This window comes from Trachypithecus francoisi, unplaced genomic scaffold (assembly GCF_009764315.1).
Source record: "Trachypithecus francoisi isolate TF-2019V2 unplaced genomic scaffold, Tfra_2.0 Lachesis_group11, whole genome shotgun sequence".
In the NCBI taxonomy this organism is placed as follows: Eukaryota; Metazoa; Chordata; class Mammalia; order Primates; family Cercopithecidae; genus Trachypithecus; species Trachypithecus francoisi.
This window is the reverse complement of record NW_022681456.1, coordinates 27,952,398-28,185,824: the sequence shown is the minus strand read 5'-3', so window position 1 is coordinate 28,185,824 and position 233,427 is coordinate 27,952,398. Positions and strand designations below refer to the sequence as shown.

The 233,427-nt window shown below is 40.5% G+C and overlaps 3 protein-coding genes, 1 long non-coding RNA gene and 1 pseudogene across 11 annotated transcripts; 3 read left to right on the top strand and 2 right to left on the bottom strand.

Moving 5' to 3' along the window:
- Positions 1-31,929: 31,929 nt before the first annotated feature.
- Positions 31,930-97,290, top strand: WASHC4 (WASH complex subunit 4). 2 transcript variants are annotated; one of them, XM_033220805.1, is made up of 33 exons: positions 31,930-32,071; positions 35,321-35,460; positions 38,674-38,727; positions 38,820-38,885; positions 39,888-39,933; positions 40,585-40,652; positions 43,359-43,441; positions 45,309-45,351; positions 45,849-45,952; positions 46,854-46,974; positions 51,283-51,406; positions 51,514-51,641; positions 52,406-52,566; positions 58,685-58,811; positions 64,231-64,356; positions 66,964-67,071; positions 67,579-67,725; positions 67,846-67,925; positions 69,428-69,533; positions 70,102-70,218; positions 71,263-71,431; positions 71,687-71,841; positions 73,383-73,457; positions 73,985-74,089; positions 76,559-76,693; positions 79,240-79,348; positions 84,340-84,406; positions 84,843-84,929; positions 87,592-87,739; positions 90,299-90,395; positions 91,669-91,865; positions 92,191-92,290; positions 95,024-97,290. In XM_033220805.1, the coding sequence occupies exons 1-33, from the start codon at positions 32,011-32,013 to the stop codon at positions 95,089-95,091; spliced, it is 3,522 nt and encodes a 1,173-aa protein (XP_033076696.1). In that variant the 5' UTR covers positions 31,930-32,010; the 3' UTR covers positions 95,092-97,290. The 2 variants fall into 2 exon arrangements, with proteins under 2 accessions (XP_033076696.1, XP_033076697.1); XM_033220806.1 differs by lacking the exons at positions 31,930-32,071; positions 35,321-35,460 and having other exon boundaries at positions 45,837-45,952; positions 95,024-97,286.
- On the bottom strand, positions 60,805-61,950 carry LOC117089493 (annotated as a pseudogene). The gene has a single exon (XR_004439635.1). The product of XR_004439635.1 is annotated as a calmodulin-1-like (transcript).
- Positions 97,291-101,420: 4,130 nt separating the features above from the next.
- APPL2 (adaptor protein, phosphotyrosine interacting with PH domain and leucine zipper 2) lies at positions 101,421-163,214 on the bottom strand. 5 transcript variants are annotated; one of them, XM_033220810.1, is made up of 22 exons: positions 162,915-163,188; positions 157,700-157,963; positions 155,376-155,474; positions 143,596-143,655; positions 143,005-143,076; positions 137,488-137,575; positions 134,435-134,476; positions 134,248-134,306; positions 133,328-133,474; positions 129,998-130,080; positions 126,131-126,289; positions 124,519-124,707; positions 122,388-122,430; positions 122,248-122,304; positions 122,064-122,152; positions 116,823-116,987; positions 116,604-116,656; positions 115,119-115,293; positions 105,331-105,367; positions 105,000-105,140; positions 104,156-104,203; positions 101,422-102,572 (listed from the first exon to the last, which is right to left on the bottom strand). In XM_033220810.1, the coding sequence occupies exons 3-22, from the start codon at positions 155,397-155,399 to the stop codon at positions 102,438-102,440; spliced, it is 1,866 nt and encodes a 621-aa protein (XP_033076701.1). In that variant the 5' UTR covers positions 155,400-155,474; positions 157,700-157,963; positions 162,915-163,188; the 3' UTR covers positions 101,422-102,437. The 5 variants fall into 5 exon arrangements, with proteins under 5 accessions (XP_033076698.1, XP_033076700.1, XP_033076699.1 ...); XM_033220807.1 differs by lacking the exon at positions 157,700-157,963 and having other exon boundaries at positions 101,421-102,572; positions 162,915-163,214; XM_033220809.1 differs by lacking the exon at positions 157,700-157,963 and having other exon boundaries at positions 101,421-102,359; positions 162,915-163,214.
- On the top strand, positions 122,768-124,517 carry LOC117089495. Of its 2 annotated transcripts, none has more exons than XR_004439636.1 (2): positions 122,768-123,175; positions 123,635-124,517. It is a non-coding gene; the product is annotated as an uncharacterized LOC117089495 (long non-coding RNA). The 2 variants fall into 2 exon arrangements; XR_004439637.1 differs by having other exon boundaries at positions 123,630-124,517.
- On the top strand, positions 159,149-159,766 carry LOC117089494 (interferon-induced transmembrane protein 3-like). The gene has a single exon (XM_033220812.1). The coding sequence runs from the start codon at positions 159,198-159,200 to the stop codon at positions 159,597-159,599; it is 402 nt and encodes a 133-aa protein (XP_033076703.1). The 5' UTR covers positions 159,149-159,197; the 3' UTR covers positions 159,600-159,766.
- Positions 163,215-233,427: the final 70,213 nt, after the last annotated feature.

Below are 233,427 nucleotides of genomic sequence, written 5' to 3'. Positions count from 1 at the left end.
TGTGCAACGTAAGGAGACGCCCTTGCTAAAACAACAACAACAACAGTTAGCCAGGCATGGTGGCATGCACCTGTAGTCCAAACTACTTGGGAGGTTGAAGTAGGAAGATCACTTGGGCCCAAGAGTTTGAGGACACAGTGAGTTATGATTGTACCACTGTACTCCAGACGAGTGACAGAGCAGAGACTCTCACTCTTTAAAAAAAAAAAAAAGATGTTTTATTTATAAATTTCTCTCTCTCTCTCTCTCTGTCTCTCTGTCTCTCTCTCTATTCTTTGAGACAGGGTCTTGCTTTGTCATCCAGACTGGCGTACAGTGGCACAAACAAAGCTCACTGTGGCCTCAATCTCATGGGCTCAAGTGATCCTTCTGCCTCAGCCTCCTGAGTAGCTGGGACTACAGGTATGCACCATCATACCTAATTTTTAAAAAAATTTTTGAGGCTGGGCGCGGTGGCTCACACCTGTAATCCCAGCACTTTGGAAGGCCGAGGTGGGAGGAACACCTGAGGTCAGGAGTTTAAGACCAGCCTAACCAACATGGAGAAATCCTGTCTCTAATAAAAATACAAAATTAGCCAGGAGTGGTGGCGCATGCCTGTAATCCCAGCTACTCAGGAGGCTGAGGCAGGAGAATTGCTTGAACCCAGGAGACGGAGGTTGTGGTGAACCGAGATCATGTGACTGCACTCCAGCAACAAGGTCTCACTATGTTGCCCAGGCTGGTCTTGAACTCCTGAGCTCAAGCCATCCTCCTGCCTCAGCCTCTCAAAGTGTTGGGATTACAGGTGTGAGCCACTGTGTCTGGCCTAAATCTCACTTTTTTAAAGCACTCTTGACCTTGTATTAAACAATTGTTAATTAAAACAATTATTAATGCTTAATTATTGTTTAAGCAAAAATAATTTTATGATAAAAACAAACACTTGAGAGCACCAGCCCAGCAGTGTGTAACAGGAAGAACTGAATTCTGGTAAATAATTTTAATGATGAATTAAGTGAAGTAAGCTTGATACAAATATATTATGTAATATAAATACTGTATGGAATTTGCCCCTGGTAAATAATTAGGTCTTTTACTTCTGTAAATGTCACTTTAATATTCATTTCCTTTTTTTCCTGTGGTTAATCTCATTAAGTATATGAATTTTAATAAAGTTTATTTGGGACAATTTACAAGAATGCATCATAATAATGAGGATCAAGAGTCTAAAACAAACTTTTTAAAGTTTTTCCTCTTCGTCTTTCACTTGCAGAAAGCCTCCCACCTTCTGAACCAGGCATCCCTTTTGGATCTTGTGTGCATTAGTATAAGCACTATCCTGTGACCCAAAATTATAGTGGCAACCTTGAGCATATCCACAGACAGATCTTCAGCTGTGGGATGAAAACTGATGGCTTCAGCTGCTGTGTTCCTTGCATTCATCTCTGCATACACACTGACTCTATGCTTCTCGTGAGTGCTGGCAGCCAATGACTGGGAGTGGAAGAAATGCTATGGTAGGTCATTTCGGGGGAGATGCATATCACTTCTGACAGGGTGACTCCTCATTGGCCTGTTGAACTTTCTTTGACTTTCATAGCAGCCTAAACCTCTTCTTTAGCCTGCTTTCCTTCACACAAGGTCAGACCTGCATTGTGGCCTGATAGCTCTCCCAACCTCCCCTCCCAGCCTCCTCACTTTCCCTCACAGCTATTTTCCACTAATAAATCTCTTGCATGTCTAATTTCATCTTGGCATTTTAGGAAACCTGTAACAATGTTATAGGAGTTATTAAGAAATTATTTTAGGCAGATAGAGAGGAAAAGGGGTCCTTGGAAAGTTTTTGTCTCTTTTAAAGCAGCTCCAGAACTGGAAAGCCCCAGCTCTCAGAGCCAGGCCGGCTAACTTTGATATGCAAATGCCAGCCATTAGAAACTGGGTCCATCCAAACTGGCAATTCCCACCTTTGCCCTCTTGCCCTTACCCCAACATGTGCCTGGCAATATGGCCGCCCCCACATATGCCCACGTGTGCAGAACATCAAGGTGCCCTGTATTTGCATATTAAAAGGCTAGGGTTGGAGGACAAGTTTTTTTCACAGGCTATGTGAGTGACATGCCCGGTCAAACCAATTCCCTGAGCCCTATGCAAATCAGGTACCACCTCCTCCAGCCTCCTCACATAAGCAGTTACCTTTCCACGGCACTCAGGTTTTCCTCTCACGGCTTTGGAGTCCCCCTCCCTCTATCTCTGTTCAGGGGAGCTTCTTTGTTTTCCCTTCTTTCTTGCCTATTAAACTCCCGCTCCTTAAAACTACTCCACATGTGTCCGTGGCGTTTTATCCAATTCAGCGCAAGACAAGAGCCCTGGTGTTCTTCACTCATCGGAGCTGCATCAATAATATATGTCATGAAAAACATCCACAAAACCAAAAGCTGGTTCTTTGAAAAGGCTTATAAAATTGGTATGCATTTGGTGAGATTAATAAAGAAAAAATAAAGAGAAATAACAAATATCAACAACTGAGAATTGGACAGTAGTACAGATCACACAGACATTAAAAACATAAAAAAAGGCTAGGTGCAGTGGCTCACACCTGTAATCTCAGCACTTTGGGATGCTGAGGTGGGAGGCTTTCCTGAAGCTAGGAGTTTGACACCAGCCTGGGCAACATAGACCTGGTATCTATTAATTTTTTTGTTTTTTAATTAGCCAAGTGTCATGGCACATACCTGCAGTCATACCTACTTGGGAGGCTGAAGTGGGAAGATTGCTTGAGCCCAGGAGTTTGAAGTTACAGTGAGCCATGATCATGCTACTGCACTCTAGCCTGGGCAGCAAAGGGAGGGCCTGTCTTTAAAAAAAAAAAAAAAAGCATAAGAAGAGACTTCCTTTTCAGCTATGATAAAGTCCTTTGCAGCAGATTAATACTCATATGAAGAACAGCTAGTACATCTAGCTAAAATTTTTTGGCATATCTATTTGAAGGCATCAGAAAGCTGAAATGGCAGTCAAGACTTTATGTATCGATGTCCTGGAGGAAAAAGCAGCTCACTGAGTTGAATCCCATATTTTGCGTTCTGCTTTCCTCTTCAGCATTTACAAATGCTTGGTTTGGGGTGAGAAGCCAGGCATAAAGAAGATGCTAGAGACACCAGCAGTTTTCAGCAATCTAATGGGATGGAGAAGATAAAAACTGGAGTTTGAGTTGCCAGGAATTGAGGAGCCAAGATCTTGGAGATAAGAGATATAGAAGTGTACTCAGTTCATGATACCTGTTTTCAGCTGGAAGTACTTGCTGATTCTAGAGGTGCATGGGATTAGATTAGAGGCTATAAAACCAAGCAGAAATGACCGAAAAGCACAGCAGAGTTTTCTGTATGAAATTGGAGTTCAGCATCTGCCAAGAAGGAAGAAGTCCAGTAAACACTACAAGCTCTCGGCTGATACTCTTCAATGACATTACCCTAGGAAAGGGTGCAAACTAGAGATAGTACAGCTAGTGTAAGACTACAGCCTAGCCTCACATGAGCTCAGCCCTGGTTGGAATGAGCTGATCTGCCTGACTTCAGTTGCCTGCCAAAGAATAGGATCAATCCTCTCTGGAGAAAAATAACATCATCCAGAAACCCTGCAATTGTTCATTCACTCTCTGGCAATCAATTATAACTGACCAGGTTATACAGGAGTTATTAAGAAATAATTCTTAGGCAGCTGGAAAGAGTGAAAGTTCTCAGTGGAATTTTCCTTTAATAAAAAGCAGCCCCAAACCATTTCTTCCCTAACAGAAAGCAACCTGATAAGCTTTTATATGTAAATGTCGGCAGCTGTACCTGAAAACCAGGTACATTCAATATGGCGTCTCCCACTCTCTTTTCCTTGTGACCACGTTTGCTGGCATTATAGCAGCCTTCAGGTAAAACCACCTGTACAGGTAACACGGCTGCCGCCAGGAGGAGGCTATATTTGCATAATAAAAGACTAGGATGGGAGGGCCAGTCATTTTGCTGGTTATGTAAATGACGCACCTGGTCAAACCAATCCCCTAGGCCCTATGTAAATGAATCACCTCGTCCTCAAGCCTCTGTACAAAGCAGATTGCGTTCTGCCCCAAACTGGAGAACCTTTGGGGCAACTCGCTTTCTCACCATGAGGAAGCCTTTTTTCTCTCTCTTCTTGTCTATTCAACTGTCCCCTCCTAAACCCACTCCTTGTGTGTGTCCATGTTTTGAATTCTTTCTCAGCCGTGACAAAGAATCAGGGGATATACCCCAGACAAGGGAGCCATTTCACAGGGACATCAAGAAAAATGAGCAAAAGAAATACAGTGCCACATGAGAAGTGCTAAACTGGGTAGAAATAACCACTCTCACTTTCATATTATCACCAGTAATCTGTGCAATAATGCAATAATACGTTGCTCCATGCCTGACCCCACCAAGCTGTGTGTCACATTTAAGGACAATTGTTCACTAAGTAATGTTTGAGCATTTGTCATGTGCTGGGCATTGTAGTAGATGCTGGATGAACAGAGATGAACAAGGCAGATGCTTCGTGATAATGTGAGCCTGAAGCTGCCAAGGAATACCATAGGAACCTAAAGAATGTAGCCCAAACTGTAGAAGACACAGAAAAGAAACAGTAAAAATCCAAACAGTGGGCATCATTTGAATCCTGAAGCCAAATGCACATAAAGGCCAACCCCACACTAGATATTTTAAAGTTGACATACAGTAAAAATGACTTTATTGTTGGTATACAATTCTGTGAGTATTAACACATGTCTATATTTGTGTAGGGAATACCTCAGTCAAAATATCAATAGTTGCATTACTCATCCTCTGAAAAAAATTCCTTGCCCTATCCCTTGGTTGTGGTATCTATTAACCACCTCTTTGCCCTGATAAACACTGATATGTTCTCTATGACTGTACTTTGAATGTAGTTGACAAATCAATGGAAACACAATAGTATGTAACTTTTAGAGCCTGGTTTCTTTCACTCAGCATGATGTCCTTGAGATTTGTGCAAACATTTAGTGTTTTCCATGGAGTTTATGATGCTTCTATTATTGATTTCTAATATAATTTCATGGTAGTGAGGGAATATAACTATAGTTCAATCCATTTAATCCATTTAACTTTATTGGGATTTATTTTATGGCCTACCATATGACCTGTCTTACTGAATAGTCCCTGTACTCTTGAAAAAAATGTATATTTTGCTGTTGTTGGATAGAGTGTTTTGTAAACATCAATTAAGACGTGTTGGTGAAAATTTTTTTTTATTATTATACTTTAAGTTCTAGGGTACGTGTGCACAAGGTGCAGGTTTGTTACCTATGTATACATGTGCCATGCTGATGTGCTGCACCCATTAACTCGTCATTTACATCAGGTATTTCTCCTAATGCTATCCCTGACCCGTCCCCCTGCCCCATGACAGGCCCCGGTGTGTGATGTTCCCTACCCTATGTTCAAGTGTTTTCATTGTTCAGTTCCCACCTATGAGTGAGAACATGCGATGTTTGGTTTTCTGTCCTTGTGATAGTTTGCCCAGAATGATGGTTTCCAGCTTTATCCATGTCCCTACAAAGGACATGAGTTCATCATTTTTTTATGGCTACATAGTATTCCATGGTGTATATGTGCCACATTTTCTTAATCCAGTCTATCATTCATGGATATTTGGGTTGGTTCCAAGTCTTTGCTATTGTGAATAGTGCCACAATAAACATACATGTGCATGTGTCTTTATAGCAGCATGATTTATAATCCTTTGGGTATATACCCAGTAATGGGATGGCTGGGTCAAATGGTATTTCTAGTTCTAGATCTTTGAGGAATTGCCACACTGTCTTACACAATGGTTGAACTAGTTTACAGTCCCACCAACAGTGTAAAAGCATTCCTATTTCTCCACATCCTCTCCAGCACCTGTTGTTTCCTGACTTTTTAATGATTGCCATTCTAACTGGTGTGAGATGGTGTCTCATTGTGGTTTTGATTTGCATTTCTCTGATGGCCAGTGATGATGAGCATTTTTTCATGTGTCTGTTGGCTGCATAAATGTCTTCTTTTGAGAAGTGTCTGTTCATATCCTTCGCCCACTTTTTGATGGGGTTGTTTGATTTTTTCTTGTAAATGTGTTTAAGTTCTTTGTAGATTCTGGATATTAGCCCTTTGTCAGATGGGTAGATTGCAAAAATTTTCTCCCATTCTGTAGGTTGCCTGTTCACTCTGATGGTAGTTTCTTTTGCTGTGCAGAAGCTCTTTAGTTTAATTAGATCCCATTTGTCTATTTTGGCTTTTGTTACCATTGCTTTTGGTATTTTAGGCATGAAGTCTTGCCCATGCCTATGTCCTGAATGGTATTTTGCTTAGGCTTTCTTCTAGGGTTTTTATGATTTTTGGTCTAACATTTAAGTCTTTAATCTCCCTTGAGCTAATTTTTGTATAAGGTATAAGGAAGGGATCCAGTTTCAGCTTTCTACATATGGCAAGCCAGTTTTCCCAGCACCATTTATTAAATAGAGAATCCTTTCCCCATTTATTGTTTTTGTCAGGTTTGTCAAAGATCAGATGGTTGTAGATGTGTGGTATTATTTCTTTTTTTTTTTTGAGATGGAGTCTCGCTCTGTCGCCCAGGCTGGAGTGCAGTGGCCAGGTCTCAGCTCACTGCAAGCTCCGCTTCCCGGGTTTACGCCATTCTCCTGCCTCAGCCTCTCGAGTAGCTGGGACTACAGGCACCCGCCACCTCGCCCGGCTGGTTTTTTGTATTTTTTAGTAGAGACGGGGTTTCACCGTATTAGCCAGGATGGTCTCGATCTCCTGACCTCGTGATCCGCCCGTCTCAGCCTCCCAAAGTGCTGGGATTACAGGCTTGAGCCACCGTGCCTGGCATGTGGTATTATTTCTGAGGGCTCTGTTCTGTTTCATTGGTCTATATCTCTGTTTGGGTACCAGTACCATGCTGTTTTGGTTACTGTAGACTTGTAGTATAGTTAGAAGTCAGGTAGCCTGATGCCTCCAATTTTATTCTTTTGGCTTATGATTGTCTTGACAATGCGGGCTCTTTTTTGGTTCCATATGAACTTTAAAGTAGTTTTTTCCAATTCTGTGAAGAAACTCATTGGTAGCTTGATGGGGATGGCATTGAATCTATAAATTACCTTGGGCAGTATGGCAATTTTCACAATATTGATTTTTCCTATCCATGATCACGGAATGTTCTTCCATTTGTTTGTGTCCTCTTTTATTTCATTGAGCAGTGGTTTGTAGTTCTCCTTGAAGAGGTCCTTCACATCCCTTGTAAGATGGATTCCTAGGTATTTTATTCTCTTTGAAGCAATTGTGAATGGGAATTCACTCATGATTTGGCTGTTTGCCTATTATTGTTGTATAGGAATGCTTGTGATTTTTGCACATTAATTTTGTATCCTGAGACTTTGCTGAAGTTGCTTATCAGCTTAAGGAGATTTTGGGATGAGACAATGGGGTTTTCTAAATATACAATCATGTCATCTGCAAACAGGGACAATTTGACTTCCTCTTTTCGTAATTGAATACCATTTATTTCTTTCTCCTACCTGATTGCCCTGGCCAGAACTTCCAACACTATGTTGAATAGGAGTGGAGAGAGAGGGCATCCCTGTCTTGTGCCAGTTTTCAAAGGGAATGCTTCCAGTTTTTGCCCATTCAGTATGATATTGGCTGTGGTTTTGTCATAAGTAGTTCTTATTATTTTGAGATACGTCCCATCAATACCTAGTTTATTGAGAGTTTTTAGCATGAAAGGCTGTTGAAATTTGTCCAAGTCCTTTTCTGTGTCTATTATAATCATGTGGTTTTTGTCTTTGGTTCTGTTTATATGATGGATTACTTTTATTGATTTGCGTATGTTGAACCAGCCTTGCATCCCAGGGATGAAGCCAACTTGATCGTGGTAGATAAGTTTTTTGACGTGCTGCTGGATTCTGTTTGCCAGTATTTTATTGAGGATTTTTGCATCGATGTTTATCAGGGATATTGGTCTAAAATTCTCTTTTTTTGTTGTGTCTCTGCCAGGTTTTGGTATCAGGATGATGCTGGTGTCATAAAATGAATTACGGAGGAGTCCCTCTTTTCCTGTTGTTTGGAATAGTTTCAGAAGGAATGATACCAGCTCCTCTTTGTACCTCTGATAGAATTCGGCTGTGAATTCTTCTGGTCCTGGGCTTTTTTTGGTTAGTAGGCTATTAATTATTTCCTCAATTTCAGGGTCTGTTATTGGTCTATTCAGGGATTCAACTTCTTCCTGGTTTAGTCTTGGGAGGGTGTATGTGTCCAGGAATTTATCCATTTCTTCCAGATTTTCTAGAGGTGTTTATAGATTTGTATAGAGGTGTTTATCATATTCTCTGATGGTGGTTTGTATTTCTTTGGGATCAGTGGTGATATCCCCTTTATCATTTTTTATTGTGTCTGTTTGATTCTTCTCTCTTTTCTTCTTTATTAATTGGGCTACTGGTCTATCTATTTTGTTAATCTTCTCAAAAAACCAGCTCCTGGATCCATTGATTATTTTGAAGGGTTTTTCATGTCTCTATCTCCTTCAGTTCTGTTCTGATCTTAGTTATTTCTTGTCTTCTGCTAGCTTTTGAATTTGCTTGCTCTTGGTTCTCTGGTTCTTTTAATTGTGATGTTAGGGTGTTGATTTTAGATCTTTCCCACTTTCTCCTGTGGGCATTTAGTGCTATAAATTTCCCTCTAAACACTGCTTTAGCTGTGTCCCAGAGATTCTGGTACGTTGTGTCTTTATTCTCATTGGTTTCAAATAACTTACTTATTTCTGCCTAAACTTCGTTATTTACCCAGTGGTCATTCAGGAGCAGGTTGTTCAGTTTCCATGTAGTTGAGCGGTTTTGAGTGAGTTTCTTAATCCTAAGTTCTAATTTGATTGTCCCGTGGTCTGAGAGACAGTTTATTATAATTTCTGTTCTTTTACATTTGCTGAGGAGTGCTTTACTTCCAACTATGTGGTCAATTTTAGAATAAGTGTGATGTGGTGCTGAGAAGAATGTATATTTTGTTGATTTGGGGTAGAGAGTTGTGTATAAGTCCATTAGGTCTGCTTGGTGCAGAGCTGAGTTCAAGTCCAGGATATCTTTGTTAACATTCTGTCTCATTGATCTGTCTAATATTGACAGTGGGGTGTTATCATTTTTATTGTGTGGGAGTCTAAGTCTCTTTGTAGGTCTCTCAGGACTTGCTTTATGAATCTGGTGCGCCTGTATTGGGTGCATATATATTTAGGATAGTTAGCTCTTCTTGTTGAATTGATCCCTTTACCATTATGTAATGGCCTTCTTTGTCTCTTTTGATCTTTGTTGGTTTAAAGTCTGTTTTATCAGTGACTAGGATTGCAACCCCTGCTTTTTTTTTTGTTTTCCATTTGTTTGGTAGATCTTCCTCCATCCCTTTATTTTGAGCCTATGTGTGTCTCTGCACGTGAGATGGGTCTCCTGAATACAGCACACTGATGGGTCTTGACTCTTTATCCAATTTGCCAGTCTGTGTCTTTTAATTGGGGCATTTAGCCCATTTACATTTAAAGTTAATATTGTTATGTGTGAATTTGATCCTGTCATTATGATGTTAGCTGGTTATTTTGCTCATTAGTTGATGCAGTTTCTTCCTAGCATCAATGGTCTTTACAATTTGGCATGTTTTTGCAGTGGCTGGTACCAGTTGTTCCTTTCCATGTTTAGTGCTTCCTTCCGGAGCTCTTGTAAGGCAGGTGTGGTGGTGACAAAATCTCTCAGCATTTGCTTGTCTATAAAGGATTTCATTTCTCCTTCACTTATGAAGCTTAGTTTGGCTGGATATGAAATTCTGGGTTGAAAATTCTTTTCTTTAAGAATGTTGAATATTGGCCCCCACTCTCTTCCGGCTTGTAGAGTTTCTGCTGAGAGGTCCGCTGTTAGTGTGATGGGCTGCCCTTTGTGTGTAACCTGACCTTTCTCTCTGGCTGCCCTTAACATTTTTTCCTTCATTTCAACCTTAGTGAATCTGACAATTATGTGTCTTGGAGTTGCTCTTCTCGAGGAGTATCTTTGTGTCATTCTCTGTATTTCGTGAATTTGAATGTTGGCCTGCCTTGCTAGCTTGGGAAGTTCTCCTGGATAATATCCTGAAGATTGTTTTCCAACTTGGTTCCATTCTCCCTGTCACTTTCAGATACACGAATCAGACACAGATTTGGTCTTTTCACATAGTCCCATATTTCTTGGAGGCTTTGTTCATTTCTTTTTACTCATTTTTCTCTAAACTTCTCTTCTCACTTCATTTCATTCATTTGGTCTTCAATCACTGATACCCTTTCTTCCACTTGATTGAATTGGCTACTGAAGCTTGTGCATGAGTCACGTAGTTCTTGTGCCATGGTTTTAGCTCCGTCAGGTCATTTAAGGTCTTCTCTATGCTGTTTATTCTAGTTAGCCATTTGTCTAATCTTTTTTCAAGATTTTTAGCTTCTTTGCAATGGGTTTGAACATCCTCCTTTAGCTCAGAGAAGTTTGTTATTACTGATCTTCTGAAGCCTATTTCTGTCAACTCTTCAAAGTCATTGTCTGTCCAGCTTTGTTCCATTGCTGGCAAGGAGCTGCGTTCCTTCAGAGGAGAAGAGGCACTCTGATTTTCATAATTTTCAGCTTTTCTGCTCTGGTTTCTCCCCATCTTTGTGGTTTTATCCACCTTTGGTTTTTGATGATGGTGACCTACAGATGGGGTTTTGGTGTGGATATCCTTTTTGTTGATGTTGATGCTATTCCTTTCTATTTGTTAGTTTTCCTTCTAACAGTCAGGACCCTTAGCTGCAGGTCTGTTGGAATTTGCTGGAGGTCCACTCCAGACCCTGTTTGCCTGGGTATCACCAGTGGAGGCTGCAGAACAGCAAATACTACAGAACAGCAAATGTTGCTGCCTGATTCTTCCTCTAGAAGCTTTGTCTCAGAGGGGTACCTGGCTGTATGAGGTGTAAGTCGGCCCCTACTGGCAGATGTCTCCCAGTTAGGTTACTTGGGGGTCAGGGACCCACTTGAGGAGTCAGTCTGTCTGTTCTCAGATCTCAAACCCTGTGCAGGGTGAACCACTACTCTCTTCAAAGCTGTCAGACGGGGACGTTTAAGTCTGCAGAAGTTTCTGCTGCCTTTTGTTCAGCTATGCCTTGCCTCCGGAGGTAGAGTCTACAAAGGCAGGCAGGCCTACTTGAACTGCAGTGGGCTCCACCCAGCTTGAGCTTCCTGGCTGCTTTGTTTACCTAGTCAAGCCTCAGCAATGGCAGATGCCCCTCCCCCAGCCTCACTGCAACCTTGCAGTTCAAACTTGGACCACTGTGCTAGCAGTGAGCAAGGCTCTGTGGGCCTGGGACCCTCTGAGCCAGGTGTGGGATATAATCTCCTGGTGTGCCATTTGCTAAGACCATTGGAAAAGCGCAGTATTAGGGTGGGAGTGTCCTGACTTTCCGGGTACTGTCTGTCATGGCTTCCTTTGGCTAGGAAAAGGAATTCCCTGATCACTTGTGCTTCCCGGGTGAGGCTATGCCCCGCCCTGCTTCGGCTCACCCTCTGTGGGCTGCACCCACTGTCCAACAGGTCCCAGCGAGATGAACCCGTTACCTCAGCTGGAAATGCAGAAATCACCCATGTTCTGCGTCGCTCATGCTGGGAGCTGCAGACTGGAGCTGTTCCTATTTGGCCATCTTGGAGGGCACTCTGAAAATATTGTTTAATTCTTCTATATACATCTACATTGTGTCTACTTTTTATATCAAATACTGAAGGAAGAATGTTGAAGTCTCAAACTATAATTGTAAATTCATCTATTTTTTCTTCTTTCTATTCTGTCAGAATTTGTTTCATATATTTTATTTTTTTTATTTTTTTTATTTTTTTTTGAGACGGAGTCTCACTCTGTCGCCCAGGCTGGAGTGCAGTGGCCGGATCTCAGCTCACTGCAAGCTCCGCCTCCCGGGTTCCCGGCATTCTCCTGCCTCAGACTCCCGAGTAGCTGGGACTACAGGCGCCCGCCACCTCGCCCGGCTAGTTTTTTGTACTTTTTAGTAGAGACGGGGTTTCACCGTGTTAGCCAGGATGGTCTCGATCTCCTGACCTCGTGATCCGCCCGTCTCGGCCTCCCAAAGTGCTGGGATTACAGGCTTGAGCCACCGCGCCCGGCCTGTTTCATATATTTTAAAGTTCTGTTATTGAGAGCATATATATTTAGAATTGTAATGTCTTCTTGATGAATTAGTCTCTTTGTCATTGTGAAATGTCTCTATTTATTTGCGATAATATTCTTTGTTCCAAACTCTAATTTGCATGATATTAATACAGCCACCAGCCACTTCAGCTTTTTTTTTTTTTTTAGACAGAGTGCAATGGCAAGATCTCGGCCCACCACAACCTCCGATTCCTAGGTTCAAGCGATTCTCCTGCCTCAGCCTCCCGAGTAGCTGGGATTACAGGCATGCACCCCCACACCCGGCTAATTTTGTAGTTTTAGTAGAGATGGGGTTTCTCCATGTTGGTTAGGCTGGTCTCGAACTCCCGACCTCAGGTGATCCACCCACCTCTGCCTCCCAAAGTGCTGCAATTACACATGTGACCCACTATGCCTGGCCCTCCAGCTTTCTTATTATTAGAGTTAGCATGGTATATCATTCCCTTTCCCTTTGTTGCATAAAATCTGTGTCTTCATATTTAATGCATATTGCTGGATTTTCTCTTTTCACCCAGTCTATCTCTGCATTCTTTTTTTATTTTGAATTTCTGTGGGTCCATACTAGGTGTATGTATTTATGGGGTACATAAGATATTCCGATACAGAGATACAATGCATAATAATCACATCAGATGGCTGGGCACTGTGGCGCATGCCTGTAATCCCAGCTACTCGGGAGGCTGAGGCAGGAGAATCACTTGAACCCGTGAGGTGGAGGTTGTGGTGAGCCGAGATTTTGCCATAGCACTGCAGCTGGGGCAACAAGAGTGAAACTCCATCTCAAAATAAATAAGTAAATAAATAAATAAATAAATAATCAAATCAGGCTAAATGGGGTATATATCACCTCAAGTATTTATTCTTTGTGATACAAACAATCCAACTATACTCTTTTAGTTATTTTTAAGTGTGCTTTTGTGCTATCAAAATACTAGATTTTATTCATTCTATCTAACTATATCAACTATATTTTTGTATCCATTAACCACACCCACTTGCCCCCTACCACCTGTGCCACCACCGCTACCCTTCCCAACTTCGGGGAACCATTATTCTACTCTCTATTCCCATGAGTTTAGTTGTTTTTCTTTTATAGCTCCCACAAATAAGTGAGAACTTGCAATATTTGTCTTTCTGTGCCTGGCTTATTTCACTCAACATAATGACCTCCAGTTCCATCCATGTTGTTGCAAATGACAAGGTTTCATTGTTTTTATGGCTGCATAGTACTCCATTGTGTATAAGTATCACATTTTCTTTATCCATTTATCTGTTGATGGACACTTAGGTTGCTTCTAAAACTTGGCTGTTGTGAATAGTGCTGCAATAAATATGGGAGTGAGTGCAATATGTCTCTTCAATATACTGGCTTTATTTTCTTTGGGTATACACCTAGCAGTGTGACTCTTTGGGTATATATGTAGCAGTTTTGTTCTTTTTGCACAGGATAGCTTTGGGTATTCTGGGTCTTTTGTGGTTCTATATAAATTTTAGGACTATTTTTTCTATTTCTGTCAAGAATGTCATAGGTATATTGATTGTAGATTACCTTGAGTAATATGGACATTTTAACAATATTGTTTCTTCAAATTCATGATCATGGAAATACTTTTCCATTTTTTGCATGTCCTCTTCAATTTCCTGCATCAAGATTTTATACTTTTTATTGCAGAGATCTTCAATTATTTAGTTAAATTTATTCCTAGGTATCTTATTTTACCTGTAGCTATTGTAAATGGGATTACTTTCTTGATTTCTTTTTCAAATTGTTCACTATTGGCATATAGAAATACTACTGATTTTTGTATGTTGATTTTGTATCCAACAACTTTACCGAATTTGCTGATCAACTCTAATAGTTTCTTGGTAGAGTCTTTAGATTTTTTGAAATGTAAGATTATATCATCTGAAAACAAGGATAATTTGACTTCTTACTTCCAGTTTGGATGCCCTTTCTTTCGCTTGTCTAATTGCTCTAGCTAGGACTTCCAGTACTATGTTGAATGACAGTGGTAAAAGTGGGCATCCTTGTCACTGTTTCAGATCTTAGAGGAAAGGTTTTCCATTTTTCCCCATTCAGTATAATACTAGTTGTGGGTCTGTTTACTGTGTTGAGGTATGTTACTTTTATACGCAGTTTTTTCAGGATTTATCGTGGAGGGATGTTGAATTTTATCAAATGATTTTTCAGCATCAAGTGAAATGATCATTGGTTTTTGTCCTTCATTCTGTTGATATGCTGTATCACATTGATTAATTTGCATATGTTGAGCCATCCTTGCATCCCTGGGATAAACCACTCGGTCACGATAAATGCTCTTTTTAACATCTTGTTGAATTTGGATTGCTAGTATTTTTTTTTTTTTGAGGATTTTTGCATTAATGTTCATTGGGGATATTGGCCTGGGGTTTGCTTTTTTTTTTGATGTGCCTTTGGTTTTGGTATCAGGGCAATACTGACCTCACAGAATAAGTTTGAAAGTATTCCATCATCCTCTATTTTTCTGAATAGTTTGAGTGGGGTTGGCATTCATTTTTCTTTAAATGTTTGGTAAAATTCAGCAGTGAAGCCATCAGGTCTCTGGCTTTCTTTGACTTTATATTAAAACTTTGATCTCATTACTTCTTATTGGTTGGTTCAGGTTTTGGATTTCTTTATGGTCCAATCTTGGTAGGTTGTAGCTTTCTAGGAATGTATCTGTTTCTTCTAGATTTTCCAATTTATTGACGTTCAGTTGCTGATAGTAGCCACAAATGATCCTTTGAATTACTGTGGTATCAGCTGTAAAGTCTTCTTTTGCATCTCAATTTTATCTATTTGGCTCTTCTCTCTTTTTTTCTTAATTAGTTAGGCTAAAGGTTTGTCAATTTTGTTTATCTTTTTTAAAAAACCATCATTTCCTTTCATTGATCTTTTGTATTTTTTTTTCATTTTAATGTCATTAAGTTCTGCCCTGACCTTTATTATTTCTTTCCTTCTATTAGTTTTGGGTTTGATTTGCTTGTGCTTTTCTAGTTCTTTAAGATGCATCATTAGTTTATCTATTTGAAGTTTTTCTTCTTTTTCGATGTAGGTGCTTATAGCTATAAACTTTCTTCTTAGGACTTCTGTCACTATATCCAGTGTCTGTAGGTTTTGGTAGGTTGTGTTTCCATTATCATTTGCTTCAATAAATTTTTCAATTTTCTTTTTAATTTCTTCATTGACCCACTGGTTATTCAGGAGCAACTTGTTTAATTTTCATGTGTTTGTATAGTTTCCAAAACTGCTCTTGTGATTTCTAGTTTCATTCCATTGAAGATGTTTTACATTATTTCAATTTTTTGAATGTTTTAAGACTTGTTTGTGACTTAACATATAGTTCATCCTTGAGAATGAGCCATGTGCTGAGAACGTGTATTCTGCAGCCGTTGGATAAAATGTTCTGTAAATATCTATTAGGTCCATTTGGTCTATAATGTAGATCAAGCCTGATGTTTCTTTGTTGATGTTCTGTCTGGATGATCTGTCCAATGTTAAAAGTGGGGTGTTGAAGTCTCCACCTATTATGGTATTGAGGTCTCTCTCTGTAGTGGTAATAACATGTACTTTACATACGTGGGTGCTCCAGTGTTGGGTGCATATATATTTACAAGTGCTATATCCTCTTACCGAATTGACCCTTTTATCATTATATAATGATCTTCTTTGTTCCACAGTTTTTGTTTTGAAATAATCTATTTTGTCTGATGTAAGTATAGCTACTCCTGTTCTCTTTTGGTTTCCATTGGCATGGAATATCTTTTTCCATCCCTTTATTTTCAGTCTATGTGTGTCTTTATAGGTGAAATATGTTTCTTTTTTTTCTCTTTCTTTTTTTTTTTCAGACAGAGTCTCGCTCTGTCCCCCAGGCTGGAGTGCAGTGGCACAATCTGGGCTCACTGCAAGCTCCGCCTCCCGGGTTCACGCCATTCTCCTGCCTCAGCCTCTGGAGTAGCCGGGACTACAGGTGCCCGCCACCACGCCCAGCTAATTTTTTGTATTTTTGGTAGAGACAGGGTTTCACCATGTTAACTAGGATGGTCTCGATCTCCTGACCTCATGATCCACCTGCCTTGGCCTCCCAAAGTGTTGGGATTACAGGCATGAGCCACTGCATCTGGCCAGGTGAAATATGTTTCTTACAGGCAATAGATCATTGGATCTTGTCTTTTTATTTATTCAGCCACTTTATGTCTTTGGAGTGGAGAGTTTAGTCCATTTACCTTCAACGTTATTATTGATAAATAAGAACTTACTCCTGCCAATATGTTATTTATTTTCTGGTTGTTTTGTGCTCTCCTTTTCCTTCTTTCTTTCCTTCCTGTCTTCCTTTAAATACAGGTGATTTTCTCAGGTGGTGTTTTTAAATTTCTTGCTTTTTATTTTTTGTGTATCTGTTGTCTGTTTTTTTATTTGAGGTTACCATGAGGCTTGCAAATCATATCATATAATCTATTAATTTAAACTGATGATAACACTAATTGCATAAAGAAACAAGCAAAGGGAAAACTAATATAAACTCAAAATCTCTATACTTTAACTTCATCCTCCAGCTTTTTAACTTTTTGTTTCTATTTATATTTTATACTGTGTATGTCTTGACAAGTTGTTGTAGTTATTATTTTTGATAGGCTCTTTCATTCTTTCTACTTAAAAGTTGTGTACACACCAGTCACTGTTTATTTTTAATATTCTGTGTTTTTCTGTGTGCTTAGTACTATTAGCAAATTTTGTACCTTCCGGTGGTTTCTTTTTTTTTTTTCTTTTTTTTGTGTGTGAGACAGAATTTCACTCTTGTCACCCAGTCGGGAGTGCAGTGATGGGACCTCAGCTCACTGCAACCTTCACCTCCCAGGTTCAAGTGATTCTCCTTCCTCAGCCTCCCAAGTAGCTGGGATTACAGGCGCCCTCCACAACACCCAGGTAATTTTTTGTATTTTTAGTAGACACAGGGTTTCACTGTGTTGGCCAGGCTGGTCTTGAACTCCTGACCTCGTGATCCATCCGCCTTGGCCTCCCAAAGTGCTGGGATTACAGGCGTGAGCCATCGTGCCTGGCTCAGATGATTTCTTATTGCTCATGAATGTCCTTTTCTTTCAGATTGACAGCGATTGGCAAATCCTGCCAGGCTAGTGTCTTTCCCTTGAGGGTTGTGAGTTCCTGTAGTCCTGACAGGGTTCACAGATGCCATCTAGGAGCCAGGGCCTGGAGTTGGGAACTTTAGGAATCTACCTGGTGCTCTATTCTACTGCAGCTGAACCTGGCACCAAGGCTGGAAGATAAAGTCCTTCCCACTCTTCTCTCCCCTTTCTTCAAGCAGAGGAGTCTCTCCTAGTGGCACCCACTGCCCCAGGCCTTCAGTGCATACGACCTGGGTACCCCTGATATTCACTCAAGACCCAAGGGCTCTTTGGTCAGCTTGTGGTAAGTGCTGCCAGTTCTTAGTCTCACCCTTCAGGAGAGTAGGCTCCCCTCTCGCCAAGGGCAGGTCCAGAAATGCTGTTGGGAGCCAAGGTCTGGAACAGGAACCCCCAGGAGCCCACCTAATGCCATACCCCACTGTGACTGAGCTGGCACTCAAGCTGATTTTTGGTTCTTATGAAGGTGCTTTTCTGTGTGGAAATTCAATTTAGTATTCCTGCAGGGGGCATGATCACTACAGGCTTCTGTTCACCCATCTTGTTCTGCCTCTCCTATCTCCGCCTTCTATTGGAGTGTTTAGAATATGCTTCCTTCAATGTAATTATTAATGTGGTTTGGTTTTAAATCTATCATTTTGCTATTTATTTTCCATTTTCTTCATGTGTTCTTTTCTTTTTTTCCCTCTGTCCCTGCCTTCTTTTGAATTAATGGAATACTTTTCATTATTCCATTTTATCTCTACTACTGGCTTATTAGCTACACCTCTTTGTTTTTTGTTTTTGTTTTTTAGAGCTTACTCTAAGTTAAAAAAGTATCTTTAACTTATCACAGTCTACCTCCCAATAACGTACCATTTTATGTTTAGTATATCAATCCTACAACAGTATTTTTTCATTTACCCCTCTTGTCCCTTGTGCTATTTTATCATATATTTTACTTCTGCATATAATATAAACCAAACAAAACATGTTTTCAATTAGACTTTTAAGTATTAAGGTTATTTACTTTTTTGACTTTTTTGAGACAGGGTCTTCCTCTGTAGCCCACGCTGGAGTGCAGTGGTGCAAGCATGGGTCACTGCAGCCTTGATCCTGGGCTCAAGTGATCCCCCCACCTCACCCTCCCGAGTAGCTGGGACTATAGGTGCGTGCCACCATGACTAGCTAATTTTTCTTTTTTTGTAGAGGCAGGATTTTACCATGTTGCCCAGGCTAAGGTTAATTTTTTTTTTAAACGTTTTTATTTTGGAGTAATCTTAATCTCATAGAAAGGTATAGTGAAAATTTTTAAATAAGAAAAATAATCTCTTATTTACTCATGTATTTACTTATTCTGGTACTCTTTATTCCTTTGGATCAATCCAGGTTTTTATCTGGTATCATAGGCCTATTCTCATAGAAGTTTTAACATTTTTTGTAATACACATCCAATGCTGATGAATCCTTCCAGCCTTTTTTATTTGAAAAAATTTGCTATTTGGCCGGGCGTGGTGGCTCAAGCCTGTAATCCCAGCACTTTGGGAGGCCGAGACGGGTGGATCACGAGGTCAGGAGATCGAGACCATCCTGGCTAACACCGTCTCTACTAAAAAATACAAAAAACTAGCTGGGCAAGGTGGCGGGCACCTGTAGTCCCAGCTACTCGGGAGGCTGAGGCAGGAGAATGGCGTGAACCCGGGAGGCGGAGCTTGCAGTGAGCTGAGATCCCACCACTGCACTCCAGCCTGGGTGATAGAGCGAGACTCCGTCTCAAAAAAAAAAAAAAAAAAAAAAAGTGGGGAAAAGAGAGGTCAGCCTGTTACTGTGTTATTATAGAAAGAAGTAAGTTTAAGAGACTCCATTTGCCTCTGTATTTGAGATGCTGTTCATCTGTGACCCTACCCTCAATCTTGTCCTTACAAGAGACATCGCTGTGGTAATTAAGGTTTAAAGGATTTTGGGCTGTAAGGAATGTGCTTTGTTAAACAAATGCCTAAAGGCTGCTTGTGGTTAAAAGTCATCACCATTCTCTTAAATCTCAGTAAAAGAAAAACATCTGTCTCCTGCCCGTCCCTGGGAAATGGAACATCTCTGTGTATCTATATGTCTTACTGCTGATTTACTCCCCTATCTTTTGAGCAATAAATACTGAGGGAACTCAGAGACCGGTGCCAGTGTGGGTCCTCTGTAAGCACAGCACTGGTCCCCTGGGCCCCGCTTTTCTTTCTCTATACTTTGTCTCTGTGTATTATTTCTTTTCTCAAGTCTCTCGTTCCACCTAACGAGAAGCACTCACAGGTGTAGAGGGGCAGGCCACCCCTTCAAAAAAAAAAAAATTGCTATTTCATTTTCATAATTAAAGTATATTTTGGCTGGGTAGAGGCACTTTTGTTTGTTTTTGTGCCCTTTTGGCCCTTTATTGGCCCATTGTCACCTGACTTGCATAGTGTCTGGTGAGAAGTCTGTAATTCTCATCCCTCTTCTTGTGTGTAAGAAGACATATTGTATTTTTCTCTCTAGCTTCTTTTACGGTTTTCTCTTTATGATCAGTTTTTAGCCATCTTAACATGATGTGAGTGTGTGTGTGGTGTGTGTTTATGTCTTGCTTGGCGTTATCGAGAGTTTAAGATATACAAGTGCATTATTTGCTTCATATGAGCAAACATTTTGGTCATTGTTTCTTAAAATATTTTCCTGTCCTTCCTTTTCTGGGTCCTCAACTATAGGTACATTACAGCACTTGATACTGTCCCAAAGGTCTCTGAGATTTTCTTGATTTCTTTCATTTTTTTCCTCTCTCTCAAGTTTAGATTGTTTCTGTTGGTACTTCTTCACATTTATTGACAGTTTCTTCTTTGTGCCTACTCTGCTGTTAATCTCATTTCATAAATCTTTCATTATCATTTCTAAAAGTTTTGTTTGGCTCCTTCTTTTTTGCTCTTTTTTTATATCTTACATTTCTTTCCTCATTGTGTTCATGTTTACTTTTTTTTTTTTTTGAGACAGAGTCTTGCTGTCTTGCCCAGGCTGGAGTGCAATGGCACGATCTCAGCCTCCCAAAGTGTTGGGATTACAGGTGTGAGCCACCATACTCAGCCCATGTTTTCCTTTAAGAACTGAAACAGGCTGGGCACAATGGCTCACATCTAACATTCTAGCATTTTGGGAGGCAGAGGCAGGCAGATCACCTGAGGCCAGGGGTTCAAGACCAGCCTGGCCAACATAGTGAAACCCTGTCTCTACTAAAAGTACAAAAAAATAGCTGGGTATGGTGGCATGCACCTGTAATACCAACTACTCAGGAGGCTGAGGCTGGGGAATTGCTTGAACCTGGGAGGTGGAGGTTGAAGTGAGCTGAGATTGCACCTACTGTACTCCAGACTGGGCAACACAGTGAGACTCTGTCTCAAAAAAAGAAAAAAAAAATTAAAACATAAGTTTATCTTATTTTTTTTCAGTTAAATCTTTTTATATTTTAATAGCTTTGGGGGTACAAGTGGCTTTTGGTTACATGGGTGAGTTGTATGGTGGTGAAGTCTGAGATTTTACCACACCTATCTCCTTAGTAGTATATGTTGTACCCAATATACAGGTTTTGTATCTCCCTACTCTCCCACTTCTGAGTCTCCATAGTTCATTATATCACTTTGTATGCCTTTGCATATCCATAGCTTAGCTCTTGGTTGTAAGTGAGAACATAAGATATTGGGTTTTCCATTCCTGAGCTATTTCACTTAGAAAAATGGCCTCCAGCTCCATCCAAGTTGCTGCAAAACACATATTTAGTTCTTTTTTATGGCTGAGTCATATTCCATAGTGCATGTATATCACATTTTCTTTATCCACTCATTGGTTGATGGGCACTTAGGTTGGTTCCATGTCTTTGCAATTGTGAATTGTGCTGCAACAAACACATATGTGCAGATGACTTTTTGATACAACAACTTATTTTCCTTTGGGCAGATACCCAAGAGTGGGATTGCTGGATCGAATGGTAGATCTACTTCTAGTTCTTTAGGAAATCTCCATACTGTTTTCCACAGAGGTTGTACTAATTTACATTCCCACCAGCAGTGTATAAGCATTCCCTTTTCTCCACATCCACACCACCATCTGTTGTTTTTTGACTTTTTAACACTGGCCATTCTTGTAGGAGTAAGGTGGTATCTTGTTGTAGTTTTAATTTGCATTTCCCTGATAGGTGATGTTTCATATGTTTCTTGGCCATTCATGTATCTTCTTTTTTTTTTTTTTTTTTTTTGAGACAGAGTCTGGCTCTGTCGCCCGGGGCTGGAGTGCAGTGGCCGGATCTCAGCTCACTGCCATCTCTGCCTCCCAGGTTCACGCCATTCTCCTGCCTCAACCTCCCGAGTAGCTGGGACTATAGGCGCCCGCCACCTCGCCCAGCTAGTTTTTTGTATTTTTTAGTAGAGACGGGGTTTCACCGTATTAGCCAGGATGGTCTCGATCTCCTGACCTCGTGATCTGCCTGTCTCGGCCTCCCAAAGTGCTGGGATTACAGACTTGAGCCACTGCGCCCGGCCTTCATGTATCTTCTTTTGAGAAATGTCTGTTCATGTCACTTGCCCATTTTTTGACAGGATTATTTGCTTTTTCTTGCTGTTCTGTTTGAGTTCCTTGTAGATTCTGGATATTAGTCCTTTGTCAGATGCATAGTTTGCAAATATTTTTTCCCATTCGGTAGATTATCTGTAAAACATAATTTTAGGCCGGGCGCGGTGGCTCAAGCCTGTAATCCCAGTACTTTGGGAGGCTGAGATGGGCGGATCACGGGGTCAGGAGATCGAGACCATCCTGGCTAACACGGTGAAACCCCGTCTCTACTAAAAATACAAAAACTAGCCGGGCGAGGTGGCGGGTGCCTGTAGTCCCAGCTACTCGGGAGGCTGAGGCAGGAGAATGGCGTAAACCCGGGAGGCGGAGCTTGCAGTGAGCTGAGATCCGGCCACTGCACTCCAGTCCGGGCGACAGAGCGAGACTCCGCCTCAAAAAAAAACAAAAAAAACAAAAAAAAACATAATTTTAATGCTGTTTTCACATTCTCATCTACAAATTTCACCATCCCTATTATTTCTCCTCCTTTCCTCCCTCGCTCCCTCCCCACCTCCTTCCTTCCTTCCTTCCTTCCTTCCTTCCTTCCTTCCTTCCCTTCTCTGAGACAGGGTCTCACTCTGTCATCCAGGCTGGAGTGCAGTGGTGCCGTCTTGGCTCACTGGAGCCTCGACCTCCTGGGCTCAAGTTCCCATGTCTGTCTCCTGAATAACTGAGACTACAGGTACACGCCACCATGCCCAGCTAATTCTTGTATTTTTTGTAGGGACAGCATTTTGCCATGTTGCCCTGGCTGGTTTGAACACCTGAGCTCAAGCAATCTGCCCACCTTGGCCTCTCAAAGTGTTGGGATTACAGGAGTAAGCCACCATGCCTAAGCCATTTCTATCCTTTCTATGTCTATTACATGATTTTCCACTTGGTTATAGATCACATTTTCTTGCTTCTTAATATGTCTCATAATTTTTAATTGGATATTTGAGTCTTACACTGTTGAGTGCCTAGATTTTGTTATCTTCTTATAAAGCTTTTGGTTAAAACTGTACATTGTATATAATATATTGTGGCCACTCTGGATTCTATTTTGTTCTTCAGATAATTATTTGACTGGTATTTTTGTTTGTTTGTTTGTTTCTTTGAGACAAGTTGTTGCTCTGTCACCCAGGCTAGAGTACAGTTGCGGGAGCACGGCTCACTGGAGCTTTGACCTCCTGGATTGAAGCAATTCTTCTGCCTCAGTCTTCTATGTAGCTGGGACCACAGGTGTGTATCACCACACCTGGCTACCTGGCTAATTAAAAAAATTTTTTTTGTAGAGATGGGGTCTCACTTTGTTGCCCACTCTGGTCTTTAACTCCTGGGCTCAAGTGATCCTCCCACCTCTGCCTCCCACAGTGCTGAGATTACTGGTGTGAGCCACCTTGCCTGTTTATTTGTTTTTAAATCAAGTAAACTTGCCTAGACTCCCTGTCTCCTCAGTAGAGTGAAGCAGTTTATATTCTGCTTAGTTCTTAGTTTAGTGAAGGATTTGGCCAGTGTTTACACTTAGACTGCGGGCGTTACACCCATCTACAGTTGCCGTAATGATCAGTCTTTCCTACTAAATTCTAAACTGCTTTACCAGCTCTACTTCTATTCTCTGTTATCTCAAATAAGTCTTCAGCTTTCTGCTACCCAAGGTGTACCTCTGTTGGGAAATATATGCATTCAAAAGAGCAGCAAACTCACACACTTCACTGAGTGCAGTTCTGTTTTTCAGGGACTCCTGTTATTTCACCAGGCCGTCTGTAGTTTAGTGGTCAGCCAGGGATTTGGGCAGAGTTTACACCCAGATTTTGGATCTCACACATTTTGGAGGTCACTCCCCAAACTGATGACTTCTCTTCTAACAAACCCTGTACTCGGTTTACTGACAGTTCGAGCCAGTAAGCCTGCAGTGCTGAGCTTCAGTGGGTGAGGGACACCATCAGACAAAAAGCCACAAACTCATCATTCTTATCAGTTGCTGAACAAATTCTCCTGTGGTTTTTACCTGCTTCTATTGTTTTAGATCTTTAAAGAGTCACTTTTTGATATTCTGGCTACTTTTCTTAGTTATTAACTGTAGATGGGTTCACTTGACCACTTTATGCTGCCTCCGTTATCAGAAGTGCCCTATCAATTATTTTGATATGAGGATTTTCAAAAATGTCTATGCTTTTACAAGTAGATTATTTCAACCTACTTTACATAACTTATGTAGCAAAATTTTTTATTTTTTTTTTGAGACAGAGTCACGCTCTGTCCCCAGGCTGGAGTGTAATGGTGCAATCTCGGCTCACTGCAACCTCCGTCTCCCAGGTTCAAGTGATTCTCCTGCTTCATCTTCCTGAGTAGCTGTGACTACAGGCACACACCACCACGTCCAGCTAATTTTTGTATTTTTAGTAGAGACGGGGTTTCACCATGTTGGCCAGGATGGTCTCAAACTCTTGACCTCACGATCCACTGGCCTTGGCCTCCCAAAGTGCTGGGATTATAGGTGTGAGCCACCACGTTCAGCCAGCAAAACTTTTTTTAATATTATTTTGCTCTTTTAGAGTTCAGATAAGTCAGCAAACTAACTTCCTTCCCTTCCTTCCTTCCTATTTTCTTTTTTCTTTTCTTTTCCTTTTCTTTTTTCTTTCTCTTTCTCACCTTTCTTCCTTCCTTCCTTCCTTCCTTCCTTCCTTCCTTCCTTCCTTCCTTTCTTCTTTTCCTTCCTTCCTTCCTTCCTTCCTTCCTTTCTTTCTTTCTTTCTTTCTTTCTTTCTCTTTCTTTCTTTCTTTCTTTCTTTCTTTCTTTCTCTCTCTCTCTCTCTCTCTCTTCTCTTTTTTTTTTCTTGATAGGGTCTCATTCGGTTGCCCAGGGTAGAGTGCACTGGTGCAATCACAGCTCATTGCATCCTTGAACTCCTGAGCTCAAGTGATCCTCCCACCTCGGCCTCCTAAGTAGCAGGGACTATAGGTGCATGCCACCATACCCAGCTACTTAAAACAATTTTTTTTAGAGACGAAGTCTTGTTGTGTTGCCCAGACTGGTCTTGAACTTCTGGGCTCAAGCTACACTTTCACTTTAGCTTCCCAAACTGCTAGGATTACAGGAGTGAGTCACCATGCCCAGCTGACAAACTTTTTTTTTTTTTTTTTTTTTTTTTTTTGAGATGGAGTCTTGCTCTGTCGCCCGGGCTGGAGTGCAGTGGCCTGATCTCAGCTCACTGCAAGCTCCGCCTCCCGGGTTTTATGCCATTCTCCTGCCTCAGCCTCCAGAGTAGCTGGGACTACAGGCGCCCGCCACCTCGCCCTGCTAGTTTTTTTGTATTTTTTAGTAGAGACGGGGTTTCACCCTGTTAGCCAGGATGGTCTCGATCTCCTGACCTCGTGATCCGCCCGTCTCGGCCTCCCAAAGTGCTGGGATTACAGGCTTGAGCCACCGCGCCCGGCCGACAAACTTTTTCTTAAAGGGCCAAGTAATACATATTTTAGGCTTGTGGGCCATATAATTGCTGCTATAACTACCCAACTGCCATTTTAGTGTGAAGCAGCCATAGACGAAACACAAATGTAAATTATGTTTAATATAAAATATGTAAGTTAATGGGCATGGCTGTAGTCTGACATTTTATTTAGAAAAGTAAGTAAAGTTTTACTTTATTTACTGATCTGCTGTCTGTTCTTTGCTGACCCCTAAGTTAAAATATCTGAAAAATTTCACTTATCAGACAATTGGGCTTTTTGAAGAGTTTTGTCACTGTGGCATACCAGAGAAAGTCCTGATTAATAAATACTGGTTGAAGAAACGAATAACTAAAAAAGCCATATTATTTCATGATTTCTTTTATCCCTTACAGATTCTTTAACAAACAGTGCCATCTATTGAAGAACTAAGAGGAAATACTTTTCCTGTATACTGAGTATTTATTACAGAGCACTTGAAAAAAATGACAATTATTGGTTCACTCGTTCAACAAATACATATTTACCATCTATGTACCTAGCATTATACTTGGCACTGAACTGTATCAAAGAGATAAGGTTTAGATGCTTATAGAGCTTACAGACAAGTGGGAGACTATATTATTGTAAGCACAATTGGAAGCTGCTGGGGTAGTATTTCCTACACCCCATCATATAAATATATATTACATTTTAAAAAATCCATTCATTCCTCTATGGGCATTTGGACTGCTTCTGCCTCTTGGCTATTGTGATTAATGCTGCAGTGAATATGAGTGTGCAAATATCTTCTTGAGATCCTGCTGTCCATGTTTCTTGTCTGTTTTTTTTGAGAGAGTTTAGCTCTTGTTGCCCAGGCTGGAGTGCAATGGCGCAGTCTCTGCTCACTGCAACTTCTGCCTCCCAGGTGCAAGCAATTTTCCTGCCTCAGCCTCCTGAGCAGCTGGAATTACAGGTGCATACCACCATGTCCGGCTAATTTTTGTATTTTTAGTAAAGACGAGATTTCACCATGTTGGCCAAGCTGGTCTCAAACTCCTGACCTCAAGTGATCCACCCACCTTGGCCTCCTAAAGTGCTGGGATGACAGTCATGAGCCACCATGCCTGGCCTGTTTTTGGATATATACCCAGGAGAGGGATTGTTGGATAATACTGTAATTCTATTTTTGGTTTTTAAGGACCCTCCATACTGTTTTCCATACCAACTGCATCATCTCACAGCCCACCAGCAGTGCACAAGCATTCCAATTTCTCCACATCCTTGCCAATACTTGTTGTTGTTTGTTTATTGATAGTGGTCATCCTAATGGGTGTGAGGTAATATCTCATTGTGGTTTTGATTTGCACTTCTCTAATAGTGATGTTGAACATCTTTTCATATGCTTCTTGCCCATTTGTATATCTTCTGTGGAGAAATGTCTATTCAGATCCTTTGCCCAATTTTTAAATTGTTTTGTTGTTGTTGAGTTGTAAGAGTTCTCTTACATATTGTGGAAATCAATCCCTTATCAGACATATGATTGCAATTGTTTTCTCCCATTCCATAGGTTGCTTTTTCACTGTGTTGATTAATTCCTTTAACATGCAGAAGTTTTTAAGTTTGATGTTATCCAACTTTTCCATTTTTGCTTTTTTTGCTAAAATCCTTTTTGAGGACATTGGAAACCCAGGACAGTGAGGATTCAAGGAACTGAAATTCAGGAGAGATGATCCAAAAAGTTGAGCTTGACATTTGGTACCACATTTCACCTCAGGACATCTGCTGATTTGTAATGTGGAAGCTGAGAGTTGATGAGGCTGGGGAGCAGAAAGCAGTAGCTGAGAGGTGGAAAAACCCATCAGGTTTGGCAGGCCCTGCCAAGCACCCCTGCAAAGCTATACCCTAGGACTGAGGTGATAACAGAAATAGATGAGCTCTCACAAAGACAGAAACCCAGTTTCAAATCAGAACAGTCCTAGACTGGGTTAAAGTAATCTGCCCCTACACTAATGGCCTTCCAGAACAAATACTAATCCCCTCTGAAGACAGATGACATCATTCAGAGCCTTAACTTATCTTTACAATTTTTCGTACATAAAGGTCAGGATGCACTAAAAAAATTATCAGCTATACCAGGAAATAAGGCCAAATGACGGAAAACCAAGAGAAAAAGAAACAAAACATGACAAAACAAAACATCACCAGAAAACAGAAAAGAAACCCACAGGAAATCCAGATATTGGAGTTACCAGAAAGTACTTCAGGCTTCTTGACATCCTATATTTACTGTAATTATTTTGTCATGTTGGTCGGGCTGGTCTTGAACTCCTGACCTCAGGTGATCCGTCCATCTTGGCCACCCCAAATGCTGGGATTACAGGAGGCAGCCACTGTGCCCAGCCTAGATTACCGTTATATCTAATTCCCTGAATTCTGGTTGTACTGAGTGCTTAAGCCCTGTGCTTCCATGATGTTTACCAATTCGAAGTTATCTATTGACATAACTAAAATGTGTCAGGGACTGTGTATCAGGGACTGTGCAATGTGGGAACAAATCATGGTCCCTGATACCAAAGAGTGGATGGTCTGCATTAGGCTGAATAACAGGTGCCCAAAGATGTTCATGTCCTAATCCCTAGGCCCTGTGAATATGTTACCTTACATGTTTAAAATGACTTTGCAGATACGATTAAGGTAAGAATTTTGAGATAGGGAGATTATCCTGGATTATCTGTGTGAGCTTGATGTAATCACAAGGGTCATTATAAGAGGAAGGCAGGTGAATCAGTCAATAGTGGGAAGAAGTTCAAGTAATGCACAGAAGCTGAGAAAGGCAAAGAAACAGATTCTGAGTGTTCAAGAGGAACCAGCCCTACTAACACCCTTACTTTAGCCCAATGAGACTGATTTTGGCGTTCTGACCTCTAGAACTAGAAGATAATAAATTTGTACTCTTTTAACCACTAAGTTGGTGACAATTTGCTACAGCAGCAATAGGAAACTAATACATAACTTTTTTTTTTTTTTTTTGAGACGGAGTCTCGCTCTGTCACCCAGGCTGGAGTGCAGTGGCCAGATCTCAACTCACTGTAAGCTCCGCCTCCCGGGTTTATGCCATTCTCCTGCCTCAGCCTCCCGAGTAGCTGGGATTACAGGCGCCGCCACCTCGCCCGGCTGGTTTTTTGTATTTTTAGTAGAGACGGGGTTTCACAGTGTTAGCCAGGATGGTCTCGATCTCCTGACCTCGTGATCCGCCCGTCTCAGCCTCCCAAAGTGCTGGGATTACAGGCTTGAGCCACCGCGCCCGGCAAACTAATACATAACTTAATAGGGAAGATAACTATGTCAAATTATCTTCTGTGACAAATTACTAAGTGAAATATCTCTAGTGAGTTTCTGTTGCAGGAAGAAGATTTTATTTATTTTAGATTTTATTTATTTTAAACTTTTATTTTAGGTTCAGGGGTACACGTAAAGGTTTGTTACATAGGTAAACTCATGTCATGGGGGTTTGTGGTACAGATTATGTCATCACCCAGGTATTAAGCCCTGTACCCAATAGTTATCTTTTCTGCTCTTCTCTCCATTCCCACCCTCCACCCTCAGTTAACCTCCAGTGTCTGTTGTTTCCTTCTTTGTGTTAATGAGCTTTCATCATTTAGCTCCCACTTATAAATGAGAACATGTGGTATTTGGTTTACTGTTCCTGTGTTAAGTTTGCCAAGGATAACAGCCCCAGCTCCATCCATGTTCCTGCAAAAGATAGGATCTCATTCTTTTTTATGGCTGTATAGTATTTCCATGGTGTATGTGTACCACATTTTAAAAACCCAATCTGTCATTCATGGGCATTTAGGTTGACTCCATGTCTTTGCTATTGTGAATAGTGCTGCAATGTTGGAAGATACATTCCCATGCATGTATCTTCATGGTAGAATGATTTACATTCTTCGGGGTAAAAATGCAGTAATGGGATTGCTGGGGTGAATAGCAGTTGGAAGAAGACTTTAAATGTAAATTAAGAAACAAATTCATGAAGAACTTAGCTATATAAGATATATTTAAAATATTTTGGTATGGAATAAACTGGTATTTAAGGTGTGGGTATATGGGGCTATATGTTAAAGGCAGGAACTGGCAGGCAGACACCTTCTGTAGGCAGCTGTTCTAAAGTTCACAGAAGCTTTCAGAATAGCACAATATTGTCCATATGAAAAACTTCTCCTTCTATTTCCAAGCTTGCTTTTCAGAAAGTACTGTGTGAATGAAGAGTAGTAGAATGAAGAATATGTGACCACTTAAAATAACGATTTGCCTTCTGCAGACTAGGTCTAAGAAATACAGGATATTTATTTTTATAAATAATTTTCAGATAGCACTTTCTATTTAGTGAATGTGCTTTTCTATTTGGTATCTAATTTGTAATTCTCTAACAAAATTTGAAATTATAGGCTGTGGAAATTGATTTAAACATATTTAAGATCAAGGCAGACAATCCCTGAGTCTTTATTTATTTATTTATTTATTTTTGAGGGGGCAGTCTTGCTCTGTTGCCCAGGCTGGAGTGCAGTGGCTCAGATGATTCTACTGCCTCAGCCTCCAGAGTAGCTGGGACTACAGGCAGGCACCACCATGGCCAGCTAATTTTTGTATTTTTAGTAGGGACAGGGTTTCACCACGTTGCCAGGCTGGTCTTGAACTCCTGACCTCAAGTGATCCACCCACCTCGGCCTCCCAAAGTATTGGGATTACAGGTGTGAGCCACCACACGGGGCCTTCTGAGATCTTTTAAAGATAAATCTATATTGATTCATAATAGCAACCTGGTACAGTATGTGGTTGGTATTGTTCTATGTATCTTATATGTAATAACTAATTTGGTCCTCTTAAGAATCCCACAAGGTGTTTACTAGTTTTATTTTATTTTCATTTTATAGATGGGGAAATTGAGGCAGAGGTTAAATTACATGACCCCAGATCACATGGTTAGTAAGAGGCAGAGCCAGGATTTGGATCTTGGCAATTTGGCAGTCAAAACTGTGCTTTTAATGATTACATGACATTGCCTCTTGCTACTAATCTATTAACTTTAATAGATTAGTGTATTTATAGATTCAAATTATTCTGACTTGTAAGTTCAATTTATCACAATGAGCTGCTGGGAGATTAATTATAGTGATTTAATGCAAATGTTAAGAATCCAGGAAAGTCAAACTCACGGTCACACAGAAAGTACAGGGAAAAAGTTTGTCAGCCATTAGACCTTAAGGATGCTTGTCATTTTCAAGATTTTTTACTTTCTTTCTTTCTTTCTGAAATGCCCACTAAGTCTGCCATAGGGTTAGAAATCAATTTTCTTACCTGTTTTATAGTTTCTGCATCTAGCCTCGTGCCTGGTACCCAGTGGGCACTCAATAAACATTTAACCCAGGGCAGATCCAATGACCTCAGAAGAATGCTCTTCAATAGACCTTTTGCCTACACTGATTAGTTTTCGGTACTTTTTAAGATGACACGAGTAAAACCTTAATAAATTCTCATTGTTAAGGATTCAAAACATATACGTAGACATATCAAAACTTGAAAATCCTGTTACTCACCGACACATACTTTTCCCCAGGTAACCACCGTCTTGTGATTTGTCTTCCTATGAATTTGTATACATATATGCACATACGCGTTTGTATAACTTAAAAACATAAATGTAATCACAAATACACATTGCTCTGCAACTGTCTTGTCTTGTGTCGGTTTTTCATGCCATTATAAATATATTTCATCTATTTTAGCAGCTCTTCAGTGATTTGTAGTATGGTGTATTAAGCTTTATGTAATTCACTTGTAATGGACATTTAGATAGTTGCCTATTAAAAACCACGTTGCTATAAACATTCTTGTGCAAATACATATGTGCACGTAGAATTTTACACCGATCCCGATTCTCCAAAAATCCAAGTAGCGGGTGGGATCATTTTAGAATGCACTTCAATAGCGTTCTTCAACCCTCCTCGCATTTTTAAAAGGACTGAGTGGAGACCGGGGGAGAGGTCGTGTTCGTAAAGTAACTCCTCCTCTCGCACAGCGGTCTTAACTAAAAAACAATCCGCACAGAACGTGCGGGAGAGCTGTAGGAACTCCTACGGTGGCGACAGGGAGGGAAACAGGCTTGTTGGAAGAAGCGCCTGGTCAGCGTTGTCCTCGAGGATCATGCCTTCCTGTTAATTCCCCACCCCATCAATTCTACCCTTTTTAGGTTAGACTGAGGAGTAAGTTTCCCAGGTATTAAAAATCGTCTAGAGAGAGCAGGGCAAAATTAGAGCGCCGAAGTGGCTTGAGAAGCACAGCCAACGGTGGCGAAGCCCAAGCCGGGTCGTAGTACGACCGCGGGCACTGCCGGCACCATGGCTGCAGCCTTCGGCCACGGCGGAGGACTCGCTTTCCCAGCGGCCCCCGCGGTCGCAGGGGCAACGAGCCCGGCCGGCCCTCGTGAGCGGAGGCGGGGCCGGGGCCGGAAATTACGTGCTGTGACAGTAGCTGGGGTGAGGCCGTCGTCGCCGCACGGGCGTTTTGGGGCTGTGTCTGTGGGAGGCGCCGGGGTGATGGCGGTGGAGACTCTGTCCCCGGACTGGGAGTTTGACCGCGTTGACGACGGCTCGCAGAGTAAGGGAGCAGCAGGGCGAGGGCTGCGGGTGGACGCTCCTCCGGCCCGCCGCTGTCCTGGGCAGCGCTCTGCGAGAGACGGCTGCACAGCCGTCTAGTGCGGGACACTTCAGAGCCCTTGGGGTGTGCGAGGGACGCGCTCCAGCGTTACTTTCGGGGTTGGGGTCCCAACCACGGCGGGTCAGGCTACCCGCTTAGGGCTCGGCGTATGAGGCGGGGGCTCTTTTGGGGAGCCTGCAGTGCCCCGCGGGAAACGGCGTCCGCCTTCAGCTGCCCGGGGGCTTGGGCGGGGCGCGCCCGGGAGGCCCAGCGGCCTTGGGAGCCCAGGCTGCTTCTGTCTTTGGCCTCTTGGGGATTTCGCCAGACTCTCAGCGTTCAGCTCCGGAGGACGCTGATGTCTGGGTTCCTGTTTCGGTTTCCTGTTTTTCTTCTTTTCCTCCCAAATCAACTTTTGCAAGTTTGGGTGTCTTTCCCATTGCGTTGTTATAACTGTAGAAGGGAGCGATAAAAGAACTTTTCACCCCGCGAAAATAAACACGTGAATGTCATTTTAACCTTTTCCAGGTCTTTTATATTATGCTAAGTGGTATTTTGCAGTGATTTTCTGTAGTTTCCATCACAGCTATAAAGGCTTCAAAAATTACAGCAAATCTTCACATTTTGCTTCACAAGATCAAATTGTCTGATTTTAACTTAGAAGTCCGTCCCGAAATAAATTCTGTTTTCTTGCAGTAAAATATTGGGGCCACATTAATTGTAGTGAAACTCTGCTTGAAGTAAATACAGGTTGGCAATCTGCTTCTTGTCTTTGGTGATAGTAATCTGTGTGAGTGATCTAAGATATCAGAGCATGCTGTTTGTGATTTTTTTTTTCCTTATAGTTTTCCCAAAAGGTGGAACGTCGCTTTTAAAGATTACAGATGAATTTTGCTTAATTTTACAAAGAGAGACTAATGCCTGCAAAGTTAGATGAATTAGGTATTACAAGTCTCTCAGAGAAGAGTGAGCTACACCAGGATGGGTTGCAGCTTTTCACAAAACATTCTTGAGGTCAGGAGTTCAAGACGAGCCTGGCTAACGTGGTGAAACCCCGTCTCTACTAAAAATACAATAGCCTGGCGTGGTGGCGGTCGCCTGTAATTCCAGCTACTTGGGAGGCTGAGGCAGCGGAATCACTTGAACCCGGGAGGCGGAGGTTGCAGTGAGCCGAGATAGCGCCATTGCACTCCAGTCTGGGTGACAGTAAGATATTAGCTCCTATGCAGCATAAAAATTAATCTTGGAGGTAATGACAAAATCTTTAATTATTTTTTTTTTGTGTGGAGAGGATTCTGTATTTATTGTTATAAAGTGAACTGTACCTTGTCATATATGAAGTTTTATGGACAAAGGTGACGAACTGGGATCTTCAAAAAAAATTGGAATGGAGTTATGTTAATTGGGTTTAAATGGTTCAGCTTGGAGTAGAATGATCTGAATCACTCAACAGATACTTTCTACAACCAGTGACTATGCTAGATGTTAGGGATACAAAGATAAAACAAGGAATGCAGTCTATTGACAAAGATGAGCATGTTAAGTAGGTTTTTGGAACTTTTAAAAAATTACCAGGTAGTTACTAAGTTTTGTTACTTTAACTTTCACCAATTTTACAACCGTTTATTATCAGCAAGGAACTTTTAATGTTATTTTAGGTTTTCTGTTGCCTGTTTGTGAATCCCTAAACATGTTAAAGGAGTGATTTATTGGCGTGGTGTTTTTTTAGCATTGTCTTCTTTTTTTTTTTTTAAGAGAAGGTCTCACTCTGTCGCCCAGTGCAGTGGCATCGTCATGGCTCACTGCAGCCTCAACCTGCTGGGCTCTCGTGATCTTCCTACCTCAGCCTCCCTAGTAGGTGGCTGATTTTTTCTTTTTTAATTGGAATAGAGACAAGGTTTCGCCCTGTTGCCCAGGCTGTTCTTGAATTCCTGGGCTCAAGCGACCCACCCGCCTTGGCCTCCCAAAGTGTTAGGGTGAGCCACCATGCCCGGTCTAGCATTGTCTTTCAGAACTCATTTGCTGGTCCAATGCAGCTTTGGTCATTTCCCGTGTAGTTGAGAATAAGACAACTATTAGGGGTTCTGAAAATCTAGGCAGTTTTATGTGTAAGCTGTAGGGAAGAGAACACCTTGTGCTTGGCTTTCATTAATTTTTGTTCTGTGAATCATATCTAGACTAATTGTTTTGCAAAATTGCCTAGATTGATGCTATAATAAGACAGAAACCTTAATGAACTAAATGGATTCACCGGATTTAGAACTTTATGTAGTTGAAGAATAAGGGAGAATGGAGGCTAGGTCGTTAATACAGCGTGAGTCAGAACACACTTTATCTTACTTGCTTCACGTTGCTAATTTGAGGAGAGCAAATTTTTACCTTTTTTAGAAGACAAAGGTTGAATGAAGTTATATCCATAAAAGAAACTGAGTTGGAGTTGAATTTGTTACCTTTGGGAACAAGTAATGAATTTTTATGTGTAACGTGAAATACTTTCATGCATTTTGACGAATAGGCATCTTTTAAAATCCAGCTTGTTCCAGTGATTCCTTAAAGTTACCTATGAATGTGTTAATTCTGTGAAGAACAGCATAGTATTCTGTAGTTAAGCAGTGTTCTTTGCTGTTTTTTCCAACTTGATTATGACAGTTAAATAAGTTAACAGATATCTTGGTTAAATTTTAGACAGTATGGAAATAATATGCTCAATCAGATCTAAAACCTCCATTTAAAAATATTTAGGTGTATTATTAAACATTAGTGCATGTAGAATTAAAAACTACATTTTTAAATGTTACTTCTGTGTCAGAATTTTTTTTTCACCTGCTTCAGGTCATGAATATTTGTTTTTGCAGAAAGGTTTTTTGTGACTAAAAGATAGAATCAGGACATTGAGTTGTTTAAGGCACTTTTCAAATTGGTTCAAAGCCCTCTATTATGGGGTAGATGGGCTGGTGACTTTTTCATAATATGTTAGGGTTTTAAGGTAGTATCTTTATAATGGTAACATTTACTGCTTTTAAAGTTATTTCATGTATAGAGAAGATTGAAAGCTGAATTATTGTTTAACTTTGAAACTTTATTTTCAGGAAGTCCAGACATTCTGGAGTAATTATTAACAATGCTTTGCGTGACTTTTGAGGTTATTTGAAGTAAATGTCCTGTAATTCATTACTTGTACTTATCACATACTGTTTTAAAATTTAAACTTAGAAATTCATGCCGAAGTCCAACTTAAGAATTATGGGAAATTTCTTGAGGAGTATACATCTCAACTGAGAAGAATTGAGGACGCTCTGGATGACTCAATTGGAGATGTTTGGGATTTCAATCTTGATCCTATAGCATTAAAGGTTTGATTTTTAAAAATATATGTATGTATTTTCTGGACATGGTATATCCTGAAAACATAATTTTTTAAAATGGAAAAAGTATTTGAAATCGAAGAACAAAATGAAAGTTGGAGAAAATTGTTGATTTCCTTTTCTCTAAGCCATGCAGTTGGTTTTTAAATGTGTGTGTGTTTTTTTTAAGAATGACACAAACTCCAAGTCTTTTGAGCTTGCCTTTGATTTTCATTATTAAGAAAATGATGGGCTGGGCGCGGTGGCTCAAGCCTGTAATCCCAGCACTTTGGGAGGCCGAGACGGGCGGATCACGAGGTCAGGAGATCGAGACCATCCTGGCTAATAGGGTGAAACCCTGTCTCTACTAAAAAATACAAAAAACTAGCCGGGCGAGGTGGCGGGCGCCTGTAGTCCCGGCTACTCGGGAGGCTGAGGCAGGAGAATGGCGTAAACCCGGGAGGCGGGGCTTGCAGTGAGCCGACATCCGGTCACTGCACTCCAGCCCGGGCGACAGAGCGAGATTCCGCCTCAAAAAAAAAAAAAAAAAAAAAAAATGATGAGGGCTAGATAGAATATTCAGCCTTTGTTTTTTCTTAATTGAGGCTATTTTACATAGAGTGAAATGCACAGATACTCTTAATTTTGCCAAACACATGTAACTCATATCCCAATTAAGACAGAATATTTTCACCATTTCTGAAAAGTTCTCTCATGCTATATAGGAGATGTTAATATGTAATTTTTTAATGTATAAAATACGTCACTCTTTCCATTTTGACATACTTTTTATCTTGAAAATTAGTTTGTTACCACTTGAATAATAACGTACATTTTATTGAGCACTTATGTATTAGACACTGTCCTAAGTCACACACTGACTTTTTATAACAACTTTCTTGAGAGATAATTCATGTATTATACAATTCACTCATTTAAATTGTATAATTCCATTATTTTTAGTGCAACTGTCCCAACAGTCAATGTTAGAACATTCTCACGCCCCCGAAAAGAAATCATGTACTTTGGTAATCAACCCCCTAGTTCATGCCATGGCATACCTGCCCTAGGCAACCACCAATCTGCTTTTTATCTCTGTGTGTTTGTCTCCTCTGTATACTTCATATAAATGAAATCATACAATGTGTACTCCTTTGTTGCTGGCTTCTTTAACTTAATGTTTTCAAGGCTCATCTGTGTTGTCACATGTTTTTAGTACTTTCTCTTTTTGCTATTGCTGAATAATCCATTGTAAGGAATGGGTAACCACATTTTATTTATCCATTCATCAGTGATAGACGTTGGAATTTTTCTACTATTTGGCTATTATGAATAATGCTGCTATGAGCATTTGGGTACATGGTTTTATGTAGACATATATATGTATATTATATATAAAATGTATATATACATTATGTGTATATTTTATACATATGTATATATGGGAGTGGAAATCCTGGATTATGTGGTAACTATGTTTAACTTTTTGAGGAGCTGCCAGAATGTTTTCCAATATGGCTCTACCATTTTACATTACTACCAGCACTGCATGAGGGTTCCAGTTTTTCTATATCCTTGCCAGCTTTTATTGTCTTGATTATATTCTTCCTTGTGAATGTGATAGCTCATTGTGGTTTTGATTTGCATTTCTGATGGCTAATAATGTTGAGCATCTTTTCATGTGCTTATGGCCATGTGTCTGTTTTCTTTGGAGAAATGTGTGTTCACATCCTTTGCCCATTTTTAAATTGGGTTATCTTTTTAGTATTGCATTATAGGACAAGTATTGACTTTTAATTCCCACAACAATCCTATAAAGTAGATATAATGTCATCTGCATTTGTAAATGAGAAAACTCAGGCATAGAAAAGTTAAGTAACTTAGTCGAGTAAATGACACATTTAGTTAAATGATGAATATTAGGCAGCTTGGCTCCAGAGCCTGTGCCTTTATCCAGTACCCTAAACTGCCTCACAAATACTTCATATATTTGTAAACTGAAATTACTTTCCTTTGACTTCTTTCTTGCAGGCTGGATAGACCTAGTCTTACTTTAAAAATCTTTCCCCCAAATTTGTAATTGTCTCTTTTTGTTCTTCAACACTTCTATGAGAATCCTTGTATGTAAGTTATAGGAACTCTATGAGGAAACTGTCATTCTCAACCTGTACTATCTCTGAGGGTAGTAAGTTTCATACCTCTGTCACTTGCCATTCAGTAATACTTGCTGATTTTTTAAAGAGATGCTGTTTGGCTTTCTCGCCATTAAGTAATACTTGTTGATTTTTTAAAGGCTTGCTCTTGGGCTTTAAGGGCCTCTTCTAGATAGGATTATAAAATCTGTTTTTTGTCTCAATTCTCAGATTTTATAAAAGGGTGAAATCATCTCTTAGTTTTTATCTTTCTCCTACAGAAGCATTCTAATCTTTACAATTTTATTATGACAGACTCCGTCTCCCTAGTTGCTTTCTTTGAAACCTCTGTTTAAGTTCTATTATTGGGCAGTTGTTTAATTGTTTTTACTATACAAGGTTCTTAGTATTTTGGGAAAAACCACAAACTCTGATAAAATATCTGTAAACAAAAATTACAACCTAATGAGAAAGGGTATATAATAACTTACTTGCATAAATAGTTAATTGTTAGTATGTAACCAGAAGGGAGATCTAAGATTTCACTTAATAAAGAGATCACATATAGTCGATGATCAGGAAGAGGTGGAAATTGAATGGGCTTTAGGAGTGAACTCCACACAGTATTTTAAGTGTTTCTGAGCATGGATTTATACAAGAAAATACATTTTTTCTGTCTTGTTTCATTCTTAATTTATTTTGACGCTTTAGTTACAATATCTTATTAAATTTGTGGCTGCATAGGCAATTAAAAAATGATGAGAGGTTTTTCCCCATGATCATAACTAATGGAGTTTAATGATGTTACTGTTACCTTATTACCTTGCATTTTCTTGTACTGCACTCATAAGCAGCCACCTTATGCTCCATAGGACAACTAGAATTGTCGCAGCATGATTGGGTCATGGTGGGCCATTTCTTATGTGTTGTCTAATGAGATTGTTTTGGATGAAGTAGTTGATATGGTGCTAATGTTGAGTACAGGATCTAACACAATTTAAGTCGAATAAAGCTAGTCTGAATTTGTGTATTTAAAATTTCAGTTATTTTTCAAATTGAAAAGAAATGTTCTTTTCCTTTGTTTCTGTAGCTTTTGCCTTATGAACAGTCTTCTCTTTTGGAACTCATAAAGACTGAAAACAAGGTACAGCATCCTAAATCTAAAAAGTTATTTAAAAAATGTTTTAGTTATCTGTTACAGTTTACTTTTTATTTTGTTTTTACTCATGAAACTAGGTCTTAAACAAAGTCATCACTGTTTATGCTGCACTTTGTTGTGAAATCAAGAAATTAAAATATGAGGTAATTATTTGAATTCTTGTCTTAAAACTTTAAAAACAGATCATTTAGAAGTAAGTATGTGTTTATATATGTACAGTGTGCAATAAATATTGAATGTTGAATGAATTATTTATTTAACATAATACTAATACTACCATTCATTGAGTACTTAGTATGTACAAAACGCCAGGCTAACACTATAACCCTTATAGTAACCCCAGGAGGTAGGTGAGACATTGATGAGGAAACTGAGGCTTAAAGAGAGGGTTACTTGCATAACATCTTACTGGTAGTCAACAGTTTGAATCTAGGTTTACAAACCTCCAAAGTTTGTGTTACCTGCCATATATACTGGCTATCTAGAGAAAACGGATTTTTTTTTTCCTTAAAATGCATTTAGTTTTGTGTTTCCTTACCCAGGAACCGTTAAAAGCCTGGTAGAAGTTGTCAAACTTCATATTTTATTCTCTTGCTTTTTGATACCATGTGGTTGCTCTTTATTTCCCATGAACTAATGGGAGGATGTGGGACAGTGAGGGTGGTCAGGTAAGATGAAGTAAAGGCTAAAGGAATCAGGATATCACTTTGAGTATCAGTAATATTTTTGTTACTCTAAAGATAAATTGAATTGCTTTATAAGCAGGTTTTGAATTTAAATGAACTTGAATTTAAATGAATTTGAATTTAAATTGAATTTAAATGAATTTGAATTTAAATGATGTAGCCCTCTGTTTATGACTGAATATACAGATCTAAGAGAACATAGGATGGGGGAGGGGGGAGGGATTGCATTGGGAGTTATACCTGATATAAATGATGAATTGATGGGTGCTGACGAGTTGATGGGTGCAGCACACCAACATGGCACAAGTATACATATGTAACAAACCTGCACGTTGTGCACATGTACCCTAGAGCTTAAAGTATAATACAAAAAAATAAAAATAAAAATAAAAAGAGAGAACATAGGAATTTGGAAACAAAACAGTCTTTAAAATTATTTTAATTTTTTCTTAAAAACAGGCTGAAACTAAATTTTACAATGGTCTCTTGTTTTATGGAGAAGGAGGTAAGTTTAAAATTCAAAATTGTAATTTGATGCCTTTTTGATATCGAAATGAACACAAAGTTAACACACAATTTTAGGACTACTATGATTATATAATAATGTGAGAAAATAGTGTCTTTTTTTGTTGGTATGTTTGGTAAACAAGTAAAAAATCTGATGAAGCAGCATCAAATTTGTGGTATCTTTGTACTTTATGAAGTATTATAGCTATAGATGAGAATTTTCCTTGAATTCATTAAATAGTGAAGCAGATACTTCTAATTATTTGATTAATGATTGTCTCATTTTTCTGTTAGTAAAAGATGTTCTGATGAAAAAAAAAACGCTTTTCCCCCTTTTTTGGTATTGATTGAGTTTAAATTTAAAAAATGAAATATACAGGTCAGGAGATCGAGACCATCCTGGCTAACACGGTGAAACCCCGTCTCTACTAAAAATACAAAAAACTAGCTGGGCGAGGTGGCGGGCGCCTGTAGTCCCAGCTGCTCGGGAGGCTGAGGCAGGAGAATGGCGTGAACCTGGGAGGCGGAGCTTGCAGTGAGCTGAGATCCGGCCACTGCACTCCAGTCCGGGCGACAGAGCGAGACACCGCCTCAAAAAAAAAAAAAAAAAAAAAAAATGAAATATACTTAATCATGTTGCCTTTTACAGTGACAAATGCCAGCATGGTGGAAGGTGATTGCCAAATTCAAATGGGGAGATTTATTTCATTCTTACAGGTAACTGATTTTTACTTTCTACTGAGCTTTTACTTTGAAAAGTTTGAGTAAATTACACAACATGTAAAAAGTTCTGAAACCTTCAAATACTAAAGATGGGTACTCTGAGGATAAGACACTTAATTAGCATTGGATTATAGTTTAGGAGAGCATAACTCCTAAAAGATTTCCAAATATTTTTAGAGGAAAAAGCTATCAAAATAAGTTTCTTTGTATATATTCATTTATGGATGACTTGTCACCATGCCTTTTAAAATAATTTAAACTTTGTACCCACTGGAAAAGACAAATTGTGTCAGGAAAAGTTGTTAACGGAGAGGAGAGAATTAAGCTGTTACTATTACATGAGCAATGATGAAGTTGTTCAGAGCGGTAGCCCTGGGTGCTTCTCACAGCTTGTTTCAGTTTAGGTAGCTTTTCATCACTGCCAGCTTTTAATGATTGTAGGTCCTTTGGTTTACTCTTATCAAAATAATAAAATAGCTTCTATTTCCTCCTCTCTTTATGATAAAAATAATGCATGTACAATGTGAAAAAGCAAAAATTGAAGCTAAAGAAAAAATACTCATAGTCCCACCTCCGTTCTGGTTGTTGAGTACAAGATTTGATATATTTCATCAAATTAGGCATGCTAACATACTGTTCAAATCTTTTATATCTTTACTACTTTTTTTGATCTAATTGAGAGCATTTTGTTCATATTATGATACGTGTTATTCAGGGTCCTGTCTAGAAAACTTCATGCAAAGTATTTCAAAAGATATAGTTTGGAGGATACAAAGTAGCAGATATGTAAGATGAATAAGTCTAGAGATGTATTGTACAACATGAGGACTACAGGTAATAAAAGTACCATATATGGCATTCATGCTGAGTAGATTTTAGCTGCTTTTGCCACCAAAAAAATGGGTTAGCTATGTGAGATGATGGATTTGTTCATGCACTTTACTATAGTAACCTTTTTATTATCGGTATGCATCCCATAACATGTTGTATACCTTAAATATATACAATAAAATTTATTTAAATAAGAAAAGGGGATTCAGTATAGAGAATTGGTTACCCAGGAGCTGGAGGACAAAGAAAATAGTGAGGTAGTCCAAAGGAAATGGATACCTCCTTTACATCCAGGGAACAAAAAGGAAAAAGATTGGGATTGCCAGGATCTGGGAGCTTGGAGAAGAAGCCTCATAAAACTGATGCCCATGCCTCTGAGGAGGTGGCACTGCCTGGCTGCTGCTGGCTTCTTTTCCATAGTTGGTAAGGTCCCAGAAAATGTGGAAACTTTGCATTTTTCATTTTTAGGATATTTTATTCAGTGTGTACAAGTTTAGAATTGTTAATCATTCCTGGTAAATTGAATCTATTATCATCATTTGTGACCTTCCTTAGCTATGTTCATGATTACGTGTATATGATTATGTATATGTATTTTACATACATAGCAATTTACTATACTGATGCTAATCAAGTCTGTTTTGTCTGATAATAATGCTGCCCTGGCTCTGTTTTAGTTAACGTTTTCTTGATTTATCTTTTTCCATTCTGGCAGCCCTTCAGTGTCATGTTTTAGTTGGATTTATTTAAAACTACATATATCTGAATTTTGCTTTTTTAATGCAGTCTGACAATACCTGTTTTTTAATTGCTTAATTTATTCTATTTGTAGGTGTATCTTATATAGTCTGTATATATATCTGGGCTTGTTTCTGCCTTTTTACTTTATTCTTCCTATTTGTCCTGCATTTTCTGTTCTTTGCTTTTATTAAAGTTTTAGAAGTTTAATAGGACATGTAAAACTGTAGCTGTTTAAAAATAAAATGCATTATTTATTTGAATTTTTAAAAATGCTTTACATCATTTTTAGATCTCACAGCTGCATAAAAATTCCATTTTTAAATATTCAGCAAATATGTTTTGTGAGCCTAGTATATGCTAGAAACTGTTATTGGTGCGGGTGATATAGCAGTGCACAACACCAACAGAAATTCCTGTTCTCACAGAGCTTAAAATTTAGATCAGCATAGTTTTAATTAGGTTTTAAATACTTCAGATACACCCTATTTCTCTAGGTTTAAAAGTCGAGAGCTTCTGAAACGGATTTTCAGAAAGTCTAGGGTATGTTAGATATGCACTAATTATTTAATGACAAACGTATCCCTAGGATAAGTGATACGACATTTCACTTGCTGTGTGTCAAGCCTGCTTATACATACGATTACAGGTGATCAATGTTTGAAGTTATTTTACAGTGACTTCTGGAAACCCCTTCCTGCCATCGTTGTACTTTCTATACTGGTGGCTTTTGAGCTCCTTCATTCACTCAGGTGTTTATTCATGTAATTGGATAGAAATTTATTGAGAAGCAGGTGAGTGTTAGTCACTATGCTAGGCAGTGGATATCAAAGAAGGAATGAGACAGCACCTATCATTTAGGAGTTATATGAGTAACTACAGTATTAGACATGAGATAGCAGTATGAATGAAATGCAGTGGGAATAAAGAGATAGGAACGACCTTGGAATGCAGGAGGCGAGTTAAGTGTTGATTGCTTGAGGGATGCTTGAGCTTGTCTGGGTTTTGGTTAACTGGAGGCTTTATTGGAAAACTGTTTTGTTTTTATTAGAGTTGTTACTGTAAATTTCAGTAAAAAATGGTGAGATTTAAAAAACAACTTTGTAATATATACCCACCTTGTCATTTCAGGAACTGTCTTGTTTTGTTACGAGGTGCTATGAAGTGGTGATGAACGTAGTCCACCAGTTGGCTGCCCTCTATATCAGTAACAAGTAATGGATTTTAGAAATATTTTTGCTTTTATAATAGAGATGCAGAAAATGTTCTTTCTAAAATTAATGACTTGAAGTAGTTTTTCTTTCATTCAGCATTCTTTGAACACTTATATTTCAAACAGTACTTGATGTGTATAATGCATAGGTTAGTAAGACGCAATTTCCACCATGGTGAACGAACCCATTATCTGTCTGAATGAGAGTGTGTACAGAACAATCTTGAAGAAATTTGACCATATAGAGGAAGGCTAACATGGAATTAGTACATGTTCTGTGTTCTGTCTCTTTATTCCTTTCCTCTTTACACGAATGGTTGCCTGACTCTAATGGAGTCACTTGAGACTTTTCTTAGACTACAGAATCTTGAGGGTTGGAGCTAGGGAATCTACATTGAAGAAATTTTGTGAGTAGTTCTAATGATCTTAAATATACCCAGTAAAATATACCTTAAATATACACAGTAAAATTTATTTAAATTAAAAAAGAGGGGATTTAATATGGAGAATTGGTTACACGGGAGTTGGAGGGCTGAAAGGACAAAGAGAACAATGAGGTCATCCAGAGGAAATAGATGCCACCTCTCCATCCAGAAAACAGAAGGGAAAAGATTGAGGTTACCAGAATCTGGGAGCTTGGAGAAGAAGCCTCATGGAATTGGTGCTAATGCCTCTGAGGAGGTGGTACCGCCTGGCTGCTGCTGGACCGTTACCCTAAATCAAGAAAAATGATCACTTTTCATAGAGCCCTTGTAGTTTTACTGCAAAATAATGTCTCACATTTGATTGGTTCTTTATTCCTAAATTTTTTTTCCATACTTACAATTTAATTAATACAGTAACTTTGTTTAGCTCTATGTCTAGGGATTATTAATGATGAGAAGAGATAACTGAGACCTGGAAGAGACAGCAAGAGTCCCTAGCAATTTTGGCACTGTTCTTTTGGTCATCAGCACATTCATTTTTCTTACTATACCATGCTCCCTAGTAACTCTTTATACTGGAGTGTTAACTGTTTCTTATTCTCCCATTTTCCACCTCAGTTAGGTATTTATGTTCTGTCTTTTCACTGAAGCTCTCATGGCAGGAGAGAATGAGAGTATAGCTCCCCCACCCTCTGCAGTACCTGATGGCTAGTTCTAGGAAGACTCCCCCTCATCCAACCCCTGCCCTAGAAGGATGAAATTTATTTGAATTTTGTGTTTAAATTTAAAATATGCATTCTATCTTGTGGAATATCTGTATGTGCTTTAATATTATAAGTACTGTTTAAAACTTGTTGAGCAAAATGAGTAGGATGTAGAAGTGAATTTTTCTTTGATTTTTGACTTCGGTATAATTCTAGTAGTATACACTCTTTTTCAGTAGGGATGAGGACTCAAACAAACCCAACTGAAGAGAGGACTGATTCCTAAAGGCCAGTTTGGATAGAATAACAAAATTATAGTTGGTAATTGAGAAATTCTAATAGTTTAGAAAGATATGAATACCACTTTTAATATTTCTCTACCTCCATCCCAAGATACAACATTTGGGTTTAAATGGGTAAGGTTCTTCATAGGTCACCTATCATCATAGCCCTACCCATGAGTGGGATATAGGCAAGAATACTATTAGGGTGGTGCAAAAATTATTGCTGTTTTTTAATCACAGTTACTTTTGCACCACCCTAATAGTGTGCACAAGGTAGTTCTCTTCTTGGGAAAGTGGATTTGACGTTCTTAAATTTTAAATGACTAGAGCCTTAATAAAGATAAATATTAAAATTCTAAGATCATCTGCTCCTGTGAGTATTTGAAATAAGAATAAACTGACAAAAAGGAAAGTTTTTTTTTTTTTTTTTTAACTTGGTGGTTATTTTATTATAGGATTGCACCCAAAATTATAGAGACAACTGGAGTTCATTTTCAGGTAAAAGACATTTAACTTGACTTGTAAAACTGTAATTTTTACTATATTTTACTTTGGAGTTTGTATGGTTGGAGAGTATGACACTCATAACAACACTCTTAAAGGGGTGTACGTTTGTGTGTGTGTGTGTTTGCATTTGTTCTCTTTCATCTATGAAGTTGATGAGTCATTATTAACCATTATCAGTGTAACTTCGTTTTTCCCAGTAGTGCCTTAATGCAGATTCCCTAAATGATCTCTTTGGACAATGAAATGAATCTGCAGTATTGCAATTAAGGATGAAATTTTGTTCATCTTAAAAAGAGAAAAGTGTTCTCTGTTTAAGACTAAAAGACTAATAGTCCTTTCTGAGGATCCAACCTGTAGCTGAATAAACTGATTTACCCACTGCTTTTACTAATTCAGTAATTAGCCCAAATGATTTTACTTTAAACGTCTACATGAGGCTTAACTTCTAACTAGTGACTAAATGATAATCATTAAAGGTTTTTTGACAGACTATGTATGAGCACTTGGGAGAACTGCTAACAGTTTTGCTCACCCTGGATGAAATTATTGATAATCATATCACACTGAAAGACCACTGGACTATGTACAAAAGGTACACCAATTAAAATATTTTAAAATGGTCTCTTACTCTGGTTAATGTATTTGTGTTAGTAAAAAGGAAACAAATATAAATAATACAGATTTTCTAAAAGAGCTGGGGATTGATATTTAGAAGGAGCTCATATCAAATATTTTTATGAATACAGTAACCGTTCTTTAATTTCACATGAGTTTGTTGGGACAAGTATACATCTGTATAAAGCATCCTAATTCTTATAGTAGTAGAAAGTTAATTTGCCTAGCTTAGGACTCAGATTTATTTTTTTGCTTGGGTTCCATTCAGGTGACAGTTTTTCTTTCTTTTTTGAGACGGAGTCTCACTATGTCGCCAGGCTGGAGTGCAGTGGCGTGATACTGGCTCACTACAACCTTTGCTTCCCGGGTTCAAGTGATTCTCCTACCTCAGCCTCCCAAGTAGCTGGGACTACAGGCGTGCACCACCATGCCCAGCTAATTTTTGTATTTTTAGTAGAGACGGTGTTTCACCGTGTTGGCCAGGATGGTCTCCATCTCTTGATCTCGTGATCTGCCTGCCTTGGCCTCCCAAAGTGCTAGGATTACAGGCGTGAGCCACTGTGCCCAACCCGACAGTTTTTCTTTCCTGAGCTTGGTTTTATTTTATATACCCTGAATTTTTTTAGACCATGGTTTATTTTATTCATGTTATAAGTACTTATTAAATGTCTGGTATGTACAGAGTATGAGGCATTTTAATTTAAGATGATATTAAAAAGCGTAAGAAAATCTATTAGGATTATTGAAAAACAAATTTTCAAATATATAGAGCCAAACAAGAAATACAAAGATAAAATTTTGACTTCCAGGAACATTTTTAATTTTTAATTTAAGAATTTATTTGGTGAATTTAAGATGTTTCTCTTAATTTCCACAAGGTTACTGAAATCCGTCCATCACAATCCTTCAAAATTTGGAATTCAGGAAGAAAAACTAAAGCCATTTGAAAAGTTCTTGCTGAAGCTAGAAGGGCAATTACTGGATGGAATGATATTCCAGGTAAGTAGGTCTGTATCAGACTGTAACAATTGGGCTCATATTAGACGACAAAGCTCAGAATTACAGTAGGCCACTTTTTTTTTTTTTTTTTTTTTTTTTGAGACGGAGTCTCGCTCTGCCACCCAGGCTGGAGTGCAGTGGCCGGATCTCGGCTCACTGCAAGCTCCGCCTCCCGGGTTCACGCCATTCTCCTGCCTCAGCCTCCCGAGTAGCTGGGACTACAGGCGCCCGCCACGTCGCCCGGCTAGTTTTTTGTATTTTTAGTAGAGACGGGGTTTCACCATGTTAGCCAGGATGGTCTCGATCTCCTGACCTCGTGATCCGCCCGTCTCGGCCTCCCAAAGTGCTGGGATTACAGGCTTGAGCCACCGCGCCCGGCAGTAGGCCACTTTTATAATGCACTGTTAAATATATTTTTCTTTAAAAAGTGCTTTGGCTTAAAATTGTTAGAGTACTAAAATATTTCTGTATCTAGTAGCCAACAAAATTAATAGGGTATTAGTTGTATCTAGAGTAAGAGTTTTAGAAAAATTATGTAAATGGATACAAATATTTGAGGATTAACATCTAATCTGAGTAGTTAGGTATAGGCATATCTTGTTTTATTGCATTTCCCAGGTAATTGCATTTTCTACAAATTAAAGGTTTGTGGCAACCCTGCATCAAGCAAGTCTTTGATCGTCATTTTTCCAACAGCATTGTGTTCACTTTGTCTCTGTGTCACATTTTGGTAATTCTTGCAATATTTTAAAGTTTTTCATTATTATCATAGCTGTTATGGTGATCAGTGGTTTCTGATGTTACTATTGTAATGTTCTGGGGTGCTACAAATAGTGCCCTGTAAGATGATGAACTTAATCGATAAATATGTGTGTTCTGACTGCTTTATCAACTGGCTGGCTGTTGACCTGTCTTTCTCCCTCTCTTCAAGCCTTTTTATTCTCTGAGACACAACCATATTGAAATTAGGCCAATTAATAGCCCTACAGTGGCCTCTCAGTGTTCAAATGAAGAGTTTCATGTCTCTTAATCAAAAGCTAGACATGATTAAGCTTAGCAAGGAAATCCTATCAAAAGCAGAGATAGGGCCGGGCGCAGTGGTTCACGCCTGTAATCCCAACACTTTGGGAGGCTGAGCCGGCAGATCACGTGAGGTCAGGAGTTTGAGACCAGCCTGGCCAAGATGGTGAAACCCTCTCTCTACTAAAAATACAAAAATTAGTAAGGTGTGATGGCAGGCGCTTGTAATGCCAGCTACTCGGGAAGCTGAGGCAGGAGCATCACTTGAACCTGGGAGTCAGAGGTTGCAGTGAGCCAAGATCACGCCGTTGTACTCCAGCCTGGGCATCAAGAGGGAGACTCTGTCTTGCAGGCGGGGCGGGGACAAAAAAAGCAGAGATAGGCCGAAAGTTAGGCCTCTTGCTGAGAATAGTTAGCCAACGTGTGAATGCAAAGGAAAAGTTTTGAAGGAAATCAAAAGTGCTGTGAACACACAGATGATAAGAAAGCAAAACAGCATTACTGCTCACACGGAGAATGAGCAGTTTTGTTGGACTGAATTGAAAGTCAAGCCAACCACAACATTAGTTTAAGCCAAAGCCTAATCCAGAGCAAGGCCCTTACTCACTTTAATTCTCTGAAGGCTGAGAGAGGTGAGGAAGCTGCAGAAGAAAAATTTGAAGCCAGCACAGGTTGGTTTATGAGGTTTGAGGAAAGAAGATGTCTCCATAACATGAAAGTGCAGAAGCAGCAAGTGCTTATGTAGAAGCCAGTAAGTTATCCAGAAGGTCCAGGTAAAATCACTGATAGAGGTGGCCACACTCAGCAACAGATTTTTCAGTGTAGATGTAACAGCCTTCGATTGGAAGATGCCATCTACATCTTTCATAGAGGGAAAGCCAATGCCCATTTGCCATTCTGAAAATCTTAGGACCCTTAAAAACTATATTACTCTACTCGGCCTGTTCTCTGTAAATGAAACAACGAAGCCTGATGACAGCATATCAACATTGAGGCAAGACCCTCAGCCAGCAAAAAGATGATAGCTCACTGAAGGCTCAGATGTTAGCATTTTTAGCAATAAAGTATTTTTAAATTAATGTACTTAGACATAATGCTATTGCATACTTAATAGCCTATAGTATAGTGTAAATACAACTTTTTGTTTTGATACAGAGTGTCACTCTTGTTGCCCAGGCTGGAGTGCAGTAGTGCAATCTCAGCTCACCACAACCTCTGCCTCCCAGGTTCAAGCAATTCTCCTGTCTCAGCCCCCTGAGTAGCTGGGATTACAGGCATGTGCCACCATGCCCAGCTAATTTTGTAGTTTTAGTAGAGATGGGGTTTCTCCATGTTGGTCAGGCTGGTCTCAAACTCCCGACCTCAGGTGATCCACCCGCCTCAGAAATTTGTGTCACTCACGTTATTGTGCTGGTTGGGAACTGAGCCTATGGTTTCTGTGAGGTGTGCCTATATTGTGTTTGCTGTTAACCTCTAGGTTTAGGGGTTTGTTTTTGTTTTTGTTTTGGAATCTCGCCCTGTCACCCAAGCTAGAGTGCAGTGGTGTGATCTTTGCTCACTGCAACCTCCGCCTCCCGAGTTATAATGATTCTCCTGCTGCCTCAGTCTCCCAAGTAGCTGGGATTACAGGCGCCTGCCACTGCACCCAGCTAATTTTTGTAGTTTTAGTAGAGACGAGGTTTCACCACGTTGGCCAGGTTGGTCTCGAACTCCTGACCTTGTGATTCACCAATCTCAGCCTCCCAAAGTGCTGGGATTACAGGTGTGAGCCACCATGCCCCGTCAGGTTTAGGTTTTTAAGACAACCCTTAACAAGTCTGTTTAATTCTTCCTAGGCCCAGGGAATATAATTTGGGTTTGCACAGTCCAGTATGGTAGCTTCTAACTACATGTGGCTATTTAAATGTAAATAAATTAAAATGAAATACAAAATTCACTTTCTTGCTCACGCTAGCCACATATAGTTCATGGCTAGTTATCATATCAGACAACACAGATGTAGAATATTTCTGTCATCACAGAAAATTCTGTTGGACAGTGCTGCTTTGAGCAGGTTCCACCAGAAATTGCATTATATTCCATTTATAATATATTTCAAGGTTACCTTTAGTTTATGTTTTACGTGATCACAGTTTTTAACCGATTGATCTCAACTCTTGTTTACAGTTGACCTGACCCTTTGAACAACATGGGTTTGAAGTGCACACGGGTCATACAGATTGTTTTTCAAGAAATGTATTAGAAAATTTTTTGAACATTAGCAACATTTTGAAAAAAACTTGAAGACAAATGGCTTAGCCTAGAAATACTTTAAAAACCTGAGGAAAAGTTAGGTATGTCATGAATGCATAAAATATATGCAGATACTAATCTATCTATGTGTTAATTGACTTATCCATAAGATTTTTGGTCAACAGTATGCTATTACTAGTTAAGTTTTTGGGTAGGCAAAAGTTATATGAAGATTTTTTACTGCACGAGGGTCAGTGTCCCTAATTTTATGTTGTTTAAGAGTCAGCTGTATATCAATTTAATGTTATTTTTTAATTTTATTTAATTTTATTTTTTGAGACAGAGTCTTGCTCTGTCGCCCAGGCTGGAGTGCAGTGGCGCGATCTTGGCTCACTGCAAGCTCCGCCTCCTGGGTTTACGCCATTTTCCTGCCTCAGCTTCCCGAGTAGCTGGGACTACAGGCCCCTGCCACCTCGCCCGGCAAGGTTTTTTTTTTGTATTTTTTAGTAGAGACGGGGTTTCACCATGTCAGCCAGGATAGTGTCGATCTGCTGACCTCGTGATCTGCCCGTCTCGACCTCCCAAAGTGCTGGGATTACAGGCTTGAGCCACCGCGCCCGGCCTCAATTTAAATGTTAGTTCATTAGGTTAAGAAGATAATTTTTTTGTTACTGATTCTTTTTCCAGGAGACATTTCTATACATGCTATAATAAAGTTCTAGGAAAGTAATTGTAAACAGTAAACATAAATTCTACTCATGAAAGTGCAAAGTAAAATAAAAAATATGCTTTATCTTCTATACATCTCTGAACATTGTGTGTATTTCTTTATACAGGATTATAGATTTGGATTCAATTTTATTTCACATAACTAGTATCCAAAAATATAAATACATACATATTTTTCATTCACAAAGATCTAAACATTAGATTTCATTAAGAACCTGAGCTTTAGTTTTAGTAAAATTTAAATGATGAATATAGAAATTTATCATTTAAATGTTTAATCGTTAATTATTGAGAGTCTGAATTTCTCTTTAAATGTTTCCTATCTAGGCCTGTATAGAACAACAATTTGATTCTCTCAATGGAGGAGTATCTGTGTCAAAAAATAGCACTTTTGCTGAGGAATTTGCACATAGTATTCGGTCAATTTTTGCAAACGTAGAAGCCAAGCTTGGTAATGTAAATCTCATTTTTTGTTTTTTGTTTATAAAATTTGCATTTCCTTAAAAGCATAACTGAAGTGTAATTGTTCTGCTTTCTCTTATGTTATTGATTTGTAAGGAGAACCTTCTGAAATTGACCAGAGAGACAAATATGTTGGAATTTGTGGACTCTTTGTATTGCACTTTCAGATTTTTCGAACTATTGATAAAAAGTTTTATAAGTCTTTATTGGACATTTGTAAGAAGGTAAGAACTTGAAACTTATTTTTCAATTTGAGTAGATTAAAAAGATTGCAGATAAAACTAAGTATTTTAAAATGCATTTTATTCCTGTTTACAAAAATAATTTAAAAGTATTCTCTTGTAAAATTCAAGTATTCCAGAAATAAGTAACTTAGTGAATGAAAATACATCATATTTCTACATCATATTACTACATACTGGTAGATGGTGTTCAGGTATGTTCTGTACATTAACTTTCTTTTAGTGGTACTAGTACTACTTTTTTCTTTTCCTTTTTTTTGCCACTGATTTTCATTACTGAAGATGAAGAAATTTAAAATATATTTCTTTCTGTGTCTTTGTTATTTTCATAATGTGGCACCTGATTTCAAAACTGAAAGATTAGTTTATGTGTAACATCGAGTAATAGTGACTATGATAACCCAGCCAGTTTTTTAAAAACTTATATAAAAGGAAACTAAAGGACGTGAAGATTCAAGTTTCTATTTACTTGTTGCATTTTTTTATCTGACAATCCGTGAGAGGGTGTTTTGTGTGTGTGTTATTTAATACTTAGGGGAATAAAACTGTCATGCTCAACACCAGATGTAGAAATGCCTTAACTCTGCCCCAGTGAAAGATATTTGTCTCATAATATATTAATAAGTATTTTTGTGGTTATTTTTTCTTGAAATGAATTGTCTTCCATGTGTATTATAGAACTTTTACACAACTTATTGTTTAGCCTGCATTTAATGATTTTTCCCCTTTTCCCTTTTCTGTTTCAGGTACCAGCCATCACTCTAACTGCTAATATTATTTGGTTTCCTGATAGTTTTTTGATCCAGAAAATACCAGCAGCTGCCAAACTTCTAGACAGAAAAAGTCTTCAAGCCATTAAAATACACAGGGATACTTTTCTACAACAGAAAGCTCAATCACTTACCAAGTAGGTTTTATAAACAAGTATAATGAAAATATTTAGATATTCTTTATTTTCAAATATTATACTAACTCTAAATGTATAATACTATTTGAGTTATTAAATGTACTTGATAATTAAGGGTCAGGCAATCTCCAGGAGATTTGTTTTCTAGAGGTTTTTTGTAAAAAATATTTTACACTTAAGGTCAATTTAAGATGTGGACAGATTATACTTTATGGATACAAATGCGTACATACATAGTTTTTATCATCTGTGTTAAATATTTTTTGTCTAAATGAAGTGAAGTCTCAGATTTTGTTGCAGTGGATATCATTTGATGACATTAAAAACATTGTGTATCCATGGTGATTTTGGGAGAGGCTGAGTTTTTCTTGATGTGCTTCCTTTTTCCCCCTTTATTTTTATTTTTATGAAAATAATATATGCATATATATAAAACATCAAAAAGTGCTAACGCTTAAAGGGAAAGATAATTCTTCCCAGTTCCTTCCTGTATTTCAGTCTTGCTCTCCAAAGGAACACTTTTAACTCTTTGTTTCTTCTGATATTTACATCCTTATTTTTTGTTTATCTCTTATTGTGTAAATTTTCAAATATACACAAAGTAGAGAAAATAGTATAAAGAGCCCCTACATTCCCATCACCCAGCTTCAACAATTAATTTATTGCACATTCTTTCTTGAGTACAGGGCTAAAATCACATGTTAACTTGGATAAAGCTTTTGAGTGAAATGACACAGGACTCTGCTGCTGGCCCCATCCTGGTGACAGATTTTGTTTGTGATATGGCTGGATGTAATGGGGATACTTATCCACTTTCTGTTGATTTTGACTATCAAAGGGAAGATGGGTCACTACTATACATTGAGGGAAGGAAGAGCATGTCATTTTTAGTACTGCCATGTCCTCTGATTAAAGTGGAAAACTACCACCAATTTAGGCAGGTCTACTGATTTCAGAACTCTAGTAGATATCCTAAATCAGGTTTGAAGAGGGATAAAAACAGATGTTTAGATTTAGATTAGAGAGCTGAATTAAGTAATACAAGATTTAGAGACATTTATCTTTCCATTTGAGTAGCAGTAAGTAGGGAAAAATGTGTGTATTTTAGTTCTTGGAATGTTGATGTTTTGTAACAGTGTGATGCAGTTACTCAAAATGCCAATACATACTTAGCTTACATTAATAACTGTGATACCCAGGTTGTAGAAACTAGTTATAGTACAGGTTGAGTATCCCTAACTGAAATGATCCAATACTGGAAACTTTTTGAGTGCCATTGTAATGCCCAATGGAAACGCTCATTGGAGCATTTTGGATTTCAGATTAGGGATGCTGAACTGGTAAGTATATAATACAAATATTCCAAGATCTGAAACACTTCTGGTCCCAACCATTTTGGATGAGGGGTACTCATCATATATCTAGGTCATGGGAATTGATAGTTCCATTAAATTCTGTTTTTTCTTTTTCCTTTTTTTTTTGAGACCAAGTCTTGCTCTGTTGCCCAGGCTGGAGTGCAATGGCGTTATCTTGGCTCACTATAACCTCTGCCTCCCAGATTCAAGTGATTTTCCTGCCTCAGCCTCCCGAGTAGCTGGGACTATAGGTGCCTACCACCATGCCTGGCTAAATTTTTTTTTTTTTTAGATGGAGTCTTCCTCTGTCACCCAGGCTGGAGTGCAGTGGTGTGATCTCAGCTCACTGCAACCTCCGCCTCCTGGGTTCAAGTGATTCTCCTGCCTCAGCCTCCTGAGTAGCTGGGATTACAGGCACATGCCACCATACCCGGCTAATTTTTGTATTTTTAGTAGAGACGGGGTTTCACCATGTTGGTCAGGCTGGTTTTGAACTCCTGACCTTGTGATCCGCCTGCCTCAGCCTCCCAAACTACTGGGATTACAAGCATGAGCCACCACTCCCACACCCGGCTAATTTTTATATTTTTAGTAGAGATGGGATTTCACTATGTTGGCCAGGCTGGTCTTGAACTCCTGACTTCCAGTGATCCACCCACCTTGGCCTTCCAAAGTGCTGGGATTACAGACATGAGCCGCCACACCTGGCCTTTTTAAAATTGTTTGTTTGTTTGTTTTTAAACTTTTAAGTTCAGGGTACAAGTGCAGGTTTGTTACACAGGTAAACATGTCATGGGGGTTTGTTGTGCAGGTTACTTCATAACCCAGGTATATTCCATGGAATTTTTATTGGTCAGCTCATAGCTGGTGTTTGGTGGTGCCATGTTTTGAGAGGGTCACAAACTGCAGTATCCCTAGATAAAGCTGATCAGGATGTCAGAAGGTCTGAGAAGCATGCCTTCTTGTTTATCTTCTCTTTGTTAGTGTCTGTATAGTTTGGCTTTTAAAAGAGAAATCTGTGGAATGATGCGGTGGGTTTCTTTCAGTATTTTAGGGGCATTCAGAATGAAGAGGGAACAGATTTGATCTCTGTGGCTTCAGTAGGCTAAACTAAAACCAAAAGGTGAAGATGACAGATAGTAATGATAATAATTGCCAACATCATGAAGCTGTCAACACTGTGGCAGGCATTATGCTAATAGCTTTAAACATATCATGTTCCATAAAGCATGTAACAGTCTTCTGGCATAAAATAATAAATGTAACAACTAATATTTATGGAGTGCTTACTATATGCCAGTAGCTATTCCAGGAACTTCACACATCTCCTTTAATGATCAGAAAATTATATGAGGTAGATACTGTTGTTGTTGCCGTTTTATAGATGAGAAAACCCTACAGAGATTAAACTTGCCCAAGTTTAAACAACTAGTAGATGGCAGATACAGACAGTTCAACTCTACAGCCCAGGCTGTTAACTACTACCATAAACTATTTTTATCCCATTTTTAGATAAAGAAAATGAGGCTTAGAAAAATGAACTTTGCCAGGTCACACAGCTAAGTACATGTCAGAGAGGGCATTCAGACCAGTGCCAGTCCTATTCTAGTGCCTCTGCAGCAGGTAGCGTTGTGTAGGCTGCTCTGTATTCTCCTTCACTAAAGCTGTATAGGCAGAATATAGACGACTGTCAGTCCAAGATCTGTGGGAAGTGAGTCTTATTAAGTGGTCAGTTGAATAAGTTGACTTGAAAGACTTATCACATGATGAAATTTTGTTTCTAAATTATTTACTACAGAGCTCCATGAAGATGAAGAAAAAGGTAACTGAACAGTTACCTTTTTCAGTCTCTTTGCAGTTATGTCGAGGAAACCTAAAATTCACTAAAGTGAAACTCAGGAGAGAGATGATGTGATCAGCATGGGCTTTGTCCTGATATTTTAGAGAAAGTTGAGGGGGTGTCTAAGAGGTGTCCCGAGGTCTTGCTTCAGAGTTTACGTGAGTAGGGAGCAATGGAGAGCAATAAGCAACAGTTTTCCTGCCCCCACACTATACACCAGACCCCAAGTGGCCAGTGTCCCAGCTGCCTCCTTGACTGGAGTCCAAGGTTTGTGGATTTTTGCATTTTGCTTTTGATTCACAACCATTTTAACACTGGAAAATACTGCCTTTAGAGGACAGAGGTCTGAATCTTCGTTTCAACCCCCCATGTTGACATATAGGTGTTGACTCTGTTTAGTACTTTATGTTGGGGCAGGAGATTTCGTTTTTTTAACCTTGGTATTTTTCCTGTTTGTACTTTGAAATGCACCTGACAATCCAATAGGTCACTTGGTGATTTTTGTACTCTTTGTCAGTTAACTTGCTTTTTGAAACTTGAAGCAATTTCATTTTTATATATTTATAAGAGGTAAAGATCATCTGTCATCTGGATGTGATCACAGAGTGATGGGCAGCAGTGCCATATAAACCTCTGCATTATCCTATAATCTTACCTAAAACTGACTGAATGCCGTTCACTATGTATTATTGCCTTCTTCAGAGTGTTATTGGCGTAGTTGCTCATCAGGGAGAGTTCCATAGTCTTGCCTAGGTCTCTTTCTCTGGTCCTTGCTTATGATTTTTTTCTGTTCTCTCCTGTACACAGTATTCCTGCTGAGTCTTGATCACAGCCTCCTCCTCAAAAGTGAAGGTGTTGCTCTAGGACCATGCTCTCTGTTTTTAAAAAAGGACCAGGCTTTTAAAAAATGATTCCTTAAAAAAGGAGTCATTCATAAGTCAAACAACGTTTCAGCACCATTCTAAGCAAAGCCACAAAGTACGACTATTTGTGTTTTTCGTCTGATGGAATTATGGCTCTGTAAAAACCATTTTTCTCAGATTTTGTGCTAGGGTTTTACCTCCGTGAGTCACATTTATTAGAGACTTTGGCAGGATACCTCTTTAGATTGAACTCTTGAGATTGACAGATTGCCCGGCAATATGGCTAGCCACTGACCTCAGTGTGGGATTCTAAATGTAATTGAGTGTCTTTAGTTCCTTGCCCTGAAGAGCTGTCCTCTAGCTGATTCTGACCTGTAAGAATGGGACATTTCTTTACCCTGTGTAGCTAAGGAAGATTTGAGTTGGTAATGTCTGATTCCATAAAGGAGAATTGTCCATTTTGCATACTAAGTTTTTGTTTGTTTTTGAGAAGGAGTCTCACTCTGTCGCCCAGGCTGGAGTGCAGTGGCGCGATGTTGCCTCACTGCAACCTCTTCCGCCTCTCAGGTTTAAGCAATTCTCTTGCCTCAGCCTTCAGAGTAGCTGGGACTACAAATGTGCGCCACTATGCCTGGCTGATTTTTGTATTTTTAGTAGAGACGGGGTTTCTACTAAACCCGTCTGGTTTACTAAACCCGGCTGGTCACGAACGCCTGACCTCAGGCAATCTGCCTGCCTCGGCCTCCTGAAGTGCTGGGATTACGGGCGTGAACCACCGTGCCCGGCCACATACTAAGTTTTTTAAAGAAAAGTATAGCTTAAACAGCTCGTGAATACAAAGAGGTTCCCATCTTGAATGAGATTGAGTTGGGAAACATTGATGGAGTGATTTAGTATTTGTAATCATCCCAAATAGTAGAGAGAATTACATTTTTATTGCCCTAGTCTTTCTGGGATGGAAAAACTTCCTGGATGTGAGCTTGAATCTTGACTGAACTTACGATCTTGCTGCCTACTTAACTTCTCTGTGTAGCAGTTTCTTGTTCTGTGTGGAGGTTGTAGTACCTGCCTCATAAGGTTAATGTGAGGATTGAAAGAGGTGGGGTGTGTGTGTGTGTGTGTGTGTGTGTAAAGTTCTTGGAATAGTAGCTGTCATATAGTAAGCATTCAATAGCTATTAGCTTTTATATTCAGATTCTGACCACTTCCACTGTTACTATTCTGGTTCAAGTTGTCATCCTCTTTCTTCTGCATTATTACAGTAGCTTTCTAGGTGGTTTTCCTGCTTTTACCATTGCCCCCTCTGTAGTTTATTTTCAACTCATCAGATCCTCTTAAAACTAAAGTTAGATCAAGTTACTTTGCTTGGATCCTGTAGTGGCCTTCTGTCTCAGAGTCAAAATCCCTACTCCTTGCAAGTCCTTCCACAAATCCCTTCCCCATCTTACTTTTCCAGTCGCCCACTCCCTCCCTGTGTATCTCGCTGATCTAATCCCTGCTCACTGTGCTTCAGGTATACTGACTTTTTTGTTATTACCTGAACAAGCCAGACACATTTCCAGATGTCTTAGGATTTTGCATTTGTCGTTCACTGTTCTACACTTCTCGTATATTTGCATGAATTACTCATTCATCTACTTCAAACTTTGGCTCAAAATCACCTACTCAGTGAGCCTAGTTTGATCACCTCCACCCCAGTCCTTATCCTTTTTCCCCTGCTTATATTTCTTCTGTAGTATGTATGTTTTAATTAATTTAAAATTTTACTTATTGATTTCATTATTATACAACTCTCCTTTCTAGAATGTAATCATCATGGGAGCAGGGATTTGTATTCATTTTATTTACTGCTGATTTCACTGTTGTATTCTCAGTACCTGTACTAATAATGCCTGGCATGTTTGTTGAATGAGTAAATTATGTATGTCTATATGATATTTATCTTTTGAAAACCAGAAAGATGAAGTGACTGCTGCAGAGAAATAATGTACTCCAGTCAATATCAAGAAATGGAAGTAAATTTTCTTTGCCAAAGTAACCCCAGTATTTTCCTTTGTTAGAGATGTACAGTCTTACTACGTCTTTGTGAGCTCATGGATGATGAAAATGGAATCTATTTTATCTAAAGAGCAGAGAATGGATAAATTTGCCGAAGATCTCACCAACAGATGTAATGTTTTTATACAGGTAGTTGCATCTTACAATATTTCGGGGAATTTTTTTTGTTAATCTTACAGAAATTAAACTTGGAAAAAACTGAACAAAGAGTAGAGTCTGTTTTTGTTTATTGAAACAAATTGATTTGGTTATGTTGGGATCTGTGTGACTTACTAATTTAAATTTTCTAACAACCCATTCAAAGCTCTACATTCCTTCAAAACTTGACTATTTAACTGTACCCTAGAAGTTTTGATATGTTGTATTTTTATTATTTATTTCAAACTATTTTAAAATTATAATAAACTTTGTGGGCTTTTAGAAAGATTTCCTTATTTTGAACTATATGAGGATTTTCTAGTTATTTTATTATTGAGTTGTAGCAATAATTAAATAATTTTAGTATTTTGGAGTTTGCTTTATTATCTAGCTTACGGTCAACTTGGGTAAACATTTCACATCCACTTGAAAAGAATGTATAATTTGTATTTTTCAGTTGTAGCATTTTGTATATGACAAGAGGATCATATTTATTAATGATTTTTGTCTGTGTATTTCAGATACTGAGAGTTGTGTTAGAATTTCCCACTGTTGTGGATTTGTCTGTTTATCCTTGTTCTGTGGTTTTTATTTTGTGTATTTTGAAGCTAAGTATATAATGTTTAGAATTGTTCTGTCTTTCTAGTAAATTGGACCTTTTCTTGTTAAGAAATATTCCTTGTTATCTCTTGTAATGCTTTTTGTCATAGATCTCTTTTGTGTGATACTAACTATAACTGTTTTAATTAATGTCTGCATGGTATTTTCTTTTTTGATCCTTTCACTTGTGGCCTTTCTGGCTCCTTATATTTAATGTGTGTCTTCTGTAAGTAGCATAAATATTTTCTCCTATCTGATAATCTTTGTTTTTTTTTTTTTTCATAGTACTATTTTTTCTGTATGTCCTTGTTGATATATTTGGTTTTAAACTGCCACCTGACTAGTTGCTTTGTATTTGTCTTGCTTGTTCTGTGTCCCTTTTCTTTTCCTCTCTTGTTCTTTTTTGGAGTATTTTTAATTTTATTTCTCCTCCTATTAGTTTAATTCTATATTATTTTACTTTTAGTGGTTACTCTAGACATTTAAAATGTATCGTTTACTCATTTAGCTCTAATATAAATTAGTTTTACCACTTTCCTGACAGTGTAAGGTTCTTAAACAGCTTTAATTCTGTTTATCTGCCTCTCACCTTTTGTGCTGTTGTTGTGTACTTAAGTTCCTCTGTATTTTAAACCTCACAAGGCATTATTATTGCTATTGTTGTTTTTATAGTCAGTGTTTATTTAGATTTACTCATATTTACCTGTTCTGTCGCTTTTCATTCTTCCTACATCTCTTAATTTTCATCTTCCTACTTGGGGAATACTTGCTAGTATTTCATTAATACAAGTCTCTGTTGATGAATTGTAACAGTTTTTGGTCTGAATATGTCTTCATTTCAATCATATTGCTGTGTTAGAATTCTAGGTTGGTTGGGTTTTTTTTCTTCTAGCTTTTAAAGGTGCCATTTTATTGTCTTCTGGTTTCCTTTGTTTTTGTTAAGAAGTCAACTGTAGGTTTGTTGCTTTTACAATATGTATCTTTCTTTACTTTTTGGCTTTTAGTAGTTTTCCTACAGTGCCCCTAGGTGTGGTTTTCTTTGTGTGTTTGTGCTACTTTGAGGTCAGTAGAACTTCTTGAATTCATGGAATATTCTTTACGATTAACTGTTCAAGCATTACTTCTTTTCTATTTCCTCTGTTTTAATTCTTCATCTATCTCTAATCTGCTGTTAAATTCATCTACTGAGTTTTAAATTTTAATAATTTTACTTTTCAGTTGGCTTTTTTATAGTTTACAGTTCTCTTCTGAGATACTTGATTTTGTGTTTTATTTTCTTCAACACATTCAGCTTATTTTGAAGCACATGTCTAATTTCATTATTTGGCTATTTCTCTTATCTGTTGTTTCTTTTGTTTTTGTACATCTCTTACCTCTTTACCTATTTTTTTTTTTTTTGGGTAAATTGTAATTTTTTTATTGGAAAACAAATATACAACTTGGAATGGATTTTGAGGCAAATTGTGCCATAAGCAGATTTTAAGTGGCTAAACAAAGTTTAAAAAGCAAGTAACAATAAAAGAAAATGTTTCTGGTACAGGACCAGCAGTACAAAAAATAGTGTACGAGTACCTGGATAATACACCCGTTTTGCAATAGTGCAACTTTTAAGTACATATTGTTGACTGTCCATAGTCCACACAGAGTTACAACTCCACACTTCAACAACAACATGCTGACAGTTCCTAAAGAAAACTACTTTAAAAAAGGCATAACCCAGATGTTCCCTCATTTGACCAACTCCATCTAACTTTAGATGTGCAGAAGGGCTTAGATATATCCAGAGTAAGCCACATGCAACATGTTACTTGATCAATTTTCTAAAATAAGGTTTCAGGACAATGACAGTAAGATAAGGGAAGAAAACATGGAGGAATGAAGTCCTAATTACTATACATGCATATTTTTTTGACAGTAGGGAGAAATCTTTTACAGATAAGTTACAAACAAAGAAAAGGCAAATAAACAATTTTGTACAAGAAATTTAACACATTCTGTACAAGGTCTTCACTTTGCTGTCATCATTTGTACAAACTCTTCATAGTTTACTTGACCATCACCATCAATATCTGCTTCCCTGATCATTTCATCAACTTCTTCATCTGTTAACTTCTCTCCAAGGTTTGTCATCACATGGCGAAGTTCTGCAGCACTAATATAGCCATTGCCATCCTTATCAAACACACAGAATGCTTCTCTAATTTCTTCTTTACTCTGTGTCTTTCATTTTTCTTGCCATCATTGTCAGAAATTCAGGGAAGTCAATTGTGCCATTACCATCAGCATCTACTTCATTAATCATGTCCTGTAACTCTGCTTCTGTGGGATTCTGCCCAAGAGACCTCATTACAGTTCCCAATTCGTTGTTGTAGTTCCATCACCATCTTTGTCAAATAGTGAAAAAGCTTCTTTGAATTCTGCAATCTGCTCTTCGGTCAGTTGGTCAGCCATGCTGCAAGCGCTGCCGGTTTCCGAGACGCGACCATACAACCAGTCAGCTCACTCGCTCCACTCGGACTAATCTATATACCTATTTTTTATAGAGTGCCACACATTGTATATGAAAAGCTGTAGACGTAATTTGAGGATCTGGATCTTTTCTTCCTCCAGAAGGGATTTGTATTTGTATTTGCTTTTGTACACAGCTAGTCTAGGACAGTTAGCAACCCAGGTTATATCAATCTAGTAGGTTGATCGACATGATTTGAGGCAGGATTTTGATCCTGTGATGGTTAATTCACCCTTACTTTTTGGGGGCTTACCCTTCAGGACCCCAACTCAGAGCTTAGGTGGTTTACGAAAACCAGCTCTGATGAGCCCCAAGCTTCTATTTTTATCTCCCTTCCCTGTGAGATGTTGTTGAAAGATATGTTTGGCTTTTGTCTTTAGAGCAGATGCTTTAAGAGAAAGCAACCCTGAATGCCAGGCTCACTTCTCTGAGTTTCTGTCGTTCCAGATCTTGGCCTTATATTTCCTTGTTTTTTTGAATCCTCTGATGCCTTAGGAGGCATTTTTAAACCATTTTGCTCAGATTTTCTAGTTGTTCTCAGTGGGAAGGCTGGTCTAAATTGTTTATTCTATCATTAACTAGTACAGACTCCAGACTACCCTTTCCCTTACAATTTAGATTTCAAAATACATCCCTTCACAAATTAATGGTTATCTGGGAATGAGCTAATATGGGCCCTGGAGTTCTGTACTTCAAGTACCCCTAAAAAAGGGAATCCTTCTTTTTCTGCCTGACTTAGAGTTAGATTTTTGCTGTTCCTTGTTTGTGCTTTTTAATTTTTCCCAGGGCTGCACTAGGGTAGGGTCTGATGTAATAGTCCTGTAGCCGACAAGGTAAGATTTTGTGGCTCTTTCTGCATGTATGTGCCAAGCTTTGGTCTTACTGTCACCTTTCTTAGGATGCTATCCTCTCTTTGATTTTTTCATTTTGTTAATTTAGCACATGCCTCTTTGCCACAGAGAAACTTTGTGTGTGGTTCAGAGGAACTCCTATTTTGTGCTGAGTATCATTCCTTTAGTGAGCCGCTGTTTCTGATGGGAGAATACATTCTCTCACATGGGACAGGAGTAAAAGGTTGAGGAACACTGGCATATAGCTTCTGCCCCCACCTCCTTCATGTATCTACAGTAGCATAGTTAAGGTTCGTTGCTAAACTGTACATGTATCTCTTTTGGGAACTTTATAGACCCAAAGAATCTCTGTCATTATCTTTGTGTTTTTCTGTGTTTCCCTTTTGGGTTTAAATGAAAAACTATTTGAGAAATAATATCCCTTTTTTCCTATTTTCTTATTCCACCGTTTCACTGAGTTTAATACCATTAAAAGAATTTTAATACCTCACAAGACCTGGCTTCCTTCATGAATAGAAGGGGAGGGGAGAATCTGTTCTCATTGGCCTGGAAGGAGAGAAAGCCTAATTAGCACCAAACTAGGCAAGGAGGAGATAGCAGATGGATTGTGTTGATTGGTCTAGGTGAATAGGAAAGGGGGACTTGGCTTGGAACTCAGAAATTTCTGTGCCTATATGTATTGACTGAACAGCCCTCTTTCTCCTTATTTTTCCATTTTTAACTCCTTAGAGTCCTCAGCTCTTGCCTTAAGTGGCAACAGATAGGAGTCTTTATTCTCTTCCCTGGCAGGTAAGATAAGGATGAATAGATACCTTTCTAACATCCAAATTGTTTCACTCAAAGCTTTTCTAAGGGAAAGAGTCTTTTTTTTTTTTTTTTTTTCTAGACAGAGTCTTGCTCAGTCGCCCAGGCTGGAGTGCAGTGGCGCGATCTCGGCTCACTGCAATCTCTGCCTCCCGGTTTCACGCCATTCTCCTGCCTAAGTCTCCCAAGTAGCTGGGACTACAGGCGCCTGCCACCATGCCGGGCTAATCTTTTTTGTATTTTTAGTAGAGACGGGGTTTCACCATGTTAACCAGGATGGTCTCCATCTCCTGACCTCGTGATCCACCCACCTCGGCCTCCCAAAGTGCTGGGATTACAGGCGTGAGCCACCACGCCCGGCCAAGGGAAAGATTCTTAAGCTGTGATTACACACTATTATTTTGACAGTACTAAACTTATGGTATGTGACAGGATAAATAAACGGTTAGGGCTGTTTTGAAACTTAACCACCATGTATAACATTGTCACTGTGAGGAAGAGTATCTCCAAATCTTAAGAGCTGGCTTTAAAATGAACTTCAGAAGCATATAGTTATTGGTAAGTTGAGGAGTAACTGCTGTTACATAGATAATGAAATCTTGAAGAAGTCTTTCCTTGTGATTATAATCAATGTTTTCCTTTACAGGGCTTCTTGTATGCATATAGTATTAGTACCATTATTAAAACCACAATGAATCTCTACATGTCCATGCAGAAGCCAATGACCAAAACCTCAGTTAAGGCGTTATGCAGGCTTGTTGAACTTCTCAAGGTAGGTTTTAGATTATTTTACTTTGCCATCATAATTGAGAAATGACCCAGGCTTAAGTTAGGTTAATCTTGTAAGATTTGACTACATGATTATATGAGAACAGAAAATTATGAGAAAGTACTTCTCTCTCAATTGAATAAAGGAACCAGCCATTTAAATAAATTTCTGAGTAACTACTTATGACTGGTCATTATATTTAAACTTTACTAAATAAAGTTAATATATCCAGTTCACACAGTAAAAAAAAAAGTTAAGGTAGTGAGAGAGTAAAGAAAGAAAATGGAAAAGTTAACTTTAATATTATTAGTAAAGTTTTACTCATGGAAGTTTTAAAAAGGTTGCATGAGTTAATAAAAAACTTGTCTACTATTATCCGTTATAGTGTTTACATGCGTATGAGGTTAGTTAACATAAGGCTATTTATTTTGTAATTTGGGTTAAGTGCTGTAATCTTGTGATTTGAACAATAGACTACTTATAGAGGTGGTCAAATGAATTAAGAATTAGTACACCTATGCAAGTATGGTAACGTGTTTCTTAGCTTACTTCTGTATTGAAGAAAAAAGCTGTAGGCAGGAAAGCCCAGTTAACCTTTTGTAAAAATTGAAATTACAATTTGCTGGTAAAGTTTCTCCTAAATAATTGACTAGATTTGTTCAGGAAATAAAGATTTTTCTTTTGGAGATTCTGCCTTTGGATTTCCAGCCTTTTTTTCTTTATACTATTTGTTTATAGATATTTTACGTTTTATTTTTTATGAACTATAAATACAGATGAGTATATGTGTATGTTAGAATATGTATAAATATGTAATACATAAGTATGGTTTTAAAATTAATAATAAACACCTAAATACCCACTGTCCCACTTAAGAAAAAGAATGTTACCAATATTTTCTTTTTTTTTTTTTTTTTTTGAGACGGAGTCTTGCTCTGTCGCCCAGGCTGGAGTGCAGTGGCCGGATCTCAGCTCACTGCAAGCTCCGCCTCCCGGGTTTACGCCATTCTCCTGCCTCAGCCTCCTGAGTAGCTGGGACTACAGATGCCTGCCACCACGCCCGGCTAGTTTTTTTGTATTTTTTAGTAGAGACGGGGTTTCACCGTGTTAGCCAGGATGGTCTCGATCTCCTGACCTCATGATCCGCCCGTCTCGGCCTCCCAAAGTGCTGGGATTACAGGCTTGAGCCACTGCGCCAGGCCCCAATATTTTCAAATACTGTGTTTCTTCCTAATTGTATCTCAACCTGTCCACCTCAGAGGAGACTACTGTCCTGAATTCTATGTTTATCATTCCCTTGTTTTTCTTTTTAGCTTACCAAATATGGATGAATCAATAAAACATGAATCGTTATATATGTTTTTGAAGTTTATATTAGTGGAGTAGTACTTTATGTATTTTTTGGTCTGCTTTTTTATTCAACATTTTGTGTTTTACTCAGCATTTTGTATTTGAATGTATCCATGTTGGGAGGAGTAGCCCATCTATTTTCATTGTTGTGTAGCTTCCTGTGGATAGACTTTGGGTTGTTTCCAGTTTTTGTATCATAAACAATGTTGCCATCCTTGTATGTGTTTCTTAGTGTACTTGTGCAGGAGTTTTTCTAAGGAATTGTATACCTAAAAGTTGGTTACTGGATTATATGTTACGTATATGTTCAACTTTTCGAGATGATGTCACATTGTCTCTATATACAGATTATATATATATATATATATACACACACACACACACACACACACATACACACATACACACACACACACCTCCCACAGTACATTAGAAAGTTACATTAGAAATAAAATTGTATTTCCAATTGGCCAACTCTGGTATTATCGAGCTTCATTTTTTTTAATGTAAATTAGTGAGTATAATTGGTTTTGATTATGATTGTTAATAGTTAACCCCTGATTGTTAGTGATGGTAAATATCCTTTCAATTACTTATTAACTGTGTTTCTTTTTTTTGTGAAAAATCTGTTTATGTCTTTTCATTTTTTTAAATTTGATTGTGTGCCTTTAAAAAACAAAATCTTTCATTTTGGGTCTTATATCCTGAACATTAATCACTTGTACCTGGTAGATATTTTGTGATACATCGGCTTGCCTTTTTATTGTCTTTATAGAGACTTTTGATAAACGGAAGTGCTTAATTTTAGTATAATTGAATTTATCAGTTCTATAGTTTGTAAAGTTTTTGTTTTGTTTTTGAGACAGAGTCTCGCTCTGTTGCTCAGACTGGAGTGCAGTGGCACGATATCGGCTCACCTCAGCCTCTGCCTCCCAGATTCAAGCGATTCTGCCTCAGCTTCCTGAGTAGCTGGAACTACAGGCATGTGCCACCATGCCTGGCTAATTTTTGTATTTTTTAGTAGAGACAGGGTTTCACTATGTTGGCCAGGCTGGTCTTGAACACCTGACCTCATGATCCACCTGCCTCGACCTCCCAAAGTGCTGGGATTACAGGCATGAGCCACCGCGCCAGGCCTGTAAGGTTTTTTTGTATTTCATTTACAGATCACTTCCCTAGCCTAAGGTCATAAAGATCTTCTATAATTTTGCCTAAAGTTTTTAAGTTGATTGTCACAAAATTATTTCTGATTCTTTTTAGGCAATAGAGCATATGTTCTACAGGAGAAGCATGGTTGTGGCTGATTCAGTTTCACATATAACACAGCACCTTCAACATCAGGCTCTTCATTCTATTTCTGTGGCCAAGGTATGCAAATTAATATGTATTTAGCATAAGTATGTTATCTTTTTTGTTCTTCCATTGTTTTATATGTGTTTTCTGGTTTACCCTGTTTATTCCATTCCTTCAAACATAATATGCTTGGTTATTTATCTCCATAGTATTTTACAATTTTTACTTCAAGTTATTGGCATTATCTTTACTGTGAAATTGCAGCACGTAATACTTTAATACACTTCTGGAAAAGGATGTTGTTTGCACTTTTGAAATTGATGCATCATTTAAAAAATGATTTCTTATTAAATTAATATGGAAATTTTAAAGTATGCCTAATGTGTTGTTTCAGGTAGTACTAAGAGATAATGTTACAGAAGTAAAGTATAAATAAAATATTATCAGAAGCTTAATGGGGAAAGTATTTGTGTATGTTCTCTTAAATTAAATCATGGAAAAGATAATCAAGAAGTTTTTCTTCTGAGTCTTTTGTTATTGCCTCAGAAACGAAACAAATCGTTTTCTTGTTTTATTTTTAAGAAAAGAGTGATTTCTGACAAAAAATATAGCGAACAGCGTCTTGATGTGCTCTCTGCTCTAGTTTTGGCTGAAAACACTCTAAATGGACCAAGCACAAAGCAACGGCGACTTATTGTTTCTTTGGCACTAAGTGTTGGCACACAAATGGTAAGCGTACTGCTATTACTTATGGAACAGAAATGAGATCTGAGATTTCACAGTTCCCTTGTTACTGACCCTAGAAACCTTTGACTGCAACTTCTCTGCCTTTTTTCCTGTCCCTGATAGAAAACGTTTAAAGACGAAGAACTCTTTCCACTTCAAGTAGTCATGAAAAAACTGGATCTTATTAGTGAACTTAGAGAACGGTAAGTAGGACTGGGATATGCTGTGGTACTCTAAAGACAGGGTTAATAGAAACATTGATTTTCTTTTTAGCACAGCAAGAGAATAAATAAAATTCAGATAGAACATTAGTTTCTTTCTGTAACTTCTCTTTTTTTTTTTGAGACAGATTCTCGCTCTGTCGCCTGGGCTGGAGTGCAGTGGTGGGATCTCAGCTCACTGCAAGCTCCACCTCCTGGGTTTACGCCATTCTCCTGCCTCAGCCTCCCGAGTAGGTGGGACTACAGGCGCCCACCACCTCACCCGGCTAGTTTTTTGTATTTTTTAGTACAGACGGGGTTTCACCATGTTAGCCAGGATGGTCTCGAACTTCTGACCTCGTGATCCGCCCGTCTCAGCCTCCCAAAGTGCTGGGATTACAGGCTTGAGCCACCGCGCCCGGCCTCTGTAACTTCTTTAGCATGACCAAAATGAGATTGTGACTAGGGATCATATTTATTTAGCTTTGCTTCTACAGGAAGCATGTAGCCTCTAGAAAAACTCACACGAGAAAAAGCAGTGCAACCTCAGAGCATCTGGCAGACTCTGATGCATATCGTGATTATTATGTTGGGTATCTCTATTGGACCTAGACTGCTGCGTTACATAACAGGGCTTCCTCTGTGTGGGACTTAGCGATCCATGATATATAGTGTTCTATAATTTTAAGACACGAATTTGAATTAACATTGTTGAATTAGTTTTTGGAAAGCTTATTTTTGTAGCTACTTCTGGCTTTCTTGTTTTCTTTTTGTTGAGTAAGCAGTAAGTTTCTTGAAGGGAAATTTGAATATTTTGATTTCCAGCTGAATTAAGGTTACAGCACAATTTCCATTTAGTATTCATACTTATAACTTATTTTGTTGTTGTTGTTCTGGAGAAACTGACATTTCTCTTGTTATTGGCATTTAATTTTCCACTCTTGGGAAGAAATATTGAACCTTTTTCATTATAAGATAGTTAACGATCATTCTGTTGCCCTTTAAGGTGTGAAATAGTCACTTGGCAAAGATTGTAGACATGTTAAGTGTGGGGTTTTTTTTTTGGTCGCAATTTTTTTTTAAAGATTTTTCTTTCCAACTTAGAATCAGGGAAAATGGAGCATGTGATGCAAGTATTTAAGTCTAGTCATAGCAAATAATATTGAAAATGAGTTTATTTTTATTTACCAAAACCAAAAATGGTCAATAAATGTTTATTTTAAACTCTGACATTTGAATATTATGCATATCATTTTTCAAGTATGGTTTACAACTAAAGCGTATGTGCAGAATTCTGACAATGTCAGGCATTGGAGTGTTTGTTACCTTTGTTTCATTTTGATAGTATTTCTTTTGTGACTTTTCTATGCTACGTTGGGTTAAGTGATGTAGGGAATGCAAACTGTGTAAGATGGAACTCTTCCCTCTGTAGTAGATGTTGTTCCTTTCATATTGTTTTGGGATTCTTCAGTTTTGGTGTGACTGATTACTACTTTACATTGTAGAGTCCAAACACAGTGTGACTGTTGTTTTTTATACTGGCATCGAGCTGTCTTCCCAATTTATTTAGATGATGTATATGAAAATGCTGTTGATGCAGCCAGATTACATGTAAGTAAAGAACAATATAAAGAATAATTCCATCATTTAAAAAGGCACTGTATAAACCGTTTTAGTTTAAAATAGATCTTTTGACTTAGTAAACTATTTTAAAATTGACTGTTTTGTAAACTGCATATTCATTAAGTGTTTATAGTCTGTAAATTTTATGTTACTGTTGATGAAGTTAATTTATTTAATTTCTTCCTTCATGTTCCTAATCATTTTCATTTCACTTAATTTTAGTTTATGTCATAGTAGTCTGACATTTACTCATCAGCAAATTATAATGAAAAAGAAAAAATATTTAAAAAAATATTCAAATTTTTCTTTTTCTTTATGGAAATAAGTGTTTGAATGCACAAGATAGGAAAAGAATAGTGAATGTGATTTTTTGGGGTATATTTAGTTAAAGTATATACTTTAGGTTCTTTTTCTTTAGGAAAGTTAAGACAGTTGTGGAAAATCAGTTTTCCTTCAGATTGAGGTTTTGTCTTTTAAGATAAATAACTTTTGCAGTATTGTTTAGATTAGAGACCTGGTTTTTCTAAATTCATGTACATTTTAATTTTCTTCTTAGTACATGTTCAGTGCTTTGCGCGACTGTGTACCTGCTATGATGCATGCAAGGCATTTAGAGTCCTATGAGATACTTCTGGATTGCTATGACAAGGAAATTATGGAAATTTTAAATGAGGTAACATCATATTTGAGATTGAAAAGCTTAAAACATGTTCGGAATGTAGTGTTTGGAAAGAAATGTTCGATTGAAGCAGACTATCACTAAGTTAAATTTTTTATAAATTGCTGGGTAGAACAAAGAACTATTTTTAGTTACAATATCATTGTTATGCTAATTGGTCTGTAATTCATTTATTTAGAAATCAGACTAGGAATTAGGAAATTTTAAATTTACTTTTGTAAATAGATATTTTAATTTAAAGTTGTTTATTAGAAGAATGCAAATGTGAAATGGGTTTGAATGTTGAAAGCTGCTAATGGTCCAGTTAAAGCAACTTAACTATTAATATTTTACTGAATTTTATTTGAAGAGCTCCTAAGAGAAGGAAATTGTATATTTAAGAGATTTAGTGTGTAACAAAAGTAATTTGAATCCAATATGTGTGCCCCTCCTTGTTTTAAGGAAATATATATTATAAACATTGATATCTTTAAAATTAAATTTCCATCTAGCGATATTTTTATTTGGACGGAGGAATTAAAAATGAGGAAATTTCACAATATAATCCTACCTGGGTTTGGTGAAATTGTGAAAAACTTTTTATAATTTCTTGTATTAAATATTCTTATTTAGGAAATAAAATACATGCCTGGATAGTAATTTAGAACTCCTTGGTAGACCAGAAAAGATGATTAATTTTATTACCTTTAGCACAATGAATTTTGTGATTTTTTTTTTAATGGTTATTATAAGAAAGCTTTTTTTATTTTCTCTCTTGCATGTTCTCATGACCTTTCCTCCTTTGTTGCTGGTTTCCATAAATTTTATGCTTTAAGTTGCATATTCATGTTCCTTATAATGATACCATTAATCATTAGTTTTATATTTTCTTTTCAAGAGTATTAACCTTAAGGTATTAGTGAAAATAAAGACTTAGAATTTATGTAACTGCTTCTGACCAAAAAACTGTTGGTTTAAAAAGGAGCATAGACATGTAGGGAAACAATACAATTGCAATATCATTTTGAAAAATTAAAGTATCAAATCTTTTGTGAATAGCATTTGCTGGACAAATTATGCAAAGAAATAGAGAAAGATCTGCGACTTTCTGTGCATACTCATTTAAAGCTGGATGACCGAAACCCTTTCAAAGTTGGCATGAAAGACCTGGCTCTTTTTTTCTCTCTGAATCCAATTCGGTTTTTCAATCGTTTCATTGACATTCGGGGTGAGTGTTTTGCTTTCCTTCTTAGAGTCATATTTTCTATTTTTTTTACCCTACCGTTAAATAACAAAACTTTGAGGGTATATTTAAATTTTGTGTTGTTATTCTTTATTTACATTTTGTTTCTTTTCTCATTTTTATTAATATCATATTTTAAAGGAACAAATCTGATGTTCAAGGACAAGTTGTTTTTTCCTTTTTAGTTTCATTTCCTTTTCTACTGTTTCATAAGTTGAAATTTTTATTTTTTTTTTGTAGCTTATGTAACTCACTACCTAGACAAGACTTTCTACAATCTAACAACAGTAGCCCTTCATGACTGGGCCACTTATAGTGAGATGAGAAACTTAGCTACCCAGCGTTATGGACTGGTTATGACAGAGGCACATCTTCCCAGTCAGACTTTGGAACAGGTATAGTATAAAATTTTTTTTTTTTTTTTAAGCATACTCTGACTGTTGGCCATAACGGTCCTTTTTAAGGAAGTCTATTTTCTTTTTGCTTTAGTTAGTATGTGTTTATTTTTTAAGAAATTATCTGCTGTATAAAATCTTATACATGACAACGGTAAAAAATTAGGTGCTGCTAGATTGCTTTATAAAGGAATTTACCACAGGCATCCTACTTATATTCAGCCTTCTGAGCATTTGAAATATACATATATATAGATTTATATACAGCTTTTCAGAAACCATTAGGATAGTGAGGTGACTTCTGTAGAATTTTAAGAAGTTCAAAGTCACAGTTAAGGATTTTAAGCCTGGTTATAGTATATAAAATTTAATGTCTTAGGAAAAATGGTTATTTACATGATTATAAATGTGTTTGTTCTTAAAATGAGGAGTATAGGAAAACATTTAGCTTTGCTAATTCAATTAGTTAATGTACAGTATGGCATCATCTCATGAATATAATAATTTATGTTATCAGATAATTTGCATGGAGTTCTTTCTAAGATGATCCAGATAATATTTACCAAAAAACATTTGTTCAGTTCTAAAATTTGAGAATTCTAGTTTTCCCTTTATCTTGCTGCATGTAGGGATTATTTCTAGGATCAGTTTGTATATCCTTTTATTCATTCATGTATATATCTAATATTTATTGAGAACATGCTAGGCACTGAACTACGTTTAGGAATACAAAGATAAATAGAAATAGTCCCAGCTCATGTAATAGCTTCTGGGAGAAAAAATGTGTAAACAAATTAAATATGATAAAAGTTATAATGAAAACTTAAAAAGGCATTGTGATGCTCCTTTGAGCCCTAATTAGAAAAAACTATGGAACAGTTTATGTGATACCACTGGGTGTTAGAGTAATATCTAAAGAATGACGGATTCTTAATAGATAACTTGTACTATTTGAAAATTGTCTGGTGTGATCAAAAGAAGCATAACAGTTTGGAATTAGACTTTCTAAACTCCCAAGGTCCTGCTGCTTCCTAGCTATTTTGCCTCAGAGAACAACTTCCTTAGCTTCCTTTTTATCACCTATGGAATTTAGAAGAATGATACCTCATATTTTAGAATTACATATAAGGAACCTTGCAAAGTACCTGAAAAGTAGTATATATTTTATAAATGTCACAGCATATTCTGACTACCTTTTAGAATCTGGCCATTAGTTTACTTTGTAGAAAAAATGTAGAGAAGATTGTTGAAGAGACAGACATTCTTAAGGCTGGTGAGGAGATGACTGTGGGTCATGGATCTTTGAATATTTAAACTTAACTGTTTCTGTCTCCACAAAAGATAAAGTAATAAGCAGCCAGGTTTCCCTAAGGAGATAGTCTTGTTTGTCTTTTAACCTTTGGTCATACCTTTTATATAGTTCTTTAAAATAACTTAAAAATATTAGGAAACAATATAATCAATAAGTCACTATGTTGATACAAGTTTAACTGATTATTTTAATGAATTATAATAAATCTTTCGTGTCTATTATGTTGTAGGGCCTTGATGTTTTAGAAATTATGAGAAACATTCATATATTTGTGTCCCGATACCTCTATAATCTCAACAATCAGGTGAGTAGGGTTTATAAATTTTTTTTTTTTTTTAATGTGGGTGGAGATATAGTGGGAAGGCTGAGGGGGCAAGGAATTGATTCTTATGGGTGGAAATTAAATGAAACAAAAAATAATTGTTTTTGAGGGCTTATTTATTTTTTTGCTTTGATTGTACAAGTTGAGTATCCTTTATTCTAAATGTTTAGGACAAGAAGTGTTTTGGATTTCAGATTTTTTTTTTTTGGATTTTGGAATATTTGTATCATACACCAGTTCAGCATCCCTAATCTGAAAATCTATAATCTGAAATCCTCCAGAATTGTAAACTTCTGACCACCAACATGACGCTCAAAGGAAACGCTCATTGGAACATTTTGGATTTCAGATTTTTGGATTAAGGATACTCACCTGTACTATCTTCTTGAATGCATTTTCAATGAAATTGTCTTTAATGAAATAGATTCTAAAATTTTCTTTGGATAACTGTCTGACCAGTGTTTGCTATGGGTTGTGTTGTTACTGAGCATAAATTTGTTTCATTGCAGATTTTTATTGAACGAACAAGCAATAACAAGCATTTGAATACTATTAATATTCGGCATATTGCTAATTCAATTCGAACACATGGCACTGGAATTATGAATACAACTGTAAGAACTTTTCTTTGGGGGTTGGGTGGGTAATAGACCCCTGTTTAATAGCTTGGAACGTGGTTTTCTCATAGAATATTCTGGCAAACATACACTACGAATTTATGTTTTACATGAATTTCCATGTTTTTTCTGGTTAGTAATTAAAATGTCTGGTCCTAAAATTGTGTTGGATGTGATGGGAGCTGTGATACAAAAGACACTTTAGGGTAGATTACCATCTCAGAGCCATCATTATAAATAGCACTAGATATTTGAGGACATCAGCACATTAATATATATGTGTGCACACATATATATATATGTTTATCTGTGTTGATTCTGTGATCTCTGAAAGTTTACTTTTGAAAGTGAGCAACTGATAGTAATTTATTTAATGTTACTTATGCCCTTTTTGGGGCAGGGGTTACTAATTATTTGATGTCCATATAAATAGGAACTTACTAAAAATACATTGAATCTTCTTAGAAATGGGCATTCATGGTCTGGTGTGGTGACTCACGCCTGTAATCCCAACACTTTGGGAGGCTGAGGCAGGAGGATCACCTGAGGTCAGGAGTTCGAGACGAGCCTGACCAACATGGAGAAACCCCGTCTCTACTAAAAATACAAAATCAGCCAGGCATGGTGGTGGGCACCTGTAATCCCAGCTACTCGGGAGGCTGAGGCAGGAGAATTGCTTGAACCTGGGAGGTGGAGGTTGTAGTGAGCCGAGATAAGGCCATTGCATTCCAGCCTGGGCAGCAAGAGCGAAACTCCATCTCAGAAAAAAAAAAAAAAAAAAACCACGAAAAGGGCATTCACTTGAAGGAATCATTTGAACTCGTATGCTGTTTTTCTGTCTGTGGAAAAACAAGTCTTTCAATTTACCAGGTTTTCAGAGCACAATTAATTTCTCCTTTAGGGCAGAAGACTGTGAATGCTTAAGTAGTACAGTATTATTAAACACATTTGGAGTAGGGAATTGGGAGAAAAAAAGTTGGGATCATTTTAGTATATGGTGGGAAGGCATTGAAGATTTTGAGCCAGTGAGTGATATGATTGGACCTCCATTATAGTGGTTATCAATATAGAAGTGAAACATACAATTTTAAATTCCACATAAGGAGTCATCCATGTAATGATCATGTTTGTACCTTTGAGGATAAATAAAACTGAACTTTTGAGAGTAAGCTCTTCCTTGAGTTTTGTCATCTATCAAATATTCATGTAACAGATAAGAATGTATTTTATGTGTCAAGGGTTGTGCTGGGCACTAGTGTGAGAAAAAGACATTTTCTGCTTTCACAGTAATCACGGGGATATAGATGTTCATCAGTTAATTACACTAATGAATGTAGATTACTGATGTCTGTTGATGAAATGAGCATAGAAGGATAGAAATCAGAGGATGGCAGAATAGTTACCCACTATTAAGAGTGGAAAGGATTAGAAAAAAAAGACTGTTGAAGAGATTTTTTTAAAAAATGCAAAGGAACAGAAAAAACAAGGAGAATAGAACATTTAAGCTGCAAGATAAGTTCTTGAAAATCATTCGTTTCCATAATTGAGTAAATGACTACTGAGTAAAAAGGGCACAAATTTGTCAAAATCATTAGTAATACTTGAGAGTTGGTGGGGGTTGGAAATGAATTTAGGGTTTTCATTTGTAGGTTGGAATTAATCTTATGCTATTTCTGCCTGTAGGTTGGAATTAATCTTATACTATTTCCATTTGTAGATTAGAATTAATTTTATTGTGCTATTTTGACTTTAATCTCAGCTCATACCTCACTTTCTTAGGATTTTCTGAGTCAAGGTCAGGGCTTTTTGTTATTTATTGTCAAAGCACACACATACTTAACATTTTGAGAAATAATTGCAGTAGAGATTTAATCATTTATGTAACAATACTTGTTTAAAATGTTTGTCACCTGTTCTACAATATAAACTTTGTGAAGACAAGGACCATGTCTAGCATGGGAGAAGGCACGTTGCCTTGTGTGTAAGAGGTGATCAGAAATATTTATGGATAGATAATTGAATGTGTGGTATCTTCAGGAAGGTTCAGAGAACACCATGTTTCTTACTTTAGTGTCATTCTAGACCTGTAGATTAGCAATAAGTAATCTTATTGATGGAGGAACATAGAAACTTCTCACTGGACCATGGCTGAAAAACTAGGGTCTTGAGTCTGGTTTGTGATTCTCACTACAGCCTTTAGTCCTATCATGAGAATATTTTCCACTTTTTTCTTTTTGGTTTTCTTTTATAGTAAAAATCTGTAAGAGGAACTTACAGAAATTTTTGTGACCTTGAGCAATAAAAAACATTATTGAAATATTTTCAGGTCCTATATGAAATAGACTTATAAATAGTACTTTATAGGTAGTACAAATAGATAATTGTTATATAGTAAAATTGATTTAAATTGATTTGTATTAATTTTTATATTAACTTTTTTCAACTTTTTGAATTTTAATTTCATAGGTTAATTTCACCTACCAGTTTTTGAAAAAGAAGTTCTATATATTTAGCCAATTTATGTATGATGAACACATCAAATCCAGATTGATTAAAGATATTCGATTTTTCAGGGAAATTAAGGACCAAAATGATCATAAGGTAGGCTACCTGTTCTTTTTAAGGTGTTTGATTCAGCTGTTGAGTATATGGCAAATGTGTATGCTAAAATTCATTACTTAGATCTCTGTTGGGGTTTTAGTTTTATTTTCCCTATAATTTCTTACTCTGCATTATCTGTAGGCTTAAGGTAAGGAAAAAATTAAATCATAAATGTAGCCAGGTGATACTTTATTTTAAAATAATATAAAAGCAGGACATGCTTATTTTGAAACATTTAAGCAATATAGAGTGAATAAACTGAATATCCACCTTCATTTTTCTTTCCATCCCATTTTCTGGAGGCAGTCGCTAACAATGTAGTGTGAAGGCTTTCAGATATCTTTGTATATAAACATGTATATTTACACACATATATTGCTTTTTGGTAGTAAAAATGGAATAATAGTATACATAGCATTTTGCACTGTGCTCATCACATGTCAATACATACAGATCTGCTTCATCCCAAGAGTTGATAGGGATACATCCATGTATATCATAACTTATTTAACCCTCTTCTGTTGACCAATATTTAGATTTTTCTAATTTTTCATTCTTACAAACAGTGTTACAGTGACATCTTTACACATCTATCTCTGTAAATATAGACTTTCTGAAAACTTCCTTAAGGAGAAATTTCTAGGACAAAGAATATGAACATTTAAAATTCTGGTACATATTGCCTAGCACTCCAAAAACAATTCACTATTGATATTCCCGCTGATAGTTTATACAAATGCTGCTGTTAGCCGGGTGCAGTGGCTCATGCCTGTAATCCAGCACTTTGAGAGGCCAAGGTAGGTGGATCACTTGAGCAAGGCATTTGAGACCAGCCTGGGCAACATGGCGAAACCTCATCTCTACTAATAATACCAAAATTAGCTGGGCATGGTGGCGCATGCCTGAAGTCCCAGATGCTTAGGAGGCTGAGTGTATTAATCTGTTCTCATGCTGCTATGAAGAAATACCTGTGACTGGGTAATTTATAAAGGAAAGAGGTTTAATTGACTCAGTTCTGCATGGCTGGGGAGACCTCAGGAAACTTACAATCATGGCGGAAGGCACCTCTTCACAGGGTGACGGGAGAGAATGAGTGTCCAGTGAAGCAGGAAGCCCCTTATGACAACCATCAGATCTTGTGAGAACTCACTCACTATCATGAGAACAGGGTAGGGGAAACTGCCCCCATAATTCAGTTATCTCCACCTCATCCCTCTTAGGACATGTGGGGATTATGGGAACTACAATTCAAGATGAGATTTGGGTGGGGACAAAGGCAAGCCATATCAGTGAGGCACAAGAATCACTTGAACCTAGGAGGTGGAAGTTGCAGTGAGTTGAGATCATGCCACTGTTCTCCAGCCTGGGTGACAGAGCAAGACTCTGTCTCAAAAAAAAAAAAAAAGAATGCTATTGTCCTTTCACCTTCCAGGCTGAGTTTTCCCATAGTGAAGTGAAGAGTCTGTTGGATTAAGTGGCAGCAGGCTCATGTAGCCATGTGGATGGAGAACCAATAGGCTTAGATGGGTCCTATATTTGATTTGGCATATACGGAACTATTTTAATTACTTTTCTTAAGATTCACCTAGTAGTTCCAGCTCTCTTGTATAATGGCAGTTCTCTTTAGTGCCAGAGTAGCAAAATATTACTTTCTCATAGGATAATCTGATAAAATTACAGATTATCAGTAGAGGATTGTATTAACTCATTTTTTTGAGACTGTGTCTTGCTCTGTCACCGAGGCTGGAGTGCAGTGACACAATATCGTCTCACTGCAGCCTCCACCTCCTGTGTTCAAGCGATTCTCCTGCCTCAGCCCCCCGAGTAGCTGGGATTAAAGGTGCATGCCACCACATCCAGCTAAGTTTTGTATTTTTAGTAGAAACAGGGTTTCACCATGTTGGCCAGGCTGGTCTTGAACTCCTGACCTAGTGATCTGCCCGCCTCTGCCTCCCAAAGTGCTGGGATTACAGGCGTGAGCCACTGCGCCCAGCCTATTTTTATTAGAGCGGAAATTCGTAGTATTTAGAGATAAATATTCATGCTATTATGTAGGAATTGCTTTATTGTTACAAAATGAATAATTTCCTAAATCTCCTAATCAACCAAGACCAAAAAGTAGTTTTTTATTGGTGATGGTTACTAGAAATTTTAACCCAGCTGACGTGTGTTTATTGGGAAAGAGTATGTTTTTAAGTCCCTCGTACCTATTCAGTCCACAGAAACTTGGTCACACATCTGTGAACAAGTGTTTCTGGGAGGAATTGGTTTCTTTTTTTCTGTTAGAGTTGTTGGGGGTTAGGAGACTAGTAATTATGGTAGGGAAATTAGGTTAGTGGCATTGATTATTAGTCGCTTTAGCTAATGTCAGAAAGAAAAAAAATTATTTTTGAACATTGGTAGTCTGTGAATTTTTTATTAATGTTAATTTTTAAGCACATTGAAATACAAAATTAAAAGGAGAGTGGTATTGGCATGGTGTATTTGGGAAGCATTTTGTGCTTTAGAAATCGTTATTAAAAGTAGCCTTAAAATTTTCTGTATAGTATCCTTTTGATAGAGCAGAAAAATTCAATCGAGGCATCAGAAAACTTGGAATAACACCTGAGGGACAGAGCTACCTTGATCAATTCAGACAACTCATCAGCCAAATTGGTAAGTTATGATAAAAGTGTTAGGAAATCAAGTATCGATCCCTACAGTCTGTCGCATATATTAACTATTTCACACTAATAAGCAGCTCATGTGAAAGCCGAGCTCAACTTTACCCCACTCATCTAATTTTTTTGCCCCCAAAATTTGTAAGTATGATTAGACTATTGCTGCAGAAATAATTGACAGACTATAGACTGATTATTTAAATAAAACCTTCAATTATAATAAAAGTTATTTAATAACAAAATCTCAAAGGTCATATTAATAATTGTAAACTGGTAAGTACTTGTCGAATACCTGCTCTGTTCAAGGCACTATTTTGGGCTTCTAAAAGGTTCACACAAGTTCCAGTCTAAATGTGAAGGTATAAAGTATTTACATGAAGAGTTACTAAGTTCTATGTCACACCATTTTACTTGTGCACATAATGTATTGTCCTTCTGCCCTTACAAGTGGAACTTGTCTTCTGATATATAGTACTTTATATTTAAAAGTAAGAACTACATTTCATAATAATCATAGCTTAACAAAACTTTATACTTATTTGAGCTTTTCACATACATTATCTTTATATGTTCACAATAACCCTGTGAGATAGGCATGTAATTGTTTGAAAGATGAAAAAAGAGAAACTTAGAGAAAGAAGTAAGTCATGTTTCTGGGACTTAAACCGGGGTTATTTAGCTATAAGTCCAAATGGATTTTATATTCTTGACAGTTTATATTAACACTAAACAGTAGAATCTTACTGACTATATTTTGGGAAAATTATGCCTTGTGAGATTGATTTATTCATTTATCAAGCATTTACTAAGCATCTGTTTTGCCACTTTTTCTGTTAGGTGCTGGGAATACCAACCCCTTTGCTTTCAGGAGACTTTAGGTTTACCAGTGGGTAATATGTTATAAGCATCTCATTGTGGAGTAAAGTTTTATCAGTTAATTGATTTGCATATTAGACATTTCTATTATGTTTTAGTGCAAGAACTTGGAGAATTTTACCTTTGGAAATGTTTTATTATAAACCATTCAAGATGAAGTATTGTCAAATAAGTACTGTTTTCTTCAAGAGGACATTTAATATTAGGCGGCAAACTTACGGAGCAATAGTTCTTAACCTTTTTTGAGAATCTGAGGAAAACTCCAGGATGATTCTTCCAGAACTAATGTCTATATGACATATGGGCAAAATTTTGTATATAATATGCTAGAGTCCATGTGCTTAAAGCTTGGGTCTGTAGACCTCAGATTAAGAGCTGTCCTTCTAGAGCAGTGCTTAAGTTTTATTTATTCACATAAGCAGAATTTTTGCATCGTGTTAATACTGTCTTCACTATTATTTGTTTCATGTTTTTATTTTTTTGAAGGTGTAATTTTTCCTTAGAAATAATAGTTGTTAAATCATAGTCCTTAAAATGCTAGTCATTTTTGCCCTAAATACATAATCACTAAGTGTTCTTTGGTGTGCCATCTAATGTCACCTTGATTGCCACCAAGTTGCAGTCCACAGTTGGGGAATATTATCCTTTTCATTTTAACCCATCATCCCATCATTTTACTCTTTATTCTCTTCTTAGAAAATATAAATTCTTTTTTTTTTTTTTTTTTTTTTTTTTGTGAGACAGAGTCTTGCTCTGTCACCCGGGCTGGAGTGCAGTGGCATGATCTCAGCTCACTGCAACCTCTGCCTCCTGGGTTCAAGCAATTCTCCTGCCTCAGCCTCCTTAGGATCTGGGACTTCAGGCGCCCGCCACCACACCCTGCCAAGTTTTGTATTTTTAGTAGAGACAGGGTTTTACCATGTTGGCCAGGATGGTCTTGATCTCCTGACCTCGTGATCCATCTGCCTCGGCCTCCCAAAGTGCTGGGATTACAGGTGTGAGCCACTGCTCCTGGCCAATACAAATACTTTACCTCTGCTTATAAAACACTGTAATGGGCCGGGTGCGGTGGCTCACACCTGTAACCACAGCACTTTGGGATGCCGAGGCAGGTGGATCACAAGGTCAGGAGATCGAGACCATCCTGGCTAACACGGTGAAACCCTGTCTCTACTAAGAATACAAAAATTAGCTGGATGTGGCAGCATGCGCCTATAGTCCCAGCTGCTGGGGAGGCTGAGGCAGGAGAATGGCGTGAACCCGGGAGGCGGAGCTTGCGGTGAGCTGAGATCGCACCACTGCACTCCAGCCTGGGCGACAGAGCGAAACTCTATCTCAAAAAAAAAAAAAAAAACACACTGTGTAATGTGCTTTTGAGTCTGATAAATACCTTGAGAAAAGGTGTAAAGAATCTGGGAGCAAAATGGAAAGCCTTTTTGACTAATAACTTGCCTGCTGAAATAATAATTAACATTTATTGAGCATTTACTGTGTGCCATGGCTATTCTTAGTGCTTTATATGTTTTAACTCATGTGAATCTTACCACAACATTTATGAAATATTACTTCCCTTCATTCACTGCACGGGTATTCATTCAGTACAACAAATGTTTCTAGGTGCTGATGATATTTATGACAGTAAACAAAGTCTCTGTCCTTATTGAGCATAATTTACCAGATGAGAAGACTGAGATACAGAGAGGTAACATAACATAATTTGTAGGTCTCTTAGCTAACATGTGGGAGACCATATTTGAACCCAGGTGGCCTGGCTTCAGAGCGTTTACTCTTAATTGCCGCTCTATACTAGGCATTCTTATTTTGCTTCATCAGACTTTGGTCTGATGGTTTGGAGGAAAACGATGAAACTAGACATTTGACTTTTTAAAGATGGACATAAAAAAATTTTTAATGTCATCTCTCATATTGGGATAGGCCTTAAAATAGATTCAATGTTAACTGCTGTGTAGGGTTGTTAAAAACATCAGATAAGATAATGTTTGTAAAATGTATATTACTCATGATTATGAAATGTTAACTCCTTTTTACATTTTCGTCTGTTCTTTCTTTCAAGTCATTTCAATAAAGTTTAATTATAAATTGAATTCCTGCTATTTGCCAGGACATGTTGGCTCTAGGGATGGAGCAGTGAAGAAGACAAAGGCTGTACTCATGGATCTTGCACTCTAGGTGGGGGAAGATGCACTCTAGGTGGGGAAAAATACATAGTATGTCAGTGATAAGTGCTGGGTAAGGAGATACAAGGGGGCCGGGCAGTGCTAGTCAGTGATGTTCAGGGAAAGCAAGAGGTGACTTTTGAGCAGGGACCTAAATAAGGTCGGGGAGTAAGCCACGTGCATCTGGGGAAAGAGTCTACCAGACAGAGGCAGCAGTAAGTGCAAAAGCCCTGATTCGTTTCACATTTTTGAAATATTCGTTTCACAATATTAAAATAGTCAGGGGCTGGAATGAAGTAAGCAGAGATCTAAGTGGCAGGGCATGCTATCTGAACAGTAGCAAAGGGCAAGGTCATGCAGGGCTGTTTTGACCACATAAAGAAATTGGGTTTTGGTCGGGCGTGGTGGCTCAAGCCTGTAATCCCAGCACTTTGGGAGGCCGAGACGGGCGGATCACGAGGTCAGGAGATCGAGACCATCCTGGCTAACACTGTGAAACCCCGTCTCTACTAAAAAATACAAAAAACTAGCTGGGCGTGGTGGCGGGCGCCTGTAGTCCCAGCTACTCGGGAGGCTGAGGCAGGAGAATGGCGTGAACCCGGGAGGCGGAGCTTGCAGTGAGCTGAGATCTGGCCACTGCACTCCAGCCCCGGCGACAGAGCAAGACTCCGTCTCAAAAAAAAAAAAAAAAAAGAAATTGGGTTTTATTCTGAGGTGGAAAGCCATTACAGCATTTTCAGAAAATGCATGATAAGGGGCCGGGCATGGTGGCTCACACCTGTAATCCCAGCACTTTGGGAGGCTGAGGTGGGTGGATCACCTCAGGTCAGGAGTTCGAGACCAGCCTGGCCAACATGGTGAAACCCTATATCTACTAAAAAAAACAAAAATTAGCCAGGCATGGGGGTGGATGCCTGTGATCCCAGCTACTTGGGAGGCTGAGGCAGGAGAATTGCTTGAACCCTGGAGGCAGAGGTTGCAGTGAGCTGAGATCACACCACTGTACTCCATCCTGGGTAACAGAGGGAGACTCTGTCTCCAAAAAAAAAAAAAAGAGAAGAAAAAGCACTATACGTTCCAACTTAGTTTTTAAAAATTCACTAGTGGCTCTATAGATATTATACAACACGGGGGAATGTGGCAGGATGCTAAAGGTGAAAGTAGGGAAATCAGGAGGCCAGTACATATTGCAGTGCTCCAGCCAAGAGATCGTGATGGATTGATTGGATAGGAGGATATCTGTGGAGGGGGTGAATGAAAAGTGGGTGGATTCTGGCTACATTCTCAGGCAAAGTCAACATAATTTGCCCGGTAACTGGATTATAAAGTATGAGAGAAAGGAGCCAGGGATGACTTCAAGACATTGGCTTGAGCAACTGAAAGGATAGAATTGCCAGTTTCTGAGACAGGCAGAATTGGGGATAAAGATCCTGAGCTTGCATTGGACATATTAAATATAAAATTCTATTAGACATAAAGGTGTAGGCATTGGATGAAAAAACCTAGAGTTCAGAGGAGTCCAGGCCAGACATATAAATTTGGGAGTCATCAAATAAAGATTTCTTGATATCACTTCCAATTGTGTGTGTGGGGGAGATTGAATCTCATTGTAAGAGTGGAGAAATTATTGATATTATAATTTTAAGTTTGACCATTTTAATGTAGTCAGCATTTAATGATTTTAGTTTAGCAAATGAAAGTAATGTTTATTTTTAAATATTTAATATAGTTGTATATAAGTATGTATATATTTTGAGTGTAGGAATATGTGACAGTTTTACTTTTTATGGAACAAGAACTGAAGAAAAATATAGCAAAATATTTTGGTACTTAGGAGTAGAAACCTTGTAATTTACTACTGTATATAACTATATTCCTATTAGAATTTAGAGTTATTTATATAAATATCTGATTTTTTTGTGTGGTTTTTAAGGTAATGCTATGGGCTATGTACGAATGATAAGATCTGGTGGTCTTCATTGTAGCAGCAATGCCATTAGGTATGGATGCAAACATCATTTTTGCCTTGTTTATGCCATTTTAAAAATTATGTCCATTAAATAGTTGTTACAAATGATATTGTAGATAAGGTGTTTGTTCTTGATATATTTTGAGATAAAATATGGAAGAAAACTATTCTAGATTTTTCTCAAATTTTAAGACTGCAGCAGACTTCAGAAAATATTTCTCTTAAGGTTATAGTTAATTTATCAATATTTATGAATGCATGTAAAGATTACATGATTTTAAGGATTAAAATATTCATATCTAAAATTCAATTTGGACCTAAAGTGGTGATATGAATAATATTACTGAAATGCAGTTGTTTCTAAATACATAGTTGAAAATTTTAGTGTCCTGCAGTACCACTTTCATATCTGTCAATTGTACATATTTTACTTGACCTAATACATGCCTTCCCAAATTCTCATGTAGATTTGTTCCTGATCTTGAAGATATTGTAAATTTTGAAGAACTGGTAAAAGAAGAAGGTCTTGCAGAAGAAACGTTAAAAGCAGCAAGGTAATCTAAATTTGGAAATATAAAAAAGTGTGTTTATAAAAAACATTCTGAACAGAAGACTAGAGGATAATATGTAATTTATATGCCACTGTTTTTATTATACAAAATTATGGTCTCAGTTTATGAAGTATAATTTTTAAGACTTCAGTATTCTGAGACCTTTCCAGCTTCTAGAACATGCTGTCCAGTATTTCAGCCACTAGCCATACATGGCTCTTGAGCACCTAAAATTTGGCTGATCCAAATTGAGATGTGCTCAAGTATAAAGTACATAACTAATCTTGAAGATTTAATATAAAAGGAGGAATGCCAAATACCTCAATCATAAAATTCATTTCACCTGTTTTCTTTTTACTTTTTAAAATATTTCTCTTCACCAACAGTATTCTAGAATGCCGGTCCCTTCGTGTATGTAATCTGTAGCAGCACTGTAGCCACTACCATATATGGCTGGTAAACACTTAAAATATGGCAAATGTGACTGGGGAATTGAAGTATACATTTTATCTTAATTTAAATTTAAATAGCTAATGTCTATCTTACTGAACAGTGCAGGACTTGAGTCAGTTGTAATATTGTAACATAAAATGAGAGGCATGCAGAATTGCTAAGGATATGTTTAGAAAACTATGTTTTATTCATACTTATAGCAGGTTATTGAATCAGGCATGAAGGGGCACCCCTGGGCAAAGGGGAGACAATTTGATAAAAAAGAATAATGATAGATAAAAATCTGTTGAATAAAAAAGAATCAATGAGTCATAATGATAAGAAGGGTTATCAGAAGATCATAATGATAAGAGAATGAAAGTCATTTCTTTATGGAAGAATGCATGTTAAATTTAGGGGGGGAATTATAACCATCACTGTAATACTTGAAATCAAGCAAGAATCCCCAGTGGTTTCTAAAACATTAGGTGAAAAGTTTTTAGAGAACAGGATTCATTCAGTAATTCATCTCATAAAATTGCTTATTAATTACAAAGGAGAAAACTGTCTTTACAGTGGAGAAATATATTCCACCTTGGCCAAGTGATCAAACTTAGCATCACCAGTAATGGGGCAGACAGATGTTATGTGGCCTCTTGATGCAGTGTAATGACAAGTACCTAGTTTGTATTCTTGCCAGAAGTGTTTATCCTGAATTTATTAGGAGGAAATGCCCTGAAAAATTTAGAATGTGAGCATTTTATGAAACATTTGGCGTGGACAAAAAATATAAGGAAATTGTTCTGGATTAGGAGAATAAAGAGACCTGATAATCATATGTAATGGGTGATACTTAATCGTATCCTAGATAAGGACAGAAATAGCTGTAAAGGACATTTGAGGAATAACTGGGGGAGATTTGAACATGCATTGTATATTAGTTAATACTGTATTTTATTCTTGGGTATAACAGTGTTTTGTGGCTTTGTAGAAAAATGTTTTCATTCTTAATAGATTCATGCCAAAGCATTAATGGACTAAGTGATAAAAGGTCCACAACTTTCAAGTGTTTCAGAAAAATAGAGAAAACAGTTGTGTCAAAATGTTAACAAGTGGTGAATCTAGTTGAAGGGTTTACAGATGTTCATTATACTATATTTTAACTTTTTGATAGACTTGAAATTTTTTTAAAACAGGAAGTATATGGGAAAATGCATGCATTTCTATGAGAATAAGGCCCCAGCACAAAAGCTTTGTTCTAGAATAGTCTGTTAGATAGCTTAGCTCTTTGCCAAATTACATAAGCCATGTGCAAAGTTAAGCTGTTTGAAGTCATGTGCCTGAAAATTGTTTAGTTTGTGGTGTGTATCTCAAAGGAAAGGATCAGACCTTTACCTTATGTTAAATGATGCCATTCACTCCAAAACTGTTCACTATTTGAAAAATATTTTGAAGCAATGTGAGGAAATCAGAGAGTAGGATATTGTCTTATAAGATCTCTAGGGTAAAGCTGATTGCTAATTGCAAGATCCAGATTGGTGCAAGGGAGTGGTTGATTGAAGTCAAGGAAATGTAGGGTCACAATAATGAATAGATTATCTGCATAGACAGTAGAGACCTGGAGCAGGCATCCTAATCCTGCGTAATTGCAGGACAGTGGTTAAAAGGGTCTGCTGTTAGGAGGAAGTAGTTGAGTATTTGGGTAGTTAGATATAGCTGGATTATGTGCGTCATAAAGGAAGATTTCTTCCTTACAGTGGTGGAGGAATAATTGAAAGTGGTAGTAGCTGTACATGAGGGATGCAGGAGAAAAAGCAGCTGATGTTTTTGAAGATTGAGAGGGAAACTGAGTTCTTGAAAAGAGAGCCAGGTTTAAGTTGAGGTAAGGGAATGTAGGAGAAACGTTAGAGATTTAAGGGGAAGAGGAAATTATTTACAATGAAGAGGAGTTCTACAGGCCTTACTGTGGGAAGAAGAAATACGGAACTATTATTTTAAGTCCCAAGATGTTCTAATAGTCTATTTTTGGGACTAAATTTACTAATATTGATCAGTTTTCTGTCCGTAAGAAAATGAGTTTATTCTGAACTCCAAGAAAATTTTCTTAGAAGTGTCTTATAGTGTTTCCTGCTTTTTGAATGTTCTTTTGTAAATTAATGAGAGATGGATTTTTTTTTTTTTTCAAAGCCATACTTCTTTTGAGAAAGGAACCAAATAATTTTTTGCTTTTTAGGCATTTGGATTCAGTCCTCAGTGATCACACACGAAATTCTGCTGAAGGCACAGAATATTTCAAAATGCTTGTAGATGTTTTTGCTCCAGAATTTCGAAGGCCAAAGAATATACATCTCCGAAATTTCTATATAATTGTTCCCCCTCTGGTGAGTATTTCCAGAACCTAAAATGAATTTTTAAAAAGAAATATGAACGAATAGATCTGGTTTCTTTGTAACATGAAATGCATACAGACTACACTATTAATATCCTTGTTGTATATAAAACTAAATGTGATCTCAGTGAATGTGACATAGAATTTTTACTTGTTAGCTGTGCTGAAGGACACTGACTTATCGTTAGATTTTTTTTTTTCTTCTGAGATGGGGTCTTGCCCTGTCACCCAGGTTGGAGTACGGTGGTGTGATCATGGCTTACTCAGGCTTGACCTCCTGGGCTCAAGCCAGCCTCCTGCCTCAGCCTCCCTAGTAGCTGGGACTACAGGTGTGCACCACCATGCCTAATTTTTGTAATTTTTTTTTTCTTTTTAAGATACAGAGTCTCACTATGTTACCCAAGCTGGTCTTGAACTCCTGGACTCAAGCAGTCCTCTTGCCTCGGCCTCCCAAAGTGCTGAGATTACAGGCATGAGCCACCACGTGTGGCCTAAGATAGATTCTTATTTTTTAAAATAATTACTGGAGAAATTTGAGTGTTTTTTAAGTTACATGAGTATATGCCATAGAATCTTTGGGCAGAATTATTAATATATAATCATTTTAAGTGCTTAATGTAGACTAGTTGTTACTATAGTTTTTTCTAACACATTTCTTAAAGCATCTTGTTTCAAGATAACTTCTCTCTCTTCAGTAGTAAATACTAACATGTAGACTAAATTTTTAATGCTTCTTAATGTGTTCTTGCTCTAACTCTATAGTTGCTATCTAAAAGTAGTTCAAGTTATCAAAAATTGCATTATAAAAACAGCTGTTCCATTAGGGAAAATGGAGTTAAGAGTTTAAGAGGTATAAAATAGTAATAAAGAGTGGTTTTTGCTTAAAGGTTCCTATAAGGTTTAAAAAAAATTGTAAGTAGATAGCTTTAAAAATCTAAATATCACCCAGCAGTTGAAGCTCTTTATTAAATTTAATTTTGATCAAGAATAGTGACTTTTCATATTGCTGCCCAAGTTGTTAACACATCTCCTTACGTATTAAAACCATTATTACCTATTGAAAGTAACCAATAGCCTGTAAACAGCTTTTTTCCATGAATTTTGTTTCTTTTATACATTTGTTAATTTTCTATCATAATTGTATTTTAACTGTGATATAGCAAAAAATGTTCATATTCATCTGATAAGAATCTTTTCATCTTAAGATGGTGTCAAACTGGAGGGGAGAGTGTTTTATTTGGTAATACTATAGTTAACTTGGAGTGAGTTCTCACCATATTTTTTTAATTTGAAGGGCAATGTACTCAAACCATTGTAGACAGCAGTGAACCCATTGGTAAGCTTAGAGAAAAGTCTGGAGTTTTACAAGGCAGTTGTCAGAAGTCGCTTAGTGATGGAGAAAACAGTGGATTAAGAGCACTACAAAGAAGTACAGAATCCTGTTCTTGTACTTGAGTTTGTAGTGTAGTTCCAGAAAAAAGACAAGCATAAATGAGATTTCTAAAAAAGATTGAATTAATGATTGATGAAAAATTCACAAGTAGGTGATTAATTGCTGAATAAGTTCCACAGTCAAAAAAATGAAACTTGGTTTTGTTTCCAGTGTAGGCTTAGCACACTGTATATCATAATTAGTTTTTAAACACTTCTGCATTTACTCTTCTAGAGCTGTGCTATCCATGTGTAGTCACATGTGGCTACTTTGATTAAAATTTCATAAAATCATAAGGCAGGGCGAAAAAAATAAAAATACTTTTTTAAAAATTAAAAATTCAGCTTGTCAGTCACACTAGCCTCATTTCAAGTGTTCTGTGGCCGCTTGTGATTAGTGGCTTACTGTATGTACTGGATGGTGCAGATACACATTTCTGTCCCTGCCAACAGTGTTGCTCTAGACTGTGGACTCTAGATAGTAATCATTTGTTTAATCATAAGTACTTAATAATGCTGTTATATTGTAAGCTTCAGTAAATCTTTGTTGAATAAAAGATATGATTAGATAAGGCATTTTGGAAGAGCTGTATTTTCAAGAGACGTACTGTTTTGAGGACTTCACACTTAAGAACATGAAAAGAAATAGTATTTTCGAATGAATTAGGTAGGTGTGAGTAAGGACTGTCTTGCCTGTGTTTTTAAGAGTATTTGTGCTTTGAAGTAAAGCAGGCCTACTTTGCTAACTCCAGGTTCACTTAATATATGACTTTGGGTGAGATAATAAATCTCCCAAACCTCAGTGTCCTTCTCTGTAAAATGTGCATCATATTTTATAATGAGATATACAAGGCACTGTTCTTGGGTTAAGTAGTGATTGAGGGAGTGCCCATATTTAAAGGACTTGGAAAGGAGAGCAATGAAGATATAGTTGTATAGCTTGTATCTTCACCAAGAGGGCATCTAAGGCAAATGTTTCAGATGAAAAGGACTGGAACCTAGATTCTATTCTATTCTATTTATAGTGATTCTATTTATAATTTTTGAAATGTCTGTTTTAGGAATTCTGAAGATTTTCTTAGTAAAATTGTTTTTCTGACATCTTGTTACATCTTTTTAGACCCTGAACTTTGTAGAGCATTCCATTAGTTGCAAGGAAAAACTGAATAAAAAAAATAAAATTGGAGCTGCCTTTACTGATGATGGCTTTGCCATGGGTAAGTTTAATGGAATTGTTTTTCCATTAATTTTATGTTGACCTTGTAATGGATTCTTAGAAACATTTGCTTGAGAATAGGTCTATATATTCTTTATAGATTTATTTTTCATGAGCTTTTTTTTACTATGTTTTTAGCTGGAATATGTGATTGACAATACTTGTTTTCTCTAGTTTATAACTTACTTAATGCCTTCTTAGTATTGCTAATCACTTGTTTACTTTGGCTTAATATTTAGGCTTTGTTTTTGTTGGGGTTGTACAGTTTTGACATCTTATATTTAGTTTCTCTGGTTTCCTTGTAGCTTCCTCAGCTGCCAACTTTTTAGCAGTCGAATTGTTTTTGTTTTTTTCCTTTCTTTTTGAGGCAGGGTCTTGCTCTGTCAGCCAGACTGGAGTGCAATGGTGCAGTCATGGTTCACTGCAGGCTTGACCTCCTGGATGCAAGCGATCCTCCCACCTCAGCCTCCCAGGTATCTGGGACTACAGGCATGCATCGCCACATCTGGCTAATTAAAAAAAATTTTTTTTTTTTAGAGACAGGAGTCTCACTATGTTGCCGAGGTTGGTCTTGAACTCCTGGGCTAAAGAAGTCCTCTAGCCTTAGCCTCCCAAAGTATTGGGATTATAGGCACCAGTCATGGAAATTTTTATTCTTTACCCTTACAGCTATATCGTTTCTCCAGGTGATTTATATGGCCATGGTAGTTATTTGTTTTCTTCTTCTTCTTTTTTTTTTTTTTTTATTTGAGACGGAGTCTCGCTCTGTCGCCCAGGCTGGAGTGCAGTGGCCGGATCTCAGCTCACTGCAAGCTCCGCCTCCCGAGTTTATGCCATTCTCCTGCCTCAGCCTCCCGAGTAGCTGGGACTACAGGCGCCCGCCACGTCGCCTGGCTAGTTTTTTGTATTTTTTAGTAGAGACGGGGTTTCGCCGTGTTAGCCCGGATGGTCTCGATCTCCTGACCTCGCGATCCCGTCTCGGCCTCCCAAAGTGCTGGGATTACAGGCTTGAGCCACCGCGCCCGGCCTTTGTTTTCTTCTTAATTGACTTGTCTTTAGTTTGTTATACTTCTACATTGTTTTTAAAGCGGGATTAAGCCATTTTGTTAAACCTGTCATTCATTTATGCTGTAGAATGTAACTTGAAAGGGAACAAACTTAAAATGCTAGGAATTACTACTCAAAATGTTTAGTGTTAGGAATTACTGATGAAGGAGTAGAATATGACTTCTGTACTCACTATAATTTAACCTTAGTTTTGCTGATGCCTGCAGGTGTGGCTTACATTCTAAAGCTTTTGGATCAGTACCGGGAGTTTGACTCACTTCACTGGTTCCAGTCTGTTAGAGAGAAATACCTGAAGGAGATAAGAGCAGTTGCTAAGCAACAGAATGTGCAGTCGGCCAGTCAAGATGAAAAACTCTTACAAACCATGAATCTCACTCAAAAGCGACTGGATGTCTATCTACAGGTAGAGGAGCCTAAGAGTCACATCTGCTTTGACTTACTGTTTGCTATCATGACTTAATGTCTGAAAAGCAGAAGTCATATAGAAACCCCCATTTTCACAAGTGAAATGAATAGTGGCAAAAAGATTATATTTTAAAATGAATGCTATTTGGAAGCCATTTGACTCAGATCTTAAAAACAGGCGGGCTACTTATTTCAATTTCTGTATTTATGGTTTCCACTAGAGCTTTTAAAAATAATAAGAGGCATAAAAATGCATTATTTTTGGTATTTTTCCATAATAATTATTTTTGGTTTTTATTTCAAATTTTTAAAATTTACCTTAGGAATTTGAATTGCTGTATTTCTCACTGAGCAGTGCAAGAATTTTCTTCAGAGCAGACAAGACTGCGGCCGAAGAAAACCAAGAAAAGAAAGAGAAGGAAGGTCAGTGAGTGGTTTAAATTTGGAAAGACCAATAAATGTCTTGAGTAGTAGATAGTAATGTACCATTTTATTTGGTCAGACATCTAGCTCCTTTGTCCTTTTGGAAAATAACACAGACCTAGCAAGAAGTCTTTTAAAAAATGTAAAGCCTATATAGATCTTGTGTGAAATTGAAAAGGAATTTGTATAGTTTATGCATTTCACACTTGGTAACCCTTTAAGCCCTTGTTCAGGATCATCTGCTTTTAATTTAAATATACTTTTCACAAGTTTGGTTTTTCTTTCATGGCTCAAACTGTATTAGATTTGAAGGAACAAATTAGAGGAGGACAGCTAAATGTTGCTGCAGGCAGAGCTGCTGATGACTGATGTTGACTGAATGAGATGGGACAGATGATTAAAGAAGTGTAAAATCATAGGGGCTATTTAATCGTAGTAAATAGCATTCTGCTTCTTTCATAGTCAGGCCCTGGAGACTCAGGCAATATAGCCATAATAACTGATAGTGATTTCAGTGATCTTCAGTCATTAAGGAAAGGATTCTGTCCATTGTATTCTGTGTAGGATGGTGGAAAGGAATCTATACTTTTTAAGGCATAAGAGCATTGCTCAGTGTTTCATATATAACGTCCCCATGTTATATTTCTCTCAGATTTGAAATTTAGGAATAATCGTCTTCTCTGAGGAACAGATGTTTCCCTTTTTCTGTCATGGAAATCGTATAGTGTACATTTCTCTTTGCTTGGAAGATCAATAGTAGATACAGCAACTAATTGACCCTTATAATTTTCATGTTTACTAGTCTCCTTTTTGTCTTGTTTCATGACGTTTTCATAAATCAAGATAAAAAGCTCTTCATAAAACAAGATGTTTTTTGTTAATCTTACGTTAATTTTTTTTTTTTTTTTTTGAGGCGGAGTCTTGCTCTGTCGCCCAGGCTGGAGTGCGGTGGCCAGATCTCAGCTCACTGCAAGCTCCGCCTCCCGGGTTCCCGTCATTCTCCTGCCTCAGTCTCCCAAGTAGCTGGGACTACAGGCGCCGCCACCTCGCCCGGCTAGTTTTTTGTATTTTTAGTAGAGACGGGGTTTCACTGTGTTCGCCAGGATGGTCTCGATCTCCTGACCTTGTGATCCGCCCATCTCGGCCTCCCAAAGTGCTGGGATTACAGGCTTGAGCCACCACGCCCGGCCCACGTTAATTTTTTAAATATACCTTTTTTCTTTATATATATAGAGGTGACTCATTTGGATAGACCACTTAGATGAACTACCTTATTTCTTGACATTGTTGCATAAATTAAATATTACTTACTAATATTACTTACTAGGTGCATATCCAGGCATTTTTTGAATCTAGACTAAATATGCTTGAAAAATTTGTTTCAGCTTATTAATCCGGAAGATATTCAGTATTAAATGAAAATTTATACATACATTTGTGTTCATTGTCAAGGATAAATTAGCTAAGCCACTTGAAAGAATTTGAATCAATATAAATTATAAAGAGGCCGGGCGCGGTGGCTCAAGCCTGTAATCCCAGCACTTTGGGAGGCCGAGACGGGCGGATCACAAGGTCAGGAGATCGAGACCATCCTGGCTAACACGGTGAAACCCTGTCTCTACTAAAAAAAAAAAAAACACACACACACAAAAAACTAACGGGGCAATGTGGCGGGCGCCTGTAGTCCCAGCTACTCCGGAGGCTGAGGCAGGAGAATGGCGTGAACCCAGGGGGCGGAGCTTGCAGTGAGCTGCGATCCAGCCACTGCACTCCAGCGCCCGGGTGACAGAGTGAGACTCCGTCTCAAAAAAAAAAAAAAAATTATGAAGAAACTCAGTTATTGCCTCAGTTCTGCTCATGTGTTTCATGATGCCAGACCTTTCCCCCAGCCCATGTGACTGGGAAAACTGCAGGTCAATTGGACATTTGCTTTCAGGCTAAAGCATTAAAACAAAACAAACAGTCCTTCGGTCTCATGGCAGTGGGATTTCTTGCTTTGGCCTGTACCTCTTAAGGAACTCTCCTGGGTTGCAGTTGTTATATATCACTCACATCACTGTTCTAAGACTATTTCAGCTAAAGATTGCTCAGAGATATAGTCAGTTTCTGAATACATTAGTCAAACAGTCTTTGTCTGTTAATGAAATATGAACACACGACATTTTGCACAAAATGCCAGGAATTCATTCTGTCAAAAACAGTGAAAACCTGCTTCATTTAAAATTATTTTAAGAAATAATATAATATATATTACATATAATTTATTATAATAAGTTATAAATACAAATGGAAAGTTATTCATTCTGGATAGTTTTGATATGTGAGTTTGCAGCCATATTCTACCAGGAATGACAGCATACTATAATGGTCCTTTCTTGGTCCAGCTAGAGGAACTGGCGTTGAGGGCAGCAGGCCTTTCTTAGACCAGCAATGTCAAGATTCCTCAGGACGAAAGAGTCCATGTGGTTTGAAACCCCACCCCAATGCAGTTCTGAACTCCTTCAACTCCACCTTCATTAAAAACCAGTGGAAACAATTGCAGTGTTTAGCCTAGATTTAAAAAAATTTTAAAATATAAACAAGGTATAATTTGTGATGTTAGAGAAACATTTGATGGATGCAACTGTAATTTGAAGTTTGGCAATATAGCTCTTCCCAAATTTTTTTTACTTCTTAATTTATTGTTTAAAAATGAACATAAATATCCATTATTATCTTCACTCATGCTTTCAGAAGAAACTAAAACAAGCAACGGAGACCTGTCCGACAGCGCTGTGTCTGCTGATCCTGTTGTGAAATGATACCAATGGTATTCACTGCACATATGATGAAATCGTCAGAATTGTTAAAAACTTTTGCCAGTGGAATGGATAAACTATTGATGAATTGTTTCCTGGGTCACATCTCTGGAAAATAGATGTTACAGCTCTTAAAGGCAGTGCTTTAAAGTGAAGTCCTTTCCGTTTCCAAAGGCTCTACTTTCAAAGGTTGAGAATGAGATTTTAAAATTGGATTTTTGCCTGGACTTGAGGGTAGAAGATGTTTCTATTTGATGTGAAGTTATAAAAGGGCAAATCCAGATTCATAAACTGTCACCTCGGATTTCTTGTAATCTCCATGTTTGTAATTTGTATTTGCATAGATCTTTGATCTATAGTTATTTCAAGTCATGGGAAATTCAATGCATATACTATATACAGCCAGTAAATACATGCTTAACAAAAGGAATGAGCCTGAAATTCATGAAGAATACATATCAATATTCTCATAAAAGGAATATATGAAGATGGCTTTGATACTAGCGGTGAGGCACAAGTGTTTTATGTACTCTCAGTGTACAGTATAACTGATGATCATTCTTTCATTGTTAATTTCATGTGACTCACAAGAGCTGCTGATGTCTTTGATGAGACATTTTATAACTAGTTTACATTGCTTTGAGAACATTTAACCTCCAACAGCTGCTTTAAATTTAAGATTTACTTAGTACTCAGAAAATTCAGATAAAGCCATAGAGTCCTGTTTGAAGCTTCACTTCTATTTTGGTTGAAGGCATGATGTATGATGTCAGAAAAAAAATTGAATGAATTATTTCTACATCGAAACTCAGGTTTCTTCTACATTAGATTGAATTGAAATTTTGGTGATGGTTTGGGTAGACTTTTTTTTTTATATCAAGTATAATTTAAGACATCAGATTAATAATTACACTGTTCAGGCTTTTTAAAAAAATACCACTGTGAGAATAAACAGCTAGTAACATCACTTACTGATTTTGAAAGTACAGAAAGATTTGAGTAAATTTCGTACCCAGCAAGCTGTTAGTTTTATTTTTGTAAAGGTATGTAAGTTATTAGTTAAATGGTTAATCATGGCCTTTAAAAAATATAATAAAGTGATACCTTTACAATGAAGACAAAAGTTTAAAACTTTCTAATACAAACATCATTTGGGGAAATGCTTGATTTTTTTCTATTGCATTTGTCTGTGAAACATTTCTTTGGATAAATCCTGCAAATGCTTCTACCATTATTCTTTGATTCCAGCTTTTAGAATGGATGTACAATGCCCTGTTTGTACTTACTGGTTAGGGTCAGGGTAACTTGCCAGCCCAGGATAAATACTTTAATTGTTAAAAGTCAGAAGAGACAGAATATGTAGGAAATGTTTTTTGTTTATTATGTAAACATGGCTTACAGAATTATGAATAGTGGATAGATTAAAGGCATTTAATATTTGTAATCCATAATAACTGTAGAAATGGCCCTAAAGCATGCTGCATAATTAATAATTTATATTTTCATTATTATAAGTTTATATTAATGATCTTGCATTTGATTATATCAAATTCGTCATCATTTTATAGCAACAGTATTGTTTTCTCTGTTTTTCTTCTCTAACTTCTCTGAAATCATCTCCTATTAAGGGATAGAAATTGTTACTAGAAGAGAATCACATGTTCTCTGTTCATTATCCCTACACGTGTAAATTAATTATCAACACTAGATAGAGTTCACATGCTGACTCCCTGGATACCTACAATTGAGAAGAAAATGACAGACAACTATTTTTCCTTTAGGTTAAAATAATGTCACTGCAATCTGGATAAATTATAAGTTAATATATTTGAAATAAGATCTTGGAAACAGGAATTTAAATGGTGTCAAACTGCAGAGCAACAGGGCTTCAGGATATTCACACCTAATACGTTCATATGTACATTTCGATTTTCTTGATAACATATTAACATTGGTTTTATTTTTTCAGACATACTGTAATTTAAAAATAAATGTGAACGTTTGTTTTAAGTTCACAGAAAACTTAATGATAATTCAGGTTCTCAGGAATTAAGGACTAACCATAACATTGTCAGTTCTAATTACATTTTGTAAAAGATGGCAAGTTTGTTACCTCACTTGAGTGGGGTTTCCCTCTCCTCCAATTCTAAGAGAATATAATGTGTATACTAAAACATTAATAAACATAATTTTGAAAATTTCCTTCCCCTGGATGTTTATGTTCACAATTGAATGTCATAAACCAGTAGTTCTTAATATTAACCTTTTTGGGGTCCCCCTTAATTGAATGAAATGAAATTATGGAATCTTTTTTTAAAAATGCATGCACATAGGTAAAAAATTTGAAGTATAAAATTGGCTTCTGTCAGTGTATTCCAGGTGAAAGAAAGGTATTTTCCTTTCCTTTATGCATTTTTGATCTTTCCAGAGCTTTTTTCCAATAAAAAGAACCAATATGAAGTTACTTTAAATCCTAATCCTGGAAAGGGATTCTGTATGCAGTGTTTAATGTTAGTAATAACTATAGTGCTATTTGCAAACCCGAGTTGAACTAAAACAATACAGTAGTCTCCCCTTATCCGTGTTTTACTTTCCAGTTTCAGTTACCTGTGGTCAGCTGTGGTCTGAAAATATTAAATGGAAAATTCCAGAAACAGTAAGTTTCAACTTGTGTATTATTCTGGGTAGCATGATGAAATCTTGTGCTGTCCTACTCCATCCCACCTGGGACGTAAGTCACCCCTTTGCCCAGCATCTTCATGCTGTATGTGCTACCTGCCCATGAATCACTTGGTAGCTAGGTTGTCAAATCAATAGTGTTTGTCTTCCAGTAAGCCTTATTTTACTTCATAATGGCCCCAACGTGCAAGAGTAGTGATGCTGGCAATTCAGATATGCTATAAGGGAAGCCTGGAATTGCATACTTTAAGTGAAAACATGCAAGCTCTCGGGAAAGAAATTGTATGTGGGGTGGCTAAGATCTGTGGTAAGAATGAATCTTCTGTCAGTGGCATTGGTGACAGTATTTGTTACAGTTGTTCTGTTTCATTAGTTATTGTTAATCTCTTACTGTGCCTAACTTATAAATTAAACTTTATCATAGGTATGTGTGTATAGGAAAAAACACAGTATATATATGGTTAGATACTATCTGCAGTTTCAGGCATGCACTGGGGGTCTTGGCGTATCCCTCTCAGATAAGCACGGACTACAGTAATAACAACAGAGCCTTCAAAATACTACACTGGAGATGAGATACAATCCTGTTAAATACTACCCTGCAGAAATCATTAAGTCTGGTTGCTGTTCCTTTTTTCTTCTGAGGCAGTAAATTTGTAAGATTGTGGGAAAGATGAGAAAATATTGGATACTTCATGTTACTCTTTCATGCTGAGTCTGCTAAATGTAAAAGGTAGACTTTAATTGATTTTAATAATTGTAACAGGATTTTCTTTCCAGCTTCACATTGCAGACGTTTCAGAAGATGGCATTCCTTTTTTAAGGGAAGTTTTAATGCCACATTTTTTTTTTTTTAACAAAGGCTTTTAGATGTTCGGAATACTTTTAATAGGCTGTCAAAGATGTGAAGTTTAAAAAGGGAATCCAGAATAAGTGGAAATCTGTAGAGATTAAGCAAAGGCAGTGAACTCGAGATGGTGATGGCAAAGTTAGAGTTCAGCTTATAACACAGGTCAGCGTATATATAATGTATAAGAAAAGTTGGGCAAGTAAGTATTTTCTTTTCAGTAGTTTGGCTCCTCTTTACCATTCAGTTTACCTGATACCTCCATTTCCCATTAGTGGAGATATACTCAGGAATGTAGATGAAATTTATTCAGTCGATGCAGATCTGATACAATAATTCTTGGATCATCTCTACAGACTATAAATACATTCTGTAGGTAAGAGCTACATGTAGTCAAGCATTCTTTAATAATGCCCTCATTTAATGGGGAAAGGAGTTAATTTTTATACCTAGAAGCACTTGTCTTTATCAAATTGGTATTAAAGGATTTAATCTTTTCCGAATCTGCACAAAAGGTAGCAAAGTATTAAGGATATTACGCTTTAGGTTGATACTGCTACTGAATTGTCAGAGCTTAATGTATTGAGGAATATTTGGATTGCTTTGTATCTGGCTCTCTCTTGAGGTCATCTATATATAGCACAGTGTTTAGAAGCATCGACTGTGGAGCCAGAACAACTTGAATCCCGATTTCCTGCCTAAGCACAGATTCCTTAATATCTCTGTGCTTCATTTCCTTGTGCAAAAGATGGGATGATAACGACAGTATGTAACTTATAGGTTGAGGATTAAATTTGCATAAAGCACTTTATAAGGAAATAGTAAATATTAGCTACTATTGTATATACTATAAACATTAGCTCTTACTATATTACTTATTTGTACTCTCATAGGTAGAAATAAACTTGGCATATAAGCATTAGTTGTTACTACGCTTTTAGGTGGAACGATTGAAACTAAAGTCTGTATTTGACTTTAAGTGGGTATCTAAACTATTCCTTGTTAAGTGGCTTAGGTAGATGTAGACAAGGTAAGGAAGGCCCTGTTCTTCTGTAAAGAGGGTAGTCTGATGAGTATGTGAGGCTAAATCAGCCTGGGAAGTGGGAATTGGTAAGAATAGCTAGCTTCTAAAAAGGTCCCATTTCCTCTTTTCCCGCCTTTCATTTACCATGGCACTTGTTAATCTTTCAGAGCACTTTAATGTGTATTAATACACATTTCATAAGTGGAGAAAAGGGGCAAATCATCCACTAGTTCTAAGTTTTAAAATTATTTTAAAATACTCAATGCATACAAGGTATATAATATGTATTACACTATTTGAAGAATGAAAATAAAGCACTTGGAAAGAAGCTACCATATCAGTTAAGAACACCTTGCTCCTACAGTTTCTGCCCGAGGAAACCATGTGGGGGTTTGGTGTTAACCATTCTCTTGCTCTTCCCTTCTTTTACAACTGATTGTATATTCCTAACTATTGATAATATTGTTATGTTTGTCTTTAAACTAAATATAAATGGGGTATTTATGCTTTTGTAACTTTTTCAGTATTATTTTAAAAATTCATCCATGTTGATGCATATAGCTGTAGTTGAGCATTTCATTACGTGAATACAGCCATCTTCTGTCGATGACATCTGGGTGGTTTTCACTTTTGGGATATTGTAAACAACGATGCTGTAATCATTATTGAACGTGTCCCTGGGTCCAGGTGTTTATAGAGTTTCTCTGGGCTGTGTACCTGCAGGTAAAACTGCTTAGGTAGTAGGGCAGGTGCCCTTTCAGTGTACTGGACAGAATGCCATACTGTTGTTTCATCCCAGCAGCAGAGGAGATTCCCCTTGGCTCCATTTCTGCCAACAGCTGAATTTTTGCAGTCTGGTGAATATAAAATGTTTCTGTGGTTTTAATTTGCATTTTCCTGATTACTATAAGGAGTCTGTTTCTGTTTATGAGCACTTTGTCTTTTTTAATGTATGAAATGCCTTCATGACTTTTTTTCAATTTATCTTTCTACCTGTAGGAGTATTTTATATATTCTGGATGCTAAGTTTTTGTTGGTCTTGTGTGCTTGCTAGTAGCTTTGGTTTAGTTGTGTGTTTTCATTCTCTGTGGTGGTTTTTGATGAAGTTAGTTTTAGTGGACTGAATTTGTCTTTTTATTTTTCCCTAATGATGCGCATGCTTTGTGTCTTATTTAAGCCATGCAGTCTTTTTAAATGGTGGATTAATAAAACAACTTTTGTACTCCAAAATTAGGTTAACATCATAGGATCCATTTGAAATGTATACAGAAATGTATAGTGTTTCAGTTTTCAAACTAATAATTGTTTAGGACTTGAGTGAGATTATACCCCTCTCCCAAAAAAGTCTAAGCAAGAAAAAAAAAAAAAAACGTTCAGGGGACTGTGGCTCTTGCACTCTGTCAGAGAACCAATTGATCTAAAGCAGTTATGTCATACAAATTTGTAATGCATTAGTTAACAATGACTGATTTTATGGTGCATAATTTCACACTGGCTTAGACTGACTCACTGTGTCTTTTATGGTGTATACATTTCAAATGGATCCTATGATGTTAACCTAATTTTGGATTACTTATTAATCCACCATTTTAAAAGCAACACCTTTAAAAATTTTAGCAATGGGATCATATATTCTACTCATGTTGACTGGAAGTATTTTTTGATACTATATCCCCTCTGTGATTTCATTGTGCCCTAGTTTTTGGGAAATTAAATGTTAAAGCTATGGAGCTGACTTTAGTTTTCTTCCAAGGATGTTCCAGAAAATAACAACAAACAAAAGAAAGAAACAGAATAATTTTTATTGCTAGGTTAATTCATTACAAAGATAATAATAGTCTGTTGAACTTAGTTACAGTTAAACACACTGTACCGATTCAAAATCATTATACTAGTTTCGTAGAGAGGAGGGATGGGGGAGTGGGCTGGGGTTCCAGGAATTGGAAGTATCAGGGTGGAAATAGGAACTTTATACAAAGCCCCATGACCAGCTGTGCTTCAAGTGAGTTTTAAAATTAACTGGTCCCTTCCTTGAGGAGGGTCTGGCTCAGAAGAAACAGGAACTGGTAGAGCTGCACCCTGTCCACAGTGATCCACTACTAAAAGTACTCATACCTAGGAGGACCTCAAACTTCTGAATGCTGGTTCAGTAAGGCTCCACTGTAAAATCAAACATCTTTTGTGGTATTCATTTTTTTATTGCTTGATGTCTGGAACAGTTATTGCAACTAGACCTGCATCATGCATCTCTACTAGTGCTTGGGCCTCAAAGCAGTGCTCATCACCTAACTGCACAAAGAAATGCTATTAGGTCCAATTATGAGATAAGCTGAATTATAAATACACAATTTTCAGAACAACAGGCACTTAAAGCTCCTTAGGTAAAATACAAAAATAGATTATATTAATAGGAAATATTTAGTGTTCATCAAACTGTAAATCTAGGCTTTTGCCATTTTTTAAAAAGGATACTGGAAACTGAAAAGATGACATTCATATGAACAATGCATTTTTCAAACTTTTGTTCTGAGCGCTGAACAATCTAAGAAATCTTAGCGCAATCTAAGAAAAAGACTTACCACAAAGCACCTAAAAGAACATTTGTAGATGGGTGGGAACGCTGCCAACCATTTCTTAGTTTCCCTCCCAAGTCTCAGTATCAAGGCATCAAGATGACATTCCACAAGCGATTGTCAGCCTTCGGAAGTCAGGTCAGTGTGCCTGTATGTCAGAGAAGTTGAAAACCCTTAGGAGGTAGCTCTCCTTCCTGTTGGCTCTTTCCCTACAGGCGCAAGTGAGTTACGCTTCAGATTCTGCGCCTCTGTGTTCACTTGGATTTCCATCATTGTCATCTGGTTGATCGTTTAACAGTACATATTTTCCATCATTGGTTAGTGGTATGGACAGCATTAATTGAGCCAGTGCTTCTGGATCCTGAAGTTAGGAGAGTTTAAGAGGGAAAAAAGAAAAGGCTTAAGATGCATTTAAACCCCTTTGGCCTGGCTTTCAATATGTTGTGTAATCTAGTCTTATTTCTCCTGACTTTTTTATGTGTGCCTTCAGCTGAGTCTCCTTGCTTCTCAAACTCAGGCATGTCACTTCTAAAATCTAGACTGTTTTCCTCTGAGCCAAAATATTGTTTACGTAGTCAGTTCATATCATCTTTCCAAAGATTCCATAGAGGAACTTCCTTCACATAACTTTTGTCTTCTATATCTTTAAACTCCTTTCTTTTATCACGTTTAATCTATACCAGAAGTTGGCAAACAATGGTCATTTGGCTAACCACTTGATTTTTATTGGAAAACAGCTGTGCCATTTACATACTGTCCATGCTGCTGCTGCTTTTTAATGTTTTTTTTGGGGGGGAGGGGAGACAAGAGTCTCGCTCTGTCGCCCAGGCTGGAGTGCAGTGGTATGATCTCGGCTCACTGCAACCTTTGCCTCCCGGGTTCAAACGATTCTCGTGCCTCAGTCTCCCGAGTAGCTGGGACTACAGGTGTGCACCACCACACCCAGCTAATTTTTGTATTTTTAGTAGAGATGGGGTTTCACCATGTTGGCCAGGCTGGTCTTGAACTCCTGACCTCAGGTGATCCTCCTCCTTCTGCCTCCCAAACTGCTGGGATTACAGGCATGAGCCACCACGTCTGGCCTGCTTTTGTCTTATAATAGCAGAGTTGAATTTGTTGCAAGGGAGATAGCCAAAAACAAAGGCCCTTTATAGAAAAAGTCTGCCAACTTTTGACCAATGCCATTAAATACTAGTTTGCAGTGCTTGCCATTATTTCATGTATGTGGCCTTAGTCCTTGGTCTTCCTTACCTCTCCAACAGACTGAACTGCACTAATATGGTAGCCACTAGCTACATGTTACTATGTAAATTGGAGTTAAATTTAAAAATCCAGTTCCTCAGTTACACTAACCATATTCAATTGGCATATTAAATTATGCAGATATAAATCATTCCCATTATTGCAGAAAGTTCTGTACACTGCTGAACTAGAAGCCCCCTGGGGGCAGGGACTATATCTGTCTTGTTCACTACTATAATTCCAGGGCTTTTCTTATACAAACTAGGCTCTCAAAAATTTGCTGAATGAACAAAAGATTAGAAGCTGCTGAAAGACAGGGAGGTCTCAGAGTCCTCATTTCTTAAAAGCTCCCAGGTGATGTCTGTGGGGCATGTGATCATACTCTGAGAAGCAAGGCCTTAGAGCACATGGTGGGTCCTTATCTATCATCTTAATCTGAAAGAAAGGAGATCTAGCCAACTAGTATGCAAGCAAGAAAACAGAGAAGCAGGAGCTCCAGCAGTGATAAGAAGTCCTCATGTGTTAACAGTGAACATGGAACCAGCTGATCAAAAATGTCTGGTGGTTAGAATATTTAAAAGGAAATCCCAAACTTGGCCACACTTTCCAGTGAACATCACTTTTCTTTTTGAAAAGACTCTTAGTATGTGTACACAGATGTGTTTTGAGTAGCTACTAAACCAGCACTAGAATGTATCTTACCTTCTGAACCTCAATAATTTCTTTTCCCAAATTAATAGCATAACATATCTGCAAAAGACAAGAAAAGTAGTGATTGGCAAAGGTAGAGAAGGATAAAATTTTAGAACAAATGTGATTTTGAAGTACAGTGAGGTCACTGTGCTCACTGTTCCCACTTGGGAACACAAGACCTGGCTGCAGGAGACTCATCACATAGGGCTGGGGGCATTTGCATCCAACTGTCCTGACCTCTGTTGCCAATTTATGCCATACAAAAAATATTCCAGGTAAGTGAAACTCAGGTTAATTCCAGTGTTTAAAGTTTTTAATAGGAATTTTTTTCTCTCTTAAATGTATTTAGCCATGACATGTTCGTATACACAGTGGCAAACATAATTTACTGAAAGAAAAATTGGTTAATTGTGATAAATTCTAATTCGCAAATACAGTCAAAGTTTTTCATACTAAACCAACAGCTTGTGTGTACTTTTCTAATATCTTCCTTAGTTTGCTCTCTGAGACTAAATTATTCTCTATTGTAGCTTTTGCCTTAATTTTTTTTAAAGAACAAATTCGAGGGGAACTGCTTTCAACATTTCCTTATATCCTGACTAAATAATATGTCTTGCCATCAGAGCTCTTCCTCATTCACCCTATTCTGGTTGGTAGGTATTTTCCACAGAGAAATTTAAATCGAGTTTTCTTTCAGTGAGGTCTTCTTAGGAGGTATTATCTGAACTCCTGGATGGAGACATGCAGAATAATCAACTAAATATCCAAGGAGGTAATGCCAGAAAACCCTTTTAAAATGGACTTGTTTGGACTGAGATATTTATATTATGAGAGCTTCACATGAAAAAGAGACCTTTTCGCCTTCTGAGTTGCTTTCAAAAATGTATGTACTCAGAGATTCTTCTCCAGTGGATTCTGGAATGCGGATGACAAAACCAACCAGTCTCTTGTTTTCTTGATGAGCAGCAAATTGTGTGACACTGGTAAGCTCAAACTGGGGGGAAAAAAAGGAAACAGATCATACAATACTAGATTTAAAAACTGACAAGGTTACTCTCTGGAAAAGTCATGAGAAAAAGTGTCCTATTAGTGGCAGATCTTTATTAAGTGCCTAGGCTGTGTTTAAGGTAGATACAAAGGTGAATTCAGGAGTAATCACTAATGAACCTGTATGAGGTACTTACATTGGCCCTTGATACTTGAGTCTGTGGATCTATCAACCTGAAATTTTAAAAGATACATTGTATCACAAATGTTGGATAAACTGAATATTCCTAGAAGAGTTTGTAGAAGTCCAGAATAAAATAAATTCCCCCAAATAGAGAGAAAGCCTGTTTGAGGGTGAGGCAAGATAGCTCTGTGTGACCACGTGTCCTGCTTTCTGCCTTTACGGAACCTGTGTAGCTAAAGCTCAGGGTATCTATCATGGAAGATTATATAGCAAGTAGAACATTTACCTTCACAGGATTCTGCAACTTACCCAAAAAGACATTATAATTCTCAATAGATCTGCTATATAATATGGATGGATTATATTCTGTACAGCCTCCCTCTCAACAAACATCCGTTGGCAACTTTAATGTCCCTGAAGCACTAGATCAACTTAGTCTAAATTTAACATTCTTGAAAAAGATGGGGTGGGGTGAGAGAATAGTGAAGGGCTTTTGACTCTTCAGTTTGGGTAAAAGAGGAATAATGTTTAACAAGGTATTCCAGAATATATTTCCTTTTTTTTTTTTTTGTATTTACTATTTATTTATTCTGAGACAGAGTCTTGCTGTCACACAGGCTGGAGTGCAGCAGTGCAATCTTGGCTCACTGCAACCTCTGTCTCCCGGGTTCAAGCGATTCTCCTGCTTCAGCCTCCCGAGTAGCTGGGATTACAGGTGTCAGCCACCATGCCCGGCTAATTTTTGTATTTTTAGTAGAAATGGGGTTTCACCATGTTGGCCAGGCTGGTGAACTCCTGACCTCAGGGGATCTGCCTGCCTCAGTCTCCCAAAGTGCTGGGATTACAGGCATGAACCACTGCGCCGGGCCTTCAGAATATATTTCTTTAACAGTATTTTAAGCATCATCTAATAATCAGGTTGACATATCCTAGAAAATAAACTATATGAGAATTTATTCCTATCTTAGGTAAGTAGGTATAAATTTCTACTGTATTGTACTCGTGTTGGAATAATTAACATGGTATTATAAATTATTACTATACATTTTATAGGTCAAAGCAAAAATATAGTTTGTGGAAAAATGGTTATGATTCCATTCATCTGTTAAATGTTCAGATCTATAGAGATGGCAATTTTAGTGGTTAGTGGTTTCCTAGGGCTGGGTGGGTTGCCAGGGGATAATGGGTATTCTTTCTGAGGTGAAGAAAATGTTCTAAAATTGATTGTGGTGATGGTTGTACAACTCTGAATATACTAGAAACCATTGAATTGTGCATTTAAATTGTATGATATGTGAATTATATCTCAGGAAAACTGTTACCTCCCCCCGACCAAAAGGCTACAGTTTGAAATGCATGCAGTTATACTTATTAAACCGTAAGACTTATCAGAGAACTCGAGATTGAGTGTTCTACCCTGGCTCCTCACCTGATCTTATGCAAGTCACCGGGACTTCTTAAAACTGGTTCATCTGTAAAACTGTGGTAAGAACCCCCACTTCCAAGAGGTGGTTATACAGTTAATGAGAAATGTGTATGGGAATTTAAGTAGACAAAGCTTAAGAAATGGTACTTTTATGTCCCTATTAATGGGTATGAATTTAATTTTGTGAATATAGATCATAAAGTTTCCCTCAAGTTGGAATAACTTTCATAGGTATTTTGTAAAATTCCCTTGTAAGTGAAAACTTAACACATGCATATTTTGTGGGTCACTTTTAGAAGTTTGCTGTTTAAATCAGGTAACCTAGATTTCTCTTTATTATTATACTTTAAGTTCTGAGATACACGTGCAGAACGTGCAGGTTTGTTACATAGGTATATATGTGCCATGGTGGTTTGCTGCACCCATCAACCCATCATCTACATTAGGTATTTCTCCTAATGCTATCACTTCTCTTAACCCCACCCACCAACAGGCCCCAGTGTGTGATGTTCCCCTCCCTGTGCCTATATGTTCTCATTGTTCAGCTCCTACTTATGAGTGAGCACATGTGGTGGTTGATTTTCTGTTCCTGTGTTAATTTGCTGAGAATGATGGTTTCCAGCTTCATCCATGTCCCTGCAAAGGACATGAAGTCATTCTTGTTTATGGCTGCATAGTATTCCATGGTGTATATGTGCCACACTTTCTTTATCCAGTCTATCACTGATGGGCATTTGGGTTGGTTCCAAGTCTTAGCTAGTGTGAATAGTGGTGCAATAAACATAATGTGCATGTGTCTTTATAGAATGATTTATAGTCCTTCGGGTATATACCCAGTAATGGGATTGCTGGGTCAAATGGTATTTCTAGTTCTAGATCCTTGAGGAATCGCTGTCTTCAACAATGGTTGAACTAATTTACACGCTCACCAACAGTGTAAAAGCGTTCCTATTTCTCCACATCCTCTCCAGCATCTGTTGTTTCCTGACTTTTTAATGATTGCCATTCTAAGTGGTGTGAGACGGTATCTCATTGTGGTTTTGATTTGCATTTCCCTAATGACCAGTGATGATGAGCTTTTTTTCACGTTTGTTGTCCACATAAATGTATTCTTTGGAAAAGTGTTTGTTCATATCCTTCACCCACTTTTTGATGGGGTTTATTCTTGTAAATGTGTTTAAGTTCTTTGTAGATTATGGATATTAGCCCTCTGTCAGATGGATAGATTGCAAAAATTTTCTCCCATTCTGTAGGTTGCCTGTTCACTCTGATGATAGTTTCTTTTGCTGTGCAGAAGCTCTTTAGTTTAATTAGAACCCATTTATCAATTTTGGCTTTTGTTGCCATTGCTTTTGGTGTTTTAGTCATGAACTCTTTGCCCATGCCTATGTCCTGAATGGTATTGCCTAGGTTTTCTTCTAGGGTTTTTATAGTTTTAGGTCTTACATTTAAATCATTAATCCATCTTGACTTAATTTTTGTATAAGGTGTTAAAGAAGGGGTCCAGTTTCAGTTTTCTGCATATGGCTAGCCAATTTTCCCAACATCATTTATTAAATAGGGAGTCCTTTCCCCATTGCTTGTTTTTGTCAGGTTTTTCCAAGATCAGATGGTTGTAGATGTGTGTTGTTATCTCTGAGGGCTCTGTCCTGTTCCATTGGTCTATATCTCTCTTTTGTGGTACCAGTACCATGCTGTTTTGGTTACTGTAGATTTGTAGTATAGTTTGAAGTCAGGCGGCATGATGCCTCCAGCTTTGTTCTTTTTGCTTAGGATTGTCTTGGCTATGTGGGCTCTTTTTTGGTTCCATATGAAATTTAAAGTAGTTTTCTTCTAATTCTGTTAAGAAAGACAATGGTAGCTTGATGGGAATAGCACTGTTACTTTGGGCAGCATGGCCATTTTCACAATATTGATTCTTCCTATCCGTGAGCATGGCATGTTTTTCCATTTGTGTCCTCTCTTATTTCGTTGAGCAGTGGTTTGTAGTTCTCCTTGAAGAGGTCCTTCACTTCCGTTGTAAGTTGTATTCCTAGGTATTTTATACTCTTAGTTAACAATTGTGAATGGGAGTTCATTCATGATTTGGGCTGTTTGTGTATCATTGGTGTCTAGGAATGCGTGTGATTTTTGCACAGTGATTTTGTATCCTGAGACTGCTGAAGTTGCTTATCAGCTTAAGGAGTTTTGGGGCTGAGATGATGGGGTTTTCTAAATATACAATCATGTCATCTGTAAACAGAGATAATCTACTTATCTCTCTTCCTATTTGAATATCCTTTATTGTTTTCTCTTGCCTGACTGCCCTGGCCAGAACTTACAATATTATGTTGAATAGGAGTGCTGAGAGAGGGCATTCTTGTCTTATGCCAGTTTTCTTTTTTTTTTTTTTTTTTTTTGAGACGGAGTCTCGCTCTGTCCGCGGGCTGGAGTGCAGTGGCCAGATCTCAGCTTACTGCAAGCTCCGCCTCCCGGGTTCCCGCCATTCTCCTGCCTCAGCCTCCCGGGTAGCTGGGACTACAGGCGCCCGCCACCACGCCCGGCTAGTTTTTTTTTTGTATTTTTAGTAGAGACGGGGTTTCACCATGTTAGCCAGGATGGTCTTGATCTCCTGACCTCGTGATCCACCGTCTCGGCCTCCCAAAGTGCTGGGATTACAGGCTTGAGCCACCGCGCCCGGCCTTATGCCAGTTTTCAAAGGGAGTACTTCCAGTTTTTGCCCATTCAGCATGATACTGGCTGTGGGTATGTCATAAACAGCTCTTATTATTTTGAGATAAGTTCCCTCAATACCTAGTTTATTGAGTGTATTTAGCATGAAGGGGTGCTGAATTTTATCAAAGGCCTTTTCAGCATCTGTTGAGATAATCATGGTTTTTGTCATTGGTTCTATTTATGTGATGGATTACATTTATTGATTTGCGCATGTTGAACTAGCCTTGCATCCCAGGGATGAAGCCGACTTGATCATGGTGGATAAGCTTTTTAATGTGCTGCTGGATTCAGTTTGCTGGTATTTTATTGAGGATTTTTGCATTGATGTTCATCAGGGATATTGCCCTAAAATTTTCTTTTGTTGTTGTGTCCCTGCCAGGTTTTGGTATCAGGATGACGCTGGCTTCATAAAATGAGTTAGGGAGGAGTCCCTTTTTTTCTATGTTTGGACTACTTTTAGAAGGAATGGTACCAGCTCCTCTTTGTAACTGTGGTAGAATTTGGCTGTGAATCCGTCTCGCCCTGGGCTTTTTTTGGTTGGTAGGCTATTAATTACTGCCTCAATTTCAGAACTTGTTATCAGTCTATTCAGGGATTTGACTTCTTCCTGGTTTAATCTTGGGAGGGTGTTATGTGTCCAGGAATTTATCCATTTCTTCTAGATTTTCTAGTTTATTTGTGTAGAGGTGTTTATAGTATTCTCTGTTGGTAGTTTGATTTCTCTGGGATCAGTGGTGATATCCCCTTTAGCGTTTTTTTATTGTGTCTATTTGATTCTCTCTTTTCTTCTTTATTAGTCTGGTTAATGGTCTATCAATTTTGTTAATCTTTTAAAAAAAAACCAGCTCCTGGATTCATTGATTTTTGAAGAGCTTTTTGTGTCTCTTATCTCCTTCAGTTTCTGCTCTGATCTTAGTTATTTCTTGTCTTCGGCTAGCTTTTGAATTTGTTTGCTCTTGCTTCTCTAGTTTTTTTGAGGTGGAGTTTTGCTCTTGTTGCCCAGGCTGGAGTGCAATGGCATGATCTCAGCTTACTGCAACCGCCACCTCCCTGGGTTCAAGCGATTCTCCTGCTCCAGTCTCTCCAGTAGCTGGGATTACAGGCGCCTGTCACCACACCTAGCAATTCTATGTATTTTTAGTAGAGATGGGGTTTCATCATGTTGGCCAGGCTGGTCTCGAACTCCTGACTTCAGGTGATCCACCTGCCTCGGCCTCCCAAAGTGTTGGGATTACAGGCATGGGCCACCGTGCCCAACCTAGTTCTTTTAATTGTGATGTTAGGGTGTCGATTTTAGATCCTTCCCACTTTATCCTGTGGGCACTTAGTGCTATAAATTTCCCTCTAAACACTGCTTTAGCTGTGTCCCACAGATTCTGGTACGTTGTGTCCTTGTTCTCATTGGTTTCAAAGAATTTATTTATTTTTGCCTGAATTTCATTATTTATTTACCCAGTAATCATTCAGGAGCAGGTTGTTCAGTTTCCATGTAGTTGTGCAGTTTTGAATGACTTTCTTACTCTAGAGTTCTAATTTGATTGCACTGTGGTCTGAGAGAGAGTTTGTTGTGATTTCTGTTCTTTTGCATTTGCTGAGTAGTATTTTACTTCCAATTATGTGGTCAATTTTAGAATAAGTGCGATGTGGTGCTGAGAAGAATGTATATTCTGTTGATTTGGGATGGAGCATTCTGTAGATGTGTATTATGTCCATTTGGTCCAGAGCTGAGTTTCAGTCCTGAATATCCTTGTTAATTTTCTGTCTTACATCTAATATTGACAGTGGGATGTTAAAAGTCTCCCAATATTATTGTGTGGGAGTCTAAGTCTCTTTGTAGGTCTCTAAGAACTTGCTTTATGAATCTGGGTGCTCCTGTATTGGGTGTATATATATATATATTTAGTATAGTTAGCTCTTCTTGTTGCATTGATCCCCTTACTACATGTAATGCCCTTGTCTTTTTTGATCTTTGTTGGTTTCAAGTCTGTTTTATCAGAGACTAGGATTGCAACCCCTGCTTTTTTTTTCTTCTTTTTTTTTGCTTTCCATTTGCTTGGTAAATCTTCCTCCTTCCCTTTATTTTGAGCCTATGTGTGTCTTTGCACATGAGATGGGTCTCCTGAATACAGCATACTGATGGGTCTTGACTCTTTATCCAATGTGCCAGTCTGTGTCTTTTAATTGGGGCATTTAGCCTGTTTACATTTAAGGCTAATATTGTTATGTGTGAATGTGATCCTGTCATTATGATGGTAGCTGGTTATTTTGCCTATTAGTTGATGCAGTTTCTTCATAGTGCTCACGGTTTTTACATTTTGGTATGTTTTTGCAGTGGCTGGTACTGGCTTTTCCTTTCCATATTTAGTGCTTCCTTCAGGAGCTCTTGTAAGGCAGGTGTGGTGGTGACAACATCCTTCAGCATTTGCTTGTCTGTAAAGGATTTTATTTCTCCTTCGCTTATGAAGCTTAGTTTGGCTGGATATGAAATTCTGGGTTAAAAATTCTTTTCTTTAAGAATGTTAAATGTGTGCCCCCACTCTTTTCTGGGTTGTAGGGTTTCTGCAGAGAAATCTGCTGTTGGTCTGATGGGTTTCCCTTTGTGAGTAACCTGACCTTTCTCTCTGGCTGCCCTTAACATTTTTTTCTTCATTTCAACCTTGGTGAATCTGAAGATTATGTGTCTTGCAGATATTGCTCTTCTCGAGGAATATCTTTGTGGTGTCTTCTGTATTTCCTGAATTTGAATGTTGGCCTGTTTTGCTAGGTTGGGGAAGTTCTCCTGGATAATATGCTGAAGTGTTTTTTCTAACTTGGTTCCATTCTCCCTGTCACTTTCAAGTACACCAATCAAATGTAGGTTTGGTCTTTTCACATAGTCCCGTATTTCTCAGAGGCTTTGTTCATTCATTTTCATTATTTTTTCTTTAATGTTGTCTTCACACTTTATTTCATTAAGTTAATCTTCAATCTCTGGTATCCTTTCTTCCACCTGATCAGTTTGGCTACTGATACTTGTGTATGCTTCACACAGTTCTCATGCTGTGTTTTTAATCTCCATCCATAGGCTGTACCCACTGTCTAACCAGTCCCAATGAGATAAGCCGGGTACCTCAGTTGGAAATGCAGAAATCACCTGCCTTCTGCGTTGGTCTCGCTGGGAGCTGCAGACTGGAGCTGTTCCTATGCAGGCATCTTGTCTGGGAATTGATTTTTCTTTTTCAATCTTCTGATTTTCTGTGTGACCTCTAAATGGTCTCAGAACCTATTCCACTGCAGGGGTATGTTTACCGTGGTGACGTATGCATAGCGTCAGATTTATCATTAATGATGTTTAGTGTCTTCATAACTTTGTGCAGCCATTACCACTATCTAGTCCTAGGACATTTTTATCATCCCAGAGGAAACTTCATCTCCATTAAGAAGTTACTCATTCCTCCTCTCACCCTCTGGCAATCTCTAGTCTGTCTTCTGTCTCTATGGATTTGCCTATTCTGGATATTTCATATAAACAGAACCCTACAGTATGTTGCCTTTTGTATCTGGCTTCTTTCACTTAGCACAATGTTTTCATCATTCATCCATGTTGTAGCACATATCAGTCCTTTGTTCCTTTTTAAGGCCAAATAATATTCCATCATACGTATATACAGGTGGAGTATCCTGTATCTGAAATTGTTTTGGATTTCAGCTTTTTTTTTCAGATTTTAGAATACTTGCATTATATTTACCAGGATGAGCATCTCAAAATCCAAAATGCTCCAGTGAGCAGCTCCTTTGAGCATCAAGTTGGCACTCAAAAAGTTTCAGATTTTGGAACATTTGAGATTTCCAGATTTGGAATGCTCAACTCTACCACATTTTGTTGATCCATTCATTTGCTGTTGGGCATTTGTATTACTTCCACTATTTGGGTATCATGAAAAGGACTGCTATGAGCATTTGCGTGTAAGTTTTTGTTTGAACACCTGTATTTAATTCTTTTGGGTAACTACCCAGGAGCCCACCAAACTATTTTTTCACAGCAGCTGAACCATTTTATATTCCCACCAGCAATGGGTTCCGGTTTCTTCACATCCTTAGTTTCTTCACATCCTTGTAAACGCTTATTTTCCATTAAATATATATGAGATATATAAATATATATATACACATCTATGAGACAGAGTGCACACATGCCCTCTTGATATGGAGTGACATATCTCATTGTGGATTTGCTTTGCATTTCCTTAATAACACATAGCATCTTTTCATGTGCTCATTGGCCATTTGTATATGATCTTTGGAGAAATGTCTATTTCAAGTCCTTGGTCCATTTTTTAATTGGGTTGTCTTTCTGTTTTTATAAGAGTTCTTTGTACATTTTGTGTACTACATCCATATTAGATAGAATTTGTGAATACTTTTTTTCCCATTCTGTAGGTTGTCTTTTCATTTTGATGTGCTGTGGTTTTTCACAGTACTTTTACATATATTTTCCTTTGATCTTTTTGGTGGAAATTATTCCAGGACCATTAGGATTATTAACCACCATGAGCCCATTTCTGTAAAAGGTCCAGGACATACTGAAAGAAAAGCTTTAAATAAATATAAGGTTTTATTAATAAGAACTTAATTCTCAGATAAGGTTCATAATAAATGAAAAGAATGGGCTTAATGAATGGAAGAAGCTATATCCTGATTTTTGCTATAGTCCTAGTTACGTTTTTTGAAGCTAACGTTCATTGAGTACTTTTAATGGGCCACTGAGTTGTAAATGTTTTACATATATTAGCACATTTATTCCTCATGACATTTATTTCTCATGACAACAGTGGAGGGTGTGAATAGTTATTTTCATTTTACAGCTGAAAAAACTGAGGTACAGAGGCTCAAAAACTTGCTTAAGGTCACATAACTAAGAAATGCTGAAGCCAGGAATAAACTGAGACATTCTGGCTCTAAAGCAGTGCTGTCCCTTAGAAATGTAATGGAAGCCTTACACGTCATTGAAGTTTTCCCAGCAGCCACATTAAGTGAAAAGTAACACATGAAATTAATTTTACTTAATCGAGTATATCTAAAATATTACCAGACACGTGATTAACCTAAAAAATTAGTGAGATGTTTTACATTCTAAATCTTAGAAATTTGGTATGTATTTAACACTGAAAACACATCTCAGTTCAGGCTAGTTATGATGCAGATGCTACCTGTGGCTACCGTATCATACGCCCAGGTTCATAACCAGGACTTTGGTCATATCTGAAACCCAGATCATATTACCTGAAACCCTAAATCATGTAGTTAATATGGCCTGCTCTCTCTGTGATGGCCAAGTTATTTAGGCAGATTTGGCAGATTTTTTAGTTTTTTTCCCCATTATTTTTATAAATAGTACTCTCAGAAAAAAAAAACTTTCCATTTTCAAGCTCTGACATATAGAGAATAAGTCTAGTGTGATAGCATCTTGGTGAACAACAGTATTCACTCACCACTGAATTTTTAAAGATACCAGTTCTTGTCTCTAAGGGAGCACTTTCTAGGCTGTCTTATGTAAAAAATAGTGGGGGCAAAAGCAAGAGTAGTCTCTTCATTCCAACACTAACATTTCAGAGGGGTGAATTAGCCTTAAAAGGGTTAGCTGAAGCCATAAGAAAGTCTGAAAATAAAACTGAATGTACCTCAAAGATTGACTGGTGACCATCAGATGGGATTCTGTCATGCGGAAGATGTTGTGAATAGCCCGAGCAGCCAATACTTGTCTCATCGCTTCATAAATCACTTCAGTAGTGCTGTCTGTTTTAACTGCCATTGATCCCAAAAACCGAACTATAAACATCTGCTGCAAAAGAGAATCTGCAAGACAGCATTTTCCACTCAGGACCTCATTTACTTCCTGCTGCTGTGGATCTGCACACCAGTGTCAGATGTGCTGGTTTTGCCTGCTTTCTGTGGAGGAGCTTCTACCAAAATTTCTCAATATCGCTTTTATAAGCCCAGTATTGCCAAAGCTCTGCCTCTTCCATTGTCTACATTTTGTCAGTTTGTTTGGAACCACTTCATTAGATTAGAAAGGCTTCATCTATAAAATGAGATGATGATGGTACCAGATGAACATCCTTCTAATGCTGAAACTCTAGGTGACTACAGTGTACCTTTTCTCTGAAAAGAGTGCGTTGTCTAGACAATAGAAGATTAATTACTTTGGCCCACTGATAAAGTCCTCTTAGAAAGGAAAAGTCATTTGCAGGATATAAGATCTCATGTTGGGTCTCATGCAATTCATACTTCATGCCTATTACTGAAAGGCAGTGACAATGTTTCATAGCCTAATGGAAGCAGAACTGGCTGCTGAGAGTGGCGCATAACTTGACAAAACTGACTCTCAGCAACCATAACTAGAAGATCAAAGAAGGTTTTTCTTTTCTTTTTTGAGACGGTCTCACTCTGTAGCCCAGGCTGGAGTGCAATGGCGTGATTTCAGCTCACTGCAACCTCCGCCTCCCAGGTTCGAGTGATTCTGACATCTCAGCCTCCTGAGTAGATAGGATTACAGGCGCCCATCACCACACCTGGCTAATTTTTGTATTTTTTTTTTTTGTAGAGACGGGGTCTCACTGTGTTGCCTATGCTGGTCTTGAACTCCTAAGCTCAGGTGATCCACCCGCCTCGGCCTCCAAAAGTGCTGGGATTATAGGCGTGAGCCAGCGCGCCAGCCATCAAATATGTTCTTAAGTACATTATAAGAATGTAAAAAACCAAACATCTGAATTTGAAAGACCTAAATATCATTCATTTGTGTCATCTTCAAATTCAAGAACACGTTATTTGTGCTTTTGGTTTTCTAAAATGAAATAGCATATTTCCAATTCACCAAGCCTGCATTTGAATGTGATAACAGATTCAGATTCCACATTTCTATGCTATGCTACAAAAAGGCTATGGCTAACAGTGAAATAGCTGTAAATGGTCTTTCAGCTATCCTTCCGTTTTTATCGAAGACTTGCCTCCATTGCTGATAGCTTACTAAACTTTCAGAAAGAACAACAAATCTTCAATTCATATTCCTAATCGTAGCTCTCTAAAACATGATTTCACATCTTATTTCGATGGCCCTCGTCATTTTGTGCAGGGGAAAGAATAAGGACGCCAAACAAGTCACTTACCTTCTGCTTCTGGAAATGACTCATCCTCAGTTTCACCAAAAGGGTTGGTACGCCTAGGGGAATAGCCAGAGTTGAACAAACACGACAGCAGCAGCTAGAAGGGCACTTAGCACTTGAACTGGAAGTCAGAATGGCAACAGTCTTTGGTGGTGGAGGGGGACACAAGAGACCTCAAATTTACTTTCAGTTCTCCCAGAGATAAACTCTCTCAGTCCATACCTGCTCCCTCTGTTCTGATCAAGGAATTCTGTAGCAGGAAGCACAATATCGAATTGAATCGGCGTTCCAGGCGCTATCAGCTCCTCTGCCTCAGGTAGACTGGCTGTTGCTTTGGGAACAATCTTGTCATTTTCATTTTCCATCTCTGAATTTTTCAGGTTCTGGCTGAAGGGGACAAAATCAGTTCCCTTAACCTTACGCTTTTATAATCAGGTGAATACTTGTTGAAGGCTGAGGTAACTTTTATGAATGAAAATACAAGGGGAAAAGATTTAACTCAATCCCTTAATCCATTCTACAAATAAACCTTCTTCAAACTTCCTTCATATCATTGGCTAAAAACCCTCAGACTGCCCCATTTCCTGCAGTTCTCTCTGCTGCACAGCATCCTGCACTGTGCTACTAATTTTCTGTTTGTATCCTTCTCTGTGAGGCAGGTTTTGGAGGGCCTATGCTATAACTAAGTAATATGTATTCTTACCACATAGTAGGCACTCAAAAACGTTAGCTGAATGGACTAAAGGTCCTGGCTTGGCATTTCATCACAATCTGGCTCTAACTTCCCAAAAGCCTCCATTTCCACTCCTTTAATGCACCCTCTATGAGAGCTGTACCACACATACCATATGCTTTTCCTTATTTCCATCTTCATCCCAATTCTGCTGCTCACCCAACTCTCCCAACCCAGCTCAAATTCTTCCTCATCCACTAGGCCGGCCTGCACCCCGCCTCCTTCCTCTGATTCTTCTAAGTTACAGGCACAGTCTTGCAGCCCTGTGTGCCTCCTGAGCTTCACACTGTGCCCACACTCATTGCTGACATCGTGGCCCATCAAATACTGTGCTCTCTGCAGAGAGATTAATCAGGCACCAACATGTTCTCCTCCAGTCTCAGAATACTGTAATTTAACTTTTCAACGTTTAAAAAATCTTTTCTCCCCAGCCAGACTATAAACTCCTTTGAAGGGCAAAGAGTATCAATGTATTTTGATTTCTTTCATTGCCTGGACCATAAAAAGCTCTCAGTGATCTTTCTGTTCATTGGATATGTCAATATTTTCCTATTTCTCAAACATTTCAATAACTGAATGTAGTATATCAAACTACTTTACAACAGGTATTTGACAAATGATCATACTTACTGGAATGTGGATTGAAACACTGTACATAGACTTGTAGACGGTCACTGCAAGGCAAGCCCTTGGAGACCACTTGGTCTGACCTCCATTGTTCACAGAAAAGGAAACTGAGGCCTCTGGAGAAATTGAGCAGTTTTGAAGGCACTCAGTTACCTGGTGGGCAAGCCAGATTAAAAACGGTCTCCTTACTGCCAGGAGAGTGCATCCCCAGGATGTCATACTGCCTCAATAACCCTAAATGGGAGAGTCACATCTGCTATTTGATCCTGTCTTTAAGAGAGGGCTGTGATATAATAAGTAGTAAGCACTGGAGAAAGCTATGAGTAGAAGCTTCAAGGGGAGAAAGTGAGTCCAAGATTTTGGCTCCCCAGAGAGTCAAAGTGGGGCGATAACAATCCAGATAGGGTGGGGCCAGGTTGTAGAGGGCCCTTATACCATCAGGTGGGGTCTGAACTTGACACAACAGCATAGGGAGCCACCAAAGACTCTGAACATAGGAGTGACATGATGTTAACTTTCACCTGTGATCTCCATGTCACCAGCTCTAATGGACACTTTGCAGTCATCATAATTGACTTAAAGCATCTAACACAGCCGATCTCTCCTTGAACTCTTCTCTCTCGGTTTCTGCTGGTGCCACATTAATTTATAGAGTTTCCTCCTACCTTTCTTGATGTTCCTTCTCAATGTCTTTTGCAGGCTCCTTTTCTCCCATAACTGCTGGAGTTCTTTAGGATTCGGTTGCAGGCTCTGCTTTCCCCTCCCTCTCCTCTCTCCCATAGAGGACCTCATCCACTGCTGTTCAGTGCTGGGAGTCCCCGATTCCTACACCCAGCCCAGACGTTTTCTTTGCACTCCACACCTGTATCATCTGTTGACTGCTTGATAACTCATATGGGATGTTTCATAGGCCTCTCATGCTTAACATGTCCAAAACTGAACTCTTCGTCTCTTTAAGAAACACCATCTGCCCAGGTGTTCAGCTCCAACTGGAGTCATCCTTTGATCTGTCCTTTTCTGTTTACGCTTATCTATCAAGTCCCATAGGTTTTACCTCCAGAATAAGTCCACATCCATCTACTTTTCATCTCTGCCGTGATCCTGGTCTAAACCACCATCATCTAATCCTGGGCTGCTAGGATGCCTCCTCACTGGCTACTGACTTGCTCTGTTCTGTGTTCTCCAGAGCAGCCAGAGCTAACTTTGGAAAATGGAGAGTGGGTATCTCCATCTCCATCACAAACACACAGCTCTCAGAGCCCTTCCACAGCTCCCTGCATGCTTCCTTCATCATCAGTCTCTGCCACCCTCCCCACCCCCCCATCATGCCCCATGATCTCCCTCTGCCTGCACTGTCCCGTTACACTGCCTCCTTTCAGTTCCTCAGATATACTAAGCTCTTCTCTATCCTGTTACCTCCACAATTGCTACCAAGAATACACTACCTCTGGCTCTTTGCAAGAGTAGCCGCATCTTGTCTTTTACTTTGCAGCTTGAATATTATCTTCACAGCCAGGCCCTGCACAGGTCTCCTCTTCACCCTCCATGACAGCACCTCATCTCCTTAACGTCGCAGTGCTTCCCTCGTTTTAACTCAGTCTGTGCTTACCTTTTGCCTGTTCTCCCCAGTAATCTCTATGTTTCCTTACCTAGGCAAGACCTGGGCAAATAGTAGGTACTCAAATATTTGTTGAGTAGCTGGATAAATGAATGAACAGTAGATATATAGTAACTGCAGAATGAGGGAAGTCTACATATGATACTTGCTTAGAAGTAAATGGCAGTTTGTTCCCAAGAACACAATTTCTCTGCTTCTTTCCCCCCACTGTCATCAAAACATTGCTTTATTCTTAGTGGGATGACCCTAAGAGAGATAGCAGCCCTCTCCCCACAGCTCTGGGGCCATCTGGCAGCCACATCTGTCCCCCATCCAATCACTGGGCTAATTCAGCTGGCTGGCTAGAGTCATTTTTTTTTTCCCCAGGGAGTATTCTGTGTCCCTTCTGTGGGATCCTTTTGGTCTAAGAATATGATTTGCTTATTCTAGAATAGGGGAGAAAAAAATCAGTTACTGAGTAATTAAATATGGGCTGCAAATTGTCTTTTTAGGAAACCTATCACACCTTCTAATTGCAAACCCTCCTAAACTATCCATCAACACCCTTGAGAGATGGCATATCAGAGCTAGAAGGGTCCTAGGAGGCCAGCTAGTTGCTTGTATGTTACAAGGCTGAGAAGACAAAGGCCCAGAGCGTTTACTGACTTACTCAGGGACATCTAGCTGTGTATGACACAAGGCAGAGCTATCGTTAGAACCCATGTCTCTCAACTGCAGGTCTGGTATTCCCTCCACTGTGCATATCAAACATTTTTGTAACTTTACAAAGCGAAGACATACATTTACCCAGGAGAGGGCTACAGGATTAACCCTCACTGACTGGATGGATCTTTAGTTCCACTTCCTTTCATATAGTGTCTTCCTTAGAGTTCCATTTCATAAAGCATGCTACTTGTATAAACTGTTAAATCCTTAAGTTATGGTGCTGAAATATTTCTCAGACTTGTTGCCTCTTCCTCCTCTTTTTTTAAAACACTTGTTTAAGTTCTCATGTTCTGCTTCACAGCTACTACTACATCAACATCCTACTGGGTCTTGCACTCTCCCCTTCTGCCGACAACCTGTATCCAATTTATCCTACCCAGGTGCAGAACAGTCTTCCTAACTCTGGTTCTGACCATTGCCCATTTTCCCAAAACCTTCCGTTTTGTTCCACTGCCTGTAACTCCTAAGCAGGGCACCCAGGTCTTTCCAGTTAGACTCAAACCTATTTTCTGGCCTTACCTTCTCCCATTTCTTCTCAGGCACCCAGTCAGTGCCCAGCGTGTGAACACTGGCTCCACACTGCACAGATCCTGGGAAGTTACTTAACCCTGAGTTTTTAATGACTTCCTTCTGGGGTCATTAGATATTTGTAAAAAATGTAATGGGGTTCTTTCTACCATGCCACTAAAAGACGAACACTAAATATAGTCATAATTTTAATTTACCCTTTAATGCCAGGCTTTCATTAGTATGAAAATACAGCCCTCTACCATTTAACCAGATAGAAACTCCCATTAAGACAAAGGGTAGGATTCCTGGAATAAATTCTAAAGCAGAATTCAAAATGAGGAAAGCTGTATGCATGAAAATGTTTGCTCTAAATGATAACAGTAAACGCCGGGGAGATAACCTAAAGAATTAATGGTTAATAAATGGTGGAATAGGCCAGGCGCAGTGGCTCATGCCTATAATCCCAGCACTTTGGGAGGCCGAGGCGGGTGGATCACTTGAGGTCAGGAGTTCAAGACCAGCCTGGCTAACACAGTGAAACCTCATCTCTACTAAAAAGACAAAAATTAGCCAGGTGTGGTTGCGGGCACCTGTAATCCCAGCTACTCGGGAGGATGAGGCAGGAGAATCACCTGAACCCGGGAAGTGGTGGTTGCAGTGAGCCAGGATTACGCCACTGCACTCCAGCCTAGGTGACAGAGTGAGACTCCATCTCAAAAAAATTTAAAAATAAATAAATAAGTAAATAAATAAATGATGGAATAGGGTGTAGTTACTAAAAGGAACAATTCTGAAAAATGTAGAAATAGTTAAAGTATGTGCAAATACAAAATAAATGTATGTATAAAACTATCACCGTATGTGCAGACTTATGGGCATTAATATGGATATATAAAAGGTGATTTTTTTTCCTTTTTAAAAAAATTTTTGCTTTCGTTCAGTTACTTTGTTGACGCTGATAGAAAATGTGGGGAGAACTCCTGACTAGCAGGCCCCTCCGTGCATGTCCTGTTTGCTTGGACTGCAGCAGCACGGCCCAGTGGAAGGGACAGGGGCTGCTGACATCAGACAGGCTTGACTCCTAGCTCTACCACTCACACATGGTGTGAACATGGGCAGATGTTTAACCTTTCCCAGCCAGCGTTACTGCTTCTGTTAAACAGGCTGAAACACATGCCTTGGTTTGTGTGGATTAAGCAACAACTCATTTCATATTCCTAATCCATAATTTGGCTCCACAAAAGCAAGTTTTCCTTTGTCCTTTAGTTACCTGGGGCATGAGCTTTCTTGTTTTTTTCCAAAACTTGTAATGGGAGTCACTGCTTGCAGAGCGGTCTGATTCAACTTGATCGCGACTGCCTAAAAATCCACAGGAAGGCACGCTCAGTCCCAGGAGGTGGATGCTTACCTTCCAGGCTGAGAAAAGGGCTGAGATGCACGCGACTGTTAATTACCTCAGGGTTGTCGGTCAGGTAGATCTGTCTGGAGATGTTGTTTATTGCACATATCCACTGTAGAGGACATTAAAAAAGAATACTGAATCCCAAAGTCACCCACCACACTAGGAAAGAAGGATGACAAACAAAATCTTTACCTCTTCATTTTCCTTTCTGCTCTCAGCCTGGAGGATTATTCCTCTGAAACAAAAGCATCTAAGTAATTAAGTACTTCCCCGATCTCAGTGACTGGGGATTATTCTACATAAACTGAACTTAGCTGGGGTGTGGGAGGAAACGGGCCACAAAGGCAGCATGATGAGAGGGAAAGAAAATGGGGTTCCAGGGCCAGGTGTAGTGGCTCACGCCTGCAGTCCCAGCACTTTGGGAGGGCGATGCAGGAGGATGGCTTGAGCCAAGGAATTCGAGACCAGCCTGGGCAACATGGCGAAACCATTCTCTACAAAAAATACAAAAATTAGCTGGGCATGGTGGTGTGTGCCTATAGTCCTAGCTACTAGGGAGGCTGAAGTGGGAGGACTGATTGAGCCCGGGAGGTTGAGGCTGCAGTGAGTGGTGACTGTGCCACTGCACCCCAGCCTGGGTGACAGGGCAAGACCCTACCTCAAAAAAAAAAAAGAAAAAGAAAAAAGAAAACGGGCTTGCAGATCTGGCTCTCCCTGATTCACTATGTGATCTTGGACAAACATGGCCCTTTCCCTGGGCCTCAGCATGTTCTTCTATGAAATGAGAAGGTGGGACTCAGATCTTCTAGCCCAAGTCTTTGATTCTACAGTGAGATTCATCTGTCGACCTCCTCTAATGATCCAAGATGATCAGGACTCCAAGCCCAGCCACTCCTCCACCATGCCCAAAGAAGGACTTGGCAGCCCATTCACTCCTTTCCCAGAAGTGAAAAGTCTGTGTATGGAGGCCCGGAAATAAGGTAACAGTAATACTGCCCTACCTTTGTGGAGGCTTTAACTCTCTCTATATATATATTTTTTGAGACGGAGTTTCGCTCTCGTTGCCCAGGCTGGAGTGCAATGGTGTGATCTCGGCTCACCGCAACCTCCGCCTCCTGGGTTCAAGCCATTCTCCTGCCTCAGCCTCCCAAGTAGCTGAGATTACAGGCGCCCATCACCACTAACGCGCCCGGCCAATTTTCTATTTCCAGTAGAGACGGGGTTTCTCCACATCTGGTCATGCTGATCTCAAACTCCCGAGCTCAGGTGATCCCCCCGCCTCAGCCTCCCAAAGTGCTGGGATTCCAGGCGTGAGCCACCACGCCCGGCCGAGGCTTCACCTCTTTAAAGAGACTCCACATCTGCCGGTTCCCTTGTTCCTCTCATCTGTGGCAGATGGGGTAACATAGATCTTATCTCTATTTTCTATCTGAGGAAAGTGAGCCCCAGAGGAGGTAAGTGCAAAGGACCATGATGAGCATCCAGGAATCTCCATTCCCATCACCAAAGCAGAAAGGATGAAGTCTAAAGCTGCTCTGCCAAGCTGGAAGGAGAGACATCATCCCAACGCCGTCCCCACTGCGCCCCCCTGCGGTTCAGGTCAAATCTTAATAGAATGCAATGCAAGAAAAGCAGCTCTGATGACGGGCAGGGCCACTCCTCTCCCTAGGCAGGTGAACCCTGAAGCCCCTCCATGGGACTCCGAACTCCCTGGAGCAGTTTAAAAACCACCGCTCTGAGAGGGGATCCCACTGGGACGGGATCTACTGTGAATGACCACAGGCTGTGGATTGTTAAAGTACCACCTCTTTGGGGCCCCTCAGGTACACAGGGCATGTGGGAACAGCATGGCAGCCGCCGATACTGCTGCAGCGGAGTGCACTTCTCACAACTCCCGCTTCTGCTGGAAAAATGGCCTTCTCAGGAAGGTCATCCTTAACAAAATACAGTTACCCTCCCCTGCCACAATCCAAACACAAATGCTTCTTTACAACAGGCTAGGAGTCGCTATAGCCTTTTCTCTCTCTCTCAGAATCTGTGCTAACACGGACAACTTCTGTTGCTGTCTCACACATGTAGGTCATCTCCAAAGCTACAGACAAACCCTCACTTATCTCCATATGGGATAAGGCAGGCTGGATCCCTTATGGGTCACGTGGGCTTGTTTAAAGAGAGCAGAAAATCATCCTCCTGAAAGGTAAGTAATACCCAGATTGGGGCCTCTTCCACAGAGGGCTGGCACGTAGGAATGAATTAGGAGGCCCCTGGCACGGGTGAAACCACTATACTCGTTCTCCTCCCAAATAAAACGCGTGAGACATACGATTTTCCATTGGGTGTGGTGATCTGGAAGCAGTAGCGCCGGTCTTCGCAATCCACGGCCATTACTGAGCAGTTGTCCAGGTCCTGGATCAAACCTCCAGCCACGGCTCCCCTGGGCTGACACATCAGATTCCCGCCTTGGGTGAAGAAATAAAGCCTCTCCCAGGTGGTAGTGACCAGCCCTGTTTTGCTGTGAGTTGTGTTTTTAAAAGCCCATTAGTACCAGAAAGCACCAGCTGCACCTCTAAGTCTTGCTACCTCGCTATGGGTACTGGTGGCATTTTAGAAATAGTGTGTTTCTTTATATCGTTAAAGCAAAACTGCCCATTCAAGTGGAAAGAGCAGCAGAAGGGTACAATTTAGCTGGAATGATCTGGGAGATCATGGGCTCTGCTTCCAAGGGAGATACCAGTCCCAGGGCCGACTGCCCGCACTGCAGCCACACGCTGACTACTAAACCAGGAGATGGAACTAGAATGAGTCCGCCACCATTAAGAACTGAACACATGGAGAATCATTTCTCTGAGACCTGGAGCTGAGCTGCTCTGAATCTACTCAGGGTTGCCTTAGCCCACAGCACCCACCCGTCCTAGGAGGCTCTCAACAGATTTGCTTTAACTGAAGGTCATTCTTGTTTTGTGAGCTGCTTACAAAAGGAAAATCTAGTTCCCGGCAAATAACAACAGAACCCAGTGGGTTTTCTACACCTGCAGAACTACAGGGGACATTTAGCTTGTGATCGCTGCAAGTTCACAGACCTTAGAGGTGCTCCAGCCTGCTAACAGCTGGCAGTTCCTCTCCATGGACCCTCCACTGGGGGTTTTCAAATACATTTACTTGGCTCAGTATTTACGGAGTAGCAACTATGTCCACATTTTCCTGTCCCAGTAATTTCCCCAAATGGCAGTGGCTGACATCTGAGTGCTCACTGCCTGGGAGGGATGAACACATTCGATCTAACTTCATAAAGCAGGTGCGGTTATCAGCTGCATTTTACAGATGAAGAGATCAAGGCTCAGCCCAGCTGGGCTGTCTGATTCCAAAGTCAGTGCTTTTCACACCACACCATGACAATATCCTCTGTGCTCACAGAAGCACTTAAACCTGATCATCCCTTCCATTCAAAATGGACACTTAAAGACCTGAGTGGTAAATGTGTGACCCAATCAGTATGAATCAAACTGACTAAAAAAGCCTCCTGACCCTGCCTCTGGCTCGCGAGTATGTCTCCAGCACATGGCTCTCACCTGCCAGCTGGTGTGGGGGAAGTGGCATGACGGGATAAAAAATGTCAGTGGTCTAGGACGGCAACAGTTACGAGTGGCCTGTTTGCACATGGCCACAGTGACCACAGACAAGGGTGGGCCAGTGTCCTGCAGTCTGCAGCACCGGGCTCTTAGAGGACTCATTCCAGCCCCATCTGTTAGTGCAGTTTGGCGCCTGGGCCCCAGAGGTTTCCTGTGTTGCAAGTGGGAGGGCTGCTGTGATGGAAGTTCTTCCCAGTCTCACCCGCCCACCTCCCTCCTACTTTAATGGAGCATGTAAGATTGCTTTTCAGCCACTTCTTAGGGAAAACTGATTTCAGAAAAAGAGGCAGATGGTGGCATTCTCACTTTCTGAGATTAAGGTAACCAGCCTTCTGGATGAGGTTCCTGTTGATCTGTGGTGCGGCCACATCAGAGTCTGGAGTGTAAACAGATTCATCAACAGAAAGGAATTCTTGCTGGGACACCCGCATCTTTTCCGCCTCGGCTTCCAGTTCTACCTGAATGCTTAAGACAGAAGGTGTTGGGTCAGTTACTCACTGCTGGCCAACCCAGCAGTACTAAGAAGCCACTGGCAGCCATCACTCCACCCCTGCCAAGCTTTCGGCCTTACAGATGCAGCTGCCAGCCTCCTACAGGGCCACAACCTCTCCCCTTAGGCCCTGAAAACTATGAATCACAGGGACTCAGTTCTGCAGTAGTAAATGTGTTTCTATGACTGCTGTTTTAAAACAGCACCTAAGGAATGCCACTGACCTATGCTTGAACCCAGCTGAACAGTTTTGCTGCTGACAGAGGTAGCCATGCTCAGCAGCGATGATGCACATTTTTGGAGAAAAGCTGTGAGAAGCCCGTCCTGCAGGGCTGCTCACACAGACAGCCTAAGCAAGCTCCAGAAAGGAAGGAAGGAAATGGTAGTCAGGCCTCCCCTGCTCTTGGTTCAGGCAGGAGCAGTGCTGACAGGAAAATGACCAGGAAGTGGTACCAAGGTGCAACCACAAAGCCAAAGGCAATGCTTTTCGTTTTTTAACAGCCACAGATCTGCCCCGAGGCTGCATGGGCTAGCAGGCCGAGGGCTGCCCACACAGGGGTAAGTGGACAGATGGCCTGGCTCTGGGACATTAGCCCCTGGCTTTCATGGAGGTCTGTGCTGAGGTGTAGAAATGTGGCTGCCCTTTACCCCTACTAAGCTAGACCTTACCAGGCCACCCCACCCAGTTGTGACAGTCTGCCCAACAGGGCCCATCCGTCTGAGAAATCACACTTGAGAGGAGGTGTTCCTCTGCACTGTGTTACAGGAGACACGGCAACCACAGGGTGAAAATCAGAAGCAAACGGGGCCCGTGTTTCTCCACGTGAGCACCTCAGGTTCTCTCTCTTCTGTAATTAAGGAATGTTGGCTTGGACATTCCATATTTCCCCACTCCCTATCCATCTGTCTGTCTGTCTGTGTCTGTCTGTCTGTCTCTCTCTAGACTCTTGCTTTGGCTCGCTACAACCTCTGCCTCCTGGGTTCAAGTGATTCCTATGCCTCAGCCTCCCAAACAGCTGGGATTACAAGCATGCACCACCACACCCAGCTAATTTTTTATTTTTAGTAGAGAAGGGGTTTCACCATGTTGACCAGGCTGGTTTTGAACTCCTGGCTTCAAGTGACCCACCCACCTCAGCTTCCCAAAGTGTTAGGATTACAGCCGTGAGTCACCGCTCCTCGTCAGCTCCTCGTCTTTAATGCAGCTCAATTTTGGCTTTTTGACATTTGACTGGGATGATGGGGGACTCTACCATTGGTGGCCTTAGGACAGGTAAGCTGGAGGACAAACTTGATTAGCTTCGCCTGCTTGTCACTGCCCTGGCTGAGAGAATGGAACGTGGAAGGCCAAGCTCAGCACATAGGACAGGGGAGAAGAAAGGGGAAGGGGAGAAGGGGAAGGAGGGACCAAGAGCCTGTCAAGAGCTCAGGGTCAGCTTTTATGGGTGAGAAACCTCTTTGAAGATGTGATACAAGAGAAGGATCCTGTCCCCAGAAGGACGCGGGCACCAATGTGGCATCTTGGGTACAACTCCAAGAGATTTTTAGTAGCTGACCTGCCTTCCCCTTCTCCCCTGCCCCACACAGACTCAGGCTCAAACACTGGGAGCTCATCCAAGGTTCCCGAGAACCAAAGGAACAGGGTTAAACTTAATTGCTTTCAACTGGTTCTCTTCACAGATTAAAAAAAAAAAAGCATGTATACACACACACACACACACACACACACAATTATATATCTGTTCATCTATAGATATGAGCTGCAGAAAGGCAGAACTGTATCACTACAGGGTTAGGGGATAAAGAAAGCTCTGCGGGGTGGCTGGAAACCATGCCGTGCTATCTGGATTCCCACCACTTGGTTCTGAATCCACCCCCACCGCGAAAGCACAGAGCACCTGTGGCATCATCCCCCGGGGAAGGGCTGCACAGCTTCAAGGCCACCACCAGATCCTGCTCTGAGGCCTCCCTGGGTGGGCTGGCTGCTCATGCATGGCAATGCGACAGCAAAACCACCCCTTGGTTTGGAGAAGAGTGGTCTTCTTTACTCACCAACATGAAATGAAAAATTATAGGAGAAGTAGCACTCAAAACAGTACTTTAGTTATTTGAATCAAGTACTGCAAGGTTCAGTTTGGAAACCCCACCAGCTGCCTGTGCCCCCATAGCTAAATACTGCTTGTCAGACAGAGGGGGTGACTGGCAGAACCAGCCCCAGCCTGCACAGAGAAGGCCATGCAGCCCAGGAGCAGACTCGGACGTTCATGCCCGGGTTGTGGTTCTCTCAGGACGGCTGGTGCGATACTTGGGTTGGCCTAATAATGGTTCATGGAAATGCTGACAAGAAGGGAAGACACAGGCTCTAAGATCTGCAGAAAGAGGAAACCACGACATCTCACACGCAGGGGCACAGATGTCCTCCCACCCATTCAGAAAATAATCAGGTGTGTGAAAACAACTGAGGCATAGATGATGGTTCTTCCAGAAACATAGAAGGCCGAGGAATTCTGAGAGTTAAAGCAGGATGAGGAAGAGACAGTGAAAGATGAGGGAGAGACGATACTTTTACAAAGTGACCATTTAATAGCCTCTCAACTTCTACCTCCTCCTAACATTCCCAGGGGCTAAGAACCAAACAAATTAAAAGGCAAGAAACTGCAATCAGATTTCACAAGTTGGTTTCTAGCATAATTATAAATAAAAGCTACATCACTCACTGCTGCCAATTATTCAGAGCAAAACAGCTCAGTGACTCTCAGGAAGGGGTATATGCTCTCGACTCCCTTTGCGTCTGTCTCCATGCTCAGCACTGGTTTTTCTTGGGACTGATTATTTTTGGAGCATTTCAGATGGACTTCTACCTAGATCAGTTCCCTTGTTTAGCCTTCATGAGGTGTGTTGACATGCAACATCTTCAAGAAGATGAGCAACTTTCTCTTCATGTATCCACATGAAATAAAATTCCTGTTACTTCCATTTTGTCTATTTGTCAACTCCACACACACACACAACACACACACACACACACACACACACACACACACACGGACCTATCTCTACACTCCAGAACTCGTGGCAAGCACTTGGGAAGCCCACGCCGTGCTCCGGATGAACCAAGCCTGAGGCTGCAGGGGCCAGGCCCCCTCAGAGCTCCCCGTCACGGACGCTGGGGAGGGCGGGCGGCAGGGCGGCCACAGCCTCCGGTAAGTGTGGCAGTTACTCAACTACTGAAGAGAGTGATGTTGTATTTCTTAAAATAAGCACATGCAGTTTTAAAAATTAATTCCAAAAAGGCTCTATCCCTCCTTGGTCTATTATAAATTAATGCGCTGGTCAGAGTTTCCTGAAAAGTGACAGCATTTCCACCTGCTACTCCCATGTACTCTCGAAGAAAGCCAAGAGCTCTTCTAAAACCACAGCAAAGCTAAGCTGGACTCCCAGGCACGTAACATGTGAAACTCCAACATTCACAACAAGAGATCCAGAGAAAACTCCGCCAGGGTGCCCCAGATATTCATGAATATTGGCAGCTAAGGTGAGAGCGCTGTTACTGAGCATTTCTGGGGTGGACAGAGGCTCTGTGCGACCCTCCACAGTTAGAACCCTCCCCCCGACCTCCCAGAGATGTCAGATCAGCAGGCAAGGCAAGGGGCACACAAGAGCCGGCCGGAGTGCAGCATTACCTTTGAACCATGTCTGCAACGGAGGATAAAAAGCTGTCCATATGCTTGGAAAACATCTCTGCTCCTTTCTTAAAAAAGTTAATCTGAAAGATATAAAATATTCTGAAAATCATCCAGGGAAGTGATCACTGAACTCACTGAAGGTGAGACAGGCAGTGTGAGGGCAGCCATCACAGTCGGCTGGCCCGCCTCGCACGCGGCACTGGCAGCATCTCTACTGAGTCTACACCTGAACACTATGCACTTTGAAACTGAAACCACAGTTGCTGGCTTTGGGTGCCCATGGAAAGGATTCCTTACTTCCTGTGACTCCTGTCTAATATTCACTTCCCAGAAAGTCTGGGTCCCCTGACAAACCCTGGAGGGCAGGGGTACGGGAGAGGGGAAGAAGAACATTTCTGTGTATTAGTGGCATCTGCATCATCCCACCCTGAGCAGCTCCAGTTTCCATTCTTCTACAGCCATGACTTTTACAAATCTGCCCATTAGGTATGAACTGCTCCATTTTCTATGTCTGCTGGTTGAGAGGTAACAGTAACAGTTGCAAGCCTAGATGACAGAAAAGAGAGAGAACGTTCCGTGTGAGCAAGGGTATTCTTTCACACATTAACCCAGCTCATCTGTCTGACCAGGAAGCCTCTCTTTCCTGGCATGGCGGGCACCAAAATCGACCTCCGACCCTGAAGAGGCTAGCAGGTATTCTCAGCATAGTTCTGACGGCTTTGCATCGACTCCCCAGACACCCTGGGAAAGCACGTATTCTAATGTACTTAGTTATCACAGGTTAAAAACGGATGACTGTGGTCATCCTACCCCAGGTGATGCATGCACGGGGCTGTTCTGGCCCCATGATCTTTGAATCATACAGAGATCACCACTGGAAATGCCATTTGGAACCCCTGAAATGTTAAATATCAAAATGAATATTAATCATTTAATGTCATTCATCGGTTAAATCAGCACTCTGCATTTCCAATGGCACAATGTCATGGTGGCCTCTCTCTCCTTCACCTCCCTGAACTCCTTTGGAATTTAGACTCCTAGGCCATGTCTTAGCTCCTCTACTATTCTGCAAGCTCCTTAGGGCAGGGGCTCACATAATCCCTAAGGAAAGTGGGCGAATGGATGAACGGAAGGCCAGGTAAGACGCCGGCTCTACAGCCACATCACAGCCTGTCCTGTCAGTATGACACTGGAGGTCACTGTTCTGTTCTCAAAAACCTGCGCACCGATTACAGAGCCTGTTTGCAGGCATGAGGATCGAACATGACTTCAGGGGGCTGGAGAAGGCAGGAATGGAGTCCCCACACCTCCACAAAGGTGGGTGGTGCCGAGAAGCCTGGTGAGTCTCCACCACATTTGCCTTCGTGAACAGCAGGAAGTGCTATGTTCACAGAACCATCAGCTCACAGAGGCCGGGGCTCAATAAACCCTGATTGCCAAGGTCGGATGAGGCAGGAGGAGAGCTAATGCTTCTGAATCATCCAGAAGATGACACCACAGTGCCAGGTGACAAACTTGTCTAGGAGCAGGAGCTATTGCTTTCATATGCATTTTAAAATAATCCATAGGGAAAGGGCCTACTTGGTCTTGTGTCCTGATATCTGGATATGAAAAACAAAAGATGCCATTCTCAGCTCTCAACAATGATGCTCCTGCCACTCAATAATGGTGGTGTGCTCTGCTATTCCCCCAGGACTAGGGCTACCTGTGTGCTATGGTACCCACAGCTCCTCTTCTCCCTCTGTGGCCAGAGAACTCACTTAGAGAGTCCAGGCTGGGAGCAGTGAGGTAGTCCTTGGCCATGAACAAGAATGAAATCAGCTGGTGTCAAGCTTGTCCTGTAGACCTTGCAGGACACCCTCTTATCAAGCAAGTTCTACAGCACTGACCGCTCAGGACTGGAGCTGCTCATCCTTCTGAGATGCTAGATCTGAGACCCTTCCTGACCCTCGGGGTCTGACTGAGCAAGATTACGGTCCAGAGGGATGGCGTCAATCCAGGAGGGGTTAACTGAAGAGAACAAAGAGAGCCCTGGCATTCTCTAACACGGCGAGGCCATCCACCAGCTGCCATACTGCCTGCAGGAGAGAGGAGGGCAACAGTATGAGTTACTGCACACCTGTGTGCACACGTGCCCACCATAAGCACCTGGGCAGCTCCCAAGACCTGCTGAAGACTGACGCCCACAGCTGGGTGGTGCTACTTCACTCAGATGACACAGGAAGACCCCATCGCTCTGTTTAAATATCACTTCCAAACGCATAGGCTGACTCTAGCGAACTCACCATTCAACAACCTAACAACTAGACTAAAAAGGAAGACAACTGAGCTTGGGTATTTTCTGAACCCCTTTCCCATTTGCCCTGAGGGTACTGTGCTGGCAGTGAGCAGCACTTTTTTTCTCTGAACAGGAAATGGGTTAAAGCTCTTCTCTCATTCCCCTTTTTGTCGAATGACACTGACGTGAGGTTTTTGTTTTTTAATATATGTGCCTTAAAAATGTATTATAGAAGTATTAGATGTTCATATACCAGGTATTTTTAAGTTGGTGACTTTCTTAACAACATTTTGCTTCCTCACATCCCCTTCTGTTCCTAGATGGTCAACTGAGAGAAGATTCCTGGGTGCCTTTCTCACGGGCCAAAAGATGGCTCTGGAGACAACGCAAGTGAGGCAAATGCAGGATGGGGTGGAAAGTGAGGGGCTGGTGCCATCAGCCTCACACTCACGGTCACTCTTGTCCCCGCCGCACTGGTGCCACTGCAGTCAAGTCCCCATCCTTAGAATAGAGCCTCTCAAGATAAATATTCAGCCAGCCATTAAATAGGAGGATAGAAATCCAATAAATACAGAAGACCTCATAAAGCACTGGCAGCGTTTCCCCACGCCCAGATGTTTAGGTGCTGGGGATCACCTAGGAGAGGTGCCGCCTGAGAAGGCAGCAGAGGCGGGCCTTACTACAGAGCAGCAAGGAGTGCCGGGAGTCCTGGGTGACAGGCGAGCTATCCCAACCCCGGCGGGAGCTGCTTCTAGGATAGCTGCACCCAGCTGGCTTTCATTTGGATTAGAAAAAACGGCCACATAGGCTCCTCCCCAAGACAGGCCTGGGACCCAGGCCTCATTTCCCGAACATGTGGCCTAACTCGAGGCCAGTGCATCTCCAGTTGAAGATGACCCAGCTCAACTGCAAGCTGTCCCAGTGCTGAATCCTACAAAGTTGCCAGGGAGATTGTGCATCTATATTTCTTTCTATGATGGATGATGTGCTCTCTCAGCAGAACGCCACAGCTGGCTTAGGTTTCAGTCCTCAGGGAGGGACGCCCCTACCTGTCCGTGGGCAAAGCCTATCATGGGCTCCATCATGGCCATCCGCTTTCTGTACTGCAGCGCGTTGAGGGCACAGTAGTACTGAAGGGAGGAGAGGTGCTGCTTCCGCCGGGCTGCAGCCACCTCTTTTCCGACTTCAGTCTTCACCTGGTTAAAAGGTGAAAGGAAAACTTCAAGTTGTCTACTGTACCTGACGTTTCCGTAAAAGCGTACTCTTCAAAACATGTGCGTTTAGGCATTATAACCATTTTTGTGACAAATATAATAAAACACAGATAAGGCTGCACCTCAACTTTCTAAAAAATCCAAATTAAAAATATGCAAGAAACAGCATCTCAGTGCTCATGAGGCCGCAGTGAGGTGAAGCCAGTACTCTCCTGGGAACAGTGCAACATCAGTCCTACAGTCCTTCAGGATAACTATATGGCAGCACGCACTGAGGAAGGCCACAGACATTCTAGTTCACTCATGAGAATGTATGCCAAGGAAATAATTTAGCCCAAGGAAATCATGTAACAGAAGTAAAAAGTTATATGTGTGAAAATAGTCAGTATTATCGAGAGTAGAGAAGGTCCTGGAAAGCATGGGTTAAAGAATCAGAGTCAACACTTGGGGCAAGGAGTTCAAGTGACCTGGGTGATAAATGAGTCAGACGAGGCAGCAAGCTGAAGTTAAAACCCCTGTGTGATCATAATCTTACAATGGCTCTAAGCTGGTGTTTAATAAACCAGTTTGAGAAGACAGAATAGAGAAGTGGAGGTCTACTCATGAGATTAGGAATGAATAATTTTAAAAGTCCATGTATATTTAAAAAAAAAAAAAAAGACACTTGTGAATTTTCATGCCATAAATTCACAAGAGGAAGGCGCGAAAGGCCTTTATGTAAATAGAGTGAAAAACGACCTGTAAAGTGCTCTTACCTTCTCATTCTCCTTTTTCTTAGGCAGCCTGCTGTATTTGGCCATTGAGAGGTCATGCTCTAAAAATAAACAGACATCTGAGCATCTAGGAGGGTCAGGGTCGAAAGGGAAGAACATTCACTGGGGGTCTCCTCCCCGCCACAGGAAGCCCACACACCCACACACCAGGAATGGAGAAGGTGCCTACCATTGCTAGCGAGTCCAAATAGATCCTTTAAAGTGCTTACTTCTGAAAAGGAGAAAAGGGACCGTCTTAGAGCAATGAAAAATAAAACATGCCTACCCAGAGCTCTGCACTTTCCCCCAAAAATAAGAGAATATGCGTGCAAGAGAAGCCCCTGCACCCTCGGTCCCCAGCTCTCACGGGCCTGGCCCAGAGGCTGGGACCTGGGCTCCCTGGAACGTATGGGCTTCAACCATGCCCCACACCCAGTGACCCTCACGGCCCGAGCAGCCCTGAATCTCCACATAGTGCTCAGGGTCTGTGCGGGAGAGGGCACGCCGGGGAGGTGGGCTGGACAGTGGGTGGACAGGTACTTTTCATGGAGACCTGGAGTATAAACTTAAGTTCTGATGCCTCCGCCCCCAAACAGAGTGTCTTAATACATCTTTCTACAGCCAGAACCTAGAAGCTTCCTGTGTTGCCATTTTAATATCTGACTTACTGGAGTCACCACTGGCCAAAGGAATATGGGGTGCTTGTATTAATGAAAAATGTGACACGATCTAGCATACTGTACTTGCGACAAGCCAACACCAATAACTATTACTCCAAGTGAGTGCCACGCCCACCATGCACAGAGATGGCTGAATCAAGCCCAAGACCAAAAATCCAAAAAGATCATTGAGAGCAGTGACTGTCCGAGGTTAGAAACTTAAAAACACAACGATTGACACCTAAAAGAAAGTGATACTTTCTACAATTCTAAAACAATCCATTTTCATTTTGTCAAACAAAGCAAAGCCATTAACATCTATATTGGTTATACTGGTTTTCAATTTGCCTCCAAACTGCCTCCAGCTTTTCAATTCTCTTCGCGTCATTCATGCTCTGTTGGTATCAGGCTGCTTTCTGCCCTTTCCCGCTTGCATTTTTCTTTTTCTCTCTCCCATCTTTTACTTCTTGTTGGAGTCAAGTTGTAGGTTTCTTTACTTATCAATGTTATGTAGTTTCCTTAATATCTCTTGCATTCTCTTCATTCAGATTATGTACTTGTGTTGGTGAGTAAATAAAGACTGAGAAATGTAAGCTAAACCACCACTGTCTGGGCAGATGGCGGGAGCAGAGGGGAGGTCAGATTCTAATTTGGTCTGGTGTTGACTCAGGTATGACCTGGGGCCAAATACTTCAAAGGGATGTCCTGGTGGCATCAGAAAAGGATGTTTAACTTTTTTCCAGATACTAAGAAGACTCCTTCTTACTACTAATGAGCAGTTTATTCCATTTAAAAAAATCACCATCCTGGGCAAATACTACTCATCCACATTTGGGGTCACTCTGCATTAGCGGAGGCCACTGTCATGAATGCTGCTGGGCACTCTCAATTCTAGTTCTGCCTCCCACAAGCAAACCTGAAAGACATAAATCTGACAACACAGGTCTTAGGAGATGATTATCTTCTTTCAAACGGACTTGGAGTTTGTTTTTCAAATGACATCCCGCTCACTTCTAATGATTTTATTTAGAGAAAACTCTTCAAAAAAAATGCTAAGGCATTCAGTGAGGACTGAATAATCAGCAGATGTCTGCAGCAAGCATGTTTTAGCTTCCTATGCAATGATAGATGAGCAACACTAAAAAGCACTAAAATTCCTGCTTTGTTTAATCAAGGTTTCCCTTTATGCAAGCAAATGGATGTATTACTTGTTATTTTTTATTCATTAAGTTTTAGTGCTGCCAAACTGATCTTAAGTAGAGTTTATGCCAGTTCTATCATTGTTCCTTAGCCTCAAGTGACATGAACACAGGGGATCTCAAAGCAAGGGGGGAAAAGCTTCACCTTTTTTTTTTTTTTTTTGAGGTGGAGTCTCGCTCTGTCGCTCGGGCTGGAGTGCAGTGGCGCAATCTCGCCTCACTGCAACCTCTGCCTCCCGGGTTCAGGCCATTCTCCTGCCTCAGTCTCCCAAGTAGCTGGGACTATAGGCACGTGCTACCATGCCCAGCTAATTTTTTGTATTTTTAGTAGAGACGGGGTTTCACCGTGTTAGCCAGGATGGTCTTGATTTCCTGACCTCGTGATCCGCCCGCCTCGGCCTCCCAGAGTGCTGGGATAACAGGCGTGAGCCACCGCGCCTGGCCGATCTTCACCTTTAAGACTTGTCTTTAGATTTACTGCAACCTTTCTCCGCCTCCAACCCTGCCGCAAAAAAAGTTTAAGGTGATATATTTTTAAAGAGTAAGCACTATACTGACCAGACGTTTTAGCATTCTGGTTTAGGCTTTTTTGGGGCCAGCGACTTGTTTATATCAGTGCTCTAGAAAATGTAATTCTTAAACTCTAAGTCATAAATACTTTCATTGAAGAGAGAATAGGACCAGAAAATGTGGAGTCCCTTTTCTAACATCAGCTAAGTTTTTTCAAGATTATTCATTATTTTTTATGTGTATTTTGTGACTACCCTGATTTCTAAGAAATACAAAATTGTCCTAATGCTTTATTTTAATTGAAGAACCAAAATTAGTCCAAAAGGACAAGTAAGTTTTCTTACTCTCAGATTCCCTTACTCACTAACTGGGAGTTCCGTAAGCGCAGCCCCAGAGTCTAGCACAAGGAAAGCAAGGTTCCTATCCCGTCTTCCCCTCTCCAAGCCCCCACCTTCCATTCCAAAGCATTCACGGTTCCCCCAAGAACAGCATGACTTCACAAATGTCCCCTAACCTGGAACACGGCCTTAATGTCACTTTTCAAAACCCAGCTCAGAGATCACCTTCTCTAGGAGGCCTTCCCTAGCACGCCTTTCTGTGTGCTGTTTCTACTCCTGTGCATCTCTGTCCTGCTGCCCTCATCACATGACATCACAACGATCTGTTTCCACACCTGTCTTCTCATTGGCCTGTGACCTCCTTTAGGTGAGCTGGGAACATAGTGGGAAGTCAGTAAAAGTTCGCTAAATTGAACTGCTCAAAAAGAAAGGCATTTCTCAGCGATCCACACATTTAAAGAAAGTAATGCAGTAAGAATTATTAAGTGCATTACATAATATTTTGAAGGTAACTGGCATTGAACTCAGCTACTTTACCTGTGAGATCCTTTTCTCGGAATTGTATAATAGGTAGAACCATTGTGTCTGCCAACTGTTTAGCCAGCTCTGTATGGAGAACATTAAGCTGAAAGAAAGAGAACGGTATTCAAGTAAATTAAATACATTATTATTATTGACATAGTCTCGTTTCACCAAGGAATCACACTGAACACTCCTGTGTGGTCACACAGCTCAGACTTCCTTAGCAAACAAGTACCCTTCATAAAGCAGTAGATGATATTGGCCTAGAAGCATGAACAATGAAATGCAAGGTTCTGACTGACCAGGGCACCAACGAAGCTTGCTAACAGAGTGTGTGGGTCCGTCGTTACCCTGTTCACCAGGCGGACTCTGCTTCTTCTGTGTTCCCACTCTGGGCCCCACCCCACTGGAGAATCGGAATGCCTGGATGTGCCTGCAGAGAACACAGCCAGCTGTCAGTGCTGGTCATGGCTCAGGACCTCGCCAGGGTGCTCGGCTCTCTCACTCTCCAGGGAGGCTGAAGCCACACCTGAAAGACGGGCCTGCTTGAAACCTGCTCGCCTGAAAACCACAGCCAGCTATGGGCCTGGAAGAGACTTTGGAGAAAGAATATTCCCTACCGGCTGGGCACGGCAGCTCACGCCTGTAATCCCAGCACTTTGGGAGGCCGAGGCAGGCGGATCATGAGGTCAGGAGATCGAGACCATCCTGGCTAGCACAGTAAAACCCTGTCTCTACTAAAAATACAAAAAATTAGCTGGCGTGCTGGTGGGCACCTGTAGTCCAGCTATGTGGGAGGCTGAGGCAGGAGAATGGTGTGAACCCAGGAGGTCGAGCTTGCAGTGAGCCGAGATCGCACCACTGCACTCCAGCCCAGGTGACAGAGTGAGACTCCATCTTAAAAAAAAAAAAAATGCCAGATTTCAGACCTATAGTCTAGAAAAGGACCTTTCTGAGAATAAGATGATTGCATTAGGATGTGATGCTCCTCACCAGATGATTTTAACAGCTCTTGACTCTTTTTCCCCTTCTACCTCAAGAACTCAGTAAATTCTAACTTTGCAAATTATCTAGGAGAAATAAAAATCATCCCTGTCAGTGCATCTTTGAGTACTTTTTTGTATGCCAGCTATGCTTAATACTAAGGATTTCTCACCCCTTCTGTGAGTTAGGTATTATTTATCATCACCACTTTACAGACATGCAAATAGCTCTCCAAATCCAGAGGACAAATAAATAGCACAGGGGGCTTTTAATCTGGGGCTGCTAGGATCTAAGATTCGTTTACTTTCCACTACCTAGCCTGGGACATAGAATGTGTCCTTTATGCTCACATGTTTGGGAATCTGGACGTCGGCAATGAATACAGTGGAAGGGATTTTCCCACTAGACCACAGACTTCCAGATATTTTGGGATTCCTGCTGAGTGACTAAGGGGAAATCACCCAGCAATCATTTTTGGATTCAACATGTGGCAAAGTTTCCTTTACCAGTACTGGCAGGCACGCATACGCATCAACCTTCGGCACATGCATCTCCCAACAGATCTGGTCCTTCGAGGCTGTGGCTTCAGAGGCCACTCTTATAAGCTTAAAGACTTGCCTAAGGTCAACCATTTGCCAGGCCAGGTAGCACCGGGGCAAGCTGCTAACACTTTCCCTATCGCTCAACCAAGTCGAAGCATGACAGCTATATTTTGGGGGTAACACGGGAAGACAGCCATGCCAGTAATTGCCTTCAGAACAGAATGTGCTGACTACTTTTCCAGAATAACTTCTATAAGAAAGGTACTGTGTTTCATTAACAGTTAACAGGCTCTGTGCTGGATGCTTTGATAGACATTATTTAATTCAATCAATATAACAGCCCAATTAAATGGGCCTTTCTGATGCCATACAAGATGGAGAAACCAAAACTCAGAAAGATTAAGTGGCTTTCCAATGGTTATGCACTTCAGAAATGGTATATTTCCCAGCCACTCATTTCCTCCCCAAGAATGAAGGGCGTTATGTCATCAGCTTTTAACATCGGGCTTTTGAGCTGTGAGTTGTACAGGATAATCACTACTGACCAGAGCACCTTCACTGAGAACGGAGGGGGCACGCACCACCTCTCACCACTTTAGCATTGCCATACAGAAAACGGGGACAACAGCATCTCCCTTGCATGGCTAAGACATGTAAGGACAAGACAGTGACATGAATAGGACACACTCAGAGCAGTGTGCCTGGCATATGTGCTCTGTCTTCAATCAGTGGACTCTAATGACGATGACATCCTGTCTCAGGTGCACTCACAGGAAGTGGTCCAGAAACTCTGCTTTTAGGGAAATCACCATGCATGGAAATCTCTGTGTGACTTATAACATGGAAGATCTCATTCCAATGCATTCTATTAGATATAAGCCACATAAATCTCTACTTTCTGTTGAACTCTCCTTTAATTTCTGAGTCAAATAACTTGCCTTCAAATTTTTTCAACCTGGTTTAGGCCCAGGTAGAGAAAACAGCCCCAAAAGTTACTCTCCTCTTCCCAGATCTAGGCCCCACCTGGGCTAACTGCTTTCACTCTCTGGGTCTTTACATCAAAAGGTTTGTTTGGAAACTCCTTGCAGAGCTAACCTTCCAGGGCACCATGATACTACCTAGAGCAACCACACTTCCGGTCGGGCACGGTGGCTCACACCTGTAACCCCAGCACTTTGGGAGGCTGAGGCGGGCAGACCACCTGAGGTCAGGAGTTCAAGACGAGCCTGACCAACATGGAGAAACCCTGTCTCTACTAAAAATACAAAATCAGCTGGGCGTGGTGGCGCATGCCTGTAATCCCAGCTGCTTGGAAGGCTGAGGCAGGAGAGTCGTTTGAACCCGGGAGGCAGAGGTTGCGGTGAGCCAAGATTGTGCCATTGCACTCCAGCCAGGGCAACAAGAGCAAAACTCCGTCTCAAAAAATAAAAAATACAAATCACACTTCTATCCTTTGGGAACTATTCACTCCCTACTAAAACAATCATCATTCCTGCCCATAACAACGTGGTTCTAAGTAAATATTTTAAACTGGAAATCTTGCTTCTGAGGTTTCAACAACTAACCACATTTCCTTAGCAGCTCTCTTCTCAAGGACACATGTGACTCCAGGGTGCAGTCCACTGCTTCTCGCCCTGGGTTATCTTTCCACTGTTAATCAAGAAACACTCTTCTTCCACCTTCCAAAAATCACTTTTGCTCCTCTATAATTGCATCTTCTATGTACCTTTTATCCATTTCAACACATTTGAGAGAGAGCCACAGCATCTGAGCTCATGATATAATAAAAAATACGTATTTGGTCTTTGCCCCCAGTTCTTGGCATAAAGCTCTTAAAACCCTTGTAATTTCCTGAGCAATAGGGGTGCTAGGAACATATTTTGTTATAATATTTGGTCTTTGACCCCAGTTTCTGACACACAGCTCCTAATCCTTTGGAATTTCCTGGGTGATGGGAGTGTCTTTTGTTCTGATGAGGCAACTCCTGGTGGCCTCCAGGATAGGGGCTGGTCACCAGAAACACCAAACCATGATTACAAGCTTGGAGCTTTCAGCCCCACCCTGTCTTCCCGGAACGGGAGAGGGCCAGAGGTTGATCATATCTATGTGATGAAGCTGCCAATAAAAATGCCTGAACTGCAGGCTTTGGAGAGCTTCCAGGTCGCTAAACACCTGGCAGTGCCCAGAAGGGTGACGCCCCCAGAGAGGACATGGAAGTTCCATGCCGCCTCCCCTGTACCTTGCCCTATGTATCACTTCATCTGGCTGTTCATCTGTGTCCTCTGTAATATCCTTTAAAATAAACTGGTAAATTTAAGTGTTTCCCTGATTTGTGAGTCAATTCTAGCAAATAATCAAAGCCTGGGGGGGATGTTGCAGGAACCCCCAGTTTATAGCTGGTTTGTCAGAAGTACCAGAGGCCTGGACTTGCAATTGGCATCTGAAGTGTAGGGGAGGGGGTAGTCTGGTGGGACCATGCTCTTAACTTGTGGGATCTGAGGCTATCTCCAGGTAGATATGTCAGAATTCAGTTAAATTGTAGGACAGCCAGCTAGTGTCACAGAATTGCCTGATATGGGGAAAACCCACACTTTTTGGTGACCAAAGTGTGCTGAGTGCTAGAAGTATAGAAAGAGAATAAGTTTGTCCTTTTCCTACTGTTTAGTAGTGTAGAGGACAACGTCCAATAAAAACCATATGACGTGTTCACTTTTATATCTCCAGTGCCTGGAACAGCGTCTGCTAAATAGGAGGTCATCAATAAATGTTTGTTGAATAAATAATGGCTTGTTGAACTGGTTTGTTGAATAAATGAAAATGCAATCAGTACAGTTGTATATGGATGTTAGTTTCTCACTTTGTAGTATCTACTGCAGATCAATAACTGGTCAATTAAATGGCATCTGCACATTCCTTTATATTTATTCTTTATCATGATTTTCTGAGTATTCGAAACTCCTTAAAAGATGGAACTATTTATATCTACCTAATTTTGCAGAGTTCTGTCCAGCACTAGTAGCATCTGAGTTCTTATGTTTTTTACAATTAGAATTTATGCACTTTTCCTATAATACCTGGTTTTGTTTTTTCTTTTTTTTTTTTTACAAATATTCCAAATGTACTGTACAATACAGCTATAAGAACAGTTGTATTAAACCCTTTGTAGTAAGCTAGGCATGGTGGCCCATGTCTGTAACCCCAGCACTTTGGGAGGCTTAGACAGGAGGATCCTTTGAGGCCACAGTTTGAGGCCAGCCTGGGCAATAAAGCAAAAGGCCATCTCTACAAAATTAAAAAAATAATAAAAAACCCATAAAAATAAACCCTTTGTAGTGGGTTGAACTGTGCCCCTTCCCTAAAAGATATGACCACCCAGAACATGTGAATATTTGAAAAAAAAGAGTCTTTGCAGATGTAATGAAGGATCCAGAAATGAGATCATCCTAGATTGTCACTAAATCCAATGCCAAGTGTCTGTATAAGAAGAGAAGACATGGAAGAGGAAAAACATGAGGGGTACAGGGGATGTAAAGCCAGACTGGAGTGATGCTGCCACAGCCAAGGAACACCTGGAGCCACCAAAAGATGCATGAGGATTCTCCCTGGAGCCAATGGAGGGAGTGTGGCCCGGCCAGCACCTTGACTTCAACCTTCTGGCCTCCAGCACACTGGGAGGGGATAAAGCTCTGTGTTTGAAGCTATCTATTCATGGTAATTTGTTATGGCAATCTGAGAAACTAATATACTCTCCTTCGGAAACTGAATTCTCAGAAATCTTTCTTTTGGTCTATTCTTCATATATATTGCAGCCTTTCCCCTCAAACCAGAAACAAATGTAATAGTTAGCGTGCAACCTATTCTATGAAAGGAGCCTTGGAAGATCAACAAGTTGAGACACCTTCTCAGATATTTAAGTAGATATTTAAAAAGGGAAAGTGGGCCAAAATAACAACAGAACAAAGTTCAAGAAAGAATCAAATACAAATTTTCTATGTTGCTATCTTACCTCATCCACCACTTTGGAAAAATAGTGGAGTGTTGAAATTACTTCTTCATCACCTTTGCCAAGAGCAAAGTTCTAAGACCAAAGAATAAAGGAGCAGGTGTTAAGTGAATGCCAGGGAATTCAGCACGAAGCATCACCTGCAGAACACTACCCTCCACACCGACGTCCTTTCTCCTCCAAGAGCACGTCCTGTCAGAAGTTCCTACCTGAAGACGGAGTCACAGCTATCCCCTTCGTCCCGCCCCCAGGGTGCACTCAGCTGACCCTCCCTGGCCATTCCTTTCTGCCAAACATATTTTTTTACTTTCAGTGTTTATTTCCTGGAATTGCTAATGTTGATTCACTTGTAGTCCCGTGAAGATTCGGAACCCTCAATGGCAGTTAATTACTTCTAGAGGCTAATTAGAATATCTCATAAACACTGTGGGATAATCACTGATTTCAATACATCAATAGAAGGGAAAAGAAAAGACAAAAAACTATGAAGAAAATGAAACAAATAATTTAAGTCTCTAAGGATGCCTTTGGATAATTCCACTTAAGAAAGTCCTGAACACAGCGGCATCACAGGCCACATAAACACCAAGTTACCTGTTTTTCATATGCCAGCAGTTGCTTAGAAAGCTGTTGTGTGGCCAGGCACATCTCATTCTGTGGAGAGAAGAGAAAAAGCAAGTAAGATTAGTCTAATGTATACAAAGTCACTGAAAAATGCCATCTCCGAGAATCCCTTAAAAGGTAATATTGGCTGGGTCCAGTAATACTGGTAAGTATTACTGTAGGTGCACACCTACAATCCTAGTACTTTGGGAGATTGAGGCAGGAAGATCACTTGAGACCAGGAGTTAGAGACCAGAATAGGCAACACAGTAAAACTCCATCTCTGCAAAATAAAAAAAAATTTAATTATCCAGGCAGGATGGCATGCACCTGTAGTCCCAGCTACTCAAGAGGCTGAGGCAGGAAGACCCCTTAAGCCCAGGAGGTTGAGGCTGCAGTAACCCATCACTGTGCCACTGCATTCTAGCCTGGGTGATAGAGTGAGACCCTGTCTCAAAAAAAAAAAAAAAAAAAATTATAAAAGAAAAAAAAATCCCTTTCCAGCAGATGTAGCTAAAAAAAAAAAAAAAAAAAAAGAAAAAAGAAAGAATATGTGTGTGCCCGTCAAACAATAAAATGTTTTGTTCAGACATTCGGAAAACAAGACCAAAACAAATCAAAAGGTTAAAGCTTGATATTTTATTTTTTAACCCTTTACAAATGACTGCTCCTTTTGGTCATTCAGTCCATAAAGAAATGTAGTGAGCAATTATAATGTGCCAGACATTCAACAAGGGCACAGTCCCTGTCCTCATGGGACTTTTTACGGAAGCAGGCATCAAAAAAATAGTTACAAGTGTGATGAGAACTGCAAAAGAAAAATACTGGCTGTGTTGGGAGGCTCTGACAGACAGTCTCCAGCGAAGAGATGTTTTAAGCAGGCTCCTGAAGACAGACTAGGAGTCAGCCATGGGGACGAGCTTTCTAGGAGGCGCCAACATGTGGAAGAAGTGCACTGCCGGTCTGAACAGCTCTGAAGTGGAGCACGGCTGGAGCAAGAGCTGTGCGCTTGGAGGCCAGATCAGGCTGGGAGTGAGGCAGTGGGAAGGTGTGCAGGCCCCTGGGGCCCAGGCTCACACATACCGGAAGCACAGCGGGGACTGAAGCAACATATGACAAGGTCAGATTCCACCAGGCTTAGAACACTCACTGGCAATGATGGATGGTCACAGAAGCACAGCTAAACCTACTGTCCCAGAAAACCCAAGGAAGCCCTACTCTTCAAGGGCTGCGATGCCCTGGGAGGCCTGTTTTGTGCCATTTTCACCAGCCCATACTGCTCATTTTCCTCTCCTCTTGTTTATTCCTCTAATCTCTGGCTACACCACGGTTTTCTACCACTATCCTCCTACCACTGATGTGGGCAGCCTAGAAAACTTGTCTTACATTTCTAAAGCTCAGTTAAAGCTTAAGATTCAGGGTTTATTCCTAAGGAGCACAGCCACTGGGTCTGACGTGGCACAGATGATGGGAGGACACTGGCCTACTTCTTGGCCTCGGCCTCCACTGGCTATTTCTCCTGGGGTGGTTTCTTTAAGGCTAAGGTCTGAGCTCTGCGGGGGGTTATTTTATTTTTCCCAGTCCTATTTGGCAGAATACAGCAGAGCTAAATCCTCCCTTTTTTGGGCCCTCTTTGCGGACGACTAGCCAATCTGTTCCCTGACTTCCTGCTCTGCTCTAAGGAACAGACATTAATAGACCAGGAAATGTGGCTCTTTTTCCTCAGAAAAAAGTCAGACAAATACAACAAAAGTGCCTGGCTCTGACATCCTACTGGTGTTCGACTCCTTTCAAAACTAACCAGAAATGTGACTTCTAGCCACATAGTCAAGAATCCAGCAAGCAGACAAAGCCACAAGCACAATGTCCTTCATTTAGACAGGAACGTCCAACAGTTCTTAGCACACAGCAAGCTCTCAGCAAACGTTTGATGAATGAATGAATGAATGAACAAGGTTAGCAGATTCATGTAAATTCCAAGTTTAAAACAATACCTGAAATCATGGGGTGAGGGGAAAAATCCTTCCTAACCATACAAGGAAACATCACAAATGAAATACAATACGAAGCGATTGGCCAGGGCCTACTACCTGTCAACCATCTTTAGCAGTGTTGTTTTGAAGATCAGAGTGCATGGGAACAAAGGTCTTATCTCACTCACTGGGCTGATACTCGGCAATGACTGAAAATCTCGTGCTCCTCCTTCCTGAGTTAGCAGCAGATGGATTCATTCAAGCTACCTTGGCATTTGCCTGAGAGCAGCACCATGTGGAACATGATTTGCAGACCCCCAGAATCATTACAACAGCAGCTGACATTTACAGAGGGCTTAATTCATGCCAGACCCTATGTTAAATGCATTCTATGCACGACCTCATTGAATTCCAATGACCCTGTAAAGCAGGTTCTAATTAACAACTCAATTTTACAGATGAAGAAACTGAAGCACCGAGAGGTTACGCCACCTGTGCACAGCTACACAGCTGATGAGTGGCAGGGCTGGGATGTGTACCTGGAGCTGTTCAATTCTAAAATCCACACTCCCAAATGCTACTAAGATCCCAAGTTCTACTACCAGGCAGGAGAGGAGAAGGCCTCTGCTTTATACTAGAGTGGGCAAACTTTTTCTGTAGGGAGCCAGAGAGTAAATGTTTTTGGCTTGTGGGCCATATGGTCTTTGCCACAATGATTCAGCTCTGCTTTATAGCACAAAAGAAGCCAGAAATAACACGTAAACAAGTAAATGTTGCTTCATTCTGATATAACTTTATTTACAAAAATAAGATGCTGGCCCAAGAGCCATGGATTACTGATCCTGCTTTGTCATCAGATGTCTCAGATACCCATTCTTTTGCCACACCCTCTGCATGAGGCTCTCTTAAGCTACACATTTCAGATCCCAGGAGCTTCTACTCTTCTAATTCATTCTTCTTTATTTTAGTCAACTCTAAAATGTCACTTCCCCATATATGCCTCCTTCAGAGACTGGTCAACACATATACCCACCCTCCAGTCCTTCCAAACAAGCAAGTTTCTTCCTCAGAACTTACTGGCAGGTGCTCCAAATGTAATGGGAAAACTTGCCAGGGAACTGCCAGCATCAGGCTGTACCCAAAGCTCAAGGGGAGGGCACACATGTGCCACCCACACAGCCACACAGCTCCACCTCTGCTCAGGGAAGAAGGGGCACAGCATGCAACACACAACAGCTGCCTTCCAAAATGACTTCGAACAACGAGACTCTCCGGGTCTCTCCCAGAAATACCATTTGAAAATGCTGTGCGTTTTCCTAGTGTGATAGTTCAGGCTGCAAGGCCAGCTATGATTCTGTGCAGCCAGTATGAGTTCATTGGAAACCAACACACTTCCAACGCAGCCTGCCACGGGCCCTGAACAGAGCACATGTGTGAAAAGTCTTTCAGATGAGATCAACTTGAATCTTACTCATACTTACTCTACTGTATGCAAAGGTTGTAGGAAATGCTTTACCAACATCAGCTAATGAATCCACGCCCTGTGCCCTGTGAGGTAAGGCTGCAAAAATATCTCTGCAACAGGACTTGCAAAAACTGGAGCCCGACTGAGGAGTAAATATTAGCAATAACATCAATAAAGATAGCTGCTAACCCTGAGTCTGTCCCAAGTACTTGATGTTGCTATTCAATGTTTTTCATATATCATCACATTTAATCCTCACAGTGCACCATGAAGTAGACACTATTATCATTTCCATTTTGTAAATGAGGAGATTACGCTTCAGAAAGGATAAATAACTTTCTAAAGCCACGTGACTAGTGACTGGCAGGCAACAACTCAATGCAGGACTCGAAATCAAAAGCCCATATTCTGACTATTATGCTATTCCAATCTAAAGTCCAAAATTGTACCTACTCGATACTCAGATGGGCAGGACTTGAAGGGCCCAGAGATACGAAGCTAAGTCCCACACTTTTCTAGGGGTAGAAGAGCAAAAGAGGTGGCCTACAATGGGAATTCTCAATGGAGTTCCATGAACAGCACTGTTTTGGGCACTCTGGGCCGCTCTGGCTGCCATTTATTTTTTTTATTTTTATTTTTTTTTTGAGACGGAGTCTCACTCTGTCGCCCAGGCTGGAGTGCACTGGCCGGATCTCAGCTCACTGCAAGCTCTGCCTCCTGGGTTCACGCCATTCTCCTGCCTCAGCCTCCCGAGTAGCTGGGACTACAGGCGTCCGCCACCTCGCCCGGCTAGTTTTTTGTATTTTTTAGTAGAGACGGGGTTTCACAGTGTTAGCCAGGATGGTCTCGATCTCCTGATCTCGTGATCCGCCCGTCTCGGCCTCCCAAAGTGCTGGGATTACAGGCTTGAGCCACCGCGCCCGGCCTCTGGCTGCCATTTATACTATGCACCGCTTCGTGAGAAGCCTCGAAAGGACACCCTGAGGAGGATTTGCTGACGGCATCTCCCACGCTCAACACAACCTCCCAGGGCTGTTGCCAAGGCAGAAAGTCAAGCGGCTAGCAAGCCCGAAAGGAAAACTGGGCATTTGGCAAAGGAATGTTTATCTTTCTGCGGCACAGAAAGCTAACTAACTGCAGCTGTCACCTGAAACCCCCGGGGGCCTCTGTGTGCAACAGCAGCCATGGTGACTATGAATGGAGAGGCTAGAGAGTTGGGTGGAGGAAATCCACATCAATCGATACCAACTACTTGGCTGGAAATGTTGCCTAGAGCCAAGAGGTTCAAAGTCACATTCAGCACCCAGTGTTTGCCACAAAGCTGGCGGTCACGAGTCGCACTAGTTCACGAGCCCTCGAGGCAGGATGCACACAGGGAGGAGTAAGGGGTGTGGCAAGAACGCGTCTGGAGCGTTTCATGTGAGGCAGGCCACGGGGGATGATGCCTGCTGGACCTGGACTTTATTCCAGGGGCAGTGGGGAAGCACTGAGGAACTCAGGCAGGAGCATGAGAAGCTCAGGCACGGGCAGAAGGAAACCAGGAGTGGTGGTGGTGGGAAGGAAACACTGACCGGGGAGAGAGAACAGATGAAGGGGACAGATCAGGAGGCCACTTGGAGAAGCTGAGATAAACAAGGGTCTGAGCCTGAGGCACAAAGTGCAGAGCAGGGCACCGAGGTGTTCCTGAGGCAGAAACAGGAGGGTGCAGTGAGTGAGGAAGGCGGGGGAGTCAGAGAGAACTGTGCTGCCCATGTGGAAGGCCAGATGGAGAACAGTGCCTTCAGCCAAGGAACTGAGGAGGGGATATGGATTTGGAAATGACAAAAAAGTGCTGTGAGATGTCCTTGCTTTTAGGTGGGGCTGTCCCAAATTCAGTCCTTCATTCAACACCTATGAGGCCAGACTGCTACCCACCAAACACTGACTGGGGCCAGACATGGTGTAGGGCACTGGCAACATCTAACTCTGAGCTCTGGGAGCTGAGAGTCCACGAAGGGACCAGGAAACCCCGTCACTACGTCTTACGTGCTCTGACCAAAAGTGTACGAGGCATTCGGGCACAGCGGTGAAGGGCAAGGGCACTGTGGCCAGGAAGGGAGAGAAGGAAGGAAGAAAAGGTGTCAGAAAAACTTTGTCAGGCTTGCAGTCAGTCTCAGAGGCCAGGAAGGACATCTGCCAGGGCAAGGGGTTGATAAAGAAACAGGCAGCAGGAGTGGCACAGCAGAGCGGAAGGTGTGCAAAGGGTCTGGTGTGTTCTGGAACAGCCAGAAACAAAATGAGAGGAGCAGCTCATGAAGGATTTAGCATGACTCGCTAAGGATTTTATGCTTTTCCTTGTGGTTACAGAGAGCCACGGAGGCATCTGAAGATGAGGAGGTGACAGGAAGGTTTGAAGTAATCCAGCTGCGGTATGGAGGAACAATTAAAGGGGGAAGATGTCTTCCTGATGACAAGAACTGCAATCGCCCAGGAAAGAGCTAAAGCTAACTCTGCACAGTGACAACAGGCAAACACTGTTTTGAATAAAGACCCAGAGTTCGGAAAGTGGCAAGGGCTAGAAAAGGATTCAGAAATGGCCAGGCAGTTGCTAAAGTGATCCTACCCAGGGAGTGAACAGAGACTTACCAGAGAAGGATTCCAAAGGAATTGTGCAGGACACCAAGACTTCAGGGATACATAGCAAAAGGGTACCAGGAGAGAACCACCAAGAACAAGGGGCAGAGCCCAGGAGGGGGCCAGGAGACAGCCTGTCAGAGGAACCGATGGAAGACAGTCTCAAGGAGGGTGTTGTTAGCAGAATCAGATCCTGCCCACGGGCAGAGTGGAGACAGGCTGTGAGCCAGGCACTAAGCAGCCTCCCATGCAAGGTGGAGGCCAAGCCCAGACTGAGGTGGCTTGAGGAACAAATACCAAATGTCTGGCGAGGAGGCAAAGACGGCAAATACTGCTGTTCCTTCAAGAAAGGATGAGACGACTCAACTTCTATTTAACTCAAATTAACAGTGCCAGTGAATAGTGCCATCGTAACTATTATCATCATAAAACAGAAGACGGTTCTGTTCACACCAAGAGCACTCTGTGAGCAGAGACTGATCTTAGCATTTTACAAGTCTTAACACGATTCACTCACAAGAACCCTCTGAGGTGGGTATTCTTATGGCCTCTGTTTAGCTGGTAAGGAAACTCAGGCAATCAAGTGATGGCTTGACCTGCCCAAGGTGACACAGCAAGCAGTTGAGCCAAGACTGGAACTCAGATCTGTGAAGTCCAAGGTCACACACTTAACTCCTATACCTGAATGAATGAGCCTAGCCCAGAATAATCTAAACGCAATAGCTTTTAGATTGCTATCTGAAAGCTACCAATGCCAGCATGAGGGAAAGCTGCAGATCCCACGTGCAGACCAAGTGCAGGACCCAGGTCTATGAAGTCGTTGCCAAGAGCCACTCAGGCCCTCGGCTCCCTCCGACCTTAAGCTACATATGCACCTCCTGCCAGTCTCTGTCAGACAAGCCTCAATGTGACTGGTTTTCAGGACTGCTAAAACACACTGATTAGAACATTTATGGATAAAAACTAATGAAACCAAGAAAGTTACTCTGTGATACAAAAAGGAACTGGGTCCTGCCTCTAACATATTACAAAGCGGTGGGCTGATAAACAGGGGTGGTCCTTCCATAATGACAAGAGGAGCCTCTAAAAGCTTATACTTCTTTGGCCTCTGCTGCCATTAATGGTGGCTAGCGTGTCAGGAGAGCAAGTACAGTGGTTAAGAGTGAGTGCAGGCTTTGCAGTCAAAGATTCGGGTTTAAAATTCTGTGTGACCTTAGGCAAGCTACTTAACCTCTCTGAGTCTTAGCTTCCTCATCTGTAACTACATACTATACAAAGACCTCTCCTCTGCTGTGAAAGCTGAGTGCCCAGCCTATTGTGTGGCACTTTTATGTGCCTAAGGATGGCCACTATTGTCACTACTAAAACACGCAGCTCTGACCCTGATCTGCCTCCCATGTGCTTCTCCTTCCCCCATGACAAGCTCATACTCCTGGATGCTCACTACTCTCATTTGGTTTCCCAGTCAGTACATTCACTTGTTTAGCTAGGTATCTATATCATCATTCTAAAGAAAAGTATTTTCTTCTTTATAACACCAACTTATGCATACTTTACTCCTATTCCCTCCCACTGTCTTTACCCCAATTTGAGAAAATACTAGTCCCACCTCCAGTTCAGGCTTTTAAGATCAGGAGTTTTAAGATCAGCTGTCAAGATCAGTAGTTCTGTATTCTGAAAGCTTTGGTTAAGAACAACTGCAGACATGTAGCTGTGTTAAATCAAACCTGCTTTGCTGAAGGACAGTGAGAGTCTTAATCATGGTTCTCATTTCAAAAAAATTCCATCCCAAATTTACTTTAAAAAAATAGCAAAAACAAAATAAAAAATCTCATACAGACTGAAGTTAGCAACCACATAGGTTTGTCATCTGGTGGAAGAGAACGCCAGGTTACAAGGGTTGCCAGGTTTCATGAATACTGCTGGGAACAGCCTTCCTGTCCTGCCGGCCAGGAACATTATTATCCCTGCCCCCACTTTCTCAGTAACAGCTGAGAGGAGAAGCAAGATGACCTAAATAAATTTCATGGTAAGCCCCTAACAAATCCATTTTAAAAGATTAGAAAATTGTAAACCTCTTTAAACCTCTCTACAGGCCGAGATAAAGAATGAAAATAAATTCCAATGTGTTGAATGCAAAATTTGAGCAGAATTAACTGAATATATATGCATACATATCTATTTAGATATAACCGAAGTTGTTAACTTATTTAGCCAATAGTTTGAAAAACAGCGTGTTCTAAGTAACCAGGCTGTTCTCTGTTAATGCATTGGAAAGGTATACTGCTTCTTTCATTCAAAGAACCCACAATGGACTATTACCAGATGTGACTCCAGGGACTACTGTAAGATGCTGAAAACAGCTTAGAGCCTATGGTTTCATTCTAGAGGTTAAGCCAAACAAAATTTAAAATTTCCCCAAACTAGCCACAATCAGCAAAACTGCTCATAGAAGTTTTCCTCTAGTTTTTCTTGTTCTTCCTCTTTCTAAAACTAAGGTCTCTGAAGGACATTCGCAAAATCAGCATCCAGAAATTTACTGTGTAGTCTGATTAAAATATGTTTTATGAACGCTTATCATTTATCAGCAGCATATGCCTGCTTTGGTAATATAATGAAAAACTGTATCTTATGGAGAATCTCTTTTTAAAGAGGAAATAATAAAACAGTATCAATCAAATTCAACATGCCTAGGTGTAAAATATTTATGGAATAACGTGCAATGAAACCAAGAAAACATAACTTCAGGGGAAAAAACTTGAATGAAAACTCTGAGAAATATACTATCTTAAAATATATATATGAAAACAGATCAAAAAAGGAATCAGAAAAGATTTCTTTCTTCAATTAAAAACAAAACAAAACCCCTAAGCTTTCAAATAAACCTGAAAAACCAAGCGCCCCTGGCCCAGCCAATCCAAACACAGCCAATCACTGCTTGACTCTGTCCTTGAATCTGGCAGCACTTTCACCAGCCACTGCTGCAGGAAACGCTGAGGCAGGAGGAAGGGTTTCTGGCCAGTAGGAGAACCCACGTGATGATCATATGCTCCACATTAAAAGCTGGGTTACAGCCTCTAGGAATGAAAGACCCACTCAATTCTGGCAAAATGTCGTTTTCTGCCTCAAAAGAAAAAAATGCATGAGACAGTGTTTGGATATCCCCAAGTAAATGATTCTGACAGACACCGAAAGGCAGAACAGAGACTCCTCCGAGTGGCAGAGACAAAGTCTCTTATGTCTTGGGGCTTTTAAGCCTTAAATAAGAGACAAATCACTTAGTGACGAAATAAAAATTGCTGAATAGCAAGCAATTTCAGGTATAAGCCCAGTAAGAACACTCCTGTTTTCTTAAATTTAGAATATTTAGGGAAAAATACAAAAACAAATTAAAAATTGACAGTTCTCCTATCTCTTAATTCTGACTAACAAAACATAAAATCATAGATGAGCACATTATTCTTTTGGTCATTAAAACTAGTTCTAGCTACTCAGAAGGCTAAGGCAGATCACTCAAGGCCAGGAGTTTGAGACCAGCCTGGACAACATAGTAAGACCCTATCTCTACCAAAAATTAAAAAGAAAAAAAATTAGCTGGGTGTGGTGGTGTGCACCTGCAGTCCTAGCTACTTAGGAGGCTGAGGCAGGAGGATTACTTGAGCCCAGGAGTTGAAGGCTACAGTGAGCTATAACCATGCCGCTGTACTCCATCTTAGGTGATGGAGTAAGACCCTGTCTCTGAAAATTAAAAATTAAAAAAAAGAAACTAGTTCTTTTTTTAATATTTACAAAAATTTTGTGTAGAGACAGGGCCTCACTATATCAATTAGGCTGGTCTCGAACTCCTGGCCTCAAGCAATCCTCCTATCTTGGCCTCCTAAGTGCTGGGATTACAGGCCAGCCCAAAGCTAGTTCTAATTAATAAGTTACACTTATACATTACTGCATAGTTTGCCTGTCTATATCTCCAGCCCTGTACTCTGGATCCAAACTTTCAACAAGATCTCTTTATCCACTATGATGTCCCATGGACTCCTCAAAATCAGTGTTTCCACAAAGAATTACAGTTGGGCATCCCCGTAACAGTTATGCATTCACAGGCACGCACACACACTCACACGCACCCTGCTCCTCTTCCTGTCTTCTCCCATCTATTCACCCTGCCGCTCCAGATGAATACTTGAACATTCTTGATTCATCCTTTACCACCTGGCCCCTTCACGCCCAATCAATCACCAAGCCGCCTCCTAAATACCTCTCAAGTACAGCTGCTTCTTTCCACTTCTACTGCCACCTCCCCTATGCTTAGGAGTGAAGAGTCTCAGCTTGGCTCCAGCTGATTTGCTCTGCCATGAATCAAATGGGTGCACCTGGACAAGTTTCTCACTATTAGCATCATTAAGTTTCCTGACCAATACCATAGTCATAGTAACAATAACAATACCCACCTCAGAGTTGTTAGGAGAATGTAAATAAAGTAATCAACATAAAAGCCCCTGGAACTTCCTGGATGCTATTGAGTATTCACCAGATCTCAACCCTCACAATCATCCTACTGTTGGGTGCTCAGCACAACCCCACTAGGTTGGGTGGCCCTCCTCTCCTGGCCCTTCTAAGGCTCTCTGGCAATTGCTTTGTCTGCCTCCCAACCCAACTATCAGCTCCCCAATGGCAAGGACTGAGTCTTATTCCCGCATGATGGGAAATGACTAATAAACCAAGGAGCAGTAATACCAGTGGTGGAGCTATGTAATAAGAAATGACTATATATGATTAGTAAGAGCTATATACTGCTGAATGTGGTATAGGTGAAGTATCCTGCATCTGAAATGCTTGGGACCAGAAGGATTTAGGATTTTTTCAGATTTTGAAGTATTTGCTGTATCAGTAGAGCATCCCAAATCCAAAACTCCAAAATGCTCCAATGAGCATTTTGTTTGTGTGTTACAGATTTTGCAGCATTTCGGATTTTGGATTTTCAAATTTGGGATGCTCAACCTATATCTCTGAAGAGATTATTAATGAGAAAAACATCAACACATAAGATTTAAGACAGCAAGGAATCAATAATGAAAATGATCAGTTACCATAATATTGTGATGTGTTCAATGCTTTGTAACATAAAGCATTTTATTTTTAAGTAACTCATAAATCTTGTCTCAGAAAGCAACATACATGGGCACTTCTTGACGTTAAAAAGATTCACTTTTGCTACTCAGCAATTTCTTTTGCATGGTTTTGCAAGCCAGAGATATTTGTTCCACAAAACAAAGAAGCCACCCGAGTTTCAGAACTGTGACTCAAGTCTTTTCAGAGGAAGCAGTCAAAAAAACATCTCTGCCCTCCCACACTGACATCTAAGACTGCCCATTTATGAAAAAGACAAAGAGTATGTCTCAAAATACTGGACCCACTTATTCACAAGTAGGAAGAGGAGACTCAAATGTTTCCCATTGGGTTGAATTAAAAAAAAAATTAGAAGCATTTATGTGGTCCGTCTCTAACGGTTCTAATTACAGAAAAATCACTCTTTCTTAAGCAATGAGAACAGACTGTCCTTAGTTTTTTGAGGTGAAAAGCAGTAAGAAAACAATTCTGATTTTGTCTCAAAGTCTTAAATGATATTCTTCGGATTCCAATTTCTCAACCTCTGAGGGAAGTTCAGGATGAGGGGACAGGATGCCCACTCTGCGGTATTCAGGGGAGGGGTGGCGGCATACCTGGGCTCCATAGACGCGCTGCATCGCCTGCAGCAGCTGGTTGGTGTAGTCTGTGAGGGTGCCAGCATCTTCTTCAAACACACTCAGTAAAGAGCGAGTCTGGGAGAAAAGAAGAAAAAAGGTCAGTTTCATTTCTAAGTGGAAAAGTTACAGAGGAGGAAGAAGATCCACACACCCACACAGGCAGAAACCAGAATGGGAGGAAAGAAAGGTACCTGTTGGTTCCCTGGCTTCTTTTATTGATAATACCAGTATCATTTGATTCCTGGAGCTCTGGTTTAGAACTCGCTTTCTAATCCTTTAGACTACAGTGTCAGGGCAATTTCAGAATTGGAGCCAGAAAAGCCAGTTTCTAAAAGATTATGACTGAAGGGCTATTATCTATTCTGACGTTAGCCCCTACCTAAGCACCAGTAAAGTCTATCCAATAAAAAAAAGTGTTCAAAAGGGCAGCCTCTCCTCTTAAGTCCATAAGATAAACACAGGTCAGGCCTATTTGTGTACCTGGGATGTGGTCCCCTAGCACAGCTATAGTGTGAGCATCCCAGCGGGAACCGGCAGTCTGGTCTTCTGTAATCCTGGATGTCTTGCAGGAGTGCAGGAGTATGTCATTCTTTCCTCTTATGGTACTACGATTTCCTTGGGTTTCTTCCCTTCCCTTCCCTTTCCTTCCCTTCCCTTCCCTCCCCTCCTCCCCTCCCTCCCCTCCCCTCCCCTCCCTTCCTTTCCTTTCCTTTGTTTTTTTTTAGATGGAGTTTCGCTCTTGTTGCCCAGGCTGGAGTGCGATGGTGCAATCTCGGCTCACTGCAACCTCTGCTTTCCAGGCTCAAGAGATTCTCCTGCCTCAGCCTCCTGAGTAGCTGGGATTACAGGTGCCCACCACCACACCTGGCTAATTTTTTGTATTTTTAGTAGAGATGGGGTTTCACCATGTTGGCTAGGCTGGTCTCAAACTCCTGACCTCAGGTGATCCACCCACCATGGCCTCCCAAAATGCTGGGATTACAGGTGTGAGTCACCACGCCTGGCCTGCTTGTTTTTAATTAGATTTTACCATTTTCAAACTCATGGCCAGGAAATTTCATATCCCCTGGGCCCACCAACAGCAGCACTGGCCATAAAACTCTAATAGCAACTTAATAAGAATGCTAGTTTATCGTTTTTAGGAAGACAAACTCCTCAGTGCTCTGAAAGCAGCTGAGCAAAGTCATAAGCTGAAAGGTATTTCTATCATTTTCATCCACAGCGCTTAGGACACAAAAAGCACTAGAGAAATACTTACATACTGGTGGTGAACAAACAAGAATCAAGGTGCACAGAGGCAGATCTACTCAAGGGATTTTCATTACTGTGCCCAGCACAGTGGGAATTTAAAATACTATGTTAGCAATAATTGGATCACTACTTCAAAATATAACCCATTAGGCAGAGAATGGAGAGTAAAGTTTCAGGAATGCCTTTGAGGTGGTATCAAAGCACTTCACCAAATACAGCTCACTAAGGCTCATTATTTCCCTGCAAATAAACTGCAATTCCTCCTTTTCTTTTTCTAACTTATTTCAGATAAGAGAATAGTAACTGACCCCAAAGCACCCTCAAAAAACTAGAATAAGAATCTATGCATTGGGATCATTACCTCCCACCATACATGATCTACCCCGACTCTGCTCCAAAACTCTGATGCACTTCGTAGCAATGCATGCTTATCCCGCTTTGCCCAGGTCTTCCGGGCTAAAAACACCAGGACTAATGTACTATCTTCAGTACCAATGCTTATCCATAGAAGAGCTACAGTGCAATAATGAATAAGGAAACCGTATCATCACGTTTAAAAAAGCTCTCAGTGAAAGAAAAACAACACAGAATTCGTACAGTGCATAATTTGTTAGAAGAGCTCTTTGAACTTGTAAAAGTTCATAACCACAGTATGAAATATATCAGGACCTGAACAAAGGTTTTCTCAAACAATATTTATCAATAATATGCATACAGATTGTCGCTTTTTCCTATTTTAGTGTATTCCATTTGTAAACAAAAATTGTGGTTGTGACCCACTGGATTTCATAATCTACTAATGGATGTCAACCAGTAGGTTAGAAACACTGATTTAGGAGAATGAGAAGGGATATAACTGGATTGTGGCTAGTTTTTTCAAAAATACTACTGATGTCCATTTAGCCAAATCCTGTTTACTGCTTTTAATACTCTTAGGGATAAAAACAAACTGGAAGAAAAGAGGTAAAAAGGGAAAGAGAGGGCTTGCATGAATGTCCTCCACAAAGAAGGCAGAAAGAAAACTAAAATTACCACTTCCTCTATACTACCTGTGTGCCAGACGCTGTGCTGGGCACTAAACATCTGTGACTTCATTTAATTCTTTTAGCAACTCTGCGAGGTAGATTCCACGGTTCCATTAACTTCATGTTACAGATGATGAAACTGAGGCTCATCAAAGTTAAGAAACGTGTTCAACCTCCCACTGTAGGAATGTGGCAGGGCTGGGATGTAAACCCAGGTCAGCAGCACTGAGGTCACCAGCAGGATGGCTCTCATCAGCGAGTGCGCTCTTTGGTCCACAGCCTACAGCCCTGACGGGAGGCAGGACACGGCAGACTGGAGCTGGATGCTACTACCACGCCCCCGCCCGCAATACCTGAGTACATCACAAGTGTCCTTTGTCCTTATACCGTGGACATGCGACTGTGATGACCATTAGAACTGACAGGAAAACTCTGGTCTTCCCTTTCTAATTTAACTTGGCAGTGATCAGCTCTATATATAATAAATAGAACCAGCTACCTTGGACACTGGCTATCCACATTTACTACACTATGTCTACTCAAACTTTGGTTTGGAACAACAGGGATATTCTGAGACATAAAGAAGGAATGAGACCAAGAATAAAGCAAAGGCACACTAGTAGCTCAAAATCCCACAGTATGGTCAGAAAGACACTGGTATATCTCACTTATAAAGATAACAGCAATCACTTATGGGGTTACTATGGCATGCCAGCATGGAGACACTTTACAAATGTTATTTATTCTTCCTAACAACTCAACTAAATAGCTATCTTTATTTTTATTTCACATACCTCCAAACATAACCTCAGAGAGATTGAGTAACTTGCCAAAGGTAACAGCAGATTCAGGAGTTGAATTCCATCCATTTTCTATTGCCCAACACTCTTAAGGGTATACTCGGCCAGAGAAACAAAACCAAGCACCCTATGCATACCGCCTCAGCTCCCTATCACTCCTTTACCTTAAAGAAACTGGGTATTACTTAATAAAACACTCCTAGACATTCTCAAGAATAGTGTGTAATTGTGTAATGGCCCAATTTTAACACCACTAACTATTAAGAACATTTTAAGGTTATAAACAAAGTTCTTACCGCCATAATTTGGTGGAGGAAGAGAATGTCCTAGTGAAAAGAACCAAGACTCTGGGAGGCCTAGACAGAAAATTGGTTGAGCCCAGGAGTTCAAGACCACCCTGGGCAACATAGCAAGACTCTTTCTCTACAAAAAATTTTAAAATTAGCTTTGTGTGGTGATGCGTGCCTGTAGTCCTTGCTACTCAGAGGCTGAGGTGGGAGGATCGCTTGAGCCCAGGAGGCTAAGGCTGTAGTGAGCCGCCATCATGCCACTGCACCCCAGTCTGGGCAACAGAGCAAGACCCTGTCTCAAAAAAAAAAAAAAAAACAAAAAAACAACAAAAAAAAAACCAAGTCTGTTGAAAGGAAAAATAGGTTATAAACAAAAAGAGGAACTGAGAACCATCCCACTAACCCGACCACCACTGGCTTTCGCAGGACACCATGAACCACACGGTCCAAACCTTCTTCTCTCCTGTCAACAGTAACCAGCCTCCTAACTATGAGTTGCTCAAGGAGGAGCAGGAGGTGGCTGTGCTGGGGGCGCCCCACAACCCTGCTCCCCCGACGTCCACCGTGATCCACATCCGCAGCGAGACCTCCGTGCCCGACCATGTCGTCTGGTCCCTGTTCAACACTCTCTTCATGAACCCCCGCTGCCTGGGCTTCATAGCATTCGCCTACTCCGTGAAGTCTAGGAACAGGAAGATGGTTGGCGACCCGACTGGGGCCCAGGCCTATGCCTCCACCGCCAAGTGCCTGAACATCTGGGCCCTGATTTTGGGCATCCTCATGACCATTCTGCTCATTGTCATCCCAGTATTGATCTACCAAGCCCATCGATAGATCAGGAGACATCATTCAGGCCAGCAGCTCCGCCCATAACCTGTGTCCCACGTGCTCCACCTTCCTTCCATTCCTCGCCCTGCCCCCGGAGCCGAGTCCTGTATCAGCCCTTTATCCTCACACACTTTTCTACAATGGCATTCAATAAAGTGCACATGTTTCTGGTGCTGCTGCGAAAAAAAAAGAGGAACAGCACAAAACATCTCCACAATGAAGACACACAAAACCACCAAGTTACGCTTTGAGATACCTTGTTTGAGGAAAGAAAGCCCTGATTTGGTTGGAGGGTGCTGTTCCCAGCTGGGCCACTCAACTGCATAACCTCAGAATTACATCTTTCATTTCTTTGTTTCAGTTACGCCAATCGCAAAAGAAACAGAACACAAAGTGAGCAAGCAACAGTGTTGTTGTCTTCACCTTATCTCAAAAGTGTACTACTTACAGGACAAGAAAATAAGCCCCTGAAGAATAAGCTGCAGGAGCTCAAAGCTGCATTTGTGTTCCTATCGCAGCAGGATTCACACTGTACTGGAACTGTTGCCTCATGATCTGTCTCTGGAACAAACTGTGAACCAGTCAAGGGTAGGCACTCTTATTTGTCATCACATTCCCAACAGCCAGTAGTGCCAGGCAGGGAGCAGAGGCTTCTAAACAGCAATAGAAGCAGATGTCTTAATCCCTAAAATGTTCTGCTTCCCATATATGAGAGGTAAGCAGAAATAATGCATGTGTATGCACACAGACTAGTTTTACAATGCATCGTGCAGCACTGCAAACTAAAAAGGAGTCCATGAATAGATGTGTCTAAGGTCAGTTAACTGCTATTCAGCTCTTCCTGGGTCACTCAGTTCAATTACAAAAGCTTTGGTGTTCATTTAATTAATCCTGTGCAATCACATTACTGAAGCAACTCTCAAAATTACTCTTCATAAAACTAGAAGAAACACACAATAGATGGTTTATTAGGTCTTTTCCTTTTAGTGAAACATTTTAGGTTACTGATGACAGAAAAGTCCGGTGCTAGATAACTGGGCTAACTTGAACCATATCCCTAGTACAGGCAAGCTGCCTGGGTTCCAGTCCTGGCTTTGTCACTTTATGGTGTATAATTGTAAGTAAATTACTTCTCTGCTTCTTAGTTATTTAAATAGAGAACGTACTTCAAGGCTGCTGGGAGGATTAAGTGAGTTAATGTATGTAAAGCGTTTAGAAGAGTCCCTGGCACATATAATCCATGAGACGGGCATTTGCTATTGCTTTTATGCTTTGCACATAAAATGACGGGGATGGATTAGATTCCTTCCAGTTCCAAGTCTATGAGTCACCTTGAGAGTAAACCTACGTTAGACACAGGTCACATACAAGAGAGTAGTACATAAATATGCTCTGATGATCATTAAATACCTTCTTAAAGTCAGTTTCCATTCTGTACAACAGCATCATCAAGAGCCCTCCTAAGGGTGACAGCCAAGTCTCAAAAGCAATGACAAATAAACTTCCTATATTAAAAGGAACATATTAAATAAGAGTGATAATGTCTCTAAACCTCCTCTGCCACATACAAGTTCCAAGTTATACACCATGTAGATATGACACAATGTTAACTCTAAAGTACTTTGAAGATCACCTGCTCCCCGCCCCGCCCCCCCCCACTCCCACCCCCGGCCCCCGTCTCTCATTCTGTAGATGTTCTGCAGATGAGTAAACTCAGCCAGCCACAGGGTGGAGACGAAGAGACTCACCACATCACATCCTAAGTGAGCGTGAGAGCCAGAATTAGAACCCAGGTCTCTCCTGACTTGGTCCACAGTCCTGTCTACTTCCTCACAGCTGGGAAAATCCTTTAAGCCACTCAGAAACAGTGTATACTCCTTTATGGAAGAGCTGGAAATTAAGAATGTGATCTGTTTGTGAGGACAACATCAAGAATCAGTATAACCTCTGTAACCTGGCTTAGGCATCACCATGTAGGTTAGAAAAGCAGGATATTTCTGTGCACCTCAGTTCCCACAAGTGCAAGGCAGACAGAGATCCTTGTTCAAAGTGATCATTTAAGATCTCACATTGCTATCTTCAGATTCCACACAACAGGTATGAGCATGGACGAAATACCTTCTACCAAGGGCTTTAGCCTGATAAAAATGCCAGGAGACTACAGCTATATAAAAAAGAGGGCCTTGAAAAAGTCAGTCCAACGGATGCAAACTTACCAAAAACAAAAACAAATCACAGCTTGCTTCCAGATCCTTACTTATCTATACTAGGAGGATCACAAGAAATGAACAAAAGACACCTATGCATACAGTCTTTTGGACTTATTCTGAACTGTTGATGTAGGTAAATCCATACAAGGATCATGCTGGGAGGTATTATTCACTCAGAAGAAAAAGGGAAGGAAGCCCAAAAGAAAGGGGAAAGCGTGAAACGAAAACAGGTTAATCTCATTCTAAGTTTTCAAGAGTTGAGACACTAGGAAATAAAGGCACTTATTTAAATAAACCTGGGATGCGGAACCAGGAGTGTAGGTCTGAAGCTGGGGAAATGTTAAAGGAGAACAAAAGACCCCTGGGGAAAGGTGTGCTGGATTATGAACTAATGTCATTCTGCACTCATTTGCTATATTTACACACCAGTTTTCATCGGCAGAGCTCAAAGGACTTGACTCTCATCTCGAGTGTGCTAATGAAGTTCCCTTGTGCGACAAATGGGGCAGGTATTGTATTTTTCTCTTCACTATTGGGAAACCTGTGCCAAGAGGAGGCCTGGTACCGCCAGGAAAGAGATCCAGGCTCTCTGCCTCTCATTCTGGCTGGCACAGGTCTCATCACATCATTAGGAGTAGCAGTAATAGGACTGACTCATTTTCTGTACCAGACGTTGTCTGCTGACAACTTTACAGGTGTTTCTCACTGACTTCTCTCAACAACCTATGAAGCAGGCACAATTATTATTTCTATTTTACAGACGACAAAACTAAGGCACAATAAGGTGGTTTTCCTGAGGCACTCAGCTACTAAATGGAGTCAAAGTTTAGATCTCGCAGCCTCTCAGTTGCAGCTGAGTTTGGAGACGGGTCACGACATCAGGACTCCGGCCGCGGGGCGCTCTCCCGGTTCCCCAGCTCTGCCCCGGCTCAGGACTCAGGTCCCGGCCCGCTCCCTCCTTAGCCCGAGAGAACCCGGGGGGAGGCGCCGCGAGCGGGCCGGGCACACTACCGCGGCTGCCCGGCCGGGGGCGCGGCCTCCACCCCGGGGCTGGAGGGGCCTCCTCGGCCTTACCCCTTAGGGCGAGGGGCACCGGAGCGGCGGGAGGTACCTGGGGACTGTCCTGCAACGCCTCCTCTAGCAGGAGCTTGTCCACGGCGGGCATGGTGCGGTGCGGCTCAGCCGAGGGCTGGGTTGGCAGGACAGAGGGCAGGAGATGCGGCGGCCGACAGTGCTCCCGGGCTCTGGGCTCGGGCGACGCGGCGGACACTCCGTGCCCGCGGCGGCCCCGCGTGTCCACGCCTGGCCAGTGGCCGCCCACGCCTGCCCGCCAGCCCTCCTCCAGGCCCTCCTCCCGACCCAGCCCCCGGCCGAACGGGATCAACAGGAAGTGTGGCGAGCGCAAGGCCGGGGAAACCGGAAGTGTGGTGAGCTCGGGTCCGGGCACCGGAAATGTGGCTCCCGCGCTTCCGCCTGCGCTCGGCGGCTGGCGGGGAGCTGCGGTCTCTGGATGAGCTCTGTGGTGAGCTCAGTTACGACGCTGAGGGAACCCTTCGGGTGTTTGTGTTCTGTGCAGAAGGCCCTTCAAGTCAGTGCATATGAAGTCCAAAAGAGGAACTCGAGGGTGGGAAGATAAGGTTTTATCTGCTTGTGGCTACCCAGAAAGCCTTTTGAGTCAAAGGAGCGAACAATTTTTTTTCTTTTAATGGAAGGAAAAACCCACACTTCCCACACCACTTTTTCTAGATAAACTTCGACGCCCGTGAAACAGCTCTGAGAGCAAAAAGGTCACCTCTCCTATGGGAACAAAGAAAAGAGGAGAAAAGCTGGATAACTGACTCGTCTGTGATAATCAGAAATAACCACTATGGAAACCGCAGCTATTTGATGTGGTTATAATTAGGTCTCGTCCTCCTGGTTTATGTTTTGTCATTTTGGAGAATTTCATAATCAAATGTTTAGAATTGGAAGGGCTAGATAATCTAGATTTCAGTGTTGTCATTTAGAGATGAGAAAATGGGACCCAGAGAAATAAGTGATCTGCTCAGGGTCAGTTAGTAAACGCTAGAGGAAGAAGAGAAGGAAGGGAGAGGGATGGAGGAAGACTGGCAAATGGAACTTGACATCTTTTTATACGGAAGGCAAGGGTTTCCGAAGTTCTTTCTTTAGAAGTCAGTAAGACTGGCCGGGCGCGGTGGCTCATGCCTGTAATCCCAGCACTTTGGGAGGCCGAGATGGGTGGATCAGGAGGTCAGGAGTTCAAGACCAGTCTGGCAAAGATGCTGAAACCCCGTCTCTACTAAAAATACAAAAAATAGCCGGACGTGGTGGCAGGCATCTGTAATCTCAGCTACTCGGGAGGCTGAGGCAGGAGAATCACTTGAACCGGGGTGGCAGAGGTTGCAGTGAGCCAAGATGGCACCACTGCACTCCAGCCTGGGCAACAGAGCAAGACTCCGTCTCAAAAAAAAAAAAAAAAAAGAAATCAGGCAGTATGTATATCACCAAAATCAACAGAGGGGATATGGTAATATACAAATTCTACATTCTGCAGAGACCCCTTAGGTATATCACGACCCAATCTGCATTGCTGACACCTCTGACAGTCTAGTATAGTGGCATGCTGCCTGATCACTTGAAAACTCCAACACTGTTATTCCCTTGGTCTGACCAGTGCCAACCTGACCTGAACCATTTTGTGGCCTCCATCTACCATCTTTTCCTCCACAGATTTCTTTCTTCCCTATTCTTTCTTGCCTCCACCATAGTCTGTCTTCCCTATAGGTGGAATCATGCTCACACCGTATTTCTTCCCTTTCCTCTATTTTATACTAAGTGCCATTCAGTTCATTTTACCTCATCCAGTGTCCCAGACTCTCTTCTCACTGAAATCGTCTTCTTCAAGGCCAGACTCATGCTCTTCCTTCATCCTGATTGCGAGAACAGTACAAGGATAGTATTATACCAAGGGAAATAAATGTGCACATTGTAATTTGAAAATATACACTACAAGAAGTTAGTGCCCTCAGAACCCTTGAAAGGGCTCAGACAGCCCCTTGGGAATCACAGCCTTTTTCATGTACTGCCTCATCTTCTAATGAAAGTTACTTTTCTTCAAATACTAGTATTCAACATTCAAAAGTTGTTTAAGCTATCCCATTACTTTTCTGCATTTTATTGCTACATTATGGGCTAAACATCCTTAGTGGGATTTCTTGGAACTTAAGAACTATTTACAACATTGTTTCTATGGGAAAATGTATCCCAAATTCAAAACAACTAAGTTACAAAACTGGATCTGGAAATACAACACATGCCTAAATGGTTTTAATTTATCTCATTTGTTAATTCATCCAATCATTCATTCATGTATTAAATATAGGCTGCTCAGTGTTAAGCACTGTCTGCCACTTGTTTGATTCTCATTTAAATTCTGAAGGCAAATATCATCTTCTTTGATAATCTGTGAGAAACTACAGAAGAGAAATTTTTATGTCAACATGAACATTTAAAAATGTTTCATTAAAGAGTATATCTGTTCCTATTAAACTATTATGCAGGTGGATTTTAGAAAGCCACCCCACTGTCTCTGAAATCCCTGGTCAGCTGTGAAGTTGGTGACAGGAGGTACAAAGATAGTCTGGAGTTGTCATGACGTCTGGAGAGAGGATGAATTCTATGGAGCTGTAACCTGTGACCCATTAATGGCTAGTGGGGAAAAGGACACAGTGAGATACAAAAAAAGGACCCAGGATGGCCAGGTCAGAGAAGGCCTGGGGCTTCAGGAGTAAGAGAGAAAGATAGGAGTGAAGAAGGCAGCTGTTTTGGGAAGATGCTTAGCAAACTGCATGGTAGGGTACATGCATTGATATTCTTTCCTCTGCCGGTCAAGCCCTTTCTCCTGCCTCTTGTCTGACAAACCCAACCACAATCATCAAATCCCAGTTTAATGTGACTTTTTTGATGAAGTCTTCATTTACTCCTGTCCCTGCAAGCAGAATACATTTTCCTTTCCTTGAGTATGCTTCAGTAGCACTTGCCGAGATAATTCTAGAATCACACTTACCTCTATTTATTTCCACCTCCAACCTTCCAGTTAGAATGAGCAGGAACTTGGTCTTATTTAGTTCTGTAATAGAGTGCCTAGCACAAAAGCAGTTGCTTGATAAATACTTATTAAAATATAATATGTTGGCCGGGCGCGGTGGCTCAAGCCTGTAATCCCAGCACTTTGGGAGGCCGAGACGGGCGGATCACGAGGTCAGGAGATCGAGACCATCCTGGCGAACACAGTGAAACCCCGTCTCTACTAAAAATACAAAAAACTAGCCGGGCGAGGTGGCGGGCGCCTGTAGTCCCAGCTTCTCGGGAGGCTGAGGCAGGAGAATGGCGGGAACCCGGGAGGCGGAGCTTGCAGTGAGCTGAGATCCGGCCACTGCACTCCAGCCTGGGCGACAGAGCGAGACTCCGTCTCAACAACAAAAAAAAAAAAAAAAAAAAAAAAAAAAAAATATATATATATATATATATATATAATATGTTATTATAACTTTTACATGATTGATATTCCAGAGTTTAAAAAGTGTTTTCATGAATCTCATTTCATTTGATAGCACAATGCTGCTTTTGCCATTAATCATTCGCTGGGTAGCACCGACTGTGTGTTAGACTCTTCTCTAGAAGCTGAGGATATAGTCTGAAGCAAAAAGAAGCCCTTGCCCTAATGGAGTTCATATTCTAATAGAGGAAATAATAAGAAATACAAGTTGGTAAGCATACAATAACATTTAGTAAAGGAATAGAGGATCATGGGAAGCAGAAAGGATTCTTTGAGGTGGGCAACTGTTGAGCTGAGAATTGAATCAGGGAAGCCCAGCCGGAAGGAAAGAACAAGTGAGAGGGCCCTGAGGCTTGCTCCTCTTTGAGGAGCCTCAGTTTACTTCCCTATGATATGAGAATGGCATTACCAATCACAAGTTGTTTCCATAGACGCCTGTCTCTATGTCCTGCATTAGTCAAGACTTTTTAAGTGGCAAATCACAGAAACCTAACTCCAATTGGCTTAAAGAAAACATAAAAGTCTGAAAGAGATTGGATTTCTTAGATCACTTATATGCTGATGAGAATGATCCAGTAGAGTGGGGGGGAAAACTAAAGATATGAGAGAGAGGTGACAATTGCAAGAACAAAGTCCTTGAGTAGACAAAAAGGAGTAGAATCCAAATCACAAGTGATAGGTTTGGGAGGCTGAGGCAGGTCGATCTCTTGAGGCCAGGAGTTCAAGACCACCATGGCGAAACCCTGTCTCTCCTGAAAATACAAAAATTAGCCGAGCACGTGGGTGAGCTCCTGTAGTCCCAGCTACTCAGGAGGCTGAGGCATGAGAATCGCTTGAACCCAGGAGGCAGAGGTTGCAGTGAGCTGAGATTGCACCACTGCACTCCAGCTTGGGTGACAGAGTGAGACTCTTTTTTTAAAAAAATGCTAAAAACAAATAACAAGGGATAGGGATGACCTTAGATAGAAACAAACAAGGACAGTACGTTCATAGTGATACAAGAATAGTAGGTTGGTAGATTAAATGGGAGGAATGAAGGCGTTCTATTCTGATTGCGTTTATTTTTCTCAGTGAGATAAGAAGCAAGGCCATCAGCTCAATGCAATAATGGTCAGATGGTATTGAAGGTTTGAGGAGAGAGGAGATGGCATAAAATAGCCATCTTGGGGCACAGGAAGGTGAGGCATAAGTATTAGTATCCCCATTTTATAAACATTACAACCGAGGCTCAAACAAATGATGTGACAGAGCCCAAATTCTAAATGCCAGGGCTCTGCCCACTGCACCCAAAGAGAAGAAGGAAGTCTGCTCAGTAGGAAGCTTCAGAATACCTAAGCCTAAGATTCCTATCCTTTTACCTCCCAGGTGCCTACGTAGTGTCTGACTTATAACAAATGCTTTTCGTTCTTTTCTTTTTTTTCCTTTTCTTTTTTTCTTTCTTTCTTTTTTTTTTTTGAGATGGAGTCTTGCTCTGTCGCCCAGGCTAGAGTGCAGTCGCGCAATCTCAGCTCACTGCAACCTCTGCTGCCTGGGTTCAAGCAATTCTCCTCCCTCAGCCTCCTGAATAGCTGGGATTACAGGCGCCCCCCCACACCATGTCCAGCTAGTTTTTGTATTTTTTGTAGAGATGGGGTTTCAGCATCTTGGCCAGGCTGGTCTTGAACTCCTGACCTCAGGAGCCCAGGAGGTCAAGGCTGCAGTGAGCCGTAATTGTGCCTGGGCAACAGAGCAAGACCGTGTCTCAAAAATAAAAGTTTTAAAAGTGGGTTCTATTATTGAGGATAAAAAAGGAGGAAATATCATTTTGGGGACAATGGTCTCTGTCACAGTTCCCTAGAATGAGTTAGTCAGAAAAGATTCTCTTTAGAATAGGTTTGAGTTAATGGAATAGAAGGGAAAAAATGAAATAGAAAGAAAAAAGAAAGAAGAGAACACAACGATACACAGAGAAAGAAGTTCAAGCAAAGGGTACAGAGAGATGTTCTCAAGTTCTGAAGCCTTTGGCTCAGTTTGTTACCACTCTTGTGACTCCTGGTAGGGATTAAGCCTTGACTTTCCATTCGAACTCATAAAACAAGATAAAGTTTAGGAGAATAATGTCCGAGCCACAAGGTCGCTGACTTTAAACTTCTGCAAAATTAGCAACTTGGTCCTTTGCTATCCATGACTTTCAAAGTGGGACTAGTCAGAGCCTGGGAAACACTCCAGAGAAATCCTGGTCTGGCCCTCATCACTTCTGGTCATTGAGCAAGAAACTCGAGGGAGTAGCGGCATGAATATTCCTAAATTTGAAACCCTGGGTTTATAGAAAAGAGTGCTAAGAATAATTAACAGATTAAGAGGAAAGTATAGCATCGTAGAAGGATCGTCAGCTTTGGAGTTAGCCCTGTGTTCAAGCCCTGGCATTGCAGTTTGCTAGCCATGAGACTTTGTGCAAGTAAAGTAAATGTATTTAAGCTATCTGAACCTCAGTTCACTTCTCTATGATATGAGCATGACAATGCTCAGTATATCCTGCTTCCGTAGGCACCTATCTATGTGTCTGTATCAATCAGGATTTTTTCAGTTCCAAATGACAGATCCTAACTCCAACTAGCTTAAGGAAAACATAAAAAACGGGAAGAGTGGGAGCTGCTAGTGGTGGTGGTGGTGATGGTAGTGGTTGGGTTGTGAGGGGGAGCTGGATTTTTTGGATTGTGTAACCAGGAAGGGCGGATGTGATGGCAGAAACTTCCTGAAACTAGGAAGCCAAAGCCCTTGGACTCTCTCTTCACCACTCATGCAAACACATCTCTCCATGCTGTCTTTATTCTTTAAAATCAAGTCTCAGGGTCGTTAGAACCATATCAGCTGGCAGCTGCAGGCTCCCTTCTGGTCCGAGAGAGATAAGGGACATCTCCTAGCTTTGGCTTCAAAAATCCTGGAGAAGAACTCTGATTACCCTGACTTCAGACACCTATCTGCCAACTTCTTGGACCCCTAGCTGTGACCGTGTGTGTATATGTGTGTGCATACCACCAGGTACATTGCTGGGCCCGGCCTAGGTCAGGGCCACACCCCTGAGGCCAGAGGAGGCAGGGTCTGTTACTAGAAGAAGGGGGATGGGGAGAGGTACTGCACACACCCAAACATGACTCATGTCTACCCCATGTCTACACATGTCTACCGCATGTCCCAGTCCCAGTCAACCCATCCTTCCTCCCTCACATACCCAACTCCCTTCCTCCTAGTCTATATCTCAGTGAAAAGCATCACCCAATGGCTGAAGCCAGAAATCTGGGAGCCAAGCTGTATTCTTTCCTCTTGTTTATCTCCCACTTGCCATAAATTCTCAAGCCCTAGGGCTCTGCCCGCTAATTCCTCACACATCTGTCTAGTTCTCCAACCCCTCTGACCCTGCTCCAGCACAGACCTCACCAGCTTGTGCTGCTCACAAGGACTGGTCCTCTTGCTCCTGGTCGTATCTCTCTCCCCCTGCTGTAACTTCCACACTCTGGTGACAGTTATTTTTCCAAAATGATGGTCCTGTCTCTTCCCTGCCCAACATTTTTTAGTGGTGCCTCATGAAGGCCAGCTATATAGTTTGTGGGGCCCAGAGTAAAATGTTCAGAAAGCAAGGGAAAAGTGTCGTTAGCTGGATTGAAATAGAAAGATTTTTGCTTTTTCATAGTTTCTGTCTCAACTTGTCATGGTGTTTTTATTTATTACTTAGTGTTCTAAGAAAAGAAAAATTTGAATTATAAATTATTAATATAACCTTTACTGTTCATTTTATATTGTGCAATGCCAGTTTTGCTGAAAATATAAAAGCATTTAATGCATATGTGGAATCACTGAAGTTATGCAATTTGTATTTTCAGCCCATTGTATTTCATTCTTACCACGACAGAGGAAATGCTGCACAAACTAACCCCCTGTTTTACACTATTTCACTTCTTGATGAGTACCTGGTGCAAGTACCTTGTACTTGCATTGAGTCTTGCCAAACTCCCACAGACAGTAGCTGTAGTGGAATTCTGTGCCCATGGGGCATCATGAACATATTTAAATGAATTGGTGAGAAAAAGTGAACATACATAGTGCATACATCGCCTCTGCTCATGCTCCAGGACAAGCGAATGAAACACAAGTTCTAAGATAAAATTATTAAGAATTTCAAGACTGTCGACAGCAGAGCCTTAAACCAACCACGGAGCCCTTCAGAGTGCAGGGGCCTAGTGCAGTAAAGTGCACAGGCCACATGCCCACGAAGCTGGTCCTATTTCCTATTTTCTATATCACACAGCTACAGACAAAAGACTCAGCTTTTTGTGATTAGGCCTAAGCCTCATTTCTTTCCTTTCTCCTACCTTCTTTGCCCCACAGAAATCTCTGCTTCTGCAAATACGATCTATTTGCAGTTCTCTGTCACCAGTCTCATTGCCTGGGATGCCTGGAAGCCCCTGCTCATCCTAAGTCTCAGTTGTTTGAAGGCTGCCCCTCTGTAGACTGCCCCAGCTCTCCCAGAAAGACTGGATACTCTTCTGTTTCCCTGCACTTTGATGCAGCCTGTGGTCATTAGATATTTCATTGCCATTTTTTGTGTGTCTCTTCCCAAGAGTATAAGCTCATTGAGGGCAGGAACTGTTTATTTTCTTTTTTGAATACAGTGTCCAATAGTATCTAGCAAATGATAGGAGTTCACTCAATAAAATATTTGTAAATGGAAGGAGCAATGAAACAATGCCTGGCATTGTTTAATTAATTAATTTTTAAATATTTTTAAAAGACTCATTTAATTAATGAGTACCTACCGTAGTAGGTACCTAAAAGATGAGGTACTCATTAATTAAATGAGTCTTTTAAAAATATTTAAAAATTAATTAATTATTCAAAACGAGTCTTTTAAAAATATTCACTGAGGCCAGGCATGGTGGTTCACACCTGTAATCCAAGCACTTTGGGAGGCCAAAGTGGGAGGATTGCTTGAGGCCAGGAATTCTAGACCAGCCTGGGCAACATAGGGAGACCTGTCTCTACAAAATATTTAAAAATTAGTTGGATGTGGTGGTACATGCCAGTAGTCCCAGCTACTGGAAAGGCTGAGGTGGGAGGGTCACTTGAGCATGGGAGGTCAAGGCTGCAGTAAGCCATGATTGTGCCACTGTACTCCAGTCTGGGCAATAGAGTGAGACTCGGTCTCAAAAAAAAAAAAAAAAAAATCACTGAATGCCCACTATGGAATGAGACCTGTGCCATGTCAGTCCTTCCTTCCTTTAGCAAGCATTTATTGAGTGTCCACTGCATGTCAGGATCTATGCTAGGAGCTGGGAACACACTGGTGAACAAGGTAGGCAGAATACCTTCCTTCCATGACCTTACATTCTAGTTGCCTCTCAGTAAATGTCATTTCACTTCCTCTCCTTCTCACTGTGCCTCCCACGAGTAACCGGATCAAGTCATGCATATTTTAAGACTTTATCTGCTTCCACCTTCTGCTCAGGATTCTCTTTCTTTGCTCCATTCTCAGATACCAAAAGATGGATGCTCGGTCTTGCCAGAGTTATCATTTTTTTTTCTCCAACCACTGCAGAGATCAACATAGAATGAACATGAAATTAGTCCCTTAGCTGCTGCAAGAGCTGCCCCAGCTCCTGGGCCAGGGCTCAAGACTTCTCACTAAATTCTCACAGAGGTTCCCCTTAGACTTGAGAAAGCCACTACAGGTTGAATACTGTTGTGCTAATATGTTCTCACACTGCTATAAAGAACTGCCCAAGACTGGGTAATTTATAAAGAAAAGAGGTTTAATTGACTCACAGTTCCACATGGCTGAGGAGGCCTCAGGAAACCTACAATCATGGTGGAAAGCAAAGAGGAAGCAAAGACCTTCCCGACATGGTGGTAGAAGAGAGAAGTGCCAGCAGGAGGAAATACCAGACACTTATGAAACTGTCAGATCTTGTGAGAACGCACTCACCGTCTTAAGAATAGCATCGGGGAAACCGTCCCCATAATTCGATCACCTCCCTCCCTTGACACGTGGGGAATACAATTCAAGATGAGATTTGGGTGGGGACACAGAGCCAAAGTATATCAACTGTTTTCCATCTCTCCCCCTCACTTAATAGCTTCTCTAACAAATTTGAGGTTTATTTATTTGCAAAACATACCATATCTGGTCATCAAAACTGCACGTGGCTCATTTGGAGTGCAGCTGGTTACAGTGCTCAACTCCGGGTAACCAGAGAGAACAGATTCATTGTTTGATACTTAGATTGTTGATGACATAGGTCTATTTTCCATCCTCCCCCTTTTTTCTCCCCATCCCTCAATCCATCAACCTTCTCCCTTCATGTAATTTCAAAGTGTTCTCCAGTAGAGAAGAATGTCACGAAGACCTCCTTTATAGAAGTACGCTTACTCATACATAGCTTATTTTTCACTAACGTTCTTCCAGCTAGGATGAAATCTTTCAGGCTTAATCATGTCTAAAAGAAGAAATATTTTGGAAAGAAGAAACTTTGAGCAAACACACTTCAGAAACCATTGAGGATTTAGAAAAGCAGCTTGTAGATGTGTTTTAGGTGAAGAAGTTTCATGAGGGTCATAATTACTTTCAGCAAACCTCTGTTAAGTCCTAGGCACTGCGGAATAGCTTGGACTCCCTGAAGATACCTTTGTTGAATAGTTTGGGTCCCTCCAGGGCACGTTAGAGGCTGGATTGGCCATGTCTACGGCCTCAGCCGCTCACTGCACTTCATTAATTTAAATGACTCCAATGAGCTCTGACATACTGGAAGTGAGAGTGGGTTGTTGGATCCAATGACCACTTGAAACCATTCCCAACCCACAAATAAGTTTTCATGGAATTCTCATTCCTGAATAAAGTTAAATCATGATTTTGACACACTGTGGAGGACTCGGCTCTTAGTCATAGCTCTCTGAGTCACTCTGCTTACCCAGAAGGTCACTGAAGATTCAAATGAAGCAGATAGGATTGTCCATCTCTGCTGGAAAATTGTTCTATAGCAACTTTGCCTATCTGTTACAACATTTTGGAATGCTTGGGATAGAATAACAAGAACAGCAACAACAATCATAGACCGTGATACCTGCCATACATAGAGGCCTAATGTATGTTAGATGTTGTGTTAGGTGCTTATCTAATTGAGGTTGACAACCACACAAGGCATGTATCATTATTCTTATTGTGTGTATTAGGAAACAGAGGTTTATATAGCAAGTTTGAAGGTGGCATTGGGATTTGGGCTCAGATCTAGCTGACTCTGATGCCTGTGCTTTGCCCACCACATTGAACTGCCCTGAAAATGTGATTCTATATAATTGAAGAAAAGTCTTTGATACGCCAATTACCCTGATGTGATTATTACACATTGTATGCCTGAATCAGAACATCACATGTACGTCATGAATACATATACCTATTATGTACCTGTAATCATTAAAAATATTTAATTCTTTTTAAAAAATGGGAGCAATGGAAATATATGGAGAAGGAGTATTCTCGTGGGAAGTTTCCTTTGATGTAGCATTTTTAGGAACACAATGTTTTTTTCCCCATATAATTGAATTGTCAGTTTGTTATTTAAAAAATACTTTTGAGGAGGATCAGAAAATCCTGGGAGAAAAGTGCGTTTGTTCTTCTTAGCCTTATGAAACAGATTAGACAGAATGTAACATTCTATTCTTGGTGTGTTAAGGCCATTTTTATGAGCATGAATTGTGATTCTCTAACATGAATAGTGCTATCCCTGGAGCTACGGTAGGCTGTCTATGAGGGAGAAGGGGTTTCCTCTGTATTAACCAGCATGAGTCCCTTTTTTTTTATTTTTGTTTTGAGGGATGCCAAAGTCATCCCTCAAGACCCTACTTGATCATCTTCCTTGGAGACCTTCTCTGACCCCAAGGTGGAATGCTTCTCATTCAAGCTTCACCCAGCCCTTACATACTTCCATATGGCACGTGGCCCCTAGCACTGTAAGGATCTCTTTATAGGCAGGTGTTTCCACCTGCACCTGACTGCACTGTGCTGGGGGACATCCTTCCCTTGTGTGCCCCAGTCCCTGCTTGGTACAGCCCAAGCACAGAGTGGTCTCTCAATACATATTTCCAGAATGAATGAGTGTTTATACCATGGATGACAAAAAGGGAGTGAATTACTTTTTCATTATGATTGGGGGTTGTCATTGAGGTCAGAGTAGCAAAATGTATAAATCTTTTTTTTCCTGAATGCTTTTCATATTAAATATGCATTTTGGGTGTTTCACTCTCCAGTCTTCAAATGTGAAGCTGGCTCTATGGTTTCTGTGTGCCTGTGTCATTATGTATGACTTTGGTTCTATGGTTGTGGTCATTTTAGGCTGTGGGCAGACCTTCCCACTTCTGCCTGTGCTGCAAGGCTCCACTTGATCCATCCCATATTCTCTCCTCACCCATCGCCCTTCCTTGACTTCCTCATAAGAGGTGAGTTTCTCTAGCGTCTGACTTTCTATAGAGAGGTCAGCAGACAAGTTTCTAGACCAGTTCTTTCTTCTCCCGCGGGTGTACGCAGTGGTCATCTTGTTGATAGCAGAATTCCATTCCCTGATGATCTGGCATTTGCCGCATTGTTGCTTACTGAAGTTGCAAGTAAAGCTCCCTGGTGGACAGAGGAAGGGTCTCTCCTTAGCCCCTCCCTGCAGTGAGGCTCCAGTAGTGATTAATGCACGTGCTAGGAGGGAAGTCAGCCCTGTCTTTGGGCCTGTTTTGATCACTCACAGCTGTTTACTTAGCATCTCTACTGTGAAGATGATACAAGTCCCTACCTCATATGGTTTTTACAAGGATTAAATAAAATCACAGTGTGAAGCATACTATCATTTCTGGTATGCAATAAGAATGCAATAACAAAAGCTACTAATTTTTGCCCAAGATTGGGGGAGGGCAATTGGTGATAATAATAAATTTTATTTTCTAGCTTAAGGATTCCAGATGCCTCATCTAAACCTCTGAGGCAAGGTTTTTTGTTTGTTTGTTTGAGGTTGTTACAAAACACTTTGTCTAAGAAGCAGAAAAACCCAATCCAGTATCAAGATTAGGTTCAACTGTTAGTAGCACAGCCCCCTTCCCTACTCCCTGAATAACCATGGCGTAAACACACAGATTTTCTCTCTCACATAAAAGTCCAGAATTGTCAATCTAGGGCTAATGTGGTAGCTTTTCTTCATGAGGTCCTCAGGGATCTAGGCTACCTCTATCCTGAAGTTCCAGCATATAGCCTCCATAGGTTACATCATGGCCCAAGAAGGCTGCTCAGTTCCAGCCGTTGAATGTACATTAAAGGCAGAAAGTAGAAAGGGGCAAGGAAGAAATAGTAAATGGTATTTGCCAGCTCTTTTAAGGAAGATTTCAGAAGCTGCCATATGACACTTTCACTTATATCCCATTGGACCGAGCTCAGTCACATGGCCATACCTAGCTGCAAAGAAGGTTGGGAAATTCAGTCTTTATCTTGGCATTGCCCTGTGCCCAGCCAGAAATCAGGAGTTCTATTACAATGGAGGAAAGGGAAAATGAATATTGAAATCAGTCTCTGCCGCACAAACTCATCCACTTCTCCTCATTATATTCATTACATTCAAGGGATTTAAGTGAGATCCCTAAAACCTCACTGTATTCTTTTCAGTCGATCATAACAGGACTCAGCATTATGCCTGACACTGATACATATGCAATAAATCTAGGCATTGGGAATGCAAAGATAAATAAGGAACAATTCTTCCCTAAATAAAAGTGGTATAAAGGCTTCTGTGCTGTACCAGTGGTAGTTTCAAAGTATTACTGGATATGGAGGAAGGGATGATTGAGTTTCTGGAGGGTCACAGTGGACAGTCTGGGAAGGCCTCACAGAGAACAGCTTTTGTTTGGGACCTTGGTGAATAAAGAGGACTTTCTTAGAAATAAGCAGATACAAGCCAAAAATCAACTACTGGGTGCATTCCCAGCTATAGGCAAGAAACTCTTGGCTCAAATATGTGAATTCAAGCAAAGAATTAGGAAAAAATGGAGAGGGAAAGTCCTTTGCCTCCTCCCACCTATGTGCAACCAAGGAACCAGAAAGAAAGAATGGAATACAATGGTTATTTTTTAATTTCAATAGTAAGACATGGCTAGGCCATTTATTGCTGTAGTCCCAGTTTTTCCTCTGAAATACTGGATACTTTTCCTGCTGAAGAACAAATCTAGCATAAGGTTAATGGGCAGAGGGCCCCATTTTTAGAGACAGGTTAAACATATTGTACTGTGGAATTCGCTGACATATGCATGATATGAAATTTCTGCTAAAATATCTCTAAAAATCTCATTAGGAGAGTAACCAGAGATCCCGAAAAACAGCTCTAATAATGACAATAAAAGCAATCTCACCTAGTTTATTATTACAAATGGGGAAATGAAACTATGAAGTTACGTAGCCTAGCAAAGTCATGGGGCATCATTACAGAGGGAGCTCAGATTTTCTCATTCCTATGAACGTTTGGTTCCCTCAGTTACTAAACCTCTTTTGCATACAGACATATAGTTATTTCCTACACTGCATACATATAAGGTTTCAAATTACACTTTGTTTTCTATTTTGCTCCAATGTACATAAAAGTTCACATGTACAACCTGAAAAAACTTATAGTTGACTGTGACAAGTCTTGATGTCTTTCTTCATGCCTTTGGATAACAATGTAAACAACTGGGACAGTGCTGTTACAAAACTAAAATGATAAATGTGGAAGCCATCATGTGTCAAAACTGGATTCAAAATATTTTGAAGGCATTGCTTCCTAAAAGAAAACAAAGTAACTCTAGTTCATGAGAATCCAGGGAAGAAGAGAAAACCTATCCAGCCATCTGTAGTATAGCTGAGTCTATGACACATACGTTCCAGGGGTTGCTTTAGGAGCCTCGGAGAAACACGGAGTACATCCAAAAGAAAAATACAAGGTCCGTATACAAAATATGTTACACTCAGCAGGAAAAATAAGGGCGAAATAAAATGCTGTGTTTTTTTTTTTTAATGCTAATAAACTTGAAGGGCCCATTTTGAAATAATTTCATTATGTGACTGTCAAGAAAATGCCATAAAAGTCTCACAGACATAAATAACTGCCACCTTCACTTTGTAAAATGTCCTGTTGTCCACTGATTTTGTATTCTAGAGGGCTTAATGCTTTTTCTCTATCCTTTTACTTTTACTGTTAATTCCCTCTGCTTTTACATTTTTGAGGAAAGGGTTTTCATTTCACAAGTCAGGTAGGGTTTTCTCAGTGTTTTGGATTTTCACATCCTGGGAACTTTTGTTTTTGACTGCTAAGAACCCATCAACCTCCTGGCCAGGGTCTTCCTGTACCCGAGCTGTGCCCAGGTTTCCAGTATAAGAGGTTGCAAGGTGACAAACTCAGTCTGAGGGGGTGTGTGGCATTGAGCATGCAGATCCTGGGTTTGACTAGTGCCACTGCCACTCTGTGATGTTGGATAACTGACTTACCCACTCTGTGCCTCAGGGGCCTTGTAATGAGGGTAATGAGAGTGCCTACCTCCTGAGGTTATTGAGAGGATGCAATGGTTGGCTAGCCCATTGTGAGTGCTAGGGATATATTAGCTATTATCATTATTGCATTCTAATATCCCAGGAAGATATTTATGTTTGTGGCAAATATTCCTTAATATGTTCTTTAATATGATGTGTACTGAAGTGGAGAGTTCAGTTATCAAAGTTGAGAGATCTTGGTTTGAGACTCAGCATTGCCACATTCTAAATATGTCGCTTTGGCTGAAATATGGAACCCGTCTGGGCTTCAGTTTTCTCAACCGTGAAACGTGCAGGGGATGGGGAACCGGATAATTTCTCATTCATTCATTTAACAAATATTTGTCAGACACTTAACATTCATCTCCAAAATCTGTGTGATTGTTGTAAGCATTTTATATGGACTCAATTTGATCCCAGGTATTTGCTAGTAGAGTTGTTTGTCAGGGGTTCTCCCGTGTCACATTTTTCTCATGCAGATGAGCAGTGGATTTAATGTTTCTGTGGCTTAGGGATCTCTTTGGGTATCTGGTGGATGTGGAGCAACCTCTCCACATGCTGATGTATACACAGGCCAGACAGAATTTGGGCACAACCTAGGGGCTGGCTGACAGCTTCGCAGTCTATTTGCGGCTCTCTGGGGCCCTAAGAGCAGTGTACAGATCGAGAGTTGAGCCACTCAGATTCTGCCTAGCTGGGAATCCCAGGAATCAGTAGAAAAAGGAATATGGTGGCAGCTACCCAGTTGGAGATCAACTGAATAAGACACTAAACACTAACACAGGCAGAAAGGTCTCTGTCTTTCAACCAGTTGGCAACTCCTGCTACAGGTGAAATCAGGGAATGACAACTTTTTTTTTGTCTTTTTGCAAGACTAAGTCTTGCTATGTTACCCAGGCTAGAGAGTAGTGGCATGGTCATAGCTCACCGCAGCCTCGAACTCCTGGGCTCAAGCACTCCTCCTACCTCAGCCGCCTGAGTAGCTGGCACTACAGGCACGCACACCACACTTGGCTAATTTCTAAATCTTTTTGTAGAGGCAGGATCTCACTATGTTGCCCAGGCTGGTCTCAAACTCCTGGCCTCAAGTAATCCTCCTGCCGTGGCCTCCCAAAATGCTGGGATTACAAGTGTGAGCCACTGCACCTGTAAGGAATGAAAACCTTAAAAAATGTGGTGTATGTGGATTATCTAACTCCCATGCTCAAACCCTACCATGTTCCCATTACACATGCTGTAGAATCCAAGGTCCTCTCCATGGCCTGCAGGGATGTACCTGGCCGGGCTCCAGGTCTCCTTATTTCACTCCAACAATGCCACCCTATTGTCTGTTTCCAAACACATGCAGTAGGCTCCCTTTCCTTCTGTTCAGGGCTCTCTTAACCTAGATCTCATGAAGTCTTTCTTGTGACTCAGGTTTCAGCCCACTGAATCTAAAGTACTTCTCAGACACTATTGTGTATGTTTCTTCTATTCCCGCCACTTGTCACCATCACAGTTCCCACGTTTATGTATATGTTTATTGTTGGTTTACAACTTGAGGGATGTACTTCTCATGAGAGTAGGAGGGACTTTGTCCCATTCCTTGCTGTATTCTCAAGGTTGAGCAGAGTACCCAGCACGCAGTTGGAGCTTGATCGGAAGTTGTCAAATGAATGAATAAATACATGGGTGAGTGAGGACAGTCATTGGGAAACTTGCTCTCCTCTCCATCCTATTAGGTTGGTGCAAAAGTAATTGCAAAAGTAGTTGTACCAACCTAATAGAATGGAGGGGAGAGCAGGTTTGCTGACAACACTAAATGCTGGCAAGGATGTAGAGCAACAGGAACTCTTATTCATTGCTGGTGGGAATGCAAAATGATACAGCCACTTTGGAAGACAGTTGGGCTGTTTCTTACAAAAATACATGTACTTTTACCATATGATCCAGTAATTGTGCTCCTTGGTATTGACCCAAATGAATTAAAAACTTATGTCCACACAAAAACCTGTGCATGGATGTTAATAGCAGCTTTAGTTATAATTAACAAAACTTGGAAGCAACCAACATGTCTTTCAGTAGGCGAATGGATACATTGCTTTTATGGTAAAAGTCTCAATTACTTTTGTGCCAACCTAATAATATCATGCTATTAACAGAGGAGGTGGCGTGGGGCGAGGAAATGTCATTAAGAAAGTCTCAGATGAGTCTCAGCATCAAGGTGATGTGGCACATTGAGGAACACAGAACCTGAATCAGTCTGGCTAGATTCAGTCCATAGCTCTGTGATGTCTGGTAAGTTCCTAAGAGCACCATATACTAACTGATTGTGCCACTGGAGCTACAGGTAAGTTCTTTAAACTCTCTGCAAAATGGAGTGATAGTAAAAGTACTTGTTATTGTTTTGAGTACTAAATGCAATCATACATACAAAGCTCTCAGAATAGTGGCTAGCAGGCGGGCATGGTGGCTCATGCCTGCAATTCCAGCACTTTGGGAGATGGAGGTGGGAGGATCGCTTGAGCCCAGGAGTTGGAGATCAGCCTGGGCAACATGATGAAACCCTGTCTGTACACAAAATACAAAAAATTAGCTGGGTGTGGTGGTGTGCGCTTGTAGTTCCAGTTACTCAGGAGGCTGAGGTGGGAGGATGACTTGAGACCAGGAGATAGAAGCTGCAGTGAGCCATGATTGCACCACTGCACTTCAGCCTGGGAGAGAGAGTGAGACTCTGTCTCAAAAAAAAAAAAAAAAAATCATTGCTATTAGGTCATTGTTTGTAAAACTTTAAGCCTCTGCATTCATGTCCACCTCTTGCCCCCACCTCATCATCAGCTTTTCCAAATGTTGAGCATTGCCCAGTAAGACAAGAGCCTGCCTCAGAGGTTCTCAGAATTCTCCCCATGATACACCCATGTGCTATGGAAATTTCTAGGTTCCTCCCATTTGGCTTTACTCCATCCCTTTCTCTCTTACTAAAGAAAGCATTTTGGAAAACAGGTGCAAGATGAAGTTATTATAAATATAATCTTGCATCTTTTTAAACTTAAGAATAAAGTGTAAATCATTAGAAAACTTGATTATTTGTCAAATGACCAAGACAAATGAAATTGAAAACCACTGGCCTTCATGGTGTGCTTAGCAAGAAAGGGACTGAAAATGAAATGGGTAAGAAAGACCTGAACAGTAACTCCTGTGGTCCCAGGCAGTAGCCAGTGACGTTACCTGGAAGTGTTACGGAACCAGCTCCCAGAGAAGGACTTTTCATGAGTCCCACCAGGAAGTGACACTGTTTCTCAAAAGTAATAGAATTGGATCCCTTCCCCTCCACAGGGGAACTGCCAGAGCTGTGTCCTCAAGCAAAGAGAGAGATGTTGGATAACCCCCTCTGGGATAAGTAGTACATCGTTGACACTTTGTAGGGCTAGCCTTCCTCAGCAATGTAAGTGATGTAAAAAATGGTGCTGAAATATGAACAAGAAGATATCACTACACACCTATCAGAATGGCCAAAATCCAAAATGTGCACAACACAAAATGGTGGGAAGGATGTAGAACAACAGGAACTCTCATCCATTGCTGGTGGGAATGCAAAATGGTACAGCCACTTTTGAAGACAGTTTGGCTGTTTCTTACAAAACTATGTACACTCTTACCATATGATCCAGCAATTGTGCTCCTTGGTATTGACCCAAATGAATTAAAAACTTATATCCACACAAAAACCTGCACATGGATCCTGCGCATGGATGTTAATAGCAGCTTTAATAATAATTGACAAAACTTGGAAGCAACTGAAGTGTCTTTCAGTAGGCGAATGGATAAATAAACGAGGGTACATTTAGACAATAAACTATAATTCAACGCTTGAAAGAAATGAACTATCCAGCCATGAACAGACATGGAGGAAACGTCAAAGAATATTATAAAGTGAAAAAGCCCATCTGAAAAAGGCTACATACTGTATGATTCCACCTATGTGACATCTAGAAACAGCAGAACTGTGAAGAGAGTGAAAGTACCAGTGGTTGCCAAGGGTTGCGAGGAGGGAGGAATGAAGAGCAGAACCCAGAGAAATTTTAGGGAATCCAAATTGTCCTGTAAGATACTCTAATGGTAGGTACATGTCGTTATACATTTGCCAATACTCATAGAATGTACAACACCAAGAGTGTCAACTATGGACTTTAGGTAATAATGAGATGACAATGTAGGCTTGTCCATTGTAACAAACGTAGCCACTTCCGTGTGGGGGTGTTGACAGTGTGGGAGGCTGTGTTGTGGGGAGACTATATGGGAGCTCTTTGTACTATCTATTCAATTTTGCTGTGAAGCTAAAGCTACTCTAAAAAATCAATTCTATTTTAAAAACCCTGCAAATTAAAGCTTGAAAAAATCCATGGAGCAGAGATCTGGAATAAGTAGCCCCATGCAGGAAGTCCCTTCCCAGCATATCAGAGTGGTAGACACAGAACGTCAGCAGAACAAATGATTCCAGCCCAAAGATCAGAAGAAAAAGACTTATCTTGACCAATCCTTTCCTTAGGGTTCTTTTCTTAGGGTTGCACTTCCTTTGTGAGGAGGGAATGGGAAAATGATAGATCCCACCAAGTGGTGGTTTATGATAGAATTGTATTAACTAAATAATAAAATGTATATAGTTCTCCTCTCTATTGTGTTCAATTGCACTCTTCATTTTGTGGTCTTTGTAAAACCCCAAAAGGAAGTCTTTGGAAAGCCATAGTTATGTATCTATATATCTGAACTGGGTTGTGTGACTGTCTCAGTTTGCGTTCTTCCCAAACCAGACCCTGAGACAAAAATTTGAGTATAAGTCGTTTATTTGGGAAGTGCAGGGAATACTGGTAGGAAAGGGGGACGTGACACAGGAAAGGAAGCTAGTAAAGACTCCATTATTTTTTTAAAATTTTATTATTATCATTATTATTATTATTTTTGAGATGGAGTCTTGCTCTGTCGCCCCAGCCTGGAGTGCAATGGTGCAATCTCAGCTTACTGCAACCTCTGCCTCTCACGTTCAAGCGATTCTCCTGCCTTAGCCTCCTGAGTAGCTGGGATTACAGGCGCCTGCCACCATGCCCGGCTAATTTTTGTATTTTTTAGTAGAGACGGGGTTTCACCATGTTGGTCAGGCTGGTCTTGAACTCCTGACCTCAGGTGATCCACTCACTTCGGCCTTCCAAAGTGCCGGGATTACAGACATGAGCCACTGTGCCTCGCCAAGGCTCCATTATTAAACCAACCACTGCCGTGGGCAATTGAAATGTAATTTTACAGGGATGTTCTGAAAAATGGCATAAAAAAAATACCTCAGAATAATTCTTCCTGAGTAGCAAGTGGCTAGGAGAGATAGATTTGGAGGGCTATTGGAGTGGAGAGAGGCTGTGGTCATTTCCTGGTGCTTCTCTGCACAAGCATATGTCAGTTAGAACAGCTTCCCATGGTTCCAAAAAGAGCCTCCAGGCCCTAAAGGCCCACACTGGGAGCTGTGTCAGCTGGAGCTTAGTTAGTGAAGGCTGTAAGCAGGACACTGGTAACAGTTGCTACATTAACCACTGCAATCATCTAGGTGCATCTGGTTCCTATCCCAGCCCTACCATTACCAGCTGTAAGATCTTCAGCAAATTTGTAACTTTTCTTAAGACTCGGTATTAAAGCTTAAGAATTAACACCAGCTTATGAGGTGGCTGTGAACATCAACTAAAAAATGTGTGTCAAGTAAACCCTGGCACATAGTTTCAATTTATATATATGTGTGTGAGTCTGTGTGTGTGTTTCTGTGTTTGTGTGTACACACAAGGACACAACACACATAGTTCTTGGAGTAGTGAGACAAGAGACTGCTCTCATTGAATGTAGTTTTAACAAGGCTCACTTAGACCTAAGAGGGCCACATATTACCGACCATACTGGAAAAGACCGATTTTTATGTCAGATCATCACCCCGTTATTGAGCATACACAATATCAACAGGATATAGATTGGCATTCTCAGGGCTTTAAGAAACTTTCCAGAAAGTAATACAAGAGAGAACTTCTATAGCTGTCAGATGGCTTCCTGGCTCTCTCTGCTCTTAGGCTATGATTTAGTCCTATAAGCAAAACCCAAGTCAAGCTTTTCCACTAGTGGGAGAGTGACTCTCCTCTCCTAGTAATGGAGATGAGGAAACAGAAGGTGCTGTAGGTTTCCAAGGGAACTGTTTATCTCAGATGCCTGAAGGACCTTCACATTCTTTTCTCAGATGCCGTTGTGGCTCACTCCACTGCTAAAACCATGAAATCTGCCCCGAACAATAATTGTTTTATGGAAAGAAAAATGTTGTCAAAAGAGAAAATCTTCCTTGTATTGCAAAATCTCTAAAAGGACCAGATATAAACTGTTGATTGACCAGTGTGCTTATTTTTCAAATGGAAAAATAATACCTTTTTTTAAAAAAAGTGACCTTTCATACAAAAGATATTGAAATTTTACAGGTTTTTCTTTTTTTTTTTTTTAACTGAGCTATTATTGAGATACTGAGAAAAACCTTGTAGTAAAAACACTTTTTGGCATGAAAAAAGGATGGATAATAGCTGCATTTGGTTGGTTCTAAAATGTTAGGATTTAGAATTTGATTTGGATTTTAAAGTCAATCAATCTTTCCGTCAACATTACCAAAGGTCCAACTGGCAAGAGTATAAACTAAGAAAAGGCAAAATATTTAACCAAAGTTGATGGTTATTGAGTTTTCCAAAGAACATCACTTTTTTTTTTTTTTTGAGACGGAGTCTGCCCAGGCTGGAGTGCGGTGGCGCCATCTCGGCTCAATGCAAGCTCCGCCTCCCGGGTTCACGCCACTCTCCTGCCTCAGCCTCCCGAGTAGCTGGGACTACAGGGGCCCGCCACCTCACCCGGCTAATTTTTTCTATTTTTTTAGTAGAGACAGGGTTTCACCGTGTTAGCCAGGATGGTCTTGATCTCCTGACCTCGTGATCCCACCTGCCTCGGCCTCCCAAAGTGCTGGGATTACAGGCGTGAGCCACCGCGCCCGGCCAAGAACATCACTTTCTAACAGTCGTTCTTGAGAAAGGTTTTGCAATATCATCTGGGTAATTTTAAGTAAAGGACCAAGGTTTGGTTTCTGGTTTGAAGTAAGGGCAGTTTGAGCCAGAACCAAGAAATGTACTGGTTCACTTTTTACAGTCTCTTCTTATCCTACACTCCTATGGCCTGATTGCAGCGAGGGATATCTTGAAAAGCTACCAGTTCAGTGGGTCCCCTCTGGGCATTCAATAGTATACCTACTTTGTTCATAGAATGATTTCTTTCAAGCCTGGAACTAGAGTTGATTTTTGTACGTCCAATTTCTCCTAACACATTTCAATGTTTTGTTTCTCATGATACAGTTTAATCTTTCTTAATTTTAGTCTTTTGACTTAGTCACCCCAATTCTTCAAACTATCTGTACGTGTGATACCTGAGGTCTTATACCCTATTCTGTTCAGAGGAATGACCAGACAACCCAAACCTTACAGCTTTCCACTTACAGACTCACTTAAGACCTGCTCGAGTGGGACTGAGATTTTCTAATTGCTTCTCTATTTGTCAGAATTTTGGTTTTTAATCCCTGTCTGTTGGGTTTCAAAGTTCATGCATTTTCTTTATATCACACACCTCTCTTTTTGGGTGCAAAACTGAAAGACAACAGCCTTTTGTATTTTTGATGAGTGTATGACTAATGCTATTGCATCTGGATCAGAAAATAGGAAATTCATAACAAATGGCCAGTAATAATCACCTCTAAAGTACTTGAAATTGGTTGGGAGAAATGTTCAGAAGCTTTCCCAAATTTTTCATTTACCTCTTCTAGTGATTTTGGAGTTTCCCAACATAGATATTTAAGATTTAAAAAATGATCCTTATTCATTGTATTTGCTTTCCTATGTTTCATTATCATTGAAACATCTTGTTCCTGCTATTTTTTTCTGCAAATAGGTGAACAACATCAAGGCATAAATAGGCCTCTGTGGGCTGATCTGGGAGCCCTACCACTTAAAAATTGTTTCTAAGAGAAAACATGTTCCAATTCTAAGTAAACAAACAAATTAAAACATAATCCTTTTCTACATTGGACATGGCTGATTTGTGCCAGGTTAAGAGTATAAATTAGAAGCAAGACTGGCCAAATTCAAATTCCAGCTCTGTTTCCAGCTAGCTGTGTCATCCTGAGCAAGTTTCTTAACCATGCTGAATCTCTATTTTCCTTTCTTCTTACCTGGAGGATATAGTGCCTACTGCAGAAGGTTTCAGAGAGGTATGAATGATGTAATGTACATAAAGCACAGAGTAAAAATAAATATAGCTATTTTGATCCTGTTTTTAAGGTCCCCATTCAGGCCCCTGACTTTAGCAGGAAGGTGAGAAGGAGGAAGGCCAGGGTCTAGGCTTTGCTTCTGGGGACACAAGTCCTTTCTAGCATGCAAGCCAAACATGCATGTTTATTACAGAAAGACTTGCTGTCATAAGGATTCCCTGTATGACCCTGAAAAGTTTCACCATCTTCTGTGCCTGTTTTTTCTTATTTAGGATGGACGTCAGCAATAATAAAACCTTCCTCTCCTTAACTCACAGACCTACTGAGAAAATAAAGGAGAGACTCTCTGCTCGAGGTCTTAGAACTAATCAATTCCACATAAGGTGTCATGAATCCCAGACTTGTGAAAGTTTACATCTGTAGTCATCCTTTTTCAGTGAGTGAAGTGGGAACGGGGAGACCAAATTCCAGGGAGTACTGGAACCCCTGGCTATGGATCTGTGCTTGGGATATCTGGGCTCCTCACATTCCGATACTTACAAGCTTCAGTTGTATTAAAGAACTTTGGAGACAGATTGACTTGAGGTCTGGCCCCAGCTTTACCACTTATCAGCTATGTGACTCTGAGCAAGCCACTTAATCTCTCAGAGATAATATCAGTATCACCCTTAGAGGGCTGTCAGGATGAAATGACGGGGTACACACAGCATATTTAGCACAGTGCCCAACACAGGCTCCATGCTCAAAGTGTTAGATTTGATGATGGTGATGATGATGATGATGATGATGATGATGATGGTAATAATGATACTTTTTTTTTTACTGTTTAAAAGTGTCCATTCTTAAATATCACAACTGTTTATTATTCTTCTCTTAGTTGCTCTGCTGCTGCAGTGGTTGAAACACAGGCTCAGGCTCTCCAAAGATATTCCCTTCTCTAGTTTCTGATAGAGTTATTTTGAAACTATTGCCCTAATGAAATCGCAATGTTGGTTCAATATCTATTGTCTGTTTTATAAGCCACATAACTGTTAAAAGAGAGAGGATGCTAAACATATCTTTCTACATTTTCTTCTTTCTTTCAAAGTAATGAGTTTTCTGATTGTTTTAAGGAATTAGTCATGTTGGTAGGGCGTGCAGATTGTCATTTTGATGGATCCTCACAGTATATGACAAGATTTGACAAACAGATTTCAAAAATCATTAGGCTTGTCAAAATTCTATTCTCTGCTTTGTCAAGAGCCACCATCCTATACTATACATCTGAGAGTTTGTCAGATAACAAACCGAGTTGCCATAGCTGGAGTTGGTTTGTGTTTCTCAGGTCCTCTGCACCAACTTCAACCTGAAAAACCACAATTTAGTATCTTAGAATTCCAGGTAAGATTTCATTCTGAAAAGGGGTTCACGGCTCAAATGCTTGTGCTTTTCTACATGCATGTCTTTCTGTAGTCTCAGACAGGAGATCTATTTCTAGACTGGGAAAAACATTTTAATTAGCCATTCGTAGTGGGTCAGAGGAGTAAAAGAGGAACAATGGGAAGTCTAAGAAAAAAAGAGAGGTAAGTATAGACAAATAGACACAGCACATTGCAGTAGAAAAATACTTTTTTTTTTTTTTCCTGACTGGGTCTCAATCTGTTGCCTGGGGGGAGTGCAGTTGTTACTGGTGGAGGGTCTTAACTACGAGTTGTCCAGGTTCTTGGTGTTTGGAACGAAGAACTGGACAAAACACACAAACAAAGCACAATGAAAGAATGAAGCAACGGAAGCACAGATTTACTAAAACAAAAGTACATTCCATGGAGTGGGAGCTTGCTCCAGCAAGCGGCTGAAGAGGCTGGTCACAGAATTTTCTGGGGTTTAAATACTCTTTACAGGTTTCCCATTGGTTACCTGGTTACACCCTATGTAAATGAAGGAGTGGCCCATGACCAAACCGATTGGTCACGGGAGGTGACCAATCAGAGGCTGAAGTGAAATTACAAAGTTACACATGAGGAATTGGGTAGTCTGATTGGTTGTGGGAAGGGACCAATTGGAGGTACTTTTCATTTTTCATCTACCATGCAGTGCAAAGAGAGTAGCCTCTGATCCTTTTGTTACTTGGGTGTGGAGAGGTGGGGCTTTTCTTTTGATTCAGTTCTAGGAAGTCAGCAGTGTGATCTCAGCTCACTGCAGCCTCGACTTCCTGGGCTCAAGTGATCCTCCTGCCTCAGCCTCCCAAGCAGCTAGTACTACAAGTGCATACCACCATGTCCTGATAATTTTGGTATATTTTGTAGAGACGGGGTCTTGCTATGTTGCCCAGGCTGGTCTCAAACTCCTGGACTCAAGTGATCCACCTGCCTCAGCCTTCCAAAGTGTTGGACTACAGGCATGAGCCACTGCGCTGGGTCGGAAAATACATCAAAAATTTTTTTTGTTTGATATAAGTTTGACATATACATGAGACCCGACTTCAGCTACCTGTACCTTAAGAATAGAAACTGGATTTTAAACTCAGTTTTGTACATCATGAGGAACTGGTCTGGTAGAGTTCCAGACTGGAACTGGAGCTGGTTGGAACCAGAAGCTGAAAAACTGGTATGTTACTGGTCTTCTTTCCACCTCTAGTCCCTGCTTTCCTTTGTTAGCTTCATGTTCAGACAGGATTTCATGGTCCCTAGCTAGTGATCCTGGGAGGGAAGAGGGGTAGGAGAATAGGGATACAAAAGGACTCTTTTTTTTTTTTTTTTTTTTGAGGCGGAGTCTCACTCTGTCGCCCGGACTGGAGTGCAGTGGCCGGATCTCAGCTCACTGCAAGCTCCGCCTCCCGGGTTCACGCCATTCTCCTGCCTCAGCCTCCCGAGTAGCTGGGACTACAGGCGCCCACCACCTCACCCGGCTAGTTTTTTGTATTTTTAGTAGAGACGGGGTTTCACCGTGTTAGCCAGGATGGTCTCGATCTCCTGACCTTGTGATCCGCCCGTCTCGGCCTCCCAAAGTGCTGGGATTACAGGCTTGAGCCACCGCGCCCGGCAAAAGGACTCTTCTTTCCCAGTGTTACTAGGAAGAATCCTAGGCCTGGCCAACCTGTCAGGCAATCACTGTGGTTAGGGGAATAAAGTGCTCTCATTGGCTATTTCTGGGTCATGTGTTCTCTCCCGGAGCTCGGGTGGGTGATGAATTGTATTTAATGTAGACCCCAGAGCAAGAGAGGGGTGTTATCCCAAAGCAAAATCAGAGTGCTATTCCCAAGAGACAAAACGGTTGGTATCAAGTACGCTCCTGAGGCTATCCCCTTTCATATCTGCTCCTGTTCACCCTCAAAATTCCCAAAAGAGAATTTTGTGCAGAAGCTGTTAAAGACACTAGCTTTGTGTTTAAATTCTGTTACTTATACTTATTAGCTTGGTGTGTCTCTGGATGAATGATTTAGCCTTTTTCTTCTTTCATTGTCTCATTTCTAAAATGAAGATAATAATAGTGTTCACTTCATTGGTTGCTGAAAAGATGAATTGAGATTAGGCTAAAGCAACACTTGAATGGTTAGACCAATTAAGGATACAATCAATGTTTTCTGTTGCACAGAAGCTCTCTTAACTACCTTCTACCTAACCCATCCATCTAATTCAACCCCATTCTCCATTCCCTCTTAAAATATACGGCCACTTTTGACATGCCCATGGCATTCTAAGTATCTGGACATGTCGGTTCCCGCCCTTTGAATTGCAATTGGCCCAAAACCTGTTTATTTGTGCTGTGCTTGTTGTTATAATCACATAATACTAAACCAATGACCTATAAGTGCAAAAGTGCTTTTTGTGAAACTTCTTTTGAATGCTTTGTGAATGTTTTCAAAAGACTTGATAAAAGTGAATTGCTAAAAAGAATTGCTATAAAATTAGATATTGGCAAAACTTTATAAAAGATTGAGGAAAATTATAAAGCTCTAGGGAGAGTCTTCACACAAAATGATTTATTAGTGTGGCTTGTTCAAGAAACGTAACACAGAACTCTAATCACAGACTTATACTCAAATAAAAGGCTTTGTCTGTAGAATATCAATTGACTGATGGCTGTACATAAAATTATGTGTTTTAAATCTAAATATGCCTAAAATTATTTATGAGATTTTCTTACGATACCATGCTTTAGCTGTTTTTTCAATTAACTAAACAATAACCAGTTCCAATTGTTTTAAACAGATAGAAAATGGAATTCGCTGTATTATTATTACTTTCACTCATTGCCATCATTTTTTTTTTTTTTATTTTTATAGAGACGGGGTTTCACCGTGTTAGCCAGGATGGTCTTGATCTCCTGACCTCGTGATCCACCCGCCTCAGCCTCCCAAAGTGCTGGGATTACAGGCTTGAGCCACCGTGCCCGGCCTGCCATCATTTTTTAACCTCCCACTCATTCGTCAACCATTTACAGTCTGGCTTCTATAACCACCACTCTCTTAAAACTCTTGTATAAGAAATTGCCAAACTCAATTCTCTACCTGCTTTTTAAAAAATGAGGTTTCTCAGAATTCTGCTTCCCCTGAAAGTTCAGACTCCAGGGGACCACTTCCAAATACCCCATAAAGCTGAAGAACTAGAAGATCTAACTGGTCTTTCAGGGATTCAATTTTCAGCTACTACTAGCACCACCACTGAAAATCCATGTGGTACAGTCACTGGGTTCTTGTCCACTACTGTAGTGATGCCCTTGCCGGCCAAGGTAAGTGCACAGGCCTCTTGTTTGGTCTCCAACATTCCAAGTCCTGGGCTTGCACTCAGATACTCTGTCATGGTCCCTGCAGCATGTCTACCATGCTACCGGGCTTAGGAGTAGAAGGACAGCTTTGGCCACACGCCAGGACCAGCCCTCTGGATGCTAGTGCGCAGCTTGGCTCACCTCTTCCCTCATGAAGACTTCCTTTTGGGGCTCTTAATGCCTTTCTCTCTCAGTAGAATTCTATTAGGAAAATATCAGTGTCCCAAAGAGATTTGCAAGGAAAAATTGTTTAAGACTTTAAAATGAACCGAAAGATGACTGAGTGTCTTTATCTTTATCTAGCACACCTTTCTGGATTATCTGATTCTATGGGACCTCTGCAACTTTCATTGCCTTTGAACAATTTTATAACTCTGATTTGTAGACAACTGATAGGAATGTAAATGTAAAATCTGTGTAAGGACAATTGATTCCCCTTCTTTACAAAAGAAGCCAGTTTTGCATCTATTTGTAAATTCATTTTAGCATTCATGGTTGACCTATATAAGTGTGGTACTTTGAATTTGCCTTTGAACTGATCGCAACATCTTACTGGTTCCCTCATTAATTAGTCAGTTAAATAAAATTTTGACAAATGTGCGTCTTACATTTGTATGAGGGTCATGATATATTTAAATATACGTGATATATTTAAAGCATTATTCTTTAATAGCTTTGCATACTCCTGATCCTCCAAAGGGCAGCCTTTGTCAGAACAGAGTTCTGTTACACCCTCCCCCAGGACAATAGCTGCCATCTTTCCTTTTATTTACACCACTAAGAGGAGCCACCTATATAAGTCTTTCTAGAATAGAGAATATTTGCAGCAAAATGATTTACTGTTTCCAAATAGAGAAGCAGCTGGCAATCCTTAAATGGCAACTTCCCTCCCTCAAGTTCCTTCTACCCAGGCACCTCCCTCCCAAACTCATTTCCACATCCTGCATGAACCCGTTCATTTGTATCCTGATGTCACCCTAATCTGTCTACTCTCCAGCTCTTTTAGGGCGAGGACATGTCTTACTCATCATTATTGTCTCCATAGTGCCCAATACTGTCCCTCGCATATAGTAGGTGCTCAGAAAAGATTCGCTGAATTTATTCCATGTTGTAGGGCAAAGAAAAATAGAATGGAAGCCTGTTAGAGCAAGGGTCTTAAAATACAGTATTAGGCTGCTGGAATTTTAGAATGAAAAAGAACCCTTAACAATCTTCTAGTGGATATGATGAGAGGGAAAAGGGGGCCTGGTAGCAGTTCATAAACAGTTGCTCCAGATGCCCCCTCATAACACCGCATAGTCACTGCCTCTCTTCCTACTCCTAGGGACCAACATGTCCCTACAGCCCTATGTGACTTTCATTGTACTTGGATCAGGAGTGAGTGTTTATAAAAACAAGACTAAAACTTTGTATCATATCAAATCTGGGACATGCTGAACTAACAAGGGCCAAGGGATTATGAGACAAATAACAACATTGTACTTACTGTGCAGAGAATTCTGGATAAAGGAAAAGGTATTCTGTAATACCTTGATATTCCTTTTTAGCCAGCACTCAGTGATCCCAGAGATTAAACACACCACCAAGGGCCGGGTGCAGTGGTTCACACCTGTAATCACAGCACTTTGGGAGGCTGAAGCAGGAGGATTGCTTGAGGTCAGGAGTCTGAGACCAGCCTGGGCAACATAATGAGACCTCATCTCTACAAAACAAAAAATAAAAACAAAAACAAAAAACCCTGGGTATGGTGGCATGCGCCTGTGATCCTCACTATTCAGGAGTCTGAGGCAGGAGGACCACTCCAGCCCAGGAGTTCAAGGCTGCAGTGGGCCATGATCATGCCACTGCACTCCAGCTTGGGAGACAGAGCTAGACTCTGTCTCTAAAGAAGAAAAAAAAATACTACCAAGATTATTCTGTTTTTCATGAAGCCAACTCATAATGTCATCAGTTTAATATAGGCTAATTTTGGATTTTCCTATTTATTTATTTATTTATTAGTAGAGACGGGGTTTCACCATGTTAGCCAGGATGGTCTCGATCTCCTGACCTTGTGATCTGTCTGCCTCAGCCTCCCAAAGTGCCGGGATTACAGGCGTGAGCCACCACGCCCGGCCTGGATTTTCCAATTTAACACCAATGGGAAATTCAATGTTCATGTTTTGTAAACATGTTTCAACATCAGAAGAGGAAGAGAAATGAACTCCCAAGATAATAATTATGTCTAATTGAGCATTTTGATGTTCTTCAGCCAAGACCAACAGGAAACACCTGTGCTTGAATAAGCTGGGTTCCCTGCTCACTTCATTGAGGGAGAACTCATACCTTAGAAAACCATGGAACTTCTCAGTGTGAGGTTGTCAGAAGGAACTTATTACAGGATTGGGGCATGCTTGGGTAATTTAGGGGTGGGTCTAATGAAGCAGGGGCCCACTCTAGAATGGGTATTGTCACAAAGTGGGGGGCAGTCCTTCAACTGGGCATCTCAAAAAATATTCTCTCTAGGTAGGACAGACTGGAGCAGGGAAAAAACTATAATTGGCAAAGAAGTAGCAGTCACTCATTTCGGCCTAGAGAGGGGAATGTTTAATATTTTATGGGCTGCACAGTGACCATGTTTTGTCTCACTTTATCATGATCTCAGAGTGGCCTTGGCTGACACTGAGGTCCTATAATATTGTTTCTATCCAGTAGGAGAACATGGCCTGGCTGTGAGCATCTGCCCAGTGCCAGGATGTTCAAAGCTGCTTTCTCAGCACTGACTGCGCATGCACCAAGTGCTTCACACACATTATTTCACTTAATTCTGAAAACTCTGTTAGGCAGATATTGAGTCCCATTTTACAAGTGATAAAATAGAGTCCTGAAGAACTTAATGTTAGCAGTGAGTAAACAGCAGGCTGTCAGGACTAACAGTACTGACCCCAAAGTCCATACACTATTAAACTTCTACCCGTTTGAGCCTGAGCTGCCTTAGAGATAAGGAAAGGGCAGAGGGCATGCATGTGTGGGAAAGCAAGCTGGACTACAGGGCCTTGGCACTTGGCTTGTTCCCCTGCTTGTACTGTCTCTGAGACTTCAACATTCTTTAGATCAGTCACCTAACACTGCTGTCCTCCCAGGTTCTCGACCCTGGCTCTCTGCTCCAGTAACATTCCCCTGCTATCCATTTGGCTGCCTCCACTTGCCTGATCACAGTTTGGCATTTCTCCAAATGGACCACATCTGGAAGTTAAAATTGTGAACTTCTTCTTGTATCAGAGCATCATATCATGCACCTAGTACGTACCCACAAAAATTAAAAAATAAAAATAATTAAAGGCATCTTATTAGTTTACCTTTTTCATGATCTTATGTCCATTAAAATCATTCTTCCCGGCCGGGCACGGTGGCTCAAGCCTGTAATCCCAGCACTTTGGGAGGCCGAGACGGGCGGATCACGACGTCAGGAGATCGAGACCATCCTGGCTAATACGGTGAAACCCCGTCTCTACTAAAAACTACCAAAAACTAGCCGGGCGACGTGGCGGTGCCTGTAGTCCCAGCTACTTGGGAGGCTGAGGCAGGAGAATGGCTTAAACCCAGGAGGCGGAGCTTGCAGTGAGCTGAGATCTGGCCACAGCACTCCAGCCTGGGCGACAGAGCGAGACTCCGTCTCAAAAAAAAAAAAAAAAAAAAAAAATCATTCTTCCCCTTTCTTTCTCCTTCTTGACTCCTCCCTGTCTTCTAAGCCTGTCACCCCTTCTGGCTTCATTTTATCTTCTTCCTTTTCCACCTTGGCTCATATGGTGCATCAATGAATTCACTAAATCTACCTAAATCCCCTCACCTCCTTGACTTTCTGGTAGTTCTCAACCCTGCCTTAATCATGATTTTGATTTAGAATGCTTACCCTGTGTCAGACACCGTTCCCGGCTCTTTTTGAAGATTAATCCGTTTAATCATCACGACCTATTTAGCCCACATCCTATGGGCTACATTCAGTTATGTACTACATAACAATGTTTTCGTCAACAACTAACTACAAGTATGACAGTGGTCTCATAATATTATGATATCGTATTTTTACTATACCTTTTCTATGTTTAGATATGTTTAGATACACAAATATTAGGTTGGTGCGAAAGTAATTGCGGTTTTGGCCATCACTTTCGATGGCCAAAACCGCAATTACTTTCGCACCAACCTAATACTTACCATTGTGTTACAATTGCCTACAATATTCAGTACAGTCACATGCTGTACAGATTTGTAGTCTAGGAGCAACAGGCTCTACCATACAGCCTAGGTGTGTAGGAGACTATACCATATAGGTTTGTGTAAGTGAACTCTATTATGTTCACACAATGATAAAACTACCCAGTGGTGCATTTATTAGAATGGACATCCATCGTCATCGTTAGGTGATGCATGACTGTACCGTTACACTCTCATTTTACAAATAAGGAAACTGGGGCACAGTTGTTAAATAACTTGCCTAATGTTAAACAGCCACTAGGGGGCAGAGTCAGAATTTGAACCCAGGCTATCTAGCGCCAGAGTTCATGCGGGTAATCAACACACTGTGCTGCCTTATCCATTGTACTCTGCTGACAGCCGTCTCTTCTTCACTGCTGCTTCTGGTGATTAAATGGCTATATAAACCTGCATGGTCAGGGCATGCAGGAAGTCTCACTTCACTCACAAAGCTAAGTTCATCAACTCCTATCCCTTCTACACCAAACTTCTCTGCATGCTCACCTGGTCTCTTCCTTACTCTTAACCCTTGGAGTATGTAGTATGTAGTATGGCGAGATGCATAGAAAAATCAAATAACTAAATTACAGTAGCCCTTATCCATAATTAAGTTATTAGATTTTTTTCTGTGCATATCCCCATACTACAAGCCAACCACCACTAAAAATCCATGGATTGGAAATAGGTAGAGCAATGCAAGGGTGTGCTCTACCTAAGATTTCCAAACCATGGCCTCAGCTCCTCAGTCAATGCTCACCAAGCCTGATAACACATAAAATGCTCCCATTTGCACAGCAAGTAGAGAACAGAATTTCTGTTGTTTCCCCAAATGAACATTTATTAAGGACTCCCTCGACACCACTGGAACTATCCAACTCTAGCCTTCCACCCTCACCCACCCTGCGTGTTTGGTCTGACTGGCAGAGGTAAGTCATGACTTGTGTGGCTGAACTCGCACTAGCCTTTTCTCTCTGGGGAATGAATTATGTTCTTTTCTATGTCCAGTGACCAGAAAGTTCCTTCATCCCTGGGGAAGTTTCTCCTGGAACCAAAGTAATGCCACCCACCTTGTAATGCATCTCGTCGCTGCCTAAGGAGTACTGTGGCCACATCCCACCTATGGGGACTGACCATTCTGATCAGTGGGTCAACCTTTTGTGTGTCACAGACACACTTAAGAATCTGATGAAGGTTAAGAAGACCTCTTTACTGATATATGTATCATTTAAGCAAATATCCTAGAATTTTGCAAACAAATTCAAGGACTTACAGATTTCCCTGAACTTTTTTGCAAAACTACTCATTTTTGTAACCAGTACAGAGTGTGGCACTTAGTAAATGTTTGTTGAATTGAACTGCATGAACTAAATCTCAATTCAGCAATCCTAAATGCAGAAACAATTACACACACACACACGCACACTAGTTATTTGTCTTGCTCCAGAAAAGGACTTAAAATGGTTAACATTTAGACATTTGCTTCTTCAAAACATCTTCATAAGTACTGAGACTCAGTAGAGACAAATTCCTTTTCCACTTGATTTAACAAAGACTCAGAATTTTTTTTAAAGAAATAGTATCAGAATACAAAATGAAAAAAGCAAATCGCCCAAAACCAGTTAAAAGACATAAAACTGAATTCTTTGTAGGTTGGATATTTCTTATCAGAGTGGTTCTTAGTCCCCTCCCTCCTGCCAAATTCAACAAAGCCATTGTTAACAGTGACTCAGACCACATTGATTCCAATGAGGGTCGGCCGTGAATCACACATATACTTGGGGATCATGGCAAAGTTTCTGGGGAGAGGCCATAGTTTAAAAGAAGGCCTCCAGGGATTCTGACATCTCTGCCTTTTGGTATCCCCAGTCTCGTTAGTGTCCTAAGATAACAAGTGCTACTCAATCATTAACTCAGTTTGGCTTATTGAGCACAGAACCTTCTGTTCCTCTATTGATCTGGTTAGGAGAGCAGGCTTTAAACCATCTGAATTTGAATTTTGGCTCTATCACTTGACCTCTCTGTGCCTCAGCGCCACTGATATCACCTGCCAAAAGCCATTTCTTCCCTCTTTGGTGCTAACAGAACATAGATCTGTTCAGATATTAGTGTGATGTCCCTTGACCTCTGGTATTCCTATACCCTATCCCAGCCCCAGAATATGAATCATGATTGGTTAAAAATACTCATAGACATCTTACTGCTTTTGGTCAGAGATTAGTCTAAAGGTGGGCTTGCAACCCAGCTATGACCAGAGAGATGGAAAGGCAAGTCAGCTGAGGTAAGTTGGGAACATAATCTATACCAAATATAAGGTAGATCCTTAGGAGCAGAAAATCCTTCCTTGTTCTTCCTGCCTAGATGCAGACATGATCCTGGAGGGGCAGCAACCACCTTGTGGCTTTGAAAGGAAAGTCAACATGCTAAGAAGGCAGGGAGGGAAAACAGAAGGAGCCTGGTAGTTGTTTGCTGTTGCTGTTCGTTTTAGAGTCCAGTAGTTTAACTGTATAGTGCAGGTTCTGCATCAGCTCTGGACTTTGGACTCCTTATTCAGTGAGAAAAATAAACAATTCATTTGTCAAGCCCCAGTAAATTTTGTTATTTACAGCCTGAATGCATTCTTATCTGATATACTCAGTTTATAATTTATAAAGCGAGGATAAAAACAGTACCAACTAGAAAGGAAGTAAAATTACCCCTGTTCACAGAGGACATAATCCTATATCTAGAAAACCCTAAAGATTTCATTTAAGAAATCCAAACTGTTTAACTAATAAATGAATTCAGCATAGTTTCAGGATACAAAGTAAATGCACAAAAAAATCAATTGGATTTCTTTATACCAACAGTGAAATTAAGAAAACAGTTTTCTTTTTAATAGCATAAAAAATAATACAATACTTAAGAATAAACTTAACCAATGAGGAGAAAGACTTGTACATAAGTACCAAACACTGCTGGAAAAAAAAAAAAAAAACAAACTAAAGAAGGCTTGGCTAAATAGAAAGTCATTCATGTTCATGGATGAAAGGACTTGATTATTGTTAAGATGGCAGTACCATCAAAAGCAATCTACAGATTCAGTGCAGCTTCTATAAAAATTTCAATGATACTTTCGGCAGAAGTAGAAAAGCCCATCCTAAAATTCATATGGAATGTGAAGGGACCCCAAATAGACAAAACAATCTTGAAAAAGAACAAATATGGAGGGCTCCCACTTCCTGATTTTAAAACTTACTATAAGGCAACAATAATCAATAGTAGGTTACTGACATAAAGACAGTGAAATAGAATAGGAAGTCCAGAAATAATTTCTTGCGTGTATGACCAAATAATTTTTGACAAGGGTGCTAAGATAATTCAATAGGGGAAAGAGCAGATTTCAAAAAATGGTGCTGGGAAAACCAGATATCCACATGCAAAAGAATGAAGTTGAATCCTTATCTAAGATCACACACAAAAATCAACTCAAAATGAATTAAAGACCTAAATGTAGGACCCCAAACTAATAAACTCCTAGGAGAAAACATAGGGAAAAAATCTCATGACATGGATTGGGTAATGATTTTTTGCATATTACATCAAAAGCACAGGTAACAAAATAAGAAATAAATTGTTTTTCATCAAAATAGAAAACTTGTACAACAGCAAACGATATTATCACAGAGTGAAAAAGGCAGCCCATCGAGTGGGAGAAAATAATCGCAAATCATGTATCTGGTGAGGTGTTAAAATCCAGAATATATAAAGAGCTCCTACATCTCAACAACACAAACAACTCAATTAAAAAATGGACCTTAATTACTTTAATGGACTGTAATTAATTTACTTAATTGGAGGACTCGAATAGACATTTCTCCAAGGAAGATGCACAGATAGCCAATAAGCACATAAAGAGAGATTCATCACTAATCCTTAGGAAAATGCAAATCAAAACCACACTGAGATGCCACTGTCAGGTTAATGCTAAACCATTGGCAGTACCCAGAAGGAGAAGTTAAGGAGTCTAATCTCTGCTCTGGCTGCTGTGTGGAGGAGAATGAACTGTGTAAGGGTAAGAGTGGAGGCAGGGGGACTCGTTGTGAGGTTGCTGCAAAAATGAGGCCGGACATCACGGTTTCAACTTGGGTGAGGAGATGTAGGGTTGTGGTTATATTTTGGAGGTAGAGTCAGCAACATACATGGCTGGATTCAATGCAAGATTTTAGGGTGAGGGAAAAATCAGAATAAGCTCTAAGTTTTGTACCTGAGCAATTGAGAATACGACAGTGCAATTTACCAAAAAGAGGAAAGTTTAGTGAGGAAGCAGGTAAGGGGGCTGACTGGTAGGGGAGAGAGAGGAGTAGAAAAGTAGACAGCTTTGTTTTGGTTCTACAAAACTGGGATGCCTACTGGACTTCCAAGTTGATATATGATTCTGGAATTGGGGGGTTGGGAATTGAGTATCATAAATTTAGAGATGGTATTTGAAGTCAAGGGAGAGAATGTAGAGAAGAGACAGGGCCAAAGATAGAAATTTGAGCTACCTAAAAGATAGAAGCCTGACAGAAAGGAAGAACAAAATAAAAGGCTGAGAAAGAGTGGCCACTGAGTTAAGAGAAAGTCCAGGTGGGTGATCTTACAAAGGCTCAGAAAAGACTTTCAAGAATGACAGCATGGTCAACTGTTGCTGAGAGGTTGACTAAAAGGTAAATGAAAAAGGAACTAGGCTTTGGCTAGATGTAGAGTATCTATATCTTGATAGTGACCTTGATAATGGAGAAGTGGTAGAGATAATAACCCAACTGGACTAAATTGAATACAGAAGGGGAAGTAGGGAAGTGAGGATATCAAATATGGACATGTCTATATAGGAACTTTGCTGAGAAGAACTTTATGGTTGATTGGATGTGGAGGGTGAAGCAGAGAGAGATACCAAAAATCTCTCCCACAGTTTTGGTCTGTGCAACTGGGTGGATTGGAGGTGCCAGTCACAGAAGCTGGGTTGTTGGGTTGTTGGTTCAGGATACTGGGAGGCTGGGGAGTTCAGAGGGATGGGTGCCTTCAGCTCCACATCTACCCAGGGCTCTTTGGAATTTTTGTGAAATGATGGCATCCTTCCTTCTTGCTGGGCTAAGGCACATGGTCATTAATTAACAAAGATCAATTTCACAAAAAAAACATGTAAGAGCCCAATAATTTACACATGGGTTTTAATTTGGGTGCATTTAAAAAATGCAAAACAGCAAAAGGCAAACATGAGCTCTTAAATCCCCTCTGCTGTACTACTTCTGAGATTGAGAAATCACTTCTTAATTATTAAGGAATACTCTCTAACACAAGCAATTTTCTTCAAAAAACAGCAATCAGCATACGCTGCTTTCAGTTGTTCAGATGAATTAGCCTCAATTTATAGACTCAGTACTGGGAATTATTCCAGAATTATTTACTCTAAATAAGTTACTAAACATAGTTAAGGCATAAAATAAAAGTTGGCTTTTTTAAGTTCCGCCAGCAAAAAGGACAAAATAACCTCTTTAATAATTTTTTATTTGAAAAATACATAAAGACCGCCCCTCCTCCAATTCCTGAGATTACTCTGCCAATTTTACAAGAGTTCCCTGCTTCTAACTGCTATGGATTCCTTGTTTTGAAACACTTAAGTTATATTCATCAAAGAGATGAATATGAGTATCTTATATTTTAAAAGCTGGAAAACAATTTCAAAAGAATCATAATGCTTTTCCTGCAATAATGTGACAAACTGTAAAAAGAACATTTAAAAATTATCAGTATCCCTGGAAAGGAGGAACAATTAGTTTTAGACCTTGCTGATGATTGTGAATTTCTTTAACATTTATTCTTGGCTAGATACTCCTTTTTACCTCATTGTTATAAAAATGCTAATTTCAGGAAATCATTTTCAAAGGAAGAACAAAGAAAACACTGGAGAAGGTAGGTACTTCCTTTCTGAGATTTAGGGAGAAACTTATTCTTACTGCTGGTGATTACATGCTGAGAAACACAGGGTTGAAACCGAATGTTCATTTATGACTTCTGCTTCTCTTCCTTCATTTTCATCATATTCTGTCACTGCTCAAAACCTTATTTGAAAAGCTGTGGTTTTAAACCTGATTTAAAATTTACAAAGAACACAAAGGTATACAAAGAAACATCCTCCGTTACCTCCCCAGCCAGCCAGTTCCCCTTCCCAAAGATAATCCATGTTTTCAGTTGGTCATGGATTGCCCCCTCCAGGTAGTTTATGCATTCACATGCAAATACATATACACCTGCATAGGTATATCAATTCCTCCTTAAAGATAACTTTATAGTTTGAAGTAGTTTATAGCAAATATTTCAAAATTTTTCGTAACATCACAAGAAGTTACAGAAATGGTAATCTTGCATTAGCATAGCATAAAGTCAATAGGCATATAGTCAATAAAAATGATATTGGTATAATGCTACCAATTCAAATATAAACCATATTCTATACACTTATTTCTACCCATTCTATTTTCCCCCCAAATAATAGCGTGTTGTACCTCTTGTGCTGCCTATTGCTTTTCTAAATTTAACAACATAACTTGGAAATCATCTCATATCAACACACAGAGCTCTTCTTCAGTCTTTTAAAAGTCTACGTAGGGGACTACTGTATGAAAAATCAATTTAACCAGATTTCTATTGGTGGGATTTTTAGTTGTTCCCAATCTTTTGCAATTACCCATAACTCCATGATGAATAATTGTCTACATAAGTTATTTTGCACATATCTGTAGGAAAAATCCTTAGAAGATGGCTGGATCAAAGGCTATGTGGATATATAATTTTAATGTAGCCAAATTAGCCTCCAGAAAGATTTGTCAATTTACATTTTCTCTGTCTCTGTGTGAAAGAATTCTTATTTCCTCAAACCCTAACTAACATAGTTTACTAACCTGACAGAGAAAACAGGGTATCTCAGTGTGGATGTAATTTTTACATATTTTTCTTCTTATGAATAAAGTTGAGCATACTGTCATATGTTTAAGGGCAACTTGTATTTTCTTTTTTTGCAATAGACTATTCTTTTTGCCTGTTCTTCTATTGGCTTTTGAGGTTATTCTTATTGGTTTGAGGAAATCTTTATATTTTAGGAAAATTAACCTTCAGTCTAGAGTTTCAAACATTTCCCACTAATTTGTTGCCTGTCTTTTGGAAAATGGAATGTAATAATCATTTCTTGACTTCTGGGAATTTTTTCATACTTATAATGACTTTCATACTCAACATTTAAAAAACTATCCTCCTAACTATGTATCTAGTACCTGCAAAGTTTTTTTATTTACACTTAAATCCTTAATTCATCTGGGGTAAGGTATGAGGTATGACTTCAACTTTATTGTTTTGGAGATGGCTACCTAGTTGTCCCAGACTTAATAATTAATCTATCTTCTTCTTATCGACTTAAAATGTCACCTTCATCACATACTCAATTCTTACACAGTTTTAAGTCAATTTATGGACTTTCTATTGCATTTCATTAATATGCCCACCTCACACATCAATACCTGTAAAGAAAACCCCACTATTTTAAAATTATTGTAGCTTTATAAGTATGTTTTAATGTTTCTCAGAAACATATAATTGTTTGCAAGCACCTACTCCTATAGTTTCTGTATAGCTTGTCCCCAAGGCAGTGCCTCCCCCGTCTAAGTTTATTATCCATAGCCTTACTATTGTGTCTTTTCTCATTTTATTCCTTTTATTTGAAACGCTCTATTTTTCTTATCCAAATTCCACTGTCAGTTTGGGTTGTGATCATGACTTAGGTGGAGATCTCCCTTAGGTAGTAGCTAGAGAGGTAGATACGGGAGCAGGTACAGTTGATCAAGGCAATAACTTTCGTTAAGAAGATTTTGGGAACAGTGGATGATAAGGACTCAGAGTTATGTTAGCTTTAGAGGTGCAAGCAAACATTACAAGCCAAAAGTTCATAGAGTTAAGAGTTGGCATATCTGAGAATTGGGGAAAAAAATCACATATCCATACAGGCATATTAGTTAGGCTATGACACCAGCAAGCGGAGCACAATAACTTGAACTAGATATTGAGGTAGAATGTTTGAAACTAGTGCTCTTGGTATATGTGCAGAGAGTTACATGGCTCAAGCATCATTGAGATGATTTTAAACAACCAATAGACTAGGACAGAGGGAGAGAGAAACAAGAAAGTCAACGGTGCACAAGAGAGGGTGATAATAATAATGGAACTAAGCCTCCAAACCACGTAAAAATATAAGTGATGACATGGGACGTGGGGGAATACAGAGTGAAAGGATGATGGGCTCTATGCACTGGAGTTACTGGGAAGATAAAGCATTGCTGTACACGGGTACTTGAGGAAATGAGTTGGAAAGAGGAGGTGGTCATCAAAGAGAGGGTGGAGTGCTTCAAACTGAGACTATGGAGGTTGTAGCAGAGATTGCTATGTATTCACAAAATCCATTTCCCTTACATGCTGAGATGTAGCTATATTAAATTTCTTGCCCTCCCTTGCAGGTGATTGGGGGTCTTGTGACTGAGTTATGGCCAATGGAACATGGACAAAAGAGATGCACTCCCCTTCCAGATCTGGCCCATCAGAACTCCTGCATGCACCTTCACACTCTTTTGCCTGTATCTGTTAACTGAAGTAGGGAATTTCACAGGGTCACCTGTGGAAAATTTTGAGGATCCAGGGCATGGCAAGGCCTCAGATGAAAGGGATTTGGCTCCTGAATGACCACATGGAAGATTTGCCACCAACCAAGAGCATCCTCTTTAGGCTTCATACAACAAGCTACTGTGATTTGGGGGTTTGTCATGGCAGCTGGTGCTGTATTACTTAGTCCTGAAATGATGCAGACATTAACAAGGCATGGAGGATAACCATGTGGTGTTATGAGTGTCTGATCCAATTGGAGACTTGGAAGTATGCTGAAATATATTTTTAACTCACAGGGTTGGGGAAACCTGGAATGGGAAGTCCTGGGGAACCATGCTATGGGAGTCCCTGGGTGTTATTTTGGATTGAATAACTTAGACATGCAGTGCTGAGGCAGGTGAGAGAACTTGGGTGAAAACAACCTTGCCAGTAGAGGGTGTGATTTCCAGAAAGATGGGGTGACAGTTTCTTGACAGAGCCTACAAAAAGGAGGTATCTTAGAAATAATGGCAAACTCAAGGCCAAGGGAACAAGAATAGGACCAGGATGAATCCATGGGGGAGCCCCTGGGGAAAGTTTACATGAAGAGCTTTTCCTTTGGTTGGTGGGAAAAGTACTATTTAGTAGATGGCTTATTATAAATAAACTATTTTATTTATTATCAGCTATTTGAAGTATTTTATGCTCTCCCTTAGTCTGCTGCTTTTTCTGAGTTGGTATTGAAAATGGAAGTAAATAATGGGGTCCTAAACTGAAACTCCATGAAACTCCATGTTTACATGTGCTTCCTGGTCCCTGCATAGAGAGTGTGTTAATTACCCATTAATTACCAATTACCCATGGTGGGAGTGATGGGTAGTGGAGTCCATGAATTATGGTCTGTGAAGAGTACAAAATGAGCATGGAACCACAGTGAGTGAATAACAGCAGGACAACCACGAAATTTACAGGCATGGTGATCAGGTGACTCCACGGGAAGAGGATATGATTCAATCCCTCCCCTTTTTCTCAAATAGACGCATAGGAAAAAAGCATGGTGGAATGTCCATAAACCTTAATAGTCACTATTTTTGCATTGTGGGATTGGGAATAGGAAGGATTTAATGTCCTACTTTGTACATTTCCAAATTATCTGAATTTTATGGAAAAAATACTTTGATATTGAGGAAGTGTAATATAGTTTAAAAGGTAAAGGAAACTCAAACTCATAGAGACAGAAAGTAGAATGGTGGTTGCCAGAGGATGCAGGGAGGGGGAAATGAGGAGTTGTTTAATGAGTATAGAGTTTGTGCAAGATGAAAAAGTTCTGAAGATTGGTTGCACAACAATATGAATATACTTAGCACTACTCAACTGAGGCTGGGCACCGTGTGGCTCATGCCTATAATCCCAGTGCTTTGGGAGGCCAAATTGGGAGGACCACTTGAGGCCGGGAGTTGCAGACGAGGCTGTGCCACATGGTGAGATCCCATCTCTCCAAAAAAAAAAAAAAAAAAAAATTAGCCAGGTGAGGTGCAGTCCCAGGAGGCTGAGGCAAGAGGATCACTTGAGACCAGGAGTTCAAGGCTGCAGTAAATTATGATCGTGCCACCGTAATCTGGCCTGGGCAACAGAGCCAGACCCTGTTCTCAAAAACAACAACAACAAAATGAAAAAAAAACTACTAAACTGTACACTTAAAAATGGTTAAGATGATACTTTTATGTTATGTGTATTTTAACACAATTTGTTTTTAAGGTAAGGAGGTTCTTTAAAGTTTCAAGAGGCAGAAATCAATTCACCACTGGAGTGTAGCCTAGATCCAGATAAAAGCCTTTAAAGTAGTTAAAGCCTATATAGTGTAAGCTGCTGAGAATTCATAATCCTCCAAAATTTTTAAACCTTATACTTCTCAGTGAAGGAAAATGAGAGCCAGTGAAAGTACCTATGGAGATTTTTTCATGAAAATGTCTTTTCATAGTGACCACAGTTTTTGGATATGAAAAGGAATCTAAAATTTGTTCCTTGGCATTATTTTCATCAAAATCCTGAAATCACTAATTCATATAAACCCTGATGTGCAAAACTTTGTGTAAGTTTATTGTTATGAATAATGCATCAAGCAGATTTGTGAGCAAGGAATATTACCAGGGCCAATGAAGGGCCACAGGTAAATTCATTATAATAAAGGGACCAATTAACCAAGAGAACATAGTATTCACATCTGTTTTTAAGGGTCGTGTGCCTACCCTTGATATTCTGATTTAGAGCCACCAACAAAACCATCTGACTGGAGTCGGCGTAGGAGCAGTTCTTGCAAAGCAGGAGATGCTAAGTAGAAAAAAACAATAGATGCCTATTAGAGAGATGCTTGGTTTGACCAGTTCAAGGATATGTACAGAGACAGTGGTGCAGAATATTTGACACTAGGATTATTCTGGGAAGTCCAGGGGATACCTTAAACAAAGCTGTACTATATCCTTTCCTTTCTGCTTTTCATGATGATGATTATTGGTATTTGTGACAGAGTAGAAGCTGTCAATTACAATCCTGAAATTGACATTTTTACTTATTTTTCAGGAACAAACCAAATAAACTATTTTATGATAGGAGAAGTATGGCTGATAAATGATGCCATTCATTTGATAAAGCAAACAGGTTTTTGAAAATATATATTTTTTTGTTTCATTAATTAATGTATTTATTTAGACACAGGATCTCACTCTGTTGTCCAGGTTGGAGTGCAGTGGCATGATCTCAGCTCACTGCAGCCTTGACCTCCTGGGATCAGGTGATCTTCCACCTCAGCCTCCCAAGTAGCTGGGACTACAGGCACATGCTACCATGCCCGACTAATTTTGTTTATATTTTGTAGAAACAAAGTCTCACTATGTTGCCCAGGATGGTTTCAAACTCCTGGGCTCAAGTGATCCTCCCGCCTTGGCCTCCTGTAGTGCTGGGTTTAGAGGCATAAGCCACCGTATCTGGCCTTTTAACAAAGACAGTAAACTTTCTGGTACTCAGAGAAAGCGACCTTTTGCCAAGTAGCATTCTTTGTTACGTTTCTAATGGTTCACGTTTCTGTTATTCTGAAACTATAGCATCTAGGTTTTCTGTGTGATTTGTTGAAGGGAATACATGAGTGTACAGTGAAACAAAAAGTGTGAAAAAATTTAGATTACTTTTTTCTTTTTTATTATCCTGATTAAAAACTGGGCAAAAGATCTAAATAGATATTTCTCAAAAGAAGACATACAAATGGCCAATGAGTATATGAAACAAATGCTCGACATCCCTAATCATCAAGGAATTGCAGATCAAAACCACAATGAGATATCACATCACTCCAGTTAGAATGGCTATTGTTAAAAAGATGAAAACCAACAGGTGCTGTCAATGATGCCGAGAAAGGGGAATGCCAGCACACTGTTGGAGGGAATGTGAAGTAGGACAGCCACTACGGAAAACAGGATGGAAGTTCCTCAAAAAACTAAAAATAGATCGACCTATGATTTAGCTGGGTATATATCCAAAAGAAAGGAACTCAGTGTACTGAGGAGATGTCTGCACTCCCATGTTTATTGCAGCACTATTCACAATAGCCAAGATTTGGCATCAACCGAAGTGTCCATCAGTGGATGACTGGATTTTTAAAAATACCATATACATACACAATGGATTGCTATTCAGCCACAGAAAAGAATGAATTTCTGTCATTTATGACAACATAGATGAGCCTAGAGGACATTATCTTAAGTGAAACAAACCAAGCACATAATGTCACTCATATGTGAAAGCTAAAAAAGTTGATCTCATGGAAGTAGAGAATAGAGTAGTGGTTACCAGAGGACGCAGAGGGTAGGAAGGAGGGGGCTGGGGAGAGGTTGATCAACGAGAACACAATTACAATTAGATAGGAGGATAAGTTCTGGTGTTCTATTGCATAGTAGGGTGACTACAGTTAACAATAATGTATTGCATATTTCAGAACAGCTAGAAGAGAGAATATTGAATGTTCTCACCACAAAAATGACAAGCATTTGAGGTGATGGATATGCTAACAACCTGGATTTGATACACATGTATTAAAGCAGCACACTGTACCCCATAGATATGTACAATTGTGTGTCAGTGTCACATACCTGTAGTCCCAGCTGCTTAAGAGGCTGAGGTGAGAGGATCACTTAAGCCCAGGAGCTGGAGGCTGCAGACAGCCATGATTGCACCACTGCACCCCAGCCTGGGAGACAGAGAGAGGCCCTGTCTCTTAAAAAACATAAATAAAATGATGAAATGAAACTGAAAAGTGTGAAAAACTGTATTGGGTTCTATTGCCATATTTGTCAGGCAACAATTACACAGTTTTATTTCTACAGAAATTTATTTGCCTTTAATGTGTTTTCACATACATTATCTCTGTGATTTAATTCAAAGGTTTTCTTCCTCTCCAGATTTCAGGCATTGTGCTCAGCACTGTGGGGACTTAGCTGACTAAGCGCCAGTCCTTGCATTCCGTGTGATTGCAGCCTTGTTGGTAAGAGTACACAGTACATAGAAAAACAAGATACAATAAGAAAATCATTGCATCACCACTCTGGAGTTCTAGTTGGCAGGAAAGGTTTGGAATCCAGCTTCATATTTACTTAGGGTTTAATGTGTCTTTGGGGGAAAATAAAGAGACATTTGGAACTGAGGGCTGGACAGGAAAACATTTGCTTTCTTCTACAAAGAGTTTCTGACTCTCTCTCTTTTTATAAATAACCCTCTTTATTCCAAAATAGACTTACTATTTGCCCTTGAAAAAGTTTGTCCGAAGAGCTTGATTTGCTGAAGTAAATGTCTTATTTAGAAAAAGAAATTGTCTAGAAAACTGTTCCAACCAGTGTAATTTCCATCCTCTCTGAATGATAATTTATTTTTGCAAAGTCTTCTCTTTTACCACTTGATCATCTGCTGTCTTTGCATTATTACATAACAGTTTCAGGCTTGTATATGTCTTATATACCAACTCCAGGGGAGAAGGTGGACCTTACTCCGTTTGAACATCCTTCAATCCTTAGAGCATCACTTGGTGACAAGCAGATTATACACGTGCAACAAGTATTTGATTAATAAATGAATAAATGGATGAATTAATGGCTGCTAGAAGCTTGACAATTTCAAAGCTGTCTGTAAACCTTTTCAATTTGTGCAGATTATATTGTAACTTGTTTTATAATAAATCAATCTATATGGAGGATTCTCGTATTTAGGAATATTTACATTTCGAAAATATTAATTACAGGAAAAGGCAAGACAAACTTCTTGGGAGTAGGGAGATGTCCCCAAAGTTAAAAATGTAAAGATGTAATGAGTCATTGGGAACAACAGCAGAAAGAAGAAAAGGAAATGTTTCAGAAAAGCTGATGGCCAGCAAGCATGGCAGTTATGTGAGGGTAAAGGAGTTACACTGGCCAACTAAGGAGGTGTGCATTTCATCAGATGCCACATAACAAGAAAACCCATTTGACAGCTTAAACACAGAAGTTTATTTGTCTCATGTCTAGGGGTAGGCAGTCCAGGGCTGGTATTATGGCTCAATGATACCACCAGAGTCCCAGCATTGTCTGTCTTTCCATTTTCTTATCCTGAGCATAGAGGCTTCCATCCTCATACATCTTACCTTGGGGTTTCAATATGATTGCAACACCTCCAGGTCTCACATCCAAATTCACGAAAAAAAAAAAGAAAGTGTGTGTGTGGGCAGGGAGAAAAAAGAACAAAGGAGCAAAAGAATGTGACTTTTTATTCAAGAAGGGGTAGCTTCTCCGGGGACTTCTACCTATATTTCACTGGGCAGAACCGTGTGACATGACCACCCCTAGCTACAAAACCTGGGAAATTGGATATTTTCAGCTTCCTTGAAAAAAAAATGAGCTTCTCTTAATAGGGACAAAGAGGAGGGGTGGGGATGAGTGTTGGGTCAGCAACCAGCATCTGTCAAAACATGACTAGATGATTAGAGTCACCTGGTTGGGGAAGGTGATAACCAATTACCCAAGTGGAATTTACCCAAGTGACCAGCCCAGGTCAGGAGAGAAACACTCGAACAGAGAAATTCCATGACTGGGAGACCCACTGGAAATTACTGAATTAGTAATTATTGAAATGATTAAGTGCTTCAGAGCAATGCTGTGGTCTAGCCTGGTCTGGCCTTGAAAATAACACTTAGAGACATCTAATGTAAAGGACCTATTCCTTGCTTTCCAGAAGAGCCCACAAAGAATGTTCTTGCATTGAGTGGTAGCGGAAACAATGGCAGAATTAGGAAGCAACATGGAGAGGTTCCATAAAGACTTGATTGACCCCTTGTTAATTTATAGCACCATAAAAGTTTAGAGATTGAAGAGACCTTAGAGATTATTGTAATACATTATTATAATAATCTAAACCTTCATTCAACAGGAAGAAGACTAAGGCATAGTGAGGTGATGTGACTTACCCAGAATAACCCAGACAGCACCAGGTCTCAGCCTACTAGCTAAGTATTTTAACTCTCAGTTCAGAACTATTTCCACTCCAGTGGTTCCTCTAAAGGCAGCACCAAAATCACTTAGAGCATTGGCTAAAATTCAGATTCTTGAGCCCAGTCACCAACGTATTAAATATGGCCATTAGGAATCTGAATATTGAATTGGCGCTGCATGTTGTTCTGATGAAGAGCCTGAGCTGAGAATCATTTGTATCTTCCTAAATTCCTACCGTAGGAATTTCTGTCCTGAGGTTTCTCGACATGCTTGTAAACTTGCCTTCGTCTCTAACAGGGTGTTGGGCTGAGTCCTACATGAAGGAGAGCAAGAGTGTAAAAGCTGGTGTTTTAAAACCATAACCTAAAGAGCAGAAAATTCTAGTTTCTTTGTCTAGTGGCAGTGGAATTTTATCACTGAGGAATACTAAAGAATATTCCAGTTGGTGTTGAGTCATCCTGTTTCATTAAGACCTGCACTGAAATGCAGATAATTGCAGTTTGAAATAATAACACTCAATATCTTGGCCACTGGACAAGCAAAATTTAAACTTTCCAGGAAGGAACTAAATGAGTAAAATTTTAGCTTGATTTGTGGATCTTTTCATTAAGGAAGTAAGACAAAGCACTTTACATATTGCAAGTATTTGACGGTGGGTAGGAATTTAGGTTTCCTGTCTGCTGTCCCTGTAAAAAAGGTTTTAGGGGTTCCCCCACTTCCCAGCCTGGAACGTTTCACCTCCAAATTTCAAATGAGTTTTTTTCCCTCCATCATTTCTTCTCTCCTTTATTATTTGCTGTGTAGACAAGTGCTAGCAGGTGTCAACATTGCTTGAGGCATGGCAGTTACAGGATAATTGGAAGAACTTGCATCTTGAGAGGAAGCTCAATTCATTTAATTGAGAAATTAAACTAATGGACTTTTATCTCATTTGGCTGGTGCAATGGTCCCTGAAACTGGCTGATTATCAGAATCCTTTGGGAAGTTTTTAACATATTTTTTGCTGTTGATTAATTAATTTCAATTATAAAAGTAGTACATGCTTTTGGTTAAAATAATTCAAATGGTACAAAGAGTGAAAAGTGGAAGATAAATGACCTCTCCTCCACTTTGCACTTACTAGAATAACCCCACTGTTAATATATTATTGTGTCTTGCCTTCCAAAAATGTTGGTACAATACAACCAACATTTCATTTGTTTTTTCTACAAATATGCATTTTCATTTTTTTTTCTACAAATATGATTATCCCATATTTACTGTTCTTTTCCAAACCATGGTATCTCGGATACTTTTTACTGTAGCACATCTAGCTCTACTTTATTCTTTGAAGTGGGCACATGTTTTTCATTCAAGTGATTCTGATTTAGTGGATTAGGCCAGACCTAGAGATTTATGCTTTTGAAGAAGCTTCCCCATGATTTCGAATGTAAGCCAATCTATGAACTAGTATTTCAAAACCACTGTCTTATCTCATGTGACAAAACATGTTTTAAGATAAATCATTTCCATGTCTGGCTGAATCTTTTCCTCACTGAAGATTAGAAACTATGTTTACTTTCCTGTTGCCTAATAAGAACAAGAAATGTAAGACACGATTGCTCCCAAAGAGGTTCCTTTAAAGACACAACAAAATTCTACTGTACACACAAGGAAGAAAAGTTTCCTTGGCAACTGGTGGCAAGTATGGAAGATAATAGATGGAATTTATCATAAGAATAAGGCAACGTTCTATTGAGAGCATGTCAGAGTGAGGCAGTGTAAACATGGTACTCATAGGTCTGCATGCAGAGCCCAGAATAATGCCTGATGTTCATAGATAAATACATAAATAATGGCAAAGTAGTTAAAATTGAATAATCTTTTTTTTAAGCAGAAACTGTTTTTCTACCAAACTAATCTTCACCTTGAACTTGGGTTCTGGTGAATTGCCTTAACTATTTTTTTTTTCTGTGAAGGGATAAAGACTTCATTTTTGAAAAGAGCTATTTAAAGCCGTTGGTGGGGGTTTTGAATAGTTTTCTAGGAAACAATTACAAGTCAATAAGCCTGCCAAGGAGCTTCTCTGGGCTCTCCTGCACTAGGCGGTTGTCATCTACCAGCAGTGAAACGTGTTTTTCTACAGGATGAATCTTGGCCAGTCAAATTAAGACTTGCCAAGAACACTAATTAAAGCAATATAAGTTAGAGTCCATTTTCTCCCTTAGGAAGGATTATGAATAGTATGGGGGAGGGGGTATGAGAATACTGGATCTTTTAAATTCCTTAGCTTAGAGAGGCACCTGCCCCTCCAAGCTGAACATCTCCCCAGCATGTGACAAGTAGCAGAAATGATATGTTCCCAAGGCATGAAGATTAAGCTTTTTAAAAACTGCATTATATTTTCTAAAATAAAAAAAATTCGAACAAAACTCAAAAGATCTTTTAAGCATAATTCTTTTTTGTCATCTACATACAGTAACAACTGGAATAGAAGCTGAGTACTTTGAAAGAACCCCTTAGAGATTTCAGTTTGATTTTTTTTTTTTTTTTTTTGAGACAGAGTCTCGCTCTGTCGCCCAGGCTGGAGTGCAGTGGCCGGATCTCGGCTCACTGCAAGCTCTGCCTCCCGGGTTTACGCCATTCTCCTGCCTCAGCCTCCCGAGTAGCTGGGACTACAGGCGCCCACCACCTCGCCCGGCTAGTTTTTTTGTATTTTTTAGTAGAGACGGGGTTTCACCGTGTTAGCCAGGATGGTCTCGATCTCCTGACCTCGTGATCCGCCCGTCTCGGCCTCCCAAAGTGTTGGAATTACAGGCTTGAGCCACCACGCCCAGCCTCAGTTTGATTTTCATCAGCCACGGGGCTATCCCATTTTGGAAACTATCACTTTAAGAAGTCAAAACTGCATGAGAATGCATATTATAATTATGATAACTTTGGGAAAACTGCATAGTTTAGCTTGTACTTCTAGGTTGGTTTCTAAAGAAGCATAAATTAATTAATATGTTTGTCACTGTATCGGTTACATTTCTTTGGTTAAAAGACCAAAGAAATGAGTTGAACTATTTAACTTAAAAAATAGTTAAGGCAATTCAATGGAACCTAAGTTCAAGGTAAAAGACCAAAGACCTGAGTTAAAAACCAACTCAGGTTAACTTAAGGAAAATGGTATATATTGAAAGAAAACTGTATAGCTTTACAAAATCAAAGGATGCCTCTGAAAAGAAGCAAGCAGGAAAGCTCTGGAAATGCCACGAACAGGCCCTTTTGGGCACTGTCATCAGGATGATAGCTCCAACCACTTTCCAGCCTTGTGTCCCACTGTTCAAGGTGCAGGTTCTTGAGGGGAGAGTTGGATTGGCCTAGTTTGGATGACAGCATACCCTTCAACCACTCCTTCTGCTTGATGAGCTATCATGGCTCAAAGTCCCAGCAGAACCACATTGAATAGGAGATGGACAGTTACCCCCGCAAAAAAGTTGGGTGCGTGTGACAAGAGGAAAGGGGAAGAAATGCTGGGCAGGCAAAAACCAGATCAGGCCACTGCCATCACCTAGTATATCAATTATTACGTCGAGCAGCAATACCCAACACTATTGTGAACAGGAGACATTGTGCTTGTCTCTCCCCACCTTTGAGGTGGTGAGTGCGGAGACTGGTGGTCTCAGGAGAAGCTCAACAAATGCTCATGATGCATACACCTAGAAAGACTGTGGAGAGACCAGAGGTGACCCATACCCTGGGGAAGTGAGGACAGCCAGAAAGAGCAGTGGGGAGAAGAACCTGATAGAATTAGTTTCTGTAATGATGGGAGATATTCACAGCCCTAAAGCCAGAGAAGAGATAAACCCTGATGCTCCCTGCAGGAGAGGAAAGTGGTAAAAGTGCTGGTATTTTGGTGGCAGAGGGTGGAGTTGCAGGTAGAGGGTTACCTACTTGCAGAAAAATTATATATGGGTGCTTTCACATGTGGTATGGGGTTGCTAATGCCCATCTCAGTTTTTTTATCAGCATGGCCATATTATGTGGCTATCCCAGCAGCCCAAGCCTGGTGATGTGGTGATATGGTTTTGCTGTGTCCCCACCCAAATCTCATCTTGAATTGCGGCTCCCATAATTCCCACGTGTTGTGAGAGGGACCCGCTGGGAGATAATTTAATCGTGGTGGTGGGTCTTTCCCATGCTATTCTCATGACAGTGAATAAGTCTCACAAGCTCGGATGCTTTTCTACAGGGGAATTTACCTGCACAAGCTCTCTTCTCTTGTCTGTTACCATGTAAGATGTGCCTTTCACCTTCTGCCATGATTGTGAGGCCTCCCCAGCCACGTGGAACTGTGAGTCCATTAAAACTGTTTCTTCTGTAAATTACCCAGTCTTGGGCATGTGTTTATCAGCAGCGTGAAAATGGACTAATACCACGTGGCAAATGAAACAATAAGAAAAGTTTGCTGGTTTAAAATGCATAGCAGGCCGGGCGCGGTGGCTCAAGCCTGTAATCCCAGCACTTTGGGAGCCGAGACGGGCGGATCACGAGGTCAGGAGATCGAGACCATCCTGGCTAACATGGTGAAACCCTGTCTCTACTAAAAATACAAAAACTAGCCGGGCGAGGTGGCGGGCGCTTGTAGTCCCAGCTACTCGGGAGGCTGAGGCAGGAGAATGGCGTGAACCCGGGAGGCGGAGCTTGCAGTGAGCCGAGATTGCGCCACTGCACTCCAGTCTGGGCGACAGAGCGAGACTCTGCCTCAAAAAAAAAAAAAAAAAAAAAAAAAAAAATGCATAGCAATTTAAAGTTAGACTGGGGAGGGTGTGGAAGAAGAAAATATTAGGCCCTATCATAGTGTTGCGGGAAGTCAGGGACCCCGAACGGAGGGACCGGCTGAAGCCATGGCAGAAGAACATAAATTGTGAAGGTTTCATGGACATTTATTAGTTCCCCAAATTAATACTTTTATAATTTCTTATGCCTGTCTTTACTGCAATCTCTGAATATAAATTGTGATGATTTCATGGACATTTATCACTTCCCCAGTCAATAACCTTGTGATTTCCTATGCCTGTCTTTAATTTCTTAATCCCATCATCTTCGTAAGCTGAGGATGTATGTAGCCTCAGGACCCTGTGATGATTGTGTTACCTGCACAAATTGTTCCTAAAGCATGTGTGTTTAAACAATATGAAATCTGGGCACCTTGAAAAAAGAACAGGATGACAGCGATGTTCAGGGAACAAGGGAGATCACCATTAGGTCTGACTGCCTGAGCGCCAGGTGGAACAGAGCCACATTTCTCTTCTTACAAAAGTGAATAGGAGAAATATTGCTGAATTCTTTTTCTCAGCAAGAAACAGCCCTGAGAAAGAGAATGTGTGCCTAGGGGGAGGTCTCTAAAATGGCTGCTCTAGGAATGTCTGTCTTATACAGTTGCAGATAAGGTATGAAATAAACCCCAGTCTCCTGTAGTGCTCCCAGGCCTATTAGGATGAGGAAATTCTTGCCTAGTAAATTTTCGTCAGACCGGTTGTCTGCTCTCAAACCCTGTCTCCTGATAAGATGTTATCAATGACAATGCGTGCCCAAAACCTCATTAGCAATTTTAATTTCACCCGGTCCTGTGATCTCGCCCTGCCTCCATTTGCCTTGTGATATTTTATTACCCTGTGAGGCATGTAACTACAATTTACCTGTAATTCTGCAGGCCCTCCCCCATCCACTACAGCCCCTCACCCTCCTGTTGTTTTGGTTCCTCAACCGGTCACTTTGCCATCCACTCAGCCTGCTTCTCTGTACCCTCCTCACACATGGATGCCAGTAATCATCAGTATAGTTCTTCTCCTTCTGCTCCCCCAATGCCCTTTTCACATACTCTCATTCCAGTCCGACCCCCTCACCCTCAGTTTCCCTTATCTACACAGGCTTTTTCTGTCACTTCTATGCCAACTCCATCTCAGATACCTTCTCTTGAAACTTCAATGCAACGCTTATTATGCCAAAACAAAGAAACAAGTGGATTAGATGTGTGGGCTTGTCTGGTCACGCTAGACCCTCCTAACTTCCAAGGGGTACAAATGCATCATTATGTACCTCTTAATCTTACCTTTTTAAAAGAATTTAAGGATGCTTGTATTCAGTATGGTCCTACTGCTCCTTATGTTAAAATGGTATTGCAAACTTTTCATATGGAGGTCATTTTGGTTCCTTTAGACTGGGACGTTTTGGCAAAAGCTGTTCTAACCCCATCTCAGCATTTACAATTCCGTACCTGGTGGGCAGAGGAGGCCCGTTTGCAGGCTCAGCTAAATCGGACTAATGGCATTCTAATTACTCAGGCTCAGCTCACAGGCTCCAACAGTTTCTCTGATACTTATGCCCAATTAGGCTTTGATGCTTTTACCATGGAACAAGTAACAAAGGTGTGTATCAGAGCTTTGGATAAATTATGTGCCCCAGGCCAAGCTCCTGTTTCTGTTACTACTGTTAAACAAGGTCACTGATGTTTCTGTTATTTCCTCTAGTCTATGGTCTTCCTCCTGGCTTAAACATCCCACTAATATGGGACTAGTAGGTGTTGGAAAAGCTGAGGAAGTTTATGAGAGCACATTTATCTTGCCTTGCACCGGCCCTGATGGTCAAAAGGGTACAATTCAGCCCTATATCACGCCAATTCCCATTAATCTTTGGGGTAGAGATTTGCTGGCACAATGGGGGGCTGAAATTAATATTCCACATAACTGTCATGATGCTCCTAGTCAGCATATGATGGAAAACATGGGGTTTGTTCCTGGACTCGGTTTCGGTCCAAAACATGAAGGGATTACTAAACCCCTCCCAATTATTGTAAAAGAAGACAGGGCTAGTTTAGGTTATCCTTTTTAATGGTGGCCGCTGCCACGCCTCCTGATCCTATACCTTTACAATGGAAATCTGACACACCTGTGTGGATTGACCAGCGGCCACTCTCTAAAGAAAAACTGGAGGCTTTAACTCACTTGGTTTCTGAACAGTTACATCTTGGAAATGTGGAACCTTCTCTTTTCCCCTGGAATTCTCCTGTGTTTCTAGTAAAAAAGAAATCAGGCAAGTGGCAGATGATAACCAATTTAAGTGCCATTAACCATGTAATTAAACCTATGAGGGCCATCCAACCTGGCATGCCTACCCCTGCTTTAATACGTAAAAATTGGTCTCTCATAGTTATTGATCTTAAAGATTTTTTTTCATATTGCTTTATATAAGTTGCATTGTGAAAAATTTGCTTGTACTGTACCATCTGTCAATAATCAGGGGCCTGCAGCTCATTATCAATGGAAAGGACTTTCTCAGGGAATGCTAAGTAGCCCTACCATCTGCCAGCTTTATGTTGGGCAAGTGCTTTCACCAGTTCGAGCCCAATTTCCCCAGGCCTCTATTCTTCATTATATTGATGACATTTTAATTGCTGCCCCCGCTGATAAAGAATTAATTGACTGTTATCAAAGTTTGAGCCGCCATGTTACAGAGGCTGGATTACACATTGCTCAGGATAAAATTCAACAGACCACTCCTGTTCAATATTTAGGAATGGTGGTCGATAAACAACGTATTCAACCTCAAAAAGTTCAAATTAGATGAGATTCTTTAAAAACGTTAAATGACTTCCAAAAACTTTTGGGTAACATTATTTAAGACCTACTTTAGGCATTCCAACCTATGCACTATCTAACTTGTTTTCTATGCTGCAGGGAGATTCCAATCTCCTCAGTCCCAAGACTTTGACCCCTGAGGCTTCGCTAGAACTGGAATTCGTAGCGGAAAGAATCAATCCAGATAGCCCAGTTGTCTAGAGTACAGCCATCTCAGTCTTTTCAGCTTCTGGTTTTCGCTTCATTACACTCCCCTACTGGACTAAGAGTTCAACATAATGATTTAGTGGAGTGGTGTTTTTTCCCTCATTCTGTGTCAAAAACTTTATCTGTTTATCTAGATCAAATGGCCACTCTAACTGGACAGGCTCGTTGTAGAATACTTCAAATTTCTGGATCTGATCTGAATTTAATTGTAGTTCCTTTAAATCGGCTCGAAGTTCAAGCCACCTTTCAACATTCCGTACTGTGGCAAATTCACTTGGCTGATTTCACCGGCGTTATTGACAATCATTATCCAAAGAACAAATAGTTTGATTTTATAAAAATGACGTCTTGGCCGGGTGCGGTGGCTCAAGCCTATAATCCCAGCACTTTGGGAGGCCGAGACGGGCGGATCACGAGGTCAGCAGATCGAGACCACCCTCGCTAACATGGTGAAACCTGGTCTCTACCAAAAAATACAAAAAAAAAAAACTAGCCGGGTGAGGTGGCGGGCGCCTGTAGTCCCAGCTACTCGGGAGGCTGAGGCAGGAGAATGGCGTGAACCCGGGAGGCGGAGCTTGCAGTGAGCTGAGATCCGGCCACTGCACTCCAGCCTGGGCGACAGAGCGAGACTCCGTCTCAAAAAAAAAAAAAAATGACGTCTTGGGTGGTCCCTCGATTAACCAAAGATCAGCCCTTTCCTGAGGCCGTTACAGTGTTCACTAATGGCTCCAGTAATAGCAATGCTGGTTATGTAGATCCTACAGACAAGCTTATTTCTATCTCTTATACCTCTGCTTAAAAGGCAGAGTTAATTGCTGTGATTACTGACTTACAGGATTTCCCCAAACCTTTAAATATTGTCTCTGATTCTGCTTATGTTGTACATGCCACTAAAAATAAAGAAACCGCTACCATTAAACATATTGATAATTCTGAATTGGCTTCTTTATTTTCAAGGTTATAACAGGCGGTTCGCCAACGTGGACACCCTTTCTATATTACGCATATTAGATCTCATACCACTTTACCAGGACCCATGTCTGCCAGTAACCATAAAGTCGACTGTCTGGTCTCTTTTGCAACCCAAGAAGCTCAGGAGTTCCATAATCTCACTCATGTCAATGCTGCTGGATTAAAAGGTAAATTTGCTCTTACCTGGAAACAGCTTAAGCTTATTGTCCACCGCTGCCCTTAGTGCCAAGTTTTTCTACTTCCAAATCAGGAATCTGGCTTTAATCCCAGAGGCCTAGCTCCTAATAATTTATGGCAAATGGATGTGACCCATTTTAGCTCCTTTGGCAGACTTTCACATGTGCATGTCTCTGTAGATACCTTCTCAGGTTTTATCTGGGCTACTTGCCAAACAGGGGAAGGCACGGCCATGTTAAAAAACATCTGTATTCTTGCTTTGCAGTTACGTGGCTTCCATATCAAATAAAGACAGTCAATGCCCCTGGATATGTCAGTAAGGCTTTTGATATATTTATGCAACAGTGGGGAATTTCCCATATTACTGGAATCCCTTACAATCCTCAGGGACAGGCTGTGGTGTAACAGGCCAATCTCACTTTTAAAACCCAGTTGTCCAAACAGTCTGAACAACAAAAACGTAATTTAACTACCCCCCACTCCCAATTACATTTGGCATTGTTTACTTTAACATTGTTTAATGTTCCTAAAGCTAATAATCTAACTGCAGCTGAACGCCATTATATAGGCAAAAAATTCTCCCTAAACGAAGGCAAACCAGTGTTATGGAAAAACTCCCAAACCAATACCTGGGAACCTGGCACAATTATAATGTGGGGAAGAGGATATGCTTGTGTTTCACCAGGAGATCATCAATCCCCTGTCTGGGTGCCCACCAGGAGACTCAAGCTTCAGATAAATATTGACAACAAAAACCACAGGGAAAAGACATCTGTGTCGGAGACTGCCCTCAGACGTGGTGAGATCTGTGCCACCTCCTCAGAAGCTGGCACACCACATCACAATGGGTCTGATTCACTCCTCCCTGATGGCAATGGAGACCCATCCAACGAATCCCACTTCTCCTGATTACCTTTCTTTTTCTCCTTACAAACCTAAAAATCTCACCATTTCTATTAGCCTGAAAATAACATCCCTCTGTTCTTCTCTTCCTCCTTCAGCACTGAATCTCGCTTACACCAAGTTTTATGTAATGATTCTCCTCCTTATACTTTCTGTCTCACCAGTTTCCTCTCACACTGATTTACCTGCTACACAAAATTATTCTTACTGGGCTTATGTGCCTTTTCCTCCACTTATTCGACCTCTCACCTGGACGGATGCTCCTGTGGAAATCTACACTAACGACAGTGTGTGGATGCCTGGAGCTACAGATGACCTTTGCCCCGCTCAACCAGGAGAAGAAGGCACTGCATTTAATGTTACCATGGGTTATAAATACCCTTCTCTGTGCCTTGGACGTGCACCTGGTTGTATCCATCTACAAACTCAAGTCAGGACTGCTTATCTTCTGGAGAGATCAGCTACAGAGGAACTGGGACATTTAGTCTCTGGCCTCTCCCTTTCTCCTTTAAATCAAATGAAAGGGGGAGTAATGGGAATAATTGAAAATACCCCATATTTTCAATATAACCCTGCAGGAAAACCATGCCCTAAAAATTTTGAGGGCCCATCTAAAACTTTAATTTGGGAAGACTGTGTTAACCCACATGCAGTAATATTAAAAAATGTCTCATATGTTTTAGTAATGACTGGGCACCAAAGGGCTATTTAAAAAACAATTGCTCCTCTGGCAGATGGGAATGCCTGAGGCTGCTTGTTTTATTTCTTATCAGGAGAACGAGAATCATCATTCTACTTTGCATAGGAGGTTCAGCTCGTTCTTTCCCTTAAAACGGGAAGATAAAGGCATTACCCTCCTGAGACCTCATATGATATTCCCCATTCTGAGCCCAGAACACCCAGAACTTTGGAAATTGGCTATTGCCATGTCTGGACTGCGAGTATGGGAAGGGGAAACTATTCTGTCTGTTGTCCCTAATACCATCACTCTCCCTCAGTATCAACATAAATACAGACGTTCTGCTTTGCTTACCTCCAACCTGACTATTCCCATACAGAGTTGTGTTAAGTCTCCTTACATGCTGTTAGTGGGAAATATCAAAATTTGGACGAACAATCAAACTCTTCAATGCATTAACTATCATTTATACACTTGTATTAACTCCCATTTTGACTCCAGGAAAAGTGTAATGTTGGTTCGAGCTTCAGAAGGAATCTGGATTCCAGTAACTTTGCCCAGATGTTGGGAATTCTCCCCCTCAGTACATTTAATTAATGAAGTGTTACAGTGCATTCTAAAAAGATCTAAGAGATTTGTTTTCACTTTAATCACTGTGGTCATGGGCCTAATCACAGTCATTGCACTGGCCATCACTGCCGGAATGGCGTTACACCAATCTATTCAAACGGCTCATTTTGTTAATGATTGGCAAGCCAGTTCCACTCAAATGTGTAATTCTCAACAAGGCATTGATCAAAAATTGGCTAATCAAATTAATGATTTAAGACAGTCTGTTATTTGCCTTGGGGATCGGCTAATGAGTCTCGAACATTGCATGCAAATGCAGTACGACTGGAATACCTCTGATTTCTGTATCACCCTGTATTCCTATAATGAAACTGATTATTCATGGGAAATGGTCAAAGGACACCTTCTAGGTAGGGAAGATAATTTATCATTGGATGTAACTAAATTAAAGAAACAAATTGTTGAAGCCTCTCAAGCTCATTTATCCATTGTGCCTGGAGCTGAGGCGTTAGATCAGGTGGCAGAAAATCTTTCTGGACTAAACCCCATGACTTGGATTAAGTCTACTGGGGGCTCCACTGTAGTAAATTTTGAAATTATGTTTCTCTGTCTAATCAGCTTGTCTTTAGTGTGCTGGACCAGTCAAAGAATCCTGCGTCAAAATCAACAGAATGAACAAGCCTTCATCTCCACGGCACATTTATATAAAAATAAAGGGAGAGATGTTGCGGGAAGTCAGGGACCCTGAATGGAGGGACTGGCTGAAGCCATAAATTGTGAAGGGACCCTGAATGGAGGGACCGGCAGAAGAACATAAATTGTGAAGATTTCATGGATATGTATTAGTTCCCCAAATTAATACTTTTATAATTTCTTACGCCTGTCTTTACTGCAATCTCTGAACATAAGTTATGAAGATTTCATGGACATTTATCACTTCCCCAATCAATACTCTTGTGATTTCCTATGTCTGTCTTTACTTTAATCTCTTAATCCCATCATTTTCGTAAGCCGAGGATGTATGTAGCCTCAGGACCCTGTGATGATTGTGTTACCTGCACAAATTGTTTGTAAAGCATATGTGTTTAAACAATATGAAATCTGGGCACCTCGAAAAAAGAACAGGATGACAGCGATGTGCAGGGAACAAGGGAGATAACCATCAGGTCTGACTGCCTGAGAGCCAGGCAGAACAGAGCCATATTTCTCTTCTGAAACAGCCCTGAGAAAGAGAATGTGTTCCTAGGGGGAGGTCTCTAAAATGGCCGCTGTAGGAATGTCTGTCTTATACGGTTGCAGATAAGGGATAAAATAAGCCCCCATCTCCTGTAGTGCTCCCAGGCCTATTAGGACAAGGAAATTCTTGCCTAGTAAATTTTCGTCAGACCGGTTGTCTGCTCTCAAACCCTGTCTCCTGATAAGATGTTATCAATGAGAATGTGTGCCCGAAACTTCATTAGCAATTTTAATTTTGCCCCGGTCCTGTGATCTCACTCTGCCCCCATTTGCCTTGTGATATTTTATTGCCTTGTGAAGCATGTGATCTCTGTGACCCACGCCCTATTCGTACACTCCCTCCCCTTTGAAAATCACTAATAAAAACTTGCTGGTTTTGCAGCTTGGGGGGCATCACGGAACCTACTGACATGTGATGTCTCCCCCAGACACCCAGCTTTAAAATTTCTCCTTTTTGTATTCTTTCCCTTTATTTCTCAGACTGGCTGACACTTAGGGAGAATAGAAAAGAACCTATGCTGAATTACTGGGGGCTGGTTCCAATATCATAGTATTCCTATAACAATGTACTTGTGAGGTCAGTGTTGATCAGCAAATGATCCCAAGGAGACTTGCATGTGTATCACCTGTGGGTGTTCTAATTTAAGATGCAGATTTGTAGGCCCATATCAAAGTTACTAAATGGGACTCTCTGAGGCTGAGGCCTAGGAATGCACTTTTATTAAGAAATTCATTTAATTCTGATGCTTCTTAAAAGCTGAGAACTACTGAACCAGTTTCACCAGACCAGTGTTTCTGTGTTGCATAAGTTCAAGGGGTACATTTTCATTGTACTTCACGTGCTCCCAGGGTGGCATGTATGTAAAATAAAATCTGAATGGTGCCCCTGGGGCTTTGTAATGTAGAGCTATTGCTTGGCCTTCTCCTACTTTTGCTGTCACAGGCCTTCTCCTAGTAGGTGTGGTTCATTCCTAGTGACACTGAAGAAGCTCTTAGCACCATTCACTGTGGGGAGCTATGCTATGGAGAATAAGAATTTCATGGCCGGGTGCGGTGGCTCAAGCCTGTAATCCCAGCACTTTGGGAGGCCGAGACGGGTGGATCACGAGGTCAGGAGATCGAGACCATCCTGGCTAACACAGTGAAACCTCGTCTCTACTAAAAATACAAACAACTAGCCAGGCGAGGTGGTGGGCGCCTGTAGTCCCAGCTACTCGGGAGGCTGAGGCAGGAGAATGGCGTGAACCCGGGAGGCAGAGCTTGCAGTGAGCTGAGATCCGGCCACTGTACTCCAGCCCGGGCGACAGAGCCAGACTCTGTCTCAAAAAAAAAAAAAAAAAAAGAATTTCTTTCCGTGCCAATAGGTAGAAATTGCTTCTGATTTATTGTGCAGGGAAATCTAGGTCACAATCTCTAATGGCCAATGAGTGCTCACCGGATGGCAAGAGAAGCCCATATACCAGGACTATGTGTTTCAAGGGGATGTAGCACTCCAATTGGAACAAAGTAATTTGTTCCAATTACTTTTTTCTTATTGGCTGTACATTTTGAAAGCCTGTATTCAGGAAACTAAGGAGAGAGGAAGTCAGGAAATGCTGCACAAAATTGCTTTGAACAATTTCTGATCTGGTTTATTGACTCCTTCCTCAAACAAGTTCTACTTGTACTGACTTCCTGACTCAATGAACATTTGCTCAGCATCCATCAGAGAAATAATAGCTCAAGTTGATGGGAGGTTACCCATGCTTACCATGTGTTTGGCTGAGCTCTGGGAATGCAAAGTCAAGTAAAACCCTGATCTTGTGGAGTTTATATTTTAGTTAGTGAGGTACAGGGGTATCTAAACAAGATATAACGATATCTGGTAAGAAATGTGCCTAAGGTATGGAGGGAAGAGGAATTAATTCTTCTCAGGCATATAGAAGCCTTGTTTAAAAGGCAACACTTGATGGGCCTTGAAGGCGGAGTATAAAGGTGCTGGGGAGGAAAGCGTGCTTGGCGGGAACACCTGCGTGAGCAAAGGTATGGTGGTGGGAGCCCATGTGGCGAGCTTAGAACACAGCGCTCATGATGAGGAGTGGCCAGAGATGGGTCGGGTGGGGACAAGGCCAGAGATTAGGGTTGGGTTGGGACAAGGCTTTGAATGTCTGCTGGAAAGTCTCATCTTTATCTTCTTGGGAAGCCGAGATCGGACATAAAGTAGAATAATGTGATCAGACATGTTAAGGCAGAAAGAGCACTTGGCATCAGCATGGGGTATGGCTGCTTCCTCTCCTGAATGCCTTCCTTGTTGTCTCCATCTGACTAGCACTACTTATATCTAAAGATTCAGCTCAAGCGTCACTTCCTTTAGGGAGCCCTCTGTGATCTTTACGGCCTGGCCACCTACCTGTCCCATGGGCCTCCGTTGAATCCAGCATAAACCTGGATCACAGAGCCTGAAACATCTTAGGGCACGTTTGTTTCCCTGCCAGCCTGAGGGTTTGTTGAGGATTGGGCTCCTGTCTGCATCTCCCTATGGCTGGCAGCTGGCACAGAATCCAGCATTTTATAATGACTCACTAAAACTATTTATTGTGAAATAAATGAGAATAAGCATCCTCTGCTTTCATGTCTTCTGAAGTTGTGCATATGTAATTACTACCATTGATTGAATCCTTACTGTTTGTGAGGTGTTTTATAATCTCATTTAATTCCCATACAAAACTTCGATGATAATGACAATAACAGGACTACTACTATACTAAAACTGTCGCATGGTGCCTAACGTGCTTGACACTGAAGTGCTTTGCTTATATTAACCCATTTAATTCTCATAACAACCCTTTTATGATCCTGAACAACACAGGCTTGAACTGCTCAGGTCCACTGATATGCGGATTGTTTTCGACCCAGCCCCAGTGGAAAATACAGTATTCAAGGGATGCAAAACTCATACAAGCAGATTCTGCAGGGCAGACTGTGGGACTTGAGTGTGTGTGGATTTAGGTACATGGGGAATGCCTGGGGGTGGTTCCTGCAACCAATTCCTTGCAAATACTGATGGATGATCATATTATTTTCCTTTTTTACAAATAAAGAAACTGAGAGGCTGGGAGCAGTGGCTTTCATCTGTAATCATGGCATTTTGGGAGGCTGAAGTGGGAGGATCGCTTGAGCTCAGGAGTTTGAGACCAGCCTTGGCAATATAGTGAGACCTCCATCTATATTAAAAACACAAAAATTAGCTAGGCGTGGTGGCACATGCCTGTAGTCCCTGCTCCTCAGGATTGAGGTAGGAGGATGGCTTGAGCCCAGGAGGTTGAGGCTGCAGTGAGCTGAGCACACTGCAGCCTGGGCAACACAGGAAGACCCTGTGAGGGAAAGAAAAGAAAAGAAAAGAAAAGAAAAGAAGGAAGGAAGGAAAGAAGGAAGGAAGGAGAAAGGAAGGAAGAAGAAAGAGAGGAAGGAAGAAGGAAGGAAAGAAGGGAGGAAGGAGAGGAAGGGAAAGAGAAAGGAGAGAGAAAGGAAGGAAGGAGGCAGGGAAGAAAAAAAGAAAGAAAGAGAGAAAAGAAAAGAAAGAAAGAAAGAAAAATAAAAGAAAGAAAGAAGGAAAGAAGTAAAGAAAAGAGAAAAGAAAAGACAGAAGCAGATACACAGTGATTAAGTAACTTGCTTGTAAGTGGTGGTGAAGTTAGGATTTGGACCCAGGCACCATGGCTGGAGTCTGTGTTCTGTCTGCTGTATAGACTCTCCATCCCCTGGGCTTAAGTGAAGTTAGGATTTGGACCCAGGCATTATAGCTGCAGAGTCTGTGTTCTGTCTGCTGTATAGACTATGTCCATCCTCTGGGCTTAAAGAGGTTAGGAGGTTTTAGATTATTTAGCTATAAATGGCAGGGCAGGGAGTTGACTCCATGTCTGTCTGGCTCCAAAGTCATAAGCCTTCAATTTCCTGCCCTGTTCTATCTTAAGCGTAATGTGAGTGTTTACCAGGGTCATCACTAAGGCATTTAGAAAATGAAATTTCTGCCGAATTAAACACAGGGAGAAGTCTGATTCAGGTGGGGTTAGCAGCAGCCAGTTGGTGAAGGTGGAGAAACTCAAGGTGGGTGGATTGAATCTGCAAGAAATGGGGATTCAGAATGCAGCCTCAATCTAGGACATTTCCAGCCTGAGACATTATCTGAAATCACACCACAATATCTTCAAGCTACAAAACGCTGTAGTAGTTTAATTAATCTTTTTAAAAAAAATCTGTTGTAGCATTTAAAATCAGAAAATGATGTCCTCATTATCTCTCTGAATCCTGGAAGATTCTTCTCTGCTAAAGGAGCCTGGATTTGAAAATCACTTCCTTTAGAAATCCCTTTTGAGTCCAGGTTCCAAGCGCAGGAGTCCAAATTCCTTTTGCTTTAGATAATGATTAAATGTCTCCTTTTCACCTTCCAGTTCCCTTCCTCTTTTCCAAGCAATTTAATCTTAACCATTCACGTATATTGTTTAGTTAGTCATGGCAACAAGGCCATTCGATAGGTCAATTAGCAACTAAACTTAGACATGATATTGACATTCTGGCTGTGTTAGCCACATTTTTGAGATCCTAGTATAAAGGTTTGACTGATCTCCATGAATTGCCAATACACTTGGACAATGAAGGTGCTGTGATTGCAAAAGAAAAGAAAATTTCAGGACCCTTTAAATGTATTTTGCCAAGGGGGAAGTTAAACCCTGGAAACTGAGTCATGTAGCATGTTTGCAACTTATGCTTCTTACATTATAGATTAATTCTCTTCTGCATTGTTCTTGCTCTGTAAATGATTAGGAGAGACCAGAGACCAGAACTCCTTCTCTTCCAATCACTGACCTTTGTTGCAGATTAAGCCCCTCCATTTTTCTCTTGTACCTAACTCAGACCAGTTGGTACAAAAGAGTCTATGACTCTTACATCTTCAGTGTGGAATGTTTTTTTTTTTTTTTTTTTTTTTTTTTGAGACGGAGTCTTGCTCTGCCACCCAGGCTGGAGTGCAGTGGCCGGATCTCAGCTCACTGCAAGCTCCGCCTCCCGGGTTTACGCCATTCTCCTGCCTCAGCCTCCCGAGTAGCTGGGACTACAGGCGCCCGCCTCGTCGCCCGGCTAGTTTTTTGTATTTTTAAGTAGAGACAGGGTTTCACCATATTAGCCAGGATGGTTTCGATCTCCTGACCTCGTGATCCGCCCGTCTCGGCCTCCCAAAGTGCTGGGATTACAGGCTTGAGCCACCGCGCCCGGCCCAGTGTGGAATGTTAAATGTACCTTTCCTGAAAGGAAAAGACCACCTCGACTAATCAGACCATTGCAATTCTGCATTCGGTCTTATATAGAAAAATGTTGAAATTCTGCTAAGCTTCCCTAAACCTTGTCTATGTAAACAATCCCAAACATCTAGACATCAGAACACTGACTTCCATTTGTTGGAATCCATGCTTCCCAAGTGGCCATCTTCAACTTTTGCACTTCAATTTAACTCTCTTCAAACTCGCTTCTGGCCGGGCATGGTGGCTCATGCCTGCACTTTAGGAGGCTGAGGTGGGAGGATTACTTGAGGCCAGGAATTCGAGACCAACCTGGACAACATAATGAGACCTCTGTCTCTACAAAAAAGGAAAAACAAAAAAAACCCCAAAAAAACAAAAAAACATTACCCAGGCATGGAGGAATACACCTGCAGTCTTAGCTACTTGGGAGGCTGACACGGGAGGATCCCAGGAGTTTGAGGCTGCAGTGAGTTACGATTGTGCTATTGCACTCCAGCCTGGGTGACAGAGTGAGAACCTGTCTCTAAAAATAAAAAAAGCCAACAAAGAAACTAGATTCTGACCCTTTTGATTATTTGAGGTTGACAAACTACAGTGAAGAAGAACCAGGCCTGATCTCTGCCCTAATGAGGGATAGTCTAGAGGGAGAGAGAGAAGCACATCTCAGAATCATATACAAACATGAAAGTGCAACTGTGACAACTGCTTTGAGGATCAACAGGTTCTCTAATAGGGAAATTTAACCTCATCAGGGAGGTTGAGACAAGGCTCAGTGAAGAAGCAACACTTGAGTAAAGCCTGAAGGCTAAGCAGAAATTAATTAGGCAAAGAGGAGAGGGAAGGGTGTTCTAGGTAGAGGGAACAACTTCTGCAAAGGCCCAGTGGTGGGGAGGGACCAGCAGTCCAAGGAGCTGAAAGAAGGTGATGAAAGGAGCGTAGGAGCTGAAAGAAGTAGAAGTAGGAGAGGCAGACAGAAGTCAGACCAAGCAGGGGTTTGTAGGCTCAGTGAAAGACTTGTATTTTTATCATAAAAGCAATGGGAAGCTATTGAAGAGTCCAAGGAAAAGGAGGGGTGGTGATCTGGTCAGTTTACATTCTGAAAGCTGCTCTTTAGTGCAAGGCATGAAAAGGGAAAGGGTGCTTGCTTGGATGCTGCTCTTCCCTGCCTCACTCTTAGTCCAGGAAGTCTGGGTGGAAGGCTGATGGAGCAAGCCTGGCCATATTGCCACATCCTCTTGCCTCAGTGACTGGTTCAGGGATAGGAATGTAAGGAAATCAGACTCAATCAGAAGTCCTGTCAGGTATTTAGCAGGGACAACAGGAACTGATGCATGGTCTTTCCTGTTGGCCTTGAGCTTAAGATCACATGAGGAGCTGCTGTGGCTGCCTTACCACCGGTGGAGAGCCTGATGCTACCAGGAGGTGCCACGTGGGACCTGAGAGTGAGGCTGAGCCTAGAAATGGAGCCAAACCAAGTCCCGATGGCTTTTATATCTTGTCCAAGCACAACTGAAGGCATCCTTGCTTCTGTACTTTTCAGTGACATAAGCCAATCCATTTCTGCTTTGCTTATACCATATTTCATCCAAAGAGTCAGTGGGTTCATAGGCAGGAAGGGGACATGGAAGAAGTCTCCTGGGCATGCCCCTCTGCTGGATCAGCGCTGTGGAAGGAGCTGGGCTTCCTGTTTGAGCTACTCCTGCCAAGCAGAGAGGCTTTCAGAGGAGGAGCAGGAGCAAACCGGCCACTGCCTGGGAACAAGCATTCTTTGGTGCCTGGTAATCTGGTCTAGTTAGCTGGTAGCTGTGTAAATTTACCCTTCTCTATGCTGAAGGCTTAGCACTGCGGGTACCGTTGTCTTCCGGTTCCCTAGTAAAGTTTATTTTAGAAGCTCTTGGCTGACCTGAGGGAGAAAGGGAGGGAACTAGGGAACCAGAGAGGTCTCAATGCCCTGGAAGCCAGGGATCAGTGTGGGGTCTGGTGGGGAACATGGCAGTCACTGAGGACAGGCTTCAGCTCCAGGGAGATGTGCTTGCAGCCAGGAGCCAGGAGAAAACCATGACTGTCCTTTGATTCTTACCTATGGTGGGTGCTGCCTGCTAAGTACCTGCCTCCCCAGCCAGCTCCTCTGGACCCCACAGCCAGCTCTCTAGGTTTCCAGGGCCAGAGCTGCCTCTCAAGTCTGGTGGTTATTTGAGGCCCAGAGATCCACCCACAAACCTCAACCTCTCATTCCTCCAAAGGAAGAATACTATCTGCAAGGGAGGAGAATAGGCAGGGAGTGACATTGCTCTGTTCTCTCTTTCAGGATGAAAGGGGCAGAACCATCCAGAGAACTGGACAAGAAACAATAAGCCATGAGTTTAAGTTCTTGCTCTAAGAACTCATAAAAGAACTGTGAGCCAGACCTCTTTGGGCCTCTGTTTTCCTCACTTGCAAGTAAAAGCATTGGATTCAATGCTCTTAAATCAAATATTATACACATTGGACTGGATAACTACCTTTTAAAACTATTCAGAAAATGAAGTTTCTTGCAACTACTGGAAAAATTGGTTGGGGTTAGTGTTTAGGTCACAATGGAAGGCAGAGGTCCTCCATCCCTCTCTCAACTAAAGAGAGGACAGAAACTCTGTCTGACCCCATACAGCATTTGACCTCGGACCTTTCCTTCTGGGACTTTGAACCTCGAGAGAGAGGCACATGGTTAGGTGAAGGTGGGGTTGGGTTTGTGACAGTAGCAGTGTGGGGTAGAGGCAGTGGCAGTAGTGTGGCACTGGGGGACAGGCACAGTGCATGCTAGCTATGTGTTCCTTTTGCCTAGCCTCCCTGGCTTCTTGATGGCATCCCAGGTCTGGTTCCCGAACCTTCCTATCAAGTCTGTGGACCACCTAATAGCCTTATAGTTACTCCCTTTCCTGGTTACATCAGCCAGAGTCAGTTTCTGTTGTTTGCATCCAAAGTATCCTGACTGATACATAATGGAGGACACTTATGTTATTAAAACCCCAAACTAGCTAGAGTCATTTTTGCCTTTTAAGATAGGATGACATAGTTCATGTCAGCAGGAAAATAAATGTCTGTATGTCTATTTCCCCTGCTAAATGTGTTGGAAGAGGGTCTGGAGAGTAGCCGGGGGTAGGCTGTCCTTAGGGTGCATGTGCACGGGTATGGATATGGAACCTCTGTGTTGTCAGACTGTTTCCTTCTTGTATTTCCTTAAGCAGGATCAGCAAACTTTTCTGTAAAGCGCCAGATAGTGAATATTTTTGGTTTTGTTGGTCATACAGTGACTGTTGCAGCTACTCAACTCTGCTGCTGTAATATAGAAGCAGAAATAGATAGTATGTAAACGAGCAGATGTGGCTGGTTTCCAATAAAACATTGTTTTCAAAAACAAATGGTGGGTCAAATTTGCCTGTAGGCCATAGTTTTCTAATCTCTGTCCTAAAGCACTTAAAGCACTTTGTATTCCTCTGTGATAATTCGAATTATTGTTCAACCAATATTTACTCCTTTCCCTCTTCCACTGTGGACAAAGTATAATTCCCTAAACCGGTGATGTTAGGCTTGGCCAAGTGACTTACTTTGGTCAGTGAAACATTAGCAGATGTAATAACAGGCTTAAATATGTTGTTGCAGTTTGGCTTGGATCTTGCATTCTGGTGATCCACTGTGAGAAGAACATGCCCTGCGTAGTCACTGCGTCTTCAGCCCCAGAATAAACCACTCAGAGCTAGGATCCAAGCCCAGCCAATCTCAGTTCAAAGCAGAGCCACCCAGCTGAGCCCAGCCCAGATGAATTGACCCCCAGTTGATCCACCTGCAGATCTGTGAGCATGAGAATAAATGCTTATTGTCGTAAGTTACCGAATATTGGGATGGATTGTTAGCAACATTGTAACAGTAGCTAAAATATCATCTTAATGCATTCATCACAGACTGACTGTTTTATGGTTGCCTGCATCATACATGTCATTTTTCCCTTACTGGATTAGAGATTCCTTGAAGCCATTCATCAGATCTAACTCTTCTTTAAAAATTCTGTAGCACCCAGCACATTGCCTTACAAACAGTGCTTCCTAAGTATTAAGATGGTGTGTAAGATACTCCTACAATGTCGCTAACAAACCACAATATAATATTAAATGGTGAATGTAGCATTCATTCATACAAATGTGGAAGAATTTTCTGCCTCTAGTGAAGAATGACATTTTCTACTGTCTTCAGAATGATGAGAAAAATATCTGACATAAGGGTGACAGTGGACATTTAGGTCTCAACAAGACATAGTTTCACTTGACCAGAAGAGGAAAAGGAAGCTGAATGAACCCATGGTTCCGCTTCTCTATCTGTAAAGTGACTATAATGATAGAACCTACCCTTTGGGTTTTCATGAGGATTAAATGAGATAATTCATGCAAAGTAGTTAGCATTGCGCCTGATCCATGGTGAGTGCTCAAAATATTTTCATTATTATTATTTTCAGAAAGATTATGTGAATTGTTTTGAAATCCAGCCCCAGGATTAATAATGGCAGTTGGGGTAAAACAAAAAAAAAAGTATTTTACAACAATTCTCTCTCTCTTCCTTTGTTTCTCTCTCCTTTTCTCTCTTTGTCTTCCTTTCCACATTTACCCTCACACACAGAACTTTTATGCGCTATTTAGTGCAGTAAGGAAATTGCAGGACACTATCTCTATCATCAAGATACTAACAGTCTGATCAGACACATACAAATATATATATTCAATGCTGTCTGTAAAAATATGTTACTTATGGACTGAATAAGTAGCATATGCTATAAGAAAGTGTTTTGAAACATCTTCAAATATTAAACATATGGAGAATGACAATGGAAGTCCCAATGCATTTCAAAGAATCCCTTTCATAATGATAACTCTTTCCAAGACAACTTAAAAATCAAGAGTAAAACTATTAATACATTTAAAAAGTAAATTTACTTGGAAATTTAAAAGTTCTAGGTAATTCATGAGTTAATAGGCAATGAAAATTTTAAGGAATTCAAAACTGAAGGACAATGAAAATAATAAATATCCAAACTATTTGGATGCAATTTAAACAATATTCCAAAGAAAAAAAAGGCTTAAATGAATTTGGTATTTAACTCAAGGAGCTGTAAAAAATAATATCAGGGTAAGCCCAAAGAAATCAGAAGAAGAAAATAAAAAAAGGAAGGACTGGAAATAAATGAAATTGAAAACAAAACAGAAAAAAGAGGGAAATGGTAAAAAAAAAAAAAAAAAAAAGTGGACTCTGAAAACTCCAGTTAAAATGAACAACTCTATGGCAAGACTAATCAAGAAGGAAAAAGTGCAAATAAACACTATGGGAAGGTAAAAGGGGCACATCCACAGATATGAAAGGGAGTATAATTGCCACAAGAAAACACTATTATCAGTTGTAGGCCCATACATTTGGAAACGTATACTGT

What these genes read in the sequence shown, in the direction of transcription:
- LOC117089494 (XM_033220812.1), top strand. Translation starts at nt 159,198, where the DNA reads ATGAACCACACGGTCCAAACCTTCTTCTCTCCTGTCAACAGTAACCAG.
- WASHC4 (XM_033220805.1), top strand. Translation starts at nt 32,011, where the DNA reads ATGGCGGTGGAGACTCTGTCCCCGGACTGGGAGTTTGACCGCGTTGAC. An exon ending in GATTTATTTCATTCTTACAG is followed by an intron (nt 40,653 to 43,358) that starts GTAACTGATTTT and finishes TTGTCATTTCAG; the next exon opens with GAACTGTCTTGTTTTGTTAC. An exon ending in GATGTAATGTTTTTATACAG is followed by an intron (nt 58,812 to 64,230) that starts GTAGTTGCATCT and finishes TTTCCTTTACAG; the next exon opens with GGCTTCTTGTATGCATATAG.
- APPL2 (XM_033220807.1), bottom strand. Translation starts at nt 162,968, where the DNA reads ATGCCCGCCGTGGACAAGCTCCTGCTAGAGGAGGCGTTGCAGGACAGT. An exon ending in TGCTGGCATATGAAAAACAG is followed by an intron (nt 143,077 to 143,595) that starts GTAACTTGGTGT and finishes CTTTGGTCTTAG; the next exon opens with AACTTTGCTCTTGGCAAAGG. An exon ending in AGAAAAAGGAGAATGAGAAG is followed by an intron (nt 133,475 to 134,247) that starts GTAAGAGCACTT and finishes CCTTTTAACCAG; the next exon opens with GTGAAGACTGAAGTCGGAAA.